Source organism: Bufo gargarizans, chromosome 8 (genome assembly GCF_014858855.1).
Source record: "Bufo gargarizans isolate SCDJY-AF-19 chromosome 8, ASM1485885v1, whole genome shotgun sequence".
NCBI lineage: Eukaryota > Metazoa > Chordata > Amphibia > Anura > Bufonidae > Bufo > Bufo gargarizans.
The window spans coordinates 88185953-88474310 of NC_058087.1; the positions used below are offsets into that span (position 1 = coordinate 88185953).

The 288358-nt window shown below is 42.8% G+C and overlaps 1 protein-coding gene across 1 annotated transcript; it reads left to right on the forward strand.

Moving 5' to 3' along the window:
* Nucleotides 1–89299: 89299 nt before the first annotated feature.
* On the forward strand, nt 89300–229361 carry KLF7 (Kruppel like factor 7). Its single transcript, XM_044304387.1, has 4 exons — nt 89300–89795; nt 179043–179655; nt 210034–210157; nt 224469–229361. Exons 1-4 carry the CDS (start codon nt 89694–89696, stop codon nt 224518–224520), a joined length of 891 nt encoding a protein of 296 aa, XP_044160322.1. The 5' UTR covers nt 89300–89693; the 3' UTR covers nt 224521–229361.
* Nucleotides 229362–288358: the final 58997 nt, after the last annotated feature.

Consider the following 288358-nt stretch of genomic DNA (forward strand, 5'->3'; position numbering starts at 1 on the left):
TCCTATTCTGTCACTCACAGCAGTGTCCTCTCCCTACACTAGTAACAGCAGAGTGACGTGCAGCACTATGTGACTCCAGCATATATAGAGGCTGGGTCACATGCTGCACTGGCCAGTCACAGCCATCCCATTAGTAGGCATGGCTGTGATGGCTTCTAAGGGCACAGAGTTAAACAATTGTTGATTGGCTGCTTTGCAGCCTTTCAAAAAGCGTCATTAACTCGCCGAACACCAAACCCGGTCCGGGATCCAAAAATCCTAAAGTTCGGTACGAACCCAAACTTTACAGTTTGGGTTCACTCAACCCTAATCATAAATTGCTTAAATATTTTAAAGTGACAGTACAGATACTCAAGAGAGAAATATATACACAATTTTATGTTGAATGACAAGATTGACCCACCATCTTAATTATACCGCCATTTTGTGATATCTTTTCAACACGTGTTATTTACATGGACTACCTGCTGCAGAGGTGGCAGTGTTATATGAAGAAAAGTTGAAGTTAATACAAAGTTATTTCAAGCATTTGGTGTGCTCTTTAAACCTACTGTTTCCATAGAATGGCGCTAGAGGAATTACAGAGTAGTAGACAGTCTGGTTAGACTAAAAGTCAGAGATGTGAGAAAGAGAAATCGGTGGTGGCTACTCTCCTTTCTAGCCTATGATAAGGTGCTATAAATCCAAGGAGAGGACACCCTACCTCTCAAAGATAAATAAGTTTAGTAAGGATAAAAGTCAGAGATATCAGAATTATTCTAATGCCACAGCACAAAAGGCACGTCATAGTGCTGCGCCTGCCACACTACCCCCTCATCATCATCATCCGCTGATGAGAGACCCTCTAGAAGGCGTCTCAGAACAACAGCTGAGGCAGAGTGGGCCCATATGGACCCCACCCCCTGATGATTATCAGCCCCAAATTCCAGATTTTGAGGGCAGCTCCAGAATACAGATATCAAAATAAATCCCAGCAGGTGTATCGATCTTTCTTCAATTCTTTATTGATCCATATACAGGACAAGTTTCGGCCCGTCCAGCCTTCCTCAACTATACGAGAGTGAGGAAGATTGTGACAGATCCGAAAATGCAGGAGATGAGGGTGAACGAGATGACGTCTCGGTTTCTGGAGAAAGGTTATCCTCGTGAAATTTTATCCACAGCAATAAGTGCTAGTGGGGTGCGAGCTCCATCAAAAGATAACAGTAAGCGCATAGCACTCATACATAAATATCACCTGTTGAATCATCAACTAGACAATGTGGTGCGCAAACACTGGCATATTTTGGAGAAGGCGTACCCCACTATAGTGGAATTTAAGAGCCCACCGCTTATATGCAATAGACGCAATCCCAGTTTGAGAGATCATCTTGTTCGCTCAGACATTGGTACTATGTAGAAGGCCCCATTGCAGAGTACACTTACTAATCATAAGGGTGGTACTTTCCCTTGTCTCCGCTGTATGCAATGCAGCAATGTGCAGAAGGGTCAGTATTTTCAACACCCACAGACAGGAAAATCTTATAAAATCAAGGGTTATTACACATGTGAAACAACAAATGTTATATAGTTAATCAAGTGTCCCTGTGGCATGTTGTATATAGGGGAGACAATGCAGAAAGTAAAGGACCGGATCAACGAACACAAATCGACAATAAGGAACAAAAATCTTTTATTTCCTATACCGTTACATTTCCATAATCACAATCATTCCATATCACAATTGAAATACCAAGTCATTGAGCGTGTACATTTACCACGGAGAGGGGGGGATTTGAAGAAGTTGTTACTCAAAAGGGAGGCTTTCTGGATTCACACCCTTGACACTTTACATCCCAAGGGTTTCAATAGTGATTATTATGAAGTGATGTGTTTTTAATAAGATTTTTATATGTTTACTTGCAGACTACTATGAAGTGACCATGATGGGAGGAGACTCTCGTTATAAATATTCATAAGGGTACCTTTTTATCGTAGTATTCCCAAGGGTGTTATAAATGTGTGTTTTTTTAATACTAATTTTGATGTGATGCCACCCCCTGTTTGAATTGATTGGCAGGGTCATGTGACTAAGCCTATAAATACTTGATATCTTCAGTTGTTAATATGCAGTTGAGGAAGGCTGGAAAGGCAGTTGAGGAAGGCTGGACGGTCCGAAACGCATCCTGTATATGGATCAATAAAGCATTGAAAAAAGATCAATACGCCTGCTGGGATTTATTTTGATTTTATAGTGGGAGCGATCCCTTCCCGTGCAAGCGAATTTACAAGGCGGTGAGCTGTCTTTCCTTTTTATTTCGAGAATACAGATAGACTGTAAAGGCTTCACTGAGCTATATTTTTTCAAAATCTTCTTCTCTGAAGATTTTGTAAATTTTATGGTGGCCCAAACCAATTTATATGCCCAACAATTCATTGATCAGAACCCTACATCGCCATATGCTAGACCCCTAGGTTGGACCCCATTAAGTGCAGCAGAGATTATGAAGTTTTGGGGACTCGTGCTACATATGGACGTTGTAAAGAAGCTTAATGTTAGACATTTTCTACCAGACTCCCATTTACAGTAAGACCATGACCCGGAAACTAGTAAATTCGGAAATTCCTACATTACAATGACCATGCACAGTGCCCACCCCAAAATGACCAGACATTTGACCGTCTGTTCAAGGTTAGGCCTGTCATTGACCACTTTAGCATCAAGTTTGCTGAGGTGTACAACCCAGATAAAAATGTCTGTGTAGATGAGTCCCTATTACTTTTCAAAGAGAGGATTAGATTTCGCCAGTACCTGCCTAGAAAACGGGCAAGGTATGGCATAAAGATATACAAACTTTGTGAAAGTAGCTCCGGGTAACCCCACAAGTTCTGCATTTACAAAGGGAAAGATTCCCGAATAGAACCCCCAGAATGCCCCCCCCCCAATCCTAGGAGTTAGTGGAAAGATTGTGTGGAACTTACTGCACCCACTGCTGGTGGTACTGCCAGAGGTACTGCGGCTTGCGGCACAATGCACAAAAATCAGAGAGGCCTCCCTAGATTCCTGGTAGGGCAACCACTGAGAGTGGGTGAAAGTAGGGTTCTCCTCCATGAGAACATGCTGGTGGTTAAGTACAAGGACAAGAGGGACATCCTAGTACTGACCACGATTCACACTAACACCAGCTCCCCTGCTTTTGTACTCTCCTGCAAAATGGAAACAGGATGGATCCGTTATGGAGGCCATAGACTTCTTTTATGACGGGGTAACGGAATCCATAACGCAATTCTGCTTTTACAACCAATTGAAGGGTGAATAAATTTCATAACATGAAATTCACTCATCTTTACTGGTAAACACATAGCAGAGGTGAGCCAGAGTGGCAGGAATGGAAAGAGGGTGAGGACCAGAGTGGCAGCACTGGAAACACCTGGGATTTACGGGTAAGTTTATGTTCCTTTATTATTTTATCACATTTTAGGGCACAACCACTTTACAGAGTTCTAGTTGCTTCAGGTGACTTTTATGAATAAGCTGTCAAATATGTGTACATGTACAGCAAGCAATATTTCTGGCTATTTGGTGACTTTTATTTGGAATTTTCGCCAGTTTCCTCTCTGCAGGCTCTATATCTAATTGTCAGTTTTGCATTCACCTGAAGGAGAGGGGGGGACTAGCTGCTTTCAGATCTCCCATACACATAGAAAAAAGGAGATCCTGCTACCCTACTTTTATCTCTCACAAGTACACTCATAAGCATCATGTAAGACATTAAACAGCAGTACTGAACAGTGTACATGTGAATCTAGCACTGGGGTGAGATAGAAAACTTGTTAGAGCACTCAGCAGCATGTGTGTGTCTCTCTCTTTTAGGGCTCATGCACACAAGTGTATTCTTTGTTCACATCCGATCTTCATTTTTAGCGGGTCAGATGCGGACCCATTCACCTCAATGGGGCTGCAAAATATGCCGACAGTCTGTTTCGCAACCCCACAAATAATGGAACATGTCATATTCTTGTCTGTTGTATGTGAATGATCAATACAGAAGGCAGGGGAGGAGTTGAGATGAAGAAGTGTTTCATAGGTGAAGAAAAAGGAATTTTTCTGAATAAAGATATTACAAGCTTATTGTATTTGCTTGTATGTATCGATTTATGCAGTTTATCTAATTGACAGAACCAATTTAAAAATTGGAGATGTTGGAGTTTGAATTATTTTTTCCCTCATCCTTCTCTTATGCAATTATCTTTAGAGGCTGTGAGTGTGATAGAGTTGTAAATATACATTTTGTTATATTACTTTGCACATGTATGTAAAATGTTTTACTGAAAATGTAATGATTATAAAAACCATTATCCCTTATGTGAGAGAAATCCATGTTCCACTTATTGTCTGAGCTTGTAGATAGCATAGGCAATGTAGGTTATTTGGTCATCAAATGTTCCCCATTTCTGCATAAGCCATGATAGTGCAGCAATATCTGACAAGCTTTCTTGCTTCTGTCAGACCTGCCAGATGCTGTCAGCTTCAGTGCACACAGCTCAGTCAATCTGTCAGCTCAGGCCATCTTATGAATCAAGTTCAAAACAGATCCAATTCAAAATGTACGTAGATCATAATAAATGCACAGAGCATTTCATAGTATGAAATGTATTTTAACCCCTTAGTGACCACCCGTACGTGTTTTTAAGGTGGTCACTAAGGGGACTTAGTCTGGGCCACCATTTTTTTACAGCGGCCCAGTCTAAGAGCTGCATGGGTCCCCCCCATCCAGCGGGAAGCGAGGATCTGGCTCTCAAATGAGAGCCGCGGCCCTGCTCTAACATCCCGGACCAGCAGGAGTGCCGATCCGGATTGCTCAACACTTTACATGCTGTGTGCAATGTAAAGCTAAATGTAAAGTGCTGAAAGAGGGAGCGGACTCCCTCTGTCTCCCATTGGCACCACGCAAATGCAATCGCGGGGTGCCGATGTGTCTGAAGGCTGACTGAGGTCTCATGTAGGCCCCAGATCAGCTTTGAGTAATTACCAACAGGCTGCTCCTCTCTTACCATAATGAATCCGCTTCTATGTTTGTGTGCAAACCTTCTTTCTTCTCTTGCTATCCTCTGAATCCTCTACAGCTCTATTATGTCTGCCTTGTTCACAGAAGCCCAGAACTGTACACAGTACTCCATGTGTGGTCTGACTAGTAATTTGTAAACTGGCAGGACTATGTTCACATCACAGGCATCTATGCCCCTCATGATGCAACCCATTATCTTATTGTGCCTTGGAAGCAGCTACCCGACACTGGTTTCTGCAGCTAAGTTTGTTTTCCACTAAAGTTCCGAAGTCCTTTTTGACGTTCGTGTTACCTAGTGTTTTACCATTTAGTAAGTACTAGTGACATGTATTGTTCCTTCCCATGTAAATAACCTAAAATTTGTCAGTATTAAACCTCATCTGCCACTTTTATGCCCAAACCTCCAATCTATCCAGATCCATCTGTAGCAGTATACTGTCCTCTTCTATGTTAATTACTTTACAGAGTTAAATGTCATCTGAAAAAAATGATATTTTACTGTGCAAGCCTTCTACAAGATCATTAATAAATATATTGAAGAGAATAGGGCCCAATATTCACCCCTGTGGTACTCCACTAGTGACAGTGACCAAATCTGAGTGTGTACCATTAATAACCACCCTCTGTTTTCTATCACTGAGCTGGTTACTTACCCACAGACACACGTTTTCTCAGTCCAAGCATTCTCATTTTATATAATAACCTTTTATGTGGCACAGTATCGAATGCTTTGGAGAAGTCCAGATATACGACATCCATTAATTCACTGCGTCTAGAACTTACCTCCTCATAGAAACTGATTAAATTAGTTTGACATGACCGATCCCTCATGAAGCCATGCTGATATGATGTTATTTGCTTATTTTCATTGAGGTACTCTAAGATAGCATCTCTTAGAAAACCTTTAAACAGTTTACTCACGACAGATGTTAAACTTATCGGCCTATAGTTTCCGGGCTCTGTTTTTGGACCCTTTTTGAATATTGGCACCACATTTGCTATGCTCCAATCCTGTGGAACACTCCCTGTCAATAAAGAGTCCTTAAATATCAGAAATAATGGTCTGGCTGTGACATTACTTAATTCTCTTCTGATACAGGGGTGTATACCATCTGGTTCCGGTGATTATTTTTTTACAATTTATTTGTGTCCCATTATGGGACTTAAAAAGGGGTCAGGCCCCTAAAAGTTTAAATGAAGTATTATACATTCTGGCAGTATACAACTGACAGTTCAGTGCAGTGCAATACATGCTGTATTGTACTGCACTGAACTGTCAGTGTTATACTGACAGTTCGCCTATGAGACCCAGTCTGGGGGGCTAGGCCTCATAGACCTCGGTAGCTGGCAGGCCCGAGGCCGATCAGAGTTGTGTTTCCTAATACAACTATTTTAGGGTGCACATAATATATTAATAATCTTGTACAGAAAACAGAATGAAATCTACAATCATAAATATATCAGTATCTGCTTTTAACTTGTAAAACAATAATGTGTAAACATTGGGTAGTTGTAAGCTGCAGCCCACTCTTCAGCCTCCGCTTTCACAGACTGATGTAGTGGAGTCAGTTTAACCTGTGTCAGCCATAAAGCAGTTACTATGTCTAGTGGTTTGGAATGGAGATGAGCGAGTCAATTCTAACAAATTGATTTGTCTCATCAGCAGCACTTCTTCTCCTGTGAGAGGGCAATCCCCACATGTAAAGAATCACCCACCTGGCCGCTAGATTGAAAGGGTCTGACATTTAGCCCGGCCTTGACAATCTCCTGCACAGTCACAGCTCCAAAGTAGAGCCTCTCTAATCAGAGCAGTGGTGCAGGCAGGAAATTGTCAGGTCAAGGATAAATGTCCTGCCCTGTTAATCTGGCGGCAGGTGGGTGCTTCTTCACATGTAGGGACAGCCCTCTCACGGGTAAAAAAGCACTGCTAATGAGATTCATCAATTTTTTATCATCTGTAGTTCTTTTATTTTCATCTACAGTCATGTGAAAAAATTAGGACACCCTTTGAAAGCATGTGGTTTTTTGTAACATTTTTAATAAAAGGTTATTTCATCTCCGTTTCAACAATACAGAGAGATTAAAGTAATCCAACTAAACAAAGAAAACTGAAGAAAAGTCTTTTCAAGATCTTCTGTAAATGTCATTCTACAAAAATGCCTATTCTAACTGAGGAAAAAGATAGGACACCCTCACATGTATTCCCTCTTAAATTGGCTCAGATCTCACACAGGTATATCACACCAGGTGCACATAATTAGTAGATCGTTACTCTGCATGTTGAATGAGGCTTGCCCTATTTAAACCTCAGACATTTAGTTTGGTGTGCTCCTGACTGTTGAAGTGAGAGTGAGCACCATGGTGAGAGCAAAAGAGCTGTCAGAGGACTTCAGAAAAAAGATTGTAGCAGCCTATGAGTCTGGGAAGGGATTTAAAAAGATCTCAAAATATTTTGAAATCAGCCATTCCACTGTCCGGAAGATAGTCTACAAGTGGAGGGCTTTCAAAACAACTGCCAACATGCCCAGGACTGGTCGCCCCAGCAAGTTCACCCCAAGAGCAGACCGCAAGATGCTAAAAGAGGTCTCCAAAAACCCTAAAGTGTCATCTCGAGAACTACAGCAGGCTCTGGCTACTGTTGATGTAGAAGTACATGCCTCTACAATCAGAAAGAGACTGTACAAGTTTAACTTGCATGGGAGGTGTGCAAGGAGGAAACCTTTGCTTTCCAAGAGAAACATCGAGGCCAGACTGACATTTGCCAGAGATAAAGTTGACAAAGACCAGGACTTCTGGAATAATGTTCTTTGGACAGATGAGTCCAAAATTGAATTATTTGGACACAACAGCAGAGGACATGTTTGGCGTAAACCAAACACAGCATTCCAAGAAAAGAACCTCATACCAACTGTGAAGCATGGAGGTGGAAGTGTCATGGTTTGGGGCTGCTTTGCTGCAGCAGGACCTGGTCAGCTCACCATCATAGAATCCACGATGAATTCTACTGTGTATCAGAAGGTGCTTGAAGAACATGTGAGACCATCAGTTAGAAAATTAAAGCTGAAGCGGAACTGGACCATGCAACATGACAATGACCCAAAACATACTAGTAAATCAACCAAAGATTGGCTGAAAAAGAAGAAATGGAGAGTCCTGGAATGGCCAAGTCAAAGTCCAGATTTGAATCCCATTGAGATGCTGTGGGGTGACTTGAAAAGGGCTGTACGTGCAAGAAACCCCTCAAACATCTCACAGCTGAAAAGGTTCTGCATTGAGGAGTGGGGTAAAATTTCCTCAGACCGATGTCGAAGACTGGTAGATGGCTACAAGAACCGTCTCACTGCAGTTATTTCAGCCAAAGGAGGTAACACTCGCTATTAGGGGCAAGGGTGTCCTATCTTTTTCCTCAGTTAGAATAGGCATTTTTGTAGAATGACATTTACAGAAGATCTTGAAAAGACTTTTCTTCAGTTTTCTTTGTTTAGTTGGATTACTTTAATCTCTCTGTATTGTTGAAATGGAGATGAAATAACCTTTTATTAAAAATGTTACAAAAAACCACATGCTTTCAAAGGGTGTCCTAATTTTTTCACATGACTGTATATTGTACTCTTTGCATTTAATAGATGTAGCTTGTTTTTATGAAAAATGTGGTATATTTTATTTCGAATAAGCATCTTGCCTAAAATTTATCAACTAGAAAACATATACAAAGTCTGATTTTAATGATTTATTACTTTTCTTTGCAAATATCAAACTGAGACACATAGTACTCTAAAAAAAGAAGTTCAAGTATAGTAACGGATGAACTTTTTATCAGAAACAGAGAGGGAGATTTATCATGAGGGGAAAATGTGAAGTCAGTTTTGCTTGAGTCTGTGATGGAGTACTTTGTGCCACAATTATCAAATGTTTCATGTTACTTGATAAATTTGTCTTATCCTTAGACCTAACATGTCTGTCTAGAGAAGCTCCTCCTGTTTTCCTACTCCACCCTCCTCCTGGAGGGAGATTGCAACTTAAAAAAAAAGTCTCAATAACAAATCTGGAGTAAATCTGATTAACAAAGCTAACTAGAGTTGAGCGGACACCTGGATGTTCGGGTTCGACGGAAAAAAGTTCAAGTTCGGGACCCGAACTTGACCCCGAACTTTTGAGCACTAAAATGGCTGTAAAAATGTCATGGAAAGGGCTGCAAATGGCATCAAAATGTGGTTAAGAGCATGACAAGTGCTCTGCAAACAAATGTGGATAGGGAAATGACTTTAAATAACATAAAATATGTAAGAATTTTTTTTTATAAATCTTGATCTAGGAGGACCAGGTCCATATGGAGTAGGAGGTTGAGGAGGCGGTATGGGTGGAAGCGGCAGTGGAGGAGGAGGTAGCCTACACTGGTTTTTGGCTTTACATTTTATTTTTAAAATTAGGGTACACCCCAAAACATTTGGAAATATAACCTGTGATAACCCCCTCCAGTCATGCTAAACACACGTTCAGACAATACACTGGATGCAGAGCAGGCCGGCACCTCCAAGGGGTAAAGGGCAAGCTCAGGCCATGTGCCCAATTTGGAGACCCAGAAGTTGCAGGGGCTGACCCCTGTCAGTCAGTTTGTGTAGGCGTGTGCACACTTAGGCCTCTTTCACACGAGCGTCAGTTTTTTTGCCCGGATAAGAGCCGGGTGCGTTGCGGGAAAATGCGCGATTTTCCCGCGCGAGTGCAAAACATTGTCATGCGTTGCACTCGCATGAGAAAAATCGCGCATATTTGGTACCCAAACCCGAACTTCTTCATAGAAGTTCGGGCTTGGGATTGATGTTCTGAAGATTGTATTATTTTCCCTTATAACCATGTTACAGAATGCATAGTAAACCAGCGCTAGAGGGGTTAAAAAAAAAATTAAAAAAATTTAACTCACCTTAGTCCACTTGATCGCGAAGCTGGCATCTCCTTGTGTCTCCTCTGCGCTGAGCGGCTGAACAGGACCTGGGGTGAGCTGCTCCATTAAATACAGGTTAAGGACCTTCGATGACGTCACTCCGGTCATCACATGGTACGTCACATGATCTTTTACCATGGTGATTTACCATGGTAAAAGACCATGTGATGACCGGAGTGACGTCATCGAAGGTCCTTAAGCGATATTTAATGGAGCAGCTCACCCCAGGTCCTGTTCAGCCGCTCAGCGCAGAGGAGACACAAGGAGATGCCAGCTTCGCGATCAAGTGGACTAAGGTGAGTTAAATTATTATTATTTTTTTTTAACCCCTCTAGCACTGGTTTGCTATGCATTATGTATTCAGAATGCTATTATTTTCCCTTATAACCATGTTATAAGGGAAAATAATAATGATCGGGTCTCCATCCCGATAGTCTCCTAGCAACCGTGGGTGCAAATCGCATGGCATCCGTACTTGCTTGCGAATGCCATCCGATTTTCACACACCCCATTCATTTCTATGGGGCCTGCGTCACGTCGAAATCGGACAATATAGAGCATGCTGCGATTTCAACTGAACGCACAAGTGATGCGTTAAAAACAACGCTCATGTGCACAGCCCCATAGAAATGAATGGGTCAGGATTTAGTGCGGGTGCCATACGTTCGCCGCACGGATCGCACCCGCACGGAAAACTCGCCCGTGTGAAAGGGGCCTTACTGCTCCACCATGTCGCACGTCCCTGTGATGATCACGGTCCAATTTGATATCTGCTCTATCAAATTTAATTTAAGGGAGATACATTTATTTTAAACAATTGGGATTGAGAAGAAATGTGGGAAAAGTTATTGAGACGCAAATGTGGGACAAATTACAGAAGCCCAAATGTGGGCCAAAAGAGTCAAGCGGAATTGTGGGAAAAGCTATTGAGGCGCAAATGTTGGCCAAAAGAGTATAGCGGAAATGTGGGACAAAGTATAGAAGCTTAAATGTGGTACAACTTATTTTAAGTTTAAGCAGTGAATCAAAGGAGGTGGCGCGCATCAATTAAAGAAGCATTTCAGAACTTTTGTTCCCTGTCACCTATGCAGAGCAGGGGTTTATTCACGTCTAAAATTGTATAATGTCAACCCAAGAATGTATAATGTCAACCCAAGAATGTAACAGAAAAATTACAGAAATTAATTAACCTGTCTACTTGTTAGAGCAGGGGTCTATGACAGAAAACAATTGTTTATTGTCACCCGAAAATGTAAAAGAAAAAATATTGAAATTTATTAAGCTGTCAACAAGGTAGAGGAGGGGTATATTACACCCAAAAATTGGTGAATTTGACCCTAAAATGTAACTGACAAATGTTTTTGTTTTGTTTTTTACCGGTCAAATAGGTATAGCAGTGGTACATCACACCAAAAAATTGCTGAATTTCACCAGAAAATGTAACTGACAATTTATTTTTATTTTTTGTTAACCGGCCTACTAGGTATAGCAGTGGTACTATACACCCAAAAATTGGTGAATTTCACCCGAAAATATTAATGACAATTTATTTTATTTTATTTTTTACCATCCTACTAGGTATAGCAGTGGTACTATACACCCCCAAATTGGTTAATTTCACCAGAAAATGTTAATGACAATATTTTTTTTTTTTAACGGCCTACTAGGTATAGCAGTGGTACAATACACCCAAAAATTTGTTAATTTCACCAGAAAATGTTAATGAGAATCTTTAATCTTTTTTAACCAAACTACTAGGCATAGCAGTGGTACTATACACCCAAAAATTTGCGAATTTCACCCGAAAATTTTAATGACAATTTATTTTTTAACCGGCCTACTAGGTATAGCAGTGGTACTATACACCCAAAAATTGGTTAATTTCTCCAGAAAATGTTAATGACAATTTTATTTTTATTTTTTAAATGGCCTACTAGGTATAGCAGTGGTACTATACACCCAAAAATTGGTTAATTTCACCAGAAAATGTTAATGAGAATTTTTTATTATTTTTAACCAAACTACTAGATATAGCAGTGGTACTATACACCCACAAATTGGTGCATTTCACCCGAAAATGTTAATGACAATTTATTTTATTTTTTTAACCGGCCTACTAGGTATAGCAGTGGTACTATACACCCACAAATTGGTACATTTCACCCAAAAATGTTAATGACGTGGCGGAGTAGGTGGAAGCGGCGGTGGAGGACGAGATAGCAAACACAGGTTTTTGGTTTTAATTTAAAGTACACTCCAAAAGAGTGTGAAATATCCAAAATACAAACATGAGCAATTGCGCTGCAATATAACAATGGCTGGTTATGCCGGTATACATGTCTATTCTGGACAAGGTACGGACAAGTCCTAAGGGATCCAAGCCTGGTTCATTTTAATGAACGTGAGCTTGTTCACATTGGTTGTGATGATGCCCCCTGCCGTGCTAAACATACGTTCAGATAATACACTTGCTGCAGGGCAGGCCAGCACCTTCAAGGCGTAAAGGGCAAGCTCAGGCCATGTGCCCAATTTGGAGACCCAGAAGTTGAAGGGGGCAGACCCGTCATTCAGTATGTGTAGGCGTGTGCACACATACTGCTCCACCATGTTGGTGAAATGCTGCCTCCTGCTAAGACGTTCCATATCAGCTGGTGGTGCTGGTTGTTGTGGTGTGCTGACAAAGCTTTTCCACATTTTGGCCATGCTAACCCTGCCTTCTGAGGTGCTAAAGGAGATAAAAAAAGGAAGGGGGGGTAAATCTCTAGTCTTCCCTAAGGAAGTTCAAGAGTATCCAGCAGGGCGCCAAGGGAGGGACCTGCAAATGTATTTGACCAAGGCAAAAAAGTGATGTACTTTCGTAATAATGCTGTTGGAGGGATATTAGGCTGCCAGGGGGAAAGAACCAACAGGGGAACCCCCTAATGGATGAAATATAGGCACGCAAGGAAGAAGAAAAAAAATTTCACCCCTTTAGACGGCGCCACCGTCCCTTAGATGAGAGATATGTATTAAAATATCCGCTTATTAATAAGTTATTAAGATTTAGGTTTGGTATGTTATTAAAATTCATATATTCAAAGGCTCAAATAGCGGCTATGATGTCATATTATAAATGATTAATAAAAAATAAATAAAAACAATTTTAACTCACTTCACCCAGGAGGTCCCGGATGGGATAAACTCAAAACACCCACCGGATCACCTCCTGCGCCTGGGTCGTCTGTAGGATCTCACGAAATGACAGCAGTCCAGTCGAGCTTCTTGTCAAACGTCTTTATTTGAACCACAGGGTGGGGTGAAGGAATCTTGCTCTACGCGTTTCGGGGTATAAGAGACCCCTTCATCAGGAGCATATGACATCAACCATCCTTTGAGGAGTATATATACATAAAATGTGTGCAGAAAGGCGCCAAAAAACGATGAAAAACGTCACTTCCGGTTTGCGTTCCAGCGTGGAACGCACCGGAAATGACGTCTCCCACTGCATGCAGATGATAAAAGTCACAGAATGAAATAAAATTCAGTTGTTGTAGAATAGGGCCCAATTGTCAGGGTATATACTGTTAGAGTTTCGCCTGGCTTGTAGTTTGTGCCTGGTCGTCACTTCCGGTTTGCGTTCCCTCCAGGAACGAACCGGAGGTGGCGCCTCTCTATTTGAGTAGGTTTGGGGCTGAAATGCTCCCATCTCAGCGGCCAATATTTGGCGATTAAGTGATTACCGAGTTCTTGGTTGTGAAATGATTATCGGCCGGCATCGGGGCATCACTTCCGGTTTGCGTTCCAACGTGGAACGCACCAGAAGTGACGCTCTCCCCGTTATCGCCCAGACAGATGGTGCTGCTTTTGTATTTTCTCTGATTTTATAGGATGAGGGGTGAAAGAAGATTGTATTTTCCTCTGTGTCCTCTCTCCATAAATCTTGCGATTTAAAATAAAATCAGCTTTCGATTTTATGTCTCATTATTCTGCCATTTGAAGACATAATTATTTATATATTAGGGTCTAAGTTTCCATATTTCTATTTGCATTTTCCAGGCACAGGAATACACTGGGGGTTATCTATCATGGGCAGTATAGGCCAGAAACAATGGTTAGGTGTCACAGAGAAACCATGTATATATGTATATGCAAACACGCACATCTGGCCCATATCTACATACATGCGCACATATACAGAGATACATCAGCAACAGGAAATGTACTTATAGTGTCTATAAAATATACAGAAAATATATATAAAAGAACATAATTTGTATATATCAATAAATAATTCGATACATATTAAGAAAATGTGTGAAAAAAAAAATACACATATATAAAAATGTATATAAAAATGTAAAAGCATAAAAAATATATATATATATATATATATATATAAAACGAAAAAAAAAAAAAATATTACATATATGTATATATACACATTCGAAAAGTGCTGCGATTATTTCTATAAAACTTATTTTCCTAAAATGTGCTAAAAATATCTTGGATACCAATAGATATTTTTAGATGGCAATATAAAATAATTTTCTATGGTGTTTTAATAGTTCGAGTATTCAAGGGTCTCATTAAGTCAAAAAGGGACAAGGGTATTAAGTTTGTATATCCAGTGCATTTCTTTGCGACAAAGTTGCTGATATGTCTGTTCTAAAATTGATACTCTTAGGCTCGATGGGTCACTGTTGTGTGTCTCTGTGTAGTGTCGCGAGACACTGTGGGTGAGGATGCTACGTCTAATGTTTGAGCGATGCTCATTCATCCTTTCTCTAGCTGTCTGTGTGGTTCTTCCAATATACTTTAGACCACACGGACAGTGGAGGAGGTAGATTATGTTTTTTGACCCACAATTTAGTTCCTGTTTGATGGTCCAAAGGGACTCATCTTTGGTTTTAGGATTAGGAATACTGACTGTTTTAACTCCATGTGTAATCATAGGGCAACAGAGACATTTTTTTGAAGCACATTTACGTATTCCCATTTTGTCTGTAGGGTCGGTATGGGTGGTCTTTGGATTCATGGTAAATTTAGGACACGAAGGTGCAATTAGATTTTTTAGGGTTTTGGCTTTCCTAAATGTAATGGAGGGTTGTTTTGGTAGGATGTTTTTCAGGATAGGGTCTTTGAGGAGGATGCCCCAATGTTTATTGAGGGTTTGTCGGATCTTCAAAAGGTAATAGGTGAAGTGAGGGGGCACACACACCAGGGAAACAATTGATGGATGAATAATTAATATTTATTACTCTAAAAACACTCCCCTAAAAAGATATATATAAAACATACATAAAAATGTATTGATAGCAACCTATAATTCATGTGCATATAAATCCACTGGTATGGATAATAATGTCCACTGTTCAGCTGCAGTGCTCTGGATACTGCTGTGGGTAACTTCTCTAGCTGAGGGCTGAGCAGTCAGAGGTGGAGGCAGCATATGAGCATCCAACAAGGGCAGATTTTTGCATGAACCTCAGATGGCATCAGCAGAAGGACCTAGAGAGGTCAACTAACAAACCTGGAGATCTAAGGTAACTTCAAGCAGACTACAAAGCACAAGAACGGCAAGATAACACCGAATAAGCTCATCTCCATGAACTTTCCTTCATTAGAGAGGACAGGACAGATTTTCTCTTCAGGTGGAAGGCTGTTTCTACATTTATTGTACTCAAGTCTAAACAAAACCAGGCTGTAAGTCTGTTATCCATCACTTTCATTGTCAACACAGGTCAGATGGTCTTGACCCTTCCTGACCTCCACCCAAAGAGCTGGAGTGAGAGGCCGTGAGGTGAGGCTGGGATGTCACAAATTGCCTTTTCCAAGGAAACATAGGACAAACATAAACAACTTACAAGAGGGTAGTTGATAGTCGTGGATTCAAGCAAAGCAAAAGAATAAAGAATAAAGAAACTGAATATCAAGTCGCCAGCACAAGAGATCCGCTACCAGATTTGAAATTACCGCCGCATAGCAGTGACGTCATCTAAGCGTCCGCCCGGAACCCCAGAGCATCAGGTCACGTGGGACGCCACAGACGGCAGTGTTCGGCTACCTGGAAAATCAGCGCTACAGCCGTGCAACAAGGAGGGGTGAGACCGGGTGAGACCGGGAGACTGCAAGCGGCTGGACACTGTGAGTAATCTGAGGATCTGTGCAAATATTCACATATGCAATTCTTAATACTGGACATTGCTATATAGTCAGCAGTATTGTTCCATCGCATTTGAATTGAATACACCCGTTGGTGCCATCTTCTGGATACTCCGTACTATTTTGTGCTATCATACATCTACATAGCACCGTACGAATTGGGACATTATTTGGATGAACTTTATTTTATTGCACCCACAGCAGTATCCAGAGCACTGCAGCTGAACAGTGGACATTATTATCCATACCAGTGGATTTATATGCACATGAATTATAGGTTGCTATCAATACATTTTTATGTATGTTTTATATATATCTTTTTAGGGGAGTGTTTTTAGAGTAATAAATATTAATTATTCATCCATCAATTGTTTCCCTGGTGTGTTTCCCTCACTTCACCTATTACCTTTTGAATTCTTTGGGGTCCTGAGGGTAGGACCAGAGGGTGAGCACCTATCCATACGTGATAGGGGTGAGCCGCTGTATTCGATTTACGATTTGTCGGATCTTACTGTGATGGATGTTATATCGAGTGAGGAGGTTGTATTGATATCTATCGTCTTTGATGATTTTCACTGGGGCAGGTTGTAGCGCAGTATCTTGACTAGTAGAAACAGCTCGTCTGGCGGAGCTGTTGATCAATCCTTTTGGATAACCCTTATCCCTAAACCTGTCTTTCAGGGTTTTTATTTGCTTTTCCTTTATTTTTGTATCTGAGCAGTTTCTCCTAACTCGTTTCATTTGTCCATATGGTATATTGTTTCTCCATTTTGAATAGTGACAGCTTGAATAATCTAAATAGCTGTTTGAGTCGACTTTTTTAAAGTGGGTTCTGGTAGTAATTTTATTTGCTATAATTTTAATGCTGATATCAAGGAAAGTTGCCTCTTTTGAATGGTATTCGGATGTGCTGGCGGTGCCCCTGCTGCATTGGTGACCTCTTCCTCCTCTTCTGCCTTCGCCTTGTGCTTCCACTGTGCCACCGCTGTCAGGTGGGAATGCCACCAGCAGCGCGTCTACCAGCGTGCACTTGTATCTTGCATCTTACGATCACGCGCCAGTGACTGAATTAAGGATGGTACATTGTCCTTGTAACAGGGATCCAGCAGCGTGGCCACCCAGTAATCAGCACAAGTTAGAATGTGGGCAACACGGCGGTCGTTGTAAGACACTGCAGCATGTAATCACTCATGTGTGCCAGGCTGCCCAGAGAAGACGAAAAGCGGTCCTTTGTGGGAGGTGTATCGTCTGTGTCCTCTGTATCCCCCCATCCACGCATCAGTGATGGCCATGAGCTGGTCTGGGTGCCACCCTGCTGTGAACATGGTTCCTCCTCCTCCACCTCCTCATCCTCCAGAACTGTGGCCTGGCTGGACAATTGCGTACCTTGGGTTTGTGGGTGCAGGAACCCACCCTCGGTGCCACTTGGGAATTACTGGCCGGAAACCCTACTAAATGATCCCTCTTCCTCCTCCTCCTCCTCCTCCTGTGCCACATCATCTTCCATCATCGCCAGGAGCGTTTTTTAAAGGAGGCATAGAAGTGGGATAGTAAAGCTGAGAACGGCGTTATCGGCACTGGCCATGTTGGTGGAGTACTTGAAACAGCGCAACAAGGAACACAGGTCTCGCATGGAGGCCCAGTCATTGGTGGTGAAGTGGTGCTGTTCCACCGAGCGACTCACCCATGCATGTTGCAGCTGAAACTCCACTATCGCCTGCTGCTGCTCGCACAGTCTGGCCAGCATGTGCAAGGTGGAGTTCCACCTTGTGGGCACGTCGCATATGAGGCGGTGAGCGGGAAGGCAGAAGTTACGCTGCAGCACCGACAGGCGAAGAGCAGCAGGGTGAGAACGCCGAAAGCGCGCACAGACGGCCCGCACTTTATGCAGCAGCTCTGACATGTCGGGGTAATTTTTAAGGAATCTCTGCACCACCAAATTCAGCACATGCGCCAGGCAAGGGATGTGCGTCAAACCGGCTAGTCCCAGAGCTGCTACAAGATTTCGCCCATTATCACACACCACCAGGCCGGGCTTGTTCAAGGCCCATCCACAGCTCCTGCGCGGTGTGGGGTTTGTCCCCCAAACAGATACGTTTTAAAACTGCCTGCTGTCGTTTACACTTGGCTGTGCTGAAGTTGGTGATGAAGGTGTTACGCTGACCGGATGAGGAGCTAGTAGAGGATGAGGAAGCAGAGTAGGAGGAGGAAGCAACAGGAGGCAAACTGAAGCGCCCTGCAATCCTCTGTGGTGGAAGGACATGCGCCAAACTGCTATCTGCCTCAGGCCCAGCCGCTACTGCATTTACCCAGTGTGCTGTTATGGAGATATAACAGCCCTGACCGTGCTTACTGGACCACGTATCCGGTCAGGTGCACCTTGCCACAGATGGCGTTGCGCAGTGCACCCCTGATTTTGTCCCCTACTTGGTTGTGAAGGGAAGGTATGGCTCGCCTTGAAAAGTAGTGGCGGCTGGGCACAATGTACTGTGGGACAGCCACCACAATAAGGCATTTAAAACTATCCGTCTCCACCAGACGGAATGACAGCATTTCAAAGGCAAGTCATTTAGAAATGCTGGCTTTCAGGGCTAGGGATCGCGGGTGGGCAGGGGGGGTACTTCCTCTTCCTCTCCAGCGTTTGGGATATGGAGAGCTGCCAAGGTGGGCAGCTCTCCATATCCCAAAAAAAATAAAAAATTCTAGGAACTCGCCATGCCCCTCACGGAATACCTTGGGGTGTCTTCTTTCCAAAATGGGGTCACTTGTGGCGTAGTTATACTGCCCTGGCAATTTAGGGGCCCATATGTGTGAGAAGTACTTTGCAATCAAAATCTGTAAAAAATGACCGGTGAAATCCGAAAGGTGCACTTTGGAATATGTGCCCCTTTGCCCACCTTGGCATCAAAAAAGTGTCACACATCTGGTATCGCCGTACTATGGAGAAGTTGGGGAATGTGTTTTGGGGTGTCATTTTACATATACCCATGCTGGGTGAGAGAAATATCTTGGCAAAAGACAACTTTTCCCATTTTTTTATACAAAGTTGGCATTTGACCAAGATATTTTTCTCACCCAGCATGGGTATATGTAAAATGACACCCTGAAACACATTCCCCAACTTCTCCTGAGTACGGCGATACCAGATGTGTGACACTTTTTTGCAGCCTAGATGCGCAAAGGGGCCCAAATTCCTTTTAGGAGGGCATTTTTAGACATTTGGATCCCAGACTTCTTCTCACGCTTTAGGGCCCCTAAAAAGCCAGGGCAGTATAAATACCCCACATGTGACCCCACTTTGGAAAGAAGACACCCCAAGGTATCCAATGAGGGGCCTGGCAAGTTCATAGAATTTTTTATTTTTTTTTGCATAAGTTAGCGGAAATTGATATTTTTTTTTTTTTCTCACAAAGTCTCACTTTCCGCTAACTTAGGACAAAAATTTAAATCTTTCATGGACTCAATATGCCCCTCAGCAAATACCTTGGGGTGTCTTCTTTCCAAAATGGGGTCAGTTGTGGGGTGTTTGTACTGCCCTGGCATTTGAGGGTCTCCGCAATCATTACATGTATGGCCAGCATTAGGAGTTTCTGCTATTCTCCTTATATTGAGCATACAGGTAATGAGATTTTTTTTTCCGTTCAGCCTCTGGGCTGAAAGAAAAAAGTGAACGGCACAGATTTCTTCATTCGCATCGATCAATGTGGATGAAAAAATCTCTGCCAAAAAAAAAAAATGGAGGGGAAAGGCGTCTGCCAGGACATAGGAGCTCCGCCCTACATCCATACCCACTTAGCTCGTATGCCCTGGCAAACCAGATTTCTCCATTCACATCAATCGATGTGGATGAATAAATCATTGCCGGGATTTATTTTTTATTTTTTTATATATATATACAAAGTGCTTGTCAAAGCATAGGAACGCCGCCTCCTCCTCAGCTCGTATGCCTCGGCAAACGTATCTGTCACTGCAGAGGAGAAAATCCCGTCTTGCAGCGCCGCATACACCGACTTGCGTGTAATCTGACAGCAGCGCAATGCTTCTGTCAGAATGCACATTGGTGCTGCAGCTAGTCGATCGGTTGGTCCACCTGGAAGGTAAAAAAAGAAAAAAAAAAGAAAAAAGAAAAAACCAGGCCGCAATGCAATAATTTTAGTAACTTTGCAACAGAACATATAAACGTAAACTTTTTTAACTGAACATTAACGTGTTTGCTTACTGGTGTGTTTTTTTTTTTTTTTTACCTTTATAGAACAAACCTCTCCTTCCCCATGGGTCAATGTGCAAAGCGCAAATCGCCCAAAGATGTGGCGAAGTGCGTTATGCACTTTGTCCCATGTGAAAGGAGACGTTTGCAGCAGCAGTGAGTGAATGGGCCCTAATAGCCCTGTGTGCCTGTCCTGGTGAGATGATCCCTATGCTAATAGTGTACCTGTGAGTGGTACTTCCGGAAACACTCTCCAAAGCATAGGGCAGGGTGGTCCGGACAGTCAGGACAGAAATAGCGGGTGTCACGCCTTATTCCACTCCTGCTACAGACACAACATCTTTTTCGGGGTGACTGTTGGGTTGAGGTACCAGGAACGACATTGGGGAAATGTCGCTCGTGTAGACGGCTAACTACACTGGTGGTTGGGGCCACGGAACCTCCTGGATACAAGAGGTTCTCGATGATCTCTTCCTGAAATTTGAGGAAGGATCCAGTTCTCCCAGCCTTACTGTAGAGAACAAAACTATTGTACAGAGCCAATTGAATTAAATATACAGACACCTTCTTATACAAGCGTCTGGTGCGTCGGGAAACTAAATACGGAGACAACATCTGGTCATTGAAGTCGACCCCTCCCATGTGGAGGTTATAGTCGTGGACTGAGAGGGGCTTTTCAATGACACGGGTTGCTCGCTCAATTTGTATTGTCGTGTCTGCGTGAATGGAGGAGAGCATGTAAACGTCACGCTTGTCTCTCCATTTCACCGCGAGCAGTTCTTCGTTACACAGTGCGGCCCTCTGCCCCCTTGCAAGACGGGTGCTAACGAGCCGTTGGGGGAAGCCCGCGCGACTAGTTTGCGCTGTACCACAGGCGCCAATCCGTTCTAGAAACAAATGCCTAAAGAGGGCCACACTTGTGTAAAAATTGTCCACATAAAGATGGTACCCCTTGCCGAATAAGGGTGACACCAAGTCCCAAACTGTCTTCCCACTGCTCCCCAGGTAGTCAGGGCAACCGACCGGCTCCAGGGTCTGATCTTTTCCCTCATAGACACGAAATTTGTGGGTATAGCCTGTGGCCCTTTCACAGAGCTTATACAATTTGACCCCATACCGGGCGCGCTTGCTTGGGATGTATTGTTTGAAGCCAAGGCGCCCGGTAAAATGTATCAGGGACTCGTCTATGCAGATGTTTTGCTCTGGGGTATAAATATCTGCAAATTTCTGGTTGAAATGGTCTATGAGGGGCCGAATTTTGTGGAGCCGGTCAAAAGCAGGGTGGCCCCTGGGACGGGAGGCGGTGTTGTCACTAAAGTGCAGGAACCGCAGGATGGCCTCAAAACGTGCCCTGGACATGGCAGCAGAGAACATGGGCATGTGATGAATCAGGTTCGTGGACCAATATGACCGCAATTCATGCTTTTTTGTCAGGCCCATGTTGAGGAGGAGGCCCAGAAAAGTTTTAAGTTCGGAAACTTGGACTGGTTTCCACCGGAAAGGCTGGGCATAAAAGCTTCCCGGGTTAGCGGTGATAAATTGTGTGGCATACCTGTTTGTTTCGGCCACAACTATGTCTAAAAGCTCCGCAGTCAAGAACAGCTCAAAAAATCCCAGGGCCGAACCGATCTGAGCCGTCTCAACCCGAACTCCAGACTGGGCGGTGAAAGGGAAAACTACAGGTGCGGCTGAAGTTGGGGACTGCCAATCAGGGTTTGCCAGCACCTCTGGGATTCTAGGGGCTCTATGGGCACGTCTTTGCGGTGGCTGCGACGGGGTCACTACTGCACGTGCCACCGTACCAGCTTCAACTGCCCTTCTGGTGCTCGCTACTTCACCAGGTTGTACGGCAGTGCTGGTACTAGGTCCAGGGAGGGCTGGGCTGCTGGTGTATGCCTCACCATGTAATCCGACAGCACCAGCCCTACTCTGCTGCTCTTGAAGCGGATCCTGCGCAACCTGCGGTCTAGCGACACGGGGCCGGGTACGCCTGGTTCTATCAGGGACCTCAGCCTCCTCGTCCGAACTTTGGGTCAGAGAGCAACTGCTTTCTACAGGTTCGTATTCTGACCCGCTGGATTCATCAGATGAGGGTTCCCACTCCTCATCCGACTGGGTCAGAAGCCTGTAGGCCTCTTCAGAAGAATACCCCCTGTTAGACATGTGGGCAACTAAATTTAGGGGTATTCCCTGAGACTACCCAAGAAAAAAAAAGCAAGCCTGTCTTACAAAGGGGAGGCTAGCGAAGTACCGGAGGCCGCTGCGGTTGATAAAAAATATCAAAACTGATTTTTGTGAATGTCACAAAAAAAAATTTTTTTGTCACTGCGGTGGGGCGGGTGTGGGCGAACGCAGCTGTGGGCGACCGATCGGGCAAACACTGCCTTTTGGGTGGAGGGCGAACTAAAGTGACACTAGTACTATTATAGATCTGACCGTGATCAGTTTTGATCACTTCCAGATACAAAAAAATACAAATGCTGATTAGCGATACGCTAATCAGCGAATAACGGACTGTGGTGCGGTAGGCTGGGCGCTAACTGATCGCTAACTACCTAACCAAGGGACCTAAACTATGCCTAAAACCTAACGGTCAATAACAGTGAAAAAAAAAAGTGACAGTTTGCACTGATCACTTTTTTCTTTTCACTTGTGATTGACAGGGGTGATCAAAGGGGTGATCAAAGGGTTAATTGGGGTTCAGGGGGTGATCAGGGGCTATAGTGTAGTGTTTGGTGTACTCACTGTGTAGCCTGCTACTCTGCTGGATCCAACCGATGAAAAGAACCAGCAGAGGAGCAGGCAGCCATATAACAGATCATATTTACAAATATGATCTGCTATCTGGCACTTTGATTGGATTTTTTAAAAATCAGCAACCTGCCAGCCACGATCATTGGCTGGCAGGTTGCTGACGAAATACTCCTGTGCGAAATGCCGGCGCGAACTGCGCATGCGCGCGCGCATATTCGCGTCATCTCGCGTCTCGCGAGATGACGCGTATATGCGTGACTGTGCGCAGCGCTGCCACCTCCGGACCGCACATCTGCGTTAGGCGGTCCGGAGGTGGTTAATACCCTCTATACCCTCTATATTTTTGGCTTGGGCTAATTCACGGGAAAGAGATTCTATAGCAAGATTAAATAGTAGGGGGGATAGTGGGCATCCCCGTCTAGTAACTTTGCGCAATGTAAAGGGGGAGGAAACAAATCCAGGAGTGTGGATCCTAGCTTGTAGGTTAGTATAGAGGGCTGTCAGGTATTGTCTAAAGGGACCACTAATTCCTACACATTCCAGCACGTTGCTCATCCATCCCCAGTACTCATTGTCAAACGCTTTTTCTGCATCTATTGCCACAATTGCTGGGGATGGATGTGCCTCCGGATGCATCTTTATCTCATCCAGAACTCCCAACACCTGGCTAGGGGAGATTAGTTTAGGCAGAACAGCTGCCAATCTGTCTGCCAAGATCTTGGATGCTCATCATATTCGGACTTCACTTTTTTCCAGCATAGCAGTATACGTGATAGCTAAATAATAGAAGGAAATTAGAACATTTCTACCTAGAAGCAATCATATCATAAAACCATGTCGGACTCCAGCTGGTAGCAAAGGTGCCCTATGCGGGTACTTCAGAGATCCCTGGATCAATATATCATGTGACCTGGATGTTCTCCTCATTCTCCCTCACTGTCAGATCATTTCAGGGATACAATATGGCAGTGGTCTAAGCTAATGGCCACTTATTATATAAGACTGAGCTGGAATCAATAATGAACCATTAAGCCATCTTAACATATTCTACAACAGTGATGAATATACTGAAGGGACTCGCCCTTTGTAGTGCATCAAAGGGTTACTGCACGAAGTGAACTTCTCCCTTTCGGTGTATTTAGAAGGAATGAGTATATACTGTTGAACAACTCTGGGGAGCCATCCGTCATAGGTAAAGTTTTGACCAGTACCGATGGGCAAACAAGAACAGGAATTATAACCGTGGATCCCCCATTAGATTGATCACTTACAGTTCGTATGTGGATCCGTACAAATGGAGGTGATTCCCGCCGCTGGCGACTTGACTGTTGTGGGGTACGCCAACCATATATTCAAGGACAGTGTAGACCGCGTCCCCTGATAAAAAGAAAGAAAGGTTCGACTGTGTAAATTCAGGTGTTTGGACTTCCCCAGTGTTTATTATCTCCCTTGGCACGGAGTTCACTATGGCGGGAAGAAGACAAATAATCTCTTGATGTTGTTTTCCTAGGCTGTCTGTGTGGTTTGGGAGTTAAGGAACTCTCCAGGTACTCCAAAGCTGGTAGTAGATGTCGATCTGAGAGAGTCTCTTCGAGATGTATCTTCGCCTCATCTGTGCAATCAAATGATACAGATGAACCGTCAGGCAGTGAGACCCGAAGAACAGCCGGGTACAATAGGGCAAAGCGAATTTGCTTCTTATGTAGCGTTGAACAGATTGGGGTGAATAGTCTCCTCCGTTTTGTGACCTCGGCTGAGAAGTCTCCGAATATTAAAATGCGCTGACCTCTTAGCGATACTCCATTGCCTTTCTGCTTGTATGCTCTCAGCAGTGCGGCCTTGTCAGAGTAGTCCAGGTACTTAACTATGACCTGTCTGAGTCTTGCGTTATGGTCCAAGCGCACTTGTGTTTTAACTGATCTGCCTGAAGGCTCTGGAGGTATCCCCTGGCCCACCCTGTGTGCTCATTCAACCTTGCAGCAGGATGATAGTCCCAGGGCCCTGGGGAGCTCCAGTTCACAAATGGTTATAAGCTCTTTTGCTGGGATTTGTTCCGGCAAACCTACTATGCGCAAGTTACTCCTTCTGGAGCGGTTTTCTAAATCGTCAATTTTCGCCCATAGCCTAGTGTTCTCATCAACCGCCTGGGAGAGGCGATTCTTGATCACAGCGTTATCGGTCTCCACCACCACCAGTCTTGTCTCCAAATCCTCCAGGTGAGCTGAATGTTGTCTGATCTCAGCCTGTAGTGCCCCAAGGGATTGGGCTATGGTGGAAGAGAGGGCTTCCTGGAGATATGGTATTATGCGAGTGGCAACCTCCAGTGCTAGATGTTTATAGTCGATGTTCGGCTTGTTAGAGTCCTGGAAGAGATCACCAGGATTGTCTGCCGGCTGCGCCGGAGATCGAGCACCCTCGCACTCTTCTGGTGGGGCCGCCATCTTGGGATCCACGGTATGTTTGTCAGCTTTCGCCGTTTTTTTTTTCGCTTTGCTCCCCATAGGAATCAGGAATCGGTCCATAAACCAAAGGTCTGAAGTCAGAGTGTTTGTGTCCAGCCACACGTTTATTCCTGTAGCTGGGGAAGTGAGGGGAGCCGTGTTCAGGTACGGAGCTCCTGTTACACGCTACCGCTCATGCTGGCGCCAGAACCGGAAGTCATAGTTTGCTCTTTCCTGCAAAGCTAAGGGTGGAATATAAAGGAAGGGTCAAATTCTTTCAGTCACCTACAGAAGCTAACGATTGGCGGATAGGATGGGTTTCTGAGGGGGTGGCGTAGGAGGGGGAACAAGGAGCCATTATGCTAAGTAATGGAGCTGCCTCGACTGCTGACCAGCAGAGGGGGGAGCTATTCAGAAGGGAGGGGGGAGGGTGGTATCTTGGAGAAGAGAGAGGGGTTGTGTCTTTTTTTTTCCTCTTCCCTCTCTGCTAGATGATTAAGATTCTTTCGTTAAATGTGAGAGGTTTGCGAGAGAGAGTAAAGAGATATGCTATCCTTGATAGGGGTACACAGTTTGTTTCCAGATTCTGGAAGGCTTTCTGTTCTCGCTTGGGGGTTCGGTTGTCATTCTCTTCTGCTTTCCACCTGCAGTCGAATGGTCAGACAGAGCGCGTCAATCAGAATCTGGAGACATATCTGCGCTGTTTTGTGGCGGAGAATCAGGAGGATTGGTGTTCTTTTTTATTTTTTGTCCCTTGCTGAGTTTGCTTTAAATAACCATTGTCAGGAGTCCTCTGATAAGTCACTATTTTTTGGTGCATATGGGTTTCATCCGCAGTTTGGGACATTCTCTGGAGAGGGGTCTTCTGGTTTACCTGATGAAGACAGATTTTCCTCGTCTTTGTCATCTATTTGGCAAAAGATTCAGGATAATCTAAAGAGCATGAGTGAGAGATATAAGCGTGTGGCGGATAAGAGACGTGTGCCTGGTCCGGACCTGAATGTTGGTGATCTGGTGTGGTTGTCTACTAAGAATATCAAATTGAAGGTTCCCTCCTGGAAGTTGGGTCCTAAGTTTATTGGGCCTTACAAAATCTTGTCCGTCATCAATCCTGTTGCCTACCGTCTTGATCTTCCTCAGACTTGGAAGATCCATAATGTTTTTCATAAGTCCTTATTAAAACCTTATGTCCAACCCATTGTACCCTCGTCTTTGCCTCCTCCTCCGATTGTGGTTGATGGTAATCTTGAATTTCAGGTATCTAGGATTGTAGATTCTCGTGTTGTCTGCGGTTCTCTCCAGTACCTCGTTCATTGGGAGGGTTATGGTCCTGAGGAGAGGATGTGGGTCCCAGTGACGGACATTAAGGCCACTCGTCTCATCAGGGCTTTCCATAGGTCCCATCCAGCCCACAAGGTGGGCTCTGAGTGTCCGGAGTCCACTCGTAGAAGGAGGGGTACTGTCACCACCAGACATCTGAGAAGCTCTGACAGATGTCCTTCAGAACCTCCTCCTTGAGGTTCCTTTTGTTTTGCTTTCATTTTCTCATCTCGTTAGCCTCTCTCAGCTGTCATGTAGTTGCACTGATTGCATCCCTTTAAATCCCTTCCCATACTGCATCACTTTGCGGTTTATATTACTTCCTGGAGTGTGTGCATGCTGATGCTACTACTGAGTCTTCTACAGATAAGTTTTGATCATTAATTTGTGTTTTCCTATTTGCTGCATCCCAGGTGACCCTGACTCCCTACGTATCAAGTGTAGGGAGCCGGTGGTCGTGTCCCCTCACTATTATAGGGTGTTCAGGTGTTATACAGTCGAGGTACGAGGATATGCGATCATCTACCATTGAGATTTTCGCATAGGCTGAGCAGTTAGGGAGAGAGCCAGGTCTGTTGCAGGGCTCTCCCTTTTGTTCCTTAGTTTTGGATGCAGTCAGTCGGATCTTCATTTTGTGTCTTCCAGTTTTCTGTACACCTTCAGTGACAGTAGATTTGTTTAAACTGGCCTTGGAGTTTAACTGGACTGATGTCTGGCACTATTTGAACCTGGAAGAAACCATGTATTCTTGTTACTCTAAATCACATCAAACATGGTCAAGAATAGACTTTTGGGAAATAAAAACTTAATGTCCCAAAATAGGATTAAGATAAAGTATTTGCCTATTTTCTTATCCGATCATAATGCTGTGGTAATGGAATTGGACTTGAACAGAAAACCAAATTTGCCAATGTTTAAGTTCAATCCTCATTGGTTATTATTAATCCCAGATATAGAAAGTATATTGGTGGAGTAAAAAAAAAAAAAAATTCCAGGAGAATAATAACTCTGTTAATAAATTGATAGTCTGGGATACCGCCAAGGCATATCTAAGAGGACTTCTGTTTAAAAAGGTGAATCACTGGAAAAAAATTACTAAAGAAAAATTGAATTTAGTGGAAAAAAACTTAGAAGAAGCAAGATTAGCATGTATAATAAATCCTACTGGAAATAACAAGAAAAAATGGGAGGAGGAACAAGAAAAGCTAAACACATATCAGCTGGAGAGAACTAGAAAAAAATTATTCTTCCAAGGGTTTCGGTTAGCCTCAGAGGGAGAAAAGGTCGGGAAAATTTTAGCAGGTATAGTAAAAAAAAAACAAAGAGGGAAATCATGGATAGGGGCGATTAGAGATAATAGGGATGTAATAGTCAGTTCACCTGAAGGAATAAAAAAAGTCTTTGGGGATTACTTTCAGGAACTTTACAAGTCTAGGGTACAATATACAAAAAAAGACATGGATCAATATTTAGATCAGATTGGCCTGAGAGAGATATCTAGGGCCCAAAAGGAATATCTGGAAAAAGAAATATCTATTAGAAGAGGTTTTGGGTACGGTGAAACCTGTAAAAACACCAGGGTGTGATGGACTCCCTTTAGAAATATATAAGACCTTCACGCAGGTGTTAATACCAGAATTAAGAGCGACACTGTGTGAGGCCCCAAAATTAGGTGATTTACCAGACTCAATAAAAGAAGCAATTATTACATTGATTCCAAAACAGGGTAAAGAACAACTAGACCCTGGTTCATATAGACCAATATCCCTGTTAAATACGGACGTTAAAATTCTGGCAAAGGTTTTGGCAGGTAGGCTTTCTAAGGTGTTTAAAGGTATAGTTCACGAAGATCAGACAGGTTTTATACACGGAAGAACGATATACTCAAATATAAGAAGGCTGTACCTCAATATTGAAGTTAATAAAATAGAAACCGAGAAAGCTATACTCTCATTGGATGCTCAAAAGGCATTTGATTGTATCGAGTGGGAGCATTTATGGGCAGTTTTGAAAAGGGTTGGTATAGGGGAGGGATTTATAAGATGAATTCAACTTATATATTCCAATTAAAGGTCTAGGGTGATGGTGGATGGGAGCTTGTCCCTGCCTTTTTCCCTCTATAGGGGCACCAGGCAGGGATGCCCTCTCTCCCCATTACTATTTGCTATCGCAATAGAAACCTGTATAATAAGAAATTATAGGGAGTTTAAAGGTTTTCAATATAGGTAAGGAAAAGAAAAATTATCTATGTATGCCGATGATATTTTATTACTTATGCACAACACTGGGGATGGGTTCAATAGAGTAAGAGATAATAGAGAAGTTTTTTTTTTTCTGGTTTAAACATTAATTGGGAGAAATCCCATATGATGTTATTAGGGAACGGGCAATCACAGAATGGCTCAAGGGTGCATGTGCTTGAGAAACACAAGAGTTTTAAATATTTAGGTATACAAATTTCTAGAAATGTAGAGAAATATGCAAAGTTAAATGTACTCCCCTTAATAAAAGAACTTAGAACTAAAATACATATTTGGAAAAGACTACCGTTGTCAATCCAGGGTTGGCAAAAAGATATGGGATTTTGATGGAAGGAAAAAAAAAACGGATTACAATACTTGCTAGAGGAAAATGGGAAAAAGAGCTCCCGTTTTTTAAGGAAGAAAAATGGGATGATGCTCTTAGAAGCTATACTATGGTGTCGGAAAGGGGTTTACATAAGATCTCTCAGTCTTTTATAGTTCATAGGCTACACCGATCTCCTTGGGCGTTAAAGAGAATGGGTGTGAGAACTTCTCATAAGTGCCCAAAATGTAGGGGAGAGAAGGCGGATCTTATACATTGTTTTTGGATTTATGCCCTAAACTTTTTAGGTATTGTAAAGAAATTGCAGAGATTGTATTACTATTTCTGTTGTATATTAGGGGCTATAGAACATCTTAAATTAAATAAAGAGATACGATTGGTTTTAGGTAAAGTATTATTTCAAGCCAGACTTCTCATACTCCGGAAATGGGTAAATCAAAATCCTCCTACAGTGGGACAGTGGCAAGAATCAGTCGCTAATTTGATTAAATTGGAAGGGGTCTCTGAGAGATATAGTGAGAGAGCAGAAAAAAATGATGAAATATGGAAAAAAATATATGGTTGAACTAGGGCCGGATGTGTTTTTTTTTTTTTTTTTCTTTTTTTTTGCTCTCTCTCTCTCTCTTTCTCCAAAGTGTGGGGGTGGGTATTTGGGGCAAAATGTTATTATATTACTGATTTATGTAATATGGATTTTTTGGAATTTTCTGATTTTCTTCTTATAAAACTGAAATAAAAAAATTAAAACAAATGCCTGGTCATGCAGGTTGTGCTCAAGTTGAGAACGTTTATGCCTTGCTTCAGACTTTGATTGCACAGCGTGCAAACCACTCGTGTCTTGTCGTCAGCACATTGTCTGAAGACAAGACACGCCAGGGAACTCCTTGGAGATGGCTTTGGTGTGCTCGGTCCCTTGCTGCGGTGGGCAGTAGGAGGCATACTGTCTAGAGGATGGCCGCTCCGCTTTTGCACCGTGCTCCCTCTTCTGCTGTGCTGGTGGCTCTGTGCAACCGCCTCTTTCCTCCGAACTACATCGGTCACTCGCATGACCTTGATTCCATGTGGGGTCGAGGACCTCATCGTCCTCCACTTCATCTTCCACCCAGTCTTCACCCCTGACTTCCTTGTTGGTCTGCACACTTTCGAAAGCCCCAGCAGTTGGCACCCGTGTTTCGTCATCATCCGAGACGTGCTGTGATGGTCCTCCCATGTACTCATCTTGAAAAATAAGTGGTTGGGCATCGGTGCACTCAATCTCTTCCACTTCTGGGGCAGGGCTAGGTGGATGGCCCTGGGAAACCCTGCTAACAGAGCCATCAAAAAGCAGAAGAGACTGCTGCATGACTTGGGGCTCAGACTGCTTGGCTGATTTGCGAGGTAGTGACGTGAAAGATTGATGGACATCGGCTGCAGGTGCCAACTGTGGTTTTTCAGCAGGAGACTGGGTGGGAGACAATGTGAAGGAACTGGATCCACTGTCAGCAACCCAATCTACTATCGCCTCTACTTGTTCAGGCCTCACCATTCATAGAGCAGCATTAGGCCTGACCAAATACCGCTGCAGGTTTTGTCGCCTATTCGCACCTGAGGAAGGGGTTTCACTTATGCGTGTAGCTGGCACAGATCGACCACGTCTTCTCCCTGCAACAGGAGCTCCACCAGCAGCACCACGACCTGGGCCACGTCCCTTATTTGACGCTCTCCTCATAGTTTTTGAATTTAGGATCTTGCCCTAAATGGGTGTTTAATTAATAGTAGAAAAGAACGACAGTATGTAAAGGGTGTATCTCACACGGCCTGAACCAGACTAGGCCTCAATTAAAGATTTCTTTGCACAAAATGTCTGTATTTCAAATGGCTGTATTTCAAATGGCTGAATCAAACCCCTGTATGTATAGGGGGGATCTCACACGCCCTGAATCAGTGTAGGCCTGAATTAAAGATTTCTTTGCACAAAATGGCTGTATTTCAAATGGCTGTATTTCAAATGCCTGATTCAAACCCCTGTATGTAGTAGGGGGGTATCTCACACGGTCAGAACCAGTGTAGACCTGAAGTAAATATATCTTTGCACAAAATGGCTGTATTTCAAATGGCTGTACTAAACCCCTGTATGTATAGGGGGGGGGGGGGGGGGGATCTCACACGCCCTGAATCAGTGTAGGCCTGAAGTAAATATATATTTCCACAAAATGGCTATATTTCAAATGGCTGATTCAAACCCCTGTATGTAGGGGGGTATCTCACACGGTCAGAACCAGTGTAGGCCTGAAGTAAATATATATTTGCACAAAATGGCTGTAGTTCAAATGGCTATATTTCAAATGGCTGATTCAAACCCCTGTATGTAGGGCGGTATCTCACACGGTCAGAACCAGTGTAGGCCTGAAGTAAATATATCTTTGCACAAAATGGCTGTATTTCAAATGGCTGAATCAAACACCTGTATGTATAGGGGGGGGATCTCACACGCCCTGAATCAATGTAGGCCTGAATTAAAGATTTCTTTGCACAAAATGGCTGTATTTCAAATGGCTGACTCAAACCCCTGAATGTATAGGGGGAATCACACACGGTCTGAACCAGTGTAGGCCTGAAGTAAATATATATTTGCACAATGGCTGAATCAAACCCCTGTATGTATAGGGGGGATCACACACGCCCTGAATCAGTGTAGGCCTGAAGTAACTATATCTTTGCACAAAATGGCTATATTTCAAATGGCTGAATCAAACCCCTGTATGTATAGGGTGGATCACACACGGTCTGAACCAGTGTAGGTCTGAAGTAAATATATTTTTGAACAAAATGGCTGTATTTCAAATGGCTGAATCAAACCCCTGTATGTATAGGGGGGATCACACACGCCCTGAATCAGTGTAGGCCTGAAGTAAATATATTTTTGCACAAAATGGCTATATTTCAAATGGCTGTATTTCAAATGGCTGAATCTAACCCCTGTATGTAGTAGGGGGGTATTTCACACGGTCAGAACCAGTGTAGACCTGAAGTAAATATATATTTGCACAAAATGGCTGTAGTTCAAATGGCTATATTTCAAATGGCTGATTCAAACCCCTGTATGTAGGGCGGTATCTCACACGGTCAGAACCAGTGTAGGCCTGAAGTAAATATATCTTTGCACAAAATGGCTGTATTTCAAATGGCTGAATCAAACACCTGTATGTATAGGGGGGGGGGATCTCACACGCCCTGAATCAATGTAGGCCTGAATTAAAGATTTCTTTGCACAAAATGGCTGTATTTCAAATGGCTGACTCAAACCCCTGAATGTATAGGGGGAATCACACACGGTCTGAACCAGTGTAGGCCTGAAGTAAATATATATTTGCACAATGGCTGAATCAAACCCCTGTATGTATAGGGGGGATCACACACGCCCTGAATCAGTGTAGGCCTGAAGTAACTATATCTTTGCACAAAATGGCTATATTTCAAATGGCTGAATCAAACCCCTGTATGTATAGGGTGGATCACACACGGTCTGAACCAGTGTAGGTCTGAAGTAAATATATTTTTGAACAAAATGGCTGTATTTCAAATGGCTGAATCAAACCCCTGTATGTATAGGGGGGATCACACACGCCCTGAATCAGTGTAGGCCTGAAGTAAATATATTTTTGCACAAAATGGCTATATTTCAAATGGCTGTATTTCAAATGGCTGAATCTAACCCCTGTATGTAGTAGGGGGGTATTTCACACGGTCAGAACCAGTGTAGACCTGAAGTAAATATATCTTTGCACAAAATGCCTGTATTTCAAATGGCTGTATTAAACCCCTGTATGTATAGGGGGGATCTCACACGTCCTGCTGTATATTAAATTTGAATTTAACACTTGCAGATCTGGAAAATACTGTTTTTGAAGAAATAAAATTGTGTTTTTCAAACCCCAGAAAATGATGGGTGTATTTCTACCTTAAATTGCACACTAACTAATACAGATGTTGTACATTGCCCCAAAAGATATTTTTTTTTGCTAACAGAATATGACATCTGTATATATTAAACTTGAATTTAACACTTGCAGATCTGGAAAATACTGTTTTTTGAAGAAAAAAAAAAGTTTTTCAAACCCCTGAAAATGAAGGGTGTATTTCTACCTTAAATTGCACACTGACTAATACAGATGTTGTAGATTGCCCAAAAAGTCTTTTTTTGCTAACAGAATATGAATGCTGCCAGTGTTATAGATGGGTAGAACTAGTCTAACTAAGTTACAAGGTAGGATGAGATAACAGAGTATTTGTTAGGAAGGTGTCCTAAAGGGTATTGTGACTGGGTTACTGACGTTTAGGGAAACCAAACAACAGTTCGGAAATTAGATAAGGGGTTATTGGATGGTGTTATGTTGGGTATATCATTTATTGTGGCTGTCAGCGTTATACTGTCCGCCAAGCCACATTTTGAAGATCTGCTGCCAGCCCGCCCTCCCTCCCTGTAGATTTAGTTGTCACGGTCACTTTATTATTCGAAGGAGAGGTAAAGTCACCCCTTTAACAGTGACTTTGACGGTGACTGCACCTTCAACTGTGACTTTCACGGTGACCGGCCCTTTAACTATGAACTCCACAGTTCCCGTCAGTTGGCAGTGCGGATTTAAGTGAAAGGCTGGCAGGCTTGTACTGGCTAATGCAGGTCATTTTTTTCTCGGGAACGGTACGTCCTAGAGAGCTGAGACCTCGCAAGATTTCTTTCTAGGTAGCAAGGGATGTGTATACCAACTTTGTTGAAATCGATGGTTGCGTTTTTGAGTTCTTGCGGAACATACACACATACATACATACACACATACATATATATATATATATATATATATAAAGTGCAGACCAAAAGTTTGGACACAACTTCTCATTCAAAGTTTTCTTTATTTTCATGACTATGAAAATTGTAGATTCACACTGAAGGCATCAAAACTATGAATTAACACATGTGGAATTATATACCTAACACAAAAAGTGTGAAACAACTGAAAATATGTCATATTCTAGGTTCTTCAAAAGTAGCCACCTTTTGCTTTGATTACTGCTTTGCACACTCTTGGCATTCTCTTGATGAGCTTCAAGAGGAAGTCACCTGAAATTGTCTTTCAACAGTCTTGAAGGAGTTCCCAGAGATGCTTAACACTTGCTGGCCCTTTTGCCTTCACTCTGTGGTCCATTTCACCCCAAACCATCTCGATTGGGTTCAGGTCTGGTGACTGTGGAGGCCAAGTCATCTGGCGCAGCACCCCATCACTCTCCTTCATGGTCAAATAGCCCTTACACAGCCTGGAGGTGTGTTTGGGGTCATTGTCCTGTTGAAAAATAAATGAAGGTCCAACTAAACGCAAACCGGATGGAATAGCATGCCGTTGCAAGATGCTGTGGTAGCCATGCTGGTTCAGTATGCCTTCAATTTTGAATAAATCCCCAACAGTGTCACCAGCAAAGCACCATCACACCTCCTCCTCCATGCTTCACGGTGGGAACCAGGCATGTAGAGTCCATCCGTTCACCTTTTCTGCGTCGCACAAAGACGCGGTGGTTGGAACCAAAGATCTCAAATATGGACTCATCAGACCAAAGCACAGATTTACACTATGTCCATTCCTTGTGTTCTTTAGCCCAAACAAGTCTCTTCTGCTTGTTGCCTGTCCTTAGCAGTGGTTTCCTAGCAGATATTCTACCATGAAGGCCTGATTCACACAGTCTCCTCTTAGCAGTTGTTCTAGAGATGTATCTGCTGCTAGAACTCTGTGTGGCATTGACCTGGTCTCTAATCTGAGCTGCTGTTAACCTGTGATTTCTGAGGCTGGTGACTCAGATGAACTTATCCTCCGCAGCAGAGGTAACTCTTGGTCTTCCTTTCCTGGGGCTGTCCGCATGTGAGCCAGTTTCTTTGTAGTGCTTGATGGTTTTTGTGACTGCACTTGGGGACACTTTCAAAGTTTTCCCAATTTTTCGGACTGACTGACCTTCATTTCTTAAAGTAATGATGGCCACTCGTTTTTCTTTACTTAGCTGCTTTTTTCTTGCCATAATACAAATTCTAACATTCAGTAGGACTATCAGCTGTGTATCCACCTGACTTCTCCACAACGCAACTGATGGTCCCAACCCCATTTATAAGGCAAGAAATCCCACTTATTAAACCTGACAGGGCACACCTGTGAAGTGAAAACCATTTCAGGTGACTACCTCATGAAGCTCATCAAGAGAATGCCAAGAGTGTGCAAAACAGTAATCAAAGCAAAAGGTGGCTACTTTGAAGAACCTAGAATATGACATATTTCAGTTGTGTCACACTTTTTTGTTATGTATATAATTCCACATGTGTTAATTCATAGTTTTGATGCCTTCAGTGTGAATCTACAATTTTCATAGTCATGAAAATAAAGACAACTTTTTTGTATGAGAAGGTGTGTCCAAACTTTTGGTCTGTACTGTATATATACCCCTGTACTGTATAAATACCCCTTTATAGTGCCTATGCTCTGATGTATCCAGCATGCTGTATGGGGTGGACCCAATGGAAGTTACATGGATTTATCCACGTCATAATGTGATGTGTTGACATATTTGAATGTGTAATTCAGGCGTTTACCTCACCTGGGTGATAATTTAGGTAATAGGGAATAGAAGGAGAAAGAGAGGCGCAAGATATAGGCATTGCCCAAACGAGTGCCCTAATGTAAAATGGCGGAATAGACAGGTGACGTGGCGCGGGTGACTGTTGCAGCACACTTGCGCGCGCGCATGATGCGCGTGGTGGACGCTGACCCAGCTGACCGGACGTCACAACGCTGGGTCTCCGCCTACGGGTGACGTATATCGGTTATGTACCGCTTCGCAGGGGGGGGAAGGACTGACACATGCGCACTGAGAAGGAACAGACGCGGAGTAGCGGCGTGCCTCCATAGAAGTCAAGACGCCATCTCCTTCTATTCTATTACATAAATCCCCAGCAAGGTATTATAGATTTTAGGATTTTCATTGCACTATGCACTTTATTATATGCACCTTTATACACTAATCATGACTATGAATAATCACTATCACTATATGGAAACTATTAGGAAACACATTGATCCGCTTGTATTCATGTTAACATGTCGTGTTAATGAATTAATTGTAACATGTCCTGGAAGGGGAGTGCACTGTTTTTGTATTGGTTGATGAAATAATTGGTAACAATTTGATGATGTATTTATACATGCACGTATGCACTTTATGTTCACCTGACTTGAGAAAGGTTCTGTGAGAGAACCGAAACATTGTCAAATTTTGACATGTGTGAATAAAGAACACATTTTCTATATTTCAAGGAGTGCTGCGGATTTTCTGTGTTGTCTTCCGTCCTGAATCGAGGGACCACCACGGGCACCTTACAGCTGCATGTGAAGGGAGTGCTGCCAGATTTTTTCTATGGATATATATATATATATATATATCTATATCAAATCTTGAATCCCATGCAAATTGTGTGGGGGGATGTATGTAATGGTCAGGGATTTTGACCGGAATACTGAATGATGGTTGCAGTGTATGTAGCTATAAACAAAAAGACATATATATTTATATGTGTGTAAAACGTATGAAATCATCCGGTGACATCATACATCAGTACCGCACTGTGTGTATAACTACATATATATACAATCTCAGCGAGGTAGAGATTTATGATGAAACAGGAAGATTTTGCTTTATGAGACGTGTTATGTAAACTTAATGCAATTAAATGCGTTAAGCTATTTTATAAAAATGGCTTTTGTTTCAAGATTCTGTGATCGGATTGTATTGCGATTGTATGTGTGTGAGGTCTGAGCAATCAGATATTGGCAAGCTAAGCTGCGATGTACCTGTCTAGTGACGGTACAGTATTGGGTATACAGCTGGTTCGCCTCCCCGTGGTGCACCCTGGGTAACGCTAAATGAACCAGCAAATACTTTTGGTCCAACAAAAAAAGCTCATGGACATAAAATGTAATCTATATATTGTGTGTATGGTATATAGTGTGTGGTATATATTGCATGGCATGCCATGTGCATGTGATAGATATTTATCTGTTGTCCATACATACATGCTACTGACATAGTGCTGTGAAGTAACAAGAATACTCAGTGCACCAATCAGTAGTATCTACTATTGGGGGGTGGGGGTCGGCAGAGGAAAAAAATATAAAAAATAAAAAATAGTATCAATGTAGATCTTATTCGCATACATGAATATTTAGCAACACTCGATCTACATATAAATAATTTATAAGTAGATCGAGTGTTTCAAAATATTACAGTGCTGTAATACAATATTACTTACACTGAAAAGACATTCTTCTTTTTGAAAGCATTTTCGCACCATTTTCTATCTACGATTTTATTTCAGGCAGACTGCTAAACTCCACTAGTAGCCAAAGCGAAACCGAAACCAGGGCACATGACATGTGACACGATTACTTCATAAGATCGCGTCCTCACGCGTTCATTTATAACGTTCCCGATTTTCAGCAAAAATTGGGATTTCGAATATAAAGATTGATTCCACCCTACTTCTTGCTATATAGCGAATATTCGAAAAAACTAATGTAGAATAGATCAATTTAGCTAATATAGTGCTATAATCTTCTTTGTCTAATAGTTGTAACTTTTTTCTCTTCTGAACTTCCGATTTAAAAAAAATTAAGACTCTTAAAAAAAAGATTATAGCACTATATTAGCTAAATTGCTCTATGTTTGTATTTAGCGAATATTCACTATATTACTATATATTCTTGTTTTAGAATATGACGAATATTCTGAAAAACAAATATATAGCGAATATATTCGTTATTTACAATATTCGCCTTTTTCTTTTCACGATCTCAGGGAAAACTCAGATCCGATAGTATATTCTAACCCACAGGCGTTCCCATGGTGACGGGGACGCTTGTCGTATGCAAACAACTGTACATATTGGGGGGGGAAAAGACGAATATTCTAAATAACGAATATATTCGCTATATTGCTATATTCGTCTATTTTTTTTCCATATGAAAACATGATTCCTTCCTGCTTTAGTTGCTTGTGGGCCAATGACTCATTGGCCCACAAGCAAGAAGCAGTGAGGAATCATGTTTTCAGATGTAAAAAAATTATGAATATTCGATATAGGGAATATATAGCACTATATTCGAAATATTTGCGAATTCTCTAAGTTGCGATATTCGCAAAAACAATTTGGCTATTCGAATATTCACACTCAACACTACTATTGGGGCAGTTTCTATATAAAATGTATTGCTAATGTTTCCTTAACTAAAAATGTTTTTATATACAGGATACATTTTTAATAGGATGTGGCAAAAGATTTTTCTTTTCATTTATAGTCTGGATGTAAAACCCTGAGCTGTGCAGTTTACTGTTGAATAACAGCTGAATGATATATCTTATTAACCCTACTGGTACTGATCCTTATGGACTTTGATATTGGCTGACTATATAATACAATTTTTGCTCTGAATGGATTCAAGACAGGATAACTATAATCATGGACACTTATGGCAGGCAAAGGGTGATCTGTCTATGTAGATTTCTCAAGCAGCCTCTGATTATCTAGATAACATGGCAGGGGGTATGAACTCCACAGAAGGTGCCCAGTTAATCTCTAATACTGTACTTACCCTGAAGAAATGCATGCATTGAAGTAAAAAAGAAGTCAGATATATAGGTCAACAAACATTTCCTAACCTTGGAATGCAAGACATATCTGTCAGAGCTGTGCAGAAAATGAAGAAAATGCCAGTGTAATGTACTTTGTTCCCTACAGCCTTTCAAGTTTTGAAAATATCTGGAGGAGATTCAAAGTAGTAATTCTCTAACCAAGAATTCTGTATCAGCAACGTGGTGTCCAGAGGAAATGTACAATGTATTTGGAAAGTTTTCAGACTTTCACTTTTTCACACTTTGTTATGTTGCAGCCTTGTGCTAAAATAAAGAAAAATTCATATATTTCTGCATCATTCTTCAACAGGGGAGGATTGGGAACTCAAAGTGGCCCTGGAAAAAAAAATGTAGAAGTGTCTCAATGTTGTGGGCCAGGGATCAGCAACCTTTGGCACTCCAGCTGTTGTGAAACTACAACTCCCAGCACACTCCTTTCACATCTGTGGGAGTTCAGGGAACAGACAAGCAAGTGTGCATGATGGGAGATGTAGTTTCACAACACCTGGAATGCCGGAGGTTGCTGACCCTGTTGTAGGCAGAGCTGAACTGGTAGAAGGCATGGCCAAGCCAAGTAGGCAATATCAGCTAGCAATTGGGCATGGTCATGAATGCTGGCTGGTGGTGCCAATGCAAACAATGCACCTTTCCACTAGGCAGGTCTAATGTACAAGTAAGCAAGGCATTGCACTGGTGGAAAGGACCAAAGCAATAGAACTGTAGGTGATGCAAACATGTCAGTAGGGGGATGTGTCCTAGCCTAAGGTCTAGTGCCCTGTATATATTGTAGATATTGTAATGCCGTGGACAGGTAGGGACAGAACAAAGTCACTTCAATACAGTTTATAGCTTTTTCCAGCCAACTTACAGTTCAGTTCAGCCGGGGCAAGTAAACAGTTCATGTCATCCACAATAAAGTAAAGCAGTCTCGCAGCTCCTTTAGAAGCATCCAGAGGCCAGTGTTTGATTCACACACGCCTTGCAGGGTGTGATCTGCAGCCTCTTACACAAAAGACACACCCTGCCTCATGCTGCTGACTTTTAAACGCAATTGTGGACATGGGCCACGTATAAACCCCGGAGTGGATCGTGGGGAGTAAGCACCCACCCTGTTCTTTGCTTACCCCCGGTAAAAGTCACGACCGGATTAGCTATTACTAGCTATACTAGGTAACAAAAGTGTCCACTATCTATCTTAGTGGACACTCTAACTTCTGGCTTCCACTCCACCAAGGACGGGTACATTGGTGGCACGTCTCAGGTGCACCACAGCAAACCACAATATGTAGCTCCTTAATAGGTTTCCTGGAGCATTCTGGGAGATACATACCTTCCATCATATATGAGGCCAGTCACTGCCTCACATATACCCCCCCTCTGTGGGGGTGAACATTTGCACCAAAACATGATGCTCGTGACAGGTCATCTGCATTACCCTGTAGTTTTCCTGCTCAATGTTCCACCGAGAAATTAAAATTCTGTAAGGAGAGAAACCACCTGGTGACCCTAACATTTCTCTCCTTGGAATTTCTCATCCAGACCAATGGTGAATGGTCCATCACCAGGCGAAGATGTCGCCCCAGCAAATAGTACCGTAAGGACTCAAAAGCCCACTTGATGGCTAGGCACTCCTTCTCCACTACACTATAGTTATTTTCTGCTGGAGTAAGCTTTCTACTCAAATAAGTGATAGGATGCTCATCTCGGTTCACTTTTAAAGACAGAGCGGCTCCTAGCCCTACTTCAGACACGTCCGTTTGGACGATTATTGTATTTAAGTATGTAAAATTAATTATGTATTTAAAGTTAGGGTTGGACAGGATGGGCTGTTCACATAGGGCCCATTTTGAATGGCCTCGACTTCCTCGACTTTGTTTATTTGAGGTTTGATGATCCCACTGCAATCACGTACCCCAAATAACCACCCTCCTCTAGCCCTATGGTACACTTTGGAGGATTTGCAGTCAAGCCCGCATCTCGGAGATCTTGACTGCCTGCACATGGGACAAATGAGACAGCCAGTCGCCACTATGGACAAAGATATCATCCAAGTAAGGCGGATGCGTACTTCCGATTAGGTTTTAAGACTACTGTATGTCTATTAACCCCTGGAATGTGGCGGGGGGCCCATGTAACCCAAAAGGCAAAACAACATAGTGGTAAAGTCCCTCTGGTGTGACAAAGGCAGTATTTTCCTTTGCTGACTCTGTCAGAGGTACATGCCAGTAACCCTTGGTTAAATCCAGCATCGTAAATTACTGGGCCTGGCCCAGTCTTTCCATCAGCTTGTCAACCCGGGGCATTGGGTAAAGGTCGAACTTCGACACTTCATTCAATTTCCAGAAATCGTTACAAAATCATACCTCCTCTGTAATGGCTTGTCTCTGGGCCTCTGGCACATGGTACGGTTTCACTCGTACCCCAAGGGTACTTTCCCACTAGCGTTACAGTTTTCCGGTATTGCGGTCCAATCACAGGGGCTCAATACCGGAAAAAAAACGCTTCAGTTTTATCCTAAGGCATTCTGAATGTAAATCATTTCGTTCAGTATGCATCAGGATCTCTTCCATTCAGTCCCTCTTACGGTATTTGGCCAGAGAAAATACTGCAGCATGCTGCAGTATTTTCTTTGGCCAAAACTCCTGAACACTTGCCGGAATGCCAGATCCAGCAATAATTTCCATTGAAATGTATTAATGCCGGATCTGGTGCCAAGTGTTCCATAAAACGGGATCCGGAAACAAATACTATCCGTTTGCATACGTATTTCCGAATCCGGCAGGCAGTTCCGGCAACAGAACTGCCTGCCTGAATCCAACAACGCATGTGTGAAAGTACTCTTATCCGCTGCTTGGTGACAATGTCATGCTGGACCACAGATCAGAGAGAGACATTCTGCTGCACTAACTTCTTGACCTCCCGTTTTAGTTGTTTGGACAGGGTTTCTGCTATTTTTACTCCAAGCTCTGTCGGGACTGACGTTGGAGGGTCTACACTAGTCCCAACCAATGCCTCAGTGGCCCACAGGGATTCTCGGTCCTTCCACGCCTTTGGCAAGTTTACGTGATATATTTGTTCTGGTTTTCTCCGCCCAGGCTGATATATTTTATAATAAACTTTGCCCACTTTTTCTCAGAACTTTATAGGGCCCTTGCCATTTGGCCATAAACTTACTCTCAGCAGCGGGTACGAGCACAAAAACTCTATCTCCTGGGGAAAAGGTCCTGACTGTGGCCTTTCTGTTATACTCACGGCTCTGGGATGCCTGAGCCTCTACTAGATGTTCTCTCACAATGGGCATTACTGATGATATCCTGTCCTGCATATCTGCAATTTGTGCTATTGCACTCTCATGGGGAGTAGGCTCCTGCTCCCATGTCTCTTTGGCAATGTCCAGCAGGCCTCTGGTATGTCTGCCATATAACATTTTGAACGAGGAAAACCCTGTTGGGGACTGGGGAACCTCTCAGATGGTGAACATCAAATATGGCAACAACATATCCCAGTCCTTCCCATCTTGGGATACTACCCTTTTTAACATACTCTTTAGGGTTTTAGTAAACCTTTCCACGAGCCCATCTGTTTAGGGGTGGTACACTGATGTGCGTAACTGCTTGATTTGAAGCAGCTTGCACAACTCCTTTGTCACTTTGGAAATAAAACGAATACCTTGATCCCTAGGGATCTCTTTAGACAACCCAATACGTCAAAACATGGCAAATAGTTCCCTGGCAATAAGTTTGGTTGAGGTATGGTGGAGAGGAATGGCCACCGGATGCCGAGTCACATAGTCCAACACCACTAATATGTGCTGGTGGCCCCGGGCTGACTTTACCACGGGCCCCACACCATCCATAGCGATCTGCTGAAAAGGTACCTCTATAATTGGAAGAGGTACTAGTGGACTACTGATATTCACTATGGGAGCAGTAATCTGACACTCTGGACACCACTCCTCCTAACCTCTTTGTAGACACTAGGCCAAAAGATCCGCTGGCGTGTATGCTCTAGTGTCTTTTTGACCCCAAGATGACCTCCCATTACATGTGTGTGAGCCGAATCTAATACTGCCCGGCGGTAGGGCTGTGGTACTACTAGCTGCTCCACTATCTCTTTTCGGACCTTGTCAATGCGGTACAGTAAGTCCTAGGAAACAGCCATATGGGGAAACACTGATTCTGCGCCTGGATGTTGGGCTACCCCATTGACTACCGTCACTCACCATAGTGGGGTCCTGGAGTTGGGCAGTCCCGAACTTGTCCCGGGATACCTCCAGCTCCAGGATAGATGTGGCCTCTGCGGCCTTACCGGCCAATACCTCTAGGAGAAACCTAACGGGGTTACACTCTGGCCCTATGATGGGGACCCCTAAGGCCGGTACCCCAGAATCGGAGATTGCGCTCCGCCCCTCCATAAGGACCAGAATATGGGTAAGTCTCTTCTGAAAATTCTCACTCCCAACACGTGCTGTACCTCCCCACCCAGCATGGCCATGACAACCATCGCTGTCAGATACGCTCAAATATCCCCATGGATAGAGATGACGGAGACATTTTGTTCAGAGGGATTTTTCTGACAAACCAGTGATCAGTGCACTAGGGTCACTAGACTCCCGAAGTCTAAGGCCCTTGTCACACGGGCGAGATTTCCGCACGGGTGCGATGCGTGAAGTGAACGCATTGCACCCGCAATGAATCTGGAGCCATTCATTTCTATGGGGCTGTGCAGATGAGCGGTGGTTTTCACGCATCACTTGTACGTTGCGTGAAAATCGCAGCATGCTCCTCTGTGCGTTTCTCATAGAAATTAATGGGGTTGCAAGTGCAGATGTGGTGTGATTTTCACGCACGATTGCTTGGTGACGATCGGGATGGGGGCCCGATCATTATTATTTTCCCTTATAACATGGTTATAAGGGAAAATAATAGCATTCTGAATACAGAATGCATAGTAAAATAGGGCTGGATGGGTTAAAAAAAAATAAAAAAACACATTGCACCCGCGCGATAAAAACTAAACAACGGAACGCAATCGCAATCAAAACTGACTGCAATTGCGTACCTACTCACGCGGGTTTGCTGCAATGCACCGGGACATATCCGGACACGCTCGTGTGAAAGAGGCCTAACAGTGCGTTAATCCGGTACTCATTAATGGACAGCTGTCACATGGAGGTTCACTAGCACTCAGCAGGGTGTCTGTGGTACAGACAGGCCTGGCAAAGATTGAGGACCGCCGAGCAAACCCGCAGTCCATTGGTTCTGTGGTCAAGGGGCAGTTAGCAGTCCTCAGTCCAGGCCCCTGGTACCGCAAGCATTGTATAAATTTGTCCTCACGAGCCCACGGTGTGTGCTTAATGGGCCTTTGGGTTGCATTATACCCAGCTTGGGATCGGCACTTTTTCCCAGTCTTTATAAGTGGGGCTGGGGGTCGGGTGTCACCAGTTTTTGAGAAGTGTTCTGCACCAAATCCTGGGTGGTCATGTACCGCTCAACCATGCTGACCAACTGGTCGAGGTTGCCCTGGACCCCCTGACCTACCCAACACTGAAAGGCCACTGACAGAGTACGCACAAACTGATCCACCACCACCCATTCTATCATCAGGGCTGGGACCAAAGTCCCAGGCTGGAGCCACTTCTTCACGAGGTGCAAAAAATCATAAGCCTGCGACCTAGCAGGCCCAGAATCTACAAATGTCCACTGGTACACTCACTTGGCCCGCACATATGTATTGACCCCCATGCGGGCCAGGACCTAACCTTTAAGCTTCCCATAGTACTGGGCGTCCTCATGGGTGAGGTCAAAGTAGACCGTCTGTGCATCCCCCACCAAAAATGGAGTGACCTCTTCAGCCAACTGGTCAGATGGAAGATTCGCCTGCTCTGTGGTTCTTTCAAAAACCGTGAGGAAGGCCTCCACGTCGTCTTCCGGAGTCATTTTCCTCAATGCTGACCAGACTTTATCCCAGGCCGCTGGCTGGAGCTGGGTCGCCACTGGTGGTTTCTCCCTCAGGGCTGCAATCTGCTTTTAGCAACAGGCTGTTGGTCTCTTGCTGTTGTGCATAGGCCTGCTGTTGCTAAACATTGGCCTGCTGTTGCTGCGCATTGGCCAGCACCAGCTGCTTTAGTATTTCCTCCATCTCGGTGGCTGGCTTATATTGGAACTTTGCTGGTTTAATCCAAGACATGTGAACACTATGCTTTCCTTACTGGTTTGCCCGCATCCTCCACCATATGTAATGCCCTGGCTTCCTATGACCAGTTTTAAAGACAAGTATAAGGTTAATCCACGACACTCCAATTCTTCTGAAAATTTTTTGCATTTTATCTTGTTTACAGATTATCATTATATACATCCAGAGTGAATAATTAGTATGTAGCCACAAATCATAATTCCCGGAGGTTTCGGTCTGGTATGACCTTCCTCAGCGGGGTCTTAGTGGCAGAGCAGTAGGTGTGACGCTGTGATGCTCTTTTTAAGAATGCTCCAAACAGTTGTTTTGGCCACGCCTAATGTTTTTGCTATCTCTCTGATGGGTTCGTTTTGTTTTATCAGCCTAATGATGGCTTGCTTCACTGATGGTGACAGCTCTTTGGATCTCATCTTGAGAGTTGACAGAAACAGATTCCAAATGCAAATAGCACACTTGAAATGAACTCTGGACCTTTTATATGCTTATTGTAATTGGGATAATGAGGGAATAACACACACCTGGCCATGGAACAGCTAATAAGCCAATTGTCCCATTACTTTTGTTCCCTTAACAAGTGGGAGGCACATATGCAAACTGTTGTAATTCCTACACCGTTCACCTGATTTGGATGTAAATACCCTCAAATTAACCCCTTAAGGACTCAGCCCTATTTCACCTTAAGGACTTGGCCATTTTCTGCAAATCTGACCAGTGTCACTTTAACCACTTCAGCCCCGCTAGCTGAAACACCCTTAATGACCAGGCCACTTTTTACACTTCGGCACTACACTCCTTTCACCGTTTATCGCTCGGTCATGCAACTTACCACCCAAATGAATTTTACCTCCTTTTCTTCTCACTAATGGAGCTTTCATTTGGTGGTATTTTATTGCTGCTGACATTTTTACTTTTTTTGTTATTAATCAAAATGTAACGATTTTTTTGCAAAAAAATGACATTTTTCACTTTCAGCTGTAAAATTTTGCAAAAAAAACGACATCCATATATAAATTTTTCGCCAAATTTATTGTTCTACATGTCTTTGATAAAAAAAAAATGTTTGGGCAAAAAAAAAAATGGTTTGGGTAAAAGTTATAGCGTTTACAAACTATGGTACAAAAATGTGAATTTCCGCTTTTTGAAACAGCTCTGATTTTCTGAGCACCTGTCATGTTTCCTGAGGTTCTACAATGCCCAAACAGTAGAAAAACCCCACAAATGACCCCATTTCGGAAAGTAGACACCCTAAGGTATTCGCTGATGGGCATAGTGAGTTCATAGAACTTTTTATTTTTTGTCACAAGTTAGCGGAAAATGATGATGATTTTTTTTTTTTTCTTACAAAGTCTCATATGCCACTAACTTGCGACAAAAAATAAAAAATTCGAGGAACTCACCATGCCCCTCACAGAATACCTTGGGGTGTCTTCTTTCCAAAATGGGGTCACTTGTGGGGTAGTTATACTGCCCTGGCAATTTAGGGGTCCAAATGTGTGAGAAGAACTTTGCAATCAAAATGTGTAAAAAATGACCGGTGAAATCCGAAAGGTGCACTTTGGAATATGTGCCCCTTTGCCCACCTTGGCAGCAAAAAAGTGTCACACATCTGGTATCGCCGTACTCAGGAGAAGTTGGGGAATGTGTTTTGGGGTGTCATTTTACATATACCTATGCTGGGTGAGAGAAATATCTTGGCAAAAGACAACTTTTCCAATTTTTTTATACAAAGTTGGCATTTGACCAAGATATTTTTCTCACCCAGCATGGGTATATGTAAAATGACACCCCAAAACACATTCCCCAACTTCTCCTGAGTACGCCGATACCACATGTGTGACACTTTATTGCAGCCAAGGTGGGCAAAGGGGCACATATTCCAAAGTGCACCTTTCGGATTTTGCAGGCCATTCTTTACACATTTTGATTGCAAGGTACTTCTCACACATTTGGGCCCCTAAATTGCCAGGGCAGTATAACTACGCCACAAGTGACCCCATTTTGGAAAGAAGACACCCCAAGGTATTCCGTGAGGGGCACTGCGATTTCCTAGAATTTTTTTTTTTTTGTCACAAGTTAGCGGAAAATGATGATTTTTTTTTTTTCTCTTTTTTCCTTACAAAGTCTCATATTCCACTAACTTGCGACAAAAAATAAAAAATTCTAGGAACTCGCCATGCCCCTCACAGAATACCTTGGGGTGTCTTATTTCCAAAATGGGGTCACTTGTGGCGTAGTTATACTGCCCTGGCAATTTAGGGGCCCATATGTGTGAGAAGTACTTTGCAATCAAAATCTGTAAAAAATGACTGGTGAAATCCGAAAGGTGCACTTTGGAATATGGGTCCCTTTGCCCACCTTGGCATCAAAAAAGTGTCACACATCTGGTATCGCCGTACTCAGGAGAAGTTGGGGAATGTGTTTTGGGGTGTCGTTTTACATATACCCATGCTGGGTGAGAAAAATATCTTGGCAAAAGACAACTTTTCCCATTTTTTTTATACAAAGTTGGCATTTGACCAAGATATTTTTCTCACCCAGCATAGGTATATGTAAAATGACACCCCAAAACACATTCCCCAACTTCTCCTGAGTACGGCGATACCAGATGTGTCACGCTTTTTTGCTGCCAAGGTGGGCAAAGGGGCACATATTCCAAAGTGCACCTTTCGGGTTTCGCAGGCCATTTTTTACACATTTTGATTGCAAGGTACTTCTCACACATATGGGCCCCTAAATTGCCAGGGCAGTATAACTCCGCCACAAGTGACCCCATTTTGAAAAGAAGACACCCCAAGGTATTCTGTGAGGGGCACTGCGAGTTCCTAGAATTTTTTTTTTTTGTCACAAGTTAGCGGAAAATGATGATTTTTTTTTTTCTCTTTTTTCCTTACAAAGTCTCATATTCCACTAACTTGCGACAAAAAATAAAAAATTCTAGGAACTCGCCATGCCCCTCACGGAATACCTTGGGGTGTCTTCTTTCCAAAATGGGGTCATTTGTGGGGTAGTTATACTGCCCTGGCAATTTAGGGGCCCATATGTGTGAGAAGTACTTTGCAATCAAAATGTGTAAAAAAATGGCCTGCAAAATCCGAAAGGTGCACTTTGGAATGTGTGCCCCTTTGCCCACCTTGGCAGCAAAAAAGTGTCACACATCTGGTATCGCCGTACTCAGGAGAAGTTGGGGAATGTGTTTTGGGGTGCCATTTTACATATACCCATGCTGGGTGAGAGAAATATCTTGGCAAAAGACAACTTTTCCCATTTTTTTATACAAAGTTGGCATTTGACCAAGATATTTATCTCACCCAGCATGGGTATATGTAAAATGACACCCCAAAACACATTCCCCAACTTCTCCTGAGTATGGCGATACCAGATGTGTCACACTTTTTTGCAGCCTAGATGCGCAAAGGTGCCCAAATTCCTTTTAGGAGGGCATTTTTAGACATTTGGATCCCAGACTTCTTCTCACGCTTTAGGGCCCCTAAAAAGCCAGGGCAGTATAAATACCCCACATGTGACCCCACTTTGGAAAGAAGACACCCCAAGGTATCCAATGAGGGGCCTGGCAAGTTCATAGAATTTTTTTTTTTTTTCGCAAAAGTTAGCGGAAATTGATATTTTTTTTGTTTTTTCTCACAAAGTCTCACTTTCCGCTAACTTAGGACAAAAATTTCAATCTTTCAATGCCCTGGCATTTGAGGGTCTCCGCAGTCATTACATGTATGGCCAGCATTAGGAGTTTCTGCTATTCTCCTTATATTGAGCATACAGGTAATGAGATTTTTTTTTCCGTTCAGCCTCTGGGCTGAAAGAAAAAAATGAAAGGCACAGATTTCTTCATTCGCATTGATCAATGTGGATGAAAAAATCTCTGCCAAAAAAAAAAAATGGAGGGGAAAGGCGTCTGCCAGGACATAGGAGCTCCGCCCTACATCCATACCCACTTAGCTCGTATGCCCTGGCAAACCAGATTTCTCCATTCGCATCAATCGATGTGGATGAATAAATCATTGCCGGGATTTTATTTATTTTTTTATATATATACAAAGTGTTTGCCAAAGCATAGGAACGCCGCCTCCTCCTCAGCTCGTATGCCTCGGCAAACGTATCTGTCACTGCAGAGGAGAAAATCCCGTCTTGCAGCGCCGCATACACCGACTTGCGTGTAATCTGACAACAGCGCAATGCTTCTGTCAGAATGCACATCGGTGCTGCAGCTGGTCGATCGGTTGGTCCACCTGGAAGGTAAAAAGACAAAAAAAAAAAAAAGAAAAAACCAGGCCGCAACGCAATAATTTTATTAACTTTGCAACAGAACATGTAACTTTAACTTTTTGAACTGAACATAAACGTGTTTGCTTACTGGTGTGTTTTTTTTTGTTTGTTAGTTTTTTTACCTTTATAGAACAAACCTCTCCTTCCCCATGGGTCAATGTGCAAAGCGCAAATCGCCCAAAGATGTGGTGAAGTGCGTTATGCACTTTGTCCCATGTGAAAGGAGACGTTTGCAGCAGCAGTGAGTGAATGGGCCCTAATAGCCCTGTGTGCCTATCCTGGTGAGATGATCCCTATGCTAATAGTGTACCTGTGAGTGGTACTTCCGGAAACACTCTCCAAAGCATAGGGCAGGGTGGTCAGGACAGTCAGGACAGAAATAGCGGGTGTCACGCCTTATTCCACTCCTGCTACAGACACGACATCTTTTTCGGGGTGACGGTTGGGTTGAGGTACCAGGAACGACATTGGGGAAATGTCGCTCGTGTAGACGGCTAATTACACTGGTGGATGGGGCCACGGAACCTCCTGGGTACAGGAGGTTCTCGATGATCTCTTCCTGAAATTTGAGGAAGGATCCAGTTCTCCCAGCCTTACTGTAGAGAACAAAACTATTGTACAGAGCCAATTGAATTAAATATACAGACACCTTCTTATACCAGCGTCTGGTTCTGCGGGAAACTAAATACGGAGACAACATCTGGTCATTGAAGTCAACCCCTCCCATGTGGAGGTTATAGTCGTGGACTGAGAGGGGCTTTTCAATGACACGGGTTGCTCGCTCAATTTGTATTGTCGTGTCTGCGTGAATGGAGGAGAGCATGTAAACGTCACGCTTGTCTCTCCATTTCACCGCGAGCAGTTCTTCGTTACACAGTGCGGCCCTCTGCCCCCTTGCAAGACGGGTGCTAACGAGCCGTTGGGGGAAGCCCGCGCGACTAGTTCGCGCGGTACCACAGGCGCCAATCCGTTCTAGAAACAAATGCCTAAAGAGGGCCACACTTGTGTAAAAATTGTCCACATAAAGATGGTACCCCTTGCCGAATAAGGGTGACACCAAGTCCCAAACTGTCTTCCCACTGCTCCCCAGGTAGTCAGGGCAACCGACCGGCTCCAGGGTCTGATCTTTTCCCTCATAGACACGAAATTTGTGGGTATAGCCTGTGGCCCTTTCACAGAGCTTATACAATTTGACCCCATACCGGGCGCGCTTGCTTGGGATGTATTGTTTGAAGCCAAGGCGCCCGTTAAAATGTATTAGGGACTCGTCTATGCAGATGTTTTGCTCTGGGGTATAAATATCTGCAAATTTCAGGTTGAAATGGTCTATGAGGGGCCGAATTTTGTGGAGCCGGTCAAAAGCAGGGTGGCCCCTGGGACGGGATGCGGTGTTGTCACTAAATTGCAGGAAACGCAGGATGACCTCAAATCGTGTCCTGGACATAGCAGCAGAGAACATGGGCATGTGATGAATCGGGTTCGTGGACCAATATGACCGCAATTCATGCTTTTTTGTCAGGCCCATGTTGAGGAGGAGGCCCAGAAAAGTTTTAATTTCGGAAACTTGGACTGGTTTCCACAGGAAAGGCTGGGCATAATAGCTTCCCGGGTTAGCGGTTATAAATTGTGTGGCATACCGATTTGTTTCTGCCACAACTAAGTCTAAAAGCTCCGCAGTCAAGAACAGCTCAAAAAATCCCAGGGCCGAACCGATCTGAGCTGTCTCAACCCGAACTCCAGACTGGGCGGTGAAAGGGAAAACTACAGGTGCGGCTGAAGTTGGGGACTGCCAATCAGGGTTTGCCAGCACCTCTGGGATTCTAGGGGCTCTACGGGCACGTCTTTGCGGTGGCTGCGACGGGGTCACTACTGCACGTGCCACCGTACCAGCTTCAACTGCCCTTCTGGTGCTCGCTACTTCACCAGGTTGTACGGCAGTGCTGGTACTAGGTCCAGGAAGGGCTGGGCTGCTGGTGTATGCCTCACCACGTAATCCGACAGCACCAGCCCCACTCTGCTGCTCTTGAAGCGGATCCTGCGCAACCTGCGGTCTAGCGACACGGGGCCGGGTACGCCTGGTTCTATCAGGGACCTCAGCCTCCTCGTCCGAACTTTGGGTCAGAGAGCCACTGCTTTCTACAGGTTTGTATTCTGACCCGCTGGATTCATCAGATGAGGGTTCCCACTCCTCATCCGACTGGGTCAGAAGCCTGTAGGCCTCTTCAGAAGAATACCCCCTGTTAGACATGTGGGCAACTAAATTTAGGGGTATTCCCTGAGACTACCCAAGAAAAAAAAGCAAGCCTGTCTTACAAAGGGGAGCCTAGCGAAGTACCGGAGGCCGCTGCGGTTGATAAAAAATATAAAAACGGATTTTTTTTATCGCCGCAGTGCGTGTAAATTGAATGTGCAGCGATCAAAAAAAAATTTTTTTTTTGTCACTGCGGTGGGGCGGGTGTAGGCGAACGCACGTGTGGGCGAGCGATCAGGCCTGATCGGGCAAACACTGCGTTTTGGGTGGAGGGAGAACTAAAGTGACACTAGTACAATTATAGATCTGACCGTGATCAGTTTTGATCACTTCCAGATACTATAAAAGTACAAATGCTGATTAGCGATACGCTAATCAGCGAATAACGGACTGCGGTGCGGTGGGCTGGGCGCTAACCGATCCCTAAACTACCTAACCAAGGGGCCTAAACTATACTGAAACCTAACGGTCAATACCAGTGAAAAAAAAAAGTGACAGTTTGCACTGATCACTTTTTTCTTTTCACTTGTGATTGACAGGGGCGATCAAAGGGGTGATCAAAGGGTTAATTGGGGTTCAGGGGGGTGATCTGGGGCTAAGTGTGTAGTGTTGGTGTACTCACTGTGAAGCCTGCTCCTCTGCTGGATCCAACCGACGAAAAGAACCAGCAGAGGAGCAGGCAGCCATATAACAGATCATATTTACAAATATGATCTGTTATTCGGCTCTCTGATTGGATTTTTAAAAAATCAGCAACCTGCCAGCCAATGATCACGGCTGGCAGGTTGCTGACGAAATACTCCTGTGCGAAATGCCGGCGCGAACTGCGCATGCGCGGGCGCATATTCGCGTCATCTCGCGTCTCGCGAGATGACGCGTATATGCGTGACTCTGCGCAGCGCTGCCACCTCCGGACCGCACATCTGCGTTAGGCGGTCCGGAGGTGGTTAAGTGCTGATAACTTTAAAACACTTTGACTTATCCAGGCCATTCTGAGAATGTTTTTTCGTCACATATTTTACTACATGACACTGGTAAAATAAGGTAAAAAAAAAAATCATTTTTATTTATAAAAAAATACCAAATTTACCCAAAAATTTTAAAAATTGCAAATTTCCAAGTTTCAATTTCTCTACTTCTATAATACATAGTAATACCTCCAAAAATAGTTATTACTTTACATTCCCCATATGTCTAATTCGTGTTTGGATAATTTTGGGAATGATATTTTGTTTTTTGGGGATGTTACAAGGCTTAGAAGTTTAGAAGCAAATCTTGAAATTTTTCAGAAATTTTCAAAAACCCAATTTTTAGGGACCAGTTCAGGTCTGAAGTCACTTTGTGAGGCTTACATTATAGAAACCACCCAACAATGACTCCATTCTATATACTACACCCCTCAAGGTATTCACAACTGATTTTACAAACTCTGTTAACCCTTTAGGTGTTTCACAAGAATTAATGGAAAATAGAGATACAATTAAAAAATTTCACTTTTTTGGCAGATTTTCAATTTTAATATTTTTTTTCCAGTTACAAAGCAAGGGTTAACAGCCAAACCAAACTCAATATTTATGGCCCTGATTCTGTAGTTTACAGAAACACCCCATATGTGGTTGTAAACCGCTGTACGGGCACGCGGCAGGGCGCAGAAGGAAAGGAATGCCATACGGTTTTTGGAAGGCAGGTTTTGCTGGACAGTTATTTATTTTTTTACACCATGACCCATTTGAAACCCCCTGATGCAACCCTAGAGTAGAAACTCCTTAAAAGTGACCCCATCTAAGAAACTACACCTTTCAAGGTATTCAAAACAGATTTTATAAACGTCGTTAACCCTTTAGGTGTTCCACAAGAGTTATTGGCAAATGGAGATTACATTTCTGAATTTCAATTTTTTGGCAAATTTTCCATTTTAATCCATTTTTCCCAGTAACAAAGCAAGGGTTAACAGCCAAACAAAACTCAATATTTATGGCCCTGATTCTGTAGTTTACAGAAACACCCCATATGTGATCGTAAACCACTGTACGGGCACACGGCAGGGCGCAGAAGGAAAGGAATGCCATACGGTTTTTGGAAGGCAGATTTTGCTGGACTGTTTTTTTTTGACACCATGTCCCTGATGCGCCCCTAGAGTAGAAACTCCAAAAAAGTGACCCCATTTTAGAAACTACGCGATAGGGTGACAGTATTGTTGGTACTAGTTTAGGGTACATATGATTTTTGATTGCTCTATATTACACTTTTTGTGAGGCAAGGTAACGAGAAATAGCTGTTTTGGCACAGTTTTTATTTTTTGTTATTCACAACATTCATCTGACAGGTTAGATCATGTGATATTTTTATAGACCAGGTTGTCATGGATGCGGTGATACCTAATATGTATACTTTTTTTTTTATTTATGTAAGTTTTACACAATGATTTCTTTTTTTAAACTAAAAAAATCATGTTTTAGTGTTTCCATAGTCTGAGAGCCATAATTTTTTCAGTTTTTGGGCGATTACCTTGGGTAGGGTATGATTTTTGCGGAATGAGATGACGGTTTTATTGGCACTATTTTGGGGTGCGTGTGACTTTTTAATCGCTTGCTATTACACTTTTTGTGATGTACGGTGACAAAAAATTTCTTTTTTTACACCGTTTTAATTTTTATTTTTTTACGGTATTCACCTGAGGGGTTAGGTCATGTAGGGTCTTCCCTGAAAGAGATGACGTCTGGGTGGGAGCATATGTTGTTCTAGAACCTGAATATATTTTTCTGCATTGATGGTGCCTTTCCAGACATGCAAGCTGCCCATGCCACACGCACTCATGCAACCCCATACCATCAGAGATGCAGGCTTCTGAACTGAGCGTTGATAACAACTTGGGTTGTCCTTGTCCTCTTTGGTCCGGGTGACATGGCGTTCCAGATTTCCAAAAAGAACTTTGAATTGTGACTCGTCTGACCACAGAACAGTCTTGCATTTTGCCACACTCCATTTTAAATGATCCCTGGCCCAGTGAAAACGCCTGAGCTTGTGGAACTTGCTTAGAAATGGCTTCTTCTTTGCACTGTAGAGTTTCAGCTGGCAACGGCGGATGGCACGGAGGATTGTGTTTACTGACAATGGTTTCTGGAAGTATTCCTGAGCCCATTCTGTGATTTCCTTTACAGTAGCATTCCTGTTTGTGGTGCAGTGTCGTTTAAGGGCCCGGAGATCACGGGCATCCAGTATGGTTTTACAGCCTTGACCCTTACGCACAGAGATTGTTCCAGATTCTCTGAATCTTCGGATGATGTTATGCACAGTTGATGATGATAGATGCAAAGTCTTTGCAATTTTTCGCTGGGTAACACCTTTCTGATATTGCTCCACTATCTTTCTGCGCAACATTGTGGGAATTGGTGATCCTCTACCCATCTTGGCTTCTGAGAGACACTGCCACTCTGAGAAGCTCTTTTTATACCCAATCATGTTGCCAATTGACTTAATTAGTGTTAATTGGTCTTCCAGCTCTTTGTTATGCTCAAATTTACTTTTTCCAGCCTCTTATTGCTACTTGTCCCAACTTTTTTGGGATTTGTTGACACCGTGAAAATTTGAATCAACGTATTTTTCCTTTAAAATGATACATTTACTCGGATTAAACGTTTGATCTGTCATCTACGTTCTATTACAAATAAAATATTGACATTTGCCATCTCCACATCATTGCATTCAGTTTTTATTCACAATTTGTTTAATGTCCCAACTTTTTTGGAATCCGGTTTGTATAAAAATTAAAAATATTGACTGGAATTTACCACTATCATGAATTAAAATGTGTCACTAGAAAATAGTGTCAGAATGGCTTGGATAAGTAAAAGAGTTACAAAGTGTAATTTACAAATGCCTATGAGGGCAATAGAAACCTATCTTGGCCCAAATACAAACTAATACTTCACCTTTATTATATTAATCATTAAAAAGTGTCACTAAATGATTGTGATTCACATGTGATAGAACACAGACAAACAAACAGAATAACCTACTAGGGTGTTAAAAACACAGTCTACAATCCACTGTGAGAGATGGTGGATATAACCGGTTGGAGGCGATGTGCTCAATCGCTCACTCCAAAAGATGTGAGAGCAACAACTTGTGCTACCACGTCTGCAAGTGTTGTTGACTGCTAATTTTCAGCTGTGTATGATTGTCAATTTTATTGTCCAATATTAATAGTGGGAGACTGATGCCTTCATCCCACTATATGGCTTGAGAAGCTGTTTTGCAGCCAACAGTTTTCCAACACAGGATGCAACTCCCATATGTGCAACAACCTAGAGTGTGTGGCCTACTGGTGGTACCCCTGAGGAAGCCAGAGATACTGGCGAAACATGTCGGGGGGCAGACTTAGGTTTTAATAAGCAGTCATGTTCCCACTGTTAGAGAGAAATAGTAGTCCGGATGGATTACTGTGACCTGTCTGGCACCACCAGCAGGCTGCACACTTAGGAGGACAGCAGTGTTGCCAGTCCTGGACGCATTACTGTGACCTGTCTGGCACCACCAGCAGGCTGCACATTTAGGTGGATAACAGTGTTGCCACCGTCTGTATTTAATGCTAGCTGCTAAATAGCATTCTAAGTTGTGTAGTGGGTTGATGTAACAAATCCCCTCTTACAAATAAAGGACAACAACTTGAAAATCTGGTTCTTGCTGATGATCAGCTTGAGCAGGCACTAGCATTTACAGACGTGGTATGGCAAGAGGCTGACCTCATAGTCTTTTGCACTAATTACCCTGGTAGTGATAAACAGGGGTTAGGCTGGTTCACTGTCACCTGACTGGTACCACCAGTAGGCCACACACTCTAGGTTGTTGCACATATGGGAGTTGCATCCTGTGTTGGAAAACTGTTGGCTGCGAAACAGCTTCTCAAGCCATATAGTGGGATGAAGGCATCAGTCTCCCACTATTAATATTGGACAATAAAATTGACAATCATACACAGCTGAAAATTAGCAGTCAACAACACTTGCAGATGTGGTAGCACAATTTGTTGCTCTCACATCTTTTGGAGTAAGCGATTGAACACATCTCCTCCAACCGGTTATATCCACCATCTCACACAGTGGATTGTAGACTGTGTTTTTAACACCCTAGTAGGTTATTCTGTTTGTTTGTCTGTGTTCTATCACATGTGAATCACAATCATTTAGTGACACTTTTAATGATTAATATAATAAAGATGAAGTATTAGTTTGTACTTGGGCCAATATATGTTTCTATTGCCCTCATAGGCATTTGTAAATTAAGCAGTGATTTAACCTTGCCCAGGTCAGGTCCTGAATTTATGTTGAGTTACAAGGTTATCACCAGATAAAGTGACACATGTCAGATTTGAAAAAAACTGCCTTAAGGTGAAAAATGGAAGGGTCCTGAAGGGGTTAAGAAGTGGTGGAAGTTAAATAGGTTTATAATGTATTATAATAACGTTTACATTTTAACAATATAGCTTTATCTTTAGGGAATGGGATATTCTTTGCCTTAGGGCACATGTGAATTGATTTTAAAGGGAATAATGTATACCCCGCTGTCAATATAACAATATTAGTCATCTTGGAGTTTGGTACCTTGAGTATTTCTATGGACATTGAATTCCTATCTTAACATTCTTATTAGTTACAGCACAAGGATATTAACCCATATATCATTTATTTGCTTAAAATGTACTTTAAAAGTCTTCAGACCCTTTTACCTTTTTCACATTTTATGATGTAGCCATGTGCTAAAATAAAAATAAATATCTAGTTTTAACCTATCAATTTGCACTCAATACCCTATTTTTCACGGATGTACCGAGACATACGGAAGTTCCCACGATAGGAGGCAGGAGATCTGTGAAACTGTCAACACGTGGCTTGATCTGACAGTTTTTCTTTTGGATCAAATGATGTCTGTGTTGTTTCTGGTGCTTTCCACACCTTCTTTCCCCAGGTGTGGCTATTGTGGTATTTAACCTTCTCGATTTATTGTTGTTTCTTCCACTATGCTATGCAGTTTATAGCTTCTGTTGGACTTGTGGTTAGCTTGTGTTTGGTTTTCGGCTGAGTTCTTGGTGCTACCATAGCTTCATTTAAGATAAGTGTTTCCTTTCCCTTTTATATTTTGTTCATATATACATAAATATATATATATATATATATATATATATATATATATATATATATATACAGTACAGACCAAAAGTTTGGACACACCTTCTCATTCAAAGAGTTTTCTTTATTTTCATGACTATGAAAATGGTAGATTCACACTGAAGGCATCAAAACTATGAATTAACACATGTGGAATTATATACATAACAAAAAAGTGTGAAACAACTCTTCTCTTGATGAGCTTCAAGAGGTAGTCACCTGAAATGGTTTCCACTTCACAGGTGTGCCCTGTCAGGTTTAATAAGTGGGATTTCTTGCCTTATAAATGGGGTTGGGACCATCAGTTGCGTTGTGGAGAAGTCAGGTGGATACACAGCTGATAGTCCTACTGAATAGACTGTTAGAATTTGTATTATGGCAAGAAAAAAGCAGCTAAGTAAAGAAAAAGAGTGGCCATCATTACTTTAAGAAATGAAGGTCAGTCAGTCAGAAAAATTGGGAAAACTTTGAAAGTGTCCCCAAGTGCAGTCACAAAAACCATCAAGCGCTACAAAGAAACTGGCTCACATGCGGACTGCCCCAGGAAAGGAAGACCAAGAGTCACCTCCTCTGCGGAGGATAAGTTCATCTGAGTCACCAGACTCAGAAATCGCAGGTTAACAGCAGCTCAGATTAGAGACCAGGTCAATGCCACACAGAGTTCTAGCAGCAGACACATCTCTAGAACAACTGTTAAGAGGAGACTGTGTGAATCAGGCCTTCATGGTAGAATATCTGCTAGGAAACCACTGCTAAGGACAGGCAACAAGCAGAAGAGACTTGTTTGGGCTAAAGAACACAAGGAATGGACATTAGACCAGTGGAAATCTGTGCTTTGGTCTGATGAGTCCAAATTTGAGATCTTTGGTTCCAACCACCGTGTCTTTGTGCGACGCAGAAAAGGTGAACGGATGGACTCTACATGCCTGGTTCCCACCGTGAAGCATGGAGAAGGAGGTGTGATGGTGTGGGGGTGCTTTGCTGGTGACACTGTTGGGGATTTATTCAAAATTGAAGGCATACTGAACCAGCATGGCTACCACAGCATCTTGCAGCGGCATGCTATTCCATCCGGTTTGCGTTTAGTTGGACCATCATTTATTTTTCAACAGGACAATGACCCCAAACACACCTCCAGGCTGTGTAAGGGCTATTTGACCATGAAGGAGAGTGATGGGGTGCTGTGCCAGATGACCTGGCCTCCACAGTCACCGGACCTGAACCCAATCGAGATGGTTTGGGGTGAGCTGGACCGCAGAGTGAAGGCAAAAGGGCCAACAAGTGCTAAGCATCTCTGGGAACTCCTTCAAGACTGTTGGAAGACCATTTCAGGTGACTACCTCTTGAAGCTCATCAAGAGAATGCCAAGAGTGTGCAAAGCAGTAATCAAAGCAAAAAGTGGCTACTTTGAAGAACCTAGAATATGACATATTTTCAGTTGTTTCACACTTTTTTGTTATGTATATAATTCCACATGTGTTAATTTATAGTTTTGATGCCTTCAGTGTGAATCTACAATTTGCATAGTCATGAAAATAAAGAAAACTCTTTGAATGAGAAGGTGTGTCCAAACTTTTGGTCTTTACTTTATATATATATATATATATATATATATATATATGTATATATATGTGTGTGTGTTACCTTTCCCTGTTGTTTGTCATTAGGCTTAAGAGACTCCTGTTTATCCTTCCCTTTGTAGACTCAGTCCTGACATTAGTTCTAGGGTCCTATAGGGAGATAGGATTCTAGGTATCCGGTGCATGAACTTTCCTACCTTTGGGGCCTGTTCATACTGGTAGTCTGTCAGGACTGGAGTTAGGGTTTTTTCTAGGAGGTGTCCATCCGTCTTCCCTAGTCTTCCCTAGTTTCCAGGCCTTGTTCCAGTATCCGCTTTCCCTCCTATGCTCGGTATGGTGCTTTCCTCCCACACATGAGAGTGACACCTATAAGGAGAAAGAATATTAGACATTTTTTTCAAATTGTTTTTTATTAACTAAAAAAAATTAACTAAACTGAAATTTCTCATGGGCAGAATAAATTCAGCACCTTTGGTATAACACTCCAAATTTTGCTCTACGGGTCTCCATTTCTTCTGATCATCTTTGAGATGTTTCTGCACCTTGATTGAAGTCCACCTGTGGTAAATTTATGTGATTGATCACGATTTGGAAAGACACACCAAAAAAATTCTGCTGCACTGAAATTTCCCAAGAGCATAGCGACCTCCATAACTATTAAATGGAAGAAGTTTGGAAAAACTAGGACCTCGCACAGGGCCAAAGGTTCAACTTCCAACAAGACAATGACCCTAAGCACGCATCCAAGAAAACACAGTAGCAGCTTTGAGGCAAATATATGAATGTCTGAGTGGCCCAGTCAGAGCCCTGACTTCAACTCAATCAAACATCTCTTGAGAAATCCAAAAATGGCTGTCTTCCTAAGAGCATTATTCTGACAGTCTCCTGCTTTTCACCCTTTAAGCCCTGTACAATGATCTGGACTTTGCTACAGGAGAAACACAAGGCCGTTAATTTTTGGAATCTCTGTATGATTGTCAGCTGACCCACGGAGGTCAGAGACACCGGTGTCGGGCAATGAGGGGTCAGGCAAAATTTGAGTTAGGGACAGGCCAAGGTTAGAGCAGGCAGAGTACATGCAAAATGATAAATTGTCCAAGATCAGGGCAGGCAGTGGAAGATCAATATGGAGCAACTCACCTGTATGAGTTTAGAATGAAGAAAATACAGTAGAATCTCCCCTGTTTTGTTTTTTAGCAAATCAGAGTGTTTACCACTAAAGGATTACTTTAGAATATACAATAAGCATTACATTTTGTGTTTCCTTGTACTCCTGTTTGCTAATGTGAAGCTGTCTTATTGACATGTTTTCATTGACTGCTCATTGATTTTTTACTACTGTTTAAAAGTAGCTAAAAACCACAAAAGAATTATCCCTACCCATCAATTATGCCTAACTTTTCCTTCTATCAGTGTGAGTTCCTGAAGAACAGGATGCAATCTGGGAAGACATGAGGTTAGCTCTGATTGGAATAAAGCACACAGCTAAGGATGATAAGTAAGTCAGTTGTAAAATGCTAAACATTGTACTTGGGGGTAGGTAATGAAACCTATAAACAATAATCTTCACTTTTATCGAGAACCTGTGTAGCATAACTATAAACACGTCAAAGACATTTCTTTTAACAGGTCATTTTTTCCTACAAACCAGACATTGTTATAGTATATAGTTATATAGTTGGTAAGGTTGAAAAAAGACAAAGATCAATTAAATTCAATCTATAACCGTACAGTCTTAAGATGACTTAGATATCAATTGCCTATAATAAGAGAGAAAAAATATTTCCCAACTTCAAATATGGCAATCAGAACAAATTCCTAGATCAACGTCCGATCTCTAGAAATCTAGTGCTCATAACCTACAAGATCAGTAGAAAGACTTCTGTACTATCCATTCAAGTTATGCACTTAAGTACTAATAATCTACATGCAATATATATCCTAGGGAAGGGGGGGGGGGGGGGGTAAAGGCTGCATTACACCTGAAGATTCTGTAGGCAATTGTCAGGAAGGAAGTGTTCCTCCCTGGCAATCGCCAGCTCATTAGTGGAAGAGACTACTGCTATTATATGCAGTGATCCCCTCCACAGTATGGGGAAGAGCAATTACTAATGTTGTCGCTCATCCCCATACTGAATCATTGGTTGTTGGCAGCAGATCGTGATTAGACAGCTGAAAAATTATAATTGCATTTACTCCTTCATCGGGTAATCGTGGCAATATTACACAGGTAGATCACTGCTAATGAGTGTTCCTACTAATGATTTTTCAGTGATGATTTGCCCGACAATTCGCTGGTGTAATACAGTCTTTAAACTAGCAAAGTCATTTTTAGAGAATTTGGGTGTACTTTAGATCATAGACTAAATAATAGCATGCAATGTCAATCAGCTGCTTCCAAGTCAGGATGATATTGTCATGTCTTAACAGAGGCATTGACTCACAGAACAGGGAAGAAATATTGCCACCTTACAAAGCTTTGTTGCGGCCTCATCTGGAATATGCAGTTCAGTTTGAGGCACCAATTAACAGAAAGGATGTAGCTAGAAAAAGTACAAAAAAAGAGTAAATGAATGTATTTCTTTTCATCTTTTCCCATAACTAAGACCGTCCATGCCCCTTATAACTTTTGTCAGTCTTTAGAAGAGGCTTCTAAAGGGGGATATGATTAACCTATATAAATGTCAGGAAATTACCTAGCCATGATCTAGTACATGGCTATTTTAGGAGGGGTGCCATGCTGACCAGCCACACCCCAACTGGTCAATGTATTTGTGAGACTGGACATTGAGTCAATTAGGTTTCTGGCTCAGTGTTCAATACCAAAGCTAGATGGGGGATTAAAATCTAATGCTGTTCTTGCCTGTGATTTTCTATCCTGTTTCATGCACTTTGTCCTACTCGTTGCTACTGCATTTGAACTCCTAGTGATTTGACTGTAGCTTGTTTTCTGGATTAACCTATCATCTACTTAATTAACTTCCACTAATTCTCCTGGTATTTTGACTTTGGTTGGTTTCTTGATTAACTCCTCGTCTGCTGTTCTGGAATGATCCATCTCCTGACTTTGACCATGCTTCTCTACTACTCTTTGAACCCCGGTCATTCTAGTAGGTCTGCTTTTAGAAAGCCTGCACCAGTTTTATTATACCTTACTCCGCAGATGTTACCTGGTTTCCTAGCAACCAATTCCATACTGCCTTACGGCGGGCTCTGGTGAAGAATTTAGGGGTAGCCTTAACTTACTACCAACCGAAGTGGTGAAGGAAGACTGGTAGCAGTTTTTAACTTAGCTATGGTTCCGGATGGTGACCATCATTTTTCTGACAATAAATATATACATTGTGAAAAGCTGCTTGATGTAAAATCCCTTCAAACCACAAAGGGGAACTGCTTCCATCTGGAGTAGAAAAAATTCAGTCTCCATAGATCACCAGGCTTCTTCACCATAAGAGCTGTGAATCAAATAGTATAGAAGGTCGTCTTGGCAGGAACCGTCAACGGCTTTGAAAATTGCTTAGATAGATTCTTACTAATTAATATTAACGCTTATGAAAAATGTGTAGACTTCTGCTTCGTCACTCCCCTTCCATTACTTCACATCCCTAACTGTCCCTTGGTTGAACTTGATGGACATTTTTCAACCATACTACATATGTAACTGTGTAAATATACATACTTTTATATTATAATTAGATGACTCCATGCTGTCTTTTTTCAAAACAGAATAACCCCAAAGTTTGATCATCTTTCATAGTACTGCAACTCAACTATTCCCTTAATTACCTCGGTCAACTTACTCTGCATCTTCTTTAGTTCAACTATGACCTTCAAAATTGTACACAATGTTCCATCTTGCGATCTGACTAGTGATTTAAAAAAATGTCCTTGTCATGATCATCTATGCCTCTTTCGATGAAATTACTACTTAGCATATGATGGTATATTTCATTTTCTTGGCCTATGTGAATAACTACATTTATCCACATTGAATTTAATTTGCAATTTTTCCTGCAAAGCCTCCAGCTTTCAGAAAGACTTCCGTAATATTATATTATCCTTCCTTGTGTTGATTACCCTACAGAGCTTATTATCATCTGCACTATTCTTTAGGTGCCTGGCCTCATGCTGTTTAGAAACATAGAAACATATAATGTGTCGGCAGATAAGAACCATTTGACCCATCTAGTCTGCCCAATTTACTGAATTCTATGAATAGCCCCTGGCCTTATGCTTATCCCATGCATGCTTAAACTCCTTCACTGTATTTGCTACCACCTCTGCATAAAGGCTATTCCATGCATCCACTACTCTCTCAGTAAAACAATACTTCCTGATATTACTTTTTAACCTTTGCCCCTCTAAATGTCCTCTTATAGCAGTTTTTCTTCTTATAAATATTATCTCCTCTTTTACCTTGTTGATTCCCTTTATGTATTTAAAAGTTTCTATCATATGCCCTCTGTCTCGTCTTTCTTCCAAGCTATACATGTTAAGGTCCTTTAATCTTTCCTGGTAAGTTTTATCCTGCAATCCATGTACTAGTTGAGTAGCTCTTCTCTGAACTCTCTTCAAAGTATCAATATCCATTGGAGATACACACAATACTTCAAATGAGGTCTCACTAGTGCTCTGTAGAGCGTCATGAGCACCTCCCTCTTTCTACTGGTAATGCCTCTCCCTATACACCCAAGCATTCTGCTAGCATTTCCTGCGGCTCTATGACATTGTCTGCCTACCTTTAAGTCTTCTTAAATAATGACCCCTAAATCCCTTTCCTCAGATACTGAGGTTAGGACTGCATCACTTTTTTTATTCTGCTCTTGGATTTTTATGCCCCAGGTGCATTATCTTGCTCTTATCAACATTAAATTTTAGTTGTCAGATTTTTGACCATTCCTCTAGTTTTTCCAAATCCTTTTTCATTCGGTGTATCCCTCCAGGAACATCAACCCTGTTACAAATATTTGTGTCATCAGCAAGAAGACACACCTTCTGCAATTTTGCTGATAAAGATATTAAACAATATGGGTCCCAGGACAAATCCCTGAGGTACCCCACTAGTAACAAGACCATGGTCTGAATATACTTCATTGACTACAACTCTCTGTTGTCTGTCCCTCAGCCACTGCCTAATCCATTCAACAATATTGGAGTCCAAGCAAAAAGACTGCAATTTATTAATAAGCCTTCTATGTGGGACAGTATCAAAAGACTTACTAAAGTCTAGATAAGCGATGTCTACTGCACCTCCTCCATCTATTATTTTAGTCACCCAATCAGATAAATCTATAAGATTAGTTTGACATGATCTCCCTGAAGTAAACCCATGCTGTTTTTCATCTTTCAATCCATGGGATTTAAGATGTTCCACAATCCTCTCCTTAAGTATGGTTTCCATTAATTCCCCCACTATTGATGTCAGGCTTACTGGTCTATAGTTCCCCAATTTCTCCCTTCTAGCTTTCTTGTGGGCACATTTGCTCATTTCCAATCTTTTGGGAAGAACTCCTGTCACCAGTGATTGGTTAAATAAATCTGTTAATGGTTTTGCTAGTTCACTGCTGAGCTCTTTTAATAGCTTTGGGTGTATTCCATCAGGCCCCTGTGACTTATTTGTATTAATTTTAGACAGCTGACTTAGAATTTCTTCCTCTGTAAAGACACATGAATCAAAACATTCACTAGTCTTCTTCCCTAACTGAGGTCCTTTTCCTTCATTTTCCTTTGTACAAACTGAACAGAAGTATTCATTAAGGCAGTCAGCTAGTTCTTTATCTTCTTCCATATACCTTCTTTCTTTTGTTTTTAATTTGGTAATTCCTTGTTTTAGTTTCCTTTTTTCATTTATGTATCTGAAGAATGTCTTATTACCTTTTTTCACTGACTGAGCTAATTTCTCTTCTGCCTGTGCTTTAGAAGCTCTTGTAACTTGCTATCTTTTAGTTTTTAATGATTTTGGCCACTTATGCTGAGTACCACAGTGGTCTGTTCCTTTTTTTGCGTTTAGTGCGTTTAGTGACAAGCCTAATGCAATTATCTGTTGTCTTCAATAGTGCCACTTTTAAGTAGTCCCATTTCTCCTGGACGCCATTGAAACTGTTCCAATCTGATAGGGACTCGTATACCACTAATTTAATTTTAGAAAAGTCAGTTTTTCTAAAATCTAAAACTTTTGTTTTTGTGTGGTGTGACTTGATCCCAAGCTTTCCCCTACAGTAATATCAGATACCAAATTCCCATTTGTGAATACTAAATCTAAAATGGCCTCCTTCCGGGTTGGCTCCTCCACTACTTGCTGTAGAGATAATCCCAGTAGGGAATTTAGAATATCTGTACTTTTGGCAGAACTAGCTATTTTGGTTTTCCAGTTTAAATCAGGAAGATTAAAGTCTCCCATAATGATAACTTCGTCTTTCAATGTCATTTTAGCTATTTCCTCAACTAGTAGATCATCTAATTCTTTGACTTCACTAGGTGGTCTATATATCACACCTACACGAGTTACCTTATAATTATCAAGCTGCAACGTAACCCAAACTGACTCTAAATTGGTTTTGCTAACTTGTATTAAATTAGATTTTATGCTATATTTCACCTACAGGGCCAGCCCTCCCCTTTCTTGCCTTCTCTGTCTTTCCTATATAGAGAGAACCCTGGTATTGTTATATCCCAGTCATTACTCCCATTGAACCATGTCTTAGTAACAGCCACTAAATCTATATTCTCAGATTCCATTATAGACTCAAGTTCATTGATCTTATTCCCTAAATTGCGAGCATTTGTAGACAAGACTCTAAGCTTGTAATTTCTTAACCTATGTGCTACTGGCATCTTCTGGCATTGTTCCGGGGGGCAGTCGGACTGCTGGATTATCACTCTTTTGCCCCCCCTTTCCTAGTTTTAATGCTCCTTAGCAAATACTTTGAACTGTTCACTGAGGACATTTGTTCCCTTGACAGAAAGATGCAAACCATTTTTCTTGTACAGTTCTTTTCTATTCCAACGAGAGCTAACATGAGACACAAAGCCAAACCCTTGGTTCAGACACCATTCACCAAACCATACATTGAATTCCTTAATGCGCATCTGCCTGTCATGCTGAAGGTTATGCACAAATAAAACTGCAGAGAATGAAACAGTAGATGCAACCTCCCGTATATCATTACCAAGTGTGTGAAAAGCTTCCTTCACCTTTGAAACCTCATTGCAAGCCAGATCATTTGTCCCAAGGTGGACAATAACATCCACCTCCCTTTCCTGCTATGCTTGCCTAACAATATTATTATATATTGCACTTATTTAGAGATGTTTCTCTAAACCACTATTGTAACGCCTGACTTCAATTACTGTTACTTCCTCCTATATGCTTGAACCAGTATGATTATTCCCTTCCCTCCATTTTTTCTCATAGAACCTGCATACACCCATTTTACATGACGTTTAGAGGTGAGCAAATCAATTCTAAGTAAACCAGATTTGACACTAATTTTCGAGAGAGAGGGAATTGATTAAGAAAAAATGTAAAAGGTGAGATGAGAGAAAAATGATAAGTCATTTTTAGGTCAATTGGAGCACTTTTGATTCTGGTAGAACCGATGTGGGACTCAAATCATTCGATTGATTGGGCCAAATCGAACCAGAATCTCCATACTATAGAAAATGTTATGTGTGTAAACTCAAAGCATCTCAGTGACGCCAACAATTATTCTACAGTAAAAGTAACTCAGATCTAATTCTGATGTTTAGTTATAGAGTCATAGACTCACAGCCAGTAAGGCCAGACATCAAGGATCAGTGCCAACAATTCCAGTGCACTTTAACCTACTTTAAATCTATGTTCATCTATCTGTCTGCAAAATTGCTTCCATTCATTTAACATAATCAGTTGGCTTGGAAGAATGTCTACTCTTTCAATCATATGTTACACTATTTGTCAGCACCATTGCGCTCACAGAGAATTACAGACCTTTTCTTTTGTCCCCTCATAGCATTACTAAGTGGTTGAATTAACACATGGCCTGGGTATTAAGTTGTTTTTGTCATCTAGAGACAAAATATCAAACTACGTGACATAGCATTTATATCCAGCTACAAGTAACCCATGCATGTTACTACGGAACCGCGTTTTATGACTTCCCCTCATATATAATTGGAGAAATGCTCTTTGTTACTGCCCTTCAGTTTCAGCACAAAGAGGTTTATTGTGTGTATCAATGCAATCGGTGAATTCTTTTGAAAAAACGATGTGTCAAAATGATTCCATTGACATGATTTGCAGCTCAATTACAACTGATATGTGTCAGCCGTTCCTTTCGTTACACTACAATTTGCTTGAATGTACACATAGAACTGTTATTTCATGTATTGGATATTAATGCATAAACACTATTTTAAACCTTCTGTCAGTATAAAAGTCATTTGTGAAAATGTCTCCCAGTTACGGCGACAATAAAGAAAGGGACACCTTCGGCTCGTTATATTGCTAGCTCATCAAAATGAGAGATGTTTTACGTTATATTACATGCTACTTTGGGGGGCAAAGGGTTAAATGGCTCAGGGTGCAAGCAGCATAGGATGTGACCCACTGGTCAAGAAAAGGTTTATATTGTTAACAATAAATGTCATCTTGTAAGTAATGACTGCAGATTCAGTAAGGGAATATCAGCTGAAATTGGATATGTTTTAAGCACATTGGATTTACAGGAATCTGAAGGTTATGTCTTTTACTCTTCTCAAATGAAGGCACTTTCCTCAAACAGAGAATATAATTTTTTTCACTAGACTCCTCCTCACAGCTGCTTATCTTCATTTACTCATGATTCCTTGGGTTCTACTGTTATTAGATAATGTGCATTGGGTGGGAAATAATCAACGTAAGCTAATACATTATTCAGAGGCATTATTAATCATGGGTGTCTCTCCAGTGTAAGCCCAGTGTCTTCATCACTGGACAAGTATATGAGATGCCACACTGAGTTTTCAATTATGAAAATTATGAGTTTTCTTAATAGTATGCTGTGTGTGTATACAGTATCACTATATATACAGTAGTAAAAAAAAACGGGCAGCACTCCATGAAGTAAAAAAATACTAAAAATCTTTATTTACCCAAGCAGGACATGCAACGTTTCAGCTCTATGCTGGAACCTTTCTCAAGCTTGGCTCTAGGCTTGAGAAAGGCTCCAGCATAGAGCCAAAACATCGCATATCCTGCTTGGGTAAATAAATATTTTTAGTATTTTTTTACTTCTATCCATTGGATTTGCTTATATCCTCATTGGGCCAGTTGCACCCCTTTGTTTGCATCAGAGACGGTGCTGACACTTTTTTCTTTTTTCTATATATGCAGTGTGTGTGTATATATATATATATATATATATATATATATATATATATATATACATATATATATATACATATATATATATAATTGAAGGGATTCTACCCGAATCAAAGTTGCTCCAGTTGCCCTGGAAATTGATATATAACTCCTTCTAGTCTCCTAGGAGTCAGATTTTTTAAGGAAAAGATGTTATCTCTTTTCATTATTTTTTTTATACAGTATATACATTTTTACATTTTCTCTCCCCTTTCCAGCAAATAATGTGAGTGACACTGACATATATAGCTGTGGGTTAAGACATGGTTGACAGATTAACAAGCAGCAAGTTTAAAAACACACCACCCCATCGCATGTATTATCATAATACAAAGCTTCTAGTACACTGTCCCTTTCAAGGGCAGCTGGTGTTTAACCTCTTGGGGACAAATAACGTACCGGTACATTATGATGTCCCGGTAATTAAGGACCCATGACGTACCGATACGTCATGTGTATTTCCGATCACCGCCGTGTGGCAGGCGGTGATTGGAACTGGGTGCCTGCTGAAATCAATCAGCAAGCACCCTGAGACAATGCCGAGGGGGGGTCCTGTGACCCCCCCCCCCCCCCCGTATTGGTGATCGCTGCAAACCGCCGCAGGTCAATTCAGACCTGTGGTTTGCGGCGCTGTCGGATGTTTCAGATCTTTTGCTGACACTCTGTTTGAAATGGCTGACATCAGCCGTTTAAACCCTTCCATGCCACGGTCCGTAAAGGCTGCTGTATGGAAGAGGTTAACAGGGAGGGAGCTCCCTCCCTCTCCCATCGGGGGCTGCTGTGCCTTTTCAGCCTCCGATTCTTGACGGGATCACAGAGGGAGGGCCCTCCCCGCCCCATCACCCGCTGCTCTGTTGTGGCAGCGAGTGATGATTATCATGTCAACCAGACGCCTTCACAGGCTTCCAGCTGTCCATGGTGCTGATCAGACTTCTGCTAAATAGTGTACTGTACAGTATTATACAGACATCAGACCCACTGGATCTTCAAGAACCAAGTGGGTCTGGGACAAAAAATGGAAAAATGGAAAAAAAAAAAAAACATTTATCATTGATAAAAAATAAAAATAAATTCCCTACACATGTTTGATATCACCGCATCCGTAACAACCTGATCTATAAAACGGTCATGTTACTTTCCCTGCATGGTAAAAACGCCATAAAAAACTAAAATAAAAACTATGATGAAATTGAAATGTTGCCCACCTTACTTCCCAAAAAGGTAATAAAAGTGATCCAAAAAGTCATATGTGCACTAAACTATTACCAATCAAACTGTCACCTCATCCCGCTAAAAATGAGCCCCTACATGAGACAATGGCCCAAAAAATAAAAAAAGTATGGCTCTCAGACTAAAACATGATTTTTTTATTTCAAAAATGCTTTTTTATGTTAAACTTAAAAATAAATAAAGACATATTAGGTATCGCCGCGTCCGTAATAACCCGCTCTATAAAAATACCACATGATCTAACCTGTCAGATGAATGTTGTAAATAACAAAAAATCAAAACGGTGCCAAAACAGCTATTTCTTGTTACCTTGCCTCACAAAAAGTGTAATATAGAGCAACCAAAAATCATATGTACCCTAAAATAGTACGAACAAAACTGCCACCCTATTCCAAAATGGGGTCACTTTTTTTGGAGTTTCTACTCTAGGGGTGCATCAGGGGGGCTTCAAATGGGACCTGGTGTCAAAAACCAGTCCAGCAAAATTTGCCTTCTAAAAACCGTATGGCATTGCTTTCCTTCTGCGCCCTGCCTTGTGCCCGTACAGCAGTTTACAACCACATATGGGGTGTTTCTGTAAACTAAAGAATCAGGGCAAAAAAAAAAAAAAAAAAATTCTTTGGCTGTTAACCCTGGCTTTGTAACTGGAAAAAAATTGATTAAAATTGAAAATCTGCCAAAAAAGTGAAATTTTTAAATTTGATCTCTATTTTCCATTAATTCTTGTGGAACACCTAAAGGGTTAACAAAGTTTGTAAAATCAGTTTTGAATACCTTGAGGGGTGTAGTTTCTAAAATGGGGTCATTTATGGGTGGTTTCTATTATGTAAGCCTCATAAAGTGACTTCAGACCTGAACTGGTCCTCAAAAAGTGGGTTTTAGAAATTTTCTGAAAAATCTCAAGATTTGCTTCTAAACTTCTAAGCTTTGTAACGTCCCCAAAAAATAAAATGGCATTCCCAAAATGATTCAAACATAAAGTAGACATATGGGGAATGTACATTAATAACTATTTTTGGAGGTATTTCTATGTATTATAGAAGTAGAGAATTTGAAACTTGGAAATTTGCAAACTTTTCCCAATTTTAGGTAAATTTTGTATTTTTTTATAAATAAAAAAGATTTTTTTTTACTCCATTTTACCAGTGTCATTAAGTACAATATGTGACGAAAAAACTATCTCAGAATGGCCTGGATAAGTAAAATCATTTGAAAGTTATTCACACATAAACTGACACTGGTCAGAATTGCCAAAAAGGCCTGGTCCTTAAGGTGAAAATGAGCCCGGTCCATTAAGGGTTAAACACACAATGTTGTCTGGAAAAACTGTGACTTGTTAGGGGACCAAGCATCCAAAATATATGCCTTAAAAGGGGGAGAATACTTTCCTGTATTTATACATGCACAAGTGATAATTTTCAGAAGAGTGGCTGAACAAACCTAGAAAATTTCTCCCTTTTAATTGGGAGCACTATGAGTACAGTGTGGATGTGGAAGGGTAATAGGGCAGCAACAGTAACGAAAGCAGTGGAAGCATAGCATAAAACATCCAAGGCAGTAAATTGGCTGTTTAGATCTAGTATTAGTACTAGTAGCAGTGGCAGCTGTATAGCGCTAATAGGGGTGACAGTAGCGGACTAGCAACGAGGAGTAGCAGCTATGGCAGTGGCAGCATCAGCAGCCATATGGTATGGAATATGTTGACAGGAAGGCAGACAGATGCATTGGCATCATGGTAGCAGTGGCATGATGGTGGCAGCAGTAGCAATATGGTTCGTGGACTGTGTTATTTGCGTTTAAAAATGTAGATTAAAAAAAAACCTTTCTTTAAAAGACACATGTTGCAAACTTGGAATGCGATTAATCCCCCACCAGCACCAATATGATAATGCTGGAAAGGTGGTAATATTTTTGTATAAAAATGGTTTATTGCCATAAATGCTTTTGCTATAATGCAACGTGTTTAAAAAAAACACACTTAAAATAAATGTAATTGCTAAGCAGCAGAATGCTATTGGGGTGCTATGCCTGCAAAAAGCCTAGGAACATTTGGAAAAAACAACAGCTGTCTCTGCTCAAATGAAAAAAATCAAATAATCTTGAAGGTGGCCAGAATGTACGTTTGCTTGTGACTCTTTATACTAAGATCATTTTCAGATATTGAATACACCCATTCTCCCTGATTAACAGCTCAACCCAGAATAATGTTCTGCTCGTTCTGCAAGGGCATCTCCCTGTCGGCTGTCCCATTGTTTTGCTGATCCAGGCTGTCTGTCAGCTTGTGAGCCAGGGAATCGGGGCAAGCACCCCCACAACTCCCCGGTTATGGGAGCATCCTTCTTCTTCCTCCTTCATGGTTTTTCCCACCATCATGTGCAGTAAAATGGTGCTGCAACCTGAAAAGCTTTGGATTTGTTTGGTTGATGAATTTTTGTGAAATTCATAACAAACACAGTTTGTTACAAATCAATTCACTCATCCTAAAAGGGGTTGTCGGGGTATTAATGTCGATGGTCTGTCCTGAGGTAACCTGACCCTTACCAAATAGCTGTTAGAAGAGTCCGGGTGCTTCATGGGCGCCGCGGCCTCTTCCTATGTGACATCACCATACATCAGTCACATGGCCTAGTTGCAGCTCAGACCCATTGAAGCAAATGGGGCTGAGCTGCAATACCAAGCACAGCTGCTAAACAATGTACGGCGCTGTGCCTGGTTAGCTGATGGAAGGCCACAGGGCTCACCAGAGCTCCAGTGAGTGTAGCTGCTTCCTGAAACAGCTGATCGGCGGGGGTGCTAGGACTCGGACCCCACCCATGTGATATTGATGACCTATCATAAGGATAAGTCCTCAATATTATTTTCTGGATATAATATATAGATATATACAGTGGCATGCGAAAGTTTGGGCAACCTTGTTAATTGTCATGATGTTCCTGTATAAATCGTTGGTTGTTACGATAAAAAATGTCAGTTAAATATATCATATAGGAGACACACACAGTGATATTTGAGAAGTGAAATGAAGTTTATTGCATTTACAGAAAGTGTGCTATAATTGTTTAAACAAAATTAGGCAGGTGCATAAATTTGGGCACTGTTGTCATTTTATTGATTCCAAAACCTTTAGAACTAATTATTGGAACTCAAATTGGCTTGGTAAGCTCAGTGACCCCTGACCTACATACACAGGTGAATCAAATTATGAGAAAGAGTATTTAAGTGGGTCAATTGTAAGTTTCCCTTCTCTTTTACTTTTCTCTGAAGAGTAGCAACATGGGGGTCTCAAAACAACTCTCAAATGACCTGAAGACAAAGATTGTTCACCATCATGGTTTAGGGGAAGGATACAGAAAGCTCTCTCAGAGATTTCAGCTGTCTGTTTCCACAGTTAGGAACATATTGAGGAAATGGAAGACCACAGGCTCAGTTCAAGTCAAGACTCCAAGTGGCAGACCAAGAAAAATCTCGGATAGACAGAACCGACGAATGGTGAGAACAGTCAGAGTCAACCCACAGACCGGCACCAAAGACCTACAACATCATCTTTCTGCAGATGGAGTCACTGTGCATCGTTCAACCATTTGGCACACTTTACACAAGGAGATGCTGTATGCGAGAGTGATGCAGAGGAAGCCTTTTCTCCACCCACAGCACAAAAAGTGCCGCTTGAGGTGGGCTAAGGCACATTTGGACAAGCCAGCTTCATTTTGGAATAAGGTGCTGTGGACTGGTGAATTTAAAATTGAGTTATTTGGCCATAAAAAGGGGCGTTATGCATGGAGGAAAAAGAACACAGCATTCCAAGAAAAACACCTGCTACCTACAGTAAAATATGGTGGTGGTTCCATCATGCTGTGGGGCTGTGTGGCCAGTGCAGGGACTGGGAATCTTGTCAAAGTTGAGGGACGCATGGATTCCACTCAGTATCAGCAGATTCTGGAGACCAATGTCCAGGAATCAGTGACAAAGCTGAAGCTGCGCCAGGGCTGGATCTTTCAACAAGACAACGACCCTAAACACTGCTCAAAATCCACTAAGGCATTTATGCAGAGGAACAAGTACAACGTTCTGGAATGGCCATCTCAGTCCCCAGACCTGAATATAATTGAAAATCTGTGGTGTGACTTAAAGAGAGCTGTCCATGCTCGGAAGCCATCAAACCTGAATGAACTACAGATGTTTTGTAAAGAGGAATGGTCCCAAATACCTTCAACCAGAATCCAGACTCTCATTGGAACCTACAGAAAGCGTTTAGAGGCTGTAATTTCTGCAAAAGGAGGATCTACTAAATATTGATTTTATTTCTTTTTTTGTGGTGCCCAAATTTATGCACCTGCCTAATTTTGTTTAAACAATTATAGCACACTTTCTGTAAATCCAATAAACTTCATTTCACTTCTCAAATATCACTGTGTGTGTCTCCTATATGATTTATTTAAGTGACATTTTTTATCATAACAACCAACGATTTATACAGGAAAATCATGACGATTAACAAGGTTGCCCAAACTTTCGCATCCCACTGCATAGTTAGATATATAGATATAATTTAAGGATATATTAATGGATATGAATGGATATATGCATTTCATTTACTATATACTGTATATAAGCTGGCTTACATTTAGGCGGGCAGTGGATGCGCCGAAGTTATGTAGCGGATCTAACACCAGCGTGGGTTATTAAGACTGGCTTCTAAAAACCAGTCTTAATAAATGACCCCCTAAGAATAATACAATGTCTACAATGAATTCTCAAGATCCAGACTCCTTATTTTAGAGCTATAAAGAAAACATTCACAGGATTATTAGCCATTATAAGCCATGATACTAAGTTGAACAGTCTTATATTTTCATACAGACTGGTGGACAAGACGTTATATATTGTAAAACAAAAAGTGTGAGAAATGTGCATTTGACAAGGAATTTTTGAAATCCAAAAGTTGTGTAAAATGTAGTTACATATGACATAAGGAACAGGAAATTACTCAGTGACAGTTACATACATTAGGTAAGAATGCAATTAGTTGAACTCAGATGCGCAGTAAGAATGAAAGATCAGACATTGAATGTTGTTAGATGATAGAAACCCTCAGTGAACAGGAGAACATTACTATACCATACAAGGTATCATTTGCTAAATATGTGTTTACAGGCAATGTATAAAAAATGCATGAAATCAGGCATTGTATAAAATGCCTAGACATACTATAGGTTATCTAAAGTATTCAGGCAAAGTATGAAACTCTTAATATTTCACACATTTCCCTAGGCATTCTTTATAATGGCCTGTAAAATAAATATATGTATGTATGTATATATATATATATATATATATATATACCATATTTTTCACCCCATAGGACGCACTTTATTTCCCCCAAAAGTGGGGCGAATGTTGCCATTTTTACTCTGCTAACACTGGTACATCGCCGGCCGTGATGCTGCACAGTGCTGCCTGCGATGTATCAGCGGGGAAAGAGGAGGCCGCTAACTCGCGGAGGGGCCCAGTGCAGTCACTATACTCTATTACACCGGGCCCCTCTCACACAAGTATTCTTATGTAAAGTGTGGCCAATCCATATGTAATGTGTGGACAATCCATATGTAAAGTGTAGGCAAGGCAGCGCAATCTACTACTCACTATGAAACTCCCATACTAGCAGGCACTGCAGGCTGGCCGGTCACTCACTTTGTTGCGGTGCATGTTCCGCCTGCTTTATTAATAAAGTGGGAGGAGCATGTGCGTGAGGAAGTGAGTGACCGGCCAGCCTGCAGTGCCTGCTAGTGCTGGAGTTTGATGGTGAGTAGTGGATTGCGCTACCCTGCCTACACTTTACATATGGATTGGCCACACTTTACATATGAATACTGGTGTGAGCGGGGCCCGGTGTAATAGAATACAGTGACTGCACCAGGCCCCGTTGCAATTTCAACAACAGTTGCCGGCCTCCACCCCCTGTATTGGGGTCACTGTTTACACAGGAACACTGTCATGGGGGGTATCTGTGGATGACACTATAGTATAAGATGCTATATGTGTCATCCACAGATCCCCCCCCCCATAACAGTGTTGTCCACAGATCCCCCCATAACAGTGTAATTCACAGATCCCCCATAACAGTGTCATCCACAGATCCCCCATAACAGTACCATCCACATCCCTCATAACAGTGCCATCCACAGATCCCCCATAACAGTGCCATCCACAGATCCCCCATAACAGTGCCATCCACAGATCCCCCATAACAGTGCCATCCACAGATCCCCCCCATAACAGTGCCATCTACAGATCCCCCCCATAACAGTGCCATCTACAGATCCCCATAACAGTGTGTTATCAACAGATCACCCCCATAACAGTGCCATCCACAGATCCCCCCATAACAGCGCCATCCACATCCCTCATAACAGTGCCATCCACAGATCCCCCATAAAAGTGCCATCCACAGATCCCCCATAACAGTGCCATCCATAGATCCCCCCATAACAGTGCCATCCACAGATCCCCCATAAAAGTGCCATCCATAGATCCCCCATAACAGTGCCATCCACATTCCTCATAACAGTGCCATCCACAGATCCCCCATAACAGTGCCATCCACAGATCCCCCATAAAAGTGCCATCCACAGATCCCCCATAAAAGTGCCATCCACAGATCCCCCATAACAGTGCCATCCATAGATCCCCCCCATAACAGTGCATTATCCACAGATCACCTCCATAACAGTGTTATACACAGATCCCCCATATGCCAGGGACAGTAGAAAATAAGTGCCATACACAAAGCCAGTATAAAGGAGACACCGATATGGCTCATACACAGCCAAATGTCAGAACAAACTGGCAAAGGTGTAGGAGGTAATGCTACATTCAAAGACAGTATGATGGGCTGCTAATATGGCTAGTGAGCAGCCAAACATCAGTCCAGACTGTGAGAGAGTGTGGGCAGAAGCAAGGCTCGACGCGTTTCTATGCACCAGGTCAGTGCACTTCATCAGCGTACAGGGGTTGTCTTAGTTTTTATATAATTCGGAAAACCCCTTTAAGTTCCCAGTCCGCCCCTGGCATTATGTCCCCTATAACTTGGTCTGGCTAAGGATTGACAATACAAATTAATAGCATGCAATTCTGATCAATCAAAGCTGAATAACTAAAAAATATTTTATAAAATTAACAATGTAGCATCTCTTTTGTATAAAAGCACAATGGCACTGTGGCAAAGCAATGTGACACGTCAGTCTAATACAATATGAATATGCGTTAGAAACAGAAAAAAACATAGATAAACATTATATACAGTACGTATACATATGCAATAAAATAGCCCTATGTAAAGAATACAATGTACTCATACTGATTGTTACTCATCTCTCCCCTATCCAGTGCAAGACTCAAGCCATCCCTCTGCATGATAAATGGGGGCATGGTTAAAGGGCTTGTGTAGCATAATAAAAAATAATTAAAAAAACAGGCAGCAAAAGTGTGTTCAAAAGCTAAAAAGAAAGCCCCATCACTCATCTTTTAATATGGTCCCACATATATGACGTGAAATGCCTATATTAGTATTTGTATCGTTACAGGATTGCTTTTTTTCACCAAGTGTATTTCTAAAAGGATTTAAGAGGAGAGTTTTATGGCGATGGGGGCTTATCATGGCGCAACACCATGTTCTAACGTATGCACGAGCAGTGCTTTCAAAAGTTGTTAATGTCTTCTTTGATATTTGAAGTATTTTCAGCTCGTCTGTATGGTCTATAATATAACACACCAACTTTTTTTTATATTTGTGCATTCAGTATAACATGCAATTTTACTTTGATGAATGGTATTACATTCTGATGCAATACGTCTTGATGTAATTAATTACTTTAAGACAACTTAACCACACTTGTAGAGGAGGTGACATGAATAGAATAAAAATGTCCCCTTATTTTAACGACAGGGCTAAATAGGGGCTTGTAATTACAGTTCACAGGGACAGCTATCACGGCTCATTGACTTGCCCTTCCACATTGCCCAATAGTATAGTTTTCTTTAAAGATACATTGGCACAATTCTAATATTGTGTAAATGTCTAGTGCCCATATGTTTGAGTAACTGCATGAGCCCTATCTTATTGAAAGAACAAATGACACTTTACTGAAATGTCAGAAGAAACAAGCAGGGAGAGACTAGCATGTATATGCTGTTACTGTTATATGTGATGACCATGTTTTATATTTTGACTCCTCTGTTGCCAGCTTGACTACTGCGACGTTGACCTTCGTGTCTGACAATCTGCACTTCACCGTTACCCTATGAGCTGTCTTTATCAGGCTTCCAGCAAAACTCCTCGTGGTCTGCTGGATGTTGTTCACAAAATGAATGTTGCCGTAGCTATAATGCTTAAGACCGTATTCTCCACATTGCCCCTGTGGATTATCCAGTATTTAAAAATAATAAGTGACTATTTCTAGACGTATCTAAGGATATGAAGCGTTCAATTGCTAAGTCAGTGAGCGATCATAGGCCCGATTGTTTCATGGACCAATAAAGGAGCCATCTCCAAAAACAAAGAGGATTATAGATAGAAACTGTCAGAGATGGTGCAGACTCCAGATGCATACAGGAAAGTTTACGAGGGACAGCAGATGGGCTGTCACAATTCCCCCACAGCTGCTCTCTCCAATTATCTGTATTGCTCCAGTGCATTAAGGGAGTGATCCAGGGTATAGAATTTCTTATCATCATGCAGCTTCTTAATACATTAAAGGGAAAGTTCACCACATCTTCTGACTTATGCCCTGTGACCCCCACCAAACTCTCTAACAAAGGGGCAGCAAAAAAGCCTCTGAGTGCACCGACCCGTTATTTTTGGACTCATTCTTCAAATCTCTAAGGCCTCTTTCACATGGGCGTCATGTTTTTGGCCCGGATAAGATGCGGGTGCATCGCGGGAAAATGCGCGATTTTTCAGTGCGAGTGCAAAACATTGTAATGCGTTTTGCACGCGCCTGGGAAAAATCGGCATGTTTGGTACTAAGACCAAACCCAGACTTCTTCACAGAAGTTCAGGTTTGGGTTAGGTGTTGTGTAGATTTTATTATTTAAGGGAAAATAATAGCATTCTTAATACAGAATGCATAGTACAATAGGGCTGGAGGGGTTAAAAGCAAAGAAAAATGTCATCAAAGGTCCTTTTCCTGTGCACAGCAAAGATGAAGACAGACTAGAAGCTGGGCTGCGCGAACAAGTGGATTAAAGTGAGTTAAATTATTTTTAATTTTTTTTATTCTGCAAGCTGCGTTTTAGTGTCCGCCTCAAAAGCAGAATGGAGACCAAACACAGCCAAATTGATGCATTCTGGGCGGATCCTTATCCATTCAGAATGCATTGAGGCTGAACTGATCCGTTTTGGGCCGCTTGTGAGAGCCCTGAAATGGATCTCACAAGCGGACCCAGAAACGCCAGTGTGAAAGTAGCCTTAGCTAATGACCATTCGGTACTTAGTCACCTCTCTTACCAAAGACATTCTCCCCTGATTACTTAGTTTGGTGGGGTGGCCAGCTCTAGGAAGACCCATGGTGGTTCTAAACTTCTTCCATTTAAGAATTATAGAGGCCACTGTGCTCTTGGGAACTTTCAGTGCAGCAGAATTTTTTTAATACCCTTCTCCAGATCTGTGCCTCCACACAATCATTTCTCTGATCTCTACAGGAAGTTCTTTATTCCTCCTGGCTTCTTTTTTTCTGATATGCATTATCTGTATTTCCAAATCATGTCCAATCAACTGAATTTACCATACTGTGGGTGGACCCCCCAGAGCTAAATATCATGTGTCATAGCAAAGGGCCTGAATAATTATGTCCTTGCCAAATTTTATTTTTTCCTTTAAATTTTTTTTTTATATTTTTTTATTTTAGCACAAGGCCGCAACATGAAATGTGAAAAAGGTGAAAGGGGTTTTTAGGCTTTTGAATACATTGTATATACTGCATACATGGAGCACTAAGGGGCACTTTTATACACGTGGAGTACTATGGGGGCATTACATACACCGGGGGCACTGTGTGTGTGGGGGGCGGGGGGGGGCTATTGAGCACACTGCAGAGGTTGGGGTTTAAATAAAAAAAAACTATGAAATTATAACAGCCATTAAATACGTATCCGAAACCGCCGTTAAAAATGGATAGACGACCAGAAAATGGATGCACCGCACTGACGTCATCGAAGGTCCTTTTGCAGGTCTTGCAGGAAGAAGAAAGAAGACGATACTAGCTGCGCGATCAAGTGGATGAGGTGAGTTGAATTTTTTAGTTTTTAACCCCTCAATGGACATTTTAGTTAGCATTCTTTATTAAAAATGCCATTATTTTCCCTTCTAACCATGTTAGAAGGGAAAATAATAAAATCAACATAACACCTAACCCAAACCGGAACTTCAGTGAAGAAGTCCAGGTTTGAGTCTGGTTACCACATTCAGTTTTTTATCACGCGCGTGCAAAACGCATTGCACTTGTGCAAAAAAAACTGAACAATGGAACGCAATCACAGACGAAACTGACTGAAATTGCGTGCCTACTCGCGCAGGTTTGCCGCAACGCATCGGGACAAAATACGTGACGCCGTGTGAAAAGCCAAATTTATCAAGTAACATTAGAAAAAGTACTCCAACACAGACGGAAACAAAACTGACTTAAAATATCCTCCTCATGATAAATTCCCCCCTAAGATTATAGATAGATTTTTGCACCAAATCCGCATGTGGGAAATCCGCACCAAAAATTGCATAAACAATTGACATGCTGCAAATTTCAAAATCTCATGCACTTTGCTGGCACTGTATTACGCTGTGCCTTTTCTGCACAAGAATTTGCTCAGAAAAAATGTGCATAACCTGCATACTGATGTTCATAGACTTTATTTTCTATGTGGAAATCTGTAAGGCCCCTTTCACACGAGCAAGTATTCGGCGTGGGTGCGATGCAAACGCATTGCGCCTGCACTGAATCCGGACCCATTCATTTCAATGGCTCTGTGTATATGAGCGTTGGTTTTCACGAATCACTTGTGCGTTGTGGGAAAATCGCAGCATGCTCTATATTCAGCGTTTTTCACGTAGAAGTGAATGGGGCTGTGTGAAAATCGCATTGCATCTACAAGCAAGTGCAGATGCAATGTGTTTTTCACAGATGGTTGCTAAGAGTTGTTGTTTGTATACCTTCAGTTTTTTATCATGCGAGTGAAAAACGCATTAAATCGCATTGCACCCGCGCAGAAAAAAATTAACAACTGAAGGCGATCGTAGACAAAACAGACTGACCCTGCTTGCGAAATCGCACATTTTTCATTGACTGCATCTGCAACGCATCCGGACCTAATCCGCTCACACTCGTCTGCAAGGGGCCTAAATGTTACTTTGGTATTTCAATGCGGATTTGATGTTATTTTGCGCAAACAGCTGACATACTGCGGATTTCTAAATCCACACAGCGGGTCAATTTCTGCATGGAAGAAAAACGCAAGATGAACTGATGTCATACGCTTTGCTGGTACTGTATTACATCAAAGTTTTCTGGATTAGAATATGTGCCGAAAAACCATGCGTACGCTGCAACGTGTGCAGGTAGCCCAAGGCCTCCAGCACATGAGTGCGGGTTTCAAAACAGAAAATCTGCACGGATTTCGTTTGGATTTCTGTGCGTATCTGCACAAATCTGCATGTCTTATTTGCATTTTTTGGTGCAGAGTTAAACTACAGCATTGTGCACTACCAGTAAAGTGTATGAGATTAAAGAGTAAGGGCGCATTCACATCATGCTTTCTGTTCTTCTGATCCATCAGAAGAAGAGAGAGAAAGAAAGAAAATACAGGATCCTGTAAAAAAAAAAAACGGATCTTGTTGCATAGGAATGCATGAGGCTAGGTCTACACGACGACATTTGTCGCGTGACAAAAAGTCGCGCGACAGATAGGGCGCAACAGTTGTCGCGCGACATTTTGTTGCACTAATGTCGCGCAACAATTTTTATAATGGCAGTCTATGGTGTCGCACTGCAACATGCGACATGTTGCGACTGCGACGCGACAGTCGCAGAAAAATCCATCTTGAATGGATTTTCTGCGACTGTCGCGTCGCAGTCGCAGCATGTCGCATGTTGCAGTGCGACACCATAGACTGCCATTATAAAAATTGTCGCGCAACATTGGTGCAACAAAATGTCGCGCAACAAATTTCGTCGTGTAGACCTAGCCTTAGGCTTCGTTCACATCACCGTTCAGCCTTTCCGTTCTCCTGTTCCGTTTAGCCCCGGAAAGGATGACGAAGACACATAACTGAGCCAAACGGAGCCCTTAGGACACCATAGACTATAACGGGGTCCGTTATGTTTCCGCTCAGATGATTTTGGAGCGGAGACAAAAGATGTGCACGCAGGACTTTTGTCTCTGCTTCAAAATCATCTTCTGAGCGGAAACATAACGGACCCCATTATAGTCTATGGGGTCCTAAGGGCTCTGTTTGGCTCAGTTATGCCTCATTCACACGTCAGTGTTCGGTCAGTGATTTCCATCAGTGATTCGTGACCCAAAACCAGGTCCGGCTCTAAACACAGAACAGGAGCAGATCTTTCCCTTATACGTTATGTCTGTTGAGGCTTCTCTTCTGGTTTTGGCTCACAAATCACTGATGGAAATCACTGACCAAACACTGAAGTGTGAACGAGGCCTTATGTGGCTAAACGGAGCAGGAGAACGGAAAGGCTGAACGGTGATGTGAACAAAGCCTTAGATCTGTTTTTTACAGGATCCAGTAAAAAAAACTGATCCTGTTGCATCAGTTGTCATCCTTTTGAGCAATTTCCATCTGAAATCCTTTTTTTTTAGTACTGCCTGCAAGAATTTTTTTCCCGTCTAAAAAAATAGATCTCAGATTGAAACGGCTCAATGGCTCAAACGGATGACAACTCATGCAACAGAATCCATAATTATTTTTATTTTACAGGATACAGCTCCTGCCCGCTCCATTAAGGTATGAGCTGACATGCAGGACTCTTAGGCCTCTTTCACACGGGCGTCATGTTTTTTGCCCGGATAAGAGGCGGGTGTGTTGCGGGAAAAAGCGCGATTTTTCCGCGCGAGTGCAAAACATTGTCATGCTCACCGCACGCATCGCACCCGCACGGAAAACTCGCCCGTGTGAAAGGGGCCTTAGGCTACTTTCACACTAGCGGCACAGACCTCCAGCAGACTGTTCCGTCGGGTGAACAGCCTGTCGGATACGTCCTGCCACTAGCAACCGTGTACCCCTGGACTGCTGCTTCGTCCCCATTGACTATAGTGAAAGTAGCCTTAGCTTAGCGGAGCAAGCACAGGCAGGAGCCCGCTCCGCTCAGCTAATCCTGGCATAGTACATGGGTACTGCTGCTGCGGCCCCATTCATAAAACGTCATGTCCATACACTGTACAGCGTTGAGCAGCCAGCGGCGTACAGAAATGTCAGTTTAAGGGTCCATTCACACATCCGCAATTGTGGACCCAAACATTTTTATGGGGCTGCATGATGTGAGGCCCCGATCTGGAATTGCGGACCGGGTCCGCAATTCCGATCCTTAAAAAAATAGAACATGTCCTATTCTTGTCCGCAATAGCAGACAAGAATAGGCATATTCTCTTAGTGACGGCAATGTGCGGTCCGCAAAATGCGGAACACACATTGCCGCTGTCCGTGTTTTGTGGATCCATCCGCAAAACATACACGAATGTGTGAATGGACCCTTAAGCGCACAGGGAATGGTGTGCTTTAGGTAGGGAAAAGTGTAATAAAAATGCCTTAATATAGTATATTAGAAAAACTTTTATTAGGGCATTAGGAACATCTTATTAAATTTTAGTCAAAGGTTTAGTTACTCTTTAAACAAATCTTTTTTTAGAAATGCCGTTTTAGCTGAGGAATTCACCCTTCTAATGAAGGTTAAGATCTGTGGCAAACCAGCATCAAAAACCGCTGTTAGAAACGGCTTTTTTCCTGGTGCAGAAACGCATAGAAATGCGCTTGGAAATTCATGCGGATCTCCTGTATGCTGACCCTTAGGCCCCATGCACACGGCCGTGTTTCACAGCCGTGTGCGGGCCGTGGAACCGCGGCCTGGATCCCTCCTGAGAGCAGGAGCGCATGGCGTCACTGGTTGCTATGACGCCGTGCGCTCCCTGCTGCCGCCGCAATACAGTGATACGCTGGTATGATCTATACCAGTGTATTACTGTACTGTGCCGGCAGCAGGGAGCGCACGGCGTCATAGCAACCAGTGACGCCGTGCGCTCCTGCTCTCAGGAGGGATCCAGGCCACGGTTCCACGGCCCGAACACGGCCGTGTGCATGGGGCCTTACCCTAAGTTCACACCTCAGCGTTTTACAGCGCGTTCCTACGCGCCGTAAAACGCTCAACAATGAGAAACCAATGATTCCCTATGGGAATGGTTCTCACCTGGGCGTTTTACAGCACGTACGATCGCGCTGTAAAACGCCCGACGCTCAAACAAGTTCTTGAGCTTTTTTTGGGGCGTTTGTCGCGCGTTCCCGTACATAGACTTTCAGGAACGCGCGACAATGGGCGTTCGCTTGTCTCTGTATGCAAGATTGCAAACGCCCGTACAATCGCGCATACAGAGCGCTCGTTTCAGAACGCTCAGGTCTGAACCCAGGGTTAGGCTACCTGCACATGGGTGTCGGTAGATGTCCAGAAATTCTGCACAAATTTCTGTGCGCTTTTGCATCAAATCTGCATGTGCTACTTGCAGATTTAATGCAATTCTGTTGCAGATTTCATCCTTCCAGATTTATCTAATCTCATACACGCATTACGTTGCGTTGTTTCTACATGAGAATCTGCTTGGAAAAAACGTGTGTAATTCATACGGTGTGCAGATACACTTCGGCTTCCTGCTCACTGGTGTGGTTTTCATGCAGATTTCTGTGCATTTCTGCCCAAATCCACGTGTGTTACTTGCGGTTTTTGGTGCAGATCTGATGGGATTTCGGCTCAAATCTCACACCCTTGCATTGAAAAGGGTGAAATCCTCAAATAAAATTGCACAAAGAATTGAGATGCATTGGATTTCAGAATCCACACAGCAGGTCACTTTCGGCATAGAAAAAAGCAAAGTGTACCTGAGATTTGTCTAATCTCCGTGCGGTTATTACGCTGCGGTTTTGAATCCATGCTGATATTGATCACCTATACTAAAACTAATTACAGGGGTTGTGTCACATATGTACAGAAAGTTAATACAAGGCACATACTAATGCATTGTGATTGTCCAGTGTGTCCCCTCAGCCACAAATGTGTCCCTTTAAGCACATGCCCCAGTTAAACCTCTATAAAGGGGTTTTCTAGGACTTAAAGGGGTTGTGTCACTTCATAAAATTGCATTTATCATGTAGAAGAAATTAATACAAGCCACTTACTAATATATTGTGATTGTCCATATTGCTTCCTTTTCTGGCAGAATGTATTTTTCCATCACATTATACACTGCTCGTTTCCATGGTTACGACCACCCTGAAATCCATCAGTGGTGGTCATGTTTGCACACTACAGGAAAAAGTGCCAGCCTCTCTGGTGGCCGGGACTGTTGGAGCTCACATAGCTAGTGCTTTTTCCTATAGTGTGTATGCACGGCCACCACTGATGGATTGCAGAGTGGTCGTAACCATGGAAACAAGCCCTTACCTGCTCCCAGCGCACCGTCCACTTCCTGGTTTCGGCACTCGGCGGGGACGGGCTCCATCTTTATTGATGTCTTCTCCCGGCCTCGGCATGCGTGTTCAGTACGGCGCGCGGCCGGCCGGGAGAAGAGAAGTCGTCTGCGCACGCACGGCCACCGCGATTCCTGAGAAGTCCGGTGGCCATAACCAGGGGAGACGGAAGACAACAGTCAGGTAAGTATAGGTTTATTTTCTTCTAAGGGGGGGATTGTTAATTAGATATATTTAGAAAAATGATCACTGTTAAATCATTAACAGATTTAACAGTGATCATTAAGATGAGAATACCCCTTTAACTTCTTCTACATGATAAATGCAATTTTATGAAGTGACACAACCCCTTTAAGTCCTACAAAACCCATTTATAGAGGTTTAACTGGGGCATGTGCTTAAAGGGACACATTTGTGGCTGAGGGGACACACTATTGTGGGAGCAGCTGTGACCAGGAGTGGACTAGAAACTTGAAGTGGCCCTGGAAAAACTAAAAGTGGCCTCATGCAGAAGGACGGTCCAAATTGACAGAAGGCAGTGTAATACATGTAGGCGGGTATACTAGTATAGTGCTTCACAATATACTGCCCTAAAAGCCATCCCTCTTTGTCTCAAATTAAGATAAGAAGCAGGGGGTATAGGATGCAAGATGTGGGCCACAGCACTGAGACAGCCCTACCTTCAGCATCCTGCCAAGACCTCCCCTGGTGATGACCCCTATAGTGCCCCCAGTGGTATGCAGACCACAGGCCTTTTCCAACCTGAGATGCCTGCACCATGTGTACGCTGCCTTATATAGTGGCCTATAAGGGTGAACAGCGGGGCAGGGAGCCATGTGCCCCATCACAGCACTTACCTATATCACCCCCTGAGGACAGCCATACAATTACCACTGAGAACATCTGATCATTATGTACCTGGCCAGCGGCAGAGAGAAGGGCTTAGGTGGCCCCTGGGAAATGGCCCGTCCGCCTCTGGCGGTGACTTATTCTACAACTTTAGGGCCAGTGTAGGGTTATGCAGCAGGTCACACATGGCGCAGCGCTTGGTTTATTGGAAGGGCAGAACCAGAGACATCGGGGGTCATTTACAAAGCGCAATACACCTGTTTTAGGCTTAATAAGTCGCACACACCTTTTTTAAAGAAAAAATTTAACTCCTCTGCGACTATATTTTGTTCCATGTCCTCCAGGTTAGCCATTTGGGAGCGGCAGGGGTCGGGCTGGGACATGGATCTCAGCAAATTTTCTAGCATTTAGGCCTCTTGCATAAGGCTGTTGTGAGGCCATTCCGTGCATTGAGGACCGCAATTTGCACGGGCACCATCCGTGCGGATTCCGCAATGGATCCAGACCCATTCCTTAAGTTTATTTTTTTTGCGGTGCGGAGGCACGGACAGAAACACCACGGAAGCATTCGTGCCTCCATTCCGCAGACCCATTCAAGTGAATGGATCCGCATCCGTGATGCAGACAGCACACGACAGGTGCCGCAATATTGCGGACCTGCTGTTTGTGGGCCGCAATACGGGCCACAGCTGGCAACGGCGATGTGAATGGGCCTGACGGCTGTTTCCAGGCTTGTATGTTGGTGAAAAGGTGTTTTGTCTCATCAGGTGCCATAGATGTGCCTCGTCACAAATTAGCCACATGTGACGCAACGCATCTGTAAGGCTACTTTCACACTAGCGTTTTTCTTTTCCGGCATTGAGTTCCGTCCTAGGGGCTCAATACCGAAAAAGAACTGATCAGTTTTATCCTAATGCATTCTGAATGGAGGTCATTCCGTTCAGGATGTATCAGTTCAGCCCCTCTTCCTTTTTTTGGCCGGAGAAAATACCACAGCATGCTGCAGTTTTCTCTCCGGCCTAAAATCCTGAACACTTGCCGGAATGTAGGCATTCATTTCCATTAAAATGTATTAGTGTAATAGTTAAAATTTCCATATTGGATGAAAACCGGAAAGACGGATCTGGTATTGCAATGCATTTGTCAGATGGATCCGCAGCCACATCCGATTGACAAATGCATCTGTTTGTGTCCAAATTGACGGATCTGGCAGGCAGTTACGGCGAAGGAACTGCCTGCCAGGAATCCTCTGCAAGTGTGAAAGTACCCTTAATCTAAGGGTACTTTCACACTAGCGCTAAAGTTTTCCGGTATTGAGTTCCATCCTAGGGGCTCAATACCGGGGGGGGGGGGGACGCTTCAGTTTTATTCTAATGCATTCTGAATGGAGAGAATTCAGTTCCGGATGCATCAGTTCAGTCACTCTTACGGTATTTGGCCAGAGAAAATACTGCAGCATGCTGCTGTATTTTCTCCGGACAAAATTCCAAAACACTTGCCGGATGCGGCATTATTAAAAGCATTAATGCCGGATCCAGAACCAAGTGTTCTGGTTAAAAAAAGGATCCAGCTTCCTGGTCTGCGCATGCGCTGATCTTTAAAAATGTGAAAAAAATAAATACCGGATCAGTTTTTCCAGATGACACCAGAGAGACAGACAGATCCGGTATCGCAATGCATTTGTGAGACGGATCCGCATCCGTTTACTAATGCTATCCGTTTGTGCACGGATTTCCGGATGCGTTGCCGTAACTGCCTGCCGGATCCTCACAAGTGTGAAAGTACCCTAATACCAGCATAAAAAGCCGGTCATTGTAAATTCTTTATTCACTGTGGGACATTATCTGGGCTGTGGGCACCGCACTCCACCTCAGCAGTGACAGAGATGGCAGCACTATTCACAAAGCTCCACCACCTTTCCCTGCATAGTTCAGACACCATGGAAACGCGCAGCTCCAGCCCCCAGAAGAACGGTGCAGCGCCGGAGACGGACGCGGCACCCGATATCGCAGAAGCGGTACCGCACGCAGCGGTGCAGTCACAGAATGCCGTCTCCATACAAGGCTTAGCGCTGAAGCCCGAGCTCGGAGATTTCTCCGCACTCAGCAAACCCCTGACACAACCACAGCGCGCGGTTCTCTCAGCACTTCTGCCCGTCCACGCCGCAGCTTATATAGCACTCTAAAAATAGCTCCCCTCACACAGCCTTGTAAGGCAGCGGAGAGAAATCCTGTCACCCAATCCAAGCATTTGTTTCTCATCAAACCCCGCCTACCACAAAACTCTGCTCTCCAATTGGCCTTGCGGCTTTTCCCCTCCCTCTGGTGCTCGAAGACACGCCCCATCCCTCCCTGTTCGCCTAACATGGTCACAGGCTCTCCTGAGTGGCAGCTTTTTCCAAGAAATCTTTCGCGCATGCGCATCTTTGGCCTAAGCGAGGGGAGGAGTCTACTCATCTGCCTGATCTGAAGGAGGAGGAGGTAGAAAGTCTCTTAAGAAGCAAGGGGGGGCTAGGAGAGAGAGAGGAGGAAAAAATTTAGCCACTTCTTTCCCCCCTTCCTCCTAAAATAGAGAGCAAAGCTTGCATCCATGAGCAGGCGGCAGTGGTACTCCACACAGAGATGCCAATTCCATGTCAGTGAGTTTGCATCCTCCTTCCTGGTCCCAGCCCTGGAGTGAGCGCAGCCTTGCTGAGGATTCCTTGCCTCCCGCTGGATTGGGACTTTTCCTCTCTTTTCTGCCTGTGCTCAGCACCTTCTACTGTTTCCAATGCTTGGGTTTGATTGATCAGCACTTCTTGTGTGGCTGCAGCTTCCCCACTGACTGTCCTGAGCACTCCCAGGATTATAGCTAGCCTGCATTGTCAGCTTCCCTGGCCACCATGGATGTTTTGGCTAGTTATAGCATATTCCAGGAGCTGCAGATTGTGCACGACACGGGCTACTTCTCAGCAATGCCATCTTTGGAGGAGAATTGGCAGCAGGTGAATGATTTAAATTAATCCTGTAAATCTTTAACCACTGCATTCACTTTCACATTCATTTCTGGAAATTCCCTGGCATCTGTCACCCTCCTGGTGCCCAGCTCCTGCCTACTGTCAGCGACCAGCAGGCATTGCCTCAAAGCATCAGGTTTTCTTCTTTTTGTATTCTTCTCCATGTGGCTGTAGGTGCATTAGGATAAGTTCTGGAGCCGACCATGGCTTGATCTAGAAAAAAAGGCATTGATTCCTTTGTGTCATTGACCCAGATGTGATTTTTGTTCCGATACCTGATGCTTAATCAGCAGAAATCCCATGACACTTCATCATGCTAGTGCCTTACAATGGCATGATCTCATTCCCACATGTGACCAGACGTGTGACAGGCACAGTGCAGATGATGGAGAGGACTATGTAGCCATATAGCCACCAGCCTGTCCTGGACCGATTGTCTGTGTCCATGTGCCGCTCTGTAATACTGTAGCACAATGGCAGCTTACAGTAATAGACAAAAGACTTCTTGTCTACCAGAGAGGGGAATGAATTCATAGATATACTTGCTGGTGCTGGACAGCTCTAAAACACATAGCCACCCTGCCATGGATAGTCATGTGTGTCCTGGTACATGTGAGGTTCCCTGCCATGGATAGTCATGTGTGTCTTGCTACATGTAAGGTTCCCTGCCATGGATAGTCATGTGTGTCCTGCTACATGTAAGGTTCCCCGCCATGGATAGTCATGTGTGTACTGCTACATGTAAGGTTCCCCGCCATGGATAGTCATGTGTGTCCTGCTACATGTAAGGTTCCCTGCCATGGATAGTCATGTGTGTCCTGGTACATGTAAGGTTCCCCGCCATGGATAGTCATGTGTGTCCTGCTACATGTAAGGTTCCCCGCCATGGATAGTCATGTGTGTACTGCTACATGTAAGGTTCCCCGCCATGGATAGTCATGTGTGTCCTGCTACATGTAAGGTTCCCTGCCATGGATAGTCATGTGTGTCCTGGTACATGTAAGGTTCCCCGCCATGGATAGTCATTTGTGTCCTGCTACATGTAAGGTTCCCTGCCATGGATAGTCATGTGTGTACTGCTACATGTAAGGTTCCCCGCCATGGATAGTCATGTGTGTCCTGCTACATGTAAGGTTCCCTGCCATGGATAGTCATGTGTGTCCTGCTACATGTAAGGTTCCCTGCCATGGATAGTCATGTGTGTCCTGGTACATGTAAGGTTCCCCGCCATGGATAGTCATGTGTGTCCTGCTACATGTAAGGTTCCCCGCCAAGGATAGTCATGTGTGTCCTGGTACATGTAAGGTTGGAGAACACTGGCGGAAACTTCAGAACTGACATGTTCTTGGCTTAGATGGTCTCCAGTGCTGAGTCCTGAAGTTTCCTGAGCTGGAAACATTGCAGCCTGGGTGACAATAAATAAATGATAGCCCTGCTTTTCATTGTTTGCCCGCTATGTGTCCCCCATAAAGATGACATATGTTGTCATGTGCTAATTGGAGGGATTTTTACAGGTTTTCACTCTGCCTGATTAAAAAAGCCACAACTTAGTAGGTCAGTACTTTGAATCAGTTGCATATTAATAACAGTCTAGTCAGCTCAATGCAAGCTAATCTGTTGACGTAGCCAGCATGCCCAAGGCACACTGTATGTAATACTTTGGCTGCAGCTGTTGCCTGCCCCAGTAGGAAACCAGAACAGCATTTGCACTTTAGAACAATAGATCAAAGTACAGTAGGATCGCCATTTAAGTTAGCGGAGTCATAATACATGGAAATGCATGGATTTGTGTTGGGTCATCTGCTCCAGCCTCAGCTGGCTATTAATAGACAAGAAAGCTTGGGAGATGCCTTCTCATTTCTTGCATGTTCTTGAATAAAATAAGCCAAACCAGTATGTGCTGGTTGCAGTTTTTGATGCCATTCTCATTTGTGCTGACTTTTCCATGCTAACAGTTGCCATGCAGCCATAGAAGAGCGAGCCATGTTTCTCTAGGAGATGAGAAGATGTTACTTTTACATGTGTTGTATGTCATAGCTAATTCTTCCACAAAGCAGTTAGGCGCTGGATATTTTATATGGAGCCTTGCATTGACGTTTGACTGTGTCTTCACTAAATAGAGGAAATTCCTGGAATTCCTGAACAAAACACAGATTCATGAGTTGTATTGCCTACATCCTTAGCCTTGTGAAGCTTCTCACTGGTGTAGGCTTCACCACTGTGTATCTTGAAGGCTTATCAAACATTTCTTCAGTTCCTCTGAAGACTTGAGATGTTTCATTGTAGGTAAAGTTGTGCAGCCTAGGGAATGTACTTATTATTATTATTTATGTATGTTTTCGATTTTAAACTTTGTAGCATCCGCTCTATTATTTACGCTTAAAAATGATGCGTTAAGATAACCTTCCATTCTGCCTCTGAACACCATTATGAATAATTAAAATAAGGCCCAAAGAGCATTGCCCTAATGTTTAATAATTCAACACAAAATCACTTGCAGAACCATTAGTTTTTGAAGCCTGTGTATGGATTGGAGAGATGCTTTGTTTCATTATTAACCCTTTTTCCTTTTTATCACCTATTGAAAAAAATAACGTTGAAGAAATGGCGACGTAGAATGAAGAGCTAGGACGAGCACATGGGGCATTTGTGGGATCAGCATTATCTGTGCCTTTGAAGGGACACATGGTGGCCAGCATGAATACCTAATGACATTGTCTAAAGGATGATGCTGGTTTCATATGAGAGTGGATAAGGAAAAAACATCTTATTCAGACCTTAAAGGGGTATCTATTTAATGATGAGCAACAACAACCCACTTGGTATTTTACCGAATGAGCAGTAAATTGTAGACTGGTTTTTACAATAGTAATTCTAGAAGAACAGGGTTACACAGCTCCCTTTATTGCATTTTCAGCATGGTCACCTAATGGCGTGGTGGCCAGATATGTAGCAGATTGCATCTGAAGCTGACGGTGGCATTGCACGTTGACATGCATAGTGATAGGAGTAAGGCGCTCACTAACATAATAATAGGAAAGGAGCACATGTCACCCTTTCTATGTCTCTACAACAAAGTCACTTATGGAGCTTCAGCCTGAGGCCTCCAGGAATAGGAGCTTCTGTGGTCATAATTATGAAGCCAATCATTTATCTGTTCTCTTCATTAAGGCAAATAGTGACTATAGATCTTAATACTAAAGATAAGCATTCATTCAAAAAGCCTGTCTTGATTTCTACCCTAAGCATTAGAGCAATGATGGATGACTTGTAGGAATCTCTGCTTCCATGGAGCACAAGGATTTGGAGTTTGCAGAATTAGGCTTCACCCGCAAACCATGGATCCGCAAAATATCGGTATCTTCTGCATGCAATCTGCATTTTACTTATTCCCATCACTAAAATGATTATTCTTGTCTGCAATCCTAACGAGACTAGGACCCGTCCTGTAGTGTGCACAATGGACATACAGATAGTATATGGATGACTTCCATGTACTGTCCATTTTCTTTTTTGTGGACCTATAGAAATGAACAGGTCTGTGAGCGATCCGGAAAAAAATGCAGATTGGACATAAATGCAAAATAAGGTTGTGTGCATGAACCCTTAGGCCTCGTTCACATGGCAGGTTGCTGTATGGAGACCCACAGAATCCTTGTGGCTCAGTACTTTGTGTATCGATGTACAGCACTGTATCATGAGCTAGCATCCTATAAAAGCAGCATCTGATGGGCATTCCATGATTTATTTCCTGTTAGCTCCATTTGGAATCTGCTAGAAATAATGCCTGAAATTAGAATATGGGGGTACAGCAGGGGCCTGACGTGATCTATGGCGCCATATTACTGGGTATAACCTCATTGCAACAGGATTGTAGAATGGCGTGTACTAGAAAGATGGACAGCTAGTAGCCACTGGAGACCAACATTATAACATAAAGTCTTCAGTCATGCATTATGTGTAGATACATAGACCAGATCATTTGGATGTTTTACATGTCTAGGAATTTCGGGATTCTTATACATTTTGTCAGTCGCGGTTTGATGTCGTCATTTTCTTTTTAGTGGGTGTTAGGCCTTGTCCACATAACATTTTGGTGAAGGATTCAATGGGCCAGATTTACTAATCTGTCAGTACCTAGACGGTGTCTACAAAGTGGTGCAGAATGGGGCAATTTGCAAAACTAGGGTGTCTACACTGTTTTCAGACATGCTGATAAAGGGTGCAGGGCTTAGCAAGGACAGGTGGGCCTCTCTGGAAATGGACATGGCCTAAGAAGCAGTGATGCACCAAAATTCATATGTAAAATTCTCTCTCAAAGTAAGACAATAAATAGTTAGTATAGAGTCAGAGAAAAGTGTCTGTCCCTGCCCCACATGTATCATTGGCTGTTTCTCTTTTTTCATTTTGGCAGTACTATGCCTTTAAAAACCAAATATTGTCAACACAGATGATAAAAGCTCCTATATAGATTGATACTCCATTGTCAGTTTACAGCTGCTGTGAGGGGAAGATGTTATCTGAAGGGTAATCCTCATGATTATAATAGGTGTCAAATTGGGATGACAATATGGCAGCTCTATTGTTCTCTTGATATCTAAAGACGTCTACAAAAGAGTATTGCATTGATTAGTGTGATGTGCGATGCTGTAATTGAGTCACTACCGGGGCCCTCTCTGGTCGCAGTGATGGTCTGACTGAAGAACGATAAACGAGACTATTTGCTGCACTAAAAGGCCAAAAATAGGAGGAAGTTAAAAAGGATGTAGAATACATGGAGTGACTTCAAAACATTTTATCCAGAAGACCATCCACACCCCTTTTTGTATTACAAAAAAAGAATGTTAGAACATTTTTTAAATGAAATTGTCCCTTTAAAACACTTACATTTTGTTGGCTCGTTTGGGAAGGATTTGTATCCATCAGGCCATGTGGGTGGATTTCCATAGTGTCTACTAATTACTGTGCATTGAAGAGGCAGCTCAAGTGCATTCATATTCCCTTTATAATTAGCTCCAGGACCTTTTGTTTTGCACTTTGTGGGGGGAACAAGACCTCCAACAATTTGACTCTTATGATATAGCTGATGAAATGTAATGTTTTATGGACATGCCCCTTTAATTAACGCTGATTTGTACATACCGTAGACTATAAATTCTCACTGCACAGTTCTCTCTATAATAATAGCTTGTCTGCTACTGGAAATTAGAAGACACTTTGGTTTTCCATAAACTGACGTCAAATGAAGTGGAGAAGCTGAGAATTTTGTTGCACATTTATATTCAGCATTACATTGAACTGCAGATGTCATCTGTGAAGGCTTTACTCGAATCTCCATATTGCTTCAATAATTCCTATGTATGTGGTCGATATCGGACTAGACTGTAAAATATTTGTCTATTTTGGGTAATTTCTAGGATATGAACTGTACACGAGACCAGTACTACTGCTGGTCTACTAAAGGAATTTCAAGTTCCTCAGTTTTCCATGGTAATTTGTCACCAGAATGCAGATATTTAGTAGCAGTAGTCTTTAGTCTGTGACAGTCCTCTTTCAGACGAGATTATCTGCAATCCATATATGGAGCGTATTTTGTGCAGGAAGGATGGAATGGATGAAATATGCATGTAAATCCAGATGAATCAATACTGATGACGATCTGGATGGTATGTCATCCGTAATCCGAGCGTATTCTGGGGCCGAAACATGGATCGATTTCAATATGCTTGAGTGAATAAGGCCAAAAGACCTATACTTCTGTACATCAGCCTGGAGTTTCCTGACAAATCCGATTTCAGATTCTTCCAAGAACCCTGCAGTGGTCATTCACAACTGCTGTATTGCTTTAAGCAGGGGCGTAACTACCATAGACCATGTGACTGCTATGGGGCCCGGGGCAAGAGGGGGCCCAGTTGGGATTCTCTAATCTTCTACTGGAGGTGAAAACCTGGTCAGGACTCTACCCTCTAAAGGAACAACTTTTAGCAAATGAAGCAGTGGAAAAATGGCCCAAGGGTCATTGTAAAGGGTTTAGGCAGAAACCTTTCTGTCCTGTGTGGGGGAAGGGGGGGCTGGTTTAATCCTTGCTATGGGGCCCTTACGTCTCTATGTACGCCACTGGCTTTAAGCAATATGTTCCTTGCACATAGATAATAGGATGGTTATGTCCTGTCTATATTAACGGCATGGGATTTCCATCTGGCATACTTATAGCTTAATTGCAATTTTATGCTGCTTTTCTGCATTGCCCTTGTATATGTGACCCTTACTAATTTCTTGGCATTGCTCTAAACGCAAAATAAGAAGAAGCCCTTGGCGATCACATTTATGTGCTTCACTTAAGCAGAAAAATAAGACATTATATTTTAGATTTTTATTACATAATAATTTGGTTAAAGGATTTTCCTGCTCCATAATTGTGTTACATTTCCAATAACATAAAAGCAGATTACATTTTTTAGCTATTTCTGCAGTGTGACATTGGTAGGTAGAATGACTTTTTAAGCTATGCACATATGTCATGGTCCTACAGGGAAGTGCTCTATATAAAGAACTTTGCGCTGGTCTTGATATCTCCTGCACTGCCGGAGGTGTTCGCCTCATCATAAATGAAGCACATTCTGCCGGTCCGTGCGCCTAAACAGAAATCTATGGCAGCTCTGAGCTTCACTTGCGCCAGAAAACTCAGATAAATGAAGATAAATTTGTTGTGGCCGCTGACCATGCCCCCTATTTCCAACAAGTGACATTTAAAAAGTTGCAAGTACACATGTTTACAACTTTTTAAAGCCACTTTTCTGGAGCGGTAAGGCCTCTTTCACACTTACGTTGTCCGGATCCGGCGTGTACTCCACTTGCCGGAATTACACGCCGGATCCGGAAAAACGCAAAGGTACTGAAAGCATTTGAAGACGGATCCGTCTTCATAATGCTTTCAATGTTACTATGGCAGCCAGGACGCTATTAAAGTTCTGGTTGCCATAGTAAGAGCGGGGAGCAGGGGAGCGGTATACTTACAGTCTGTGCGGCTCCCGGGGCGCTCCAGAGTGACGTCAGAGCGCCCCATGCGCATGGATGACGTGCCATGCGATCACGTGATCCATGCGCTTGGGGCGCCCTGACGTCACTCTGGAGCGCCCCGGGAGCTGCACGGACGGTAAGTAAACTGCTCCCCCGCTACACTTTACCATGGGTGCCAGGACTTTAGCGTCCCGGCGGCCATGGTAACCATTGAGAAAAAGCTAAACATTGCATCCGGCAATGCGCCGAAGCGACGTTTAGCTTAAGGCCGGATCCGGATCAATGCCTTTCAATGGGCATTAATTCCGGATCCGGCCTTGCGGCAAGTCTTCAGGATTTTTGGCCGGAGCAAAAAGCGCAGCATGCTGCGGTATTTTCTCCGGCCAAAAAACGTTCCGTTCCGGAACTGAAGACATCCTGATGCATCCTGAACGGATTTCTCTCCATTCATAATGCATTAGGATAAAACTGATCAGGATTCTTCCGGCATAGAGCCCCGACGACGGAACTCTATGCCGGAAGACAAGAACGCAAGTGTGAAAGAGCCCTTAGATGATAAATCTGCCCAAGGACTCAGCAACTCTTTTGAAAGTTCATACTATATTGTAATATAGACTATATCGTAAGCACAATGACAAAAAAATAAAACTTCACGTATATTTTTGGGGAACCAAATATATCCACTCTGGCCATATATTTCAGATTATTACCCCCATGAAGTTGATGGTTGTCAGTGACTGAAAGCTTGGCAGACCTGTCCTGCCGAACCTACTATTGAAGTGGTTACCACATGTATAGGAAAAAGGTAACAGCAGATGAGATGTCTACTCAGCCTTGCTGAGCTGCACCAGACGTTATCAGATTGGGGTATCTTTACTGGAAGGAGATGTCACATATCAATTTTAACCTACAACCTTCATAACAAGAGTACAAGGTTCATCACTAAACCCAACTCATCTCAAGAGCAAAGAACGAACTTAGATTTAGCCCTTGGGCTGAGATGCGCCAAGGGTGGCTATATGATTCACATAGGGCCTGTTTCCATTGAAGGGGTTGCCTGATTCTGAAAAAACTCCTCACCTGAAATCCAGTTTCCAGCACTGCAGCTCCCATTTCTATCAAGCTGCCGCAGTGGCCTAGCACTATACAGCAGGTACCATGGCAGTCAATGACTGTCCACAGTGGTATACAACACTAGACTGCTGAGATCTATGATTGGTGGCAGCAGTCACACACGATACACTGCTATGTCACCACTGCAGCCTGTAATCAGAAAACTGAGGTGAGGACCAGAGATGCCTCTCTGGAAACGGCTGGGAATTAAGCGTTAAGTATATGTCCTTTTATTATTTTATTACACTTGGAAGCCCTGTGGTAATTTGGTTATAACTTGGACAGCCCCTTTAAGTACCCCTGCCTCACTGTAACATAACATGGAGACTGCAGACGCACAGTCTTTTGATACTTGTTTGGAATTAATCTAAGGCCTTATGAATGAGCAATGCTCTGGTGGGGCACTATGGTGTCTAATGGAGAATGGCCCAATTTTATACAGAATCTAACAGTAAAAGTTAGCATAAAATCATAGACATGGCCAGGTACAATAGAGTCTATAGATGTCTATGGGTATTTTATACTCAGAAGTTGTATAGAGCTGTAATGCGCTGGGCTGGGTCTTCTAGAGAGTCCATCACTATATGGGCCTGAAGTGGACCCAACAATTTTGTACTTCATCCTATGTTGTTTTACAACTTTTGTTCTTTTTTACTGGATTTTTGTGGGATGCATCAACTTTCTTTTTATAATGTTTAAGAGAAAACTTGTCATAGTCTCTGGTAATCTTAACATTTTTACTATCATTTTGTGGTTACTATGAAATGATCATATTTGCAGTCCAGAGACTCTGTAATACTGGCTTTGCTTTAAATAATTTCAGTAAAGGGGATTTGCTTCAAGTCTTCTATAATCCCTGGCTGTATTTTCTTTATTATAAATCCTCTTAAAACAAGAATTCCTGGTAGCTACATAGTAGACTATTAGAATCAAGTCCAATGTCCTCCTGTAATAACCAGATGAAATGGATAGGCCTTCAGGTTTTTGGTGAACAAGGTAACTGAGTCCCTTTGGACTAAAATTCCTTGCCACCAGAGATCTACATGTTGCTTACATTTTGTAATCCAATATAGAGATGTGATTAAGGGCTCATGCACACAACTGTATCCATTTTGTGGTCCACAAACCGCGGATCCGCAAAATAACATACATAGTAACATAGTTTATAAGGCTGAAAAAAGACATTTGTCCATCCAGTTTGGCCTGTTATCCTGCAAGTTGATCCAGAGGAAGGCAAAAAAAAAAAAAAAAATGTGAGGTAGAAGCCAATTTCCCCCACTTTAGGGGGAAAAAATTCCATCCCAACTCCAATCAGGCAATCAGAATAACTCCCTGGATCAACGACCCCTCTCTAGTAGCTATAGCCTGTAATATTATTACACTCCAGAAATACATCCAGGCCCCTCTTGAATTCCTTTATTGTACTCACCATCACCACCTCCTCAGGCAGAGAGTTCCATAGTCTCACTGCTCTTACCGTAAAGAATCCTCTTCTATGTTTGTGTACAAACCTTCTTTCCTCCAGACGCAGAGGATGTCCCCTCGTCACAGTCCTGGGGATAAATAGATGATGGGATAGATCTCTGTACTGACCCCTGATATATTTATACATAGTAATTAGATCTCCTCTCAGTCATCTTTTTTCTGAAGTGAATAACCCTAATGTTGATAATCTTTCAGGGTACTGTAGTTGCCCCATTCCAGTTATTACTTTAGATGCCCTCCTCTGGACCCTCTCCAGCTCTGCTATGTCTGCCTTGTTCACAGGAGCCCAGAACTGTACACAGTACTCCATGTGTGGTCTGACTAATGATTTGTAAAGTGGTAGGACTATGTTCTCATCACGGGCATCTATGCCCCTTTTGATGCAACCCATTATCTTATTGGCCTTGGCAGCAGCTGACTGACACTGGTTTTTACCGCTTAGTTTGCTGTTAACTAAAATCCCTCGGTCCTTTTCCATGTCAGTGTTACCGAGTGTTTTACCATTTAGTATGTACGGGTGACTTGCATTATTCCTTCCCATGTGCATAACCTTACATTTGTCAGTGTTAAACCTCATCTGCCACTTATCTGCCCAAGCCTCCAATCTATCCAGATCCCTCTGTAGCAATATAGTGTCCTCTTCCGTGTCAATTACTTTACAAAGTTTTGGGTCAAACATTGATATTTTACTGTGCAAGCCTTCTACATCTACAAGATCATTAATAAATATATTGAAGAGAATAGGGCTCAATACTGACCCCTGAGGTACTCCACTAGGGACAGTGACCCAAATAAGTATTTCAGCTGTGTGCATTTTGCAAGTTCCTGGTAGAACTTCTCATTCTTGCCCACAAAACAAACTAGAATAGGACATGATCTGTAATATTCGGAATGATGACACGGAAGCAGACAGCATTTTTTTGCGGAAGAATAGAAATTAATGTGTCTGGATGTAATCTGCAAAAATGCGGATTAGACATGGACTCAAAATACAATCGTGTACATGAGCCGTAAGCCTGATCCACATAGAGGGCATAGCATAATATTTGCAACAAGGATGGACAAATTACTGTTTGGGAGTCAATGGGTGCACTCCAGGCGCCATTTTGAATGCTCTTGCTCAACAGTGTCTTTTTCCTCTTCTATATAGAATCACATGCTCACTCGTGTTCAGGACTTCTCCCATGTTGCACTCGTTCTGTACACTACATTTTCTTCCAACATTCCCAGTTTTTTTTACATACCTTGAAAATGATTTTTTTCAATTAAATCAATGTCACATTACTATAGTTTATGTTAGAAAATATTATTTTACTGAATGAGTAGTAGATGTTTGGAATAAATTTCCAGCACATGTGGTTGGAGAATCTAGAGTAAGTAAATTTAAACACCATGGATGTACATATATCTGTCCTAAGAGAAGAATGAAAGTTAAGTAATATATGGACAGACTATATGGACCATGTGGTCTTTTTCTGCCTTCATTCCTCTAAGTTTCTATATTTCTCTGGTCCATATACAATCTGAGGTGTTATCTCCACTGTGTCTATAGCTGTCTTCTTTTGTAGACTGAGATACTGGCTGTGTGACTGTTTCATACAGCTTTATTTATGTTCTCCTTGCCAACACCAGAGGCTGGCCCCTTGGTCAAAATTAGCATTGTCTGCCTATTATCTCATTCCTCCCATTCAATTAGATGCAAAGACATCTATTCTTTTGTCTCATTGTTCATTCATTCATTTATTCTTTTTTATTTTATTTTTATTATTTTAACAGACAGACAGTATTCCTCAATAAAAACTGTTAGTGACCAGTAGAAGTTGTCTAGGTCCAGTGGTTACATGACCCCTGGAATTGACCGGCCCTGATTTCAAACTATTAAGGAGTTTTCCTAAAATACAACCCCAATAAAAAAAAAGTTGGGAAGCTGTGTAAAATGTAAATAAAAACTGAAATCTCATTGACCTATATTTTATTCACAGTAGATCATAGAACACATATCAGATGGAAAAAAAAACGTATTTAGAACTTGATGGCAGTAATGCATGTCCAAACAGTTGGAACAGGGCTACGTCTACCATTGTGTAACATCCCCTCTTCTTTTAATGGCAACCTGTCTCCTCTACTATGCTGCCCTCGCTGGGGGCAGCATAGTATAGTGACAGACCCACCGATTTCAGCAAACTGTCAATTCTGGAATCAAATTCAGTACTTTTACAGTACTAACAGGACGAACCTGGCAGCCCTCGACAGGGAGATGAGTCCAATGAGACTTAAACATAGGAAAGAAACCTGTCAGTAATCGGCAGAAGTTGATGGGGGGACCGAGTCATGAGTTTCATCAGACTCATGTCCCTCACAACTCTAGCGCTCAGCGAGGGCAGCATAGTAGAGAAGACTTGTTCCCTTTAACAGCAGTCTGTAAACGTGTGAAAATGAGCAGACCAATTGCTGGAGTTTTGGAGAAGAATGTTGTCCCATTCCTGTCTGATATAGGATTCCAACTGCTCAACAGTCCTGGGTCTTCTTTTCCAGATTTGTGCCAAATGTTTTCTGTTGGTGAAAGCTCTAGACTGCAGGCAGGTCAATTCAGCACTCAGACACCTTTTGTGATGGATGCAGTATATGGTTTAGCATCTTGCTGAAATAAGAAATGTCTTCCCTGAAAGACTTTGTATGGATAGATGCATATGTTGTTCTAAAACCTCTATATACGGCAGCACTGAGTTTCCAGATGTACAAGCTGCCCATGCCATAGGCACTAATGCAATAATGAGTTTTGGAGTACCGCACTCCTGTATGTTACACTGGTGCTTGCAAGGACTTCTTCAGTCTCGTTATAATAATAAGGAAGTTGCAGCACACAGTTTTTCTTGATGCTTTTAAATTTTAATTTCACATTTTTTTACATTTTTTTTAAACATGCTTAAAGTTCCGGTGCAATATTCACAGCAGTAAAGGTAGAAGATGTACGACCAAACGTTTCGGCCTATCACGGCCTTCTTCAGTGGTCTAAATCTATAAAGATAATTCATATTTATATCAGTCATATGGTATATGCATTGGTACCTTCATTACATGAGGAAAAAAATGTTTTCATGTATATATATATATATATATATCTATGTACACATTTACAATTTGAACGTGAGGAAAAACAATTTACAAAAGATGTACTTATAAAAACAATAGACAGCTCATTGTCCCTTGTGAGTAAACCTGATAATCATCCATTATCAGCCATTATCATTAAACTCTATGCAGCTCAGTATGCTACTGTTGGCTAGTGGATTCTTGGACGTGGTGCGTCATTGTATCTTGATTGTATGCACAGTGATGTCGCCCGATGTGGGACACATTCACACTACTATGTAAATATTATACTTAGTCTTATGGACTATGTGTACATCACTATTAAGGCATATATAGATATATTTCGTGTGTTGTGTTCGTCATTGTGCAGCCTCACTGATGCATACAATCTATGGATAAGGCTCGTCCTCAAGTTGAAACGGTCGGCGGCCGTCCCCCCATTCCCTTGGACAGGTATAAAGGCATCTTCCATGTGGCCAAAAATAAGTTCTATCTGGAACATGCAGGCAAGCAAAATTCTGTAAAGTAACAAATGATTGATCTATGATCATTACCTTCAATGCTGTGTCTTCAGGGAAAGAGCGCCGGGTGTATAATGTGGGAGCCGATTTGGCGCCTTTTATGTTCGCGGGGGATGCGCGTCGCTGCGCTCTAAGCTGTACGGCATATCTGGTCATGTGGTGACGTTGGGGAGTGCGTGCGTTCCATTTGCGTGTCAAGCACGCAAACTGGCCGTTCGCTGGGTTGCCGTGCGCATGCGCGAGCAGGACCGGAACTGTCCTGCGTTCCACCTGCGTGTCACTCGTGCAGTTCTTTGGTGATCAGGGGGAGGGAAGTTTTATGCGACGTGACATTTATACAACACCCTAGGCACTAATGCAAACCCATACAATAAAAGATGCAGGCTTTTGACCTGTGCACTTTGCATGATACAGGTTTAACTTGCATTTGTGGATTGCACGGCAAACAATGATTCCTGGAAGTGTTTCTGAGCCCATGCAGTGATGTCCAGTACAGAAGTGTTCCTGTTCTTTAATGCAGTGCCACCTGAGGGCCCGGAGATCACAAGCATCCAATATTGACTGTCGGCCTTGTCCATGGATTGCACATGTATTTCTCAGATTCTCTGAATCTTTTGATGCTATTACATACTGTAGATGGCGGGATATTCAAAGTATTTAATATTTTATGCTGAGGGCCATTTTTCTGAAACTGTTCCACAATTTTTAGACACTGTTTTTTGCAAATTGATGAAATTCTGCCCATCTTTGCCTCTGAGAGATTCTGCCTCTCTAACTTGCTTGATATGATCTATTGTGGATAAAATATGGGTCTATGAGATTTGCAAATCATTGCATTCTGTGCAATTTATTTACATTTTACACAGCATTCCAACTTTTGGGGATTTAGATTTGTAGGTTTGCACAAGTCTTTGAAAAAAGCTGAAAATAAAATCTTTGACAACGGCTACTGTTCAAAGCTACTTTTGTGTCATCAAGTCATTGGTGTTTTCTGGCAATTTCTTTTGACCAAACAGCTAGCACGCTCCATTAGAAACTGTGGATGTCTACCGGTGGGTATTAGAATAGACAGTAAAATAGTACAACTTTGTCTAACAAGCTGTTCGCTATTGTATATATTTTGCTTTGTCCACCCACCCTTTTCTGCCATTCAATCTAACTTTTTGCTTGGTTAATCTTTTTTTTAATAGGTTTTGTAAATGAGAAGTTGAGTTTTCTCTATAGCCAGGTCTGTGGCCATAGAGCGTGATAAGCACACTATAAGGGAAGATAACGCTTATAAATCTTGTCTCGAGTTCTCTAGCATTTGCCTGTAGGCGTAAAATTTAAATAAGGTAAAACAACGAAAATAAAACCTGCCTTTTTCTATTAAGATGAAAGAATTTGATTGAAGGGCACATTGATCACAGACTCTCCTTCCACAGTCAGGTCAACCAGCAGCTTTGCAGGTGTGCTAATAGAGCTCATTGATTTGCTTTGCTTACCATCCTTCCAAATCAGGTCTTTCTAGCAGGGCACCACAATGGGCAATGGTTGGCTGCTGTTCAAAAACAACAATTCTCAGAATAAACCAGAATCTACATGGCTAGAATTAATGGAATCTTACAAAGGAAACGCATATTCTTCACATGGAAATGTAAATTCTAATTCAACAAAAAACAAGAGAAAGGGACGCATCAAAACATAAGGCTTACAACATGTTAGGGTCTTCCTTCCTTTTTTGACCACCTTCTCTGTTAGTTATCGCCTTCACATGAATTGTATATCAGCATTTGTAAGCAAACTCTAGGATAGGAACCTGTATAGAGTAAAAGTACTGGAACGATTTGTATCTTTTCCATGTTTTTGACCTGGATAAATACTCATGCAAAACAATGACCAAAATACTGCCGTGGGAAAGGGATCTAAGGCTGTATTCACAGATGCCTGTTTTGTTTCAGTTTTTTTAAACTGGAGTAAAATATTATTTTTTTTAAAATGGAAAATGCAACTAAAGCAGTACATTTGAATATTGCCATAGGCAAAAAAAAATCAGATATTTTTGTGGTGTTTTTGAGAAAATGTATCAAAGTATCTAACATCTCTTTTCCAAACTTCTATAACCGCATAGACACAAGGCATATGTGCCCATATGAAATATGGCACAGCTAGATGTTACCTGTACAGTTATGTAGAATTTCACAAGGCAGTTAATTTTATGTTTTTGAGGCACTTCTGTTTTTGGTTTTCAAAAGTGAGAAAATGGGCAATGCTTTATAGATTTTGTGGGAAATCCTCACAGAATTTTGTGATAAAACCTAAAAAATGCCACACATTGGTTTCTTTTATATGTTCAAACAGATTCATTTTTGAATAAAAATTTAATTTAATTTTTCTCAAACATTGTACCATTTTCATGGACCTAGCGTTTTTTTTGTGGATGCAACATTTGGTGTATATCTGAAACTAAGAATATCCATGTGTTAATACAACTTACCACTCAGCTATCTTATTAGGACCAAAGTACTTTTGTCTTTGAAAAGTAAAGGACTGTGCTGACGTGTGCCTATATACATTAAACAGAAGTGTCCCTATTTAGCTGTTGAAGCCATAATTTGACATTTATCAGGATGCATTGTGGGGCAGGATATATAATTATGCAAGTGCATCTCTAAATCATTGTAAAATAAGTTGAATTTAATGCAGCTTTGGCAAATAGCTTGTATGATTTTCTATCCATCTTGTGGAATTGTGAAAAGGAGAGATTTATGGTAATTGCCCCCAAATTGCTCTTTAGTAAACGTAGCCCACAAAGACTCATTATAAAGTCCCATATGTCAAGAGGATCACTGAAATGGTTTTTCTGTGTCCAAAAAGGGATCTTCGTTTTGCAAAGAAATTGCTGTCCATATTACATTTGAATCTTTGCTGGCTCCAAATAATTGTGTTTTATCAGCAGAAGCCAGCACCGCCGCATACGTCTGGGCTACTTATTACTCCTCTACTTTTATTATCTAGTAAAGCTGCAGAGACAATCAGTAAATGCATTTTTTATGGTTGGGTCTCGTGAAAGTAAAATGGATCACAAAGAATGTGTCCTTTCATTGATTTAATTAACATAGATTTTTATAGTAAATCTAAACCTTAAATTTGCTAAATGCCCCTTTTTATGTATGAATGGCGTTGTCCAGGTTTTTTAATAGACCTGTAATGATAAAGGTGAATTTTTTACAGTCCGTGACATGGGCTAATTAATCACCCTGCTCATTTTCTCTATGCTTCGTTTGCTAAACCTACCCACTTTTCCATAGGAAAGACTTGATTACTTTTCTCAACAGACCACTTCCCCTAAAAGAGAAAACAATCCATTTCTCAAGGCTTTGAATTGTCCTCACCTGTCAAGTTGTAAATCATGATAATTAGCCATTTTTTTGGTCATAACTATTTCTGGGTGCTGAGTTGCGATTACAGGTAACCCACGGTGGTCAACACTCAGCGTTTGACATGTCCTGTAAGTTACATTTCTGCTGTGAATTTACCATAACTCACATATATGTTCATGCTCACTTGGAGCTGGAGCCATTAGTATGATACATTATTAGCTAAAAACAACCCAGAATGTCTTCCTTGGCCGCAAACAAATTCTGGAAGAATGCAATTAACATACATAAAAAGAGCAGACACTTTTAGAACTTGATTAAACACGATATAAGCAAAAAGTATTGGGACACACTTTCATTGAATTCAGGTATTTCATTCATTTCCATTGGCACATGTGTATAAAATCCAGAACCTAACCATACAGTCTACCTTTGCAAACATTTGTGAGAGAATGGATTGGTCTAAAAAAATCAATGAATTTGAGCGTGGTACTGTAATAGGATGCCACTGATGCAACAGTCAGTTCATGAAATATTTTTCCTCCTAGATATTCCACGATTTATTGTGACTGCAAAGTGGAAGTGTTTAGGAACCAGAACAGCGCAACCACAAAGTGGCAGACCACGTAAAATTATAAAGCAGTTTGCTGAATGCTGAGGCACATAGTGAATAAAAGTCACACTGTTGACTCATTAACTGCAGAGTTCGAAACATCCTCTGGTATTAACATCAGCGCAAAAACTGTGTTTCAGGAGCTCCATTCCATGGGTTTCCATGGCTGAGCAGCTGCATGCAAGCACAATGCCACGCGTCAGATGGAGTGTTGTAAAGCAAGCCAGTACCGGAGTCTAGAGGAGTGGAAATTAGTTTTATGGAGTGACGAATCACACTTATCTATCTGGTAGTCTCGTTGGCAAGTCTAGGTTTGGTGAATACCTGGAGAACATTTCCTGACTGACTGCATTGTGCCAACTCTTTTGTAGAGAATGGATAATGCTATGGAGATGTTTCTCAGAGGTTTGCCTAGGCCCCTTAGTTCCATTGAGGGTGAATATTAGTGCTTCGGCATACCAAGACACTTTGTGGGAACATTTTGGGTAAAGCACTTTTCTGTACCAGCCTGACTCTGCCCCAGTGCTCAAAGCAAGGCCCATAAAGGCATGGTTGGATGAGTTTGATGTAGAAGAAGTTGACTGGCCTGCATAGACTCATAACCTCGACCCCATTGAACACATTTGGGATTAACTAAAACAGAGATTGTGAGCCAGTGTCACTGTCTGACGTCACAAATGCTCTTATGGATAAATGAATTCCCACACACTCCAGACTCTTGTAGAAAGCCATACTAAAAGAGTTGGAACTATTTTAGCGGCAGACTGTGAACCAACTCCATACTTATGACTATGGCTTTAGAATAGGCATGTCATAGGGCCTGTCATAAAATCTATATATATTTAAAGCATATACATGTGAAACTGTGATAGTAAAGGGGTTAGCTCATGAATAGCTATCACCTATACACATAAATATTGGATGTACTGACAGTGTGCATGCATGATTGCTAGGCTTGTGACCCTAGTGTTAGTGTTCAGTAGGTTCACAGTTGTGGGATCCCAGTCCTCCAGAAATGATACATCTATCACCTAACCAGTGGATAGGTGATAAAAGTTTTTTGGGTGGGAAAATTCCTTTAAAGGCAGTGTTAAAAACTGTAGTTTGCTGTTAAAAAGGGGGTCATTGCATTCAGTTTCTCCTAGTATTCCCAGGTCTTCCTACCAAACCAGAAGAGTAGGGAAATGATAACTGCATTGAGCACATTTACAGGTATGACCTGTAGTTGTCACAGACCAGTACTGGAAGGTTAAGCAGTTCTTTTAAACCTTGTGGCACAGGTTGTGGTTGGAAAATTGACTTGATGGGTTTGTTTCAATGCTTAAATTGCATTACAGGTTCCTGATATATGGAGAAAAGGAGAATATATTTTTTCTGTATGTGATGCTGCTTTGTGATGTCTATACTACTCTAATGCTTCTTAGTTTTTTTTACAGAGTAAAATGTCTAAATGTTTCCTTTAGAAACCAGTTTAACATCTGATGTAGAATGAAAAAAATATTTCTTATTTTGAAATATTTGGCTTGTACACATTAAAGTGCTAGAAAAATTGTCAACTCTACGGTGTCATTTTCTAATGGATTGCACAATTGTGGCCTCTCTAGAGCTCTTAAAATTCCACCGAGCAAGAAAGATAGTTTAATAAAGCAAGTCAGGTGCTGGCACAAATAGTGTGGAAGATATCCAACATATTTTCTTCTATCAGGCTATACGTCAAGCTCTGATGGCTGTCTAGTCACTCATCAGATGTCTGTTCAAGTGGCCTAATCCCTCTTCTGATGCCTTGAAGCTGAAGATGTTTTTTTCTGAGCAGATTTTTGTTTTAATTCTGTAGCTGTAGCTATAGAAAGATCTGGGATTTTTATGTTGTGTTTTAAACCCTAAAGTAAGAATTTATCTATGTCTCTGTATGTTATAAATAGAAAAAGCTGTTTCATTTTTCTTCTAAGACCTACATTGGCAGTAACCCACTTTCCTTATACAGTACTAGAGTACAAGAGGTTCAGCATTCTTCTTCTGTGAGTTACCAGTAAAGTAGGGCAATGAAAGCGCATATGCTATTCTTTATGGAACGCAAAAATAATCAGAGGTGTTTTATAAAATATATTTGCTCCATAGATAAAAAAAACCAGAGTCAACAGGTGGTGGGATGTGGGTCCATGATGTAGAAGGTGATCAGGGCTCTAGACTAAAAAAAATATCAAGGAGCCATCGGCTCCTAACCTGAAAAATTTAGGAGCCAAATTTAAATTTTTAGTCATCAAATTTAAAATACATATAATTACGGTGTAATAAAAAACAAAACAAAAAAAACACACATGTCTTACATAGGGTTGTCACAATACCCAAATTTTGACTCGATTTTGATACCATAAAAAGTATTGCGATACTCTATACCACGTTAAAAAAAAGAAAACACAAAAAAGCCGCGTGCCACCAATGATTATAATACTTGGGGGGGGGGGGGGGCGGTTGGGGGCGCATTGCGCCACCAATAATTCTTCTTTATAATACTGAGGTTGGGGGGGTTTCACTGCACTGTGCCACCAATGAATATAGTTTATGCTTAATACAAACAAAGGCTGCGCAGCGGGTGTCGGACATATCCCATACCCAGCCTCTATGACTGGGCGCTGTGATCCGCCGGTATTAACCCGTCTGGTGCGGCACCTGAGAGGTTAATAGCGGCGGATCGCAGCGCACAGTCATAGAGGCTGTGTGCCGGGTATGGGATATGTCCGGCACCCGCTGCGCAGCCTGCGTTTGTATTAAGCATAAACTATATTCATTGGTGGTGCAGCCCCTCCCCCTCGCTTCTATCAGCCCATTGGTGGCAGCGGTGCAGGGGGGAGGGACTGCCTCCTTCTTCCCTGTGCTGTTGATAAGAACATGGCACGCGCTGACAGCAGCGCGTGCCATGTCAGTTTAATGTGAAAGCGGCAGAGCAGCGGAGGGTCTAGGCGCAAATGGCGACAAGACTACAAAGTCTTGTTGCCATTTAGCAATTCTAAGTCGCATTGGCGACCATTTTGGTCGCCATCTGGAGCCCTGGTGATGTAACGCTGTACCTGGCTATAACATCTGGGATGGTGACTAATCTTCTATCCTATGTTACTACATTACTGACCCTATTTGACTGTTCAGACAGTTATAATTGCAGTATGACACGTTCCTGGGGAAATGTAGTATTTTGTGTCGTGGTATACATGCTTGTAATAGAAAAGACATGGGTTAAAAAAATAACATAAAATGTAATGTTCTGTAGTAATCAATGTATCGTTGTTTTGCCCCTATCTTCTCTAGGAGCCTCTCTGTGTCAGAGTTGAAGGGGCACAACGTGTCCTGTGGATTGCAATATTGTGCGTCATCTCGGGTCGTCAGTAAAGGTGCCACGAGGCACAGGTCCTGGAGTTTAAGGTAGATCCTAGGTGAACCTAGTGACTGACCCAAGGGGAAGTGATTTGCCGCTGCATCGGACAAATGCAAATGGTTTTCCGTAGAGGAAATGAATGTTTATCTCATTTGTTAAATGGGAAATATGTTCTTCTGCTTAAACACCTGGAAAGAGCCTCGGGGTTGTCTGTTTAATGTGTGCATTTGTTCATCATATGACCTGTTATTGTGTACTACATGCAAATGTCAGGATGTCTGACACAAGTCATGGAACAGTCTTGACGCTGAGCTGTATCATTGCTGTGGGTGCGTTTGCGTTGTATTTAATGCATTATACAAGATGGGCTTCATTGGTTAGTGCGCAGTTTCAGCGTATAGAATAGGCAGCCAGCCCAAGAGATTATTATTATTAGAATTGTGAGAAATAAGAAGCAGTTTCAGTAGAAATTGGAACGGAAGCTAATAAATGAAAGTAAGAAGTGACCCGTTTAAGTAAGAATTAACACGTGGCAGATTTGTTTGTTTCTGAAACTGTCCCACTGGTCACATGAATTAACGTATCGCAGAAATTGGTGATTTCATGCCATTGCTCTTGGTTTTTTCTTATTTTGTTATTATGTGTATTTATATAAGAGTTTTAGCAGCTTAATGGCTCATTCACACGACCGTTGGTGTCCCGTTGCCGTATTGCAGACCGCATTTGCGGATCCGCAATACACAGGCGCCGTTCCGTTGTCATTCCGCATCACGGATGCGGACCCGTTCATTTCAATAGGTCCGCAAATCCGGAGATGCGGAACGGAAGCACGAAATGGAGCACTATGGAAGCACTACGGAGTGCTTTCTGGGGTTCCTTTGCCTCCGCATCGCAAAAAGATAAAACATGCTCTATCCTTTTGGAGAACGGAGGGATCGCGGACCCATTCAAGTGCTCCACGGAAGGTGCCCGTGCATTGCGGACTGCAATTTGCAGTCCACAGCACGGGCACAGGCTTCACACGTTCATGTGAATGAGCCCTAAGGCAGAGTTCACATCAGTGTTCAGCGTTTCCGTTCCGGCTGAAAGGACAGGTTCGGCACATAACTGAAACAAATGGAGCCTACGGACCCCAATGGGGTCCATTAGGTTTCCGCTCAGTAGAAGATTTTTGAAGCGGAGACAAAAGTCCTGCATGCAGGATTTTTTTTCTCTGCTTCAAAAATCCTTCCTTTGAGCGGAAACCTAACTGACCCCATTATAGTCCATGTGGTCCATAGGCTCCATTCAGCTCAGTTATGTGCCTATAAAGGAGCAGAAGAACGGAAAGGCTGAACGCTGATGTGAACGCAACCTAACTAGTAAAATATCTGATATTTATATATATATATGCAACATAGAAGAGAAATGCCAGAACTGATATCAGTTTTCCGTAGCACGCCGGATCCCTCATAGCACTGGACAGAAAAGCGTTTTTTTGACCAGTTCTTTCATGGTTGTATGCCAGACCTCTGCACAAAGGCTGTGCACACATATATTAGGTGGGTCCGGCTGTGGCACACTGTAAAGCAAATGGCCAAAAGCAAGTAATGTATGTGCACCCCCCTAACACTATGGATTTTGTACATACATTAGATCTGATCGACTGGTCTGCTTTGCACTGCACTATGCTGTTCTATGGTGCTTGGTTCAGGGACATATTGTGTAGTTATCCTTTCCTAAAAAGCAATGCTACCCACAGAAGTCTATGTAGGTGCCAGTGGTTTAGGAGCACCGTAAAATGGAACTCATATGGGATTTCATTTTTTAGGCATGAGGATGTAGTTAAACAACTGCCATTCACTCCCTACTGGAGAGCTGCTCCTGGTGAATCTGCTCTTTAGTAATCTCACCAAATTTGGAAATGTTTAAGGGAGTTACATGATGTTAAAATGTAATCTATTTATACATTAAGCTGAGTTATTCATGGTTTCATAAAAAGAAATACATGACGTTCAGCTTGTTCCAGACAAGACATCATGACTGAGGCCTAGATGCTCTGCCAGGGCCTCAAGCTCAAATAAGTGTGGCTGCCAAGGCTTATCTCGTTGGCTGAGAATGCCTTTTCCCTAAGGGGTTTAACACAATTAACATCATCTCCTCAAGCCCATTCTTATTTTCCTAGTTATTTGACATTCAATTTGGAAGGAAATAGCTCAGAATTAGACCATGTCTTCTGCAATTACTAAATTTCACTAAAAATCCATCAGTCTCAAGTGCCTTGTATCTCTCAAAAACAGAAGATTGAATATGCGTTAATTGGGGCAACGCTAGACGAGTGAAGAATCCAAGGAGTCACCTTCTCATGTGATATAGAGAAAGGGAAGCTTGGAGGACCAAACTGAATGTGCCAGAATTCCGGCTTGATTGACGCCAGAATACTAACATACATGCTTTTATGTTTTATACACTTTTCCCTCATATAGTATGTTAGTGAATAAAGTACGCTTTAGCCGTGTCAGTATGGACTGTCACTGCCCCAGACGATGTAAACAGACACCAATGGGGCAGGTCTCTCTTATTCAATAGAGTCCCTTTCACACTGGCCAAGGATCAGCGCAATTATGAGGGATGACGGTTTGTACAAACGCTCGTTCGCATTAATTGCCCAGTGTACCGTAAATGTGCCGCTCATCACCTGCTGAATGAGCAAATGCTTGTTCACTGGGTGATTGCATCTTTTGTATGGCAGATTAAATTATTTGCTGGCAGCGCATTGTCCAATATAAAGGGGTCTGCTGCTGGCAAGCAATGAATCTGTATGGGGACGGACGATTACAGTATTAATTATTCACCCTCATCCCCACAAAGGAGATGATTGCTGCATGTAAGTGCAGCTATCACTTCCCCCTACAATCAGGCAATTATTGGGAACATTAGAGTCCTTTCCGATAATTGCCTGTGGATTGGCCTATTTAAAAGTATGTTATAACTAAATAAATCTTTTAGATAGTTGTGTTCTAAATGGCATTCGATGAGGCACCCCTGGCAGTGGAGAGTGGCTTATCTCCCGTGTATAAAAAAGGACCTTCTTTCCCCCAGTATCTGCCTTTAGGTGGGAATTGGGACATCGTCCGATCCTACTGAAATTGCAGAGTTTAGCTGTCATTAAAAGGCTTTGATATAGATGGCCTTTTCTCAAGACAACCAATCAATATCTGATCGGCAGGAGTGAGACACCCGGCACCCTAATGATCAGCCCTACTGCTGTAAGCTCTGGGGCCAGAAGTCATCACCGGAAGTGCACAGCTCCATCCATTGTGTAGTGGATGGAGCAGGTCACTACAACACTGCTTCTGCAGAACTGCTGACCGCCGGGGACACGGGGTGTCCGATCCCACCCCCTAGTCAGATATTGATGGCCTGTACTAATAATAAGTACCAGAAGTCCTCTTTAATGTAACATGTATGGCCACCTTAAGCTATGCCATCTACCGGTAAATGCAGAAGGCTTTTTTTTGCTCTTGTCCTTATTGATCTCATCTTTTTTAATTTTATTTTAGATAAAAGGGAATGGCGTCAGATCAAGTCATATGGTTTCTGAAGAGCTTTTATGCTTTAATAACATGAAGCTGAATAATGGTTTTCTAATTGATTACATTTTATTTATGGCATCGCTAGTAAGTGGTATTGCCTTTCCTTGCTTAAGGCTCCACACAGAAATAAGCCTGCAAATTTACATCAGTGTTTCATTCCATGTCATCATCAGTCATTCCAATTCAGAGTGCCATGTTGTATAGACTCGTTGAAGATGGCAGCATATTATTTAGTCCCTGCAATGTATTAAGCTTTATATTTTTATGTATCCAGTTGATGCTTTGCTTGTGGCTTGTGAAAATCACCTAAGTCTTTTCTCATGTTGTTCAGGCGCCTACAAACGGCTTTGTCTTTGGCATATTCTGTACACTTTTAATTCTTGCTTCGGGGGTTAAGCGTGTAGGAGGCAGCTCTAGGGAATGACTACAATTTTGTTATTGTTGTTTTTTATGTTATTATTGCTGTTACAAAGGAATGTGCTGTGATAGAGAAGACGGCTCTCCATAGTTCTTCACTCCTTTGTTCTACAGCGTTCCTATATTTTCAGTCTTATCCCTCTATACTTTCCTTGCCTCCTTATTACCCCTCGCTTTTTATGTATATCTTTCTCGTATGTGAACACAAGCCTTAATTTTCAATTCATGGCATGTATGAGAGTCCCGATTGCAAGACATCGACTGTTTACATATACTGAAATGGTTTTCTATTGAGATTGATCTTTCTGCTTTCTCTTTCTTTTCTGCAGCAATATTCTCTGCCGCTGTGTCTTCAATTCCCTCCTTCATTACTTTTGATTACTGGTGATAAAAGTGCATGTTTATTGCAGTCTTTATTATTTCACCTTTGCACTGCCCTAAACCCCTCCTTTATCTCGCTGCCTGACAATGATGATATCATGTAATGCCACTTTATCTTTTGGCAGTGAGGTGAGACAGAATGGGTGTTTTATTTGTGTGCCAACATGTTTGGAGGCGCACGGTCATTTGGGAGATTAACCCTATCCAGGCCATGATAGGACGATATGCTTCTTATATGTACAGTTTATGTCTAACTGATCATGCGGTTCAGCAGTTGTGCTGCTCAGTATAATAGAGGAACTGTGGCTCCTCTGACTTTGTGGTTATTGAATTTTTACTGTACAGCAGTTTTAATGGACCTAGTTGTATGACTAGTATTATGTGACTGCTCGCTCATCCTCCTGTATGGTCTTTTTTGACGGCTTGCTCATCCTACAAAAGATAGATTAGTCTTTTTTTTTTTTTTTTTTTTTTTTAAAGAGCTGGGGAAATGCAGAATGCTAGTCCATTCTTCAGCATCGATAAGCAGCGGGTGATGAGCTTTACTGTTCACATTGTCTATACAGAATTAATTTGAAACGCTGGATATAGAAAGGGAACTGTCGATGAATCTGTTTCTTAACATATTAGGCTATGATCATATAAACAGTAAATTCCCTGTTAAACCAGGCACAGTACCTTATAATAATAATAATAATAATTAGTGATGAGCGGCATAGGCAATATTTGAATTTGTGATATTTCGCTTATTTTTGGCTGAAATAATCGCCATAAATTTCGCCATAAATTTGCTAATTCGTGTTCTCCAGTCAATATTTTCTTGATTGCGAAAATTGCCAATGTAATATATTCACAAAAAAACTTTGCAATCAACACTAAGAGGTAGGCAACTTTCCTATTGGTTGCCAAGGAAGTTGCTAAGTGCCAATATTTGCGATAAATTTGTGATAAATTTGCAATTAGAATATTCGCAAACACGAATATATAGCACTTTATTCTAAATATTCGCGAATTCTTGAAGTGGCGATATTCGCGATAAAAATTAGTGATTCAAATATTCACGCTCAACACTAATAATAATAATCCTTGTTTATATAGCGCCAACATATTCCACAGCGCTTATAGGGCTAGCTGAGCTAAATGTAATGATATCTTTCAGTTAGTGATCCATTGCTTTATTCTGGAGAAAAAGTACAGTACATATCATATCAGAAGTTAAGTGCACTGAGGGCGGGCCTAAACCACTCTGTGCACCCTAATGTCTTTTGCGTCATCTGCCAGCCCCTACCTCTCCTTCTTGATTAATAGGACCAGGGGAGGTGCCTATGCAGGAACCTAGCTCTAGCAATCAGAAGGAGAGGGAAGGGCTGGAGGAGCAAGGGTGCAAAGAGTTTCTCAGGCCATCGTTTGATGCACTTAACATTTTATTTGCATATGGATTAAAAGTGCTTTTTCTCCAGAATGAAGCAATGGATCACTAACTGAAAGGTATCATTACAGTAGGCTGAGCTAGCCCTATAAGACATTGAGCTTCCTATGTCAGTTTTTGACATAAAAAGTTGCACGGGCTCATTATGTAACTTTTTAAATGCCAATGCTCCTAAGTTTAGGCACACGCACAATGCGTTTTTACACCACCCTCGACACTGGGGAGTGACAAGGACGGTGTGACGGAGTGGTGTGGGGAAGGACCATTAGCACCGGTATGACGTAAATGACAATTGAAGTCTACTCCGGGCAGGGGCTGCAGTAGATTTTATTCTAGGCGCATTGACTGGTGAAGGATGTGCCTGATCATAAACTAGGTGCCCTCTTGCGGCAGCACATTGGCTACCAAAGACTGGTATAATATGCTGGTCTTCGATAAATGACCCCCCTTGTGCCTGGTTTAACAGCAAATTTCCTGGTGACAGATTCCCTTTTAAAATCTAATCTCTACATATGCAGCAGGGAAGCTTGTGGCACATACATCAGACATATCTTTAGGCCCAGGTGTCAGCATACCATATTTACTATACAGGAGATGTATGTCTATATGGTGGGATACATCAAGCCTTCTGTTGGAAGTATGTCAGGAAGTGCTGCCAGCCTATTGTTCTGATGTTGTCAGCAGAGGCTTTTATAGAAGTGAGCCAAACCGGCTGATCAGCTGGCCATCTAATATTTGGGCAGACATTAAGAGCACACGGTCATGTTTCTGAGTGCAGTTTTGGAAGCCAAAATCTGAGTGAATTCAAAAAAGAGAAGACACCATATCTGCCCTTTATACTTTTTCTCTTAAGATCCACTCCTGTTTTTGGCTTCCAAAGCTGCATGCAGAAACCTAAGGATAAAGAAGGATCGGACATGTTGAATTACAATATACCTGAACCTTTCTTACATCAGGAATAAACCTTTATGCCTCTGTCTGCATTGAAATAGGCACACTTGAATTTAGCTGACCATTAGTGTTGAGCGAGCATGCTCGGCTGAATACCAGTTCGGCTTGAGCATCGCTATGCTCGGCACATGGCGGTACTTGGCCGAGTACCACATGTGCTCGAGCGCAATGCTCGAGTCTCCTTCCCGCACGTTTTGCAGCTGCTAAGCCAGTGATTGGCTGGCCGGAATGCGTCATCGATGGCGCGTTTTAGGCTCATTCTAAGTCAGGGAGAGCTGAGCATAGGAAGGGACATAGAGTGTAGGGAGTGTAATTGAATTGAATTTTTCTACAAAAAATTTCATAGACCCAAAAGTCCTTGTAAGGACTATTTTGTGTGACAGCAGCAATATATGTTTGTAGCGCAACCTGCGCTAAATTGCTGTGTTAGGGAGAGCTGTGCATAAGAAGGGACAGACAGTGTAGTGAGTATAATAGTAAGATTTTAATACAAAAGGACTATTGTACGTGACAGCAGCAATAAAAAATTTTAGCGCATCCTGCGAAATTATTTGCGCCACTTCTGTGAAAATTGTGCGCATTCCTAAAATATCAGTGCCATCCAGTGCACTTTTTCTGTAGACGGTGTCCGCTGTGGACAGTTGTCATCCACACCACATCTCCTGTTTAAAGTTTGCGCATCCCTAAAACATCAATGACATCCAGTACACTTTTTCCGTAGACACTGCAAACTGTGGCATTACCTGTGTTGCCTGTCCTGTATAACGTTTCCTCATCACAAATTGCAGCAGATAATGCTTTCAGTCAGTTAAGCACCACCCTGTCTTCAAGCAAGTCCAGTCTCAGTAGCCAGGAGTCTGGTCAACACAATCCTCACCCTGACCCTCCTTCCTCCCACCATTTACAGTCTGGCCAAACAAATGATCCCACACTTGGATATTCCGAGGACCTCTTTTCATCGCCATTTCTTGATTTGGCCCTCTCGCCAAGCACGCTTGAAGAGGGACATGAGATCTTGTGCCCTGATTCCCAACCTCTTGAACATTCACAGTCACAAAAACATGACGGTGGGGAATGGCAATTATTGTTTAATGAGGTGGATGATGAGACACAGTTGCCAATGAGTCAACCGCAATTACTGTCTCAAGAGGTTGATGAAGAGGATGAGACAGTTATCAATCACTGAGGTTGTGGTTAGGTCAACAAAACAGGAGGATGATCAGAGTGAGGAAGTGAAAAGGAGGTGGTGGACGATGAGGTCACTGACCCAACCTTGGAAGGTTGAAAGCCGAGCGAGGACAGCAGTACAGAGGGGGAGGGATCTGCAGCACCACAACAGGCTGGAAGAGGCAGTGGGGTGACAAAGGGAGAAGGCGGGCCACACCACACAGGCCCACAACTTTTCCACGGAGCAACCTCTTGCAGAAATCTCCCTTGCCAAGGGGTAGGTGTTCCGCAGTATGGCGCTTTTCTGAGGAAAGTGCGGATGACAAAAGAATAGTAGTTTGCAACCTGTGCCATACGAACATGAGCCTGGGAGTGAACGCTAGCAACCTTACCACCACCAGCATGATCCGCCACATGGCATCAAAGCACCGTAATAAGTGGGATGAACGCCTGGGTCCACAATCTGTGTCTGCGGGTCACACCACTGCCTCCTACTCCCCTTGTTATGTGCTGGCCAATCCCCTGTCGAAAGGCGCAGGCCCGGATGCATCCCACCCTGCACCCGGACCTTCGCAAGCATCGTCAGCGGACACATCCACTTCCTCCCAGCGCAGCATACAAAAGTCCTTACCCCAGGCATTTGAACGCAAGCACAAATACTCAGCCACCCACTATAAAGGCCATAGCACTAAATGCGCAACTTTTCAAATTACTGGCCCTGGAAATGTTGCAAGCTCACGCGCATACCATGCCTAGCCCACGTGTTCAACCTTGTGGTTCAGCGGTATCTCAAAACCTACCCTAATTTGCCTGAGCTACTGGTGAAGGTGCACCGCGTGTGTGCACATTTCCGCAAGTCAGCGACAGCGTCAGCCGGTCTGTCAACGCTGCAGCAGTGCTTGAAATTGTCAGCTCACCTGCTGTTGTGCGACGTTCCACATGTTGGCCAGGCTTTGTGAGCAGCAGGGGGCAGTAGTGGAATACCAGCAGCAACATGGTCGTCGCCTTTCCAGTCAGCTTCCGCTAATCACAAGCGAGGAGTGGGCATGAATATCTGACGAGGTTTTAAGAAACTTTTAGGAATCAACACAGATGGTGAGCGGTGTTAACACTATTATCAGTGTAACCATCCTGCTTCTACTACTCAAACGCTCGCTGCTCACAATTAAGGCTGATGTTTTGCATGTGGAAGAGGTGGAAATGGGCGCAAATTGGATGATGAAGAGGAGGAGGAGGAGCAGGAGACGGTTGCCTCCGCTACAGAAGGTAGTACCCATGGAAGTTTAATTCCATCTGTTCTGCGTGGGTGGGCAGAAGAGGTGGAAGAGGATTACAGGTTGTTCACCCTTCTCGACCCCCGCTACAATGAAAAATTCTCATCTCTCATTCCTCTGGTGGAGAGGAAGAGCAAAACAGTGCAATACATACCTGAAGATCCTTGTTAAAAAATTGATCCAGCAATTTCCATCTGACAACGCTGGTGGCAATATCCGTAGTTCCTTGGCCAACCGAGAAGAGAAGACAAGGGAAACACACAGCAGTTCCAACAGAGGCAGGGCAACACTCTCCAAAGCCTGGGACATTTTCATGACACCCCACCACCCCCCTTTCCCTGATGCGCGGCCTAATGTCACAAGGAGGGAAACATTTTGGAAGATGGTGAAGGAGTACATAGCAGACTGTGTCAGCATCCTTAATGATCCCTCAGTGCCTTACAACTACTGAGTGTCCAAGCTGGACACGTGGCATGAACTCTACGCCTTGGAGGTGTTGGCCTGCCCTGCTGCCAGGGTTTTGTCTGAGCGGGTATTTAGTGCTGCTGGTGGCATTATAACAAATAAGTGTATCCGCCTGGCAACTGAAAAAGCTGACAGGTTGACTCTTATAAAAATGAACGAGGCCTGTATTGACCATGACTTCTCGACTCCACCAGAGGAAAGCTGATGAACATAAAGGCACTTTAAATGTGTTGTTTATAATATACCGAATACACTGTATTCCCATGCACCCCTTCCACCACAAACAATGGTATATGGTTGAATCTTCCTTTTCTCATCCTCCTCCTCTTCCATCATATCAACGAGCTTATTCTTCACATATAATGTCCTCTCATATACATGTGAAACTTGAAAAATTTGAATATTGTGCAAAATTCATTTATTTCAGTAATGCAACTTAAAAGGTGAAACTAATATATGAAATAGACTCATTACATGCAAAGCAAGATATTTCAAGCCTTTACTTGTTGTAAATTGGATGATTATGGCTTACAGCTTATAAAAACCCCAAAGTCTCAATTTTGAGGTACCCTTTGCTCAGGGGGTATGGATTAGCTGACTAGCGTGTGACACTTTGAGCCTAGAATATTGAACCTTTTCACAAAATTCTAATTTTTAGCTACATTAATACAATTCCTTTTCATTTGCATTACTGAAATAAATTGACTTTTGCACGATATTCAAATTTTTCGAGTTTCAACTGTATGCCCTTCGGATATAATGTTTTACAGGGTCAGCTCACATGCAGGCCCTTGCATATAATTTTTTCGAGGGTCATCTCAGCTGCAATTCTTTTGAGGTTCAGCTCACCAGGATGCCCTCACCTATAATCTTTTACAGGGTCAGCTCAAATTCAGGCCCTTAGATATAATTTTGAGAGTCGGCTCACCAGCAGGCTTTCAGCTACAATCTTTTACTGGGTCAGCTCACCAGCAGGCCCACACATAAAATCCTTTACAGGGTCAGCTCACCAGCAGGCCCGCACCTCAAATTTTTTATAGGGTCAGCTTGCCAACAGGCCGGCACCTAAAATCTTTTACAGGATCAGCTCACCAGCAATCCCTTGCATATAATTTTTTACAGGGTCAGCTCACCAGCAGGCCTGCATCTAAAATCTTTTACAGGGTCAGCTCACCTACAGGCCCGCATCTAAAATCTTTTACAGGGTCAGCTCACCTGCAGGCCCTCACCTTATTATACCTAATAGGTAATTTGTGTGCATGCTGCCTTGCTTGGTTGGGGAAGCCGTAGCTGTTTCTCAGGCTCCCTCCCTGGAATTCACCCATTATTCCCCTGTTACCCATAGTCTACATGGTGTGGGCTGAAAATAACATCGAAAGTTGATAGGGCAGACATCCGAATGGATTGTTCCCATCACGGGGACATGCGATCGTCCCCAGGTTATCTAGAGTCACCAAAGCGGCAGCAGGCCCTCGCCCATAATGTTTTGGATGTTCAGATCAGCATTCCCTTGCTCCAAATGTTTTTGAGTGTCACCAGCAGGCCATCAATCTTAATTTTTCAAGGCTGTGTATGATGCCCTTCTTTATTTGTAATAAAGGGTGTATTCGAGTGCCGTTTCCTTGTAATTTTTGGCAGCACTTTCACTTAGTGCATAGGCTTTATGAGTGTAGGAGTCCCACTACCTCAACAATTGTACCACAATGTGAATGAGGGCCTCCTTTTTGTGATATACAGGTTGTTTCAGAGTGCCTCTTCCTTGTAATTTTTGGCAGCACTTTATATACAAGTAAATATACAGGAAAGAATGTTTCCTAGCATATTTTTCTGTAAAACCGTTTTTTTTCTTTCTGTTTTGTGCGTATTATTGTCAGTCTGTAAAAGTCGCGTACTATTCAGACAACATCGTTCCCAGCAGCAACCTTCGAGTACAAGTTGCATTCGGACATCCTCCCCATGCTGTTCCAGAATCATTTTGGTGGTGTTTCCATCAATTTCTGACATTTTCCTATAAACCAGACAGCATCCCCTCCTCATAGCAAGGGGTACCTGGTTTAATGCTCGGGTCCTCCCATTGATTTCCATTATACTCGGGTGCTCGGTCGAGCACCCGAACCTCCCGATGTGTTTGGCCCAAGCACCCGAGTACTACGGTGCTCAGTCAACACTACTGACCATGTATACATTTGGTGGAGCCAGAAGAAGTAGCTAATGTGTATGGTTTGCCTAACTCATTATCTGCTCAATACATCCATAGAATCAAAAGAAGTCGTGGTAAATATTACTCCGTATAATTTCCCTGAGCATTGCCTGGCAGAAATTCTCCTTCGCTCTTTATGCATTCAGTTGTATCTTTGCACAAACGGTCTGCTAGAATAGAATATTTTGTAAGAAGTACTGATTAGTGCTATTCTGCACCAGACGTCTTTATGTTTTCAATTACTTTGCAGCTTTGAAGCTCCTTTTTGTCTGTTTTCGACAGTATTGGATACAGATACTGGAAACATACATGGCCGTTCGCTGAGTAATCTTTTCTCTCTGCCTGTGCCAAAGATGCTGATGTCTCCACTGGAAAAAAGCAATTCCAGGAAGACAGATGAGAAGTTCTTGCATAAGGAAGCAAAATGCTATAGTCTGCGAAGAAAGGAATATCTCCAGGCAGTGAAAGAATAGATAGTCTGCTAGCGTAGCCTTCAATTTATTTTTCATGTGGTTGCCTGCATATCTAGTATCTATGCTCAGGTTTTATTAAAATTCTACAACCAGGACTATAGAAAAGGGCTATGGGTTAGGGCTTGTTCCCACGACCGTTTGGCTTTTCAGTGCTTCTAAAAAAAATCGTTGAATGGTCTGGCTGGCTTCTGTAGTTATTTGTCTGCCTCCATATATGTCATACTTGTTGGAACATGTGCAGCCAATCTCTCCTTTTATTTCATACAGTTCTGGTCTAAAGATGGGAAAACACTTCGGATAGATGTTGGCTGATGAAGGCTCGGCTCATCTGAAGAATAAAGATGGCCATACATGTTTAATGTCAGCTGAGCCTGATGATTTCTCTGGGATCAGTCAACCATCCCCACTTCCAATTCAGAAAGCATGCCCACTAAGGCATATATGTGTTTGGGTGGATCAAAAAAGTTTGACTTAGGCTGCTCCACATACCTCCCGAGGAAAAAAAGGAACAGAAAGAATGTTGAAAATCCAGGTTTCCCAAAAATTAAATTGTGTATGGGCAGCTTAAAGTCGTTCTACACTTTCTAAATGTGTTTTAATTAAACTCGCCACCCAGCAGGACCTGTCAAAGGAAGCATACTTACCTGCTCCCCAATGCTTGGTTCCATCACCACGGATCCACATCAGTCTTCAGTGTGCTTCATGCCTTGCATGTAAACTTCCAGCATAGTTAAAGGGTCACGTTCACCGATGCAGCAATTGTGATTTGTCCCGAAGCAGCACATCTCTGCTGTCACCTGCCACTTGGGACACGTGACCACTGCAGGAAATCATTGGATGCAGCAATGCATGTGACCCCTGTCTTTTCCGGAAGTTTATATCAGGGGACAAAAGCGCAATGAGGACAGCAGTGGACTCGGGGACCCAGAACCAAGTGTCAGGAAGCAGATAAGTATGCTTGCCTTGACCGGTCTCACTGGGTTATTATGGACAACCGGTTTAAGACTTGGAAATTTATTTCTGACCATGGATTTTATTGTTGTCTGTTTCCATGCACTAATGAAGACTTCAAATAATTTGAAAAAATTCTGAGGTACTGGGGTTCCAGGGCATGCCATGTCATTGCATTGAGGCTTGTGATTGTGTACAGGGGATTTTTAACCAAGCAGTCCAGTGGAAACAGGGATAAAGACTGGGATCTAAGGTATCAGTGTCTCAAGGTTATTGGAGGTAGCTCAGGACTATTACCAGATGTGATGAATACCACCCCTCGTGTCCGCTGACGTCAACCACGTCGAGCTCACGAGACCTGGTATGATCATGGGGTTTACCAAAAACGTGAAGTTACGCCCTCCAGAGGAGCACATAAGGTCAGGCTGGTATAGTTTACACACACACACCTCCTGTCCACGCGGGCACAGAGAGGCAACAAGCTGGAAGGGCCTTTTCACTGCCACAGTGAAAACAGCCCACACTCAGCCCGGGTAACTGCCACCAGTTTCTCGTTTGATATAGGCCCGGTCCGCTAACGGGATTATATAGGGTCAGAAACCAACCCGCGGTAGCTTATAACAAGGCCAAAACACGGACGTGGGGATTCGTGATCGAGATACAAGATAGCACAAGATTAAATTATTAATTTAATCGCTATAAGAGCACACTAGATATAACACACTATACACAGACAATATATATACAGTGGTCTGAGGTTACAGATTACAGGGTATATGGTTACAATGGGGTTAAGCAGTGTAAAAGTCAGTTACCAAGTATGATGAAAGTTCCTTGTGATGTCCTGAGCTGGAGTCCACACGAGGGGCTGTGATCTCCTGCTATTTCCTGGGTCCCTCTAAACACATGTGTAGGATGTGACCCCTCTTCAGAGAAAAGACGCCGCCTACTTGCTGGCACCAGGCTTTTAACCTGTAGCCGGCCCCTCCCCTCCCTGCCTCAGGGAGGGGTCAACTCCCCCTCTTCTGGGCTGACGGTGAATGACCCACAAAACCCTTTAGGGGTCATAGCTCCAGACCAGAGGGTCACAGGGAGATGGTTCTGGGACTAATGGACCTGCCTGGGTTCCGGCTACAAGTAGAGCCCAAACCTGGTACCGGTAGGTGGCTTCTATGGGGAGATATGGGTATCTCCCTACCCTGACTGGGTACGAGTAAACAAAGACCATGGGACCGTACCTCGTGGCCACCGTGACACAAATATATATCGGTTCGCGCCTGCGATGGCCAGGTGATTCATAATTCCTTATGAGAGGTAGGTGCCAATATATCTAGGAAATCTCATTGATCCAGGCAAAAGCAGATACCCACAGCAGGGGGTTTTCCTGCAGATTCAGGTGGCTCCCAACTGCTGCACAGAGGTGTGAACTTCTCCTTGAAGCTTGGACCCCCTGAGGGGTGTCTTCCTGGCCAACTGACACTCAGTTGGCTGGGGGGGGGGAGTGGAAACTTATTTGGCATGTACACTGAATCATGCCAAGAGGTGCATCAAATTACAATCAGGGCTGGGGGCTTTGAAGCAGGGAAATCCTGTAGATGTCCCTACCTCTGCTGTCTGTCAGCAAATGGGGGGTGTGAGGACATGGCTGACAGTAAATATTAATCCATATTCCTCACACCAGACATGCCAAATTCCAGTTAGAAGGCCTCTACAAACTATTAGAAAGAGCATGGGGATGTTATATCACAGGTATTAACTGCAATGATGACCATTAAGAACTCAGAATATGATGCTTGAGTAGAGTATGCGCTTGCTGTAATACAGGATGTTCACCTCGAGTTGTACATATGAATTCATGGAACTAAACAACTTGCGGACCTCCCACACAATGTGAAATTGAAGCTGAGGATATTGCAGCAGGTTATGAAGGTTTTTTAAGGATCATATTATACCGTTAAGGTTTGATGCCTTATTTCTGCAAGACATATTCAGAGATCATTGTAATTCTGTAATGTACTAGATATCGTGTTCCTAGTCAATTTGCAGTCTGAACTTACGTCCTTTCACAACAGATATATTGGATACTAGTTCAACAATATGCTATTTCTTTACTAACCATGGTAGTCCACCATTGGAAGCAGCGGTATGGATTCACGCATGTACCGGGGTTGGATAAATGCTCAGTATTCAGTGGATAGTGTCATTGTCCTTCCAAAACTTTATCATGACCTCTGCTGACTTGCCACAGTAAAATTCTTTTCACACCATATAATATATGTCTCTACAGTACGGTGTATATATTACTGCTGCATTAGAAGAAGAAACCCTGCCTTTAATAGCTTCCTAGAAACTGCAGACCTTGCTGAATTGCTTGACTTATTCATCAGGAGGCATTTTGTTCTACTTTATCCCAGTATTCTGATGCACGTTCCTCGTTCACATTTTGAAGGAGCATAGGTTTCCTAAGTGACAGCTTCAGAACATCTTGAAGAGTTGGCTATTAGTATTTTTGTATCATATACGCTTGCTTCTGCATAAATGTATATATCTCATTGAAAATGCAAGGGAATGATAATGCACTGAAATAAAAGAGCTCCAGGCAAAGAAGTCTTGGCATGAGAGTAACAATACACTGAAGTCACTATAATGCAAATGGGGCATGTAATGAGAGAATATCACTGGAAGCTATATGTTCTAGTCGTTATAGCAAATAAAAGATCAAGTTGTATATTTTTCGGCTGTGGTTTTATGTGCTCGTGAGAATCTATAAATCGCTATAAAAGTAATGTATTCACTGTAAAGCTTCTCCGTTATTCTGTTTAGAAATAGTCATTGAGCTATGTCACAGTTAGGAGGTCCAGCGGTGCTTCTGATCAATTGGAGCGTCGGCGGGAGGTTGTGCTTGGTGCATAGGGTACCAAATCCAGGGATGTATCCTCAATTTCTGATTTTGAATTAGGATGGGTTTTCTCATTGCCTTAGGGGGATTGTTTTTGTCAGCCTCTCTGCCATCTATATGTCCCAATTTTCCCTCTAAGGCAGATTTCAGAGGAAAGAAAGGTCAGGGTGGTTGTATTCCACCATGCTCAACCTTTTATTCTCACTGGAGACATGGCACTACCAGAGGTGTATGGGGGTATCAGGAGCTATAGCTGTCATCTGAACAAGCATCTAAGGTGTATGGCCACCTTAAAAGGGTTGTCCAGCTTTATAATGCCTTTTAAATTAGGCAAATACTGCGCTGTACATAAACAAAAGAAATTTTAAAAAAAATGCCACCCACCTGCTCCCTGCCGCTCCGTTCCACCACTGGGAGCCTGATTCATGTTCGTTTTCCCCCCCGGCCTGTAAATTTCTAGACAAGTTCATGTGCACGTCTGAGGCCAGTCACTGGCCTCATTGGCAGTACTGGACAAAGGTCTACAGCTGGACAGTCCTTATCAGGCTATGTCTACATCTGTATTAGGGTATGCCGATTGTTCTGTTTCGGAAAAAGTTAACCTGGCCTAAGGGTTAAAATATTTGCTATATTTTAATTAGCTGTACTGCAGGTCTTCTTGTCCTAATGCTGTCGTCTACCAATACTCCTTTCACAGGCATGCAGACTGTTGCTCCTTGAATGTTACTGTCAGCCCTGAGGGGCGATTTATGCACATTCTTACATTGTATACATAGAAAGGAAATAGAATGGTACAGGAATCACAGCGATTAGGAAAAATATAAAGTTCTTATTACTGGCACAACCCAGGATTCTGATCTGATTATTGTGATTTAATACGCATCTTTCTTTTTTCTTACTGTATAAGTAGGACAAGAACTAATGGTAGTCATCCGTAGATTGGACCCCCGGGTAGTATAGAGAGGTTATTAAAAGGGCACCAGGATGATAGATGAGATTTTTTCATTCATGCTGCTCTGTTTCTTAAACTCTGGGACCTTTTTCGGAGTCGTATTCAGGAGGTGGAGTTGTAGGGAACATTTTTCACCCATAGTGATTTGTGCCTGAACTGTCGGCATACTCACCTTGGGTACCACTTGTGGTTTTCTAACACATTCATAGCTGTCAGGTGAGTTATTCTTCAGATGTCAGGAGCTTTGGTTTGCTGTTTGTTCTTTTAATCAGTAATTTAGGCACAATGGATTCATTTTGTTACTGCAGAACACATAATAATTAGATACAAGAAGGACAATTATGTTTAGCCAATTAATCGAATAAACGTATTTAACTGCAATGCAATTACATATCATACATAATACATACATACATAAACATCTGTAAAGCCACTGTAGTAGTCTTCCAAAGTTACCTGCAAATGAGATGCTGCTTTAATGTGGACTCATATCAGTTGTAGTATTTCTTCATTTTGCACCTAGAAAAGGCCCCTTTACACTGCTCGAACAGACTCTCGTTAGCAATGATCTGCCGGTGTAAGGGTGCCACCGATTATCTGATAAACAAGCGAAAAGTTACACAGCAGACGTGACATCCCATCCATAGCCCAGGCTGGAAGTCTGGTGAAGGGTGTGATGTCAGCAGAAGCTGAGTTTGCAGAAGATGACTGGGCTCTCGGGATGCAAATCCATGCAACTTTGGAGCGGTAAGTATATTGCACAGTTTCTCCTACAGGCAAGTTATGTGCAGGTAAGGTGGGTGTAACGGACCGTTTCAGCAGACAAGGGGTTAAAATCCGTTTAGGCGATATGCCCCTTTCTGAGAGACAGGCACAGCTACTGCAGAACACCAAACTCCCGAACTGGATACAAAATAGCACTCCAAACTGGAACCTCGCGAATAGCTGCTAGCAGACAAACAGGAAAAGCGTACAGTCAGCTTACATATCACGATCGGCGTAACTGTCACATACGTGACACGGAGGGAGGAACAGAGGGAGGCCCTGCCCTAGTGAGAGGGAAGGTGGTGACCCCTGACTCACCTTGCGTCTGGCACCTGGCTGCCCTGTCGTCCCTAGACGGGTTCCTCACCCGTACGCCGATCACGTGCCTAAAACCCTGGCTTTCCCTAGGATGAGCCCTGGATAGTGAACAGGGCGGTGGGAACACTAGTCCGCACCACTAGCTCTAGAGGAAAACACCAAGGGGAGGACAGACAATACAAACTAAACATATAATCCCAGGTGGGCAACAACAGGAGACAACAAAAGCCCAACAGGGATCCGGAGGGTATCACTCTGGAACAACAACCAGATTCTCAGCTCCAGTGGGTCAGTATAGATGTCCAGGCAGGAAGCTCTTGACACCCTCGTGACAGTACCCCCCCTTTCACGAGGGGCCTCCGGACACTCAGGACCAGGTCTCTCCGGATGAGAGACATGGAAAGCCTGAATCAACCTGTTGGCGTTTACCTCTGACGCTGGAACCCACATTCTTTCCTCGGGACCGTAACCCCTCCAATGCACCAGATACTGAAGAGAGCGGCGGACCCGACGAGAATCAACAATTCTGGATATTTGAAACTCCAGATTACCATCCACAACAACAGGAGGAGGTGGCAGCGGTGATGGTTCTAGAGGTGGAACATACTTCTTGAGCAACGACTTATGGAAGACGTTATGGATCTTAAAAGTCTGAGGTAGCTCCAGGCGAAAAGCCACAGGGTTAATGACGGCTACAATTTTATAAGGACCAATGAACCTAGGACCCAGTTTCCAAGAGGGAACCTTCAACTTAATATTCCTAGTAGACAACCACACATAGTCATTCACTCCTAGGTCCGGACCTGGCGACCGTTTCTTATCGGCCATGCATTTGTATTTACCACTCATATTTTTCAAGTTAGCTTGCACCTTCTGCCATACCGATGAAAGAGATGAAGAAAACCGTTCCTCTTCGGGAACCCCAGAAGACCCCCCCTCTTTGAAAGTACAAAATTGGGGATGAAAACCGTATGCACCAAGAAATGGTGACTTGCCAGTGGATTCCTGACGGCGATTATTTATGGCAAACTCGGCTAACGGTAAATATGATGACCACACCTCTTGGTTTTCAGACGCAAAACACCTTAAATATGTTTCTAGGTTTTGGTTGGTACGCTCAGTCTGTCCATTCGACTGAGGATGGAAAGCTGAGGAAAAGGATAAGTGTACCCCTAAACGGGTACAAAAAGCTTTCCAAAACTTAGAAATAAACTGGGTTCCCCGATCCGAAACCACATCGGAAGGGACCCCGTGAAGCTTCACGATTTCACTGATAAACACCTGAGCAAGAGTCTTAGCATTAGGAAGTGCGGGTAGCGCAATAAAGTGTACCATTTTGCTAAACCTGTCTACTACTACCAAGATAACTGTTTTACCCGCAGACAAAGGTAAGTCAGTGATGAAATCCATTGATAGATGTGTCCATGGTCTATTGGGGATGAAAAGTGGCAATAAAGACCCTGCTGGACGTGTATGAGAGACTTTCGCGCGTGCACAAGTAGAACAAGTAGACACAAAATCTATTACATCCTGACGCAACCTTGGCCACCAAAAACGACGAGACAATAGCTCCAAGGTTGCTTTACTACCTGGGTGCCCAGCAAGTGCCGAATTATGATGTTCCTTCAATAACTCAAGACGCAGGTTTAACGGTACAAACAATTTCTCTGAGGGGCAAGAGGCCGGGGCGTCCCCCTGGGCCTCTAACACCTTTCCCTCTAGAACAGAGTGTACAGCCGAGACAACCACTCCTCTTTGTAAAATAGGTACCGGATCACTAACATTACCCCCTCCAGGGAAACTACGAGACAATGCGTCTGCCTTGGTATTTTTTGCCCCAGGACGATAGGTGATTACAAAGTTAAATCTGGTAAAGAATAGCGACCACCTAGCTTGTCTAGGGGTGAGACGCTTAGCCGATTCTAGGTACAGAAGGTTTTTGTGATCCGTAATTACCGTGACGGGGTGGATTGCTCCCTCTAAGAAGTGACGCCACTCTTCAAACGCCAGTTTAATCGCCAACAGTTCCCTATTTCCAATATCATAGTTCTTTTCTGCTGCAGATAATTTTTTGGAAAAGAAAGCGCAAGGACGCCATTTGCCAGGAGACGGACCCTGAGACAATACAGCCCCCACTCCCACCTCCGACGCATCAACTTCAACAATAAAAGGCTGGGAGACATCAGGTTGAATTAGAACAGGTGCCGAGGTAAATCTCTCTTTTAGAGAGGAAAATGCAATTTTAGCGGCGTCAGACCATTTAGAAAAATCAGTCCCCTTCCTAGTCATGTCAGTAAGGGGTTTAACGATCACTGAATAATTTTTAATAAACTTTCTGTAGAAATTTGCGAAACCCAAAAACCGTTGTAGAGCTTTAAGGTTCTCAGGAAGATCCCAATCTAAAATTGCCTGGACCTTCCCAGGATCCATACGGAAACCTGAAGCAGATAATAGATATCCCAGGAATTGTATTTCCTGAACGGCGAAGACACATTTTTCAATTTTCGCATATAATTTATTCGTCCGTAGGACCTGCAGTACTTGCCTGACATGTACTTCATGTGTTTTCAGATCAGCCGAATAAATTAAGATATCATCTAGGTATATGACTACAAACCTGCCGATGAGATGACTAAAAATATCATTAACGAAATGTTGGAAGACAGCAGGGGCATTGGTCAGACCGAAAGGCATGACTAAATTTTCGTAATGCCCCTCAGGGGTGTTAAAAGCTGTCTTCCACTCATCCCCTTCCTTGATACGAATCAGATTGTAGGCCCCCCTAAGATCAAGTTTGGAGAACCACCTAGCACCCGCAATCTGATTAAAAAGGTCAGGAATGAGAGGAAGAGGGTATGGGTCTCGGACGGTTATCCGGTTTAGCTCACGGAAATCTAGGCAAGGACGCAGGCCCCCATCTTTCTTTTTAACAAAGAAAAACCCTGCAGCCACGGGTGAAGAAGAGGGTCTGATGTGTCCCTTGGCCAGACTCTCGGAGATATAATCTTTCATGGCTTGTCTCTCTGGACCCGAAAGATTATACAACCTGGACTTGGGTAATTTTGCACCGGGAATCAGGTTAACCGGGCAATCATAAGGACGATGAGGTGGTAGCTTCTGACAACCCTTTTCAGAAAAAACGTCCTCAAAGTCCGAAATAAATGTAGGTAGGGAAGCTATGGAGGCGATTAAGCAATTGTTATTTAAGCAATTCTCTCTGCAATGCTCACTCCACTCCAATATCTCCCTGGCCTGCCAATCCACCACTGGATTGTGCGCTACCAACCAGGGAAGACCCAATACCACAGGAGAGGGAAGGCCCTCCAGAACGTAACATGAAAGACGCTCCTTATGGTGGTCCCCTACCCGAAGATGTAAGTTATGGACAACGTGAGTGAGGTTTCTCTGAGACAGAGGAGCAGAGTCAATAGCGAATATGGGAATGGGTCTCTGCAGCGTACAGAGAGACAAACCCATAGTGCGGGCAAAATGGGCATCTATCAAATTTACCCCTGCACCACTGTCTAGAAAAAAAGAAATAGACTCCGTCTTAACACCAAAAACAATAACCGCTGGCAACACAAATTGAGATGTTCGTATGGAGGAAACGTATACCCCCCGGCTGACATCCTCCGCACAGCCTGGGGTTAGTAGTTTTCCGACGGTCTTTTGTTTTTGGGAAAGGAGGGACAGACATTAATGAAATGACCCTTCCCCCCACAGAAAAAACAAGCCCCCCACCTACGGCGAACCTCAGGAGGACGGACCTGACGAGAAGTTCCTCCTAGCTGCATAGGCTCATCCAAGTCCGTACAGACTAACTGCTGCTTGGGAGAGGTTACCGATTGCTCAGGAATTTTCGATCTCTCCCTAAGACGTCTATCTATCCTGATAGAGAGGGACATAACAGCATCAAGGGAAAGGGGGGTCTCATACAGCGCCAGCGCATCCTTAACCCTTTCAGATAACCCAGAGCAGAACTGACTCCTGAGAGCCGGGTCGTTCCACTGAGTATCCGTAGCCCACCTGCGGAACTCTGAGCAATATTCCTCTGCTGGCCGATCTCCCTGTAGGAGTCTCCGTAACTTCGACTCAGCCAGGGCGACACGGTCAGGGTCATCATATATGAGACCCAAAGCCCCAAAAAATCCCTCCACTGACCGGAGAGCCTGGGAACCAGGGGGTAACGAGAACGCCCAGGATTGCGGGTCCCCCTGAAGCAGGGAAATAACAATCCCCACCCGCTGTTCTTCATTACCTGAGGAGTAAGGGCGCAGCTTAAAATATAATTTGCAGGCCTCACGGAACAACACAAATTTGTCCCTTCCCCCAGAGAATCTGTCAGGAAGAACAACCTTGGGTTCTGTAACAACCTGGTTACCCATAGCAACCGCTGGGCTTACGGTCTGCTGCATTTGCTGCTGCTGTTGGAGGACAGACGCCTTCAATCCTGCCACCTCCAAAGACAGGCCTTGAAGCTGTTTTGCCAAAGCAGCAATAGGATCCATATTGGATTCTAAGTAGAGAAAAAAAAATTTAAATAAATTTATTTTATTTTTTTTCTCAAAAAATAAGGGCCAGTTATAATATCACGATCGGCGTAACTGTCACATACGTGACACGGAGGGAGGAACAGAGGGAGGCCCTGCCCTAGTGAGAGGGAAGGTGGTGACCCCTGACTCACCTTGCGTCTGGCACCTGGCTGCCCTGTCGTCCCTAGACGGGTTCCTCACCCGTACGCCGATCACGTGCCTAAAACCCTGGCTTTCCCTAGGATGAGCCCTGGATAGTGAACAGGGCGGTGGGAACACTAGTCCGCACCACTAGCTCTAGAGGAAAACACCAAGGGGAGGACAGACAATACAAACTAAACATATAATCCCAGGTGGGCAACAACAGGAGACAACAAAAGCCCAACAGGGATCCGGAGGGTATCACTCTGGAACAACAACCAGATTCTCAGCTCCAGTGGGTCAGTATAGATGTCCAGGCAGGAAGCTCTTGACACCCTCGTGACATTACACTCCTGGCAATCAGTCTCCAACAGCATACAGGGAATCCCCCCAATGACGAGACAAGGCTCCGTGTTGAGGGTCAGCAGTGGTCTGACTGTACTTCAGATACAGCCTCTTTTATTCATAAAAAACAAACATAGTACTGCCCACAGGGTTTTGAAATCCAACCAATCAATATCTTACAACACACACAATGCAAGTACAGCAACCAATCGTTCACGCCCCCTAGAGGACCAGAAGGGAGACTGCGACACAGAACAGATACAACACATCCCCACAATGCATCATGGTTTCCTCCTCTCTGTCCCAGAGACAACCGAGCGCAATCCAATTATCTCTCAGGACAAAAGGGAGATCGCCAATACACATGTGGAGACAACAGGACAGACATCACCATTTAAACACACAATGGGACAATAGAACCACACCCAGCATATTCCTCCCAAGCTGACAAGTTACACTTATTATAAATTGTTACAACTTTGTGAGGTTACATTGTCCATACATATAACTTACATCAATTTAAACAGTATAACTTGGGGACAAACCTATCCAAAATTCTTTTGAATAGGTTCAGGGGTTCAAAAGTTAGCATGGGCCATAATCCTGAGGCAAGAGGTCTTCAAACAGTCCCCTCCAAAACACCGTGGCGAGGTTGGTTTCGCCACAGTGGGTTTGCAGGACCGGGTGGGTCCTGTAAAACCCCTTTAACAGGCAGTTTCCTATGGCAGACCTGGGACCCCCAAACTAACCTCAGATATTGACCACGGCATCTTAGGTGTTAAATAACCTGGATTAAAGTCATCTCCGATCTGGTCATTGCAGCCATGTGTCAGCTGTATTACACAGCTGGCTCCCACCACGTATAGAGCCAGGTCAGCTTATGAGCCCACTCTATACACCCTTTATGCGCCTCAGACATGCGGTTGCATCCAGATGCAGAAACAAGAATGTATTTTTTTTCTAGAAGTGTCTCCTTAATGGAGGTCAGAATCATGTTCCCATTAGGCTCCATTCAGACGTCCGTAGAATGTGTCCGCACCCGTTCGACAATTATCCGGCACGGGTGTGGACCCATTAATTCTCTATGGGGCAGGAATGGATGCGGTTAGCACACAGTGTGCTGTCCGCATTTCCGGACAAGATAGCAGACAAGAATAGGCAGTTCTATGGGGGTGCCGTCCGGGTGTATTTCAGATCCGCAATACACTACGAACGCGTGAATGGACCCTTATTGTCCATATTCTAAGTGACTAGTGACAGTGGAGTTTGATTCACATTGATATTCTCACATTGACCAGTGGAGACTTGAGGATCAGAAGCATTGTCATTGTGATCAGGACAAAATTGAAAAAGAATCTGTATTCTCTAGATTTTTCTCATGCAGGGTAAGAAATTTAAGTAGTAAGCAAACTCTATTTAGGCCTCTTTCACACTTGCGTTGTCCGGATCTGGCGTGTACTCCACTTGCCGGAATTACACGCCGGATCCGGAAAAACGCAAGTGTACTGAAAGCATTTGAAGACGGATCAGTCTTCAAAATGCTTTCAGTGTTACTATGGCACCCAGGACGCTATTAAAGTCCTGGTTGCCATAGTAGTAGTGGGGAGCGGGGGAGCAGTATACTTACAGTCTGTGTGGCTCCCGGGGCGCTCCAGAATGACGTCAGAGTGCCCCATGCGCATGGATGACGTGCCATGCGATCACGTGATCCATGCGCTTGGGGCGCCCTGACTTCACTCTGGAGCGCCCCGGGAGCCGCACGGACGGTAAGTATACTGCTCCCCCCGCTCCCCGCTACACTTTACCATGGCTGCCAGGACTTTAGCGTCCCCGGCAGCCATGGTAACCACTCTCTAAAAAAGCTAAACGTCGGGTCCGGCAATGCGCCGAAACAACGTTTAGCTTAAGGCCGGATCCGGATCAATGCCTTTCAATGGGCATTCATTCCGGATCCGGCCTTGCGGCAAGTGTTCAGGATTTTTGGCCGGAGCAAAAAGCGCAGCATGCTGCGGTATTTTCTCCGGCCAAAAAACGTTCCGTTCCGGAACTGAAGACATCCTGATGCATCCTGAACGGATTTTACTCCATTCAGAATGCATGGGGATAATCCTGATCAGGATTCTTCCGGCATAGAGCCCTGACGACGGAACTCTATGCCGGAAGACAAGAACGCAAGTGTGAAAGAGCCCTTACATTCGGAGAAGCCTCCAAATGGACGATCAAATTTAGTTTTAGGGTACCTATAAAGTAAAAAAAATTCTGGTAAAAAGAGCTCTGGATTGTGCAAAATGGTCCTCAAGTCAGCTATAGCGCACTCTTAGGCCTCGTTCACATGGTCAGATTGTTAACAAAAACTAGGTGCCATTCAAAAACACAGAAGAGGTAAAAATCCTTCCATTGTATACCTTATACCATGGAGGTTCCACATTTGGTTTCAACTAACACCCACGATGCTAGGGAGGCTCATCGCCGTCCTCGCCTGCCATTGGCTGCCCCCCCCTCCCCCCAACACTGGATGTTTTTATCCGCGCACGGGGAGAAGCGGCGGCGGCGGCCGCGCGGGCTTCAGAAGTGGATCGGGTACTGGGGAGCCAGGTAAGTAAATTGTATGTGAGGGGCCCGGGCATATGGGGGGCATTTCAGGGGTCAGACAACCCGTTTAAAGAGGACCTTTCACCTCTCCTGACATGTTTGTTTTAAAACTTCATGCATTCCCCATGTAATAACAATTTTGGAGACTCTTTTTTTATGACTCTATGTTGTGCCATTCCTTTATTATTTCTACTAGAAGTTATGAATGAATTGCTATTAGCCTTCAGTAAGGGTACAGAGGGGAGGTGACCAGTTGGGGGTGTACCTGCACAGACTGACTGTATCCAATCAGTGCTGCCATTTTCAGACTGTGCAGATACACCCCCCAAGTGGTTACCTCCCCTCTGTACCCTTACTGCAGACTGCTAGCAATTCATTCATAACTTCTAGTAGAAATAATAAAGGAATGGCACAGCATAGAGCCATAGGAATAGACACTGGAATTGTTATTACATGGGGAATGCATGAAGCCATTAAAATAGCCATGTCGGGAGTGGAGAAAGGTCCTCTTTAAGATCTCTGTTTTTTGTCGGCACATTACAACATTTGCATTTACTTTTATAGGTTAATATCTGTAGGTGGAGGTTTGGGAATGAAATGCTTAATGCTAGGGTTTTCTTCCATTTTAGATGTTGTTTTTGATTCCCTTTTGCACACCGACATCAAGAGTTTATGTGTGCCATTTATTTTACTCTTTGTCTTTCCTCATGTGTCAGCTGTTTGAGGTTCTGTGCATCTGATGTGGTGAAACGATACAATTGTTCCTGCATGAATCGTCTGCAAGTAGCTTTGGCAGCATAATTCCTGAGGCATGAATACAAGACCCTCTGACCTCACCACTAATTTACTTAGGAGTGGAAAATCAGTGCAAACAAGTTTTTAGCTGGCTGCACATATCAGTCAGGACAAAATTGTTATTGAATGAAGCAGCCATGTCTGATAACCATATTAATTCTGTTGTAACGTATTTCCCATTCTGTCTGTGATCCTATTCAGTAGGTTTTATATTGTATTAGAGACATCCTAGTTCTAGCCCTCCAGATGTATCTAGAAGTTTTTATACTTCGCTAGGAATATAGTTAATCTACCTTATGCACCATAGACAAATTAGCAGTCAAGTCTACTGAACGTTCCTGACACCCCATAACTCCTGGCATGTGTCGTTGATTTGCATGCCTTCACGATGCAGGGCATATTGATGCAGCACCCCTAGTCATGTCAGGTTGGGTCCTCTTTACAGCAATGGACTTGCTTGTGGCACATAAGGTGTTAGAACTTTATTTTCTCCTGTTTCAGTGCCCTTTGATTAGAGATCCCCTATCACCAATTTGGTTGGTATTCAAAGTATTCAAGGTACTGTATATCAGACTTCCAAAATTAGGCAAGATTTTATTTGCTGTATACAAAAGACTTAGGGAGGAATTTATAATGAGGGGAATACTTGATATCAGTTTTGCTTGAGTCTGTGTTGAAGTCCTTTATGCTGCTTTTATGGAATACATTGGTCTTATCCTTGACCCTAAGCTACTCCAGTTTTCCGACTCCACCTTCTTACTGGAGTAAGATTGAGACTTTTTTGTGACTTAAAAAAAAAGTCTCAATGATAAATCTGGAGTAAAAACCGTTCACCTAGCTAACCACACTCACTTTTTCCACCCACATTTCAAAACTGGAATGAGTGGTGTAAAAATACAAAAAGGCGCAAATTTTATTAACAAGTGACCCCAAAAAGTCGCAAAAGCTCAATTTATGTAAGGGCCAGAAAGGCTACTTGCTGTAAAATTTGTCACAAGTGGTGTGTAGATATACAAAGTGTTAGCGCAGGGAGATGATAATTCTCCCCCCCCAGACTCCAGCAAAACTGGCTTTCCTTCATGATAAATCACCCCGAGAATCTTTAGTTTTTATGCTGCCATACAGTCTATGAAGCCGAAACGACACAAGTGGATGCCATCAGGAGCCCAGCCACCAGCTGATGCCAGGAGGGTGGTGAGGAGAGTGATGGATGGCTGCATCCGAGCCCCATAATATAGCGCCATGCAGCTGTTTACGCTGTGGATAGCACCAGAGCCACTTACAGTATAATTTCATGAGGAGTCACAAAAGCGTAGCTTTCGTTTCTATGCAATTACCGTACTGAGTACAAGCATGGATCAATGGCTGTGTCAGGATAATAAAGAGGAAAATGAAAGCAAGTGAGGAGCTGATGGTAGGAGCCACATGTCAGATTGATGCAGAATAAATGTCATATCAAAAGCACAAGAATATTAAAGATGGTCCCAAATTATCCAAATCTGGCCAAAAATGGCAGCGTAACATCATAGGATTTGAGTCTGAAGCCGTAGACAAGCTGTGAATGAGCCCTGAGCGCTGGACATCTGTTTATCAGGATAGTTGTCCCATTAATCCTGTTATCGTCTTGTACCAGTTTAGCCTAATTACTCATGTACGGTCATTTCCGTTATGTAGCGTTAACATAAGCTCCAAAAGTTTCTTGTGCTGTTCTGAAATCCAGTTGTCAATGAATCTACGGTGTAACGCTTTCCTGCCAGAAAAAACCTCTCCTACGGCTGATTTTTAGACCTTTACTTAAATACTTGCTAAAGTGGGCTGATGAATCAAACGCCCGCTTTATCCTGTTCTCATTTAATTGCACTTTAATTTCCATTCCTACATAGACTGTAGCTTTCATATGAAGCTCAGACATAGAAAATCCCTTCTCCTTTAGTACAGTAAGTTGCATATCCTTTCATGGTTTTAATAGTCTAATTGCTTTCATTAGCATAGCAATTTACTATGCATTTTTAACAGCCTGTTAATCAATTGTAATCCATTTTTTGATAAAACTGCATTACAAAGCTGCACAAAGGCAGTCTGGAAATGTGCAGTTCTGTAGTAACAATCCAGTGTGCCCCTGGGCTTGTGTAATGAGTTATGGGAAGGTGATTATCTGCTAATGCCTTGTTATGCAGAAGGCAGCGTGTAAAGATGCCAGCCCACCATTACCCGCTCTACATGCTTCCGAAAGCAGCTCTTCTACATGTATGTACTGATACACCAAGAAGCATGATGTGCAAAGAAATGCATTGTGATAGATAGATAGATATGGGATAGATATTCCCATTTTGCATGAGCTGAACTTAAAGATGTGAAACATTTTCTACAAACACAAAAGACCTATTACTCTCAAATATTGTTCCCAAAACTGTCTAAATCTGTTAGTGAGCATTTCTCCTTTGCCGAGATAATCCACCCCACTTCACAGGTGTGGCATATCAAGGTGCTGATTAGACAGCATGAATATTGCACAGGTGTGCCTTAGACTGCCCACAATAAAAGGCCACTCTGAAATGTGCACAGTTTTGCCTTACGGGGGGGGGGGTCAGAAAACCAGTAAGTATCTGGTGTGGCCACCATTTGCCTCACGCAGTGCAACACATCTCCGTCGCGTAGAGTTGATCAGGTTGTTGATTGTGGCCCGTGGAATGTTGGTCCACTCCTCTTCAATAGTTGTGCGAAGTTGCAGATCTTTGAGTTCAGCTCATGCAAAACGGAAAGTGTTGCATTTATATTTTTGTTCAGTGTAGCTAGATATGATCGATAGATAGATAGATAGATGGACAGACAGATAGGAGACATTACTACTCAGACAGAGAGTGTCGCAGTGATACATGACGACAAGTGATGGTGTGTCCGCTAATTTGAATTTGTTCTCTGATTTGCTTAAATGCAAAGTGAACAGTGAATCATACCGAGGAGCTGGATGGTCAGTAATACTCCTGTTCTCCAGTCATCGTTATACTAGTCATTTTACCACAGGTTATAGTTTAACCACGAAAACATAGAATCCAGGCCTTATGCACACAACTGTATCTGTTTTTTGGTCTACCAATCTGGACCATACGATGTGGATGGTGCAGTTGCGAACACATTGACATTTTGAGGACGTATTCTGTCTCTTTGCAGAGCGGACATACAAACCTGGAAAGCAAATGGATAGTTCATGTCAGTTCCACAAAAGGTCCTGTACTTGGCTGCAATATGTGGACCACAGACCCGTTGAAGTCAATGGGTCTGCAAAGAATGCATAATTGTACTTCTCAACAGCCAAAGAGCCATAGGTTGGAGACCAGTGATACATTTCCCAGTATGAAAGCCATTATCAGTGAGGAAAATGCGACCCTTTCCCATTGAGTGCCCGCATTGCAAACAAGGGCGGAATGATCATTCGATCAGGAAATCTTTGGGTCTCCTAAGAAGGCAGACCAGGAACATCATCACACAACTAATACAGACGTTTTACGAGTTTCATACAGTAACGGGTGTGATCTGAGCTGTGTGGATGGACTTTGCATGGGACTTTATGCTGCTTCCATCCAAGCTTATGTTCCTACTACACATTGATATCTCATCATTTCTGTGATTTGTGAAGCAAACCAGAAAGGTCTTTGAAGAAATTGTTAAAAGTATATGTTTGCTTGTAATTGAAATTCTGTTTAAGTGGATCATAGTGAATGCGGATGTGACAGCTACCTCCTCATTGCCGTGAGACCCAATGGGATAGATATATCAAGCTCTTAGCGCTGCTTTTATGGAGTCAATTTTGCAATATTTGAGGCATAATTTGCAAATTTTGACTCCTGATCACAAAAGAAGGTATGATTTCCGTGGCTTCCAGATCTTTGTGGCCATGCTGAGAAAGATATTTCTTATTCTTTGCCACATCTTGTGGATCACTGACCCATTGAAGTCAATGGGTCTGCACTGTGATGCAGTGTGAACACGACCGCTCTCCGTATGTTGCTGATTCACAGTTTGCTGTCTGCTAAATAGATACAGTCATGTGAATGGACACTTAGTCTTAGTCCGGTGGGGGGAGTAGTGGTAGAAACTGGCGCCATTTCATATTTGGCGTAGATACAACATTTCTGGCATACAGACCAGAACTTAAGCCACATTTATTAAGAGGCCCATTTTTTTACGAGACTTTTTACCAAAACGGTCATATCTGCTCCAGTTGAGGAAAGCAACCAGAAATGAGGAGAAATAGCATTTTTCGGTATTAACGCAGTAAGTAATGGATATTTAGTAGTCACAGTAGCACATTTATTAAGACCAGCGTTTTAGGTGCTGATCTTAATAACCCCTATAGCTGCCGGTGGATCTGCCGAAGTTATCTAAAGGCGCCGGCCTCTACATAACTACGGCGCATCTAGCGCCGATTCTAAATGAAAGACAGTTTCCTCGCTGTCTTACATTTAGACCATTTTCTATGCCTAAACCAGGTATAGAAAATGATGAGTGAGTCAGGCCTTCCCCACCCATGCCATGCACCCTTTTTTAGACCTGGCTTGAGTAGGGAAGAATCTGCCGCACCATGGCGTGCGACAGAATCTGTGCCAGATATATGCCACAAAAATGGCGTATATCTGGTCATAAATGACCCCCTCAATGTTTATATACAGAGATGAAGAATCAGACTGTGAGACCCCTAACCAGTCACAAAGAAGGAAATCAGGGTTTTCAGAATCAAACCTCACCAGCCATAAGACAGCAACAATGTCATGAATCCTAACGTATAATACAAACTTTTTAAACAGGGGGCCAGTTCACTGTCCCTGAGACCGTTGGAGGGCCGGACTATAGTTTAAAGGGGTATTCCCATCTTGGACAGTGGGGACATATATATAGAGAACGGAGCCCCAAAAGTGAATGGGAGTGTCCCTTTAAATATGAACAAATTCCTATTCACACTGCACATATCTTATTTTGAAGTGAAAAAACACATTTCCCTACCCCTGAACGTCTCCTTCTTCTTTCTTCTTCTCCGGACTTCCTGTGACGCAGCTGCACATGAGGTTCACAGGTCTGGAAGGAGCTGTGTCTGCTCGGCAAGACGGATAGAACCAGTGGCGGATCCAGAGCTCCCCAATACTATACTGCAAAAACAGATAATACCACTGATAACATTAGTTCCACACAGAGCCCCCCATATAAAATACCCATTTCTTTGTGGCCTCGGTAAATGTCCCCATAGTGCCCCCCCAATAATGTGCCAGTAAGAGGTGCCCCCATAGATGCCCCCCAATCATGTGCTAGTGAAAAGTGCCTCTCGCTGCCACTCATGTACCAGTAATAAGTGCCACTCCCCCCCACTCATGTGCCTCCTCTATGCTGCTACCCCCCCATGTGCCAGTAAAAAGTGCCAATTCTCCCCCCACCCATGATGTGCCAGTCTCATCTCTGCTGCCACCCCCCCATGTTCCAATAATAAGTGCCAATTCTCCCCCCCATCATGTGCCAGTCTCCTCTCTGCTGCCACCCCCCATGTGCTAGTAATAAGTGCCAATTCTCCCCCATTATGTACCAGTCTCCTCTATGCTGCCACCCCCTCCCATGTGCCAGTAATATGTGCCAATTCTCCCCTATCATGTGCCAGTCTCCTGTCTGCTGCCACCCCCCATGTGCCAGTAATAAGTGCCAATTCTCCCCTATCATGTACCAGTCTCCTCTATGCTGCCACCCCCCTCCCATGTGCCAGTAATACGTGCCAATTCTCCCCCCCCATCATGTGCCAGTCTCCTCTCTACTGCCCCCCCCATGTGCCAGTAATAAGTGTGGCAGAAAAATTGGCCGATTTAATAAAATAGAAAAAACACTCACTAACCATCTGCAATGCGGTGCGATGCAGGCCTCTTCTGGCCTGTGTCCCGCTCTTTACTGCTCAAGCGGCGCGGCACAAGGCCCGCAGCCTATCAGAGGAACAGGGAAGGGAGACCCATCTCCCTCCCCTGCCACAGCACAACAATTTTATCGCTGTCCTGAGGACGGCGATGCAGATCACGATGGAGATGAGCGCAATGGAAGCGCAGCGCTCCTCTCCTGCTGTGCCCTGCAGCCGCCACCGCTGCCTACAGAATTGCTGAAACGGCCAAAACACTCGGTGGGACGGATCAGTGTCCTCGGCGGGCTGCATACCTTATAAAGAAACCTATGCTCATCTTTTCATTTTCAGGCTAGATGAATTACTGGATGAATTAATGGTTGTGTCTTTCTTTGAATACCATATTAACCTCTCATTGATACAACTATTGTACTGAAACTGTGTATGTGACTTTTTAAACAACTTTTTTTTTGCACAAGTGGCATTTCTCTGCCGCCCTTTCCGCTTTCCAGCTGCCCCATCATTTTTATCAGTTTTCAGTTTAGGTGCATGGCCTGCAGGAGTTGCCCCTAATTTATGATGAGGTCTGACCTCACCTCCAGCAAAACATGTAGATTTTATAGGCTGACGTAAAACAGGCGTCTGTGATAAATACCCCCATTGTGTCTTCCCACAGACTATATACCATTGGAGATGACTGAATCTTTTTTTGAATAGCAGGAGAATCAGTTTGCCTATTATTTTCTTAAAGGGAACCTGTCACCGGGAATTTGTGTATAGAGCTGAGGAGATGGTTTGCTAGATGGCCGCTAGCCCATCCACAATACCCAGTCCACATAGCTCTGTGTGCTTTTATTGTGTAGAAAACCAATTTGATACATATGCAAATTAACCTGAGATGAGTCCTGTCCCTGACTCATCTCACGCACAGGACTCCTCTCAGGGACAGGACTCCTCTCAGGGACAGGACTCCTCTCGGGGTCAGGACTCATCTCAGATTAATTTGCATATGTAGCAAATCGTTTTTTTACACAATAAAAGCACACAGAGCTATGGGGACTGGATATTTCGGATGTGCTAGCGGCCATCTAACAACCCATCTACTCAGCTATATACCCAAAATCCTGGTGACAGGTTCCCTTTAAATTCATAACAATCCTATGTCAAACCAGTCAAATTGATCAATTCTTCTCAAATCTAAATTATTTACAACTTAATGAAATTAGAGTTTGACAAAAAAATGAGATTATCTGTATGCAGCAGGTGCAGGAATAATGCTGGTGTGTAAATATATTTTGAGCGGAAGTATATTAAGGGTCATTTTAGGCTCTAGCGAGTATGTTTCATCTGTAAACTTAGCACCCTGTAAATTTTGCAGTATTTTACTTTTTATTTCTTGCTTCGTATTTTGAATGAAACAGCAAAATACGTAATTAGGGCCCCTTTACACTTCCATATAAAAATACGGATCAAATAGAGATGCGCAATATGGATCATTTTTATACAGTTTATTCCATGTTTGTTTCATATTTTGCTGGAAGGTGTCCATTTTTCATCTGTATTTGTTCTGCATTAGATAACATTTCTTTGCTAATTTTGTTATGTTACAGATGATAAAAAATGGAACAAACAAATAAGTAAATGCATAGCATTTCTAAATTCAATCCATTGACTTAAAATAAATTTGAATAAAACCATTTGAACACTAAAGAAAAAATCTGAATGAACACGTAAGTGGGAATGGAAAAGATTACCTTCTGTGTTTTGGTATATATAGTGAATTTTCCTACCTCCTGGTTTTCTGATTGGCTTCTGCCAACTATTAAATCACTCAATTTGCCCTTAATTTCAGCAGGTACGTGAGTGCTTTTAATTTGTGCAGATGTGCCCATTCCAGGGTTATCTGCCATGCATCATTTGCTAGGAAGTGGAGTGGGATTCAGGATACTGACTGTGCTGCTTACTTACCAATTAGCCATAAGCTGCTCCATTCGGACACCTGGCATCCTATCCATCTGTCGCTGACTTCCTTCACCCCCTCCCCCTGTCTTTATAGCTAATGCCGACATGACAAGTCAATTTCACCTTGATGGCCATGCATATATTCTTGTGTTAGCCAAAACATAGACCTTTTCTTGTAACTCTTTCCATGGCCAATTTAAAAGTAACCTTCGCCTTCCACCGGGCAGTTAAATGGTTAATCACACATCTGAAAATATCAGGGGACACCTACGTCTTTCTGTGAAAAATCCTGGTGTACTACTTAACCTTTTCTATTACAAACCAAACATTTTTTTACCTTTTCCTTCTTTAGAGGCGGCTGGATTCCAGCTGTGCATGGCGCTCTGCCAAGGCTCTGCCAAAACGCAGGTAGATTGCTAATAGACTCCTAATTCTTGATGTCTTTCCTGTGTCAAAAATATGTTGGCTTTGCAAAACCAGCAGAATTTTCGCTTCTCGTGATTCATAACAGTCGTCCTTCTTCCAATAGTCAGTGAAAGGTTATTAAGGACAAGCAATTTCTTTTACTGATTATATTTCCTTTGCCAGGGAAACTGTACGGATACCTGCGTCTGTATTACCTATGGTAGTGTGGGTAATATGGCACCAAGATGGCAGACGGCAGTGTATGGTTTATATAACAATGTGACTACTATGACTATGCTGATACCTGCTTCTGTATTACCTATGGCAGTGTGGGTGATATGGCTCCAAGATGGCAGACGGCAGTGTATGGTTTATATAAGAATGTGACTACTATGACTGTGCTGATACCTACGTCTGTAGTACCTATGGCAGTGTGGGTGATATGGCACCAAGATGGCAGACGGCAGTGTATGGTTTATATAAGAATGTGACTACTATGACTATGCTGATACCTGCGTCTGTAGTACCTATGGCAGTGTGGGTGATATGGCACCAAGATGGCAGACGGCAGTGTATGGTTTATATATACGAATGTGACTACTATGACTGTGCTGATACCTGCGTCTGTAGTACCTATGGCAGTGTGGGTAATATGGCACCAAGATGGCAGACAGCAGTGTATGGTTTATATAAGAATGTAACTAGTATGACTGTGCTGATACCTACGTCTGTATTACCTATGGTAGTGTGGGTGATATGGCACCAAGATGGCAGACAGCAGTGTATGGTTTATATAAGAATGTGACTACTATGACTGTGCTGATACCTGCGTCTGTAGTACCTATGGCAGTGTGGGTAATATGGCACCAAGATGGCAGACGGCAGTGTATGGTTTATATAACAATGTGACTACTATGACTGTGCGGATACCTGCGTCTGTATTACCTATGGCAGTGTGGGTAATATGGCACCAAGATGGCAGACGGCAGTGTATGGTTTATATAAGAATGTGACTACTATGACTATGCTGATACCTGCGTCTGTATTACCTATGGCAGTGTGGGTGATATGGCACCAAGATGGCAGACGGCAGTGTATGGTTTATATAAGAATGTGACTACTATGACTATGCTGATACCTGCGTCTGTAGTACCTATGGCAGTGTGGGTGATATGGCACCAAGATGGCAGACGGCAGTGTATGGTTTATATAAGAATGTGACTACTATGACTATGCTGATACCTGCGTCTGTATTACCTATGGCAGTGTGGGTGATATGGCACCAAGATGGCAGACGGCAGTGTATGGTTTATATAAGACTGTGACTACTATGACTGTGCTGATACCTGCGTCTGTATTACCTATGGCAGTGTGGGTGATATGGCACCAAGATGGCAGATGGCGGTGTATGGTTACAGTATATAAGAATGTGACTGCTAGATACAAAAAATCACACTACAAAATACATGAAATTCTGTATCTAATGACTTTGCCATGTAGGAAACTGTGAACAGTGGGCATCTGGTCTGATCCGGCACTTCAGAGACAAGAAGGATTGGGCATTTTGGATTTCAAAAGGTGTGCAACAAATGATTATTCTTCTGACCCTATTAAAATGGGTGCATGTTTATGGAAGAGTCTAGGGAGACCTTGTTTGAATTGGTAGAATAAAGCTGGCCATGCACGTTAGATATGTATCGGCCGAAATCAACAGGTTCGGTTGATAAACATGTAATGTGTATGAAGGCTTCCCAATTCCACCCTGATGTTAGAGGAGATAAGCAGGTGACGTGTTAGATTTCAGTGTCCGATATTTCTGATAAGTGGCTTTTTCCCCTCAATACATATGCGCGCTCGTCCACGCTTGCATATGTATGGGAGGATCAGGAGAGATAGCAGTCGGCGGACAGCTGCCTCTTGTGTATGGCCAGCTTATTTCATAGATATAAGCACATAAGTGAATAGATCTGTAGATATTTACAGATAATACATATTCTGTAGACCGATAATTGTTAATTAATACGACAATGGATTTGTATTTTGTTTTTTTATTTGTTAAAATCATCCTGGATTTATCTGTACAGTTTTTGAACCATTGAACTATAAGGACCCATCATTCTATCCTTATGATGAAGATTAACATGTCTGCTGATGGAATGATCTAAATCAAATTCAAACGCTGAAGAACTGTACTCTAAAAATTTCTAATTATCCTCTCTAAAAGTGCAGTGACTATTGTGGCAATACTCCCAAATTTGTGCATACAACCATACTTTTTTCACACCCCATCAATAGAAAAGGCTATTCTTGTCTCCCAAAACAGACAAGAATAGGTTCTAAAAATGGATAGCACACTGTAAATGTTTTTGTGCTGGTCATTGACCTAATATTGACTTGGAAACTGCCAGCATATGGGGCCAGCATATCCTGCGTTTTCATTAGACCCTGCAACTGGCAGCATCGGCCATTTAGGCACTGTTTCTTCAGTGGAACTACGTCTATATAGGTCTTCAATGGAGCCTTGAGCAAGTACTTCTTTACTGGAAATTTGAGCTTCCATTACCTATTTATTCACTGGAGAAATGACTGTCAGTAATTGTTTCCTAACCGGAGCCTCAAACTGCTAGTAATTCTTCACTGGTGTTTGGAACCTCTTGCTGTAGCATAGAATTACCATTACCAACCTCTTTACTGGGCCTTAAAGGGGTTGTCCGGGTTCAGAGCTGAACCCGGACATACCCTTATTTTCACCCCGGCAGCCCTCCTGAGCCTGGCATCGGAGCATCTCATGCTCCGATGCGCTCCCGTGCCCTGCGCTAGATCGCGCAGGGCACAGGCTCTTGTGTTTTCAATAATACACTGCCAGGCGGTGTGTTCGGTGACGTCACCGGCTCTGAGGGGCGGGCTTTAGCTCTGCCCTAGCCGTTTTACTGGCTAGGGCAGAGCCAAATCCCGCCCATCAGTGCCGGTGACGTCACCGGGCTGCATGTCAGCCCCATAGAGAGCCCCGGTACGTCACCGGAACTCAGAAAAATGCCTTTGCCCTGCGCAATTTAGCGCAGGGCAAAGGAGAGCATCGGAGCATGAACTGCTCCGATGCTCATGTCAGGGGGGCTGCCGGGGTGAAAATGGAGGGATGTCCAGGTTCAGCTCTGAACCTGGACAACCCCTTTAAATCTGACAGTATTTACTTCTTGACTGAACCTGTAACTACCACTGTCTACTTCATCACTGAAGCTGGTAGCTACCAGTACCTATTACTTCATTGGAACCTAAAACTACCAGTACCCACTCCCTCACTTGGGTGGTCAAGTGACAGATTGGAACATCTAGCACATACTTCTTCATGGGAGCCTAGAACTACCCAAACATATTTCTTAAAGGGTTATTGCCATCTCAGCCATTAATAGCAGAAATCTGAATACCAGTCGTATGCGTCAGCCAGAGCTGGCAAGGAAACCTTTAGATAACGCACATAGAAGTGAAACTCTTTTGTAGAAAACTCCCATAGAAGTGAATGGTACGTTGTTTCGGCAGCTCCGGCCACCCTGGCTATGGCAAAGGATCGGTATTTGCATTTTAGCCATGAATGGGAATTCACCTTTAACTGAACCTGGAACTACCAGTTCCTATTACTTCACTGGAACCTGGAAAGGATATATTAAGAAGCAAGTATGCTTTTAGAGAACTATCATAGAACACATATGGAGAACCACAATTGTATTTAAATGTGCATTTTACATATACAAATGTGCTTTATTTGTTCTTTGTCAGGCAGAGCAAATACAGTTCTATTTAACATAAAATGATCATTCCTTGCCTGTTCGTAAGTGTTCACTACATGTTAAGACTGAGGCGATTTGATGACTCTCATATTGCTCATTTGATCTCAGAATCAAAGCGTATTCCTAGCCTTACAGGTTTAAAGGAATGCTAGACCTGGAATCGGGTGGGAAAAGAAACCAGCAGAAATGACGGTACTTTGTATGTGTCAGTCTGCAGAACTTTCTGAGATCCTTTTAGACAGAGTTGCAGAAATTTGGAGGATAAAACAGGGCCCTATGTCTCTTATATTTGGAAGAGACTGATAAGTTAAAGAGTCAAATGGGTGGGGTTTTCAATCATGAATGGCATTCTGCAGATTGCTATGTACTGTGATGCATAGAAGCTGTGGAAGCCAAATGGTGCAGTATTTAATAAAACCCTATTGCAAAAATGCTTTTTAACAAAAAAAAAAAAAAAAAAACACATATGTAAGCACCCAAAGGTGTAGGTAGTCTTTAAGTTTAGTTTTTTTAATTGTTACATTTTGATCTTCTGTATTTAGTGCATTAGTTTTATATTCAGCATGTAATAATGGTGTATGTTACACAGTATCCATGGCTGTGGATTCCTCAATACATTATAATGTTTACTGCTATCAGTAACAGGCCGGTCAGTATATTTACCATATGTCTACAGCACATTTATGAGTATCATAAAAAGATGTCAAACAACACAGGTTAAACCCACGTAATGTCGGTAAGATGTGTTGAAATGCACATTACTCATTTACCAGGTTCCCACTTCCATCTGTGGTGCCTCTTCAGCATTTTTCCTCCAATCATAATAACTGCTAATTCAGAGAACTTGTGGTCAGGGCCAGCGGTGGAATACAGACATCTGAGGCAGCTGCAATCTGATGGTCTCATATAGAGCAAAGGGAAGGTAATGCATACAGAGGAAATGCAAGCAAATGTGCAATTGTGCGTGTATTGTCAATGACTTAAAGAGGTTTTCGGGGTGTAGTCTTTTCTGACTGTACAGAACATGTACCCCATGATTAGCTGACACAAATTTTGGCTTCCCGAGTTTTGGTTCCTTCAGTTTTTATAGGGTGAATTGCAATTAATTGCAAAGTTATTCCTTGCCATAAAAATTAACGTAATCACAAAAAAGAAAACGTTTTCGCTGCATTTTAGCCCTGCCGCAAAATGACCTGCTAACATAACTACAATGATCTTCCTGTTAGCTCAGGAGAAAGTGTTAATGAGCACACGGCAGCGGATATCACTCTGTCTACCCTATCATGCTTATGGAATAAGAAGAGCTTTAAAAGTGGTGATGGTGCTTGAACTCATTGTCTTTTTCTGTTAGCCATGGTTACCTTTAAGCAGGCATCCTCAAACTGCGGCCCTCCAGCTGTTGTAAAACTACAACTCCCACAATGCCCTGCTGTAGGCTGTTCAGGCATGCTGGGAGTTGTAGTTTTGCAACAGCTGGAGGGCCGCAGTTTGAGGATGCTTGCCTTTAAGGAAACGTGCAGCCATCACTGCTTTGCATCAAAAGGGGTTCACAGGCAAGAACATAGCTCTTTGTAAGATTGCACCTAAGTCAACTATTTATCGGATCATCAAGAACTTTGAGAAGAGAAGTTCAAGCTTTGAGAAAAGCTCTTATGCATACAGAGGTTGCCCACCATAGCAGCAGATGCTCAATATAGCAAAGCTCTCTCTATATTAGTTAGCCAAACTGATGGTCAAGTCCAAGGTGCACTTGTCTAATATCAATGGGAACAAACTGGGATGAGCTTATAACTTTCTGTAATATACTGTAGCAGAGTAATGCTTTTCACTTTCTGAAGTCAAGAACAGTGCTGCCATAAGAATGGATCGGTGGCAGCACCTTGGAATTTGTACTGTACTTACACATGTAGCCGAGCTAAAACTGACTCTACTAACACGTCACAGTGTTATCTTGTGACAAAAGCCATTAAAATACATTGAAAGAGTAAGTTAAAGGGGTAGTTCGGGTTCAGAGCTTAACCCAGACATATCCCTATTTTGCCCCAGGCAGCCCCCCCCCCCCATCCGATATGAGCATCAGAGCATTTCATGTTCCGAAGCTCTCCTATGCTCCTATGCCCTTTGCTGAATTGTGCAGTGCTAAAGCTTTTTCTGGAGATCCGGTGCCGTACTGGGCTCTCCATGGGGAAAGCTAGGAGGAAGCTTCCACCTAGCAGTGAGCCCTGTGACATCACCGACACTAATGGGGGGGGCTTCACCGCTGCCTTAGCATCTAAAATGTCTAGGGCAGAGCTAAAGCCCACCCATGGGAGCCAGTGATGTCACTGGCAACACTGCTAGGCATAAGCCTTCGCCTAACAGTGTAAAGATATAAACAAAGAAGCTCTGATGCTCATTTCAGGGGGGCTGCCTGGGTGAAAATGGGGATATCAGGGCTGAACCCGGACAACCCTTTTAACCTTTTTGTGCCATTTTTTACTTAACGCGTTAACCATCAAGTTTCGCAGAAGTCCAGTTAGGAATATCGAACCTAAGTTTGAGGGTTCCTCAGAGTTAGGCTAATTAGTTGCTGGTATTATTAAAGCAGTAAGTATTATGTTACCTTCAGAATCGTGGCAGGAGACCCATTGAATTCAATAGTCATTTACAGTACTGAACTGGCACCCTGGAGCATAGAGCTGAGCCTGATGCCTTTCTCAGTATAGCTATTTATTACAGTCTTTATTACCTCAACATATTGTTCAAACTCCTGAGTTCTTGTGCAGTTCTCTTGAATATGAGCAGAGCTGCAGAAACCAGGACTGGCAACTACACAATGTCCAGAGCTGCGTCATACCACTGCCTGGTTTTGGCACAGTGTGGCTTCTGAAAACAGCTGGAAATCCTGGATATTGGAGGTTCTCCTAAGGTCATCAATATTAAAGTCCCAGAAAACTCCTTTAATTTCTGCTTTATTACACAGCTGGCCTTGTATCAACCAAGTTCATATGGATACTTGTCCAAGTGTTTTCTTGACAGCAGTGCATTTTATTTGACTTTCTCTCGGATTAAAGTGTACACAGACTATTTTCACTGTACAAAGAAACCTGTCATAGTCCTCTAAGATCTTCTAACAAGGGATTAGCAGCCCTGTTGGTATTCCACCAACAATGTTATAATTTCCTTTTTGATGTTTGCTGTGTTCATTGTGAACTCCAGTCTGCTGCATGTTCACATCTAAGAGCTCCTACACACAGGCATCATTCATCCTTTCAAGATTCTTTATTTTTTTATATCACAGGTATACATTGAAGGAGGTGCAATAGCAGAGAATTGAGGAATGTATACATAGCTTTCCTGTTCTTCTGTGAATATGAAGAGGGAATTTAATATGAAGAGAATATTTGAAATCAATTTTGCTTGAGTTTGCTCTGGCTTGGAGTACTTTGCACCAAAATTATCAAATGTCACATGCTGTTTGGCCCATGTTTAAACCTTCAACCACTTTTGTCTAGAATTTCTACTCCAGTTGTTCTATGTCCCCAACACTGGAGTGACTAAGCAACTGTTTTTCAAAGTCTCAAGTCATAAATCTACCTTAAATATGGGGTAAGCAGAAAACATAGTCACTTTTGTACTCCAAAAACAATACTGCCACCACAAAGCACTAAGGTAAAAATGTCACAAAATTTTGTGCAAGTCATTGCATCATTTAAGAGATTTGACACCAAAATACTGGTGCACCAGGCATCATAAATGTAAAGCTGCATTCTTAACAAATATGCTTTCTTTAAAGATATTTATCATTGTAAAAAAAAAAGTTCTGATTGGTGGGTGTGTGGGTACTGAGACACCCTATATCACCAAAACAAAGGGGCAGAAGCCCTGTGACCCGTCATTACTGATTGGTGTTACTTGGCTCCCCTCTGAGAAACAAGCGAGTAGTTTATGAACACATAGTATCTGGACCCCAACCGATCAAAACTCCTGACGTTGCCATGACAAATAAAAGACAAAAAAGGGCATTTAAAAAATGCAAATCTGAGGGGTCAGCTGTAGCATTTGAAGATTACAAAGGGCTTAAAAAAAATCTGTAAAAAGGAGATAAAATTAGCAAAAATACAAAACGAACAGCAGGTAGCAAAAGAGAGCAAAACAAATCCCCAAAAATTATTTCAATGTATAGATGATAAAAAAACTGGTAGGTCCCCTAAATACTGGTAAAGGGGGGGGGGGGGGGGGGGTAGTCACTGAAGATAAGGAAAATGCAGAATTACTAAAAAGTTTTTTTAGCTCTGTATATACAAAAGAAGAGAAAAGAGCTGATATCTGTGGTGCTGGGGCTGTTAGTACATCCAGTGATATACTCAATTGGCTAACTGTAGATATGGTCCGAGATAAGTTAAATAGGTAAATGTGAGCAAGGCTCCGGGTCCAGATGGATTACACCCAAGAGTGCTTACAGAGCTCAGCTCAGTCATTGCTGTGCCCCTGTTTATAATTTTTAAAGATTCTCTAGGTACTGGTACAGTGCCAAGTGATTGGCGCAAGACAAACATGGTGCCCATATTAAAAATGGGTTCAAGGTCCTTCACAGGTAATTATAGACCAGTTAGTTTAACTTCTGTTGTGGGAAAATATTTGAAGGACTCTTAACGGACTATATTCAGGAGTATGTGACTGTAAATAATATAAGTGATAACCAGCATGGGTTTACCAAGGACAGAAGTTGTCAGACTAACCTGATTTGTTTTTATGAGGAGGTGAGTAGTAGCCTGGACAGAGGGGCGGCGGTGGATGTAGTGTTTCTAGATTTTGCCAACACTCATAGATATTGTCCCTCATAGACGCTTAATCAGTAAAGTAAGGTCTGTTGGCTTGGAAAGTACAGTTTGTAATCGGATTGAAAACTGTCTGAAGGACCGTGTCCAGAGAGTTGTGGTCAATGATTTCTATTCAGAATAGTCCCGGGTTATAAGTGATGTACCCCAAGGTTCAGTGCTGGGCTCTTTATTATTTAATTGATTTATTAATGATATCGAGAACGAGATTAACAGCATCATTTCTATTTTTGCAGATGACACTAAGTTATGTAGAACTGTACAGTCTATGGAAGATGTCCATAAACTACAAGCTGAGTTGAACACTCTGAGTGATTGGGCATCAACTTGGCAAATGAGATTCACTGTGGAGAAATGTAAATTTATGCATCTTGGTAATCTCTGTGTTCATATGTCCTAGGTCAGTGATAGGCAAACTGCGGCTCTCCAGCTGTTGCAGAACTACAACTCCCAGCATGCAAAGACTGCCTACAGCTTTCAGCCTACAGCAGGGCATGGTGGGAGTTGTAGTTTTGCAACAGCTGGAGAGACGCAGTTTGCCTATCACTGTCCTAGGTGATGTAACACTGGGAGAGTCACTTCTAGAGAAAGATTTGGGTGTCCTTGTGGATGGTCGATTAAATAACAGCATACAATGTCAATCAGCTGCTTCTAAGGCCACCAGGATATTGTCATGCATTAAACAAGGCATGGACTCTCAGGGCACGGATGTAATATTACCACTTTACAAGGCATTGGTGCGGCCCCATCTGGCATATGCAGTCCAGTTCTGGGCACCAGTACATAGAGAGGACGTACAGAGGAGAGCGACTTAACTGATAAGGGGAATGGAGGGTCTTAGTTATGATGAAAGAGTTAAAGAATTAAATTTATTTAGTCTTGGGAAGAGACGTCTAAGGGGGTGACATAATTATCCTATACAACCGTATTAACTATGCAACTATGTAAGTGAAATGTTTTGTAAAACTTTAGGATAAGGGCTAAAGCATCTAGCAAATGTGTCTTCGAATCCGTGGATGCGGCATACCTTGTTAGAGCTTTATGTCTATATTTGTTGCGTCCATATGACATTGTATGCAATTTTGGACACATGAAAGACATAGCAGAGTTGAATTGAGTTCAAAGGTAGGCAGCTAAGTTAATACATGAATTGGATGGACTATAGTACCCAGAAAGATTAGCAGAATTAGGGACGATCAGCTAAGGCTACTTTCACACTAGCGTTCGGGTGTCCGCTTGTGAGCTCCGTTTGAAGGGGCTCACCAGTGGACCCGAACGCATCCGTCCAGCCCTAATGCATTCTGAGTGGATGCGGATCCGCTCAGAATGCATCAGTCTGGCAGCGTTCAGCCTCCGCTCCACTCAGCAGGCGGACACCTGAACGCTGCATGCAGCATTCGGGTGTCCGCCTGGCCGTGCGGAGGCAAGCGGATCCGTCCAGACTTACAATGTAAGTCAATGGGGACGGATCCGCTTGAAGATGACACACTATGGCTCAATCTTCAAACGGATCCATCCCCCATTGACTTTCAATGTAAAGTCTGGACGGATCCGTTCAGGCTACTTTCACACTTAGAAATTTTTTAACAATATAATGCAGACGGATCCGTTCTGAACGGAGCCACCGTCTGCATTATATAAGCGGATCCGTCTCAGACTTAGGCTTAGGCTACTTTCACACTAGCGTTCGTCGGTCCGCTCGTGAGCTCCGTTTGAAGGGGCTCACGAGCGGACCCGAACGCAGCCGTCCAGCCCTGATGCAGTCTGAATGGATGCGGATCCGCTCAGACTGCATCAGTCTGGCAGCGTTCAGCCTCCGCTCCGCTCGCCTCCGCACGGACAGGCGGACAGCTGAACGCTGCTTGCAGCGTTCGGGTGTCCGCCTGGCCGTGCGGAGGCGTGCGGATCCGTCCAGACTTACAATGTAAGTCAATGGGGACGGATCCGTTTGAAGATGCCACAATATGGCTCAATCTTCAGGCGGATCCGTCCCCCATTGACTTTACATTGAAAGTCTGGACGGATCCGTACGAGGCTATTTTCACACTTTTTATATGCTAAAATAATGCAGACGGATCCGTTCTGAACGGAGCCTCCGTCTGCATTATTGCGATCGGATCCGTTCAGAACGGATCCGATCGAACGCTAGTGTGAAAGTAGCCTTAGAGAGAAGATACAGTAGTTGAGAGTTGACTTAATAATTATGTATAAACAAATGAAATCCCAATCAAGTATTTCTCCAATTGTATATTTATACCCAGGAATGTAAATGGTAACAAGGAGGCATCCTCAACACCTAGAGAAAAGAGGGTTTCTACACCAACATAGAAGTGTATTCCTTACTATAAGAGCAGTGAGACTATGGAGCTCTTTGCCAAAGGAGGTGGTGATGGTGAACTTACTAAATGAGGTCAAGATGGGCCTGGAGGAATTTCTGGAGTTTAACAATATTTCATGTTATAGTTAGTAGAATTCCAATTCTTAATATATTTCCCCCTACATATACAGTGGGGGAATTTATAATGAATGGTGTTTCTTACGCCTGTCCCAATACAAATACACTTGTGTAAGATGCGCCAAATTAATAATAGGATATGCCTCTTAATAAGTTTGGCAGAACTGGGAAGGTCTGTGTTCAAGAAACTGAACTCTACATCAGCCAGGAGCTGTGGCATAAATTATCAAAAAGTAACACCTTTCTACACAAAATGGGGCTTGTTCAAAAATGTATGACTTTTTTGTCACCACTACTCTGGAGCAGAAGACTTCATAAACCCCACCTCCCCAATCCATCATGGTCACTCAGATCGAAGCTCTACTAAATAATTTATTATTTAGTGTGTACGTCATGTGCCCCGATGAGTAAACGTTATATGCTCCTGTAAGCTTTTATGTTTCATCTCAGCAGTTTCCCTGACATTCCCTATATCCACTAACCGTTTACTATGGCCCTTAAAGGGGTTATCCAACCTCTAAAATGCCTTCCCTACTCCCGAGCCCCTCACACTGATTGTACTTACCTTGCTTCACGACACCAGTGTCACTTCTGACGCCTGCAGGGTCGCCTCTGCATCTCCCCGTTGCACAGATTAAAGCATCCGGTGATGGGAAGAGCAGCCAATAGCAGGTGACGGGTGACACTAGGGAGGCTCGTCCCCGTCGCGGCCTGCTATTGGCTGCTTCCTACGTCACCGGATGTTTTCATCCGCGTGACGGGGAGATGCAGCAGCAGCTGTGCGGGTGTCAGAAGCAACGCGGGTGTCGGGGAGCAAGGTAAGTACAATCAGTGTGAGGGGCCCAGGCAGTAAGGGAGGCGTTTTAGGGGTTGGATAACCCCTTTAACGCATGCTTTGATTTGGAGAAAAATGATAAGAACATTAAATTAGATAACTGCCCACTTGGCATCCTTGTTATTTCTCTATGGTCAGGGAAGTCATTCGCACCCCAGGCTCTTGTTCCACTGTGGCTCAGTGCCACTGGTGCCTTGCAGTGCTGGACTCCTAGCTTTCAAATCCCACAAGGTCGCCATCTGTACGGCGTTTGCATGTTCTCCCTGTGTTTGTGTGCGTTTCCTCCCACACTCCAAAGACATAACGATACAGAATCTGGATTGTGAACCTCACTGGTGAGTGATAATAATGTCTGTAAGACGCCGCAGAGTATGTCAGTGCTATGTGAGGCTACTTTCACATTAGCATTTTCAATTCCGCTATTGAGATCCGTCATAGGATCTCAATAGCGGCAGAAAACGCTTCAGTTTTGTCCCCATTCTTTGTCAATGGGGACAAAACAGAACTGAACGGAACGAACGGTTGCGTCCCCATCGCGGACAGAAAAAGGCGCAGCGTTTTTCTGTCTGTGATGTGGTGCGGAGCAAGACGGATCTGTCCTAACACACAATGTAAGGCAATGGGGACAGATCCGTTTTCTCTGACACAATCTGGCACAATAAAAAGTGTTCAAGACGAATCCGTCATGACAGATGCATTCATGACGGATCCATTCATGACGGATGCATGCGGTTGTACTATTGTAACGGAAGCATTTTTGCAGATCCATGATGGATCCACAATAAACGCTAGTGGTGAAAGTAGCCTAAGTGAGTAAAGTAAATAGGAGTGAAAACTATCCCTTCAGAGCTGATTGAAGAGCCTACAGTTTAATGATCACTGTCAGGGGTTTAATTAAAACATCCTGCAAATGATTTGTACAGCATGGTTAGTATTTTACTTGAACAAGGTTCCTTTTTCTTATGCCTTCCTGTTTTCCGGTTTGTTCCCAGTGATGACTATGCTGATGCTATATACATAAAAGTTAATACTATTTACTATAACATGACTGCCTATTGACATGCATTTGTAATGGTTCCAAGAAATGTCAGAGATTTTGCACTTGTTCTCTGCCATAAACTGAAGTAACATGCAGCTGTTTTGAAAGCTATCTTAAGTAAGCAGGAAGCCTATCCTCTTCCTCCATGCACGTGTGTATCCGCTGCGAGTTTATTGTATCTTCCATGAGTATCCCAGTAGGCACATTCTCAGGGAAGTGAGCTCAAAGGAGTAAGCATTTCACATGAGTCATGGACATAAGAAGCATAGTAAAGAACTAAACTGGCATGTTTTGCTATGTTTTACTTTTTGGAAAAAGTTTCAAATTCAAGACACAATTTAATGAATACTGGTGTAGATATATAAAAATAACACCCAGACTTCAACACCATGATTAGAGGTTTTCCTAAATGGGCACTGCCATTTCAGCAAAGTTGGCTTAAATCAATAAATAAAGTATAAGAAACTTTAAGAAACTGTCCCATGAATTTATCAGGAGGGAGCTGCAAAATGAGGGAGAGGCAGAGAAACACATACACAGATGGATGTTGAAGGCTCTAGTAAGTTTTCTTTCTTCTCCTAGTTCTGAATTCACAGCTACACTGCTCAGTATTGCTGTATAATGTCCATAATGCTGCCTCTTCTGAGGGTGAGCTACAGAGTGATAGGGAGTGAGACATCCTCAGTGTGTGCAGGCTATGCTAGACATCATATCAACTAATCTCCACCATCAGGCTCAGGAAAAAACGATGAGTAGAGATGAAGCCTGCAGAGGTAAAACAAATGCTATAAAATGCAGAATATAAGTTATATAACAGTCATGTGCACACACAATAGCTTATTCTGAAGTCACCTGAAGCAACCCAATTATATAGACAGTCAAGGGATACAAAACAAGGCTTTGGGGCTTTAGGGGAGGTGTTGGGGCTGTTGTCCTCTCTGTCATATGAGAAGACACCACCATAATAACTGGCACATAATAGGTGGGGAGCCCTGTTATAGTTTTTGGATTGATCCCCAAAAAATCCATTCTACTGCCTTTTACCAGGTCTGGTAAATCTCTTCTGGGTTCTCCTCTCTGTCTGTAGACTGGTGTCATAGACCTCCCTGTTCTTTCCAATAGGGAGCAGTTATCTATACATGTGATCTGGGAATCATGAATCACTATGCACAGACTAATAGGTTTTCATGATCTGAAGGAAGCAGGTCAAGAGACCCTTAAAAAATCTCAACATTGCTAGGTCCCAAGAAAGTAAAATTTAGAAGAGAGAAAATTTTTGTCACAATAACAGCTACAATAAAAAGAAAACCACAGAAATAAGATAATAATGCACTTATTAAAGCAGATGCAAGCACTATATATGGACTAAGTCCTCACTCTGATATGATAATGTCTGAGACACTTAGTTAATATATTTTGATCAAAACACATCTAAGCCCGCCTACCGAGCGTCAAGGTGGTCTCAGGTCAGGCGGGTCCTACGCTAAACCTACCTAAGCCGTTGGGCTTCTATGTTCAGGAGCGCAGACGCCGCACATATGGTGTGCTGCTCCTAGTAACCTCCATGTGCATCAAGCAACCAATGGGAGGAGGAGCAAGCACAGCCATATGTACCACCTAATTAAGGCGCTCATTGGATAGGGGAGTATCTTGGGAGTAGCATTCCTCTGCACTTTTGCCCCCCTCCCCTATCCAATGAGCGCCTTAATTAGGTGGTACATATGGCTGTGCTTGCTCCTCCTCCCATTGGTTGCTTGATGCACATGGAGGTTACTAGGAGCAGCACACCATATGTGCGACGTCTGCGCTCCTGAACATAGAAGCCCAACGGCTTAGGTAGGTTTAGCGTAGGACCCGCCTGACCTGAGACCACCTTGACGCTCGGTAGGCGGGCTTAGATGTGTTTTGATCAAAATATATTAACTAAGTGTCTCAGAGATTATCATATCAGAGTGAGGACTTAGTCCATATATAGTGCTTGCATCTGCTTTAATAAGTGCATTATTATCTTATTTCTGTGGTTTTCTTCAATAATATGGCCAGGGACATCCGCAAATTTGTATCATATCGTGCAGGATGTTTTTATCTTAGTTTTTTCTGTGATTTTTTTCTACAATAAAAAGACACTTTTCTTGGCTGCTGCTATTTGCATAGATATATAAACTCTTCTGCGATGGTTTAGTCTGAGAACGGCTTTTTGTGCTGTTATTCTTGATTGTGAGTGAAAGAAAATTCATGCAAAGTGTCTTTGCTGAATTACCGTATATATATGCATCTGTAACTGTTGACTTTATGCACACAGGAAAAAAGAATTGGATATACCTGCTGATTTCTGTGGGTTCTCATGATAAGTGTCTCTTCTCCAAAATATTGGCATATTCCAGTTATAACAAGTTATCCCCTATCCAAAGGACGCTGACCTGTCTACCCTGTGGAACCCACCTGAAATAGACAGAGCGGTTGGTTGGAACCATTCATTTCTGTTGGAGTGCCAGATTTAGCAGAGCGCTGCACTCTCCAGAGCTCCCATACAAATGAATGCTTTTCTGACCAGCCTCCCTGTCCATTTCAAGTGGGCTCCACAGGGTATGTGTCCCCATTGTTGTGATCGGTCAGGGTCAGGGATGGGGGATAATGTGTTAGAACCAGAATACCACTTTAAACTGTATGCAAATTGCATTGAATAGACAAACCGAGTCGTAGGTAGATTTTCCTTCAAAGCTTCCCATTGACTCTCCTCACCTTGTGTATAAATATTGAGGCCCAGGAATTGTGGTGTATATTTTGACATTATATCATCCCACTTCTTTACAACGTCACAGGCTGTGTGTTTTTTCCTGGTTAGTTGACTACAAGCACCATTGCTTTATTTATAGTAAACTGCAATTACTCCAAGACTCCACCGTGCTCTGTTCTATATGAACATTGAGGGTGACATGCAGAATTGTTCATTGTGTTTTACTAAATAACTGACAAATAGGCTTTAATAGGCTCCGGGCTTTTAATATTGATGACCTATCCTCAGGATAGGTCCTCAATATCAGGTTGGTGTGGGTCTGATATCCGGCACCCCCGCCGATCAGCTGTATGAGGAGACAGCACGAGCGCAGCGGTGAACAGGAAGAGATACGGGAGATGGCAGTTGCACACTGCTGCACGCTGTCACCCCATACAGCTGATAGGCGGGGGTGTCGGACCCTGAGGATAGGTCATCAATATTAAAAGTTCAGACAACCCCTTTTTTCTGTCCCTACAAAAATAAAAGATCTAATATTTTAAAATAAAAAATGTTCTCCTTGCAATGATCTAGATAGGCAAGCATGCATGTGTATCCATTCAGAGATCCGTTACCTAAGGTGTACAGCCGACCTTGTTTGCAAAGTCTGGACAGTATTGTATCCCAAGGGAGAGGAGAAGAAGCGAGCCAACAACCCCTTTAACTGTAGGGTATACTTTCCCGGGATGATAGCAGGCCAAGATACGTGTAATTGGTAAGCAGCATTTCAATCACACTTTGCACATCAAAAATATGTTTTAATTTACATTTGTAATAATACAAGTACATTTCTCTATGTAATGTTTGCCTTCCGAAGCTGCAGTAACTAGATTTCCTGTCTTAGCCCGGAAAGGTTTCTGCTCCTCTACTTATGGCTGTTCTAAGCAAAATGTTTGTAATATATACGATTTGTCGCTTTCATCTGTTTACACAGCTCTGGTTACGACCCTAGGGCACAATTCACTACCTTTTCATACCATGAAAGAGCCTTTTCAGAAACCAACGCTGGCTTTCGACAGCACTAAGAAAAGTTTATTACGCGAACAAATCATCCACAATAGAAAAACTGAACGCTTCAATGCTCCGGGAAATCTTAAAGCATATTTTGTTAAAAGCTCTTGTAACATTCTCTTGGCAAGCTTTCACTTTCATTCTACTTGGATTTGTTGAGGTCAAGAAGGCCAGGCACCTTGCTTTTAGTGGACCTTTGCCTCATGTGTGATTGGGGACTTAATGATGCCACATTGGGTTATTTCTTGTGCGCCTGAGTGACAGCGACAGCACAGGCTCTTTTTCTTGATGACAGATCAGGAACCACAATCCAAAATGATTGAGCTATGTTCGATGCAGGTGACAACAGACTTACTGGAAATTCCTCTGCTTAGACGAGGTTGCTCATTGCTTTGACAGTAAAGGGTCACTGTGGATGAATTATCGGACCCCTGTTAGTGTATATGTCCTTACATTTCCACATGAACAAGTGTTGAGTAGACAGAATAGTTTCATCAGTAGGTTTCCATCAGTAACGGTGGTCTGTACTTATTGACCACTATTTTTTGAGACATTGGGTAAATACTACAAATGAGAGAATGGTGTGTTTCCAAGTGCACCATATACCACACTCAATCTCTTATAAAATCCTTCATATACTCTCTGCTTGAAGGGTCATTGAGTTTTGGTAAAAAAAAAAGATATGCCATAGAGACATATCAAAAGTTTTGATTGGTAGGAGTCTGGGCACTAAAACCCCCACAAATCATTGGAACAAGAAGAGAGAAGTGTGTGCATTTCACGCTCGCTTCTCGCAGAAGAAGATGGGCTCAATAGGCCTTTATGGGTTCCGTCCTCTTCAGGCAGGAGAGAGAGCTCGATATCTGAGGACTTCTCTCATCTTTTACTAGCAATCAGTGGGACGCTCAGTTCTCCACTGATCAAAACTTTTCATATTTCTATACAGGTCCTTCTAAAAAAATTAGCATATTGTGATAAAGTTCATTATTTTCTGTAATGTACTGATAAACATTAGACTTTCATATATTTTAGATTCATTACACACCAACTGAAGTAGTTCAAGCCTTTTATTGTTTTAATATTGATGATTTTGGCATACAGCTCATGAAAACCCAAAATTCCTATCTCAAAAAATTAGCATATCATGAAAAGGTTCTCTAAACAAGCTATTAACCTAATCATCTGAATCAACTAATTAACTCTAAACACCTGCAAAAGATTCCTGAGGCTTTTAAAAACTCCCAGCCTGGTTCATTACTCAAAACCGCAATCATGGGTAAGACTGCTGATCTGACTGCTGTCCAGAAGGCCATCATTGACACCCTCAAGCAAGAGGGTAAGACACAGAAAGAAATTTCTGAACGAATAGGCTGTTCCCAGAGTTCTGTATCAAGGCACCTCAGTGGGAAGTCTGTGGGAAGGAAAAAGTGTGGCAGAAAACGCTGCACAACGAGAAGAGGTGACCGGACCCTGAGGAAGATTGTGGAGAAGGACCGATTCCAGACCTTGGGGGACCTGCGGAAGCAGTGGACTGAGTCTGGAGTAGAAACATCCAGAGCCACCGTGTACAGGCGTGTGCAGGAAATGGGCTACAGGTGCCGCATTCCCCAGGTCAAGCCACTTTTGAACCAGAAACAGCGGCAGAAGTGCCTGACCTGGGCTACAGAGAAGCAGCACTGGACTGTTGCATGTCATTCGGAAATCAAGGTGCCAGAGTCTGGAGGAAGACTGGGGAGAGGGAAATGCCAAAATGCCTGAAGTCCAGTGTCAAGTACCCACAGTCAGTGATGGTCTGGGGTGCCATGTCAGCTGCTGGTGTTGGTCTACTGTGTTTTATCAAGGGCAGGGTCAATGCAGCTAGCTATCAGGGGATTTTGGAGCACTTCATGCTTCCATATGCTGAAAAGCTTTATGGAGATGAAGATTTCATTTTTCAGCACAACCTGGCACCTGCTCACAGTGCCAAAACCACTGGTAAATGGTTTACTGACCATGGTATTACTGTGCTCAATTGGCCTGCCAACTCTCCTGACCTGAACCCCATAGAGAATCTGTGGGATATTGGGAAGAGAAAGTTGAGAGACGCAAGACCCAACACTCTGGATGAGCTTAAGGCCGCTATCGAAGCATCCTGGGCCTCCATAACACCTCAGCAGTGCCACAGGCTGATTGCCTCCATGCCACGCCGCATTGAAGCAGTCATTTCTGCAAAAGGATTCCCGACCAAGTATTGAGTGCATAACTGAACATAATTATTTGAAGGTTGACTTTTTTTGTATTAAAAACACTTTTCTTTTATTGGTCGGATGAAATATGCTAATTTTTTGAGATAGGAAATTTGGGTTTTCATGAGCTGTATGCCAAAATCATCAATATTAAAACAATAAAAGGCTTGAACTACTTCAGTTGGTGTGTAATGAATCTAAAATATATGAAAGTCTAATGTTTATCAGTACATTACAGAAAATAATGAACTTTATCACAATATGCTAATTTTTTTAGAAGGACCTGTATATTACATTCCCATTTACCAAAACTCAGTGACCATTTAAAAATGATCTGGTATGGGAGAGTATGTTCATCTTGTATTGAGTGTCCGTTCCAACCCCCAATATTGTTCCTGCGAAAAAAAATCCATCTTTCGGACAGAGACATTACGCGATTGACATAATATGTCAGTCTTCTGTATTTCAGGGTTGGAGTTCTGGTTGTTAGGGGATAACAGATTGGTGACGGTCTGACCGTTTAAACCCCACTGATTATGAAAATGGAGGTCTGATGCCTTCCAGCCCACCCCACCCTGCTTGAATAGAGCAGCATTTGAACATGTACATTGCCATTCAAACTCTGTGAGACTGCTGGAGATAGTCGAGTGCTGTACTTGATGAAAGAGTGGTCTGTTCTCGTGAGCCTCCACTGTATCCCCCATGGAGTGCACAGCAAATAACTGTTACTGGAGTACCCCTATAATGCCATATGCTTCAGGGATCTGGATGCATTGTTATCAGCAAAGAGCATTTTTCGCTAAAACCCTTTTTCTCCGTTGACAGATCCAATTTAATAAAAGAGTTAAAGAGAATCTGTCAGCAGGATCATCCCTATTAAACCAGACATATTGCCTGGTAGGGATGTTGCTGATATTTTTAAATGATACCTGTAAATGTATGTGTTATGCAAATTAGGGATTCGGTGCACTGAGAGGCAGGGCCTAGCCCCTCAGTGCAACTGAGCTCCACACTTTTCCCAGCACAGGCCACGCCCCTCGGTACACAGAAGCCCTCATTTTCATGCAGAGTAAAAGTCTTTTTTCTTTAGGAATTCCACCTATGATATTCACAGGAAAGGTATCTTTTTAATCAGCAGGATCAATCCTTCCAGGCAGTATACCTTGTATAATAAGTCGATCCTTGTTAGCACGCAAGACTTCATGATAAGCAATAAATCAATGGTTTTGTATTAAAGGAATTTGCTTACGTTCTTGCTGGTAAGACTTTCTATAATAAAGACTTCTCATGGTAGTATTCAGCATGATGGCGAATTGCATAAGATATCAGTGAATAAAGCTTGTATTATATGGCTTATTTTCTGAGAAGGAAGCGAGCTGTGGCATTATGACATAAGGACCTTTGCTTTACATAAATTAGCATTCTTTGTGTATGGAGATTGCTGTGATGTCCCAAAACCGCAGCGAAGCGTCTTAGAAGACTGCTTTCTCTTATAACAGGAAGAATTAAACATCTTACAATTTTCATGGGATTCGGTTCTATCAGTGGTGAACAAATAAGCAGAAGTGCTACAGAAGGCTTAGATATAAGTCTCTGTAGACGGGCTCCAGCCTGATGCGTTAGACACGTTACCTTGGTAGTGCATTTCCGAGAAGTAGGCAGGGTTAGCTGATTCTAATTAATGAGGAAAGAGTGTCCCAGGAGAACCTTTCTCTGTGTGATACAAGCCTGCAAGATGGCTAGCTGCGGCCAGACCTCTTAAAAGTGCACTGCCGTCTATCTAGTTGACCTGATTTCTCTTGTTTAGACTAGTATATATAGTCCTATGATAACCCAATATCCCAGTGCATTAGTTGACCTGATTTCTCTTGTTAATGTATATACAGTCGTATGTTCAGCTGAGAACTTGTCATATATTGAGCTGCCCGTTCAGCTTTCAGGCAGTTCCGTAATACGCCTCTCCGGCCTGAAACGTTACTGCAGTATGTTTCCTTGGAAAGATTATTTTTATGGAAAACCCCTCAGGACCAAACAAGCAGTTGTTTTTTTAAGCAAAGCTAAAATCACTTGTAATGATTGAAAGAAAATCCTGCAGGGACGTTAAACCTTTCTCCGTAGTTTAATGCCACAGATACGACAGCCTTGAGCCGGCTCCAAGAATCAGACCCTGTTGATGAATCCTTTCAAAGGTTCCATTTCTGACATCAACCATGCGCCACGCTTCTCTTTGCCAGTTATATCCAGAACTGGAAATTAATTGTGTTCATTTACAATCGGCTTGTAATCAACATATGCCTCTCATTTTATGTCTCATGTCCTGGCGAGCTGCGCTACCTTTAAACTTACGGTTCTGCTGGTAGACGCTGTAATATGCTTGACAAGTTTTTATGCCAACACTATAAAATGTTATTATGGCCTAATATGGTTGTTTGTATATTTTCTGTCAAAAGTAGATCCCAACAGTCTTCTTTTTTTGTCTCTCTTTGGCTTTTATTTTCCAGCCTTTTCTAAGTGATGGCCTGACCTGGGAATAGTCCATCACTAGCTGATCAGCAGGAGTCCGACACCCTGCACCCCCGCCAACAGGCTGTATACTCAGAATAGGCCACCGCTAACTGATCAGCAGCAGTTCCGACACCCTGCACCCCCGAAAATCAGCTGTATACTCAGAATAGGCCATCACTAGCTGATCAGCAGGACTCCGACACCCTGCACCCCCGCCAACCGGCTGTATACTCAGAATAGGCCACCGCTAACTGATCAGCAGCAGTTCCGACACCCTGCAACCCCGACAATCAGCTGTATACTCAGAATAGGCCATCACTAGCTGATCAGCAGGATTCCGGCACCCTGCACCCCTGCCAACCGGCTCTATACTCAGAATAGGCCACCGCTAACTGATCAGCAGCAGTTCCGACACCCTGCACCCCCGAAAATCAGCTGTATACTCAGAATAGGCCACCGTTAACTGATCAGCGGGAGTCCGACACCCTGCACCCCCGCCAATCAGCTGTATACTCAGAATAGGCCACTGTTAACTGATCAGCAGCAGTCCGACACCCTGCACCCCCGACAATCAGCTGTATACTCAAAATAGTCCATCACTAGCTGATCAGCAGGACTCCGACACCCTGCACTCCTGCCAACCGGCTGTATACTCAGAATAAGCCACCGCTAACTGATCAGCAGGAGTCCGACACCCTGCACCCCCGCCAACCGACTGTATACTCACTGATCAGCAGCAGTCCGACACCCTGCAAACCCGACAATCAGCTGTATACTCAGAATAGGCCACCGTTAACTGATCAGCAGCAGTCCGACAACCTGCACCCCCGACAATCAGCTGTATACTCAGAATAGGCCATCACTAGCTGATCAGCAGGACTCCGACACCCTGCACCCCCGCCAACCGGCTCTATACTCAGAATAGGCCACCACTAACTGATCAGCAGCAGTTCCGACACCCTGCACCCCCGAAAATCAGCTGTATACTCAGAATAGGCCACCGTTAACTGATCAGCAGCAGTCCGACACCCTGCACCCCCGACAATCAGCTGTATACTCAAAATAGTCCATCACTAGCTGATCAGCAGGACTCCGACACCCTGCACCCCCGCCAACCGGCTGTATACTCAGAATAGGCCACCGCTAACTGATCAGCAGCAGTCCGACACCCTGCACCCCCGACAATCAGCTGTATACTCAAAATAGTCCATCACTAGCTGATCAGCAGGACTCCGACACCCTGCACTCCCGCCAACCAGCTGTATACTCAAAATAGGCCACCGCTAACTGATCAGCAGCAGTCCGACACCCTGCACCCCCGACAATCAGCTGTATACTCAGAATAGGCCACCGTTAACTGATCAGCGGGAGTCAGATGCCCTGCACCCCCGCCAACCAGCTGTATACTCAGAATAGGCCATCGCTAACTGGTCAGTAGGAGTCCGACACCCTGCACCCCCGCCAACCGGCTGTATACTCAGAATAGGCCATCACTAGCTGAACAGCAAGACTCCAACACCTCATACCCCCGCTGATCACCTATATACTCAGAATGGGCCATCACTAGCTGATCAGCAGGAGTCCGACACCCTGCACCCCCTCCGATAAGCTGTATACTCATGATACTCCATCACTAGCTGATCAGCAGGAGTCCTACACTCCGCACCTCCCAAATCAGCTGTATACTCAAAATACACCATCACTAGCTGATCAGCAGGAGTCCAACATCGCGCACAACCGCGGATCAGCTGTATAATCGATGTATAATTGTCGCCAGAAGTCGGTGCCACACCTACACAGTACCATCCACATTGTAGTGGAGACCACTAGTCACTGCAGCACTGCTCCCATTTAAATCATTGAAGGAGGCCTGCCCACCAGCTGAGGATAGACCGTCACTTAAAAGAGGCAGGACAACCCTTTTAAGGTTCCTACATACCTTCAATAGCTGTCAGTCAAGTCCTCGTCCACAGCTATTCCTCCTGACTCCCCCATACACATGCATGCTCAGTTCAGCTGAGCATGCATGTGTTTGTAATGACAAAAGAGAAGAAAGCCTCTGACATATTTCTGATGGAGACTTATCTCCTGCCAGAACAAAAGGATCGGATATTGAAATGTATCTTGCTTGATCCTTATTTTCCCTAACATCTGTCAGTAGGACAGCTGCCCTATACATATTAAGTAGTCAGATGGCTCATTTTTTTTTTTTTTTATCGATAGATAGATAGATATGAGATACATACATATGAGATATATAGATATGAGATAGATAGATAGATAGATAGATAGATAGACATGAGATAGATAGATAGATAGATATGAGATAGATAGATAGATATGGGACAGATATGAGATAGATAGATAGATATGAGATATATAGATATGAGATAGATAGATAGATAGATAGATAGATAGATAGATAGATAGACATGAGATAGATAGATAGATAGATAGATAGATAGATAGATAGATATGAGATAGATAGATAGATAGATAGATATGGGACAGATATGAGATAGATAGATAGATATGAGATATATAGATATGAGATAGATAGATAGATAGATATGAGATAGATACATATGAGATATATAGATATGAGATAGATAGATAGATTGACATGAGATAGATAGATAGATAGATAGACATGAGATAGATAGATAGATAGATAGATAGATAGATAGATAGACATGAGATAGATAGATAGATATGGGACAGATATGAGATAGATATGAGATGGATAGATATGAGATAGATATGAGATGGATAGATATGAGATAGATAGAGATGGATAGATAGATGATTTCTCATAGCGGTGTAATTCTCTGGGGACCTCTAGTCACATTATCCACCATAATATACCCGCAGGACATATTGAACATATCACAAAACTTTTGACTTTGTGACTAATTATTGACTGCTGTTTTCTTTGAATGGACTCTGTCCAGATGGCCATCATATAGCATCTTTTATGTCAGCTGACATAAGCATGAATTCCCCAAATTGATTGTTCCTGCCTTATTTTAAAAAAATGAAAATGATAATATATATACATGTATAGGCAGTGTGCTTTGCAGTCAGCCTCTCTCTCCCATATTGCGGTAAGTTTTTATACTGTCTAATACGTGCACCCTGCTGCCACCAAAGGGTATTACAGCAGGCACCGTACAGACAGCAGGACGCCTTACCAGCTGCCTCTTCAAACTGGCACAGGTGCAACACTGTGGGAAGAGTCTAGGGAAGCAGAGGATAATTACGTGTTGCTGGAGCGGCAGACCAGTCTGGAAGGGACTCGGGGAGATGGACTTTAATAGAAGCCTGTGTCAGGACACACAAGATCTCCATCTCCCTGCATCGTAGGTCTCACTATATCGCAAGGCAAGGAAAAATATTCCATTAAACTGATTATTTTGGTTACGTGTCCCAAATGTTGCATTCTCAGCCTTATGATTGGGAGAGAGGAGATATATTGTGCCTCCAAATTTTCTGACAAGGGACGATGACCAGTCTTTCCCTTTCCTCACAGAGGAGAAAGGGTTGAGGTCCGACAGATGTCTCATTGAACAATGGTGTCAGAGAGACATCTGGCCCTTTCTGACCTCTCTTCCCCTTATAAGAAATCGTGTACATATGCGGACTGACATTTACATACACGGTGCAGCCATCTGCGGCGTAATCCTTTCCTGGGTGATACATTTGCAGACCTCTGGTCACATACAGTCTTTTGCTGATAATCCCAGTGACCTTGATATCACATACAGGTATTTTGGATGATGAAATTACAGTAAGGGGTAAAGGGGCCCATGCACATATACATTGTGTATACCTCCCTGCTATACCATAGAGGGACAGCGTTCATTCATAGTGCTTAGGTCACATACACACAATCCAAAGCACCCGCAGTATCCTTATATGCTCGATGTATACTATCTCTGCTTGAAATCACTGAACGTGAAGCTTTATGACAATCTGTCCGGATGTGATGGACACCGCAGCATACTGCCAGTAGACTATGGTTGTATGGACTATGGACTTGTGAAGACCAGGAGATGTTTTTTAGGGCTCATTCAGATGGACAATGTTTATGTTCATGTGGCGTCGGACCGTAGAATGGACAGCACCAGACTGAACCCATCAGTGTCAACGGGCAAATTCATGGGCGATTTTCCGCACTGACCTTCAGTCCTTGCAGAGAAAATTGCAGGATTCACCATCCAGCAGCAATTTTGAAGACTCATTCATTTAAAGGGGTATTTCCATCTCTAACATCTTATTGAACATGATAGTTGTTATAATAATAATGATTTCAGTAAATAAATAAAAATTCCCCAAATATCCAGTTTTTAGATATCCTGTCTTTTCCACCCAGGATTCCCCTTCTTGTACATCCCCAGTTGCCCATGGTTATGGCCACTGCCGCACTTGCGCTGCTCTGACATTTCACACCGACGATAGCCGGGGTTCTCATGAGCACGCGTACTGAGAGGCGGATGCTCGCTCGGCCGCTCCATCCTCAATGCGCCTGCGCCGATGACGTCACATCTACACCCGGTGCAGGCGCATTGAGGATGGAGCGGCCAAGCGAGCGGCCAAGCGATTGAAGACAGGTACGGCGCAGGCGCCAGATTTTGAATGCAAACAGGGCCAGCAGAGAACGATCCCGTTCACTGTGCCATGTCAATCAACATGCGGAGGGGCGTCATTATGATAGGAGGATGCGGCTGCTACCAGCAAGTAGCCGCCCTACTTGCTGGTAGACAGGTAATTTACATATTATAAAAGTACGTTTTTAGCAAAATCTACTGAACCAAAATGATTAATCACATTATGTATGGATAAATCGCAGTATAGTGTTATAAGTACACACAAAAAAAAGCAGTTTAGTGGGGTGACAGAAGCCCTTTAAAGAATTTTCCTTGCGTTTCTTTCTTAATCTTCAGAAATCCTCTCATATTCTGTAGTAAAGTTAATGGAGTAGGAGACGATGCATAAAAGGGCAGAAGCGAGCGTGGCGCGCAGTTACTAATTGATGGTGTAGTCACTTGCAGTGCACATGGCTGTAAATATAGCCGTGTTGATGTCTCATTTCCTTCACGATTTACAGAGCTTGACCACTACCTGCGTTTTATAGCTTCATCTTCCAAGCACTTTATATTGTAATGTCTCCATTGCTCGGCGTCGGGCCCTATCTTCAGAGCAGTGCCGTGGATCCCGTTCCATCTGCAGCTTGGGGGACCTCTCAATGCTTTTGTTAGAATTAGCCGTGTGTATTTGCTCCGAGTGTCAACACTGACCTAATTGACAGGATCCCACATCTGAGCCGGTGTTGCTGATATTCATGGGCCATCGGCATCATCACATGAATAGCACTTACAGGAAACACCATTAAACACAGGAGCTTAACAGCCTGCTGTTATCCTCAAGTAGCATCAATTCAGATTCTAATTGCACTTATGTTACTGTTGATCTGCTGCAAATGTTCACCATGAACATAATAGTAGCCATTCATAATGGATTAGAGAGAAAAAGTGGCATAAAGGAAGCCGGCGTGCCATATCTATATGCCGTGCACCAGGACATGTGTGCAATCTGCTGCTTTCTCATTTTCCCTTGCTTCACTTGGCTAGGGCACTGACAAGTTTAAAAGTTCATTTAAGGGACAGCATTCACACAGCAGCGACAGAGGGAGGCTTAAGGCCCCTGAAACATGTCTTTGGCTTTCAGTTTTAACTCATCATCCTGTGCATTACGCAGCAAAAACATGGAGATGTCTTATTTAACAAAAAAAGCACTGTCCATTGAAGTCTAGACATACCGTGCCCATATTCTGTGATGCCAGGGCAGTAAAAGGGCCTTTTTTTTTACTTCTCTGATGGCAGTAGATGGGGTGCTGGGACAGAAAATGGGGTTGTGATCTTTCGCCAACAGCGAGTGGCAATCAACAACACTCATGTTGATCAGCGATTGTTTAAAGCGCCTTTTACTCAGCCCAATGCAAAATGAATGGGGGATGTGCCGCCGAAAGATGACGATTATAGGTGCCCCAGGAAAGATGCAGTCACCAAACAAATGGATATTTTGCTCGTCTGTTGGGTTATCAACAGCACTTTTATATGGCCAATTATTGGGAATGAGCATTCGTATGAACATTTGATCCTCGCACAGGGCCCTTATAGACAATGGTTGTATGTCTTACTACACCTTCTCCATACAGTTAGGACTATGTGAGGGAAGGGATGCAAATGAGCTCTTAACAAGCTCTGCCTCTAATGCCAACAGATGTAAGGCAGCTATCAAGGTTCAGCTCGTAAAATAAGCCTTGAGACATGACTTGGATATTAAATAAGCCAGCACCTCATCTGCAGACAGCTGTTTCGGGGTGATCGCCCCTCATCAGTGCAGAGCAGAGAGTACTAGCTTACCTGGGTGAGAGGCCTGTGTCTGGGTCAGGGGGGAACTAACTCTCCATAGGGACTATTTAGGACTATGTTGTATGCTATGACTTCCTACCTTGGACAGCTCACTGCTCTGCAAGGTTGTGAAGATTTCTCGGAGAGTAATTATAGCTTAGGGGATGTATATACCTTGCACTTGGCACCCTGCTAGCTCCTTCATCTGACTGCTGACTCTTGGATTGTGCCCAGTTTTCTGTTCTTGCCTTTAATGGGTATGGACATATTTAAACATCTTTTGAACCTGATAGATTTCAATGGGACTGTGAGTATCCATATCTGAAGTAGCAGAAATATTGGGCACTCACCTTCTAGTAAAAACATCTTTATTAAGCAAAAATGGGGTACATGAGAAGCGGATGTAACAGGCGACAGACGTTTCGTTCCTTCGTCTGGACTGTAAATATACCTCAGCTTCACTCATGAAAGTAACCGACATGCTGCCTGTGGTCCAGTATACAGAGTAATGTCCAGGTCTAGTAATGCCCAGGTCTAGTAATGTCCAGTTCTAGTAATGCCCAGTTCTAGTAATGCCCAGTTCTAGTAATGTCCAGGTCTAGTAATGTCCAGTTCTAGTAATGCCCAGGTCTAGTAATGTCCAGGTCTAGTAATGCCCTGCTCTAGTAATGTCCAGGTCTAGTAATGCCCTGCTCTAGTAATGTCCAGGTCTAGTAATGCCTAGCTCTAGTAATGCCCAGCTCTAGTAATGCCCAGCTCTAGTAATGCCCTGCTCTAGTAATGCCTAGCTCTAGTAATGTCCAGGTCTAGTAATGCCCAGCTCTAGTAATGCCCTGCTCTAGTAATGTCCAGGTCTAGTAATGCCTAGCTCTAGTAATGCCCAGCTCTAGTAATGCCCAGCTCTAGTAATGCCCTGCTCTAGTAATGCCCTGCTCTAGTAATGTCCAGGTCTAGTAATGCCCAGTTCTAGTAATGCCCAGCTCTAGTAATGCCCTGCTCTAGTAATGTCCAGGTCTAGTAATGTCCAGGTCAATTAATGTCTCGGTCTAATAGCAGGAGAAGCTGAGCAGATATACAGTTTTATAAGAAGAGTTCCAGTATAACGTGCCATTTATTTAAATCCCTGCTCATTCTGGGCTTTGGAGTCCAGTGGCTGGGCCCATTCATTGACAGAGGCATTTTGTAGGGCCACCCTCTGGATTTCAATGAATAATGAAGCACACTTCACAACATGGGTTTGCGTTCAATGTGCGCACACCCTTTAAATAGTAAGGTGCCTTGCATCCTAATCTATGCAAAACATTACAGAATATGTTGAGGGGATATACTTTCATTGTTCGCCCACCCCCTCTCTCGCCTGTGTCCCCTGAAGAAAACGGACAATATTTGTGCTCCATTGTTTGCTACAATAGCTGTGGAAAATCCATTAGTGTGGCTGAGCCTGTTCCTCCTAAAATAAGTGCCATTCATAATAATGCAGGGTTCAGACATCAATAACGTAGCTGTGAAGAAAGGTAATGGCAGACTGTGCTTTATGACTGGATTTGCTATTGTAAAAGGCCTTTTTTCTATTTGCAGTGCTTTTTGTAATGGTATGTGTGTCAAAATAATCAGTCCTGACACCTTTTTCAGTTTGAATTTCGGTTGTATGAGATATTATAGAATAGATTTCTCATAGCAATTCATTAAAATTTCAGCTCTCTGACTATGGCAGCTTCTAAATCTCCGTCATATTAGACTGGCCCTGGGCAACCATTTTAATAACCACAAAATAGCTTATTTTCCAAGGCGCTTAAACTCAGAGGAAATATATCTATGTTCCCCATTGTCTCTAGGCATCCATTATGTTTTAGAAAAGCTGTTATTGTCAGTCTGCTAACCATTACCTAAAGTTAATAACATGTTAATTTCTCACGGTATAACTTCATGCTAACCCCTAATCCAGCTCCGTTTGTCAATGAAAGTAGCGTAAAGTAGCCTTTTTATATGGCGCATTTAGAGAGTGTTTTAGATAAATTGGTATTCATGGTGCTGTTTCCTGAATTCCACTGAGAAGTTGTTACAGGCTAGTAAAAAGAAATGGGAGCAGAATGAATGTTATCGCAGCCTTTCAGATATTCCTGGAATGCTTTGCAGCGTTTTTTTCTCATCATTTATTGTGCGCTAGCAACCAGATGCTGTAAGCCCTTTACATCTTGGCGCTAAAGACAGAATTCTAAACCTTCGGAAAGTTATTTACCAGTGTACTTGCATGGTTACCCAAATGACTTTCTGGAGTTCTCATGGACCTAGAACAAGTGGTGCACAACACGTCTTACGCATCCCTACCTTTATCTCATATGGAAGTGCTACCTTGTTAATGTGAAAATGCCAGCTACACATGCTCTCTGGACCATGATGAGAAGTTGTTATAGAGGAATGAGCTTCATCCATGTACTGGTCCTTCCAATACAGCTTATTCAGGGTGGGCCATGAAAAACAGGACCCTTTTTTTCCCTTTTTTGGGGTTTGTACTGGTTAGTAGAAGAATGACGTACTTCAATCCATTACAGAAGATGCTGGAAGTGGTTTCCTCCAGCATCCAAACAAAGTTGTGCTTGTCTTATAATGTTCAAGGTTACTTCTTCAGCAGCACTACACGTTCCATATTCTAAACATGAATTTGCTGTTTCAGTTCTGGCATTGCCTTGGAATCATAAACTTCACCCTTCAGGTAACCCAGTAAATGAAAGTCTCACACCATTAAAGGGGTCATCAATATCACATTGGTGGGATCCAACACCACTACACTCGGGCAGACTGGAGACTTAAAGTGACCGTGGAAAAAAAACTAAAAGTGGGGCAACAAAAGTAGGAGGGGCCAACACAAGCCACAAGCAGGCAGGGACAACAGAAGTAGGCAGGCCTGCATAGTGCAGCACAAAATACCTCCACAAGTAGAACCAAATGCCATAGTGCAGCATAAAATACTGCCCTATCACCTATATACTGAGGATGGTTATACAGTGGGACTCAGAAGGAGAGTTCAGATTGTTATGCATCTGGACAGCGGCTGTGAGGAGGGCTCGGGCAGTCCCCTGGGCATTGGCCCACCAGGAAATTTCCCTGTAGGGTCTATGGCCAGTCCGCTCGTGGATACACTGCATAGTTTCTGGCACCACAGTTAGCCGATACAGGTGATCAATGGGTATCTGACACCTGGCATTCCCACCAATCTGATATTGATGACCTATCCTGAGGAGTCAAAGGGGTTTTCTGAGTGTTTTATACTGATGGCCTATCCTCAGGATCAGTCATCAGTATGTGATCAGGGGTAGTCCAACTCCTGGTAACCCTACCGATCAGTTGCTTGAAGAGGTCGCAGCCTCCTCACAGCTTATCAAGCACAATGCTGTCCATTGTATAGCAGCTATCCTTGGAATCACAGCTCAGCCCCATTCGCTTCAATAGGAATGAGCTGCGCCTAGGCCATGTGACTAATGAATGTGACGTCCTTGGCTTAGGAAGAAGCCAAAGCACTCACCGGAGCACCACTGCCTCTTCATACAGCTGACCGGCAGGGCTGCTGGGAGCTGGACTCCCACTTATCACATTCGGATGACCTATCCTGAGGATAGGTCATCAGTATTAACAACTCAGAAAACCCCTTTCAGTCTGGTTACGGTGCAGTCCACAACCCTCTGCTCGCGGTACGTTCTTGTGTGATCTCCTGCGACTTATGGCAAGTCACTCCATCTTGCTGAAAGAAACCATCCTGACACCCATGATTATTTATCTGTGCATAGAATTGCTCCATGATGTCCATGTACACAGCTGTGTTCACATTTTTAGCAACAAATATTAGATCCACAGTTTGCATACCTATAGCCACATACAAAATGACGATTTTTGGATCACAAAGTGGCTTTTGTATTATCCTGTACCTTTTCTCGTGGCCCACCCTGTATATTGTTTTGTATAAATTGTAGAACTACAATAGATAGCTAAATTACGAGCAGAGATCTGAAGTATTGGAAGGAAAGTTGAACAATTACTAGCACTGATGGGCTCATGATCTGTGCCAGCAATGCTCTATATTATTTCAATTATTCATTTCCGTTATATTGTGTAATAATATGCAGTATTATGCCATGTTATCACATCAGGTTTCCCAGGCAATTTTATAAAAAGTCTCATTATCGGAAAGGCTCCTCTAGCACATGAGTTTGTGAGACTGCAGGATGTTCAGATTGCTTGTGGTTGCCCTTACATCTATGCAGTCTAGTTCATGGCAGTCGTTATTCTCTCTATAGACCTGCAGACACAAGCTGCTATGAAGCCACCAGGTTCTGGTTCCTGCATTGGAAAACAGCCTGACCCAACTGCTGAGCGTTCTTTATTTAATAAGCCGTTTCTAAATGGTGATATTGGCTTATACATGTTACTGGATTGTTGTTCATGTGATTCCCTTAAGGACATACACATTAGATGAATTTTGAACGATCCCTTTGATTTCTTCAGAATCGTCCAACCATCTGATATAATTGAGTGTAGAAAAAATGGTTGGGCATGTTGAACTTCAAATTGCTGATGGTTTATTTCTGTAATATACTGTGCCCCCGGACGAAGGCACACCGAAACACGCGTCGGGGTAGCACCATCCTGGTTGTACACACTGTTTTTGAGTGAGTCCTGTTTTTGCTATAGTCTTCTTGCAGTTTTGGCTAAGATTTTTGCAGGATTGCTCCGTGTATACTATTAGTTTGCCAATATCCTTCTATTATGTATTGTTAATGACTCTCGCAATTATTGACTCACCCTACCGCTATCTTTTACTTCTATGGCATATCAATTTATATATATGTAATTTTGATTTCTATTCATTTCCCAATATGACATATTTCTGCGGTGTGTGTACTGCCGGGATGGAGTCTGTTCTGTCATTTCCCCCTTTTTAATGGTATACATTGTTATATACTATGTTTCAATAAAATACAAAACCTTTTATATGGGTACTTTGTGAGCTCCAATTTTTTTGTCTAAGGGTTGTATTTATACACTGTGCCACCAGAGGTGTCTGGCCGAGGCTTACACTCCTGTCCCTGTTGAGAACTCACATAGGAGGAGGGATGGTTGTCGGCCGAATGAGCATTTGGCTGACAGCTGTCTAATGTGTATGGTCAGCCTTAGCCATTAGTGTACAGTAGGTTTACTCTACAGGGGTTATATGATTTTACTGTCGGTAATAAGAAGTTCTCATTTTCCTAAAACAGCACAACTCTCTGCCATGGTCTATGTATGGTATTCCAGATCCTTTCACAACAACAATTCAGTTCATCATAAATGTGTCAATGGTAATCAGAGTGGTCAGGAAGAAGAGCATTGTCATGCTCTTGTACTATCTGATTGAGACATCAAGTCACCAAAGCTTGAGCAGGGAGCAGAGGCATCTAAGCTGGCTTTGGAAGGGAGAGTTAGGGCTGCACGGTGGCTCACTGGTTGGCACTATCGCCTTGCAGCTCTGTGGTCTTGGGTTTAAATCAGACCAAAGATCACATCTGCACAGAGTTGTATGTTCTCCCCATGTTTGTGTGGGTTTTCTCCAAAACACAATGATAACTTAATTGTCCTCCAATGAAATAAGAGTGGTGACAATCTGTACAACACTGTGGAATATGACGGCGCTGTATAAACAGAAATAAGTCTATACATTGTAGCATAGATGAGTTTTTCATTTAGCAGAGTTCAAAGGCATATCATATGTGTGGTGGTTTTACACAGGACTGCAGGTAGGCCTGCTACATCGTAACATAGACCATTAGCTGTAGTGCCTGGGTTATCGCTAAGTCACATTTGCATTACCCTCAATGTTTCAGCGGTGTAAGTTTATTTGACTGGCTTTTTATCATTTTATATCAAATATTCTTTGCTGATTCAATTTCTCTCCTGTCCCTTTATAGACCTGTCTGGAGTTGGAACGGTATTTGCAGACAGAACCACGGAAGATGTCAGAGACATTTGGAGAAGATTTTGACTCTTTCTTGAACAGCTCCATTTCTCAAGGTACAGATGGATGTGGCCGTAAGCTGGACCCCATTGTAATTCCTGTGGACATCAGTACGTATGAGAAGCGCCCTAGTATGGACCTGCTACTTTCCCAAGACAAACTGCTGTCAGAATCATGTGTCAGCTTACAGCCTGCCAGTTCCTCTACAGAGTGTTATACATCTGTAAATCAGGCACAGCTTAACGCAGTGACATCACTAACGCCGCCATCTTCTCCGGAACTCAGTCGGCATCTGGTGAAAACACCACAGTCTCTGTCTGCTTTGGATGGAACCGTCACATTAAAACTGGTTGCAAAAAAAGCCTCTGTTAGCTCTGGAAAGGCAGCAGAATCCTCATCATCTGCCATAACATCAAAGTGCAGCCTAAGTGACAGTGAGCAGGCTGGGAACGCGGGCGAAGCCTCACCTGAAAACAAGAAAAGAGTTCATAGGTGTCAGTTTAATGGTTGCAGAAAGGTCTACACAAAGAGCTCACATTTGAAGGCCCACCAGAGAACGCATACAGGTGAGTGACTTGAGCCTCTCTTCTCTTTCTCCAAAGTGGCTGTAAACAGTGTATTTGTCGGCCACGATAGCTTTTTTAGTTGGAATTTTGTTTTCGGTAGGTTCTGTTCGTCCATAGCGCTGCTCTGTCCAATAAACAATAAGCACCAGAGATTCTCATTATAGTCACTAAACCTCTTATAAAATGTGATGGCTCCTGTGAAAACGGAAGCGATGGCTCCAGTGTGAAGAAAGCCTTAGAAGAACTACAACATGTAGGTTACAACAGCAAGGATGAGTTAGAATATCAGAAATAACAGAACATGGTTCATGATAATAGTCATTTCAGGAAGAACTTTACTTGGGGTTCAAGATTGAAGGGGTTTTCTGAGACTTTAATACTGATGGGTGGGGGTCCGACACTTTAACCACTTTAAAGGGGTCTTCAGAGACTTTATCAGTGATTAGCTGCTTGAGAAGGCACTGGCGCTCACAGTAGCACCATGGCCTTTTCGCAGCTTAGCCTAGACCAGTGATGGCTAACCTTGGCACTCCAGCTGTGGTGAAACTACAACTCCAAGCATGTTCCATTTATTTCTATAGAGTTCTGAGAGCAGCCAAGCAAGGGGGGCATCTTGGGAGTTGTAGTTCTACCACAGCTGGAGTGCCAAGGTTAGCTATCACTGGCCTAGACCATGTAGGCCACAGCGCCACTGTGAGCTCCGGTGCCTTCTCGAACAGCTGATCACTGATCAGATACTGATGACCTATAGAGTATAAAAATCTCTGAAACACCTTTAAAGTGGTTGTCCCATCTGAAAGTTTATGGCATAGCGATAGGATATGCCATAACTGCCCAAGAGGTGCAGGTCCCACCTCTGGGGGCTACTCCTGTCTTAAGAACAGGAAGCCGCCATGAATGAAGAGCATGCCTTGCTACCGTGGCATCCTCTCCATTTACTGCTATGGGACACTCTGCTATTTTTGAATGTCCCATAGCAGTGAAAGGACAGGGCACCACCTAATACTCCATCATTATGTCCAGTGATGCTGTGGGACAGCACATGAAGGCTATATATGTGCAAGGCTATACCATGTACATGAGCCTTCCAATAATTAGGGACTTTCCAAAAATATCACTGTAAGTTATATCTCACTGTGGGGTTACCAGTCCGGTTGTAGATGACTGTCTGTTGTGGGTACAATGCAGCGGAGACATCACAGGAGGCATTGACAATAGGCAGGAATGGGAAGATCAGACAGCAGATAAATTTGAAAATTGAATATGAGCCAGAAATTGATTCTTTCCTCTTCTCCTGTAGTTTTTTTTTTTCCAGCAGACAGTTTAAACCAATTAGTAAGGATTATCTTTGGAAAATCATAAAATCTTCCGAGCACCCAGAGATATATTTAACAGTACATAAAATCTGCATTAATGCTTCAGAGTGGTAAGGTTTAAATGCTCGGCACTCACAGCAAACACAATGCAGCCACCCCAGCCTTCCACAGTCTGCTTAATCCGTGATGATCTAAGTACTATATCTTCCTGCCAGAAAATAGATGCTTTATACCGGCCGGAAAAAACAGGATCTACCGGGAGGATCTGCTGAATTCTGTCAATGTGCTGTGCGTCTACAATGTCATGTCTGCTTTACGTAAGAATAACTGTTCTGGAGCAGACCTCTTACAACTCTGCTTTGTCCTGTTCCTCTCTTATGCCTCCTAATAATGTAAATAAATTGACCACAATGTGATCCCTTTCTCCTTGTCACTATGTTAGGTCCCTGCACAGTCTACGGTCATCCAATGTCATGGATACATTTCCAGCAGAAATAAGTGAGGCGGTCTAGCAGTGTTGTTTTATGTCATTTTATGGGGGATTTAAAGGGGTCTTTCATTTTGTTCCTTTGAGCCTAATAATAAACGTACCCTACCCATGGTGTTATCGCTGTGGCTTCCTTCTCTTCCTAATTCTCCTTTCCCTTTGTCGGAGGTTACAGTCAGCAATGCGATACTGCAGTAGTGGTCCTGCTTGCTTACGTGTCTTGGTTACCTTGTTCTTACCTGTGCTGGCCGGGACCACGTAAACGCGCATATTCGCGCATGCGTGTCATCTTCCGACCCGACCACCACTCTGCATTGCAGTAGTAATAAATAGAAGTGCTCATGTTCAGTAGCCCAGGAGCTATTAGCTAAAGCAATGCAGAGTGCAAGCAGCTGCTGTAGGTGCTGCCAATAGGCCTGTTAGCGCTCAGCTGCACTGGGCGTGCCCTCGTACAGGCAAGGGACATCAGCAGAACATCACTCAAAGTGGAAGGTACCGCCCATACAAAGCACAGGAAGCGGTGAGCTGCGGCAGGGGAAAGGAGGGAAGACTGAGAGACGGGACAACCCCTTTAAGTACTAATACATCACTGTTGATAGGTGAAATGCTCTCTTTGTGCACCAATCCCAGCATAAAATAACTAGTGAAGAGACATAAGGGGATCTATCATTCCCATTACACCATATTTCTAAAAAAAAGTTTTTAGTCACAACTGGCATTTTTGCACCGCCAGTTTACAAAAAGGAGGCGTAGCGAGGGCATTACACATCCAGCCTTATTTACGCCAGAACCTGCCATAAATAATGACTGAAATCTGCGCCAGCTAGGAGCGCCCGGATTGATGTGATAAATGCTGCTCTGCAGTGCAGGGCCCATCACGCCGGGCAGAGCACATGATGGTCTTGAATCAAGGACCATAGTTCCTTAATAATGACTCCCCTAAACATGGAGCGTGCATCTCATATAGCGAGTTATGGTAGTTCCTTTTTTGTTTCACATTGATTAAGCTGTTAAATTAATTCTACAGGTTTTTATGGTTGCGTAGATAACTAATGGGCGTAGTTTTTTTTATATGCAATGCTTAGGGTAAAAACGTTTCCGTTACTGATAATACAACCGTCTGCATCCGTTATGAACGGATCCGGTTGTATTATCTTTAACATTGCCAAAACTGATCCATCACGAACTCCATGAAAGTCAATGGGGGACGGATCCGTTTTCTATTGTGGCAGAGAAAACAGATCCATCCCCATTGACTTGCATTGGGGGTCATGACGGATCCGTCTTCATCAGTTTCTCAGGACAGAAAGCAAAATATAACATGTTGCCGTTTGCCCTCCGGTATGGGAATGGAATGCATTTTGGAGCACTCTGAGCTGTTTAGTTCAGTTTTGTCCCCACTCCCCATTGACAATGAATGGAGACAATACTGAAGCTTTTTTTTCCGGTATTGAGCCCCTATGACGTAAGTTGTGGAGTTTTTTTGGGGGGGAGAGGGGCTTTTCTTTATAAAAAAAAAGTTTATTACATTTGTCTAATATTTTTGCTGTATAATCTGTCCCCCAAGAGATCCCAAAATACCTGCATGGGACATAATTTTTTTTACTGTTAAAGGGTTTGTCCCACAAAAAATATTCTACAGTTTTCAAACCAACACCTGGATCTGAATACTTTTGTAATTGCATGTAATTAAAAATGTAGTATAGCCACTGAGTTTTTCAGTTAAATATATCTGTATAGTACCACTTGCAGATTTTTTTTTTTTATATTTCTTTGTCCGGTTCACCGAGAAAGCCGCACATGCTCAGTTTCATCTTTCAACTGCCTCTTGAATAGGGAGAGAGCTGCAGTAGAAAGGACACGCCCCTGAGCGACAGTAGAAATGACACGCCCCCTGAGCTGCAGTAGAAAGGACACGCCCCCTGAGCTGCAGTAGAAAGGGCATGCCTCTGAGCTGCAGTAGAAAGGACACGCCCCCTGAGCTGCAGTAGAAAGGACACGTCCCCTGAGCTGCAGTAGAAAGGACATGCCCCTGAGCGGCAGTAGAAAGGACACGCCCCTGAGCTGCAGTAGAAAGGACATGCCCCTGAGCTGTCAGCTTGATATAAATCTAGCAGAGCAATAAATGGGGAGATCTCCTCTGTACATTGCTATGGAATGAATGGCGCTTTAATAAATAATAATAATCTCCGGATCCATGTGAGGTACAGGGCTGGTTCTGGCTTTGTTTAGAGATGGTCATCTACTATATCAAGCCTGATTTTCATTTTTTACATTAGTCTTTGGATAACTGCTTTACGTTTTTAGATGTAACTGAGGCATCCATAGGATCTAGGACCCAGCACCACTGCTATGCCGGGAGACACACGGCAATCATGTGTGATTGGTCACTAAGGTGTTAATAAATACCATTCCACTGTTAGGACTGATCACTGTCACAAGTTACATATTCTGTAGCTGATTTGTCATAGAACCGCTTCTTTTGCACATCATGATATCGCGTGAATATCGAGTGAAGATCGCACAGTAGATCTATCTGCCGTCCTGTGGAACACACATTCAGCTCTGCTACATCTCCATGGAGTAACCATGTGCATATCTGATAGCTACAATACGTGTTTCCTTTCTAGATGCGCAGGATTTAATTGATTAGCTTGCGTTGATTTTCAGGAGCATAGTTATGGGGTTAAATTGTACGTTTAGGTTTCCCTTTACCCTCCAGAGGCTTAAATATAAGAAGAGGAGGCGAATAAAGTGTAATTAGGCTTATACAGAGAGCTGGAGCAAGGTGTTACAGGAAGGGAGGGGGCGCCATGATGATGACTGTTGCTAAGTAACCCCTTCAGTAGTAGATGCGGCCTGGTAATTGGGTGGCCTGTCTGAGCCTGGGCGCCGGCCTAGCCCGCTCCTCAGCTGTTTCCTCTGTTGCTAGACTACTGCAGCTCTTCTCCTCTCGCTCTACATCCTGACAGCTAATTGGCTGGCTGGCTGGTGTTTCTGCCGGGTACCAGTCTGAGCCTGCATCTCGGCTGTTATCCCTGGAGGCAGGAGGGGGAGGGGGAGCGAGAGGGAGTGAGAAGGATATGTCAGCAATTAATGGAGCACAAGTGTAAATTCTACACAATGTCTGCCACCTGCGGCCCCCTGAATCAGCCTAAAAAAACAAATCCTTTCTGGCCCTGAGCGCATCACCAGCCTGTCCTTCCCGGATTAGCTTCGTGGAGGAAGTTTTTTTTATTTTATTATTACTTCATGTCTTACTGGAAATGCATGTAAATGGAGGCTTATCTCCAGTCCAGCTCCTACAGCAAAGAAACAGTTAAATCCAGTGAAACCGTGAAGGAGTAGACAGAGGCGTAGTTTTTTATCTTTTATTTTGTTTGACAATTGTTGCATTATACAATAAATCAAACATGTTATCATCTCTTTATTGCACCGTTTACACTACTGTTTAGAGGTTTTGTTGACAATTTTGTTAAGATGGAAAGAACAGTCCTAAAATACGAGAATCTCACCAAGCCAGAGGTTGTGTGTGATATAGCAGCTCAATACCCTTTACTTCCAGGGAGCGGAGCTGCAGAACTATACACGACATGTGGGCAAGTCTGAAGAAAGCATCCATGTTTTTACTCATTCTGGAAATGTGTCACCAGTGGTGTGCCAATGGAGGAGCGGGTGGAAGGGGGCAGTCTATCACAGGTGCCAGCTTACAGGCAGTCCTGGATGTAATGAGTGCTTCCACCAATACTCCTCCAGGCACAGATCGCACTGCCAGCCTGTCCTGGAGTCTGTGCCTGCAGGGGAGTGCTGGATCTGATCATCCGGAATGGGAGAAGGTGAATAGTTACAGGTTTCTTTTTTTCGTTTTTTTAATTTTATTTTATTAACACTGAGGGGGCTGATTGTGAGCATTACTACTGTGAAGGGGGCACAGACAGGGCATTACTGCTGTGAAAGGGGCATAGAGAGGACATTACTACTGTGAAGGGGGCAAACAGAGGGCATTCCTAGTGTGAAGGGTCATAACAGTTTTGGGGGCACATAGAGGGCATAACTATTGTGAGGGGGCACAGGGAGGCCATAACTACACAGAAGGGGACACAGAGAGAACATACTAACTGTGAAGGGGCATAACAACTGCTATGGGGACACAGAAGGTGCATATCTACTGTTAGGGGGATAGAGTGGGGGAATAACTACTCTGAAGGGGGCACAAACAGGGCATAACTACTGTAAGGGGGGGCACAATGAGGGCATAACTACTGTGAAGCTGCACAATGAGGGCATAACTACTGTGAGGGAGCACAATGTGGGCATAACTACTGTGAAAGAGGCACAATGAAGTGATAACTACTGTGAGGGGGGCACAATGTGGGCATGACTACTGTGAAGAGATGCATTGAGGGCATAACTACTGTGAGGCAGCACAGGGTGGGCATAACTACTGTGAGGGGGCACAATGTGGATATAACTACTGTGAGGGGGCACAATGTGGATATAACTACTGTGAAGGGGTGCATTGAGCGCATAACTACTGTGAAGGGGTGCAGTAGGGACATTACAACTGTGAGGAGACACGATGGGGCAAAACTACTGTGAGGGGGTACAATGTGTGCATAACTACTGTAAGGGGAAAAGTGTTTTAAAAGTATGGGGGAGGGGGCTGCCAGAGAAAGGACCCATCCCTGTGACAAAGGCTTTAGGCATGTATGTCACCAAAAATTTTATCTGCCAGTTCAAACCAGATAGAAACATATCCTTTTTTCTAATCTGTTCTTATTTTCTGATTACAGATTTTTTTTTAGTTCTATTTCCTTAACATGATTATGGGGGCAGCCATCTTGCCTGAACTGTTTTAACAGCATTTAGAAATCATTAAGAAAACTGCTTTACGGCAGCCCCATGGTCCATAGACACAATGGTCAGGGCAGACCTCATTAACTTCTGTGGGAGAATTTTCTAGATATGCTTCTTGGCCTGTGCAGAGGTCAGTGTACAAGGAAAGAATAGATAACAATCACCTATTGTGAATGGAGGATCTTGTCTTATCAATACAGAGAGGTGATATCATTACAGACAGGATTAGAATGACAGATAAGCAGGTAACTGCAGTACAGTGATTTGTACAGACCAAGAAGTGGCACCAATTATTATTACTGGCCAGTGCAAAGTGCAAAGGATCTGATGTATCTGTCATGGACTGTTCTGTAAACGAAGGCCTTGACGCTGGTGTGAACTGATTTTAACGTTTCTGGGACAGAAAAGACATTTATGTAAAAAACTTCCATCGTGCGCACTTCAGAGTAGATTCATTCACAGAAGATTTGCCGCAGAAATTCCTGCAAATGAAATGTCAATTGCTTCTGTCAGTTATGTGGCGAATCCGTCACTTCCGTTATTTTGATTCTTTCTTATAGGAAATAGCGCTGATGTGAAAGAGCCCTAAGCCCTTATGTGTAATTGAGACAAACTGTGTGAAGATATGTGCCTTCCGGAACCTGGCTGCTTAAAATGAGTTAAATTGTCTTGTCGTTATAAAGCATCTAATGCAAAATAAAGGGGCATAAAATATTCGGTTTAAATCTCTTATTTATACACTTTTGGTGTAGTTAAAAACATGTCAGCAATATATGCTCTATTCTTGTAAAAAGCAGACATTAAATTGTCTATTTTCTTGTAATGAGAAGATGTATTTTGCAGGGTAAACAAGAAGCGCCTTTCTAGTGTGTATTTAGCTGCGCCATTCTACACTGCAGGCTACATTCTTCATCCTCTTTAATTCATGTAAGGATGATAGCTGAAGAAAGGGATGAAAATAAAAACATAAAACTTTTTAAGATTATGGAGGCCATTTATTAAACAGAAATACGCCTAAATTAGGCATATTTCTGGTGCAGATTGCAGCACAAAGGACCTTTGTGCAACAATCTGCGACTTTTCCCCACTCGCGCCAGGTCTAAAAAAGTGGGCATGGCGTGGTTGGGGAAGGGGACTGGCATATTTTAGGCATTGAAAATGGGAAGCTGTCTTACATTTAGAAGCGGTGGTGGATCCGCCAAAGTTATGAAGAGGTTGGCGCCTATCTAGCGGATCTACCACCAGGTATAGGGCTTATTAAATGTAGGTCTTAATATATGTGCCCCTATTTGCACATTTGCGTATTTTCTTCTCCCAAGAAACTGAGAAATAAAACAAAAAGTAAGCGATCTGTTAGGAAAGATGGATGCCTGTTTGGAGCTGCTTCCATGGGTGTATTATCTGCTGTGCAGACCTATGAGCTCCTGCTCCATACTTACAGATAAACCTTGTGTATATTCTGGTTCTGAAGCTATGCATTGCTTCTTCATGCTAACCCGCCTCTGAGCACCATCTGTGGCGAGGTCAGGTCACATATATACAGTGGCGTACATAGAGAAGTAAGGGCCCCACAGCAAGGATATAACCAGGCCCCCCACACAGGACAGAAGGGTTTCTGCCTAAACCCTTTACAATGACCCTTGGGACATTTTTTCACGGCTTCATTTGCTAAAAGTTGTTCCTTTAGAGGGTAGAGTCCTGACCAGGTTTTTACCTCCAGTAGAAGAGGAGATAATCCCAACTAAGACTGGGCCCCCTCTTGCCCTGGGCCCCATAGCAGTTGTCTGGTCTGCCGCTATGGTAGTTACGCCCCTCCATATATACTTGTAGGAACCACTGCGTTGCATTTCCTCCACAATTTACAGCCATTTACAGACTTAAACAGCCATGTCAGAGTGAGAGATGCAGAAGGAAAAAGCCACAGTGCCTGAGCATCGGCAGAAGTGGGGCCCCACAGAGCACTCCAACTTCAGGAACAGGCATGTCAATGTAGATATCACCGAACAACATGGTGCAATTCAATCCTCTCAAGGTGCACAGACAGAAATGTATATAAGCATTAGGCGTACCTTTGGTTTAATTGTGTCTGGTCTCATATTGTGGGCCCTCACTGCGACAAGGCTTTGTATATCCCCAGTATACTGGTAAACCTCTGCTTTTAAGTTAAATTGGAGCAAAAATAAATAAATAAGGGTATGTTCACATCATGTTAGTAATGAATGCTCCGAGTGTACGCCAGGAAAAGCTCCCAGCGTCCACACTAAGCATATCTGTAGAGGCCCATTCACCGTGAATGGGGCCAAAAGCGAGTGAACACTTTGCCCTCTATTGTCATCGGTGTCTACGTCTCTGAAGAGCATGCATAACAGAGATAGAGGAAACTTCGCTGGCAGATGTTACTACAGTAGAGTAGTACTTGCAGCTGATAACCTCAGTGTTATAATACTGTTGATTTTGTTGGAGGCGGATATTATGCATTTCCCTAGCATATCAGTACTATACATACAAACTGGAGCGTGAATATAATTGGTACGTTCACCTTAAGACACTGTTTTGACATTATATATAGATATTACAGTCTGAATTAGGGTATATTAACAAGTCACATTTTATATGCATTTACATTTTTATTTTGTTTTTGCTGTGTTTACGTTGCTTGTTTCTAAAATTTAAAGTAATATACCAGTAGTTTCCTTAACTTTTTACAAAAAAAGACAGAAAAGTTGCCCTTTAATTTCAAATGTGAACACACTCTTAGTTCACAGCATGCACAATTCTGGAAAGAGTCCGCAAGCTTGCCAACACGTTCAGCCTTCAAGGGGTTCGCTGGGATTTACATACTGTTGACCTATCCTTGAGATAGGTCATCAATGTGAGATTGGTGGGGGTCTGACTCCCAGCACCCCTGCCAATCAGCTGTTCGGGGAAGCCATGGCCTGTGTCCTCTTCACAGTTTACCAAGCATAGCACTGTCCTTTATATAGTGGCTGTGCTTGGTACCATATCTCAGCCCCATTAGCATTAAAGTCGACTGAGCTGCACGTAGGCCACGTGACAGATGAACAAGATATCACATGGCCATGGCTTAGGAAGAAGCCCAAGCTCTCGAGATGCGCCACACCTCTGACCCGCTGATGGGTGGGGTTCCTGGGGGTCAGATATTCATGGCCTATCCTGAAGATAGACCATCAGTACGTAAATCCGGGAAAAGCCCTTTAACAGTGAACCTGACCTCAAAGAGTTTCTTCACACGGTCAGAATTTGGAGAAGGACTTGAGGAGTCACAACCACTGTTAATGAAAGCTCACAATTTCGATCCTACGGCACCCAGAGCCTCTGGAGAGCAGAGTCCCTCAAGGTGAACACACTCGCACTCTGCTCCCCCTCTGGCCTGCGCGCCAAAACCACTGCTTTAAAAACTCGGTATCTCACTTTCACTGTAAATGCAGATTGTCCTGAAGAAGAGGGCTTTCCACCCTCAAAATGCGCTGACTAACCTGCGAATAAAAGTATCTACTTCACCCAGTGATCCTGGTGAATATTTCCTCCAGACAAGCACCGGAACAAGCGGTCCAAAATTCCGTTTTTACTGTTTCCTGCCATTCACTTCTATGGGAGTTCAGAAGACAGCTAAGCAAGTGTGCATGCTAGGGCTGCAACGATTAATCGATGTAATCGATTATATTCGATAACTGGATTCGTTGTCGACGAATCCAGTTATCGAATAATCGCCGATTCGTTGCTATTCGGGCGGGCGGTCGCTGCATCTTTATTTTACCTTTTTACAATGACGCTCCCGCTCCTGTAACAGCCAGGCAGAGCGGACGGCGGCGTAACGTCACTCACTCACGTGACACGCCTGCTCCGCCTCCTTCATTCATGAGGTGGGCGGAGCAGGCGCGTCACGTGATTGAGTGACGTTACGCCGCTGTCCGCTCTGCCTGGCTGTTACAGGAGCGGGAGCGTCATTGTAAAAAGGTAAAATAAAGATGCAAGCATCGGGGCCGGGGCTGTTGGGAAGGGGGAAGGGGGAAGGGGGAAGGGGGAAGGGGGAATCTGTCTATGGCACTGCTATGGGAAGGGGGGGAGGATCTGTCTATGGCACTGCTATGGGGAGGGGGGTCTGTGCACTGTTATGAGGAAAGGGATCTGTGCACTGTTATGAGGAAAGGGATCTGTGCACTGTTATGAGGAAAGGGATCTGTGCACTGTTATGAGGAAAGGGATCTGTGCACTGTTATGAGGAAAGGGATCTGTGCACTGTTATGCCCATAACAGTGCACAGATCCCCCTCTCCATAACTACGCCGTCCACAGATCCCCCATAACTACGCCGTCCACAGATCCCCCATAACTACGCCGTCCACAGATCCCCCATAACTACGCCGTCCACAGATCCCCCATAAGTGTCGTCCACAGATCCCCCATAAGTGTCGTCCACAGATCCCCCATAATAGTGTCGTCCACAGATCCCCCATAATAGTGTCGTCTACAGATCCCCCATAATAGTGTCGTCCACAGATCCCCCATAATAGTGTCGTCCACAGATCCCCCATAATAGTGTCGTCCACAGATCCCCCATAATAGTGTCGTCCACAGATCCCCCATAATAGTGTCGTCCACAGATCCCCCATAATAGTGTCGTCCACAATTTGTTTTAATATGGCCTTTAAACATAATTTTTCAAGTAAGATCATATAAACCTCTCTGTTTGGTAATTTTGTCGTTTTTTCCGATTAATCGATTAATCGTAGAAATTAATCGGCAACTAATCGATTATTCAAATAATCGTTAGCTGCAGCCCTAGTGCATGCTGGGAGTTGTAGGTTCACCACAGCTGGAGTTCCGCAGGTTGCTGATCTAGAGGCAGATTGTGGACACAATCCACAATGTGTGACCATGGTCTTACTGGCCAATTTGTTACAGCACAGTGGCGGGCATACGTATTACACTTCCCAGTATACAAATCACATGGGCATGCTTTACGCAGACTCCAGAGAAGCAGGGAATGCTGGTTTTAAAACCTGCACGATCTTAATGCGATTTTTTGTGACTGTTCCCTAGTTCAAGGTTTCATTCATTGTATAATCATTGTAAGTGCATGCTTTTTTCTGTATTTCCAGTGTGCGCATTGCTCGGATTAAATATGATTTTCTCTTCTTAGGGTGCGCGTTTATGTAACATGAGGTATTTCAGGATCTGTAAGACAAGTGAGAAGAGTTTTCTCACCTCCTCTGCTGTAGCTTTTCAGCTTCCCTCGCATAAGGTGTAATATTGCAAGATTCCTTTAGATTTTTTTCTGGTGTTGCATTTACAGTTCTGTTCCCTTATTTGTCTTAGATGTTTCCATTTTTGCTAATTAACCTGTAACTTGTTGTTTTGAGAATGTCCCAACACTGAAACACCATCACCAACTTCAAAGGGGTAGAAGTTAAAAAGAGAATGTTCCTAAATGGAAATCATGTTCTGCTTGTGGATACCAATAACTAAATGCATGAGATTTTGTATAAATGACAACATCAGATCGTGCATCCATTGACTACTGCATGACATCTGCAGACTGTATAAAGGTACTGCACTGAGTGACCCAATGTAACTATTTATTTCCAGTTACTTTGTCATAAACCTCACGTTTCATACATGTTAGGGCTTCTTCAGCAATGCATCTTTTTCTCATATGGCTGCCTTTTCCAATATTGCCCTACTAAAAAGAAAAAAATTGATTTTCCATGTTATCCACAATCCAGAGATGGACCCCCCATCTTTCTGTCCCTGAAAATGCAGTTGGTGGGTTTGTTTGGTGTGTGGGTAATGCTGCCTTTGCAGAACTTTCGGTTGAATATGAAAGCAGCACAAACTTTGGACAACGTATTATAAAAATTGATTGTTCTCTTCCTCAGCCCCAGTGTAGGAACGGAACAGAATAGAAGAACCATCCATTCTTGAAATGCGTTGTCCACATTAAGTTCGTAGATAAATTGTCTGAAGCGAATGAGACTGCTAGGAGCTCTTGTAGAACTGCAGATCTCATTTGAATGTCCCACATGGTCTGTGGCTGGCTCCACACTATGCGCTGTGGTGGTGCTCAGCATATTGATAGTCATAGAACCTTTCTGTAGTATCCAACAGAAGAAAACGGCAGCTCCCACCATCTAGCATTAAAACTTCCTTTATGCTCTGGTAAGTGATGCTAATTGATCTGCTGTGAGGTCACATTGGCACTTTATTGAAAGCGATCCCACGTTATCTACTGTAGCAATGAGAAAACCAGTCATTTTGTTTTGCAAATGTAGGTCTATAAGAGATACAATGGTGAACGCAAGGTTTACATCCCACACACCAGGCTAGGTGGACACGTGCCGAGAGGCAATTATAAATGTGGTCAAATGATCAAGTAGTCCTCGGAGAAAGTGGAAAGTCCGAATCAGAATTTATTATTGTGAAAGAACTAAAGGAGTAAAACATATTTTATCTCATTTCTGCTAGTATTCCCTTACAATGCCACATGCAAAGAGGTATCTCCAAAGAAAAGAGGACCATCTCGTTAGCACCACATGGTGGAAGTGACTCCTTATAAGTCAAATCTGACTACCTCTTTGCATATTGTTTTCCCATGGAGCATTGCCAATAAGTCTCCATGCCATGGAGTGCTTCCAGTGAGTTTCCATACAGAGTTGGTCCTTTTAGGAAGAGCCAGTACCCGGCCTAAGCTGCATCCAAGGCATCACTCTCAGCCAGACACAATCTTACTCCGTCTACAGATGAATATTTGGCTTGGCTATTTTCCCTTGTCATGCCCCAAGACTTTCTAAAAAGTCAGATTTTGATTCATAGGGAGCCACTTCCACAAGGTGGCGCTATCAAAATGGTTCTCTTTCCATGAGCAATACCTCTTTGCATATTGAGTCTCCATACAGGGCTGGTCACTTTAAGGAGAGCCAGTGCCTTACCTGAATTTCAGTGCCACCACAGGGTAGATGGGCTGTCCATACAATACACTGTGAGGTAGATGGGTACCATGTAACTGTTCTGGTCAATTAGAGACGCCTCTCTCGATTAACTCAGAATGCCATAATAGGTTATTTGGTCTCAGCTTCTGTTACTACGTATGTAGAAGATCAAATATGTTTGGATCAATGCTTAGCAAACAAGATAGCTAAATGAATAAAACACCCCCCAAACTACAGTAAGTGGTGTATATTGTGACGCTGAGTCCGATTATGTACTTTTTTTAGCTTCATAATCGCAGTCTGACGCTGTGCTCCCACAAACCAGCAGTACAATGCATTGAGAGGACTCCTGAGCTCATGCACATAACAGAGAGGACTCAAAATGGAGTCCTCTCACTGTATTTTACTTCTGCTTTGTCAGAGCACAATGTCAGAATGCAGGCGAGTATAAAGATAAGAATGACATAATCGGACTCAGCGTCCCTTACGCTATACGCCGCTTACTGACGTTTGGGGGGTGTTTCAGAGCTGAAAGATTCCCTGGAAATGTTTCATCCTCCAGATTGTAATAAAAATACTCATGCCAGGACCATTTACCCTATTATAACATACACTATAGTTTCTCCTGTATGGACTAACCCTTTTATATCGATTTTGCTATAGTGTGCTTCCAAAATATTGACTGTTCTTATTGTTAAAATGGTTTGATTACATATGCCTTAGTTTCTAAATTGCAGGCCATCTACATATACATTACAGTGTTTCCTTTCTTCTGGGACTTAAGAAGCCTATAGGAAGCCTATTAAAATCTGACATCTCAAATAACCCATGAGAAAACCGAGCCTATTATACCTTGCAAAAAAAAAAAGAAAATAGGAAAATCCATTTTCTGAAAAGACTAATGCACATTATAGATGACACATCCAAATGGATAGTTCTGTATCTTCTGCATTACATAATATGATCATGCAAAATGGATTAGCAATCTAGATCTGCTTTCCTCCATATATTGCTCTCAGCCTGCTGGTTTAGAAACCGGGACTGAAAATACCATAGATGCTTTTGTGCCTACCCTTTGAGCTTCTATTAGCTTAAAATTTAACAATTGTGCTAATACATTAAAGTGGTTAGTCAACATTATATCAGACCTCACAGGGTGGCTGACCTGCAGTGGTGATCATATGTACTTGGTCCCCACTGCTGGGTCCGGTCTCTATTAATCCCTGGATGGCTCATCATCATCCTGGTGCGCTGTTATCAATATACTGTAGAGGGGGAAAGGGCACATGTCCACTGCCACCAATGGCTGGCTGCAGCAGTGACCTGCTCCCCTTGTGTTATGTGATTTGTCATGATGCAGTGGGAGCAGGTCACCACTGCAGCCAGTGATTGGCTGCAATTGTCACATGCCCCGCCCACCTCCTCTCTGTCAACAGGCTGTTGATAACCCCTTTAACTCAATCTCCTTCTGTACTGCACTCCCTTCTGAGACATGAGCTTAAAGCAACGAATTGCCAAGATCTTTTTTACTTCTTGTCTTTTTGAGTGCATCTGCTTGTGAAATGTTGGATTTGAAACCTTTCCAATAAATCTAAGTACCATGTTCTGACCTATTCCAGAGATACAGTATTGACGGCCTATATGTAGTGGTTCCACTCTTGGTACCTCTTGGAACCCCTGCTGAACAGCTGTTTGAAGGAGCCGCAGCGCTTCCTTAGTAGTGCATTGCTTGAGATGGGCACCAAAATGGTTGCCAATGCGCCTTGAAATTTGCAGATGGCGACAAGACTTTTCAGTTCAGGAAAACTCGCACCACTTTGCAAGCAATTTCAGTCAGTTTTTTCTGCGATTGCGTTCAGTTGTTCAGTTTTTTCCGTGCAAGTGCAATGCGTTTTTCATGCGCGTGATAAAAAACTGAAGGTTTACAAACAACATCTCTTAGCAAACATCCGTGAAAAAAGCATTGCATCCGCACTTGCTTGCGGATGCAATGCGTTTTTCACGCAGCCCCATTCACATCTATGGGGCCAGGGCTGCGTGAAAAACGTAGAATATAGAACATGCTGCGTTTTTCACGCAACGCAGAACTGGTGCGTTAAAAAAACCTCGTGTACACAGACTCATTGAAATGAATGGGTCAGGATTCAGTGCGGGTGCGGGGTCACGTCACGCATCGCACCCGCACGGAAAACTCGCTCGTGTGAAAGGGGCCTTACTGACAGCTGTTGGGTTCTCTGTGTTTCGAAAACAAGACCATTTTTATTCATGATGCCTTTGGATCAAATATACACCTCCTCCAATTCACAGCTATGGTGTGGATAGCTGGATAGAAATGTACCAATCACAAAATATATGATATCATTGCTTGCTGTGGGCAACTATTTCATTTTTTCCTGCATGAGTAATTTTTATACATGAAGCCCTACAAGAAGTTATGCTATAGAGTCATATAAGGCTTTGTTTCCACAGCAACATTTGGTTGAACATGAGCTGCTGCAAAATCATGGCATTATCGCAACCGGTCTCAAGCTGCTTGCGACGATCACAAGTATCTCCACCATGTCCAAATTCTTGCCGTTTTCATGCAGTTTTTTTCCCTATGGCCATATAGGTTTTATGATGCAGTTTAGGAAGCCAGAATCGGGTGTGGATCATAAAAGGAGAGAAAGTATAAAGGAAAAATATTACTTCTCCTCTTTATTTAATCCACTCCTGTTTTTTAACCCTTTAAGAACCCATGACGTAGCTGTACGTCATGGGTCCGATCCCTAAACATGGCACTTATTCGCACGTGCAGCGGGCACTTTAGCCGCAGGGTTTCTGCTGTTTTAAATGTATGCGATCAGCCACATCTTACCCTTCAGATGCTGTGGTCAAATGTGACCACGGCATCTGCGTAGACCGGAACCGGAAGTTGTGCACTTCCGGTCTGGTAGCAGCTTTCCCCTGCTGAAATTGGGGAATCTGTTACCTTGCGCTAATTGACCGAAGCCTCAACCAGGCTTCAGAGTCAATTAGATGTACATATCAATACAGGCCACTAGGTGGCAGCCTTGTATTGATTATAGTGCAAATGAATTCTTCAATATTGGCTATTTAGCCATCACTGAATACTATGGGCAATCGAATGATTGCCTGTTATTGTCACCCAAGGTGACTTAAAAAAAGAAAAAATTTTTTTTTACAAATCTAAAAAATAAAATAAAAGCTCAAATCACCCCCATTTCCTTAAAAAATAAAAAAATACTTAACAAAAAAATTTGCATCATGGGCATCGCCGTGTGCGAAAATGCCCATACTATTAAAATATAACAATATTAATGGCATACGGCAAATGGCATAGCAGGAAAAAAAAAAAAATGCCAATTTGCAATTTTTTGTCACATCAACTACCCAATAAGTTTTTTGGAAAAAGTGATTAAAAAAGTCACTGAAAAGAACAGATCGGCCCGCAAAAATGAGCCCTCACACAGCCCTGTACACATAGCTGCAAAAAAGTTATAGGGGTCAGAATATGGTTTCCTCAAAGGTAAAAAAATAAAAATAATTTCAGTATTAAAATGCAAGAATAATTATAGAATGTGTGGTATCGTTGGAACCGTACTGACCTGGAGAATGAAGATAACGGGTCAATTTTACCACATAGTGTACAGTGTAAAAGAAAATATACGAAAACGCAAAAATGGAAAATCCCAGGGTCCTTAAGGGATAATAAAATATAAAAAAAACAGAACATTTGGCTGTACACTAATAGGGGAAACCTCAACAAGTTTATCATACAGCATTCTTTCTAAAAAAATCAAAAAAACGTATATGTGTATAGTGGTAGAAATCTAGAAGCCATTTTTACACTCTTTCTCATAAATTGCCCTTTAGACTAATGAGCATCCATGGGATATTAAATTAATCCTTATGATGAAGGAAAGCTCGTCCTAATTCACTTCCAATCTTAACGTTTGTGAATCCCTTAACACTAGCAGGATTAATACAGCAATCAAGACTTTGTGCACTGTCAGGCACGCAAGGACGTCAGACATCGCTCCTGCTCAAGTCTTGTATTAATCTAAGTTATGTACATACAGTTTCCTTCTAAACATCACAAACTACACCAATTGTAAATAATCTTATCCCTGTATACAATGTAACTGAATCCCATTCTGTCTGATTTTCTGAAGCAGCAATGCAGACAACGTGTAAATCCCGAGTTCCACACAGCCGGTCAGCTCTGTCATGCTTATGTTATCACTTGCCTCTAACAAAAAATGTGGCTTGATGGGTAGGGAAACTTCCAGTTCTTCAATCTTATCCTCCTACACATATACTATCATACACAAGCACTGGGAAATATAACAGGAAGCCAGCTTACCTAAAGGGGCTTGTCTAATTACAGACAACCCCTCTAACAATTTAGCTGGCCAGAGGCATACGGCTGCTTTTTCCAGAGGAAATTGCCACGCCCAGATCATCTGTAGAATTATATATGATCAAATCAGGGGGGTAGCTATCAGTGAGCTGGCAGGGTATATGCCCTGAGTGCCAAGGCGAGGGAGCAACAAGTGAAGGAAAAACTAGACATGGCTCTGGATCAGAGGATGTAGTACATGGCAGCCATTCAGACAGTGTCGTAGGTTAGGCAGTGCAGAGGTGGCAGACTCTACTGGGCCCAGGAGCCCCCGATGGGGCTGAAAGACCCCTCTCCCACATAAGAAGGCACCAATATTATAGAAGCACATGGTAGGTGGGGGTCCTGTTACAGAGTTAGCCCTGGGGGCCAGGATCTTCAATTATACTGTATGAACCTGTGGTGTAATATGTGTTATAATTAAGATACGTATAATGGTGTAAAATAATATGTGGAAATTGTACATGTCAATATATGTCTGTGTTCCTAATGCTCTACTACAAGTAGTTGCTCAAGATGATAACTCCTACATAGCTACATCTTAGAGCTTACTGATGTTATAAAGGAGGAGGTGTTCTTCTCAGGACCCCTACATCCATCAGCCAGGGAATGTTTTAAAAGGACAGCTCTCACATTTGAAGACTTGGTCCGACCATCTAGTTCACTCATGTATACATGCAGGGGATATATGCGACTGCAATTCTCCCTGCTTATATGAGCTGATTGCTGGTGTTTTGAGAAGACAGACCTGCTGTGGTCAGCTAGGGTGGTTACATTTTGAAGGTAATAAGCTCTAAATGTCACCCCAATTTTGGACTATTATCTTCAGTAATACATAATAGTACTGCAGATAAGGAGACTATATCACAAATTCTTATTTTCCTACTGCCCCCTGTTCCCCCGCTGTCAGCACCCAAAGCTGCACTGAAATACCCAGTCTTGAATGCTAGGCTGTGGTAACATAAGGCCCCTTTCACACGGGCGTTGCGGGAAAATGTGCGGGTGTGTTGCGGAAACACCCACGATTTTTCCGCACGAGTGCAAAACATTGTAATGCGTTTTGCACTTGCGTGAGAAAAATCGTGCATGTTTGGTACCCAAACCAGAACTTCTTCACAGAAGTTCGGGCTTGGGCTCGGTGTTCTGTAGATTGTATTATTTTCCCTTATAACATGGTTATAAGGGAAAATAATAGCATTCTCTGAATACAGACTGCATAGTAAAATAGCGCTGGAAGGGTTAAATAAATAAAAAATTAACTCACCTTAGTCCACTTGCTCGCGTAGCCGGCATCTCCTTCTGTCTTCATCTTAGCTTTTTGTAGCAACAAGGACCTTTGGTGACGTCACAGTCATCACATAATCCATCACCATGGTAAAAGATCATGTGATGGATCATGTGATGACTATGATGTCACCAAAGGTCCTTGTTGCTACAAAAAGCTAAGATGAAGACAGAAGGAGATGCCGGCTATGTGAGCAAGTGGACTAAGGTGAGTTAAATAATTTTAATTTATTTTTTTAACCCTTCCAGCGCTATTTTACTATGCATTCTGTATTCAGAATGCTATTATTTTCCCTTATAACCATGTTATAAGGGAAAATAATAATGATCGGGTCTCCATCCCGATCGTCTCCTAGCAACCGTGCATGAAAATCGCACCGCATCCGTACTTGCTTGCGGATGCTTGCGATTTTCAAGCAACCCCATTCACTTCTATAGGGCCTGCGTTGCGTGGATTATCGCACCGCAATGCGCAAAGAGGAGCATGCTGCGATTTTCACGCAACGCATAAGTGATGCGTGAAAATCACCGCTCATGTGAACAGCCCTATAGAAATGAATGGGTCGGTATTCAGTGCGGGTGCAATGCGTTCAACTCACGCATCGCATCCATGCGGAATACTCGCCCTTGTGAAAGGGGCCTAATGGAGACAATGTATGTCAATGCAGCTCTGAGCACAGGAGAATAGGGGCAGTAGGGAAAAAAAATACTGATCTGGACTCCATATCTGCAGAAGAGGGGATATCAAGCAAGATTTGTAATGTAAGGTATGAGGATAACATTTTTTTTCAATATAACTCTGAAGGTGACACAGTATGTTCTGGGTCAATTGTAAGCTCACTCATATAAACATGGCATTTTTCTAGCTTTGGCTCTGCATCGTCTTACTGGACTACACTGTCTAATAGTTTGGCGTCATATAAATGAAAAATGAGGATACACATTGTTTGGAACTCCTCTTGCGGTTGTCATATTGTTATCTACTGGGAATGCACTGGGATAGAGTCCCTGTCTATATTCTGCTTGAAACCTCTTTCACATTCAAGGTCCATCTCCATCAGCTGTCTTATTAAAAAAAGCTGTTACCACTTTTAAAGCGTAAAGGACAAAAAAGAAAATAACATTTCAGATTTCTCAGGGTCAAGTATGCTTAAATAGCACAAAGGCCTTTCTGTAAGGTAGCGAATGGCACAAGAAAATGGATTTCCCTGGTGTACTTTCTGTTACTATGATTACATTGACAGCATGAAGCTGAATATATATATATATATATATATATATATATATAAAGCGAAGAAGTAGGACTGCACTCCAAAGTGTGGTAAAATAGCAGTGGTTTATTCACCCATGATATGGCAAGTCTTGCGACGTTTCGGCTCACAAGAGCCTTCCTCAAGCTTGAGGAAGGCTCTTGTGAGCCGAAACGTCGCAAGACTTGCCATATCATGGGTGAATAAACCACTGCTATTTTACCACACTTTGGAGTGCAGTCCTACTTCTTCGCTTTATACAATTTTGGGGTTTGCCACTGCCCTGTGTTGGACCTTGCACCCGTACTCTGGTGGTGCTCCCACTGGACTTTTTTCATCTATATATATATATATATGTATAGTAGTGTTCAAAACTATATCAGTGAGTTTAAAAAGCAAATAAAGCTCAAAATCATTTATAATAACTTGTATTTCCATAAATGCAAATGCACTGGAAATACTACACATTTAATCCCAAATCAAATTAATAACAACATTTCTTCAGTTTGTGTTAATTCTTTATAGTAGGGCTACACAGCGACATGCCCTGCGACAAAAAAAGGATACGGCCACTGGAAAGTCATTCAACATTTTTTTGTAATGTTACTCAATGGTGTCGCAATACAGCATGTTGCATTGCAACGCCATTACAGCAGTGGTTGCGCAAGTTTTCAGCTACAAGAAGTCGTATGACACGTGGCCATGTAGCCGTACTCCTACATAAAGTAAATAAAGAGGAATATTAGGCTGTTCAAACATCAGGGCCAGCATTTTTCTTTAAAACTTAAAAAAATGTAATGTATAAACTAAACAAATGCTTGAGATTTCACTTTATTCTGAATTACTGAACTAATGATAATAATAATAATGAACATGTATTTCAATCCAGGACGATTGGACTACATTGCACATTTCTTCTGTCTGTGACCAAGATGTTATCCCCTACTGATGTGTTTTGGGTCATTGCTGTGTTGAAACCCATTTCAAGGGAATTTCTTCTTCCAAATAGGGCTGAATTATTTTCTCCAGCATTTTGATATATTCACACTGATCCCTGATCCCTTGTAAGCAATAAATAGGTCCAAAAACCATGGTATGAGAAACATCCCATATGATTTTTGCACTACCATGCTTTACAGTCTTCACAGTGTACTGTGGCTTGAATTCAGTTGTTAGGGTTCATCAGTCCTAAAACTGTTGCACAATTTCTATTTGACTTAATCATCTTCTGATTGTAGCAATGTTCATTGGTAACTTCAGATCTTCTTTGATGTCTCTGGAGGTGACCTTGGCTGAGTCTTTGCCATTATGGCTATTCTTCAATCCATTTGACCAATAGTTCCCCACTGTATCTGTCAGGTTTTGGTTGCCATTTTAAGGCATTTTAGATCATTTTAGACAAGCAACCTATAATTTGCTGCACTTCTCTATGTTTCAACCTCTCCAAACAACTATTTAAGGTAATGTCTGGAACGACCCATTTTTCCAAGTATTTCAGAAGGAAATGCATTATAACCAACATTTGCAACATTTGCCACCCTCCTTCCTTAAATAAGGGCCAACATAATACAAATAAATGAATTACTATTATTACTTCTACCAAAAACAATGATTTATCAGATTAAGGATGCTGGACTGCTATTTTTTTTTAAAACTACTGTAATTTTTTTAATTAAGGAGGTATTTTAACTAGATGTTTGAAGGTGCATGCTGAGTAAATACCCTTATGCACCCATTATAACATAAAACCACTTTTTTTTTTGGTATAAATAAATCCCCCCTAACTATGTATTATAAAAACCTCCACCTCGCTGCAGTGTAGATATCCCTAAAAGTCATAGACATGGTTAGTAAAGTAAAGTTGGTTGTCTACAGAGTTAAAATGATTGATAAAGTACAATAAAGTGATCCGTATGAAAGAAGACTGCAAAATGTTACTTGATAAACTTCTTTAATTTTATTGTTTTGAGTGCATGACTTCACCTTAATGGCTGGTGCTTTACAAAAAAATCTAAAGAAGTTCGTGGGAGCTATCTTGATTGTCAAAAACAACCTCTAATCTTGTGAGGGTTGAAAATTCTATTTGACTGGGTTTAATAGGTCACCTCCACATTTAGCTTTAAGTAATACTGGAAGGATTGGATCCTAACCTTTCTACTCCAGCCCCAGGCAGGGCAATGACTCACTGTCTACCAGAAGACAGATGCTGCCTTATAAATGGTGGATAACAATGAGAAGAATTTATCAGATCCCAAGTATTCTTCTAGACGATTACTACCCAAAGCTTAGTAAAACTAATTCCTTTTACGGAGTCTCAGATACAGCGCGCAGTTTATAAGCATTCTTTTGCAATTACCATTTTTGTTTTGTAATGACAAACTGGCTAAATTTGGACTTAGAAAGACATTTTCTATTAATGTGGACTTTAACATAGCAAGGCATGGTAAGAGAGAACCATAAACCTCAATATCTGGAAGATGAATAATTTTTACAGAAGATATTGCATCAATTCCCATATTCTGTACCTTTTAGAGGTCGTAAGCTAAATGCAAATCACTAGAACAGGCTATTCTCTTTAACTCTGTCAGCTATGCTACATCATGCAGTTGCTGAGACATTTTATTAACCATAAAGAATCAATCGACACCTAATTATTGAGAAAAAATTAAAGGAAAATAATCAAGTATTGAATCTTTGGAATAATTTGCACATGAGATAAAAAGCACAATACAACTTTATGTAGCTGTAGCTGGAAGTATTGGGGTAACAAATACAATTAAAAAACAATTGCCCTAGTAAAAGTATCTTCTAGTAATCAGCTGCAAAATGGCCCATAGACATGTCAGTATAATGTCTTGCTCTGAAGAATGATGTATAGTCTCTCACAAATTTTCCACTCATGGCTCAAGACCCAAAAACTGCTGAGAAGATTACAAGTAGATGATCTTATTCACAACCAAGAAATTTGCTGGTGTGTTTTTTTCCAGTATTTATTATTGGAATCACGAAGGAGAACAAAACCCATGTCTGATCTGCTGTCCTTACCAGGGGCAACTTTTTTATGCGAAAGAACAGATGGCTTCACCAAAATTTTAATTAAGTACCATGTTTTGGTGCTAATTAGTGCGCACTTCAGTGATTTGTTCAGTGGTTTTGAGCCCAAATTACAAGTGGAGGCTATACAGAGATAAGGTATAATGGAAAGATTTGTACATGTTCTGTGTCTTTGACCCACTCGCTTTTGGCTCAAAATCACTGATGGAAATCACTGACCAAATCACTGAAGTGTGAACAAGGCCCAATTCCAATTACAGGTATGCGGTATGCATTATATGTTGTGTTGTTTCTTTATTAGTGTTGGTCGAGCACCAAAGTACTCGGGTGCTCCAGTAGAACACCTCGGGATGCTCGGGTGCTCTACCAAGCACCCAAGCACAATGGAAGTCAATGGGAGAACCAGAGCATTAAACCAGGCACCCCCTGCTGTGAAGAGGAAAGGATGTTCACAGGAAAAGGTGAGAAATTGATGGAAACACCACTGAAATGGTTCAGGAACAGCATGGGGAGGATGTCTGGATGCATTTTGGACTTCTAGGTCACTGCTTCCAAGTGAAAGGGCTGCTAAAAATTAAAAGGAACTGGCACTACAATACACCCTTTATTACACATAAAGGAGGGCATCCTACACACCCTTCAAAAATTATGATTGATGGCATTCTGGTGACCCTCAAAAACTATTGGAGCAAGGACCTGCTGATCTGACCATCTAAAACATTAGGGGTGAGGGCCTGCTGCTGATGTGACCATGTAAAACATTAGGGATGAAAGTCTACTGCTAAGATGACCCTCTAAAACATTAGGGGTGAGTACCTTCTGCTGATCTGACCTTCTAAAACATTAGGGGCTAGGGCCTGCTGCTGAGCTGACCCTCTAAAACATTAGGGGAGAGTGCCTGCTGCTTATCTGACCATCTAAAACGTTAGGGGCGAGGGCCTGCTGGTGATCTTCAAAAACATTATGGGCAAGGGCCTGCTGGTGACACTCTAAAACATTATGGGTGGGGGCCTGCTGCTGAGCTGACCCTCTAAAACATTAGGAGCGAGGGCAGCCTAATAAGCATGTTGATATGATGGAGGAGGAGGACGAGAAAAGGGAGATTGAACCATATACCCTTTTTAGTGGTGGAAGGGGTGCATGGGAATACAGTGTATTCAATACACATAAAAAACACATTTAGAGTGCCTTTATGTTCAGCCGCTTTCCTCTGGTGGAGTAGAGAAGGGCAGTCCAGGCCTTGTTCATTTTTATAAGAGTCAACTGGTCAGCATTTTCAGTTGACAGGCGGATGCGCTTATCAGTTATTATGCCCCCAGCAGCGCTAAATACACACTCTGAGAAATCACTGGTGGCGGGGAAGGCCAGCATCTCCAAGGTGTAGACAGCCAGTTCGTGCCACGTGTCCAGCTTGGACACCAAATAGTTGTTGGGCACAGAAGGATCACTGAAGACGCTGACACGGTCTGCTACCTACTCATTCACCATCTTCCAAAATGCTTCCCTCCTTGTGACACTAGGCCACGCATCAGGTTGAGGGTGCTGGGGGGGGGGTCATGAAACTGTCCCTGGCTTTGGAGAGTGTTGCCCTGCCTCTGTTGGAACTGCTGTGTGTTCCCCTCGTATCCCCTCCTCGGTTAACCAAGGAACTACGTACTCTGCAACCAGTGTTGTCAGCTGGAAATTTTTGGAGCATTTTTTCCACAAGAACCTTCTGGTATTGCTCATCCTCTCCACCACAAGAATGAGAGATGAGAAGTACTCTTTGTTAGCAGGGGTCGAGAAGGATGAGCAACCAGTAATCGGTGTTGGCCAAAAATGCGTACAACGCAAGGGTCGTAGGGAAGGCAGCCTAGCATAAAGTCAGCCATGTGTGCCAGAGTCCCAACAGACAAGACTTTGCTGTCCTCATCAGGAGGATGACTCTCAATCTCCTCATCCTCTTCCTCTTCGTCTACCCATCCACACTGAACAGATGGAATAAAACTTCCATGGGTACTACCCTCTGTAGCGGAGGCAACCGTATGCTGCTCCTCCTCCTCATCATCATCAGATTCGCGCTGAGAAGACAAACTGAGGGTGGCCTGGCTATCACCCTGTGTACTGTCTTCCCCTATTTCTACCTCTTCCACATGCAAAGCATCTGCCTCAATTAAGAAGCGAGCGTTTGAGTAGACATAGAAGTGGGATGGTTACCCTCATAATAGCTTTATCGCCGCTCACCATCTGTGTTGATTCCTCAAAGTTGCGTAAAACTTCACAGGTCCAACATGTCGCTTGTGAAGATTGGAAGCTGACTGGAAAGGCAACAACCATTTTGATGTTGGTATTCCACTACTGCCCTCTGCTGCTCACAAAGCCTGGCCAACATGTGGAAAGTGGAGTTCCAGCGCATGCTCACGTCACACAACAGTCGGTGAGCTGGCAATTGCAAGTGCTGCTGCAGCGTTGCTAGACCGGCGGAAGCTGTCAATGACTTGCGGAAATGGGCACACACGCGGCGCATCTTCACCAGTAGCTTAGGCAAAATGGGGTAGGTTTTGAGAAACGCTGAACCACTAGATTGAACGCGTGGGCTAGACATGGTATGTGTGTGAGCTTGCCGAGCTCCAAAGCCGCCACCAAGTTATGGCCATTATCAGACACAACTATGCCTGGTTCTAGGTTGAGTGGCGAGAGCCACAGCTCAGTCTGGTCCCTTATCCCCTGCCACAGCTCTGCGGTGGGGTGCTGTTTGTCACCTAAGCAGATCAGTTTAAGCACAGCCTGTTGCCGCTTCCCCACAGCAATGCTACACTGCTTCCAGCTACTGACTGATGTCTGACTGGTGCTGCAAGATGATAATTCAGAGGTGGAAGTGGAGGAGGAGGCAGAAGAGGAGAAGGGGGGTTGCAGCCACTAACGTAGGTGGTGGCGAAAACCCTGATGGAAGTAGGGATCTTGTGCCATCCCAGGGTACGACTCGCTCTCCGGCCTCCACAACGTTCACCCAGTGTGCCCGTCAGGGAAATGTAGCATCCCTGGCCAAAAGCACTTGTCCATGTGTCAGTCATTAAGTGGACCTTCTCAATAACTGTGTTGGTCAGGACACGGATGATGTTACACGACACATGCTGGTGTACGAAAAATATTAGCGGCTGGCGACAGAGTAACATGGGATGTCCACCACCATCAGGCTGTGGATAGCCTCAGTGTCCACAAGCCTAAATGCCAACATTTCCAGGGCTAGCAATTTGGAATGGTGCCCATTTAGTGCTATGGCCTGTGGGTGGGTGGCTGGGTATTTGCGCTTTCGTTCAAAGGCCTGATGTATAGACATCTGTATGCTGCGCTGGGACACAGAAGTGGATGTGCAAGCTGATGGTGCTTGCGAAAGTCCAGGTGCATGGTGGGAGGCACCTGGGCCTGCGTCTTGGAAAGGGGATTGGCCAGCACGTAACACAGTGGAAGAGGAAGTAGTGTTGTGACCCGCAGACACTGATTGTGGACCCAGGCATTCGGCCCAGCTATTAGGGTGCTTTGATGCCTTGTAGCGAATCATGCTGGTGGTGGTGAGGTTGCTAGTGTTCACGCCCCTGCTCATTTTGGTACGGCACAGGTCTCAAATGATAATTCTTTTTTCGTCTGCACTTTCCTCAAAAAAGTGCCAGACTGCGGAACACCTACCCTATGACAAGGGAGATTGCCGCAAGGGGGTGCTCCAGGGAACAGTTGCGGGCCTGTTTGGTGTGGCTCACCTTCTCCCTTTTGCCACCCCACTGCCTCTTCCAGCCTGTTGCGGTGCTGCTGATCCCTCTGTACTGCTGTCGTCGCTCAGTTTGCCACCTTCCCAGGTTGGGTCAGTGACTTCATCGTCCACCACCTCCTCTTCCACTTCCTCATTCCGGTTATCCTTCTGACTTGTTCACCTAACAACCTCAGTTATTGACAACTGTGTCTCATCCTCATCATGAACCTCTTGAGACACTAATTGCAGTTGACTTATTGGCAACTGTGTCTCCTCATCATCATCATCATCCACCTTGTGAAATGCTAATTGCCGTTCCCCACTGTCATCTTCCTGTGACTGTGGATGCTCAAGAGTTTGAGAATCAGGGCACAATATCTCCTTCATGTCCCTCTTCAAGCGGGCTTGTCGAGAGGCCCAAATCAAGGAATGGCGATGAAAAAAGATCCTCTGAATATCCGAGTGTGTGATCAATTGTTTGCCAAAAGTCTTCATGGTGGGAGGAAGGAGTATTGGGGTGAGGAATCTGTTGACCAGACTCTTGGCTACTGAGACTGGACTTTGTGGAAGACAGGGTGGTGCTTAACCGACTGCTGCAATCCAACCGACCACCTGGTTGCACTAGTCTGACTTTGAGAGTGGTGTCCTCCGCGACCCTACAAACTAGGACATGAAGCTAGGTATCGTGGATGAGTGTGTTTCTTGGCAGCAGGCACAGTTTCTCTGGCAGTAGGCACAGTTTCACTGCGCCCAGGGCCATGGCCTCTGCCTGTACCATCAGCAGCACGGCCATTTCCCTGTCCTTTACTGCTCGCCTTGCGCATATTAAATGGTATATATGCTTGCAAGCATGTGACCTGTACAGTAGCAGTACAGGTTTTGTAAGTACAGTACAGGTTTTGTAAGTGTATGCGCAAATAAAGTACACAGAATGTCACAGATATTTTTGGGATGCGCACTCATTAAAGAGGAGATGTAGCACAGATAATGTCGCTGTCCGCAGCGTCTATGAAAAAAGTGCACTGAATGTCACCGAAAATTTCAGGATGTGGCTAATAAAAAATTACACTGAATTAATATCACTGATATTTAGGATGTGCAAACGTTACACAGGAGGTATAGCGCAAGTAATGTCGCTGTCACCAGCAGCTAATAAAAAATTACACTGAATTAAAGTCACTGATATTTAGGATGCGCAAATGTTATACAGGAGATGTAGCGCTCGTAATTTCGTTGTCATCAGAGGCCAAACAATTGCTCTGAATTTCACAGATATTTAGGCTGCGCAAATGTAAAGTAAAAGATGCAGCAGAGGTTGTGTCACTATCAGAAGTGGCACTAACAATTGCATGCAATTTAGCGCAGGTTGCGCTAATTATATATATTGCAGCCAGACACAACTATAGTCCTTAAAAAGACTTTTGCGTCTCTCTAACAATTCCACTCACAGCTCTCCCTGACTAAGACTGAGCCGAATACGTGTCACCGGGTGCTATAGAGCACTCTGGCGCGTTTCGGCCAGCCAATCACTGTATTGCCAGTAGCCAACATGGCTACGGCCTTACAGTGAGAGCCAGTACCTCCGTGCATGTTTATTGGCTGCGTAGCATCACTCAGAAGCTCAGAATTACTAATTAGAAGATAATGATGTTGTACCTTCCAAATCATCTAAAGTTACTTAAGGTCTTACTTTTTTCTCTCATCTTCAGCATGTTTGCAGAAATCACTTCCAATGTGTGAAGCTAGAGAAAGGCTTGTAAAAATGTAGCGTTAAAAAAAGTGATTTTTATAGTCTTCTGTGTTATTATGAACTGGGAGGTGATAACTGGAAAACCTTGCTTTAACTTCAAAAATAAACTCATCACTAAGAAAAGGATTACAGAAGCAATGCGAATTCAGGAAACACAATTAAAAATGTTCTTATTGAGGTAGTTTGGACTGTGCTTTGCTATCTGCAGAACAGATCGGATTTCACTGCCTAATGATGTATTCTTAATATTGGCAAACATTTCGATTGGCTTGTTACAGCAGTGGTGCACTGACTCCCAATTGATACTTGTTCACCCATAAATGTCTAATTATGAACATAAATTTCCAGCAATACTGAAGTCCTATAAAAATTCTTGAAAAAATCACAATGAAATGCTCTTTCTTTCTGGACATAAAATATAAGTGGTACTCAAAGGGACTAATGAAGAACTCCAAAACTCAGCACTTGCAATGATAGGCACTTTTTAACGTCATATACAATATGTTAATCTACCACCAGAAGCGAATAACCATGCAGAGCTGACCCTACCTAAGGTTTCAAGCACTAAAATAAGCTTCTGCTTGGTTGGGAGAGAATGAAAAATATTCATTTAGACCTTTATATAGCATAAAATGTATGAAATCTTATTCTCTTGGTAGCTCTGTTTACAATGACAGGTTTACGTCTGTTTCTTTTTTGTGGCTTCATTTTGTACCTATGACACCGGCTGACCTGTTGCATGTGTGCTTGACTGCTGAAGGCATCTGTGTTGGTCCCAGGTCCATATGTGTCCTCACTGCTGACAATAATTATGTTTTATTATATGCAAATGAGCCTCTACTAGCAACAGGGGCGTTGCTATTACACCTAGAGGCTCTGCAACTTCCGCTCCCTCCGCACTTTGATTGACAGGACCAGGCAGTGCAGAGGGTGCAGCTGTTCCAGAGAGATCAGAGCCTCTAGGTGTAATGGTAACATCCCCATTGCTCCTAGAGGCTCATTTGCATATATTGTAATATGATTTTTCTCAGTAATGCCAGCACATATGAACATGGGACCAGCATAGACGCCTTCAGCTGCCAGGCGCACATGCATCCACAACAGGTCAGCCAGTTTCATAGGTACAAATCTGCTGACAGATGCCCTTTAATAATGCTTTATATGTTCATGACATTGATGCTTCAAATATCATGTATGTATAGTGGATATTGTAAATGTGTGCAAACTTACTATTGGAAAAAGACTATGCAGTTTATATTCCTAAAATATATGTAATACATATATATACTGTATGTTTTTTAGGTGAAAAGCCATATAAGTGCTCCTGGGAAGGATGTGACTGGCGTTTTGCTCGGAGTGATGAACTTACAAGGCACTACAGGAAACACACAGGGGCAAAGCCATTTAAATGCAACCACTGTGACAGGTAAAGTATAGCATGACTGGGAAAATGTTAAGGTTACTCTGAGCATTAAATTTGAAGGTGGAGCAGAGGTTGCACAAACACTTAACCACTTTAGATGGAACTGTCTTCTTGGATGAATACTTTAAGATCACGCCATCCATAGATCATATCTTGCAGGACATCATCATATACAACAGCGCTATCACTATCAGATCTCAGAACAGGACATTGACAATATATATATCAGTCTATAAAAAAATATAAAAAAGTACTTATAATTGGTATTTCCGCAACTTATTTATCCCATGTGGTTAACGTTGAAAAAAAAAATCAGAATTCCTGTACTTTGTTAATCCTGCCTGCCCAAAAGAGAATTTAAAGTGCCAAAAAATCATATGTACCCAAAGGCACAAGTATAAAAATGACAGGTTGTTGCAAAAAACAGGTCCTCACACATATCCATCGATGTAAAAATAGAAACATTTTTAACTCTCAGCATATGGCAGCACACAAATAATTTGAAAAGTGTCAAAAGTGGTATGCCAAAAAGTACTATATATGTAAATTTGGTATCAGCATGGTATTATCATGTATACTGCTCAATGAATGCTGCAAAACAGATCCCCCCCCACCCAAAAAAATTGCTAATTTCAATGCATTATGTGTACCTCTAAATGGTGCCATTAAAAAAATACAACTCGCCCCACAAAAATCAAGGCCTTATAGGACTACATGGAATATATTAGACATATTTCTGGTGCAGCTTGTGGTGCAAAGGTTATTTGCGCTGCAATCTGTGACTTTTCCTGGCTTACACTGCCCACGCCATGTCTAAACAAGTGGGCATGGCATGGGTGGGGAAGGGGACAGCCCGGCAAGCTCGTCTCATTCATATTTTTTTACGCCTGTTTTAAGCGTAGAAAATGGTCTGAAAGTAAGCCAGCTATTAAGCTGCCTTACATTTAGACTGGCACTGGATACGTCAAAGTTATGTAGAGACCGTCGCCTCCTCATAACTTTGGAGGATCCACAGCCAGTTATAGGGATTATTAAGACCGGTGACTAAAACGCTGGTCCTAATAAATGACCCCCTCATTGCCTAGGTTAGCGTAAGCTTTCCAACGTTGTAAAGTTTTCATGCAGGAGACTAAGCAACTTAAAGTGGTTGTCTCATCTCACCGTTTCCATGGTGAGATGAGACTAAGTGCCGGCCCTAGGTAGCTGAGCAAGTGAGCGCCACTGTTTTCGCAACGCTCAGAGTTACGGAGGTAGCGTATTCTGCTGTACTGTTTACATAGCTCCCACTACACTCACAACAATGAAGGTCACGGAATCAGCAGAGTGCCAGCCTACTCGGCCACCTAGGGCTGACGCTTAGTCTGCTCTAGCCATGGAAACAGCGAGATGCGACAACTCCCATTAACTTTTCAGAGTATGTTCTTTTTAAAGATTCTAAACCCTTCCAGTGTTTGTAATGTCCCTTATGTGACACATAATGCTCCCCTCAGAGCATGCATGGGTGCTGGGACTGCATATAATGATACCACATCCCAACTCCACATTCAGTAAGAGCTCATAGAAGGCTACTTTCTGGGACAGAGTAGCTCCCCATGAACTCTTCCGGGAGCCTTCTGGATGTTCTGGGAGATTTGGCAAGCATGGGTTATAAACATGGTGTTATGTATACGTGAGTGGGCACCCACTGTGCCAACCAACCTTTAAATAAGATCATTTTTATTAGGTTTTCAATAAAATAACACTGATAAACCAGTACAAATAAGTAGAAACAAGAACCAAGTGGCTCTGAACCCGGGCATACCCATAGATTCATCCAGGCAGCACCCCTGATGTTAGCATCAGAGCATGATGCTCTACTTTGCCCTTCGCTGTATTGCGCAGGGCAAGGGTTCTTTTATTTACAATAACACACTGCCAGGCAGAGGCTCCCGCCCAACAGTGTGTTCGGTGACATCACTGGCTCTGATGGGCAGGCTTTCGTGCTGCCCTAGCCATTTTACAGGTGTTTTATAAACCCAATGTATCAGAAAGACTTGCAATCGGTACTGAGTCACGTTCATCGACAATGTCAGTACTGCCCCGAGAACAGCTTTCCATTGCTCACCCAGTAACAGGCCAATATCCATTTCCCGCTTTTCTGTAAGCCCCGCCAGCGGGTCTTTTAGACACTTAACACGCAGAATACTGGGTGGATATTGTCATAGGTACAACTCTTCCCTGGTACTGAAGAGCGAACCGCAGTTCTAGATATTAAAAACCCTATGCGGCAGCTGGAATTCCATTTGCAACTGCTGAAAAGACTTAATCTCCCCCAAGCTTCAAATCCTTCTAGTTTGAACACCTCCCATAAATGTACATTTTCCCAGATAGGGTTATATCTTGTACAGCCCTCTATACCCAGCAACTCTCTTATCTTCCACCATATTTTATGCAATATGAGCAATGTGGGTACTGCAGGAGAAAATAATCTAAACTTGTGTGCTTCCAGTGACACTAGTAATTGCATGTCTGGCACATAAGCTTGTAAAGTCACCCTTCTAGAATCAGGGATACTGTTACTGACATTTACAATCCACCCTTACAAGTGTTGGAGTTGTGCAGCCAGATAATATACCAACAAGTTAGGGAGAGGAATCCTACCCCTATCCTTGGGAAGTTGTAATTTTGACAACGAGATTCTAGTTGTTGTTTTTTTTTTTTTCTATATCAGCTCCCTAAATATACCGTCCATACATTTAAATAGATGACATGGAAGCCAAACTGGAGCATTGTGTAAAACATATAATAATTGTGGCATCAAAATCATAACGGATAGCAGTAATTTAGTTGAAACCTCCACTTTCCGCTTCATTCTCTCCAGCAAAGGTTCACTACGCTATAATCTGATACCTTTCTAGTGATCCATAGTCTGAGATATCTTATATCTGATATAACTTCCAAGCACCTCCTATCCTCCTGGATAACAATAGTAACAATGCAGATTTAGTCCAATTGATATTTAGACCCAAATATTTCCTAAAGTGCTCGATTATTACGATAATCCTACTCATAGAGGTTTCCACGTCATCCACAAATGATAATAGATTGTCTGCATAGAGTGCCACTTTCTCTTCCACTGCAGCATTATTGAAGCTATGTACCTAAGGGGCACCACGTAGAGATAAGCAAAGTTTAAAAAAATCCAAAGTTCCACAAGAAATACTATTTGTTACAAATTAATTTATCACAAATTGCTATAAATCAGGATTACCCAGGCCACTCTGCCTTAGGGTATGGCCACACGGAGCGGCTGCACAGCGGGGGGGAGACTTTGAAGGATGATTTGCGATTTGCAAGAAGTAAAGACAGCAAAAGATGAGGATAGTCATCATTAAGACCTGGCTCTCCTAAGGGGTGCAGACTGGATGGTTGAGAGCCCTTCTTCTGCCATCTGCTTTTCCTCCTTTACCACATCATTTAATATCATGAGAATATATGATCAGAAACATCCAGCTCCTCTTCTCTCTGCATCTTGCAGATTTTTCTAGGACATGGAGAATCTTCATTAAGACCTGGCCCCCCTAAGGGGTGCAGACTGGATGGTATTAGTTGGCACACTGGCACTGGAATAATAAAGGCATCCATCTTATTGGTATTACATATCTTAGTTAACAGCTGATGTAGGTAAATGTAAGTAAATGTAGGAATGAATAAATAAAATTGACGCAGTCTCCCTCTCCAATATTCTTCTAGTAATCATTTTCAGCAACACTGTTCCTAGTGCATAAGCGCTTGCCACATCTCTCCCTATGCTCTGCTCACAGGAGAATGGTGGAGGCCACGTGGAATGAGGGTTTTATAGGGCTGTGACATCACAGGGGATGTGGATCTGCGGATTGGCTGGCTTTACGGCATTATGTGTGATCTTGCATTCCCGGGCTTGTCTCCTCTACACTAAGTTTTGCTTTGTAACACAAGCAGCCACAATTTTAGGAAAACCTATTTCCTTTCCATGAAGCGTGAGGAAATTCAGATTCATTGCAAATCAACTTTCTCCCAAACTTTGGACTGACTTTTGCTTTGAATGCTTATCTTCACTCAACAGTAGCATCATAAATGAGAGCAGTCAGGCGTTCTATGGCCCTCACAAACAATAATGGCAACAGTGGGCTGCCTTGTCCCTCTTTCTAACCGAAAGCAATCTTACATCTCATTATTCACTCTAATTCTCAGCGTTCGAGCAACATACAATAAGTTCACCCAGGTCAGGAATATAGTTCCGAATCCCATTTTCCCCAGAATGGCTTACAGATAGCCCCACTTGACACTATTAAATGCTTTTTCAGCATCTAAAAACAACCTCCTTTGGTGAGAGGGTGACCCCGGATCTCCTGGAGATTCAGAAAGACCAAATAACTGGCTTGACTTTGGGATAAACCATAATGTTGTTATTCTGACACTCCCCTGGTATTCACCCTTCAACTCATGTAAAGCAATCTGGCCTTCGCTGCAGGGAATCAACCGGACTGGTACCTTCCGGCACAGTTACAGTGTAGTTAGCAGCTAACCCACATGGGTCAGGGACTCTAGTGCAAGCACCAGAAGCTCAGGATACAGAAAACGTACCAAAAGCACAGAAAAAAACACTGGAATAGTCTGAACAGTCACTAAGACTTGAATGCAGGTTTTTGAGATCAGAAAGTACACTTTGTGAAATGTAGATGGTGGGAGACACAAGACAAACAGGCAGATAGTGCGACACAGTGAAGATACAGATGAGGCAGACGGACAGGGTTAACTAAACATAGACAGAACTGAAACTGGAAGTGCTAGAACACACATGCATGGTAAGTACAAGCTCGAGTACCGTCACAGAAGAAAAGAGGAATCGCTCTCCTAAAATACAATATTTTTTAATGACATTTAAAATCAATAGCACCTAATAATGGGAATTCTAATGGGAACTGGTAAGTCGAAGCTATCCCTGTCTTTCCTGAGCTAAAGCAGAATAGCCGCCCTCATGAAAGTAATCCCATTATTTTTGAAGCTGACCATGGAAAGCCCTGACCTAGCAAACAGATGGTAGGATACTAGTGGGATGCCATCAGCAATTTAGGTGGTGTAATAGTTCGTTGTAGGGGCAAGGATGTGTAGAAGGCCCCAGTGTCTAGTACATCCGGATCCAATAAACCAAGGGTAACCTTGGAGTGGATGGGCCCCAACGTGCAGAGGTATAAGTGGATGGACACTGCTGTGTAGTGGAGAGATCTGCCCCAACCTGCCATACTGAAGTAGGACAGCCATCCTAGGGAATGACCCCCACTAGTTAGGGATATGGTCAGTGGGAAACTTTGGGCTATATGGAAAAAATATGCGGGTAATTGTAACTGGAAACTTTGGGGTATATGGAAAAAAATATGCGGGTAATGGTAACTGTAATGGAAGGTACAACTGTATCCTAAACCAGGGTAGCCTGTACCTACTTTTCCTTTATCATTGAATATTTTTTATATAGTTTACAACAGCATTTCCATATCTACAGTGTCAGTACTGAAACCACAGATTTTCATTCTACACTAGTCACCATACATGGGTTTTAATGTGTAAAACTGCAGGAAATGCCAATAACAGACATTTTTACCTTAACACTTTTAAGTGCAGTCACCTAGTTAAAATGCCATATTCATTATCAAACATCTGAATGACAAGAATTCTCCCAGAAGGTAGAAGTATTTGTGTGTGGGGATGGGAAGTGGAAGGGTGAAAGGAACAGAGTATTAGAATAATTACAAGTGACAGCCCTGACATTAACGTCTTATGAATGCCGGATAGTTGAGGCCTAGCAGGCCAGGCAAAGCCTCGGTCAGGCTATTGTCAATGTTATTGAATAAAGATGTGCTTTTAATCACATTAGAAAAGGGCTGAGGAAGATGAGTTATCAGGCCAAAGAACCCACGAGTAGCATTAAAAGAAAAGGCCAGGAAAATGTCTGTAATACAATCACCATTATATATTTAGCTACTGGCGAAATTACAGGTCAGGAAACAGGAAGACAGTTTTCGCCTTTGATTGCAAGGAAATGTGTGTTCATGAACATCCTGCCTTTCCATGACTTGGCCTCCCCCCGTGTGACATTGTGACACAATCCTGAAAAGATAAAAGCCGCAGTATTACATAGAGCTATATATGGTGATTCAAAATATGACATACTTACCATTTCTGTGAATGATGGTGATCATTTTTGTGTGATCCTTTTAAGTATGACAGAGCTTTATTTTGCGTACCACACTGACTTTTGTGAACATTTCTTCCATGATTTCACAGAACACTAAACTCTCTAGTAGCCTTTTTAGCTGGACTACTGTAATTCCATGCTCACATACCATATATTATTCTAGGTTTTCCTCATTTACCAGCATGTTTGTGCCAAAATAAGTCGTACCAGGTGTAATTATGCTTAAAATATATCAATGATGCAGAAAACCCCACGCCCTGCAGATAGGATACCAGTGTGTGTGCATGCATTCAACTGTCTACATACACAGTATATTTCTGGATTTGCACATCAGTTTTTGCCACTGTTAATTATGCTTTTCATAAGCACTTTGCAAAAGTTGTAAGCAGGTGTGGAAAAAAAATCTGCAGAGTAAAAATGCTTTCAAAAACAGAAGTTAATAGTTTATTTTTATCTTTTAAAATGCAAAGTGAATAAACAAAAGAGAAATCTAAATCAAATTTGATGCCACCGCCTTTGCCTTCAAAATAGTATCAGTACTTCTAGGGACACTTGCACACAGTTTTTGAAGGAGGTTGCTCCAAATATCTTGCTGAACTAAACAAGTTCTGTGGATGTAGGCTTGCCCGATTCCATTCAGTCTCTTAATGGAATCCCAGACACACTCGATGATATTGAGATCAGGGCTCTGTGTGGCCATATAATCACTTCCAGGGCTCCTTGTTCTCCTTTAGGTCTTATTAATAGTCAGTGATCGGTCAATAATTTCTTTCAGTAATCGTGAGCCAAATCGTGAGCGGCTCTAAACACAGAACAGGAGCAGATCTTTCCCTTACCCTGGGTTCAGACCTGAGCGTTTCTGAGACGCGCGTTTTACGCGCGTATTTGTCGCGCGTTTTTATGCGCGTTTTTTGCAATAGTAAACGCGCGTTTGACGCGCGTTTGTGTGCTTGACTGCAGTGTTGTCCAATGAGTCTATGGGCCATAACGCGCGACAAACGCCCAAAAAAAAGCTCAAGAACTTGTTTGAGCGTAGGGCGTTTTACAGCGCGCGTTCAAACGCGCTGTAAAACGCTCAAGTGTGAACCAGGGCCATAGGGAAGCATTGGTTTTCATGTGTTGAGCATTTTACAGCGCGTTTGAACGCGCTGTAAAACGCTCAGGTGTGAACCCAGGGTTATACTTTAAGGCCTCTTTCACACTACAGTATGTCCATTTCAGTGTTTTGCGGTCCGTTTTTTGCTTCCGTTGTGGTTCCGTTTCCGTTCCGTTGTTCCGTTCCGTTTTTCCGTATGGTAAATACAGTATACAGTAATTTCATATAAAAAATTGGGCTGGGCATAACATTTTCAATAGATGGTTCCACAAAAAACGGAACGGATACGGAAGACATACGGATGCATTTCCGTATGTGTTCCATTTTTTTTCCCATTGACTTGAATGGAGCCACGGACCGTGATTTGCGGCCAAATATAGGACATGTTCTATCTTTCAACGGAACGGAAAAACGGAAATACGGAAACGGAATGCATACGGAACACATTCCGTTTTTTTTTGCGGAACCATTGAAATGAATGGTTCCGTATACGGACCGTATACGGAACGCAAAAAACGGACCGCAAAACGGAAAAAAAAACCGGTAGTGTGAAAGAGGCCTAAGTCTGTGAAGGCTCCAATCCTGATTTTGGCTCAAAATCACTGATGGAAATCACTGACCAAAAGACTGACATGGGAATAAGGCCTTACACTGAAGATAGTTCTTAATGACCTCATGTTTGGGGTTGTTATCCTTAAACTATTAACACTTTTGAAAGCATTTTTTTTTTTTAGAGCCGATTTTTTTTCCACATCTGCCTAAAATTTTAGCACAGTACTGTATATATGTAAAGCCACAGAGTATGGGTGTTTTTATGCCATAGCATTGCTTGCATACATGTGCACCAACTTGTTTAAAAAATGGTGCACATAACCCCGTCTCGACTGCGTCCATACATGTATGGTGAAAGGCGGGACTTCAAATTTGGCACCGTCTCGGGAGCTAAGCAGGTGCCATAGGCATCGGGTTTCTGCTGTTTTATACAGCAAATCTCCGGAGGCAAAGTCTGTATTTGGCGATAATGCGGATCACAGACTTTTAACCCCTCAGATGGTGTGATCAGTTGTGACCACGGCATCTGAACAGTGAAACCCCGGGAGCATAGTGCCCCAGGGTTAGAATGGCTCCCCCTTGCTGAGATTGAGGGAGACTCTGGCAGCCTTTGGCCCTCTGAAGGGCTCCATAGGAACATAGACAATCTCTCATAGACTGCAATGGCAATTCGTTGCAGTCTATGGGAGAAGTGATCAGAAAAATATATATCAAAATTCAAATCATGCCATTTCCCCATATTAGAAATAAACAATAAAAAAAAAAATATATCATAGGCATTGCTGCGTTCTAAAGTGCCCGAACTATTATAATGTAAAACTATTTATTGCATACGGTGAACGGTAATGGGGAAAAAAAATCTGAATGGCAGATTTGACATTTTCTCGTCACTCCACCTCACAATTATTTTTTTTATAAAAAGTGATCAAAAATTCATACACACTCCAAAATTTTATCAATAAAAATAGTAAAAGTATAAAAATGTGAAGTATAGAGTAAAAGTATAGAAATGTGATATCACTGTAAGGCCCTGATGCACACGACCGTTGTTCGGGTCCGCATCTAAGCCGCAGTTTTTGTGGCTTGGGTGCGGACCCATTTACTTCAATGGGGCCGCAAAAGATGCAGACAGCACTCTGTGTCCTGTCCGCATCCGTTGCTCCGTTCCATGGCCCCGGAAAAAAAATATAACATGTACTATTCTTGTCCGTTTTGCGGACAAGAATAGGCATGTCTACAATGTTCTGTTCCGCAAATTGTGGAAGGCACACGGGCGGCTTCCGTTTTTTGCATATCCGCGTTTTGCGGACCGCAATAAATGGAACGGTCGTGTGCATGAAGCCTAATCGTACTGACCTGGAGAATGAAGTTAACAGGTCAGCGTTTTTTTTTTTCCAGTTCCACAGCATTTTTTTTTCCAGCTTACCCAGCTACACTACATTGTATGCAATATGAAATGGTGCCATTAGAAGGTGCTACTTGTCCTGAAAAAACAGCTTTGTGAATGGAAAAAAATAGGTTATGGCTTCTGTAAGGCTGTGAGTAAAAAAGAATTTAAATGCTAAAGAAAAATCGCTCCGTCGGGAAGGGGTTAATACAATTTTAAATGATCATTTCGGTGTAAAAATGCATTTAAATGCTAAACATTTAAATACTATTTAAATATTGAATAGAATTGAAACAATTGTAGATTTGAGTGCATTTTGCTTAGTTAACGCCCCCATTGTTTCAACTGTCTATCAGATCAAATCTCAGAGTGCAAGATTTTGTCTAAGCATTAAGTGCCCTGGCATTATATCACATCACTGTGAACAAATACAGCCCAGTCCAGCTCACTCTGCCGCCTCAACATCATTGGTGTATTATCATCTCTGTAAAAACTAGCCTAGTTGTGTATTTTACAAGTCCCATTTTGTTCCACTCCTACTGGCTTGCTGTCCACACATAAGGTGCTGTGTTATTTGAAGAGTCACACTGTTGGTCACATGACACAGCTGAGAATAAGAAGGGAGGTTATAACTCACAAATACTGTTTCTGATAAGGCTACTTTCACACTAGCGGAACTGACCTCCGGCATGCTGTTCCGTCGGGTTAACAGCCTGTCGGATCCGTCCTGCCGCTAGTGAACGTGTGCCCCCGGACTGCCACTCTGTTTCCATTGACTATAATGGTGGGTGAGGGCGGAGGCACGGCAGCGCACGGCGAGAGGCTGCTGGAATAAATGTCGGACATGTCGTTTTATTCCGGCAGCCTCTTTTCGTGTGCGCTGCCGTGCCTCCGCCGGAACTCCGCCCTCGCCCCCATTATAGTCAATGGGGAAGGAGCGGCAGTCCGGGGGCACACGTTCACTAGCGGCAGGACAGATCCGACAGGCTGTCCACCCGATGGAACAGCCTGCCGGAGGTCCATGCCGCTAGTGTGAAAGTAGCCTAAGAAAATTACCTTCACTACATTTTAAACCATGTTTTTTGGGAGTGTTTCTTTAATATTGATAAGGTCTTTATCTGTTATCTACTACATTGCAGTAGAATCTCATGTACAATCTAATTAGTTACGTGCCTTGCCGTGGTGCTGCTGCAGTGGACAGTGCCCACCGTCTTCTCTATCTTAAATAAATCTCTTTAGCTGTCTCTGCATCTTCGAAATGGATTTTTTTTATCCTTTTATAATTTTTTTTTATCTTTCAAATGAGTCATATTGATAAGAATAAGCATCCTCCTGTGACATATGTGACAGTTGTGGTGACCCATGCAGAGATATGTTTCTGCTGGTTTTGTTTCCAAGCTTTGGGTTCGTATCAAGGTCTCTTGATCCCTGTATCACATCCTTTGCAGCAGCTACAACAAACAAGCTGCCATTCTATAGCTATGGACAGACATTCTTTTGAGTTGCCGGTTCAGCAATCAGGAGAATGCTTTTTTTTTTATTTGAGAATCTGTTTAACCCATTGTATCCCTGAATGGGTCACCAATTATTGTCTTATTGTTACTACCACACAATAAATAACTAAATTTCATCCTTTTTTAATGTAAAGTATATAATATAAATAATATATAGTTCAAGTAATTTATTCAGAAGATGCAATGTTTGGTACGGAGGCACCTGGACTGCATAATGAGTCTGCAGTACAAACAACGTGGTGCTCTGTATGTACCGTGAGCCATATAACCCCCTCGTAAAGAGAATCCTCTGTATAGAAATCGCCATGCTTTCATACAACCAAAGATCACGGTGTAGGAAGAAATGTAAATGTATGCGGATGTGCCGCAACCTGCAAATTGCCACTACCGTGACCCAACAGTTTCCCATTAGTGGTGGATTTTTTGCATTGGGTGCAGTCAAATCAACTTGCATGTTGCAATAGGACCCCATTTAAATTAATTACTTGCGTTAGAGGCATTACAACATTCTTTGGTCATTTTGGCCAGAGTTGTCATGTAGCTCCAGCCTTAAAGGGGTTGTGCAGTGCTGAAATATTGGTGACCTATCCTCAGGGTAGGTCATCAATATGAAATCGGTGGGGGCTGGCACCCCAGCCAATCAGCTCTTTGGCGGTAGCGGCTCTTGCGTGAGTGTTTCTTCCGCTTCTCATTTGCGGCGGAGTCACAGCTGCTCATCCAATTCACTTGCATGGGATAAGCAGTTGTAATGACACTGCACCACCTCTACAAGCGAGACAACACACAGGTAATTTTGAAGATCACGCAGGAATCACATGAGCGCCTCTACCTCTTCAAACAGCTGATGTGCTGGGGTGCCAGGAAACGGACCTCACTGATGTAATTTTGATGACCTATCCTAATGAAAAGTCATCAATATGTTAGCACTGTACAACCCCTTTAAAGCCTTCTTCAAGCACACAGTTTTTTAAATAGTTTTAAAACGTGCCGTGATTTCCAACCGGTTTTCATGGCATTTTATATGCATATATGGTGCTATTTAAAACATAACTTTTCATTCTGCCATTTTTCAATCTCTATGAAGGAGTCTATAGTAAAACAGCTGAAAAAAATCATGACACCTAAAACATGCTGCGTTTAATAAACGAAAAAGAAAACAGGATTTTTCATGTCATTACTTTTTCACCCCTTGCTGACGGAGCGATTTTCCGTTTTAGTGTTTTAGTTTTTTACTCCCTTCCTCCTTGGATCCATACCCTTTTTGCCTTCTTGGATCCATATCGTATGAGGACTTTTTGCAGGACAAGTCATACTTTCTAATGGCACCATTTAATATTGCATATAATGTAGTCCAAATAGGGTGAAATTAGAAAAAAATGCAATTCTGCAACAGTTATATGTTTTTTTTTTACGGTGTTCCTTATGCAGGTAAAACTGACCTATTAATCTGTACTATTATTAATACATTAGGTCTGGGTGTACCCAGTTGCTGTGGTGCCCGCTCAGCTATAAAGATCCGACATGTGATGTACTAGTACATCACATATCTGGAAGGGTTTAATATAAAGTACCATCTGGCTGTAGCATTTTTGACCCCAAAAATACAGTGAAAAATACAAATATACAGTGAGAAATGCTTTGTGTGAATCCAGTAGACTGCATTTTCATAAAATAAAGAAGAGCAGATTAATAGCCATGGCTTAAAACTTCAACAGTACAACACTTGAGTAAAAAATGTCATTGTGCTTACATAAAGAGAAGCCGAGTGGCTCTTTTTAATTTAGGTCCCTTAAAAGCCAGCGTTGGAAAGAATGAACGTGATACTGTTGCTGCTATCCTGGTTATATGAAGAAAAGCACATTTTATACATATACATAAAATATATTTCATCGTTTACACTTGCATTAGCTTTCAATTAATTTTGTAAATGTTTAATGAGTTAAAAAGCGTCTGTCTTTGGTAATAATTCTATATAGCCTTGTGTCGGCTGCTGCTAAGAACTGTACTGAGCAGAATTGAAATTCAAACCACGTACTCTGTATTGTCAGCATTGTCCGGCCAACATAAGAGTCGACACCCTTAATTGTTGTCCTAATGAAATAAAGTGCATTAGTTTGGAGAGGGAAGAAAGATCCAGAGACCTAAGGCAATGCCTGAAGAGCTCAGTCTATTTGGGAGGACATTAAGGATATGGAAGCTTTCAGACTGAGACTAATGGATCTTCAACAGATGGTTCTGAAGAAGCAGAAGGCTCAGGACAGTGGTGGGGGTAGAGGAAAGGTACATACATCATGAAACGTTCATAGCTTTCATAGAACAGGATAAAGGCCGTTTCTATCTTCTAAATGTTCTTTCATTATTAACAAATCATCAGTTCTACATCAAAGATGTCTCTTGTTTACTTTTGCCATAAAGTATAAATGTGAGTCATACAGGAAGATTGTTTTATGGATTTCCTGAACGACATCAGTATAGTTCCTCTGTCCATACTTCTTGAAATTACCACTTGGGGGGACTAAATTTAAATTAATTAAATTTTAAAAATATGAACTTTATTGCTATCTCAAAAACCTCTTGTAACTACTCAGTAACATTCTTGTGGAAGAGTTAGAGATCCATTTATTTTTACACAGGAACAGCATACGCTTAGTGTGTGGGGGGGGGGGGGCTATTCTGAGGGTTGCAATGCTTCCCATTCAAGTGAATGAACCAAAGGTGCAGTACCCAGAACGGCAGCTGAGGGATAGATAGGCCATCAGTATTGTTATCTAAAATAACCCTTTTAAGTGCATATTATTTGTGTATTCTGTATTTTTTTACTTGCTCACTGAAACATTCATACAATGCACTTTTGTCACCCATATGTTTGGTTAGAGTAGTAAAGAAACAGTTAAATATTAGTAATTGTAGATTTTTTACATTAGTATTTGTGTCCCAAACTCCCAACATTTTTCACTGAGCCATCACGGAGAAACTCTGTGCTAAAGAGCACATATGGTACAAGCTCCAGCCCTCTACCCTCTCCTGCAATCAAACAGCACCAGGAGGGCAGCCTGCTAGAATGAGGCTGCTTCACCTGCCCGGAATTAAGTAGGTGGTCTTTAGCACAATGCAAACCCTTATGAATAAATCAATAGATGAATATTATCAACTGGAAGGTTTTTAATTTATATCTTTTATTATGTCCTGGGCTATGGAGGCAAATTTACAGTGTTATTGGAATGACGGTTTATGACTTATAATGCCTGTTATCACTTTTTACTAAAATAACAGTTTTGATTATTTTGTGATGTGTTTCTTTTTGAGTGGAAACAGCAATACTTTAGTGATTGTGATTAATGTCATTGTAATAAAAGGGGTATTCCCATCCCATTCAATTATGGAATATCAATATTATATACCATACATGTCCAATAGGTGCAGGCCCCTATCAATATGACATGCATATCTAAATAGGACAATCCCTTTAAGGTTGTTAATGCTTGATGGGTTGGGGAATATTTATGCAGATATGTACTTGATAATGATTCTAATATTCTGCTTCCTTATAGGTGCTTTTCCAGGTCTGACCACCTTGCCCTGCATATGAAGAGGCATATCTAAGGACATTTTGCAGCAGTAATGGCTCTTCTACTTTGGGAGGACCAAGGGTAGCAGTGGACACGTCATTTTGTCTGTGGAATTGCAGAACATACAGAACATTTTTACATGTAAAACCCTGTACACAAAAATCCATATCAATTCTTCATGCACCATCACATGCCCCAACATATTTGTCTGTCTGTTATGCCTTACCCTCCAGCCTGACTGAAAGTCTTGCACAGTGGTGGAGAGTTAGATGATTGGGAAACAACTGCATACAAAGTGTTTTGAAGCCTCACTGTGGAAATGAACAGCAGGAGAACAGTAATCTTAAGGGCCTCTGATGAACTCTCCTTACTGAAAGTCAGAAGCTGCTAAGAAGCCACCTACGAGTTGTATTGTTGTAGCACTAATATAATTTTTCTTATAATATGTAATTTAAGAAAAAAAATATGGATTTCGATCTAGGAAACCAAATCCGAGCCTTTTGGTTCATATCTGAAGACTCCTGATAAGGAAGAGTTCAAGACCTACTTGGATCCTATCAAGTGTTCTACACTGGTTGGCCTCATTAGAGAGCTTTTAAAACCATTTAGCTCAATGCCATAGGCCTTGCTGGTATTGGACTGGTGGGGATAGAACAACTAAACCATTTATGCGATTCTTAGATGTATTTTCAGAAGGACATATGGATGGAGGAGCACTCATTCCCAACTAATTTATTTTTTACTTTTGTTGGCTGTAGCACATCTTATGCACTAGAAACTTACATAAGCCACTGATGTTGACTAAATATGGAGCTTATCTGTTGCATTCAAGCACCCACCACCATTGTGTGCACTTCCAAAGGTTACAAAACCTTTCATTATTAATTTTTCAATTGAGTTTTCCACAGGTTTTTTTTTTGCAGAAGCTTTTTCATAAGCTTTTAGTAAATGCGCTATATGGACATATATCTTGGGAAACTATTGAATCTCCATCTGGACAGTTTTTGCTTGAATTGGACCAGCGACCTAGACTTGGCTCCTATCATCTAATGAGCGGCAAGCCTTCTCTTTTGAACTTTCCAAACTTTGTGCTTGATCATTGACTTCTCCTAACAATATAACTAGTTAGAAACTTGATGTTATTTCCAGAGCAGCTGCATTTTGTACTTAATATTACCTTTTGAGTGTCAACAACAAAAAGCCAAATATATTAAATCATACAACATTGGGTAATGAAGGACACTTTAAGCAAGTTAATTTTGCCCTACTGACTCATAAAGCAGATACTTTCTTGTTTACAGAGGTCATTGACTGGACACTCAACTATAATTTTTGTGTGTCAAAAGGGTAAACATTGATAGCATTAAGCCAGGGTATTGGTAATTTTTCCACAGGGTTGTTTCAGATATTGCAGAGTACAGATCTTTTATGACTGTTTCTTGGTAAAATAATAAACTAAACTTTTCCCATTAGTGCATAGTCAACAGAGTATATATGTACATACTACTCAAGTCAGTTGCCACTGGTCTTTGCTCCAAAGACTACCAATCAGACCATATCTAGTGGTCAATTCAAGTACCGTAGGTGTGGGTTGTATATTTTGTATATTCTGGGACCACCCCTAAGCAGCTAGTAAAATTGCACATTTGGTCCCGATTTGTCCACATAAACGCAGCTCTTTTACCCCCCAGCCGGCTGGCATCTTTTTAACTTGTTTTGACTCCTTGACTGTTAAGCAAAAAAAAAAAGTAAAAAAAAAATCAAAAGCAAAATGTGTTATAATTTTTTTTTAAATAATAGAAAAAGACCTTAAAAATCTGAATCTTAAAACTGAAAGGAATAGATTAATAAATAGATTAATCTATAATGACACTTAAGGCTTGAGCCTAAAGATGCCAGTGAGTCAAATATTTCCGTTGATCAACACCTTTGGTTTCTAAATGATTTTTAAACTTCTCTGAACAATGAGATTTGGACCCTGCATAAAAATTCCCTTAACCCTCAAATACTTATGAATTTTCATTATTGCATTGATTTTAGTAAAGGAGTAAGATATTTATTATGACCTGAGACAAAAACATAAGATTATAGGTGTTCCTAAGAATCTGATGGAGCAAGAAGGAGTAAAAAAAGGTTTGATTCCAAAGATTTAAAAATCGAAATGTACTTAACTATACCTGAAGCACTGCTTGTTGACAATCCTTGTAGTCCTCTGCTTCTGCATACTAGATATACATATTTTATTGTGGCCATTCTGATGGATTTTTAATGTTGTGGTAAAACCAAGGAACCATTGACACACACAGTGTAACATAAAATATGACCTTATTACTGCATAGCGCATTTCAGGAGGCACCGTCATTGTACATATTTCTAACACAGATGGTTGACTGAGGAACATGTAAAGTAGAGGAAATAACTTCCCACCAGCTCAACATACCTTTGGGTATGCACATTTTTGGAATGTGGAAAATAACTTATCTTTTAATGCCATTACTGCAACTTGTATGTGGGGGTCTGTTTCATGCTCTTTTTTAGGGTAAGATTATACAGATCAGTATTGACCCCAATGTTTGTGTGTTAGGTTTTATCAAATCCTTGAGATTTCTTTGTTCAATCTTAAGGCTAACCAACTATATTTACTAAGAGAATTGACATCTGAGTAAGTAGTAATGTTAGTTGCAGTTGAAAACCTGATGATGCACAAATTTGATGCTATTCTATGCTCTATTTGGTCTTATGGAGTTCACCATCTAGAATTTCACTGTGTTTGGACAGCTATGAATGTTATTTTGCCATATAAGTTTGACATTTTTAACCTATAGTTCAAAGTTTCAGGTTAGTGTAGTAATTCTGAATATCGTTTGTAAAGTTTAACTGCAAAAGTATTGCTGCATGCAAAACACATAAGTAACGCAAATCTATTGTTAAAGAAGACCACCTTTGGCCAAGAAGGGATGTTTGGATTTTCATCTTTTATGTAGTTATTGTCCTTTTTTTGCCAGAAAGATTGCCTTTCTTGTCCATGGTTTGTACTAGTATGGCATCTTGTTCTTGTGAATTGGGAATAACTGCAATACTAGACACAACTCATTGTTTTTGTTAAAACAGACATTTCAACCGAGGCAACTCTTTTTACGTTCCTTGTTAATTATACAATGTAGCAGAAATTCTCTGTTTATATTTATATCACTTAAGAGTCTATTGACACTGTATGTGCAGTGTACATTGGAGGTATACATTGGAAGGATTTCCCAATATATACCTCAGACGAATGTCAGGCATATGTGTCGGTATAGCCAGACAGTGGTATAATGTACATCGCCAATAGACACCCATGTTATGCATACATCCTTTTTGTGGGATGCCTATATATGCAATAGTGCAATAAACTGCTCTATTCCATACTGCTGAAGAAATATATACTGACCTATACCAGCTGACAAAGGTAGCGTCTGTTGGGCAAGTGGGGACCTATGGATACATTTGATACGTGCCAGGAAAGCCCCTGTCACATATATTCTGCAAACACAGTGTGAAATCAGCTTCTTAGTGACACCTTCTTTATTACTATCTATTATTACTTTATTATTACTGGTTATAAGACAATCAAGGACTTAAAGAGAACAGGGGAAAGCATGACGTTGAGGAGGAAAGTGCCAGCCTCCTTGATTTGGAACAGCTAATTTGCAGACAATGGGAACAAGGATTAAAGTTGATTTTCTGCAGATTTACAAGACAGAAAAAGGGAACAAAAGTCACTTCTGGGGCACCATGATGTGGATAGTATGTACTGTATGACATACATCTCCATGATTTATTACAGCTGCTTGTACCCTATGCAGCTATATGTGTGTTTGGAGGGGGATCTATTATTAGTGGTATAGATGAGTGTTGGACCTGTTTTCCTACAGCTATACATATTTCTGGATTTATAGCTGTAGGGTATAGGTAAAAGAAAACCCAAAATTTATTCAATTGACTATTGGGAGACATATCATGAAATTAGGGTAAAACTGAATAAGAAAATTTGAAGATCCTTAGTAATTAGAGATGATTTTAGCTATTACCTGAAATGTGTTTTCCCTGTTATCTTGGTTAGATGTTCTGAGGTAGACCATCCATAACGAAAGTCTCCGTTTTTGATTTACAATAATTTTATGGACAGTTCTGTCATGTCATAATGGGACACCATCTGTGAGCTATATTAAAAATGACTATGTCAGTACATCAAGGCCTTTTTGACTATGCCTAGTGTATGCTGTGTTGGGCATCATGACTTACTTTATAGCTAGAGTGAAATGAATTTGAACAAAATGATTGGTTCATTATGGCGTAGTTCAAACACCTCAATATCATCTTTAATATTTATTATGTGTTTTCTTGGCTGCTTTATGGATATGTGCAGCAGATTGCAAAAAGCATCCTTTCTAGAATGTGAAATAGCATCCATGGGAAATGTTTCATGACGCGTGGGATAGCTGATGCTCTTCTCATCGGTGTAGCTTTTTATAAACACTATTTTCTTATACATTTCAATCTATGTTCTTTATGTGGACCCCAGAATGATTAGAATGCTCCCATTAATTTAGATGCCATAATAATTTCAATTTGAAGAATACTTATTGAATTTATTGCAGAAGTAGTGACTATTTATGGCAGGGGACTGAAATCTAAAGTATTTCTTCTATTGCAATCTGCAAGATTTATGTATATAGGCGTTAATATTGTTTGATGCATTTCATGTCTATACTAATGTAGAGAATTAAAGGGCGTCTGTCAGCAGATTTGTACCTATGACACTGGCTGACCTGTTACATGTGCACTTGGCATCTGAAGGTATCTGTGTTGGTCCCATGTTCATATGTGTCCGCATAGCTGAGAAAAATGATGTTTTAATATATGCAAATGATCCTTTAGGAGCAATGGAGGCATTGCGGTTACTCTTAGAGGCTCAGCTCTCTCTGCAACTGCTGTCTCCACTTTGATTGACAGGGCCAGGCAGTGTAAACTTCACCACTCATGTCCCTGACTTCTAAAGTCAATCAAAGTGGAGAGGGCAGTTTCAAAGAGAGCTGAGTCTCTAGGAGTAAAAGCAACACCCTCGTTGCTCCTAGAAACCTCATTTGCATATACTAAAATTTAGCTTTTCTCAGCATTGCAGGCACATATGAATATGGGACCAACACAGGGGCCTTCAGCTGCCAGGCGCATATACAACAGGTCAGCCAGTTTCATAGCTACAAAGGAAGCCTGTCACAGTGAAAATGCTATCTGATCTGCAGGCAGCATGTTATAGAGCAGGAGGAGCTGAGCAGATTGATATATAGTAGAGTGGAGATATATTCCGTAATTTATTGTTCTATATCCTTGCTCATTCTATGCTTATGAGTTCAGTGGGTGGTACAGCTATTTCTATATGAGTATACTACAGTATATATCAAAATGCTCAGGTCCTCATGCAGTATACTGTGCTGGCTGAAGATTGAATAGCATTTTCAGTGACTGGTTTGATTTAAAAGACACACTTTATTTCAAAAAATTTTAAAAAGCGCCCTTCCTAATGATTGTGACCATCATCTATGGAAGCAATTAGTCCTTCCAGCCACACAAGCATGTCTATAAAACCACACTGTTCTGCATGCCAGCATGAATTTTCAGCATGGTTTATCCGGGTAAACTAGAGATTGCGGATTCGACTGCAGTTAGTAAAATCATATATGGCAAAATAACATAAGTACAAAGTCATGTTACTTAGACCATTGATTTAGGTTTAATAGTAATTCAACCCTGTAAAGTCTAGTTTAAAATCTTTGTTGTGGCTTCTGCTATAGTAGAAAAAACTTTACTTTTAGTATGTGCCAAAGGAGACCTGGGGAGATGTGTTTTGGTCTCTCCCAACTTATATACCATGTAGATTGCTGACATTAAGTAGATTACACTTATGAAAGCAGTTTGTCTTTACATCAATCCCTTTCTATTGTTCTCACATGATTTGACTTGCCCTATGTTATGGTTTGTTGTACCTTGGCAGAATAGTCAATATATAAGGGAATGGTTGGTTTGTCATGTCTAGGAATCCTCTATAAACTTGTGACTTTATTCTGCTAATTCAGTATTCATATTTTGTAGACAAACTTGATAGCGATGTACTTTACAAGAGTTGATTACTATCCAATAACTAAACCTAGCAATGAATTATGCATTTCCTACTTTCTGACCACCATATTTTGTTAATTTTGACTATGCTTTTAGAACAAAGTATACATTCAGAAACTGGGACTATTGTAATTCCATGTAATACTTTGTTTTTTTTCCTTACAAGTGTTTGCAGGAACCAAGGGAAAGCTTCAGGAAGTCTAGTTATATCTATTCCTTTATATACAAAGTAGCTGTTGTTTAGAACATCTGACAATGTCCACCAATTGGTAGAAGGATAAGATTGGATTGATCCTGTTTTATTACACTTCACATTCCCAATTAGTTTAATTTTTTATATATATTAGAGATTTAGCCATTTGCTTGCAAGGACTTGGCTCATTTTTCTTCCCCCTCTGGACCATACCCTAAAATGATCACTTTATGATGAAGCCTAGTGTAGTATTCCATAAATGTTGCACTTTTTTAAATCTTGTATTGAGACCAGAGAAGCTGAGAAGGTAGACCTCCTTCCTCTGCCTTCCATGCGTGAATGAAAGGGAAGAGTGATTGCTTGCTTTGTAAACTCACCTATTGGTAACTCTTGGTAAGCAGATATTCAGTGAGTAGATGTTTCTGCTGCCTTATTTTCAAATCCCAAGAGTGGAGTTGTGTAGTTAGATCGAACATTTAGAAGCCTGAAGCTATGTTGTTGTTTTTTTTATTCCCTAGCATAAGAGAAGGACCAGTGATGCAATGCATTGCTTGGACTTACGGCACTGGAAAGTTAACACATTATGATTCCTTTTATCACCCCCTTTCAGGCCTGTTTTGTGTGTGCAAAAAGTTGAAGAACATTCAGAATTTTTGAATATACTGTTTTATCTGTACAACAGTCTATACTGTAACTACTTAGAACTATTTTAATAGTGACACCTGATGTTTCGTGAGTAGTTTTAGTTTTTGCTTATACCGAGGCATCAAAGTTCTGTTTTATTTATTCTAAAATCTAACATTGTTCTGCCATGGTATCTTTGAGAGGAATATGATATCACATAAAAGTTTTGTATTCCTTTTATGTCCTGTATACAATTGGACGAGTTTCTTTTATTTACTTTTAAAAGCTGACATACTGTACTTTTTTTTACAATTCCAAGAAAAACTAAACCTCCAATGTTGGAGATTTACTTTCAAAGTAATGTAACTCAGTGAACTTTTATTCCTTGGAAATTGATAATAGCGCAAAACACACAAATGCCGCCATTTTATAACCATAAGAAAAGTCTTCTATATTCCTAACACTGTTCTGTTCTTGTAATGCTGGTGGTGCTGCCTAGTCAACCATCAACTTCTCTTTATAGACCATGTTCACTTTTGTATATTACAGACACAGGGAACCGTGGTAGTGCCCAGTTTTGCAGCACAGGAGAGTAGTTTTTTTTATTTTTACCCCATGCACTTTCCATGACCCTTTGCTAATTCACTTATGCCTTGTTCATGCTGGACCCCCCCCCCCCCGCACTATGGCCACAGTCAAAATATAAATATTTAAAGTATGTATTTGAAAATGAGTTAACAAATAAAAAAAGAATCAATACCCAATCAGATTTTCTTTACCTACATGTACAGGTAATGCTAAACATTGTGGTCTGTAATTGAAGTCTGCTGGTTTGCTAAAAGGTACCACTGAAATGACTGATTCTGGACCAAAATAACTGTAAGGAGGAACAGATTCATTAATTTGGACATATTGACAACTGCTGTCATCCCATGTAATATAGGTTTGCATTTAGAATTGTTGTTGTGGCAAGTCATTGGATGCAAAGAGTTTTCTACTTAAAACAAAACCCTAAAAAATAATTTAATGGTTTGCAAAATATTGGTACACAGGCAATCATTTTACGTATGACAAATTATTGTCCATTTAGATAAGTGGACCATAAATTGCCTTAAAGCTCAGCATACCTTTTGCAATCTGGTCCTTGATGCTACATTGCCAAGATGTATTGGTAATTTGGATTGCACGTTTTAATAGCACTTTTGTGCTACAGTATAAAAATGCAAATATGAGAAAATTCTGAATGCTTTTCAAACTTGAGAAAATTGCTTGAAGGAATTTAATTTTGCACTATAATTTTTAGGATTTTTATTCACCTGTCTTATTTTGGCCAGGCGTGTTGAACAAGTGCTTATGGAGAGACCCTTAAATTATATTCTCTCAGGCCTTTATGGTATTTCTCCTATATCTCAGAAATACCCAATTTATAGCTCTCCGTTCTCCCTTTTTTTCAGTTTTTGTGTTTTTGTTGATTTTTTTTACTTTTTATTTTTAGTCTTTTTTTATATATATGAATATATTACTTTGTCTTTTTTTGCTGTAAAAAAGTCTTAAGATTTAAATAAAATATTATTTGTATTATATGATGGTGGTATGTTAATGTTACAAAATTATTAATGAAGAAAAAAATTTATTTTTGTTACTGGTCTGTTTCATAATTCTTTTTTAAATTGGTATATTGTAAGATATCTATGCAAAAATGTTATGTGACGCATTTTTATTTAAGAATGTAATATGTGTAATAAACTGTAGAATGTGTTTGGCCTGGAAATGATTAAATGTCTCTTGTGTCTCATTTTAACCTTAGATGAAGAGCCCTGAACTAGTACAACAGATGTTGAGGGTGTATACCATAGCTAAAGGTATACCTGAGATACTATATACACTTCTAATAGTGCAACTAGTTACTGTTGGCTGTCCTGAAGAATTATTTGTAATTTCACATTCCTAATTAATAGTGGTGACAAAAAATAAAATAAATCATGTTAAACATATTAGGTTAATATTAGAGATGAGCTTATTTTTCAAAATGTATTTTGAGTCTCATTCAGTCTGAATAAAATCAATATTAGCCCCTTCAGAAACCTGCCATTTTTCACCTTAAGGACCAGGCCATTTTTTGCAAATCTAACGTGTCACTTTATGTGATTACCTTTAAAACGCTTTTACTTATCCAAGACATTTTGAGATTATTTTCTTGTCACATATTGTACTTCATGACAGTGGTAAATTTGAGTCAAAATATTTCATTTTTATTTATAAATTTTTGGAAAAATTCCTTATTTTTAAAATTTCAATTTCTCTGCTTTTAAAACAGATAGTGATACCTCCTAAAATAGTTATTACTTTACATTTCCCATATGTCTATTTTATGTTTGGATCATTTTGTAAATGTAATTTTCTTTTTTTGAGATGTAAGAAGGCTTAAAGGTTTAGAAGCAAAACCCAATTTCTAAGGACCAGTTCAGGTCTGAAGTCACTTTGTGGGGCTTACGTAATAGAAACCACCCATAAATGGCCCTATTTTAGAAACTACACCCCTCAATGTATTCAAAACTGGTTTACTATCTTTGTTAACCCTTTAGGTGTTCCACAAGAATTAAAGGAAAATGTGGATGAAATTTCAGAATTTCACTTTTTTGGCAGATTTTCCATTTTAATCCATTTGTTTCCGCTAAGGATTAACAGCCAAATAAAACTCAATATTTATTACCCTGATTCTGTAGTTTACAGAAACACCTCATATGTGGTCATAAACTGCTGTACGGGCACACAGCAGGGCGCAGAAGGAAAGGAACGCCATGGTTTTTGGAAGTCAATTTTCACTGGGAATAAAGTTGACATGTCACATTTGAAGACCATCTGATGCACCCCTAGAGTAGAAACTAAAAAAAAAAGACCCCATTTTGGAAACTACAGGGTACGGTGGCAGTTTTGCTGGTACTATTTTACGGTATGTATGATTTTTGGTTGCTCTATATTACACTTTTTGTAAAACAAGGTAACTAAAAATAGCTGTTTTGGCACAGTTTTTATTTTTTGTTATTTACAATGTTCATCTGACAGGTTAGCTCATGTGCTATTTTTATAGAGCAGGTTGTTACAGACACATACTTTTTTTGTTGTTGTTTGTTTCAGTTCTACATAATAAAGCATTCTTTATATTCTGAAAGCCATATTTTTGTTTTTGGGGGGCAACTGTCTTATGTGGGGGCTCATTTCTTTCGGTATGAGATGACAGTTTGATTGATACTATTTTAGGGTGCATATGACTTTTTGATCGCTTGGTATTACACTTTTTGTGATATAAGGTGAATGCTGGAAGTCGGCACCAGAACTACACAGCTCTATCCATTGTGTAGTGGATGGACCTGGTAAATTCAGTGCTGCTTCCATTCACATCAGTGAGAGCAGTGCTGCAGTTACCAGATCCATCCACTACACAATTGTCAGAGCTGTGTACTTCCGGAGCCAACTTACAACTCCTGAGCTACTCTAAACTAGCTGATGGGCAGGTTTTCAGACCCCCACTGATCACATATTGATGGCCTATCCTGAGGATAGGGCATTGATAGTAAAATCCTGGAATACCCCATTAACTATAATCAAACAACTTATAAATATCAGCTGTATCCAAGTTACATAGTTGGTAAGGTTGGAAAAAGACACAGGTTCATCAAGTCAAATAGTCCTACCATGTTTATTTAGAGGAAGACAGAAAAAACCCTAAGAAGGAGATGCCAATTTCCAAATATTAAGGGTAGAGATGAGCGAATCGAAGTTGATGAAGTGGAATTTCAGGAAAAAATTGTCCGAATTTCCTCACTCTTTGTGGTAACGAATTGCATTTTTTCCTAAAATGGCTGCTGCACGTGTTTAGACATGGAGCAAGGAACTCTTGGAACTCTTGCCATGCATGCAGCCAATCAGCATCCAGCCAGCCTTGTGATGTCACAGCCCTATAAATAGCCTCAGCTATCTTGGATTCAGCCATATTCCTGTGTACTTAGTGCAGGGAGCAGGTGCTAGGGACAGTGGTATAAAAGACTTTAACACTTTTATTTTGCTGTATAGAAGTTCAGGGAAAGGATAGGGAGGAATCATTCCACAGTATTAAAGCAGAACAGGGTTCAGTAGGGGAGGTTACAGCATGGATAATAGGAACAATCCTATTATACCTTGCTGCACTGACTGCAGATCCAAATTGGCATTATACAGCTCTGTAATTCCAGAAAACCGCTCTTGTTATTGGGGTGCAAGTGCTGTTTGATACAGCCATTGACAGGGTTTATTACAAGCAAATATTTCTACGTCTTATTTGCCCTTGTGCGGTGCAGTTATGTGTTCTAAAGCATTTTTTGGCTTGTATTAGTGGGAAAAAGGCCGTTGTGTGGTGAAGTGAGAAAACTACAGCCCTTTTTGGCGTGTATTAGTGGCAAAAAATATATATGTTCTAAAGCCCTTTTTGGCGTGTATTAATTGAAAAGAAAAAGGGCTTATTAGCCGTTGTGTGGTGAAGTGAGAACATTTCATTTTTTTTTTGTTTTCATTTCCTTTTTATTTATTTGATTTAACAGTATGTCAGACAGAGAAGTGTCATCTAGTGGTTTTTAAATGGTTGACTCGGTCATCCACTTCGTCCCAAGTGACATCAGACCCCCCCCATCCAAAAGTCTGTGGGTTCGTCAGACAAAATCCTTAGTTGGCTTGGCCCAGGAGCAGGCCCTGTGTCACTAGTTCCTCAACCTGCCTCTGTCCTTTTCTGTTGCCTCAGCCAAAGGAGTATTATATGCTGTGGGCTCAGCTCCACTATACAGCGAGGACGAGCTACTAGTTGACAGTCAGCAGCTACTGGCCAGCCAAGATGTGGAGGAGACATCCGCTGCTTCTTCTGGTAGGCGGGCAAGTAGTGATGAGGAGAGTGGTGTGGGAGCTGGTGTTGCGAGCGGTCATGCTCCTGACCCAGAGACCGCTGAGGAGGACATCAGTGACGTGCAGACAGTACTCGATGATGATGATGTAGCTGACCGCACTTGGGAGCCAGGTGAATTAGGGGCTTCATCATCATCAAGGGAAGAGGCGGAGCCAGCAAGTTGCTAGCATGGCCAGGAGTCAGCAGGGTGGCATCAGTGGGAGTTTGGGAGCCAAACATGCCCTGGGTAGACCACCAGGAGCCTACCTGCCCGGAAAGTAGTATTGCAGGTGTTCACGGAAGCGGTGGCAGTCAGTCAGTGCAGAGTGTTAGACGTAAAATCACCTACTCAGCGTTGTGGCAGTTTTTTGTTAAGCCACCAAAGGAGGTGAACATGGCCATTTGTGGTATCTGTGATCAGAAGGTGAAGCGTAGCCAGAGTGCCAATGTTGGCACCACGGCCCTGCATCAACATATGCAGCGTCACCATAAAGTGGCCTGGGAGAACTATGGCTCCGATGTGGTGGTCCAGCCAATTTCAGGCAGTCAAGGGTCACCACCTCAGCTGAAGGGAGCTGTATGTCTTTCCCATCATCTGCTGGTCCTGATGCTCCTGCTCCTCCTCCTCGTCAGTCATTTCGTCAGCAATCAATCACTGAAGCGATTGTCAAGAGACAACAGTATGTGTGTCCTCATCCAACGGCACAAAAGCTGAATGTGCTCCTGGCCAAGTTGCTGGTGCTGCAGTCCCTCTCTTTCCAAGTGGTGGACTCTACACCTTTCAGAGAACTGATGACTTGTGCCAAGTCGAGGCAGAGAGTCCCAAGCGGTCATTTCTTTGCCAACAGAACTGCACACGTATGTAGAACAGAAGGTGGGCCAGTCCTTGAGCTTGTCGGTGTCTGCCAAAGTGCATGGAAGCACTGACGTGTGAAGCTTTAACTACTATCAGGGACAATAAATGTTGTTTACGGCCCACTGGGTGAATGTGGTTCCAGCACAGCCACACAAGCAAGTTGGCCAGGTGACGCCGCTTCCGCCTCCACGTTCTCACGCCGTTGGTCCTGCGACAATTTCCGCCTCTACCTAGTCATCCTCTACTGTGTCTTCAGCCTCCACTGCAGGGACAATTCAGTGCCCCTCCAGCATACCACATGTGCAGGGCACCGCGGAGTCACGCTGTTCTGCACCTTGTTTGCCTGGGCGAACGGAGTCACAGGGGAGGAACTGCTCCGTGTCCATCATTAAGAAATCAAATCCTGGCTTTCTCTGCGACAACTAAAAATTGGAACCATTTGACCGACAACGAGGAGAACATGGTGTCGGCGCTGCATCAAGGAGGGCTGAGCCATGTGCCCTGCATGGCACACGTGTTTAATCTAGTTGTTAAGCAGTTCCTGAAGTTTTCCACCCATCTGCAAGACATTCTAAAAATGGCCAGGAAACTTTGCATGTACTTCAGCCACTCGTACACCACAAAACACACCCTCCTCGAGCTGCAGCTGCAGAATGGCATTCTCCAACATATGATGATATGTGACGTTTCCACCCGTTGGAATTCCACCCTCCATATGTTGGACCAACTATACGAACAGAGAAAGGCCATAAACGATTTCTTGATGATCCAAGTGGACAGGTTTACTCCCCTCTGTAACTTCGATGTCGGCCAATGGCAGCTTATGCGTGACACGTATTGTTTGCTCAGGCCCTTTGAGGAGGCCACGTTATTTGTCAGTCTCCAGGACTACAGGATGAACAATGTCATTCCACTGCTTAATGTCCTGGAACAGATGCTGGTAAATCTGGCTGATCAGGGGACTGGAGGCGTAGTGCCAAGATCTCATGGCCACCTGAGCCCTGTGGGGGCTGAACTAGAGGAGGAGGACATTGGAGCACAAGCAATGTGCAGCGAAATGGGTGATTTTTTCACACAGGTGAAGGAGAGGAAGAGCAGGAGCATGCAGAGGAGCTACAGGGCAATGAGGAAGACCCAGAGGACCCAGACACAGTGTGGCAGTATGCAGTGGAGAAGGAAGCAGGGAGTCCCTCCGTGTCACTTGCACAAATGGCCCAATGCATGCTTACTTGTTTGCGTAATGACAGCCGAATTGTCACAATTAAGCAGAGGGATGACTTATGGCTCTCCACCTTGTAGGAACCTCACTACCGGTCCAAAATGGGGGCCTCTTTTACACCCACTCAGAGGAAGGACAAACTGAACTACTATAGAGAAAGCCTATGTAGTCTGCGCCATCGTCCATCCTCTCTCAGGTTTGACCAGGGGGGCCTTCTGCGCTCAAGTTCCTCTGCCATGGCTGCTGTGATGGTGGGGGGGAGGTAGGAGCAGTTCCAGCTCAATCAGCAGCAACTTGAGTCTAGAGTCGCTGATGAGCAGCTTTCTTCACCCACCTAGTGAAGAAACTATTCACCAGCAGCAGAAGCTAGACCTGAACCAGCAGGTGGTGGCATACTTGGACAGCACACTTACACCCCACATTGAAGATCCACTGGACTACTGGGTAGCCAAACTGGATTTGTGGCCACAACTGGCAGAGTTTGCCCTGGAAAAGCTGTTCTGCCCAGCCAGTAGTGTGGCATCAAAGCAGGTGTTTAGTGCGGCGGGGGCCATATTTACACCAAGAAGAACTCCACTGTCCACCCAGTCTCTCCATGTTGAGAGACTGACCTTTGTCAAGATGAATTAGGCGTGGTTCAGCCAGAATTTCCACCCACCAATGCCTGATGCATCAGACTAGATCATCCATGGTTCCACACCAACACTTTGACAAAAGAGCCTGGTTTCTTGTGGTTACTTGCCTCAGCTACTATTCTGATGCTGCCACCCGCCTGATGCCACACATCAGATGCCAAGTGCTCCTTCTTCCTCCCACGATCTTCAGCTGGTACTGGTATTGCCACCCACCTCCCCACTCTGTCATCAGGTCATTCTGTGGTCTCCTGATGCTGCTGACACCTCCACACTGTCACTTTGCCACTCTGTGGTCTCCTGATGCTGCTGCTATCTCAACACTATGTCACCTTGCCACTCTGTGGCCTCCTGGTGCTGCCACCTTCACACTGTCATTGTGACACCCTGTGGCCTCCTCCTGATGCTTCTGCCGCCACCTCCACACTCTGTCATTATGCCACTCTGTGGTCTCCTCATGCTACTGCTGCCACCTCCACACTGTCGATGTGCCACTCTGTGGCCTCCTGATGCAACTGCCACCTCCACACTGTCATTTATCCACTCTGTGGCCTCCTGATGCTGCTGTGACCTCCAGACTCTGTCATTGGGCCACTCTTTGGACTTCTTATGCGGTTCCCACCCTACCCACTTCATGATTGGGCCACTATTTTGCCTTTCGACCTGGCTGACATCATCATTTATTTGACCCTTCTGATCTGTGAGAAGGAATGAAAAGTGAGACGCACAATGGATCCTGTCTATGATTCCTATTTTGCATCAGAATTGGCTAATGGTTTGGTAGCCAAAAGCATGAGTGGGTACAAAACACAGAAGACATTCAAATTTTCCATTCACGTGTTATCTCTGTTTTGGATCCACTCCAGTTTTTTGGGGGCTTTAGCAATACTGATAGATTACTGACCAAATGCTGACTGAGTGAATGCGGATGCTCCACCAACAGGATCCGTTTTTTGCGAGTTATTGTTCTGATGGATCAGAGAAAGGGCAAAATAATTAGTGACATCAACACAAACTTACTGCTGACACCCTCTCTACTCTGTCTGGGGGACTCTACTTGTATCAGCATTTAATAGAACAGGTTCTGTAGACATCTATGCCGACAGTGCCAAATAAGTGAAGTGTGCAGTGATTCTAAGAGCGACGCTTGTCATCTGCATGTCATACTGACTCACAGTATTGTTTCACTACCACAGCAGACTCCCTATGCGTGTTACTGCAAGGCACAGTGTTCTACACCACTATAAAGGCTCTGTGTAGACAGGAAATAGACATTTTTTTTATGCGATTCGCTCATCTCTAATTAAGGGAGAACAATTCCTTCCCAACTCCGAATATGACAATTCAAATTAATCCCTGGATAAATGTCCTTTCTCTAGAAATCTAGTGCCTATAACCTGAAATATTTCTGCATTCACGAAAAGCATCATTGCACTTGTACAATAAATTAATCAAATCATTACAACATCCTGTGGCTCCATAATCTCACTGCTCTTATAGTAAAGAATATCCTCTATGGTGATGGTAAAGCCTTTCCTCTAGACCTAGATAATGCCCTCTTTTCATGGCTACACGCCTAAGTATAAACAGATTATTAGAAAGATCTCTGTACTGTCCATTCATATACAGTATTTCTACATTGTAATTATGTATTTTTTTTATTAAACACATTTGTACAATGTGTCTTGATATTGTAAGTCATTCCTGAATTATCTTGATCACCCTCCTATGTACCCTCTTTATTTTAGTTATGTATGTCCTTACATTATACAAAAAAAAAATCCATATTCCATGTGTGGTCTGACAAGTGATTTTTATAAAGACAAAACTATATTCTTGTCATTAGCATATATGCCTCTTTTGATGCATCCAATTATTTTATTTGCCTTAGCAGCAGCTGCCTGACACTGGTCGCTAAAGTTCATTTTACTGTCTACCAATATCCTTGTGTTTTTCAGTGACAGTTTTACCAAGTCATAATTCTACATTTTGTTTTCTGAACCCAAGTGTATGACCTTAAGTTTATCAACACTAAACTTCATTTCTCAACACTAAACAACCCAAGCCTCCAAGTTACTTTTTTTTTTTTTGTAATAATGTACTAATGTACTTCTTCTGTGTTAATGACTCTGTAGAACTTAGTATCATCTGGTTGAAATTAGGCTCTGTAAGCCATTTAAAAGGTAATTAGTAAATGTATTAATAAGAGGAACAATTTCGACCCCTGTAGCACCTGACGACTGTGACCCAATCTGAGGATGTACCATTGACAACTATTGAAGTTGTAGGTCTTTCGGGTCTTAACTGACACTAGGCTTTTAGCGTGGTATCCGCATTATGCTAAATGCACAGTGCAATTTGAGTCTAGAGCAGATCATTTGAATATAAATCAGTGCAGATCAATTTTACACTGATTGTAGTGAGGAAAATTATGTATGTTATCTTAGTTTTTGCCTTGAAAGATATTAAGGTTAAATATTAGTTTTTTTTTATCGAGCTTTCAAATAAAATTCTGCAAAACCAAAAGTTTTTCTTCGCTAATAATACTTCTAAAAACATTATTGCAAAACCTGGCAGGATTCATATTTATTGTTATTATTATGCATAATAGTATTGTTCACATTAAGACGCTCATATTCCTGGAATTATAAGATCAATTTAAATCATTTCCAAGAATGTTGCCCAGTGTAGTTTTATTGCACTTAAATATTCATAATGATGTTCTTTGATTAAATTCTGTACTTGAAAGTGCTTTAAATGTCACAAGTTTCCAAAGTTTAAATCTAAAATGGAAAATGTAATAAATCTGGGTATCTGTTTTTTTCACATATAGTTTAAGAACATTATTCATATTATTGATTGATATTTTTCATGTTGCAGGGATGTAACACCTTGAAAAATCACATGGATTTTGAACTTAAAATGCTAGATAAAATGTCAGATATGAGTAGAATAATAAAACAATATCAAAAATATCTAATGCTATTAAACTGATAAAATTACACATTTCTATCCTTGAGATACCATTTACAGTGCATTTATGAATTACAGTACTACGAACTCCATTGTTGTCATAGGCACAGATAGTCTTCATTATAGGCAGCAATTTAGTCCATCCAGATGGTGTCTTACTGACACATGGAGAGCATGCAGGTTCAGGTGGAAATAGCATGGTGGCTCCGGTGTTAGTGCTGGTGCCTTGCAGCGCTGGGGTCCTAGGTTTGAATCCGACCAAGAACATCATCTGCATGGAGTTTGTATGTTCTCCCTGTGTTTTCGTGAATTTCCTCTGGGTATTCCGATTTCATCCCACATTCCAAAGACATACTGATAGGGAACTTAGATTGTGAGCCCCATTGGGGACAGCTTGATGCTAATGTCTGTAAAGAACTGCGGAATATAGGAGCGCTATAAAAGTGCATAAAATAAATAAATATAGACTTGTTGGAATGCTGCCGTTAAAGGGTCATCCATTCAGCACACGTTTGCCCTATAATTTGTAACTTTTCACCTAAAAAGCACATCAGCAGGATCAACCCCATGCATACTAGGTTGATCCTGCTGATTAAAATGTTACCTGTCTTGTGAACATTGGTTGTGGCATTACTGAGGGAAAAAAAATTATATTGTGAGGGCTTCAGTGCACCAAGTGGAGGTCTAGCCTCTGTGCACCTCTGATTTCTAGGGTCGACTATGTCTCACAATGGACTGCAGTCAGTCTTTATTTGCACATTTTGCAACCAATTTTCATCAGACTGGTATCAGTATAATTAGTGTTAAGCCAATTGAAGCATCCGAAGTGGAATTCGATCTGAAGTTCGGGGAAAACATTTTTTTATCCTAAAATAGCAGCTACACATGTTGCAAAGTGAAAGTAAGAAGCCCAGGAGCACAAGATCACCCATAATGTTGTGTAGACAGCCAATCAGCTGCTTGCCAGCCCCTGTGATGTCACAGCCCTTTAAAAGACTCATCCTGCACAGTCTCCGACATTTCACTATTAGCTGAGCATAGGGAGAGACATGACAAGAGCTAGGGACAGTGTTACTTAAAGCTTTTAAATGTGGACTATTGGATAGCGAGACAGCAGGGAAACAGGGACAGTGTAGGGAGATCATAGGGAGAGTTTTTACACACTGAAGGGAGAGCATACGGTGAGCAAAGGGAGTCTGCAGGGACAGTGCAGGGATTGTAATCTGAAGCTGAAGGGATCCATAGGAGACAGTGCAGTTTGCATCAATCCCTGTTTAGGGCACAGAGCTATCTAATCAAACAGTGTCCTCCTTGTTTAATACATAAGCAATTCGATTAGGCCTTGATTCTAAAATTGGGGTGAATAAGCCATCTTATGTCTACTGTTATTGGGGTGCCCACCTTGTTTAATAGATAAGCAATTCTATTATGCCTTGATTCTCAAATTGGGGTGAATAAGCTTTCTAAGTTTACTGTTATTGGGGTGTCCACCTTGTTTAATTGATAAGCAGGGCCGGCGTCATAACCCGGCATCCCGGGCAAGAGCATGGGCCCAATGCTCCTGGGGGGCCCACTGAGCTGCTATGAGCACTTCCATCAATACAGATGGGAGCTCTCACTGCTGTCATTTCACTTACGCAGTACCCCCCTGGTGGGCCCTCTGAGCTGCAGAGACTCAGAACACGCCCCCTCTACACAGGACAGTGTGAAGACAGTCTGTGAGTGAGTCTGCACTGTGACTGTCTCTTGTCTGTGGGACAGAAGGGGGGGACTCTTCGATCTGCTGCTGCTTCATTCTATTTAGTTGTTTTACTGTTTCATTAAGCAGTTTGTCTCCATGACACCTGCCCCCCCCCCCACATATCCTGTCTTGTCTCATCCTCATGGGGCCCCTGCTGTCTCCTTTCCTCCCTCATGTATCCAGAGCTCCTGTTCCACTCTCCTATCTCCTATTGCTGCCCTGCACAGACCTCCTGCCCTTACTTCTTGTATGAATCCCCCTCAGAGCCCCTTCCACCTACTTGCTGTGTCCACCCCTCCTGTCCATCCAGGGCCCCTGTCTCACTCCTCTGCCTCTCATTATGGTGGCATCTGAACCGCATTCACCATAAGGAACTTCTAATGTCACAGGGTCATGTGACTGTGCCCCCCACCCCGTACTGTTCCCCTTTTATACCCTGCATTGTGCCCTCTTACCACACCCTGTGCAGTGCCCCTAGTCATTCCCTGTACTGTGCCCTCTTATACCCTTTTATCCGGTCACTGTATGGTGGTTTTATCATTGTATGGAGGTGTTATCACTGTATGGCGGTGGTATCCAATAACTGCATGGCCATAACTGTATCCCCTTCCATGCCCACACCACTTTTTTTAGACCTGGCATGAGCGGTAAAAGATACAGATTGCGGTGCTAAGAACCTTTGCGCCACAATCTGTGTCAGAAATACGCCTAATATAGACGTATTCCTATATAATAAATGACCACCTAATTGTATTATTATTCGGGGTAGGCCCAATATCTATAGTATATAGATTCTAGTGTATTAAACTGTGCCCTGTATTTCCCTGTAGAAAATTATCCTTGGGAAACAGTCCTCATCCCTGACCACCAGGACCAGGCAGCTCTCTGTCAGTACATGGCGGCCTCCTCTCTCCGCCCCGCTGCTCCGCTGTGTACTGGTGCTGGTTCTGACACTAGTGCTGGGTTCACATCCCATTTGTGCTGTCCATTTAATGTATACCAAAAATGCGTACATTAACAGATGCCTCAGACTGATGCCGTACAGTGGCGTCCGTTCACCATACAGTTCCATGGTAAAAAAACATATACGTTAACGTATGCATTTTTTACTTGACTCTGCAGGATCCAAAAACATGGAGTGCTGCACATTTGTATACATCAAACCGATAGGAAAAACGTGATGTGAACACACATGGGGGGGAGGGGGTCGTACTAAAATTTGCTGTGGGGCCCAATCAATTCTAGCTATATCAGTGCACATCTCCTTCTCTCCTCCAGGCCTGGCTCACTGCTGCAGCGGGCCGCCGGAGAGAAGGAGCGCAGGGAGCTGCGGTTAGTGAATGACAGGACCGCCGGCTCCCCTGCTCTCCAGCAATGATAGGTATGTGAGGGGGGCACTGGGGGGTCATTCATGACACTGTGAGGGCCCCTTACACAGTATAATGACTCCCAGTGCCCCCCATTTAGTATAATGATCCCCATTGACCCTCCATTTAGTATAATAACCACCAGAGCCCCTATTAAATATAATGACCCCTCGTGCCCCCTCCATACAGTATAACCCCCAGTGTGGGGGCGACTGGGGGTCATTATTCTGAATGGAGGGTCACTGTGGGGTCATTATACTGTGAGGGCCCTTTACATAGTATAATGACCCCCAGTGTCCCCCATTTAGTATAATGATCCCCAATGACCCTCCATTAAGTATAATTGACCCCCAGAGCCCCCTCCATACAGTATTCCCCCAGTGTGGGGGCTACTGGGGGGTCATTATTCTGAATAGGGGCGACTGGGGGTTAATATTCTGAATGCAGGACCACAGGTGGTCATTATACAGTGGGGGGGGGGGGAATTGGGGGTTCATTATACTGTGTGAAGGGCCACTAGTAGACATTATACTGTGTAAAGGGCCACTAGTAGTCATTATACTGTCTTGTGTGGGGGGCCTGGTTTGATCCTTGCTATGGGGCCCTTACTTATCTATGTACGCCACTGCCTTGAGTCTCAAATTGGGGTAAATAAGCTGTCTAGTTCTACTGTTATTGGGGTGTCCACCTTGTTTAATACATAAGCAATAATTCTATTACGCCTTGATTTTCAAATTGGGGTGATTAAAGAGGACCTTTCACCTCTCCTGACATGTCTGTTTTAATAGCTTCATGCATTCCTCATGTAAGGCCTCATGTACACGGCCGTGTTCCGCGGCCGAGAGCGGACCGCGGAAACCCGGCCGGGATTCCTCTGACAGTATGAGCGCACGGCGTCATTGGTTGCTATGACGCCGTGCGCTCCCTGCTGCCGCCGCAATACAGTATTACACTGGTATAGATCATACCAGTATATTACTGTATTGCGGCGGCAGCAGGAAGCGCATGGCGTCATAGCAACCAATGACGCCGTGCCCTCATACTGTCAGAGGAATCCCGGCCGGGTTTCCGCGGTCCGCTCTCGGCCGCGGAACACGGCCGTGTACATGAGGCCTAATAGCAATTTTGGAGCCTCTATTCTTATGTCTCTATGTAGTGCCATTCCTTTATTATTTCTACTAGAAGTCATAAATGAATTGCTAGCAGTTTGCAGTAAGGGTACAGAGGGGAGGTAACCACTTGGGGGGGGGGGGGGGGTGTTCCTGCACAGTCTGAAAATAGCAGCACTGATTGGATAGAGTCAGTCTGTGCAGGTACACCCCCAACTGGTTACCTCCCCTCTGTACCCTTACTGAAGGCTAATAGCAATTAATTCATAACTTATAGTGCAAATTACAAAGGAATGGCACAACATACAGACATAAGAATAAACGCTCCAGAATCTGTATTACATGGGGAATGCATGGCCAATTTGCTGGTAAAATAGTCCCTCCCTTTCCATGTGGTTGACTCTGCACCATTCAGAGAACTGATGGCTTGTGGCAAGCCAAGGTGGAGAGTCGCAAGCCGCCATTGATTCTTCAAAAAGGCTGTACCAACCCTGCATATGTATGTTGAGCAGAAGGTGGGCCAGTCCTTGAGCATATTGTTGTCTGTTAAAGTTCACGGCAGGGCCAACTTGTGGAGCTGTAACTACATCCCACTAGGTAAATGTGGTTCCTACCCAGCCACACCAGCACTGCAGCCTCTGTCTTCTCAAGCTGTGAGTCCTGCTCAAATGTCCTCCTCTGCCTCCACCTTGTCCTCAGCATCCACTACAGACACAATTTGGAGTGCTTCTTCAGTATACCACCTATGCAGAGCACGTCGGTGTCACACTGTTCTGCACCAGGTTTGCCTGGGCTAACAAAGTCACACCGGGGAGGAACTGCTTTGTGTCCTTCAAGAGGAAATGGAATCATGGCTCTCACCTTGCCAACCATGGTCACCGATAACAGGAAGAACATTTTGTCAGTAATGCATTAAGGAACAAAAACATAAGGGGCGAGGGCCTGCTGCTGATCCTACCATCTAAAACATTAGGGATGATGGTCTGCTGCTGAGCTGACCATCTAAAACATTAGGGGTGAGGGTCTTCTGCTGAGCTGACTCTCTAAAAAAATAGGGGTGAGTGCCTGCTGCTGAGCTGACTCTCTAAAACATTATGGGCGAGGGCCTGCTGCTGATCTGACCATGGAAAACATTATGGGGGAGGGCCTGCTACTGAGCTGACTATCTAAAACATTATGGGCTAGGGCCTGCTACCGAGCTGGCCATCTAAAACATTATGGGCAAGGGCCTGCTGCTGAGCTGACCATCTAAAACATTGCGGTGAGAGTCTGCTGCCGAGCTGACTCTCTAAAACATTAGGGGCGAGTGCCTGCTGTTCATCTGACCATGGAAAAAATTATGGGCGAGGGCCTGCTGCTGAGCTGACCATCGAAAAAATTATGGTTAAGGGTCTGCTGCAGAGCTGACTCTCAAAAACATTAGGGGCGAGTGCATGCTGCTGAGCTGACCATCGAAAAACTTATAGTTGAGGGCCTGCTGGTGAGCTGACCATTGAAGCAATTATGGTTGAGGGTCTGCTGGTGAGCTGACTCTCTAAAACATTAGGGGCGAGGGCCTGCTGCTGATCTGACCATGAAATAAATTATGGGCGAGGGCCTGCTGCTGAGCTGACCATCGAAAAAATTATGGTTAAGGGTCTGCTGCAGAGCTGACTCTCAAAAACATTAGGGTCGAGTGTCTGCTGCTGAGCTGACCCTCTGAAACATCAGGAGTGATGGCAGCCTAATAAGCATGTTGATATGATGGAGAAGGAGGTGGAGAACGAGCAAAAGAAAATTTGAACCATATACCCTTTTTTGTGGTGGAAGGGGTGCATGGGAATACAGTGTATTCAATACACCATATAAGCCACATTTAAAGTGCCTTTATGTTCAGCTGCTTTCCTCTGGTGGAGTAGAGCAGTCAGGGGCAATCCAGGCCTTGTTCATTTTGGTAAGAGTCAACCTCTTACCAGCATTTTCAGTTGACAGGCGGATGCGCTTATCAGTTATTATGCCCCCAGCAGCACTAACCACCCACTCTGACAAAACGCTGGCGGCAGGGCAGGCCAGCACCTCCAAGGCGTAGTGCGCCAGTTCGTTTCATGTGTCCAGCTTGGACACCCAATAGTTGTAAGGCACAGAGAGATCATTGAGGATGCTGACATGGTCTGCTACGTACTCCTTCACCATCTTCCAAAACTTTTCTCTCTTTGTGATACTAGGCGGCGCATCAGGGTGAGGTTGCTGTCAGGGTGTCATGAAACTGTCCCAGGCCTTAGAGAGTGTTGCCTTGCTTCTGTTGGAACTGCTGTGCGTTCCCCTTATCTCCCCTCCTCGGTTGCCCAAGGAACTACGTACTCTGCTGCCAGCGTTGTCAGCTGGAAATTTTTCCACAAGGACCTTCTGGTATTGCACCATTTTGCTAGTCCTCTCCACCATAGGAATGAGAGATGAGAACTTATTTTAGAAGCGGGGGTCGAGAAGGGTGAACAACCAGTAATCAGTGTTGGCCAAAATGTATATAATGCGATGGTCACGGGAAAGGCAGCATAACATAAAGTCAACCATGTGTGCCAGAGTCCCAATAGACAAGACTTTGCTATCCTCATCAGGAGAATGACTCTCAATCTCCTCTTCCTCCTCTTCTGACCATCCACGCTGAACAGATGGAATATACCTGCTGTGGGTACTACCCTCTGTAGCGGAGGCAACCGTCTCCTGCTTCTCCTCCTCCTCCTCATCATCCAATTTGCGCTGAGAAGACGAACCTGAGGGTGGTCTGGCTATCACCCTGTGTACTGTCTTCCCCCATTTCCACCTCTTCCACATGCAAAGCGTCCGCCTTCATTGTGAGCAGCAAGAGTTTCAATAGACACAGACGTGGGATGGTTATACTAATAACAGCGGCATCTCCGCTTACCATCTGTGTTAATTCCTCAAAGTTGCGTAAAACCTCATAGAGGTCAGACATCCATGCCCACTCGTTGTTTGTGAAGAGCGGATGCTGACTGGAAAGGCGACAACTGTGTTGCAGCTGGTATTCCACTACTGCCCTCTGCTGCTCACAAAGCCTCACCAACATGTGGAGCATGGAGTTCCAGCGTGGGCTCATTTCGCATAGCAGTCGGTCAGCTGGCAATTGCAGGAGCTGCTGCAGCGTTGTCAGACCGGCGGCAGCTGTTGATGACTTGCGGAAATGGGCACACACGCGACGCACTTTCACCAGTAGCTCAGGCAAATTGGGGTAGGTTTTGAGAAACTGCTGAACCACTAAGTTGAACACGTGGGCTAGACATGGTATGTGTGTGAGCTTGCCGAGCTCCAAAGCTGCCACCAAGTTACAGCCATTATCAGACAAAATCATGCCTGGTTGTAGGTTGAATGGCGAGAGCGACAGCTCAGTCTGGTCCCTTATACCCTGCCACAGATCTGCGGCGGTGTGCTGTTTGTCATCTAAGCAAATTAGTTTTAGCACAGCCTGTTGCCGCTTCCCCACTGCAGTGCTACACTGCTTCCAGCTATTGACTGATGACTGACTCGTGCTGCAAGATGAGAATTCAGAGGTTAAAGTGGAGGAGGAGGTGGAGGACGTGAAGAGATGGTTACAACCACTAATGTAGGTGGTGGCGGAAATCCTGATGGAAGTAGGGCCCCCAATCCTTGGCGTCAGTAGCACCTGTGCCATCCCAGGGTACGACTCGCTCCCAGCCTCGACAACGTTCACCCAGTGTGCCGTCAGGAAAATGTAGCGTCTCTGGCCAAAAGTACTTGTTCATGTGTCAGTCGTTAAGTGGACCTTCCCAATAACTGCGTTGGTCAGGGCACGAGTGTTGTAACAGGACACATGCCAGTGTATGGCGGGGACGGCACAGTGGTAAAAATAGTGGCGGCTGGGGACTGAGTAACGAGGAATGGCTTCCGCCATCAGGTGGCGGAAAGCCTCAGTGTCCACAAACCTAAATGGCAACATTTCCAGGGCCAGCAATTTGGAAAGGTGTGCATTTAGTGCTATGGCCTGTGGGTGGGTGGCTGGGTATTTGCGCTTTCGTTCGAAGGCCTGGGGTATGGACATCTGTAGGCTGCGCTGGGACACAGAAGTGGATGTGCTAGCTGATGGTACTTGTGAAGGTCCAGGGCAGGAGGCATCTGGGCCTGCGTCTTGGACAGGGGATTGTCCAGCCCGTAACACAGGGGAAGAGAAGGCAGAGGAGTGACCCGCGGGCACTGATTGTGGACCCAGGCGTTCGGCCCACATATTAGGGTGCTTTGATGCCATGTGGCGGATCATGGTCGTGGTGAGGTTGCTAGTGTTCACGCCCCTGCTCATTTTGGTATGGTACAGATTGCAAATTACAATTCTTTTATCGTCCGCACTTTCCTCAAAAAAGCGACAGACTGCGGAACAGCTACCCCTTGGCAAGGGAGATTGCCGCAAGGGGGTGCTCAGGGGAACATTTGGGGGCCTGTTTGGTGTGGCCCGCTTTCTCCCTTTTGCCACCCCACTGCCTCTTCCAGCCTGTTGCAGTGATGAAGATCCTTCCCCCCTGTACTGCTGTACTCGCTGTACTTTTTGAGGAACATTATTCAGAAGATGTAGCGCATGTAATGTTGCTGCTTTCACCAGCGGCTAATAAAAAATTTAAGGGACTATCACATCTATGTGGGATGCGCAAACATTATACAGGAGATGTAGTGCAGGTAATGTTGCTGCTGTCACCAGCGGCTAACGTTATACAGGAAACGTAGCTCAGGTAATTTTGCTACTGTCACCTGTGGCTAACATAAGATGTACCACAGGTAATGTCGCTGCTGTCACAAGCAGCTAACGTTATACAGGCGATGTAGCATAGATAATGTTGCTGCTGTCGCCAGCGACTAAGAAAAAATTACAGTTAATGTCGTTCACTGATATTTGGGATGCGGAAACGTTATACATGAGATGTAGCGCATGTAATGTCGCTGCTGTCACCAGCGGCTACTAAAATAATACAGGGAATGTAACAGCTATTTGGGATGCACAAACATTATACAGAATATGTAGTGCATGTGATGTCGCTGCTGTCACTAGCGGCTAATAAAAAATTACAGAGAATGTCACAGCTCTTTGGGGTGCGCAAACGTTACACAGGAGATGTAGCGCAGGTAATGTTGCTGCTGTCACCAGCGGCTAAACAAAAATTACAGAGAATGTCACAGCTATTTGGGAATGTGCAAACGTTATACAGGAGATATACTGCAGGTAATGTCGCTGCTGTAACCAGTGGCTGACATTATACAGGAGATGTAGCGCAGGTAATGTCGCTGCTCTCACCAGAGGCTAACGTTAAACAGAAGATGTAGCGCAGGTAATGTCGCTGCTGTCACCAGAGGCTAATTAAAAATTACAGAGAATGTCACAGCTATTTGGGAATGCGCAAACATTATACAGGACATATAGTGCAGGTAATGTCGCTGCTGTAACCAGCGGCTGAAGTTATACAGGAGATGTAGCGCAGGTAATGTCGCTGCTCTCCCCAGCGGCTAACGTTAAACAGAAGATGTAGCACAGGTAATGTCGCTGCTGTCAAAAGCAGGATAACGTTAGACAGGAGATGTAGCGCAGGTAATGTCGCTGCTGTAACCAGCGGCTAATGTTATACAGGATATGTAGCGCAGGTAATGTCGCTGCTGTCAGCAGCGGCTCCTTACCTTCTGTGTAATACACATACACACCCCACAATATGTTCTTTCACCTTCTTGTGTTACAGACCCCTGTACAATTTAACAATCTTCTTTAAGGCTGGGTTCACACGGGCGTGACGGATTGGCTCAGGATGCGTTCAGGATGCGTTCAGTTAAACTCGCACCATTTTGCAAGCAAGTTCAGTCAGTTGTGTCTGCAATTGCGTTTAGTTCAGTTTTTTCCGTGCGGGTGCAATGCATTTTGATGCGTTTTTCACGCGCGTGATACAAAACTGAAGGTTTACAAACAACATCTCTTAGCAACCATCAGTGAAAAACGCATCGCACCCGCACTTGCTTGCGGATGCAATGCGTTTTTCACGCAGCCCCATTCACTTCTATGGGGCCTGTCCTGCGTTACAAACGCAGAATATATAGCATGCTGCGATTTTAAAGCATTGCAGAAGTGATGCGTGAAAAAACAAAACCCTCCTCTGGGGGTTGAGCCACCCCTGAGCCCCCATGGAAGATTGAAGACAGCCTCCTGTGTGGTCCAGGAGGAACATATGAATGGTGAGAGCTTCAATGTATCACTGTTGTCTGGGCTGTTTAAGCTGCTGGCAGAGGTTGCTAGCAGGCAGGTGCCCCACACAGCGTCTGACGTATGGATTAATAATAAGAAGCAGGTTGCTACTAGCAACGCTGCAGTTAGTTCGAGGCCAGTGTTGGAAAAAGGTTTTGGAGTTAATGAAGTGTGTGTTAAGGAGGCAATGGTTTGTGAAGTGTCGCCCCTGGGTTATCATTTGGCTTCCGGTGTTAAAGAGAAGATTTGGAGATCAGAATTTGTTGAAATCATGTCCCTGTTGCCTTCTGCTAGGGAGCATGTGGTACGAGAAAAGAAAGATGATAGAAATGAGGACGATAGAAAATGTACAATGCCAAGGTCTTTTAATAATTGGCTTCAAACCTTCTTCATATATGCTGCGGTTCTTGGTGAAAAGCATCCTGAGCTTTGTAGTGGCCTTTTCCAACACTTGGATATTATACTTGAAGCGTATCGAAATTTTTGTGGTATGGCGTGGTACCAATACGATGAGGTGTTCCGCCAGAAGCTAACGGTGCACCCATCTCTTAAATGGGGAGACAAGGATATAGGTCTTTGGGTGAATTTAATGTTACCTCAAAAAAATAAATAATATTCTCCTCAGCCTGGTATGAGAAAAGGGGTATGCTTTGCCTTCAATGAAGCTACTTGTAAGTGGTTGTCTAACTGCTGCTACAAACACGAATGTTCTTTTTGTGGTGGCACTCATCCTATGCTTAGGTGTTTTAAAAGGAACTCACAAGCTAACCAGCAGCAGCCTTCCACCAGGGATCAAGTTTCCAAAAGCACCGACCCGAGTGAGGTTTTTAGAAATGCTTCCATGGTTAAGGCAGTACCCTGATCAGACGATGGCTAAGTACATTTTTGAAGGTTTTCAGTACGGTTTTATAGTACCCGAATTTTCAGATGAAGATTGCTGCTGGGTACATAATATGAAATCTGCTGTTTTATTTAAATATGTAGTCACTAGTAAGTTGTCCAAAGAATTGGAATTAGGTAGAATAGCTGGTCCATTTGTCAACCCTCCTTTTCAAAATTTTTGTATTTCTCCTTTGGGAGTAGTTCCCAACAAGGTTCCTGGGGAATTTAGACTTATACACCATTTGTCGTTTCCATGAAGAGAACTAGCTTAATGACGAAGTTGATAAGTCTAAGTCCTTGGTAGATTACGCGTCATTTGATGACGCTTTGGCGTTGGTAAGGCAGTTTGGGATGGGGGCCTTGCTGGCTAAGGCGGATGTGAAATCAGCCTTTCGCTTATTGCCAGTGAGACCCTCTGGATTTAACTCGTTAGGTTTTCAGTTTGATGGTAGTTACTATTTTGACAAATGCATGCCAATGGGATTTTCTTAATCTTGTTCTTATTTTGAAGCATTTTCAACATTTATTAATTGGGTTTTACAGTCATTAGTGCCAAAGGGCGGTTTTTTACATTACGTAGACGATTTTTTGTTTGCTGGTGATTGTAGTTCCAGTTTATGCTCAGAGTTATTGTTTAAATTTTTAAAAAAATTGTGAAGGGGTTGGTATACCGGTAGCAGAAGAAAAGACAGTTTTCCCGTGTACTTGTTTAGAATTTTTGGGCATAGTTATAGATACCGTAAACATGGAATTTCGTTTGTCGTCAGAGAAGTTAGCTAAGATTAAGTTGTTGATTTCTTTATTAAGAAAAGAAAAATGCACTTTGAAAGAGATGCAGTTGTTACTAGGTTCATTAAATTTCGCCTGTAGGATTATTCCTATGGGAAGTTTTTTTTTTCCAAGCGTTTGTAAATTGCAACTAGACGCCTTAAATCTCCTCATTCGCATATCAGGTTAATTAGAAGTTTAAAAGATGATATGGCTATTTGGTTGGAATTTTTTGAGAATTTTAATGGATCAAATTTCTGGCAAGAGGAGTTTGTGGAGACGGATGCTCTGGGTTTAGTCACAGATGCCGTGGTTACGGAAGCTGTGGTTACGGTGCATATTGGGATGGCAGGTGGTCTGCAGAGGTGTGGCCATCTTTCTGGAGTGACAATGGGGTAAGTCGTAATATTGTGCTTTTAGAATTTTTTCCGGTTCTTGTCTCAATTGTTTTATGGGGAAGTCATTTTAGTAATAGAAGGATTTTGGTAAATACAGATAATAAAGGTTTGGTATTTGCAATCAATACACTGTAATCAAAGTGTGATTTAGTAGTTAAATTGCTGAGAGATTTTGTGCTATGTTGTTTGAAGCTTAATATTTGGGTTAAGGCTAAATATGTTCAAGGTAAATATAATATTTTAGCGGATTCTCTATCTCGTTTCCAGTTTGGCAGATTTCGGGAACTAGCACCAGAAGCAGAGTTGGAGGGAATGCCGTGCCCTCGCCATCTTTGGGATCTGTTATGGGATTGATTTCAGAGTCGATCAAACAGTCGGTGGCAGAAAAATCATGGGTTGCTTACGCAGCCGCATGGCGGGACTGGGTATTATTCTCTAATTCATTGCCTAGTGAAGTTGATGACCTTGGTTGTGGTATGTTATTTATGGCTAGTCTATTTATAATGTAATCACAGGGTACAACCTGTTATAAAACGTAGCCTTTAATGTAATTTACACATAAAATAACAAACTCCCACAGACAAACATAGAAAAAGAACAAAAGAAGATGTCACTATGACGACATAAAGGATTATACCGTAATGCTCAATGGCATAAGTCGATGATAGGCAGGTTAGACAGTCGTTGATTTGGGCCTATCCCTGTATGTTGCCCTAGACTCTGCACCCCTGCCTATAAACGGAATGGCCGCCCTGATAAGGACGATCCCGTGTTCTGGAACCTCCTGGTAGGCCCTGGGCTGACCCTATGATGTTGCTAAGTCCCTAGATGGAGGCCTAATCTAAGTACACAGAACAAAAATAAAAATTACAGTATAGAGAGCAATGGACCACCCACACCCATGGATGATGTATTTGTGGGTGGAAAATTGCTCGAGATGTTACGTCATGGACGGTACAGACAACCACGTGCGTGATTATATATATATATATATATATATATATATATATCATCAAATGAAAGATATTTATGTGTAATATTCACACACCAAGATGCCATACACATTTATACATGCAGATGTGTTGTCAAAATATATATACACAATTGGCACCAAAAGTCTGCCTCCTAAATTGGTGGCATACAATCAGGTGCCAAAGACCCAACGCGTTTCACCCTAATTGATTGCCAGGTTCCTCAGGGGACATTTTTTAGTACAATGCTATTTTTTTGGCATCAGTAATTAATACGAAGTGGCAAAGCAGTCAGCAAGGCCCTCAGTTATGATGACATAATTTGGCTAGTTATTTTCAGTAGCCTGATAAATTCAATAATTAAATAGCTTTAACAGGTCAGATATAAAGACCATACTTAAGGACCGTGAAGAGGCACATAATGTGTTAATCACTCGCCATTGGGAGTACAGTGCATGGAAGTATCACCCTAGGGAGTGCAGACTCCCAAATAGATATAAGAGCTCATGCAGATACGTAGTCACAATACAAATAGTTGGAGTGACGACCATGAGTTTTTTTGTTTTGTTATTTACAACATTCATCTGACAGGTTATATCATGTGGTAATTTTATAGAGCAGGTTGTCACGGACGCGGTGATACCTAATATGTATGCAATTTTTTTTATTTATGTAAGTTTTATACAATGACTTTTTTAAAACCAAAAAAATGTTTTAGTGTCTCCATAGTCTAAGAGCCATAGTTTTTTCAGTTTTTGGGCGATTATCTTAAGTAGGGTCTCATTTTTTGCTGGATGAGATGACAGCTTGATTGGCACTATTTTGGGGCGCATATGACTTTTTGATCGCTTGCTATTACACTTTTTGTGACGTAAGATGACAAAAAATTGCTTTTTTTACACCGTTTTTATTTTTATTTTTTTACGGTGGTCACCTGAGGGGTTAGGTCATGTGATATTTTTATAGAGCCGGTCGATACAGACGCGGCGATACCTAATATGTATACTTTATTTTTATTTATGTAAATTTTACACAATGATTTCATTTTTGAAACAAAAAAAATCATGTTTTAGTGTTTCAATAGTCTAAGAGCCATAGTTTTTTCAATTTTTGGGCGATTAACTTGGGTAGGGTATGATTTTTGCGGGATGAGATGACGGTTTGATTGGTACTATTTTGGCGTACATGCGACTTTTTTGATCACTTTTATTACCTTTTTTGGGAAGCAAGGTGGGCAAAATTTCAATTTTCTCATAGTTTTTATTTTTTTATTTTTATGGCGTTCACCGTGCAGGGAAAGTAACATGACCGTTTTATAGATCAGGTCGTTATGGACGCGGCGAGACCTAATATGTGTAGTGAATTTTTTATTTAATTTTTTTATTCAGTGATAAATGTGTTTTTTTTATCTTAACTTTTTTCATTTTTTTTTATTTCTTTTGACCCAGATCCACTTGGTTCTTGAAGATCCAGTGGGTCTGATGTCTCTATAATACAGTACAGTACACTATATAGTGTATTGTACTGTATTTTACTTACACTTTGTCTGAACAGATCTATGCCTTTAGCACAGATCTGTTCAGCACCATGGACAGCAGGATGCCTGAGAAGGCATCCTGTTGCCATGGGAACCTTCCCTGTCTGCCACAACTTCGCAGACGGGGAAGGGTAAGGACGGGGGCTGTCTGGAGGCTCTCTCCCTCTCCATCGGGGGGCTGCAAAGGCACAGCAGCCCCCCGATTGGAGAGGGAGGGAGCTCCCTGACCCTGACAGTTAACCTTTTCCATACTGCGGTCTGTACGGTTCCATACTGCGGTCTGCGGTCTGTACGATCTGCACAGATGTCAGCCGTTTATACCAGAGTGTCAGCAATGTGCTGACACTCTGGTATAACCACTGGCCACCAACGAATTTTCAAAAGGAGGCGGGCGGGGGATCGCAATCCCGCCTGCCGCACGGGGATCAGAAACTGCAGAAAGCGCAGCAAACCGCAGATTTTTGTTCATCTATGTGATGTAGCATATAAAACCACAGTAAACCTAAAATCCTTTGTGACCCTGACAAGTGAAGGAAATTAGATATCAGCATCACACATCATTTAAATTTGCCTCTTATCTAAGCTTAATAAAATGTAAACAGTTTAAAGGGGTTTTGAACACAGAAACACTGGGTATGAGGCAATTGCTTTACCACTGAGCTACCAGCTATGCACTCATATAACACTGTAATGTGTCAGCTTACAGCATTTTAGGCACAAAGCTATAAGCTCAGCAATAGACATACTTTGGTTGTGTGATTTAGCATACAAATACATAGTATATCTATAACTCATTCTCACTTTGACCCTGACCTATAAAGAGCATAAGTCAAACTCAGATATGAGATGAGAGTCAGATGTGAGAGTAAGGTATCAGGGGTCAGGTATCAGGGTCAGGGGTCAGGTGTCACATTGGCATTATTTTGATACTTGACTATGATATCTGACCATGTCCTAAAATGAACACTGTACACAGGTAATATCGCTGCTGTCACCAGCGGCTAACGTTATACAGAAGATGTAGCGAAGGTAATGTTGCTGCTTTCACCAGCGGCTAACGTTATACAGAAGATGTAGCGCAGGTAATCTCGCTGCTGTCACTAGCGGCTAACATTATAGAGGAGATTTAGCGCAGGTAATGTCGCTGCTATCACCAGCGGCTAACGTTATACAAAAGATGTATCACAGGTAATGTCGCTGCTGTCACCAGCAGCTAACGTTATACAGTAGATGTAGAAAAAGTAATGTCGCTTCTATCATCAGCGGATAGCGTTATACAGGAGATGTAGTGCAGGTAATGTCTCTGCTATCACCAGTGGTTAATAAAAAATGACAGGGAATATCGCAGCTAATTTGGATGCGCAAATGTAATACAGAAGATGTAGAGCAGGTAATGTTGCTGCTGTCACCAACAGCTAACATTATACAGAAGATGTATCACAGGTAATGTCGCTGCTGTCACCAGCAGCTAACGTTATTTAGGAAATGTAGTGGAAAGTAATGTTTCTGCTGTCACCAGCAGCTTTCATTATACAGGAGATGTAGCGCAGATAAACTCGCTGCTGTCACTAGCGGCTAACATTATACAAAAGATGTATCACAGGTAATGTCGCTGCTGGCACCAACGGCTAACGTTATACAAAAGATGTATCACAGGTAATGTCGCTGCTGGCACCAACGGCTAACGTTATACAAAAGATGTATCACAGGTAATGTCGCTGCTGTCACCAGCAGCTAACGTTATACAGTAGATGTAGAAAAAGTAATGTCGCTACTATCATCAGCGGATAACGTTATACAGGAGCTGGAGCGCAGGTAATGTCCCTGCTGTCACCACTGGCTAACATTATACAGGAGATGTAGCGCAGGTTATATCACTGCTGTCACTAGCGGCTAATAAAAAATACTGAAAATATAACAGCTATTTCGAATGTGCAAACGTTATACAGGAGATGTAGTGCAGGTAATGTCACTGCTGTCACCAGCGGCAAATAAAAATTTACAGGGAATGTGGCAGCTAATTTGGATGTGCAAATGTTATATAGGAGATGTAGAGCAGGTAATGTTGTTGCTGTCACCAGCGGCTAACATTATAAAGAAGATGTATCACAGGTAATGTCACTGCTGTCACCAGCAGCTAACGTTATACAGGAGATGTAGCGAAAGTAATGTTACTGCTGTCACTAGCAGCTAACGTTATACAGGAGATTTAGCGAAAGTAATGCTACTGCTGTCACCAGCATCTAACGTTATACAGGAGATTTAGCGAAAGTAATGTTGCGGCTGTCACCCGCAGCTAACGTTATAAAGAAGATGTGCCACAGGTAATGCCGCTGCTGTCACCAGCGAAAAACATTATACAGGAGATGTAGTGCAGGTAATGATGTTGCTGTCACCAGCGGCTTACATTAAATAGGAGATGTAGCGCAGGTAAAGTCGCTGCTCTCACCAGCGGCTCACTTTATACAGTAGATGTAGCGCAAGTAATGTTGCTGCTGTCACCATCGGCTAAGAAAAAATTACAGTTAGGGTCCATTCACACGTCCGTTTTTTCTTTCCTGATCTGTTCCGTTTTTTCAGGAACAGATCAGGACCAGATCTGGACCCATTCATTTTCAATGGGTCCTGGAAAAAATCGGACAGCACAATGTGTGCTGTCCGTTTCCGTTGTTCCGTTCCGCATGTCCGTTTAAATATAAAACATGTCCTATTCTTGTCCTGAAAAATCGGATCCTGGTACAATGCAAAGTCAATGGTTCCGCAAAAAACGGAAGACATTCGGATGTCATTCCGTATGTCTTCCGTTTTTTGCGGAATCCGTTCCTGGAAACACATAGCAAATTTTTTTTTTTTCATTTTTTTTTTCAAAGAAATCCAAACAACTTTATTTGATTATTGAAATGTATACATGTTTCCGTTTTTTGCGGATCCGCAAAAAACGGATGACATACGGAAACATTTTCAGGAACAACGGATCCGCAAAAAACGGACCGTTTTTCAGGATGAAAAAAAACAGGACGTGTGAATGGACCCTTAATGTCATTCACTGATATTTGGGATGCGGAAACGTTATACAGGAGATGTAGTGCAGGTAATGTCGCTGCTTTCACCAGCAGCTAATAAATAATAACAGGGATTGTAACAGCTATTTGGGATGCGCAAACGTTATACAGGAAATGTAGCACAGGTAATATCGCTGCTGTAACTAGTGGCTGACGTTATACAGGAGATGTAGCGCAGGTAATTTTGCTGCTGTCACCGCGGCTAACGTTATATAGAAGATATAGAGCAGGTAATTTTGCTGCTATCACCAGAGGCTAACGTTATACAGGTGATGTAACACAGGTAATGTCGCTGCTGTCACTAGCGGATAATGTTATACAGGAGATTTATCATGATAATGTCGCTGCTGTCACCAACGGTTAACGTTATACAAAAGATGTATCACAGGTAATGTTGCTGCTGTCACCAGCGGCTAACGTTATACAGTAGATGTAGCGAAAGTAATGTTGCAACTGTCACCAGCGACCAAAGTCATACAGGAGATGTAGCACAGGTAATGTCTAGTGATGTCCTGAACTATTCGCCGGCGAACAGTTCCCAGCGAACATAGCTTGTTCGCATTCCCTGCGGCGGGCGAACATATGCGATGTTCGGTCCGCCCCCTATACATCATCATTGAGTAAACTTTGACCCTGTACCTCACAGTCAGCAGACACATTCCAGCCAATCAGCATACCCTCCCTCTCAGACCCTCCCACCTCCTGGACAGCATCCATTTTAGATTCATTTGGAAGCTGCATTCTCAGTGAGAGGAGGGACAGTGCTGCTGATTCAATAGTGAAAGCGTTAGCTAGGGCAGTGTTCTGTGTCCACAGACTCATCTGCTGTAAGGACAGAGTCCTGACAGCACCCCAAAAAGCCCTTTTTAGGGCTGGTACATCAGTGTGCTTATATATATATATATATATATATATATCAGGCAAAATTCCACGGCACATCTAAGGCGTAAAATAAAATTAGGCTTTATTGACCAGACCGCAACGTTTCCATCCACCTCCTGGAATCTTTCTCAAGCAGTGACAAAACAACTGGTGCAGTATTTATACAGCTGAATACAAACATTCAATCAAATGTTAATTAAGCAAATATCATAATAAAATTCTCAAACTTCAAAAAACAAATACATGTAGTGTATACAGAGTAAGCATACCCTATGTACCATATAATTTCATGATACATATTGAATAAAAATATGTTGCAGTTGCCTGGCTGCCCGTGTGTGAGAGGCTGCAGGCTCAGTCATAGACAGCACTGTGTGCACAGTGCACACCATTCATACAGGGTGTGACAGAAAATACCTTGCAGATAAAAAAAAAATATATTTAATATTTTTCTGTGATATAATCACATTTGCAAGCCCGTGTGTGTCAGGCCCACACAGACTGTATACTGCTAGTGGCTAGGCCTCCACTCATACCGTTACAGGGTATCATTCACTCAAATACCTTGCAGATAAAAAAAAATATTCAATTTAAAAAAATTCTGTGATATAATCACATTTGCAAGCCCGTGTGTGTCAGGCCCACACAGACTGTACTGTGTCCACTGCCCACCACTTATATAGGGTGGCAAAGTACCTTGCACGCATAGTACCACTTATCTAAAAAAAAAATGACAGGCAGAGGCAGGCCACCCCGAAGTGGCCGTCGTGGTCATGGTGCTGTGATTTCCACTGGCCCTGGAATAATGCCCAGTGTTCAGAGGCCACTGAACCCCCAAAATCCAGAGAAAATAGTTGACTGGCTTACACAGGACAGCCAATCTTCAACAGCTAAGAACCTTGACGCACCATCCTCCTCCAGCTCAGCTTTGTTTACCTGCTCTCAAGTTACCACTCTCCCGCCCGCCGCCACCACCACCACTACCACCACAGCCACCACAGCCGCTTCACTTGATCCCGCAGAGGAGTTATTTACACATCAGTTGGATGAAATTAGAGATGCACAACCATTATTGCCAGAGGATGTAGATAACAGGGATATGTCTCAGTCAGGCAGCATTACACACATGGACGTACAGTGTGATGATGATGATGATGATGATGTTGTACCCGCTGCTGCTTCCTTTGCTGAGGTGTCAGATACAAGTGAAGTGGTTGATGATGACGATGTGTCCGTGGATGCCACGTGGGTGCCTGCTCGAAGAGAAGAAGAAGAGGGGGAAAGTTCAGAAGGGGAGACAGAGAGAAGGAGGAGACGAGTTGGAAGCAGGGGGAGGTCGTCGCAAGGAGCTAGTGGTACAGTCAGACAGCATGTATCGGCACCCGGGGTCAGCCAGACAGCACGCCAATCAACGCATGCTGTTGCCACCACCAGAATGCCGTCATTGCAAAGCTCAGCAGTGTGGCATTTTTTTTGTGTGTCTGCCTCTGACAACAGCGATGCCATTTGCAACCTGTGCTAAAAGAAACTGAGTCGTGGGAAATCCAACACCCACCTAGGTACAACCGCTTTGCGAAGGCACATGATCGCACATCACAAACGCCTATGGGATCAACACATGATGACGAGTAGAAGCAGCACACAAGCTCAAAGCCACCATCCTCCTCCTGGTCCAGCATCTTCAGCCACGTCAACCACTGCTGTCCTCCTTGCCCCCTCTCAACCACCTGCCACTCCACCTCTCACCTTCAGCAGTTCCATCTCATCTGCCCACAGTCAGGTGTCTGTAAAGTTAATGTTTGAGCGTAAGAAGCCAATGTCACAGAGTCACCCCCTTGCCCGGCGTCTGACAGCTGGCTTGACGGAACTCTTAGCCCGACAGCTTTTACCATACCAGCTGGTGGAGTCTGAGGCCTTCAAAAAATTTGTTGCTATTGGGACACCACAGTGGAAGGTACCCGGACAAATTTTCTTTAAAAAAAAGGCAATCCCAAACCTCTACTCAGTGATTGAAAAGGGAGTCATGGCATCTCTGGCATACAGTGTTGGGGCAAGGGTCCATCTGACCACTGATGCCTGGTCTGCAAAGCACGGTCAGGGCAGGTATATCACCTACACTGCGCATTGGGTCAACCTGCTGATGGCTGCCAAGCATGGAACACGTGGCTCTGCAGCGGAGTTGGTGACACCGCCACGACTTGCAGGCAGGCCTACTGCCACCTCCTCTACTCCTCCTACTCCATCCTCTTCCATAACCTCCTCGGCCAAGTCCTCTTCTGCTGCGGCGTCTGGCTGCACATCAACTGAATCCCCCCAGCTCCTCAGGGTCTATTCCACATCCCGGATACGACAGTGTCACGCTGTCTTGGGGTTGACTTGCCTGAAAGCAGAGAGCCACACCGGACCAGCACTCCTGTCCGCCCTGAACGCACAGCTGGAGATCGTCAAAGTGGTGTGTGACAATGGAAGCAATTTGTTGGCGGCATTGAATTTGGGCAAGTTGTCACATGTGCCGTGCATGGCACATGTGTTGAAGCTCATCGTACAATGCTTTGTGTCTAAGTACCCAAGCTTACAGGACGTCCTCAAGCAGGCCAGGAATGTGTGTGGCCATTTCAGGCGTTCCTACACGGCCATGGCGCACTTTTCAGACATTAAGCGCCGAAACAACATGCCAGTGAGGTGCTTGATTTGTGAAACCTTACACGTTGGAATTCAACACTCCTAATGTTCGACCGCCTGCTCCAACAAGAAAAAGCCGTCAACGAGTATTTGTATGACCGGGGTGCTAGGACAGCCTCTGCGGAGCTGGGGATTTTGTTGCATAGTTACTGGAAGCTCATGCGCAATGCCTGTAGGCTCATGCGTCCTTTTGAGGAGGTGACAAACCTAGTCAGTCGCACCGAAGGCACCATCAGCGACCTCATCCCATTTGTTTTCTTCCTGGAGCGTGCCCTGCGAAGAATGCTGGATCTGGCTGTAGATGAGCCTTGTCATCATTGCTTGCTGGTCCTGCGGCAACGCTGAAAGAGGAGTATGAGGAAGAGGAGTCAGAGGAGTAATGTGGCTTTGAGGAGGAGGAAGACCAACCATAGCAGGCATCACATGCTGCTTGTTGTTGTCACCTATCTGGGACCTGTTGTACGTGGCTGGGGGGAAGAACAGACCGTCAATGACATCAGTGAGGACGAGGAACGGGAAATGAGTAGCTCGGCATCCAACCTTGTGCAATTGGGGTCTTTCATGCTGTCATGTCTGTTGAGGGACGCTCGTATAAAAAGGATGAAGGAGAACGACCTGTACTGGGTGGCCCAGCTACTAGACCCCCGGTGTAAGCAGAAAGTGGCGGAAATGTTACCAAATTACTGAAAGTCAGAAAGGATGCAGCAGTTCAAAACCAAACTAAAAAATATGCTTTACACAGCTTATAAGGGGGATGTCACAGCACAATGGGAATCTAACAGGGGAAGAGGTGAAAGTAATCCTCCTCCTACCACGACCACGGTGGCAAGGACAGGACGCTTTACAGATGTGTTGTTGATGAAGGACATGCAGAGCTTTTTCAGTCCTACACATCGCCACAGCCCTTCGGGATCCAGCCTTAGAGAACGACTCGACCGACAGGTAGCAGACTACCTCGCCTTAACTGCAGATATCGACACTCTGAGGAGCAATGAACCCTTTGACTACTGGGTGTGCAGGCTTGACCTGTGGCCTGAACTATACCAGTTTGCGATAGAACTTCTGGCCTGCCCCGCTTCAAGTGTCCTGTCAGAAAGGACCTTCAGTGCAGCAAGAGGCATTGTCACTGACAAAAGAAGTTGCCTCGGTCAAAAAAGTGTTGATTACCTCACCTTCATTAAGATGAATGTGGCATGGATCCCAAAGGGACTGACAGTGGGGGATACGTTTGACTAACAAAAGGCCTGATGACATGCCTTGGCCTCAAAATGGTCCCCACGCTGCTGTATTTAATGTCTGCATACCGGATGACTTTCGTGAATTCTCCGCCACCAACTAGGGTTCAAGCCGCAATGTTCCTAATTTTTCAGGCATGTGTACATGCCTAATTTTTCTGGCCTCTGGTGCTGCACTGTGGCTGCAAAAACAAAACAAAAAAAGGCACATACATGTGTCAATTCCCCTTCGTGATTGGTACCTTGTTGTGGTGAAGGGGCTTGCGTATCACATTATGCGTATGATAATTTTTCATAGAAAAAACATTTATCTTTTTTTTTTTAAGTTGTATGGGTTTTTAATACATAAAATAAAAAAATCATAATAAAGTCTCTTAATAGTTTATTAGAATAATGCAGACAATTTAAAAAATCCCCATCAATTCCAATACAAAGCAAGTACAGAGCTCAGAACAAAATTATTTCAGGATGTTGTTTATTCGACAATGATTAATCAATTCGACACACGTCCCCGGATAGGGGACGTAACAGGGATTAAACTGATAGGAATAGTACTAGTTAAGACACCACTCATATAGGGTGTCACAGCACATTGCTCCGTGCACGCGCAGTGCCCCAACTTGGGAGTAAGAGAACCGACCAAGCTGCTTTTTCCAGGTTCCTAAAATCAATTCAGTTTGGTGTATCAGAGTTTGGTCTGTCTCTCTGAAGGCAGTCAAAGGTACCTGTCCTAATTTTTTTTTGACAAAATGCAATCCCTGATATGGGACGTAACAGGGATTAAACTGATGAGAATAGTACTACAGAAAATACCACTCATATCGGGTGTGACAGTAAATTGCACGGCGCAGACGCAGTGACGTGGATTCAAACAAAGGGGAGGGAGCCAACATTTTTTAACCATCTCCCCGTTCGAAAAATCAATTCAATTCACCTTTCGGGGACCCTTGGTGTTGTACGTGGCTGGGTGGAGGAAGAAACCTTCAATGACATCAACGGGACATGGCTAGCTTGGTATCCAACCTTGTGCAAATGGGAAGTTTGCGGTTGGGCAAATGAACTGTTTGCGGTGCATTAAAAGGGGAGTTTAGTCTGTCAATGTCTGTGAAGCGGGCATAACCCTTACACTACCTGAGCGATATAACATCATACCTGATCGTATACAGACACTGGATGTTTTAAACCACGTTCAAAAAAAATTGGATTGTTAGGTGATTTATGCCCTTTATGGATTAAAATCCAACTCTGCGTCAACTATGTAATTTTCCATGGGAGTTTTGCCATGGATTCCCCTCCGGCATGCCACAGGCCAGGTGTTAGTCCCCTTTAAACAACTTTTCCATCACTACTGTGGCTATAAAGAGTCCCTGTGGGTTTTAAAATTTGCCTGCCTATTGAAGTCAATGGCGGTTTGCCCGGTTCGCCCGTTCGCAAACATTTGCAGAAATTCGCGTTCGCTGCTCGCGAACGGAAAATGTTCGCGACATCTCTAGTAATGTCCCTGCTGTTACCAGCAGCTTACGTTATACAGAACATGTGCCGCAGATAATGTTGCTGCTGTCACCAGTGGCTAATGTTATACAGGAGATGCATCGCAGGCAATGTCACTTCTATCACCAGCGGCTAAAGTTATACAGAAGATGTAGAGCAGGTAATGTTGCTTCTGTCACCAGCAGCTAACATTATACAGGAGATGTAGATCTGGTAATGTTGCTGTTGTCAATAGCGGCTAATAAAAAATACAGGGAATGTAACAGCTATTTGGGATGTGCAAATTTTAGACAGGAGATGTAGCGCAGGTAACGTTGCTGCTGTCACCACCACCTAACGTTATACAGGAGATGTAGCGCTGGTAATGTCACTGCTGTCACTAGCGGCTAATAAAAAATATAGGAAATATAACAGCTATTTGGGATGTGCAAACGTTATACAGGAGATGTAGCGCAGGTAATGTCTCTGCTATCACCAGTGGTTAATAAAAAATGACAGGGAATATCGCAGCTAATTTGGATGCGTAATACAGAAGATGTAGAGCAGGTAATGTTGCTGCTGTCACCAACAGCTAACATTTTTACAGAAGATGTATCACAGGTAATGTCGCTGCTGTCACCAGCAGCTAACGTTATTTAGGAAATGTAGCGAAAGTAATGTTTCTGCTGTCACCAGCAGCTTTTATTATACAGGAGATGTAGCGCAGGTAAACTCGCTGCTGTCACTAGCGGCTAACATTATAGAGGAGATTTAGCGCAGGTAATGTCGCTGCTATCACCAGCGGCTAACGTTATACAGATGATGTCGCGCAGGTAATGTCGCTGCTGGCACCAACGGCTAACGTTATACAAAAGATGTATCACATGTAATGTCGCTGCTGTCACCAGCAGCTAACGTTATACAGTAGATGTAGAAAAAGTAATGTTGCTACTGTCATCAGCGACCAACGTTATACAGGAGATGTAGCGCAGGTAATATCGCTGCTGTCACCAGCAGCTAACGTTATACAAAAGATGTGCCGCAGGTAATGTTGCTGCTGTCACCAGCGGCTAACGTTATACAGGAGATATAGCGAAGGTAATGTTGCTGCTGTTACCAGCGGATAACGTTATACAGGAGATGTAGAGCAGGTAATGTCGCTGCTGTCACTAGGGGCTAATAAAAAATACAGAAAATATTACAGCTATTTCGGATGTGCTAACGTTATACAGGAGATGTAGCGCAGGTAATGTCGCTGCTGTCACCAGCAGATAATAAAAAATAACAGGGAATGTAACAGCTATTTGGGATGTGCAAACATTACACAGAAGATGTAGCGCATGTATTGTCGCTGCTGTCACCAGCGGCTAACAAAATAATAACAGAGAATTTCACAGCTATTTGGGACGCGCAAACGTTATACAGGAGATGTAGCGCAGGTAATTTCGCTGCTGTCACCACCGGCTAGTGTTCTATAGAAGATGTAGGGCAGGTACTGTCGCTGCTGTCACCACCAGCTAACATTATATAGAAGATAAAGAGCAGGTAATTTTGCTGCTATCACCAGCGGCTAACGTTATACAGGTGATGTAACACAGGTAAAGTCACTGCTGTCACCGGCGGCTAAGGTTATATAGGAGATTTAGTTCAGGTAATGTTGCTTCTGTCACCAGCGGATAACGTTATACAGGAGATTCAGCAACGATAATGTCGCTGCTGTCACCAACGGCTAACGTTATACAAAAGATGTATCACAGGTAATGTCGCTGCTGTCACCAGCAGCTATTGTTATACAGTAGATGTAGCAAAAGTAATGTTGCTGCTGTCACCAGCAGCCAAAGTCATACAGGAGATGTAGCACAGGTAATGTCGCTACTGTCACCAGCAGCTAACGTTATACAGAAGTTGTAGCGCAGGTAATGTCACTTCTGTCACCAACAGCTAACATTATCCAGTAGATGTAACACAGGTAATGTTGCTGCTGTCAATAGCGGCTAATAAAAAAGTACAGGGAATGTAACAGCTACTTTGGATTTGCAAACGTTATACAGGAAATGTAGCGCGGGTAATGTTGTTGCTGTCCCCAGCAGCTAACTTTATATAGGAGATGTAGGGCAGGTAATGTCTCTGCTGTCACCAGTGGCTTACGTTATACAGGAGAAGTAGCGCTGGTAATGTTGCTGCTGTCACTAGCAGCTAATAAAAAATCCAGGGAATGTAACAGCTATTTGGGATGGGCAAAGTTATGCAGGAGATGTAGCGCAGGTAATGTCTCTGCTATCACCAGCGGCTAATAAAAAATGACAGGGAATATCGCAGCTAATTTGGATGCGCAAGTGTTATACAGAAGATGTAGAGCAGGTAATGTCGCTGCTGTCACCAACAGCTAACATTATACAGAAGATGTATCATAGGTAATGTCGCTGCTGTCACCAGCAGCTAACTATATTCAGGAAATATAGTGAAAGTAATGTTGCTGCTGTCACCACCAGCTAATGTTATACATGAGATGTAGCGCATGTAATGTCACTGCTGTCACTAGCAGCTAACATTATACAGGAAATGTAGCGCAGGTAATGTCGCTACTGTCCCAGCGGCTAACATTATACAGAAGATGCAGCGCAGGTAATGGTGCTGCTGTCATCAGCGGCTAAGAAAAAATTACAGTTAATGTCACTCACTGATATTTGGGATGCAAAAACATTATACAGGAGATGTATTGCAAGTAATGTTGCTGCTTTCCCCAGCGGCTATTAAAAAATACAGGGAATTGTCGCTGCTGTCACCAGTTGCTAACGTTATACAGAAGATGCAGAGCAGGTAATGTCGCTTCTGTGACCAGTAGCTAAAGTTATACAGAAGATATAGCGCAGGTAATGTCGCTTCTGTCACCAGCAGCTAACATTATTCAATAGATGTAGTGCAGGTAAATTCGCTATTGTCACCAGCGGCTAACGTTTTACAGGAGATGTAGCGCAGGCAATGTCGCTGCTGTCACAACTGCCTATCGTTATACAGGATATATAGCGCAGGTAATGTCGCTGCTGTCACTAGCGGATAACATTATACAGAATATGTTGCACAGGTAACGTTGCTGCTTTTACCAGCGGCTAACGTTATACAGGAGATGTAGCGCAGATAATGTTGCTGCTGTCACCAGCGGCTAAGAAAAAATTTCAGTTAATGTCACTGATATTTTGGATGTAGAAACAATATACAGAAGATGTAGCGCAGGTAATGTTGTTGCTTTCACTAGCAGCTTACATTAAATAGTAGATGTAGTGCAGGTAATGTCACTGCTGTCACCAGCGGCTATCTTTATATAGGAGATGTAGCGCAGGTAATGTCTCTGCTGTCACCAGTGGCTTACGTTATACAGGAAATATAGAGCAGGTAATGTTGCAGCTGTCACCATCGGCTAATAAAAAATTACAGAGAATTTCAAAGCTATTTGCGATGCGCAACGTTATACAGGAACTGTAGCATAGATAATGTCGCTGCTGTAACTAGAAAAAAATTACAGTTAATCTCACTCACTGATATTTGGGGTGCGGAAACGTTATACAGGAGATGTAGCGCAGGTAATGTGGCTGCTGTCACCAGCAGCTAATAAAAAATAACATTGAATGTAACAGCTATTTAGAATGTGCAAACATTACACAGAAGATGTAGCACATGTAATGTCGCTGCTGTCACCAGTGGCTAACAAAAGAATTACAGAGAATGTCACAGCTATTTGGGATGCGCAAACATTATACAGGAGAGGTAGCGCAAGTAATGTCGCTGCTGTCACCAGCGGCTAATAAAAAATTACAGAGAATTTCAAAGCTATTTGCGATGCGCAACGTTATACAGGAACTGTAGCATAGATAATGTCGCTGCTGTAACTAGCGGCTAACGTTATATAGAAGATGTAGCGCAGGTAATGTCACTGCTGTAACCACCGGCTAACGTTATACAGGAACTGTAGCATAGATAATGTCGCTGCTGTAACTAGTGGCTAACGTTATATAGAAGATGTAGTGCAGGTAATGTCACTGCTGTAACCACCGGCTAACGTTATATAGAAGATGTAGCGCAGGTAATGTCACTGCTGTAACCACCGGCTAACGTTATATAGAAGATATAGCGCAGGTAATGTTGCTGCTATCACCAGTGGCTAACGTTATACAGGTGATATAACACATGTAATGTCGCTGCTGTCACCAGCGGATAGCGTTATACAGGAGATGTAGCAACCATAATGTGGCCGCTGTCACCAACGGCTAACGTTAAACAAAAGATGTATCACAGGTAATGTCGCTGCTGACTCCCGCGGCTAGCGTTATACAGTAGATGTAGTGAAAGTAATGTTGCTACTGTCACCAGCGGCCAGCGTTATACATGAGATGTAGCACAAGTAATGTCGCTGCTGTCAACAGCAGCTAACGTTATACAGAAGATGTGCTGCAGGTAATGTCGCTGCTGTCACCAGTGGCTAATGTTATACGGGAGATGTAGCGCAGGTAATATCACTGCTGTCACCAACGGCTAACGATATACAGGAGATGTAGCGCAGGAAATGTCGCTGCTGTTACCAGCGGCTAAGGTAATACAGGAGATGCATCTCTGGTAATGTCGCTGCTCTCACTATCTGCTATACAAACTGAAAAGAATGGCGTGGTATTAGCAGGAGGTGCTCAAACCCACATGCAGTCGTGCATATATATAGGGGAGCAAATCCTGCACTTGTGGCCTGTTGCTAATGACGATCCCCAGCAAAAATGCATACGGTGGAGGATGCCCGCAGCGAACCACAAGTACCACAATAGACATCCCACACAAAGTAGCAATTATGTGGATGTGATAATTAATATAACATTATAACAAAATAATAGCAAAGACAGGTGCACTCTGCGGTCTTAATAAACCCTCAAACTGATTTTAAAATTGAGAGATTAGCCAACATGTCCTACGGTGTAGGACATGTCTGAGCCCGGGCACCACGCCAAGGTTTCTCAAGTAGCCCGGGACCTAACACTCTCCTACCTGAGCCGTATGGGCAATACCAGGAGCAGTGGGCAAATTATAGGAGCATGAGGCCCAATACAAGCGTTAGATACTGCTGTTATATTCTGGTTTTAAAAAAAACACCCATTTTGCGCAAGACCCTACATTTGGGGCCTTTGCTGCATTTGTCACTGTCAAATACAACCAGTCAATACTGTAGTTACATTGTTGGTTGACAAATTAACATTTTTTGGGACTGTGAAGTAATTGTATAAAATTCGCCTGTCACACCCTCAAGAAATCTTTCCACTTTAATGACACCGGCACTGCCTTACTCTCAGTGAAATTAATTGTTGACTATTGGCGGTTGCATTGTCACCTAAAAAAAAACATCTGTTAGTTTGGTGGGTGAACGCAAAGAATGAGAAGATCGTCAAATAAGGGACGTGGCCCCGGGCGTGGTGTTTCTGGTGGGGCTCCTGTTGCAGGGAGAAGACGTAGTCGATCTGTGTCAGCTACAAGCACAAGTGAAACACCTTCCTCAGGTGTGAGTGGGCGACAGAACCTTCAGCGTTATTTGGTAGGGCTGAATGCTGCTCTACGAATGGTGAGGCCAGAACAATTACAGGCAATAGTAGATTGGGTGGCTGACAGTGCCTCCAGTTCCTTAACATGGTCTCCCACCCAGTCTCCTGCTGAAAGATCAGAGTTGGCACCTTCAGGCCATGTCCATCAGTCCTTCAACTCATCCCCTTGCAAATCAGCCAAGCAGTTTGAGCCCCAAGTCATGGAGCAGTCTCTTCTGTTTTTTGATGACTCTGCTAGCAGGGTTTCCCAGGGCTATCCACATAGCCCTGCCCCCAGAAGTGGAAGAGATTGAGTGCACAGATGCCCAACCACTTATGTTTCAGGATGACTACATGGGAGGACCACCGCAGCACGTTTCGGATGATGATGAAACACAGGTGCCAACTGCTGTGGCTTTCTGCAGTGTGCAGACCGACAAGGAGGGCAGGGGTGAAGACTGGGTGGAAGATGATGTGGAGGACGATGAGGTCCTCGACCCCACATGGAATCAAGGTCATACGAGTGACCTGTGTAGTTCGGAGGAAGAGGTGGTTGTCGCACAGAGCCACCAGCACTGCAGAAGAGGGAGCAGGGTGCAAAAGCAGTGCGGAGTCCCCTAGACAGTATGCCTGCTACTGCCCACCGTACCAAGGGACCGAGCACACCAAAGCGAGTCATAAACGTTCTCAACCTGAGCACAACCTGCATGACCAGGCATCTAAGTGCTAAGCACGAGCTGCAGTGGAGTAGACAACTCAAAAACAAAGAAAGGTCTCTGGCTCCTCTTGCTTCCTCTTCTGCTGCAGTCTCTGCCTCTTCATCCACCTCTGGAGTGACAGTGCCACCTGCCACCCCACAAACAGAGGATCTGCCAGCAACGCCACCACCTGGGTCACCAAGCATCTCCACAATGTCCCATGGAAGCGTTCAACTCTCTATCTTCCAAACACTGGAACGAAAGAGAAAGTGCCCCCCTACCCTCCCTCGATCCCTGGCTCTTAATGCCAGCATTTCAAAATTACTGGCCTTTCAAATGCAGTTATTCCATCTGGTGGAGACGGAGAGTTTTAAAATCCTTATCGCGTGGCTGTCCCCCAGTACGTTGTGCCCAGCCGCCACTACTTTTCCAGGTGAGCCATCCCTTCCCTGCACAACCAAGTGGGGGACAAAATCAGGTGTTATATTTCCCTAACAGCACACTGGGTAAATGCAGCGGCGGCTGGCCCTGAGGCGGATAGCAGTTTGGCGCATGTCCTTCCACCACCTAGGATTGCAGGGCGCTTCTCGTTGCCTCCTGTTGCTTCCTCCTCCTACTCCGCTTTCTCATCCTCTACCGCCTCCTCTTCCGGTCAGCGTAACACCTTCACCACCAACTTCAGCACAGCCAGGGGTAAACAATAGCAGGCAGTTTTAAAACTTATCTGTTTGGGGGACAAACCCAACACCGCGCAGGAGCTATGGACAGGCATGGAACAACAGACCGGTGAGTAGTGGGTGCCAGTGAGCCTCAAGTCCGGCCTGGTGGTGTGCGATAATGGATGAAATCTCGTAGCAGCTCTGGGACTAGCTGGTTTGACGCACATCCCTTGCCAGGTGTATGTTCTGAATTTGGTGGTGCAGAGGTTCCTTAAAAATTTCCCTGATATGTCAGAGTTGCTGTTGAAAGTGCGGGCCATCTGTGCGCACTTTCGGCATTCTCACCCTGCTGCTGCTCACCTGTCAGCTCTGCAGCGTAACTTTGGCCTTCCCGCTCACCGCCTCATATGCGATGTTCCTACAAGGTTAAACTCCACCTTGCACATGCTGGCCAGACTGTGTGAGCAGCAGCAAGTGATAGTGGAGTTTCAGCTGCAGCATACACGGGTGAGTCGCTCTGCAGAACAGCACCACTTCACCACCAATGACTGGGCCTCCATGCGAGACCTGTGTGCCTTGTTGCGCTGTTTAGAGTACTCCACCAACATGGTCAGTGCCGATGATGCCGTTCTCAGCGTTACTATCCTACTTCTATGCCTCCTTGAAAAACTTCTTCAGGCGATGATGGAAGAGGATGTGGCACAGGAGGAGGAGGAGGAGGAAGAGGGATCATTTCAAATGGCTTCAGGCCAGTCATTTACAAGTGGCTTCGAGGGTGGGTTCCGACACCCACAAACGCCACGTACACAATTGTCCAGCAATGGCACAGTTCTGGAGGATGACGAGGTGGAGGATGAGGAGGAGGAGATGGAGGTGGATGAACCGTGTTCACAGCAGGGTGGCACCCAAACCAGCTCATGGCCATCACTGGTGCGTGGCTGGGGGGATACAGAGGACACAGACAATACACCTTCCACAGAGGACAGCTTGTCGTTGCCTCTGGGCAGCCTGGCACACATGAGCGATTACATGCTGCACTGTCTCAGCAACGACCACTGAGTTGGCCACATTCTAACTTGTGCTGATTACTGGGTGGCCACGCTGCTGGATCCCCATTACAAGGGCAATGTACCGTCCTTAATTCCGTCACTGGTTCGTGATCGTAAGATGCACGAGTACAATTGCACGCTGGTAGACACGCTGTTGGTGGAATTCCCCCCTGACAGCAGGGGCACAGTGGAAGCACAAGACGAAGGCAGAGGAGGAGGAAGAGGTCTCCAATGCAGGTGGAGCACCACCATCACCTCAGTAGGCAGGGTTAGCATGGCCGAAAAGTAGAAAAGCTTTGTCAACACGCAACAGCAACCAGCACCAACAGCTGATATGGAACGTCTTAGCAGGAGGCAGCATTTCAGCAACATGGTGGAGCAGTATGTGGGCACACACCCACACATACTGAATGATGGGTCTGCCCCATTCAACTTCTGGGTCTCCAAATTGGGCACATGGCCTGAGCTTGCCATTTACGTCTTGGAGGTGCTGGCCTGCCCTGCAGCCAGTGTATTGTTTGAACGTGTGTTTAGCACGGCAGGGGGCGTTATCACAGACAAGCACAGCCGCCTGTCCACAGCCAATGTGGACAAGCTCACGTTCATTAAAATGAACCAGGCATGGATCCCACAGGACTTGTTCGTACCTTGTGCAGAATAGACACGTATACCGGCCTTACCCTGCCATTGTTATACTACAGCACAATTGTTCATTGTTGTATTTTTGATATTTCCCACTCTTTTGGGGTGTACCCTAATTTAAACGAAAAACTAAATAAAAATAAAACCAAAAACCAGTGTTGGCTACCTCGTCCTCTTCCACCGCCGCTTCTAACTACACCGCTACGTCCATCACCTCCTCAACCTCCTACTTCATATGGACCTCCACCTCATAGATCAAGATAATTTTTTTCAATTTTTACGTAAGTTATTTCACCAATTTGTCTAATATATTGTTGGGTTACAGATCCCAAAATTTTGGCTGTGATATACCCCTGCTCTACCTAGTAGACAGGAAAATACAGTGCACTAATTTGTCTGTTACATTGTCGAGTGAAATTCACCAATTTTTGGCTGTGATATACCCCTGCTCTACCTAGTAGACATGAAAAATACAGTGCACTAATTTGTTACATTGTCAAGTGAAATTCACCAATTTTTGGGCTGTGATATACCCCTCCTCTACCTAGTAGACAGTTAAATATATTTCACTAATTTGTCTGTTACATTGTTGGGTGAAATTAACCATATTTTGGCTGTGAAATACTGCTGCTCTACCTAGTAGACAGGGAAATACATTGCACTAATTTGTCTGTTACATTGTCGAGTGAAATTCACCAATTTTTGGCTGTGATATACCCCTGCTCTGCCTAGTAGACAGGTAAATACATTTCACTAATTTGTCTGTTACATTGTCGGGTGAAATTAACCAATGTTTGGCTGTGATATACCGCTGCTCTATCTAGTAGACAGGTAAATAAATTTCCCTAATTTGTCTGTTACATTTTCGAGTGAAATTCACCAATTTTTTTGCTGTGATATACCCCTGCTCTACCTAGTAGACAGGTAAATACAGTGCACTAATTTGTCTGTTACATTGTCGAGTGAAATTCACCAATTTTTGGCTGTGATATACCCCTGCTCTACCTAGTAGACAGGAAAATACAGTGCACTAATTTGTCTGTTACATTGTCGGGTGAAACTCACCAATGTTTGGCTATGATATACCCCTGCTCTACCTAGTAGATAGGTAAAGAAAATTCACTGATTTGTCTGTTACATTGTCACAATTTTTTGGCTGTGATATACCCCTGCTCTACCTAGTAGACAGGGAAATACATTGCACTAATTTGTCTGTTACATTGACGGGTTAAATTCACCAATTTCTGGCTGTGATATCCCCCTGCTCTACCTAGTGGACAAGGAAATACATTTCATTAATTTGTCTGTTACATTCTTGGGTGACAAATGCTCATCTTTTGTGCTAGAAAGTACATTTGCGGCCTACATTGCATTTAGGACAGTAAGAATCAGGTGAGGCCAGAACAAGTACAGACTATAGAAGATTGGGGGGCTGACAGTGCCTACAGTTACTTCGCATTGTCTCCCACCAAGTCCCCTGCTGAAAGATCGTTGGCACCTTCAGCCCATGGCCATCTGTCTTTCAACTCACCCCCTTGCAAATCAGGCAAGCAGTCTGAGTCCCAAGTCATGCAGCAGTCTCTTATGCTTTTTGATGACTCTGCTGGCAGGGTTTCCTTGGACCATCCACATAGCCCTGCACCAGAAGTGGAAGAGATTGAGTGCACTGATGCCCAACCACTTATGTTTTAGGATGAAGGAAAGCCTAATTGGATCCACGCCAGTCATTGCAAGAAAGTGTTGAGTCCCGAGACTAGAAAGGATGGTGTTTCTTCCCCCCTACTTGTGTGGCTGCTGACCCTGACTCAAATAATTTGGATTCAAAAGGATATAGTAAAAATAGATTTCTGGCCATGAAGAAGTTGTCTAAAAGTAAGAATAAAGCTGTTCCAGCCCAGTGGATAGTATTAACCAAATATTCTCAGTATTACCAGTTTTTTGTTCATAATACACATATATCTAAGTAGCATTACATATAGTACTCGACTTAATAAGTGAAGGATACACATACTGTACATATAATCAGTTATTACTTGTATTGTTCAATTAGAATGCATGCCTTAACTTGTATGCTTTTTCCTTTTATAGGATTAGGTCAGCACTTGAAGGCCACTTTATCTCAATTCATAAAAGGTTGTTGTGATTGGTGCAGGTGTTCAGGACTCCACGGTCTAGGGGAATCGGGTGAAGATTAGAGATGGGCAAATCGAATCTCACGAAGTGGAATTCGATCTGAATTTCAGGATAAATTCAATTTGCCTCGAAGCCGAATTTCCTCATGCTTCGTGTCAGTGAACCAATTTAACCTGAAATAGTGTAAAAAACTAAAAAATTCTAATTTTGCTTGTGACGGGCCGCCAGCCTCTTGATTGAAGATCTCGGCCGAAATACCGTGCTTTACGTAATTGTAATTACGTAATCTCACGCCAAGCAAGATTTTGCTCCAGATCTTCAAGCAAGATGGTGGCGGCCAGCCCGTTGCGAGCAAATGGAGGCAGTAAGTTTGATTAAAAAAAAATGTATTGTTAATTTTGCAATCAGATGCTGCAATCATGTATGAAGGCGGCATCTGAGGGGTACAATGACGGGGCGATGCTATCGCAGTTCCCTGTCATTGCACCCGCTACTTCAAAAATATGCGCTTCGTGACAAAGTAATTCGTCATTAAGCTAATTTTTTTGTAAAATTCGGCGATTCAGCAGAAACAAACTTTTAAATGATTCGCTCATCTCTCTAGCGAAGATGTTAGGTCAAGTCCTGCATTTGACGTAAGGTCAAGTGAAGTACCCTGCTTTGGGAGTCCTGCCCATCTTCTAAACTAACAAAAGGAGGGAATTTTGATGGAAATGGTCTGAACTGTAGTAACCTTTGGACAAGTTGTGCATGCCCTGTGGCTTTAAGGCCGGACAGGTTCTGTTTTTTCTGGCTTTCATATGATGTTGCTAAAGAATGCTAACCTTGAAATAAGATGCTACAGAAGCTTTTTAACTACTACGATGCTGTTAGTATGGTCAGGAAATATTGCCTTATATGAATAACTAATCAAATTATTAGTTTTGATTTTCAGCCCTTTGGCGGTGTGCCTTCTTTGCTCCGTTGGGTGTGAAACGCTGTAGGTTTTAATGATAAATGGGAAATATGCTTGGGACTTGGTCTTGTGTGTTTCCACAAGCTCGTATATTCTTTTATCTAATCGGGAGTCCTGCTGGGAAGGCAGAAGAGCACACATTGCGCTCACACATGTCATCTCTGGTTTGGACCCACTCTTGTTTTTGCCCTTACAAATACTGATCAGTTACTGCCCAATTATTGACTGTATGAAGGCAGATGCTCAAAAGACAGGATCCATTTTTTTGGGGTCATCCTTCTAATGGATCACAAGAAGGGAAAAACAAACAGTGATGTCAACACAATCTTCCTGCTGACACCCTCCCCACTCTGTAACTGGTCCACTACTTGTTTGCAGGGGCGTTACTAGGGTCTGAAAACATCCGGGGCACAAGCCCACTGTGTTGAAATTAAACATTAAAGGCATGCTTAAAGGGGTGTTTTGGTTTACGCAAATGAAGTGCAGTACTGCAGATAGCAGTCATTATATAATACAACATTCGGTAACTTTCCAATATCTGTTTTGTTTCATTTCCTCACCACTGCAGAAATCTTTGCTTGGGCCCTTTAATATTGATGGGAGTGGACCCTGGGCAACCGCACAGATCATCCCCCACCCTCCTTGTACTTGTTCCGCTGATCTGCTACTTGCGGGCTGCGCGGGCATGAGTTTAGTCACTTCAGTGCGCAATCCTGCCCTGCGCCTGTGATCCCACGAGACCCGTGACCTCCCGCGGCGGGTCTCGTGGGATCACGCGCCACAGGATGGGATTGCGCACCTAAGTGACTGAACTCCCACTTTAGTAGAATTAGTGGCTAACAGAACAGGTTATGAAGCAATCAATGTGGGCACCTCACAAACCGTGAAATCAGACAGCACTTTCACACTTTACTAGAATCTGTGACTAACAGAACAGGCTATCTATCAATCTATGTGGAAACAGGAGACGGTGTAAAATGAGACCGCTCTTTCACTCTAAAGTAGAATCTAGTATTATGATGCACAATCATTTTACAGCTAATGGAAGTGATTTATAAGCATGTGTTTGCACTGCCACACCATGTTTTAAAGGAAGCTCATTTTTTCTCCACTACTTTATTGGCACTTCCTTCATGTCCTTCTTTTGTTCCACTAAAAAGTCATTGTGACACAGGTCTTGCAGGGGCGCACAGTGTTTTTTCTCTTTTACTAAGGACTGCTGTATGCTTTCCTTATCGTTTAGCTGGTGGTTAGCTAGGACTGTCGGTGGCCTGCATGACGACGCGCATGTCCATATACGGTTTGAGACCTGCCTGTCATACTGACGCACAGTAACTGTTTTCACAGAAAAAAACATTAGAAAACTTCGCCCATCTCTAATTATAATAAATAGGATCAGCACTAGCAGGTAGTACACTTTGTTTAATAGGGTTTCTCCTGCAGACGTTTACATTTTTTTCCCTTCCCACCTTGCAGGACCAGGAGCCATAGCTTTTAATATTCTCCAGTCACATGGCCAAAAAAGGGCTTATTTTTTGGGCGGGACAAGTTGTATTAGGATTACAGCTATACTAAATTTATATTTTACTACTTTTAAAAATAAAAACCGTTTGCATTAGCATATATCCAGAACTTTTTTTATTTTTCTGTCTATAGAGCTATGAGAAGGCTTATTTTTTGGGGGGTGAACTGTAATTTTTATTGGTTCCATTTCCATACTTCCCTTTAACACTTATGACGTACAGGTAAGTCATATATATAGCTAAGGGGTTAGGTAGAGACAGTATTGTGTGTAAAAAATATAAAAAAGAGTCACTCATTATAAAAATCCTTCTACTGTCCCTGGAACTTTGAATTCTCACCAAACTGGTAATGATGATGTGTTGTGATGCATTTATATACTACAACTAATTACTGGCATTAGCAGTTACATATGCGAGAATAGCAACTGACTGCAGAGCCTCTGCAGTGACATGCTGATCTTGCACATGTGACTTCTGAAGCCAATTATTGGCTACAGCTGTTACCTAAATAGGAATGGTACTCATGACTTCTGGTCCAAAGGATACCAAAAATAGCATAGGTAGGAGCTGCAGCTCTGGAATAACAGGATAAGGTTTGTAGCTATTTTATTTCTACATTCCCCCACCTGTACTTGATCTTACTTTTTGTATCCCTTTAATGAATCTACCCCATAGTGTGGTAGATTGCAACACGGTTACTCAGGTTGAGTGTTGGAGCTTAAGATGAACAGAGACCATTTATATCCTATTCAACCAGATGTGATGTAACTTTGCTGACTTCTCTGGTAAAATAAAGGTCTTCTTACAAAATTATTTCTTGATATAAACTAAGAGCCCTGCTATGATTGATTTAAAATGTGAAGCCTGGAAACCTTTAACAGATGTCTGCCGTTTTCATGTTGAAAGTTACAATATCCATTAAGCCCTCCTTTCTTCCTGTAGAGTTCATGTTTTCTTAGCTAGTCCTCAGAGAGGAGAATGTTTACATACCTATCTTTCTCCTGACTCAGGACCTCCAGTTCCTGCCATTCTTGGACAGCTGGTCAGGAAGAATGAACAGGAAGAGCAGCATGTGGCTGGAAACAGATAAGAAACATACATTTTTCTTCTTTCTTCTAGCTGGCAGAAACCTAGTGAATAAATATCCTACAGAAATGCTATATTATTTCATTATGTACTAGTGCATAGTCAAATAACTCTACCACAGCAGTGATGGTGAATTCACTAAAAGAGTTCAAGAGGGGCCTGGATGTATTTCTGGAGCGTAATAATATTACAGGCTATAGCTACTAGAGAGGGGCCGTTGATCCAGGGAGTTATTCGGATTGCCTGATTGGAGTCGGGAAGGAATTTTTTCCCACTAAAATTAGGGAAAATTGGCTTCTACCTCACAGTTTTTTTTTTCCTTCCTCTGGATCGACTTGCAGGATAACAGGCCGAACTGGATGGACCAATGTCTTTTTTTCAGCCTTATAACCTATGGGGATCATTTATTAAGACTGGCATTTTAGACGCCGGTCTTAATAAAGCCCCAGCACAGGTGGTGGATCGCCAAAGTTATGAAGAGGCGAAAACTTAATTGCTGGCTTTAGACCATTTTCTACAACTAAGGCTACTTTCAGACTGGCGTTTTGAATTTCGTTTGTGAGATCCGTTTAAGGGATCTCACAAACGGTTCAAAACGGATCAGTTCAGCCCCAATGCATTCTGAATGGATAAGGATCCGTTCAGAATGCATTAGTTTGGCTCCGTTCCATTCTGCTCTGCATGCGGACACCAAAATGCTGCTTGCATCTGACGTTGCAGAGCCAAACGGATCCGTCCTGACTTACAATGTAAGTCAATGGGGACAGATCCGTTTTCACTGACACAATATGGTGCAATTGAAAACGGATCCGTCCCCCATTGACTTTCAATGTAAGTCAGGACGGATCCGTTTTGACTTAGACTTAAAAAAAAAAAGAATAATTCAAACGGATCCGTTCTTAACGGATACAAGCGCTTGCATTATAGGTGCGGATACGTCTGTGCAGATACCAGGCGGATCCGCACCTATCGCAGGTGTGAAATTAGCCTAAAACAGGCTGCCTGTCCCCTTCCCTGCCCACGCAATGCCCACTTTTTTAGACCTGGCGTTAGTAGGGAGAAGTCGCAGATTGCGGCGCAACTAACCGCTGAGCCACAATCTGCCCTTGAAGTATGCTTAACATAGGCGTATTTCAGGTTAATAAATGACCCCCTATGTTACTATGTGACATTGATGTATATAGTAATATCCACTGGATATGAAATAACAAATATGATCTACTTTAATTTGTTTAACTGAAAACTGATTTTATTTCTGAATGCCTAGAAAGTAGAAAATAATTGAATGTTTGGTGATGTGTTGTTCAAAAGTAGTGGAATAACTAGGAAAATGTATTTTAACAGTAAAGGACGTTATCATCTTCTGGTGGTATTTATTCATATTGCCTAAACGTGCTATTGATTTAGATTCTCCAGTGGAGATATAGATATTTCTTAAAGGAACAGTTTCATCACCACATGAACAACTAATATGCATTGTTTTCTGGGTATAATTTTTTAAAATCGCTCCATGTACTCAAGTTTCTGTCCTGGCTCTGTACCTTCTTCTTTTTTTGGACTTTAAGTATGCCAAACATTCTCCCCTTTTTTTAATCTGACCATAACTGTGACCAGTGGTGGTCTTTTACACCACACAGGGGGTCCCACTGCTGAGCCAAAACATCTGGGGTTTGGAATACTATACATAGTGGCTCTATAGGCACTATAGAGGGTATTATCATTATTGGCACACTATAAGGGGCACCATTATTACTGGGGGCACTATAGGGTTAGAGCTTAATAGACTGATGGGGCACAGCTTAGCGGTGTAAAGGGGTGGAGGTTTGTGGTGCAATGGGGTTTCCTAGACATAACTTTTCTTCGGACACCAGAAATGGAAATTCTTCCCTGGCTGTAGGAGAGCCCCACTGTAGTGACTCTAGTGACCATTTGCAAAGTATACTAATCAATGCAATGCTCTAACATGATGATGTTTATCTAGGCATATCAATAGAACTGTCATACTGTTACCCCAATTCTAAATCTTCTGCTATCATGAGGATTGCTGTTGCCCTCACAGCAGTAATAAGCTGTCAGTGGAACACCAATCTATACAAAATGTATTTTCATTTGTGCAGACTTCTACAGAAAGGACAATATTTTTGGTTGCATAGTACTGCGAAAATAAAAATAAAACTGTGAAAAATTGCTTTCTATGAATATTGAGTTAAAAATGCTCCTTTCTGATAGAAGTGTGCCTTTGAAACAACTATGTTAGGTGATTTATGTAATAATACTGTCAACACCTAGTTTTATTATACACTTTATTTGGATATTACAGTCACAATTTAAAGCCTTGAAGCCAATTTGTTCTAGATATTTTTGCTACAATTTGTGACTAAAAATGTGTTCCATTTATCTGAATGTGTTTTTATGCTGTCAAGCACATACAGTTGCAAGAAAAAGTATGTGAACCCTTTGGAATGATATGGATTTCTGCACAAATTAGTTATAAAATGTGATCTGATCTTCATCTAAGTCACAACAATAGACAATCACAGTCTGCTTAAACTAATAACACACAAAGAATTAAATGTTGCCATGTTTTTATTGAACACACCATGTAAACATTCATAGTGCAGGTGAAAAATGTATATGAACCCGTAGACCAGGGATCAGCAACCTCCGGCACTCCAGCTGTTGTGAAACTACAACTCCCAGCATGCAAATCTACTCGACTATTCTTGTAATGCCCACAGAAGTGAAAAGAGGATTCTGGGAATTGTAATTTCAGAACATCTGGAGTGCCGGAGGTTGCTGATCCCTGCCCTAGACTAATGACATCTCCAAGAGCTAATTGGAGTGAGGTGTCAGCCAACTGGAGTCCAGTCAATGAGATGAGATTGGAGGTGTTGGTTACAGCTGCCCTGCCCTATAAAAAACACACACCAGTTCTGGGTTTGCTTTTCACAAGAATTATTGCCTGATGCACAAAAGAGCTCTCAGAAGACCTACGATTAAGAATTGTTGACTTGCATAAAGGGAAAGGGTTATAAAAGTATCTCCAAAAGCCTTGCTGTTCATCAGTCCACGGTAAGACAAATTGTCTATAAATGGAGAAAGTTCAGCACTGCTGCTACTCTCCCTAGGAGTGGCCATCCTGTAAAGATGACAGAGCACAGCGCAGACTGCTCAATGAGGTGAATAAGAGTCCTAGAGTGTCAGCTAAAGACTTACAAAAGTCTCTGGCATATGCTAACATCCCTGTTAGCGAATCTACGATATGTAAAACACTGAGCAAGAATGGATTTAATGGGAGGATACCAGAGAAGAAGCCACTGCTGTCCAAAATAACCATTGCTGCATGTTTACAGTTTGCACAAGAGCACCTGGATGTTCCACAGCAGTACTGGCAAAATATTCTGTGGACAGATGAAACCAAAGTTGAGTTGTTTGAAAGAAACACACAACACCATGTGTGGAGAAAAAGAGGCGCAGCACACCAACATCAAAACCTCATCCCAACTGGGGCTGCTTTGCTGTGTCAGGGCCTGGACAGATTGCTATCATTGAGGGAAAAATGAATTCCCAAGTTTATCAAATCATTTTGCAGGAGAACTTAAGGCCATCTGTCCACCAGCTGTAGCTCAACAGGAGATGGGTGTTGCAACAGGACAACGACCCAAAGCATAGAAGTAAATCAACAACAGAATAACAAAAAACTAAACTTGTAAAATCTATTTTGCATTAGTTTCTAAAATTGGGTCATTTTTGGGTGGTTTCTATTATGCAAGCCCCTTAAAGTCACTTTAGAACTAAATTGGTCCTAAAAAACAGCTTTGAAATTTTTCTTGAAAATTTTTAAAATTGCTTCCAAAATTCTAAACCTTCGAAAATCCTGAAAAAATTAAGTAATATTTACAAAATAATGCAGACATATGGAGAATGTGAATTAATAAATTTTGCGAGGAATAACTATTTGTCTTAAAAGCAGTAACATTCAATAAGGCCATTTATCAAACTGGTGTAAATTAGAACTTGTTTAGTTGCCCATTGCCCATTGCAACCAATCAGATTCCACCTTTCATATTTTCACAGCTCCTTTGTAAAATGAAAGGTGGAATCTAATTGGTTGCTGTGGGCAACTAAGCCAGTTCTACTTTACACCAGTTTGATAAATGCCCCTACAAGTTTAGGAAATTGCAATTTCTTCCACATTTTCTGTAAATTTTGGATTTATTTATACATACAGGTAAAACATATGAACTCAAGTTCACCACTAACATGAATCATAAGAAAACAGTCTTAGAATCATTTGTGTAAGTAAAAGCATTTCAAAGTTAGTACCAGATAAAGTGACAAATGTCAGATTAGAAAAATGGGGCTTTGGCATTTAGTCCAAACTGGCTTTTACTGGAAGGGGTTAAGTTCATTATGATATTGACATGGAAGTTACATAGGAAATTCTCTCTACTTATTATTAACTCATGTATGCACTTTATTCAGAAGAAGTGCCTGTATCTACAGCAAGATCTACTTTTAGGGATCAAAGCATCATAGCCAATACAGTTTAAACTTTGAACAATCAGTTAACTTACTGTCATGAAATTATTTATTTCAATTAACTTTGTTACAGTAACATATGTGCTTCTCCTGAAAACAACATATTTACTTCTATTGAATGCACATTTTGACCCTAAACCAATTGGTAGATATAATATATGTCAAAATACATGTACAGTACAGACCAAAGTTTGGACACACCTTCTCATTCAAAGAGTTTTCTTTATTTTCATGACTATAAAAATTGTAGATTCACACTGAAGGCATCAATACTATGAATTAACACATGTGGAATTATATACGTAACAAAAAAGTGTGAAACAACTGAAAATATGTCATATTCTAGGTTCTTCAAAGTAGCCACCTTTTGCTTTGATTACTGCTTTGCACACTCTTGGCATTCTCTTGATGAGCTTCAAGAGGTAGTCACCAGAAATGGTTTTCACTTCACAGGTGTGCCCTGTCAGGTTTATTAAGTGGGATTTCTTGCCTTATAAATGGGGTTGGGACCATAAATGGCGTTGTGGAGAAGTCAGGTGGATACACGGCTGATAGTCCTACTGAATAGACTGTTAGAATTTGTATTATGGCAAGAAAAAAGCAGCTAAGTAAAGAAAAACAGGTGGCCATCATTACTTTAAGAAAAGGTCAGTCAGTGCGAAAAATTGGGAAAACTTTGAAAGTGTCCCCAAGTGCAGTCACAAAAACCATCAAGCGCTACGAACAAACTGGCTCACATGCGGACCGCCCCAGGAAAGGAAGACCAAGAGTCACCTCTGCTGCGGAGGATAAGTTCATCCGAGTAATCAGCCTCAGAAATCGCAGGTTAACAGCAGCTCAGATTAGAGACCAGGTTAATGCCACACAGAGTTCTAGCAGCAGACACATATCTAGAACAACTGTTAAGAGGAGACTGTGTGAAACAGGCGTTCATGGTACAATATCTGCTAGGAAACCACTGCTAAGGACAGGCAACAAGCATAGGAGACTTGTTTGGGCTAAAGAACACAAGGAATGGACATTAGACTAGTGGAAATCTGTGCTTTGGTCTGATGAGTCCATATTTTAGATCGTTGGTTCCAACCACCGTGTCTTTGTGCGACGCAGAAAAGGTGAACGGATGGACTCTACATGCCTGGTTCCCACCGTGAAGCATGGAGGAGGAGGTGTGATGGTGTGGGGGTGCTTTGCTGGTGACACTGTTGGGGATTTTTTCAAAATTGAAGGCATACTGAACCAGCATGGCTACCACAGCATCTTGCAGCGGCATGCTATTCCATCCGGTTTGCGTTTAGTTGGACCATCATTTATTTTTCAACAGGACAATGACCCCAAACACACGTCCAGGCTGTGTAAGGGCTATTTGACCATGAAGGAGAGTGATGGGGTGCTGCGCCAGATGACCTGGCCTCCACAGTCACCGGACCTGAACCCAATTGAGATGGTTTGGGGTGAGCTGGACCGCCGAGTGAAAGCAAAAGGGCAACAAGTGCTAAGCATCTCTGGGAACTCCTTCAAGACTGTTGAAAGACCATTTCAGGTGACTAACTCTTGAAGCTCATCAAGAGAATGCCAAGAGTGTGCAAAGCAGTAATCAAAGCAATAGGTGTCTACTTTGAAGAACCTAGAATATTACATATTTTCTGTTGTTTCACACTTTTTTGTTATGTATATAATTCCACATGTGTTAATTCATAATTCAGTGTGAATCTACAATTTTCATAGTAATGAAAATAAAGAAAACTCTTTGAATGAGATGTGTCCAAACTTTTGGTCTGTACTGTACGTGAACCCTTTGGAATTGGTTACTAATGGAATGTGGTCTGACTATTATCCAAGTCACAATTATAGACAAATACAATCTATACTAATAACACACAAATAGTAGTACCATTCCTTTTATTGAGCACATTGAGTCAACATCCACATTGCATAGAATTGTGAGCAGCATTGTAAATGGCCACACAGGATTTGTGGTCAAATCTAAAAAACTAAGTTTCCCACAACAGTAAGCAAGCCATTTAAAATCAATTTGCAATAAATTAATAGAAATCTTTTCTCGATCACATGGTGAACAGTCTTCAGCCACACCACCAGCATTATGCCTGGTTCTCTGTGTTAATGGCTTCGCCAAGAACTAAATGGCAAAAGGTATTTCAATTGAAATGAGATCAGAAGTGTGGGTTTCCAGAAAGATTGGGTAATATGAACCATTCCTAGATGCAAAGAACTTTCAGAAGACATGTTATATCGATGCTGAAAGCTGACAAGGGCTACAAAAGCATCAGTCTATGGTTAGACAATTATCTGCAAATGGGGATAATTCAGGGCTGTTGCTATGCTCCTTTGGAGCGGGCATTCTGTTATGATAACTACAAGAGAACAACAATCGCAATAGAGGCGAGAAAGAACCCAAAAGTAAAAGAAAAGACATACAAAAGACTCTACAAAATTGAAAAAACTATGTTCATGTTTCCATTATTAGAAAAATACTGAACAAGAATGGTAAGTTATGGTTTGTCTCATATTTGCGCAAGACCAATGTTCCACAGTGCTTCAGTGAAAATTTTCTTTTGACAGATGAGACAAAAAGTGGGACATTTTAGCATAAATACACAATGCTATGTCTGGAGGAAAAATACTGTCAACCTATCAACAATGTCAATATCCACAAGAAATAAGATGTACTTAATATGTAAAAATATAAGGTTTATTTGGATATCACATATAGTTTCACATACACATAAAGGCCAGATGGAATAAGTCCCCATAGTATTGCTACAGAATCAGATTTTATACAAAGTAGACCAATGCTATCCTATAATAGAGAAAGTCATACAATAGAGTGATAAACCAATAGTTACTATACAGCTCCAGCAACTGCAACATAATGTATATAGATCATTAATAAATAGAGTTGAGCGAACCCAAGCTGTAAAGTTCGGGTTCGTACCGAACTTTACGATTTTTGGCACCGAACATTTCAGTAAAAGTTTGGGTTCGGTTTTCGGCGATCTCTTGGCACTTTTTGAAAGACTGCAGGGCAGCCAATCAACAAGCGTTTAACATCTTTGCCCTAAGAGACCATCACAGCCATGCCTACTAATGGCTTGGCTGTGATTGGCCAAGTGC

Bases quoted from the DNA above. Each gene is read 5' to 3' on its own strand.
- KLF7 (XM_044304387.1), top strand. From the start codon at position 89,694: ATGGATGTTTTGGCTAGTTATAGCATATTCCAGGAGCTGCAGATTGTG. The intron at 89,796-179,042 runs GTGAATGATTTA...GTCCCTTTATAG, and splicing joins TGGAGGAGAATTGGCAGCAG to ACCTGTCTGGAGTTGGAACG. The intron at 179,656-210,033 runs GTGAGTGACTTG...TATGTTTTTTAG, and splicing joins CCACCAGAGAACGCATACAG to GTGAAAAGCCATATAAGTGC.